This window comes from Dipodomys spectabilis, unplaced genomic scaffold (genome assembly GCF_019054845.1).
Source record: "Dipodomys spectabilis isolate Male_0828 unplaced genomic scaffold, ASM1905484v1 ptg000096l, whole genome shotgun sequence".
Lineage (NCBI taxonomy): Eukaryota > Metazoa > Chordata > Mammalia > Rodentia > Heteromyidae > Dipodomys > Dipodomys spectabilis.
The window spans coordinates 17,718,454-17,988,588 of record NW_024870773.1 but is presented as its reverse complement, the minus strand read 5'-3'; the positions used below and the strand labels follow the sequence as shown (position 1 = coordinate 17,988,588).

At 42.6% G+C, this 270,135-nt stretch overlaps 5 protein-coding genes, 1 non-coding gene and 1 pseudogene across 13 annotated transcripts in view; 4 read left to right on the top strand and 3 right to left on the bottom strand.

Moving 5' to 3' along the window:
• Window positions 1-12,182: 12,182 nt before the first annotated feature.
• On the bottom strand, window positions 12,183-13,522 carry LOC122113239 (annotated as a pseudogene).
• A 19,085-nt stretch (window positions 13,523-32,607) lies between these two features.
• Window positions 32,608-67,456, top strand: Dhtkd1 (dehydrogenase E1 and transketolase domain containing 1). The gene is made up of 17 exons (XM_042686187.1): window positions 32,608-32,840; window positions 37,324-37,479; window positions 39,204-39,415; window positions 40,367-40,561; window positions 43,714-43,983; window positions 45,127-45,298; window positions 46,886-47,084; window positions 49,135-49,447; window positions 50,276-50,360; window positions 51,183-51,322; window positions 55,486-55,636; window positions 56,930-57,036; window positions 60,575-60,739; window positions 62,404-62,486; window positions 62,974-63,143; window positions 65,653-65,738; window positions 66,717-67,456. Exons 1-17 carry the CDS (start codon window positions 32,684-32,686, stop codon window positions 66,816-66,818), a joined length of 2,763 nt encoding a protein of 920 aa, XP_042542121.1. The 5' UTR covers window positions 32,608-32,683; the 3' UTR covers window positions 66,819-67,456.
• Window positions 67,457-74,677: 7,221 nt separating this feature from the next.
• Window positions 74,678-107,031, top strand: Sec61a2 (SEC61 translocon subunit alpha 2). 2 transcript variants are annotated; one of them, XM_042686294.1, is made up of 12 exons: window positions 74,678-74,810; window positions 77,184-77,251; window positions 78,298-78,363; window positions 86,470-86,548; window positions 90,881-91,012; window positions 91,145-91,254; window positions 96,519-96,672; window positions 97,559-97,719; window positions 98,053-98,250; window positions 101,173-101,364; window positions 102,187-102,263; window positions 104,805-107,031. In XM_042686294.1, exons 1-12 carry the CDS (start codon window positions 74,804-74,806, stop codon window positions 104,989-104,991), a joined length of 1,431 nt encoding a protein of 476 aa, XP_042542228.1. In that variant the 5' UTR covers window positions 74,678-74,803; the 3' UTR covers window positions 104,992-107,031. The 2 variants fall into 2 exon arrangements, with proteins under 2 accessions (XP_042542228.1, XP_042542229.1); XM_042686295.1 differs by lacking the exon at window positions 78,298-78,363 and having other exon boundaries at window positions 74,713-74,810.
• A 236-nt stretch (window positions 107,032-107,267) lies between these two features.
• On the bottom strand, window positions 107,268-123,040 carry Nudt5 (nudix hydrolase 5). 3 transcript variants are annotated; one of them, XM_042686043.1, is made up of 10 exons: window positions 122,917-123,040; window positions 117,675-117,779; window positions 116,590-116,657; window positions 113,498-113,547; window positions 111,562-111,669; window positions 110,433-110,528; window positions 109,777-109,878; window positions 108,117-108,125; window positions 107,919-107,972; window positions 107,268-107,509 (listed from the first exon to the last, which is right to left on the bottom strand). In XM_042686043.1, exons 2-10 carry the CDS (start codon window positions 117,735-117,737, stop codon window positions 107,400-107,402), a joined length of 660 nt encoding a protein of 219 aa, XP_042541977.1. In that variant the 5' UTR covers window positions 117,738-117,779; window positions 122,917-123,040; the 3' UTR covers window positions 107,268-107,399. The 3 variants fall into 3 exon arrangements, with proteins under 3 accessions (XP_042541977.1, XP_042541978.1, XP_042541979.1); XM_042686044.1 differs by lacking the exon at window positions 122,917-123,040 and adding an exon at window positions 122,705-122,842; XM_042686045.1 differs by lacking the exon at window positions 122,917-123,040 and adding an exon at window positions 117,193-117,304 and having other exon boundaries at window positions 117,675-117,766.
• Window positions 123,041-123,147: 107 nt separating this feature from the next.
• Cdc123 (cell division cycle 123) lies at window positions 123,148-166,426 on the top strand. Its single transcript, XM_042686042.1, has 13 exons — window positions 123,148-123,296; window positions 128,869-128,940; window positions 130,130-130,187; window positions 130,360-130,392; window positions 133,400-133,495; window positions 134,183-134,289; window positions 142,669-142,717; window positions 152,662-152,737; window positions 154,791-154,913; window positions 156,031-156,059; window positions 161,406-161,534; window positions 165,602-165,739; window positions 166,173-166,426. Exons 1-13 carry the CDS (start codon window positions 123,223-123,225, stop codon window positions 166,197-166,199), a joined length of 1,011 nt encoding a protein of 336 aa, XP_042541976.1. The 5' UTR covers window positions 123,148-123,222; the 3' UTR covers window positions 166,200-166,426.
• Window positions 166,427-231,881: 65,455 nt separating this feature from the next.
• Window positions 231,882-270,135, top strand: part of Camk1d (calcium/calmodulin dependent protein kinase ID) — a 326,503-nt gene continuing 288,249 nt past the window's right edge. For 4 of the 5 annotated variants that reach the window (XM_042685947.1, XM_042685949.1, XM_042685948.1 and 1 more), the window contains exon 1: window positions 232,160-232,251. In XM_042685947.1, the coding sequence (XP_042541881.1) occupies window positions 232,160-232,251 (92 nt within the window). Of the gene's footprint in view, window positions 232,252-270,135 lie in introns of all 5 variants that reach the window. The other variant, XM_042685946.1, reaches the window with a different exon arrangement.
• Window positions 240,356-240,427, bottom strand: Trnat-agu. The gene has a single exon. It is a non-coding gene; the product is annotated as a tRNA-Thr (tRNA).

The following is a 270,135-nucleotide window of genomic DNA, read 5'->3' as shown; positions in this document are numbered from 1 at the left end:
TACGACTTTTGTCCCAACAGTGCTAGTTTCGTGATCTGACTGGATGTTTGTATGGGTTGACTTTGGCAAAGTAGCAAAACTGGTGACCTGGTTCCCCACCTTATGACAAAGACGACAAAGTGAGCTGCTTCTGGACTGTCATGCTTGAAACGGGCCTAGATTCCCTTTTTTTACTTGTGTGTGTGTGTGTTTCTTTCTGAGCCACACCTCCACTCTGGCTTTATGGCTTTGGCTAGTTAATGGGAGAAAATAGTCTCAGATTTGTTAACCTTTGCTGGCTTCAAACCAGAATCCTCAGCTCTCAGCTTGCTGAGTAGCTAGGATTACCACTTGCCTTTTATTTCCCTTTTACTCTTGGAACACAAATACCCACCCAAACTGAGGGTTGGTCCTATCATAATAATAGGGAACAAATGCAGCAGTGGTACTCACTAGACTGTTGAAAATGAAATATACAATTTGTGGGTGGAACAGGAGAGAAAAACAGAGCAAGGAAAGGGGCGACTTTGTCCAAAAAGAAATATACTCTTTCCTTTTTTTTTTTTTTTTTTTTTTTGGCTGGTTGTGGAGTATGAACACTGGGCCTGGGCACTGTCCTTCAGCTCTTCAGCTTAAGGCTAGCACTCTACCACTTGAACCACAGTGCCACTTCCGGTTTTCTGCTGGTTTATTGGAGGTAAGTGTCTCATGGACTTTCCTGCCTGGGCTGGCTTTGAACCACGACCCACAGATCTTAGCCTCCTGAGTAGCTAGGATTATAGGCAGAGTGAGCCACAGGCTTCAGGCAAGAAATGTACTCTTAAGCTGGGCACTAGTTGCTCACCTCTGTAATAGTACCTACTCAGGAGGCTGAGATCTGAGGAGTACAACTCAAAGCCAGCCCAGGAAGGAAAGTCTGTAAGACTTTTATTTCCAATTAAATCACAGAAAAAGCCTTATGTGACACTGTTGTTCAAGTGGCAGAGTGCTAGCCTTGAGCAAAAGGAGCTTAGGGTCAGCGAACTGGACCACAGTTCAAGCCTCAGTACCAGCAAAAAATAAAATAAAATAAAGTGTACTCTTTCCATGACTTATATAACTGTAACCCCTCTGCACATCATTTTTATAATAATTTTTTATCATAGTAACAGGTTGAGTGTGCTCACACCTGTAATTCTAGCTACTCAGGAGGCTGGGATCTGAAGACAGAAGTATAAAGACAGCTTGGGCAGAAAAGCCTATGAGACTCATCTCCATTTAACCAGCAAAAACCAGAAGTAGAGCTGTATCTAAAATGACAGAGCACTAACCTTGAACACAAAAACTCAGGAACAGTGGTCAGGCCCTGAGTTCAAGCCCCAGAACTTCTCCTCCCCCCCCAAAAAAAAAAGAAGAAGAAAAAAAGAAATAGATATTCTAGTTTATGTTTCTTCTGGAAACTACTACATTGTAGACTCCATAACATGTACATTTACTTCCAAAAGTTTCCTTCCTGGAAGTTGTAGAAAGATCCATTTCATTGGTTCCAGTTAAAGACTCCTCTAAACAGAAATGCCACTTTGTACTCATCTTTTCATATTCAACAATTTGAATTTAATAAGAAGCTAATAGCAATATCTGTCATCTTTTGAGTTCTTAATATGTGGCATTTTCTATACATTTGTTCTGTTTATTTTTAACAGCCTAAAAATAATAGCTAACATTGATTTATTTACTATATGTTAGTAATATATATATATATACCTTTCATTATTTATTATTTACTTTATTCTTAGTATACCACTAGGTTTTCTGCTCTTTTGGGATTTTTTTTTTGCAGGGCTGGGGGCTTCATGCATGCATTCTACCTTTCAGCTCTTGTTCCACACTATATTACTCCTCACATTAAGTCTCTGTAGTAAGTTGTATTTAAGCCCATCCCACTGTGAGAAAAATAAGAGGTGAGCAAAGTAGAAAACTTCCCACACTCCCAGATGTTTTGGCAAAGCCAAACTAAGTCTCAGATAATTTAGATTAAGGTTATCTAGACAAAACCCTATACTGTCTCTAAGAAAGGCATCATTTCTGCTTTATACCTAAAAACAGAATAACATAGTTAATAACTGGTGGAACTAAAATTCAGACCTACATATTTCTCTCTAGAAAGCCTGTTTCTTTTAAAAATTTCTATAGTTACTTTCTTACTCTCCTTTGCCAGAAACTCTTCATCATCCCAAACTTTAAACCTTTGTATTCCTCAGCATGACAAGTCTAGGATCTTAGTACCCAGAATAACACAAAGATAAGTGGAATCTCTTCCACACCAAGAACTCCGTAACATTGGAAACCATCAAATTTATTTATTTTCCAGTCCAGACAAGTGTATTCATTCCTCATTGACAGACCTGCTTAATATTGCACATATAGCTCAAATATCCAAAAATGAAAAACTTCATTCTTCTTTCCAAGCTTATTCCCATTTCAGTCACTGGCATCAGCATGCAGACATCTGCTCCAAAAGCAAAGGAAAGAACTATAAGGGATGGGCTGCTGATCCAGAATATATCTCCAGAGTAACCACACCCACAATGTTTCAAGACAATAGATTGACATGATAGTTGTTATGACTATGATAAAATGATATAAGATGAAAGCAAGACCATAAACAAGTAGAGGTGAGGAAGAAACTCCATCATCTTCTATACTAATTGACTTTCCTAAATAAATCATAAGTAGAGAAGATGGTTTACATAAAGTTCTTTAAAAAATAAGCTCCCTCTTTTCACGTTCTTTAAAAAATAAGCTCCCTCTTTTCACTAGGAAAGAGGACCAGGAGCTTGTTAAAACTTGAAGCTTTCTCTAAGCTATTCATCCTTGACACCTCTTTTTGCTTATCTAACTCCTACTTCATTTCAAGGTTTCAGTTTACATAAGCTCCCAGTCAAGGTAAGATTCCATTTATCTAGCTTCATTCTGTACTTGTCCTTTTCATCACGAATTATTATGACTTATTACTATCTACCCTGAGACTGAAAGTTCCTATAGGCAAGGACCTTGTGTGGCTTCCATAGGGCTGCATCCCAAAGCACTCAAGATGCTGCTGGCAGATAGTAGGTACTCAATAATTACTAAGTGAATAAATCTTGCCTGTTCCTGTGTGAGCAGCACTACCAGATCCAATCAGGTCATGAGTCAATGGGTTGTAGAATGCTAGAACCAGAAGGACTTTTGTGAGGTACACACAGTTAAAACATGCTCAAGGATTTTATCTTCTGGGAAGTGGAGGGGAGAAAGATAAACCAAATGGCACTGCCACTTAGTTTTGTGTGAGTTATAGTGATTTCACAGAACACAAGTGAGAGAGCTAGACTGGAGGAGGCTTATGACAGTTACACTTTCTTTTTTTTTTTTTCTAGTTGTGGGGCCTGAACTCTGGGCCTGGGCACTATCACTCAGCTCTTCAGCTCAAAGCTAGCCCTCTATCACTTAAGTCACAGCGCCACTTCCAGCTTTTTCTGCTTATGTGGTGCTGAGGAATAGAACCCAGGGCCTCGTACATGCAAGGCAAGCGCTCTACCACTGAGCCACCTTCCCAGCCCCAACAGTTACACTTTCTGAGAGAGTAAGCACAGACATGGAATGAATTCTGTGACTTACTACAGACATGGAATACTGTGACTTAGAAGAGTCAGACTAGAAACAGAAGGGATGAAAGAAGATGAACGAGGATTATGACGACAGCCAGTAGAAGAGTTAGATGAGCAAGTGTATGAAAGGTAGTTCACAACAATGAGCATCATGCACCCTTCATTCATTACTAAAAAATGGCATAGCTTCTTGAGATGACCCTTAGCCATGCAGTTCCAACCTCCTGGTCAAACCCTTATTCACTCCTCTCATCTTGAACGAAGCCTGGACATCATGATGCCATTGAAGTGACAGGCTGTTAGTACCAATACTCAGGTTGTGGCTTCCACTTGGAGGAAAGCAAGCTGTTTTATTATGAGTTATGAGTGCCCTCTGGGCAGGAAACTGAGGGTAGCTTCTAGCCAATAGCCAAAAATGAACTCACTCCTGTCATCAAGCATATGAATAAACATGGAAGCTGACTGTCTTTCAATTAAACCATCAGATAAATTGACATCTCACTCAACAGTTTGATTGCAGCCTCATGAGCCAGAGACCCTTATCTAAACTGCCTGTTAAATCATATGAACAATGGTGATCATTATTATTTCAATAATTCAGTATATACATATATCTAAATTTGAGGCGGGGGGGGGGGGTTGTATTGTTTTTTTTTTCCCTAAGACCAGGACTCAAACATAGTGTCTGGTGCTTTCACTCATTAGCTGGCACTCTACCACCTGAGCCAAGCCTCCAACCCCTCTCTAAGTATGATAAATTTCTATAGTGAGTGAATGCAATTTTATTTAGACTCAACACGCTAAGTATAGTTTTCTCATAGTAGAAGAAGTACTCAATTGCCTCAATACAATTCCATTATCATAGTCCAACACAATGGTGCCAGCTGGTAGCCAGACATAAAAATTCTCCCACCTAGAAGGCAGAGGTCTCTACTTTCTTGCCACTTCCTTTAATAGAATCATTTAGTCACTGCATACCTCTTAGTATATGCTTTGTTTGCTATAAACCTGGGGCTGGGAAGGTGGCTCAGTGGTAGAGTGTTTTCCTTGCATGCCTGAGGCCCTGGGTTCGATTCCTCAGCACCACATAAGCAAAAAGGAAAAAGCCGGAAGTGACGCTGTGGCTCAAGTGGTAGAGCGCTAGCCTTGAGCTGAAGAGCTGAAGGACACTGCCCTGGCCCAGAGTTCAAGGCCCCACAACCAGACCCCCCCCCCAAAAAAAAAAAAAAAACCAAACCTAACAATTCAAGCTTCCATTGAAAAAACAGGTTGGATAATGTCTTGGGCCCCAAGATGACTTTGGCCCATGGGCCCTTCCTTCCATCTTCCTGCCCAAACCCTTGACTTTCGTGTTGTGTACTTTCCCCCCAGTCCTGGAAGCAAATACTAAAAAAACTCTTAACCTGCCCTGTTGTGTTTGTGTGATTGAAGCTGCACCCTAGCAATCTAACCATTGACTGACTTCACGACCGTTCCTGGAGACTCCTGTGGGTGGGTCCTAGGCAGGTGTGCCATCGTGTCTGGGCCTCTGGGGACTTGCCAGTGACTTAGCTACCGGTTAACAGAGAATGTTTGAAGTTCATACAAAATAATTTCACAATGAAGAGGAGGAATGCACAATAACAAAGAGAAGACCATTTGTATTTGCCAGAGGAAGAAAACAAGTGGACTTTTTTTTGTCAGTTGAGGGGCTTGAATTCTGGGCCTGGGCACTGTCCCTGCGCTCTTCAGCTCATGGTGAATGTTCTACCACTTGAGTCATAGCACCACTTTTGGTTTTCTGGTAGTTAATTGGAAATAAGAATCTCACGGACTTTCCTGTCTGGGCTGGCTTTGAACCGAGATCCTCAGATCTCAGCCTGCTGAGTAACTAGGATTACAGGCATGAGTCACCAATGCCTGGCAAGTAGTCATTTTTTAAAGGAATTTCTATCAGGGGAAAAGTGAAATCCAGTAGCAATAGGAAATACATGTTATTTTCCAGCCCAAGAGATTAATTGATGAATATTTTAACCTCTTCTTAGGATCTGCATGCTGTCCCTGAGCTCTCTTTTTGTTCAGGACTAGTATTCTACCACTTAGAGCCATAGTTCCACTTCCAGTTTTCTGATAGTTAATTGGAGATGAGTCTCATGGACTTTTCTGCCCTGACTGGCTTCAAACCATGATCCTCAAATCTCAGCCTCCTAAATACCTAGGATTATAGGCCTGAGCCACCAGAGATTGGCTTGTGTTTTGTTTGTTGTTGTTTTTGTTCCTTTGGTTTTGGTTCCAGTAAGTGGAACTAGAATTCATGGCCTTAGTGCTATACCTTAGCTTTTTTTTTTTTTTTTTTTGTCAGTTGTGGGGGCTTGAACTCTGGGCCTGGACACTGTCCCTCAGCTCTTCAGCTCAAGGAGAGCACTCTACCACTTGAGCTACAGCGCCACTTCCGATTTTCTGGTGGTTTATTGGAGATAAGAGTTTCATGGACTTTCCTGCCGGGGCTGGCTTTGACCACCATCCTCAGATCTCGCCTCCTGAATAGCAAGCATTACAGGCGTGAGCCACTGGTGCCCAGCTAGCTTTTTCACTCAAGGCTGGCACTCTACTATTTGAGCCACAGCTCCATTTCTGCCCTTTTTGGTGATTAATTAGAAATAAAAGTCTCCTGGGTTGAACCTTGATCCTCAAATCTTAGCCTCCAGAATAGCTAGGATTAGAGGCATGAGTCATTGGTGCCCAGCTTCTCTATGCTTCTTAATGATTCTAAGCAGGTAAGGCAATGGGGGGAAAGTAAAATTGGTCAACTTTGGTCATAAATTTCCATTAATGCATGCATGCATCCTATTCTAAGAATTTTAAAGTTTCAACAAGTTACTGGTATGGCTGAGTACTCTTGGCTCACAGTTGTGATGCCAGCTACTCACGAGGCTTGAGACCTGAGGAATCACAGTTTAAAACCGACCTTGGGCAGGAAAGTCCACCAGGATCCATCTCCAAAATAATCAACAAAAATCAGGGCAGGTTGCGGGGCGCTGGTGGCTCACGCCTGTAATCCTAGCTACTCAGGAGGCTGAGATCTGAGGATCGCGGTTCAAAGCCAGCCAGGGCAGGAGAGACCGTGAGACTCCTATCTCTAATAAACCACCAGAAAACCGGAAGTGGCGTTGTAGCTCAATTGGTAGAGCACTCGCCATGAGCTGAAGAGCTGAGGGACAGCGCCCAGGCCCAGAGTTCAAGCCCCACGGCCGACCAAAAAAAAAAAAAAAATCAGGGCAGGATGTGTGGCTCAAGTGACAGATCTGAGCAAGCAAGCCAGCATGAAACCATAATCCCAGGACCACACACATGTGTGCACACGTGCACATACATTACTGGTGGAAGTAATCTTTAAAAGTATAAATTCTAGTATACTTAGCACTTTAACAAAAAGTAAGGTAACAAAGCAAAGTCTTCAAAGACTAATATAGGCTTTTCAGCCTTGTGAACTAACATATCATATATTTGAACACTATTAAATAGCCAAAATAAGCTATTATCCAGAATTATTCTGTTCTGTTCATGTGTTGCTAGTTGCCAGCCTTGTCTATGAACTTAGTAAAATTCTTGATTTGCTTATCATACCTTGTGGGTTTTCAGAGTACATAAGTAACCATGTTTCCCCATTCATAATTTAGTAAATACTAACATTTTAAAGTTTGGTTCAAAATATTCTAAAGAACTAGAGCACTGCAGTGATCAAAAGTGTTTGCTCATTCCCATCCTATTCCTATTTTCTTCTTTTGCCCTTAATGTTTGGGCGGGGGAGGGATAGGGAGAGAAGGGAAGTGTGTTTAACATATTTGATTTTCTTCCCCTCAGTGTTCTTTGAGGGTCTCTGTTTTTTCCTTTGCATAAGGAAAGCTAAAATGTTGTGTTCTGGAGCTTTCGGGGATGATGGGTATGGCATATTGTATGAAGACGGCATATTTTACAAAAATTTCCCAGTTTTGTAAAGTCTGGACCACTGTGCATCACGCTTTTACCCCAGTTCAGATCCAGGTTGGTTTTGGGCCCAGAGTCCCGCCCTTATCCGGGGCCTGGCTTCACCTCCTAGACAGCAGCTCCTGATTGGCTACAAGAAGTTGACCCTCTCCTCTCGACCAATAAGGCTCTGGGGGCGTTGTCTTGTGGGCGGGACTCCAGCTCTAATGGGCGGGGCCCCAGGCCTGCTGTGCCTCGGCGCGCTTTGCACTCGCTCAGTTCCCTCCCGGGGAACCCGAGGTCTTCCAGCCGCCAATGCTTTTCTTTCTTCAGCCGTGGTACCCGGGCATGACCTTGGCTACCGCGGCCGCTGCACGGAGGACCCTCCTCCGGTCCCGTCCCCTGATCCCCTGGCGTGGCTTCTAGACAGAGAGGAAAGTCCATGGCTGCTTGCCTAAGGAAGGCCGAGAGCCGAGAGCCCCGGGGCGGCCCGGCGCGGCCCCCAGGTCGGGGTGGGCCTGGGACCGGGGAAGCTGGGGTGGGGGTGCTGTCGGAGCGGTTGTTGGGGGACAGGTCTGCGAAATAGACCTGGAGTCGTGGGGCTGGGGGGCTCAGCATTGGTCCCATCCTTGCACAGGATTTCCACGAGTTGAACGAGTCAGCCGCCGGTAGGTTACCGGGACACCCCATCGAGGGAGGCTGAATTTATTGACAGGCCTTCTGCAGTTGCCCCACAGATGAGGTTGTTTTCTGCGTTTCTCCCCAGCGCTGCTTAGCGCACTCAATAAAACTGTGGTGGTCATTGCCCTTAGAAAGCCCAGTAAACATCTGAGCAGTTGTCAGGGAGGTAAGTGTCATGAATGCGCCAAACTTAATGCTGACAGGTATAACTTGTATTCGGTTGATTTGATGTGGGTTATTTTTGCTTTGCTTTGTTTTGCTTTGTGCCAGTACTGGGCCTTGAACTCGGGGCCTCACACACTGGCTTGGCTTTTTTGTTTTTACTCAGGTCTAGAGCCACAGCTCCACTTGTGGGCTTTTTGTTGGGCTAATTGCAGTGTCTCAACTGACTTTTCTGCTTGGGGTGACTTCAAGCCTCAACTTCACATCTCCTCAGAAGCTAGGATCAAAGTTCTAGGCAAATACTTTTTTTTTTTTTTTTTTTTTGCTGTTGTTTTATTTTAGCCTCTATGATGCTATCCTGTGAGGTAGCAACATTTCCTGGAATATTTATACACATGTATAGCTGACCACATAATGTTTAGATTTATGGTAAATAAATCAGTATTTAACGTCTTTCTCTGAGGAGGACAGTAAGAAAAGAACAGTTTCCCTCTCCTACGTTTTGGAACTGGGAGCTCACTTTATATTCTTCCAGTATTTTAATACCTTGCCAATCTTTTTATTATTAAAGAACTATTGTGGTCAGGTGCCAGTGGCTCACGCCTGTAATCCTAGCTACTCAGAAGGTTGAGATCTGAGGATCACAGTTCAAAGCCAGCAGGGCAGGAAAGTCTGTGAAACGCTTTCTCCAATAAACCAGCAGAAAACCAGAGTGGTGCTGTGGCTCAAGTGGTAGAGCACTTGCCTTGAGCTGAAGAGTTGAGGGACTCCCAGGCCCAGAGTTCAAGCCCCATGACCGACAAAAAATAGAAAAAAAAAAAACTGTATTGTTGGGCTGGGAATGTGGCAGATTGCTTGCCTAGCAAGCATGAAGCCCTGGGTTCAATTCCTCAGTACCACAAACAGAAAAAGCCAGAAGTGGCCCTGAGTTCAAGCCCAAGACTAGGGAAAATAAAAAGAACTACATTGTTTACTCACCCTGCATCATTTATTCCCTGTCCTTCCAACCTTTCTTTCCTCTCTCCTCCTCCCCCTCCTTCCCCTCCTCCCTTCCCTCCCTCCTCCTCCTCTTCTTCTTCTTCTTTCTCCTCCTTCTTTCTTCTTCTCTGTGGCACTGGGGTTTGATATTTGGCTTTACACTTGCTAGACAGTACTATACAACTTGAGTCACTCCTAGCTCAGTTTTTCCTTTTAAAGATATTTTTTAGCACAAATTAATTGGACAAGGAGGTCCCATTGTGATATTTTATAATATGTACTTTGACCAAAATACATTAATTTGTCTTAACTCCCCCCCCCCTAATTTTTAGTGGGTTTCAATATGTTGTTTTCACACACACACACACACACACACACACACACACACACATACACATTCAATTAGATTCATATCTGTCACTCCCCCTTCTCTCTGATTACCCTTCTTCCAAACAATCCCAATTTTACAGTTACATTATTTTTATTTTTTAGGTCTAGATTCCATATATGAAAAGATTGCAGTATTTTTCCTGAGCATGGTTTATCTTATTCAATATGGTGATCTCCAGTTCTATTCATTTTGCAGCAATCGACACAGCAGCCTTTTCTCATTCTTCATTCCCTCTTTTCTCACTTTCTAAGAATTTCTTGACATGGAATTAATAATTCAACTCCTTTCATGACAGTTTACCTGTTGCTGAAACAGGTGATGATACAACTTACTACCATTTCACTTCTCTTTTTCCTTACTGTACATTTCACAAGAAATTCCCCTGGATTATTCAAATATCTCAGTGTTAATGTTTTAAGTAAACATTTTGTCAAATTATTTTTTCTATGAAATACAATTCTTACCTTCTAGGCCATTTATTATATTATACTTTTTTTCTCCTGGGACTGTAGATAAAAGACACATATCTAATAGATTTCTAGAGATGCTATGTTATTGTTAATAACGAATTGCATAATAATTTTAAGTACATTATAAGATCTAAATTTTCTATTCTAAAAGTTAAAAATAGCAGTTTAAAAAAAGCAGCATGTATTAAAAAAACCAAAACATTTTAGTAGAGAATTTCATGTATAATCTCTAAACCAAGCCTATCTTGACCTTTATATGGCCCCTGATTTTGGCCAGTAAGTATGAGTGGTTAGAGGGAGCATGTTCATAGTCAAAGTGCTAAGTGATATGCAAGGCTTTTTGTTTTGTTTTGTACCTGTCCTGGGGCTTGAACTCAGAGCCTGGGTGCTGTCCCTGAGCTTTTGGTTCAATTTTAGTGCTTTACCACTTGAGCCACACCATTTCCTCTGTTTCTTTGTCTTATTTGGGGGAGGGTAGTTAATTGGAGATAAACATCTAATGGATTTTCCTGCCTGGGGTTGCTTTGAACTGCCATCCTCAGATCTCAGCCTCCTGAGTAGCTAGGATTACAGGCATGAGCCATCAGTACCCTGCCATGATGTGCAGTTTTCAACTTTGAGGAACCCCATCTCTGCCTACTGAAGTACTTTTAAGTCCCAGGAATTATCTTTTCATGTTCCAGGCTGGCCTCAAACTCATCATCATCCTACCTCAGCCTCCCAAGTTCTGGGATTACAGGCATGTTGACTACACTCAACTATCACTTTCAGTTCTTCATTAAAAATCCTACTTAAGTCATTCTAAGAAAAATCTGTTTTATAATATAGAGTTCCTGTTGTCATTTAACTGCATTTAAAAACATTTTACACATTTTAAAACTCAGTCTCCCAAACGATGAAATTATAGGCAAATATAACTACACCTGATGCAATTATTTGCTTTTTTTTGGTCACTTATTTTAAATTTTTTGAAACAGGGTCTTGGCTTAGTATCCCAGGTGGGCCTTGAACGCATGATGTTCCTCCAGAGTCCTAGGATTACTGGTGTGTCCTGCCATGCTCAGTTTCTCATGATTCACTCATTTATTCATCTGTTTATTTATGCATCAGTATATGTTAAGTTGTACATATTAATGAGTTTCTTCAGGACCTGACTATGCCTATACAACCAGTTGGGCAATAGAAACTTCCTTGTGTAGCTTTCCAGCTCTACTTAAGATTCCACACCAAGGTACCCTTAACCACCCAGGTCAACTCATGTGAACTGATCATGAAGGACTCCAGAGGTTAACGCTGAGATCATGCTATGTCTGACTATTGTTTAAATCTAGCCATGGCTAGGGCTACTATATACACACTGATTTAATATGTGAGCCCAAAACACACCTCTTTAAATTCCCCTTCAAGGGCTGGGAAGGTGGCTCAGTGGTAGAGTGCCTGCCTTGCATGCATGAGGCCCTGGGTTTGATTCCTCAGCACCACATAAGCAAAAAGAAAAAAGCAGGAAGTGGCGCTGTGGCTCAAGTGGTAGAGTGCTAGCCTTGAGCTGAAAAGCTGAGGGACAGCGGCCAGGCCCAGAGTTCAGGCCCCACAACCGGACCTCCCCCCTGCCAAAAAAAAATGCAATAAATTCCCCTTCAACTCCACAGTTCACATTTTACCTCCAAGACTGTGCCCTGGACCTTCTTGTCTCCTTTTCACATCCACACTGACACCATGCTGTTTCCCCATTAGGATGCACTTGCCATCCTAAGTTTCATTTCTAAATGCCTAGAACAAAGCACAGGATAGACCCACCCAACTAGACAGGAAGATGAGAAGAACAAGTAACACCTGCATAGCGATACTCCTCTGTGACTACCCAGTTGCCATTGGGCCCTAGGCTATAGAACTGATACTCTTTTTGGCAATGACAGGAGTAGGTACAGATCTGGATCTTATGGGATGGTCTTATGTCCTCAGTACCTGTACCAGCTTAGCAAGGACATGGGAAAATCTCTCATCATCAACTTTACCCCAGTAACAACATTCAGGGTGGTAGCTCTCAAGAGGGGCAGGATACAGTCCTTGGCTTAATTGGCTCAGCCTGGCTGTGTGGTTCAACAAGTTCTCCAGGGTAGCCATGGAGATGTGGTTCCCATAGAAACTGAACAAGGTGAGCTAGGAACAGTGACTCAAGGCTGGTAGGATGGCAGTGAGTTGTGCGTCCATGATCTCACAGTGCTCTAAGACCAGAGTCTCCAAGGTGCTGGCCACTTTCTCTAGCAGAACTCGGAGAGGCTCAGGACTGAGCTTTTCCATGGAGAAATTCTTCAGATACAGGTGCTTGAGATGACTGATGCTGGGACACTGGGACAGATGCCTCAAGTCCGATTCCTTAAGTGGACTTGAACTCAGAGAATCTGCAAGGGCGTCAGACTTCTGAGGATCTTGTGCAGCTTTCCATAAAGGAAAAAGACATCATGCATGTAAAGCTCCTGGAGATTGTGCAGCTTCTGCAGATGAACAACATATTTGTAGGAATACTATGCATTCTTAGAGTGGGAAAGATAAAATTCTGCACTCATCTTAGAGAAGGAAAGTATCCGAAGGTTACTCATCTTGCCCAGGTAAGGAACAAATTTTTCCATGGTCTCCCGATGCCAGAAATCATCCACCACCAGCTCCTGGATGCAGTCTAGTTGCACAACATGCAGAACTCTCTGTACTTTATAGATGGAGCCTGATAGAATCTGCAGCTTCTTACAGCACAGATGGACTAAGTCTTTTCTCTTCCTGGCCCACTGCAACAGGTAGGCTTGGGATTCATCCTTGGTATGGTTTTCAATGCTAAAATCTATTAATACCTTTAAAGGATGCTTCACTTCCATGCCTGGCCTGTGATTTGCTGCAGACTTCTCAGTCAGAGCCTCTGCAGAGAAAGCTCCATCCATGGCTATGTACCCCATGGTCAAGACATTCTGGTGCACATTCTGTAGATCCAGCACCTATAGTTTTCATCTCCTGGGCTGAAACTTTTGGACAAGCAGCATATCAAGCCCATCCAGGGCAACTTGTAGGACCTCTAGGTCTGGTGTCTCCATCAGGGCTCCCAAAGGGAGGCAGGGGAAAGGCCAACCCTGCACCATGGCCTTCACGACCTCAGTGCATCTCCCAGCAAAAGCCTCCATGAACAGTGAAGGGAAGAGCCCCACAGGTAGGTCCTCAAGAGCAGAGATAGCCAAGGCCTGATTCATCAGCAAGCTCTGCCTTGCCAGCTGCAGGAGTGGGGGTAGAGTCTTGGTGCTCATCCTGATGGACCTGCAGGGAAAGGATCCAGGTGTGGACCAGCTGGACAGGGCTCTCTGAATCCCAGCAGAGCAGGTTCCAGGATTTGGCTTCTAACTGTATTATTTTCATCGCAGTTTATAAACACTTATTTGATCTGGACACTAATTTGATATTAGTATTTTCTGCCCCCTTCATAGATTCTTCACATCGGTGGCCCTCCTCAGCATCAGATTCTGTAAGCTGACCTTTGGGATTGTTTTCTAGTTCTTTCCTTCCATAGTGTCCTACATAACAATTATTCCTCCCACTAACTTTTAAAGGTCTCAGCCTGAGCAGGGACTCCCTCAAGAAGAAAGCTCTAATCCATGTCTGTCATGTAGCTTGGCTCCAAAGTAAAATAGAGAATTTAAGTTCAAAAATAGGAGTTTAAATTGCAATGCTGGGCTGGGAATGTGGCTTAGTGGTAGAGTGCTTGCCTAGCATGCATGAAGCCATGGTTTGATTCCTTAGTACCACATAAAAAAAAAAGCCCAGAGTGGGGCTGTGGCTCAATTGGTAAAGTGCTAGCCTTGAGCAAAAGAAGCTCAGGGACAGTGCCTACGCCCTGAGTTCAAGTCCCAAGACTGGCAAAAAAAAAATTGCAATGCTGTTCTGCAACTAGATCTTCTCTGAAAAAGGACAGAGCAAATGGTTTGAAATAGCATATGTGTAGGCCTTTATGGCTCTGAGGGACAAAGCTGACTTATGCCATCAGTTCTCCTTAGGAAGATGCAACTTAATTTTAAAGTCCTCACTGGCTTTTGACCCTCAAATCCCACCTCTACTCCTGCTGTGAGTACAGAACCATTTTGTGATCATTGACCTAAGGCATCCCTTCCCAGGCTTTGGAACAATTACCTCTCTACAAGCACCTTTGTCCTTCAATGCCTGGACAGGTCTCACCCATTCAACCATCCTTCTTTCTATGTTCACTTCAAGAGGTGACTGCAGAAGACATCAGGAAATATACAAATACTGGCCCCCACTTCCACAGAAGGGATAATTATAGGGGGGACTCATTTTGTGTAAGGAGGAGACTGTCAGCCTCTGGCATTAAGAGAAGCTATGAAAGTTAGCTCTGGGCCTTAAGACACTCATACTCAACTGCTAGATGCATTCTCTTGATCTTTAACAACCTAGATCAGACAGGGGAAGCTGCCCGGACAGGGAATCTGATGAGAGAGACAAGAAGAAAGGCTAGATAGAAGACAAGCCAATTTTTGAACCACTCTCCAAGGAGCCATAATGCCTTCAAGTCACTCAGGAATCACTCCTCTGATGGCCTGAAATGAAGAAGTATGTTTCAACTGCAGACAGTCTGGGAATTGGGGCCACGAATACCCTCAAAGATGATAACTACCAAAGACACCCTGTCCTATATGCAAGCAAAAGTTTGAAAAAAGGCTTGTCCTCACCTCCAAAGGGAGCCAAGATCAAATCTGAAAGGACAACTTTTGACCATATTTGACTGAGAATATAAAGGAACCTCTGAGGCTGGGAAGGTGGCTCAGTGGTAGAGCGCTTGCCTTGCATGCCTGAGGTCCTGGGTTCGATTCCTCAGCACCACATAAGCAAAAAGAAAAGAGCTGGAAGTGGTGCTATGGCTCAAGTGGTAGAGTGCTAGCCTTGTGCTGAAGAGCTGAGGGACAGCGCCCAGGCCCAGAGTTCAGGCCCCATGACCGGAACCCCCCCCCCCCAAAAAAAATAAAGGAACCTCTGTAGCTCCCTGTGTGACTATATGTATTAGGAGGAAAGTCCTGAGAGACTTTCAATGCATCTGGTAAGCCTACCCAAATCTTCATTGACAAAAGGCCACTTTCTCATCCTTGGACAATGATTTTCCAAAACAATTATGGGCCATGAGAGAAGACCTCAGTAACAGAGGTTACTTCTCCTCTGTATCTGAGTAGACCAAAGAATTACCCATCAATTCATCTTTTGTATTCTCCCCACTTTTTTTTTCTGTCTGAGATCAGGACTTAAATTCAATACTTAATACTTTTGCTTATTGGTTAGTGCTGTACCAATTGTGTCATGCCTCCAGTTCCTAGCCTTTTGTACTCTAAACTGTAATTACAATGAAGATCTTTGGTACTTTCTCTTCCTATTTCCTTTAGCAAAACTTAGAACATAGTTCAAAGTTTTTGAAAAGTTATGCTGTCTTTGTCACTTCTAATTAACTGCAATGTAACATTAACTAGTAGGCTCATATGAGATGGGTGTGAATGTGTAAAAGGATCTTTTTAGCTAGGAGCTGGTGGCTCTTGCCTATAATCCTAGCCACTCAGGATGCTGAGATCTGAGGATCATGGTTCAAAGCCAGCTCGAACAGGAAAGTCCCTGAGACTCTGATCTCCAATTAATCCAGAAAAAGCCAGAAGTAGTGCTGTAGCTCAAGTGGGAGAATGCTATCCTTGAGCTTAAAAAGAGCTTAGGTACAGTGCCCAGGCCTCAGAGTTCAAGGCCAAGAACCAGCAGAAAAAAAAAAAAAGATATTTTTAAAACTCAAGCAATAGTAAAGAGGCCTAAGTTCTGCAGCTTCTTCCAACAGATGCCATCTTTAGCAATCAATGTTAACATCATCAGTAGTGATTAAGTAAAAATTATAGTCACATGAGTATAAATTACTTTTGATATACTCTTATCAAAGAAATGTTAGCTTTTGGTCTCATCATAATGAGATATAAGAAAATTCCTACTGAGAGGCATTACATGAAATCTATCATAAAAGATTCAAGGTTATGACACTCAAGGAAAAAAATGAGGAAGTGTTCCAGACTGCAGGAATCTCAGCAGTACAACTGAGTGCAGTCCATGCATTTGCATGAGATCCTTTTGCTATAAAGGACATTCACTGCAGCAAATCTTGAACAGAAGCTGAGGACCAAATGATAGAATATATTAGTTGTTGCCTTTTTGATTATAAAGATTTTACTATAGTTAGTATAAAGTCCTGACTTGGAGAAAATAGTAAGATAATAGGGATAATGATTAATTTAGCGATTTATACTCAAATGGTTCAGAAAGGACAGTGTCTATGTACAACTTAGAACTTTGCTCTAATTTTGAAGGCTGTTTCCAAAAAGTTAACCAAAGATGATAAACAACAAAAAAGAGGTGAAAAGCCTTGAGTACATATGGCTTCTCCATGAGGAAAGAACTATAAATTAGTGCTTAAAATTCGATAAAGTTGATGACACTCTTGATGACAATGTCTACAGTGCCAGTAGAGCTATAATTTGGTAGTCCAAATTTGTAGCATCACATATAGTGATGAAAAATTGGAAAATATGGGGGTTGGAAAGGTGGCTCAGTGGTGGCTCAGTGGTAGTCTGCTTGCCTTGCATGCATGAGGCCCTGGGTTCAATTCCTCAGCACCACATAAGCAGAAAAAGCCAGAAGTGGCAGTGTGGCTCAAGTGGTAGAGTGCTAGCCTTGAGCTGAAGAGCTGAGGGATAGCACTAGGCCCTGAGTTCAGGCCCCACAACCAACCAAAAAAAAAATTGGAAAATACAAGCAAGTCATCACTAAAGAGATACTACTAACTCCATCAATATATTAACAATTGTTTGTTTGGGTGCTATTTGAACAACTGTCATTAGGGCCCTAGAGTACATAAAACTCAAGCATACTGGTTTTCATTTGTAAATTTGGCTGAAAAGTTATCAAAGCCAAAAATGTTTAATATATTTTATATATTATCATACATATATGATACAGAAGTACTTTTCTTCAGTAAAGTTTTCACATTATACATTTAATGGGAAATAGTGTTGCATCAAGAACTCAATAAATGAAATGGTATCTTCAATATCATACCTGTTTCCTTCAAAATCTCTACATATTCTTGTGCACTTCCTAAAGTACTAGTAGATCTTAGGGGAGAAGCTGTAAAGTGTCCAGATTCAAGTTCAGCAGAAGCTGTCAAGAAAAATATATTTTTCATCACCAGAACTTATATTGTAAAGACATGCCTATTTATATTGTAAAAACACACATTTTATGGTAAAAATATACATATTACTGGGCACTGGTGGCTCACGCCTGTAATTCTAGCTACTCAGGAGGCTGAAGTCTGAGGATCACAGTTCAGAGCCAGTCCAGGTAGGAACATCCTTGAGACTCTTATCTCCAATTAACCACCAGAAAACCAGAAGTGGTACTGTGGCTCAAGTAGTAGAGGGCTCGCCTTGAGATGAAGAGCTCAGGGACAGTGCCCAGGCCCAGAGTTCAAGCCCCACGACTCGGTGGGAGAGAGGGAGAAGGGGGGAGAAGTTATGATAAAAAAAGAACAACGCTTGAGTTATCACTACCTGAATTCAAGGTATTGTCCACAAATCAGCCTGGTACTGGCACAAAACCAGACACAGACATAAAAGGAATAAAATATCTAGAGATAACCTCAAATAACTATAGCCCTTTGGTTTTTCAACAAAGAAGGCAAAGGCATATGTTGAAGACAAGACAGTCTCTTCAACAACAGTGCTCATATCTACATATAGGAGATCAATCTAAATGCCTCTCACCCTCAATAAAAATTCAAAATACATCAAAGTTCTTCAAAACTTCTAGAGGAAAACATAGGGCATGTAGGCATAAGTAATGACTTTCTGAAAAGGACTAATCACTCAGTAAATAAGAGCAAGAATTGACAAATGATACTCCCCATCAATTTTAAAAGATTCTACATTACAAAGGAAACTACCAGAATCTAGACATAATCTATAGAATAATAGAAAATCTTTGCCAGGCATCCATTGGGTAAAGAATTCATATATAGAATATATAAAGTTCCAAAAAATAAACTTCTAAACAACACATGCATTTAATAAAGGGGTAAATAAGTGAACCATTCTCAAAAGAAGTACAAATAAGTCAATAAATACACGAAGAAATATCCAACATCTTTAGCTATAAATGAAAATGAAAACATCAATCCATCAGAATGACAATCATCAGGATGACAACAATAAATATTAGTGAAGATGCAGGGAAGGCAGAAGGAACTCATACAAACTGTTAGTGGGAATGTAAATTAATATAACCACTATGACAATCAGTATGAAGGTTCTTTAAAAAACTAAAAAGGAGCTGAGCTCACCAGTAGCTCATTCCTGTAATCCTAACTATTCAGGAAGCTGAGATCTAAGGATTGCGGTTCAAAGCCATCCCGAGCAGGAAACATCTGTGAGACTTTTTTTTTTTGGGGGGGGGGTCCAGTCATGGAGCCTGAAATCTGGGCCTGGGCGCTGTCCCTCAGCTCTTCATCTCAAGGCTAGTGCCCTACCACTTGAGCCACAGCGCCACTTCCGGCTTTTTTCTTATGTGGTGCTGAGGAATCGAACCCAGGGCCTCATGCATGCAAGGCAAGCGCTCTACCACTGAGCCACCATCCCAGCCCCTCTGTGAGACTCTTATCTCCAATAAACCACCAGAAAACTCGAAGTAGTGCTGTGGCTCAAGTAGTAGAGTGCTAGCCTTGAGCTGAAGAGCTGAGGGACAGCACCCAGGCCCAGAGTTGAAGCCCCATGACTGACAAAAGATACAACAACAATACTAAAAAAGAACGACTGAGTGACCCTGCTCTACCACTGGTGGTCAAATATCCAGAGGAATGTAAATCATCATAAAATAGAAGCACTTGCACATTCATGTTTTTGCAGCACTATCTACAATCGTCAAACTATGGAATCAGCTTAGGCATCCTTTGGCCAATGAATAAAGAAAATGTGGTTTATATAAACAATAGAGCGATATTCAGCTGTTAATAAATATCAAATGGAATCATTTGTAGGAAAATTGATGGACATCATGTTAAGTGAAAGAAGCCAGACTGAGAAGACTCAACATCACATGTTCTCTCTCATATGTGGACTCTAGATGTTAAACAAACAAACAAACAAAATGACAGGACTGTAAAATGGGGATTGTCTGAGAGTGAGAGCCAGTGAGAGAAAAGACATTGTGTGTGTGTGTGTGTGTGTGTGTTATTCTAAGGAATTTGGAACAAGGTAACTTGGAACAAGGAATTTGGAATATGGTAAACCAATGACAACATAAATAATGGCCTGTCTTGGGTGACAGGATAATTTCTGTAAGGGTTTGAGTAAGTTACTAAATGAGTCTGGATGGAGGGTTGGCCTGAGAAGTTGATAGTGCTTTTGTTTTCCTGAGCAGTTTTAGTGTGCTGGGGGCAGTTTTATAGGGATGTAGAAGTTAAGAAAATAGTGAAGCAAAAAAATAGATACTTAAGCCTTTTTGAAGTGGTTGTTGTTTCTTAAAGCTGTTGAACATTAATATTCTTATATTATGAACATTTGTGTTTCTGTATCTTTCATTTGATTTGAGAAAGAAAAATTTTGATTGTAGAATCTATCGACCGAAGGAAAGCAGTGTTATTTGTGATATTGTTTGCAGTTTATTTTAGAAATTAATTTGTCTAAATATAATTTATAAGTGTCGATAACATACCTTCTTGTACTTCTCTAGTTATACTTTTTTCCAACCCCTGCTGCATCTGAAATAAGCCAAATTATTCGTTTTATTTAACCGAGACATTATCATATATCATGCATTATTTTCTGGGTGATTATGACCTTTAAGTAAAATATTTAGAGAGTAGGCATAAAGATTGTGTATAAAAATAATGACACACCGGGGCTGGGAAGGTGGCTCATGGTAGGGCGCTTGCCTTGCATGCCTGAGGCCCTGGGTTTGATTCCTCAGCACCACATAAGAAAGAAGAAAAAAAAAGCCGGAAGTGGCACTGTGGCTCAAGTGGTAGAGCGCTAGCCTTGAGCTGAAGAGCTGAGGGACAGCACCCAGGCCCAGAGTTCAGGCCCCACTACCGGACCCCCCCCCCCCCAAAAAAAAAATAATCACACACCAAAAAAATTTAAAAAATAAAAATAATGCCACAATTCCTACTTATTTTAACTTTAGGAAATACAGACAAAATAAATGTAATGCTCTTTAGATTAATCTGATTAAAAAGTACAATTTTAACAATGGTCTATTAAATATATATTACTTCAGAAAGTGAAGTTTTATTTCATTAATAAAAGATTAAACCATTTGGCTTTTTGATTCTTAGCAAAACCTCTCATTTTGCAAAAGTTTATTTTCTTTCACTTTAATAGAATTTTTCTTAAAATGAGCTCTCTTGAGTTCTCTACTTTTATAAAGCTGCAGATTTAACTTTTGTTGTATGTCATGAATTTCTTCAGTACCGTGTATGTAAATGGAGAAAGTAATATTGACTTACGAAAATACTACTGGCCAAAGATTTATAATATTCTGCTGTCTAAATTATGAGCAGTCAGGCTGGGAATGCGACTTAGTGGTAGGGGCTGGCCTTGCATTCATGAAGTCCTGGGTTCAATTCCCCAGTACCACATAAACAGAAAAAAACGGAAGTGGTGTGCTGTGACTCAAGGTTCAAGCCCCAGAACTGGTAAAAAAAAAAAAAATTATGAGCAGTCATTTATTTTATGAGCAGTCATTTATTAACATGGGCACATATATTTCAGAAATTTTTTTGTAAAACAGAAATATATAGGTGGGTGCCCATGGCTTATGCCTGTAATCCCAGCTACTCAGGAGGCTGAGATCTGAAGATCGTGATTCAAATGCAGCTCTAACATGAAACACTATGAGACTCTTATCTCCAATTAACCAACAAGAAGCCAGAAAAAAGAGCTGTGGCTCAAGTGATAGAATGACAGCCTGAGCAAAAAAGCTAAGGGACAGTACCCAGGGCTTGAGTTCAAGCCTCAGTACTGGTGCACACACACACATATACAATCAGTGGCAATTTTCAAACTTGAGTTTCTTTAGTTTATGACTTTCTAGACTTGTAAACAAGGAAAGAAATAGCAATATAAGATTCTTTAATTCCAACTTTCTTTTCAGAAATTAGGACTCTCTGGGAAACATTTAGCTAATTATGGTCGAATTAATGATGATATGTATAGGAATACTACAAACAACATTGCCAGCATCAACATCAAGTGTTCTTGATTTAAATAGATTGATTTAAAGAATCTACGTAGGGGCTGGGAAGGTGGCTCAGTGGCTTGCCTTGCATGCATCAGGCCCTGGGTTCAATTCCTCAGCACCACATAAGCAAAAAGAAAAAAGCCGGAAGTGGTGCAGTGGCTCAAGTGGTAGAGCACTAGCCTTGAGCTGAAGAGCTGAGGGACAGTGCCCAGGCCCAGAGTTCAGGCCCAGAGTTCAGGCCCCACGACCGGACCCAAAATAAGTAAAGAAAGAAAGAATCTACGCAGGAGCTGGAAAGGTGGCTCAGTGGTAGAGCGCTTGCCTTGCATGCATGAGGCCTGGGTTCGAATCCTCAGCACCACATAAGCAGAAAAAGCCGGAAGTGGCCCTGTGGCTCAAGTGGTAGAGCACTAATCTTGAGCTGAAGAGCTGAGGGACAGTGCCCAGGCCCAGAGTTCAGGCCCCACGATGGACAAAAAAAAAAAAATCTATGTAATTTGTCCTTTGAAAGAAAGAGTAGTAGAAGGGGGAAATATGATCAAAGTACATTTATGTATGGAAATGTCACATGAAACCCCATACATTGTAAAATCAATATACACTAAAGAAGTAATTATAAATGTTTATTTATTTAATTTATTTTTCTTTGTCGATTGTGGGGCCTGAACTCTGGGCCTGGGCACTGTCCCTCAGCTCTTCAGCTCAAGACTAGCACCCTACCACTTGAGCCACAGCGCCACTTCCAGATTTTTCTCCTTATGTGGTGTTAGAGAATCGAACCTAGAGCCTCATGCATGCAAGGCAAGCACTCTAACACTGAGCCAACTTCCCAGCCCTATAAATGTTTTATATAAACATGTTCCCCTTTGATTAATGCCAGACAGAATCTAGCATAGCAACTGAGCATACTTAAATACTTTGTGGTGTTAATAGCAATGTGCTATCCAGTGCCTTCACAAATTTTAGATATGAAGACAAATGTCTTTTCAATATTTGGAAAGATTGTTTTCTGTAGCATTTCTGTTACAACATTCCAGATAAGTCTGCAATTCAATACCAGATGGAAAAACCTTTTAAAAATAATCTAATAGGGGCTGGGAATATGACTCAGTGGTAGAGTGCTTACCATAGCATGCATAAAGCCCTGTGTTTGATTCCTTAGTACCACATAAACAGAAAGCTGGAAGTGGCCCTGTAGCTCAAGTGATAGAGTACTAGCCTTGAGCAAAAGACGCTCAGGGACAGTGCTCAGGCCCAGAGTTTAAGCTCCAGGACTGGAAGGGGGGGGTGGGGAATCTTATATGACCACTAAAAAAGTACTATATAAGGTTGAGCCACTTCGTTCAAGCCTGCTATTACTCTTAATGGTGTACTTTCTATTAATCTTCTTGCTTTGCTAGTTTTAAAAATAGTATGTAAAATGTAAATCATATTTTTTTTTGCCTTTTTTTTTTTTTGTGCCTGTCCTGAGGCTTGGGTGCTGTCTGTGAGCTGTTTTGCTCAAGACTAATGCTCTAACACTTGAGCCACAGCTCCACAGCTCCACTTTCATGAGTTTTTGCTGGTTAATTAGAGAGTTTGACACACTTTCCTGCCAGGCTGGCTTTGAACCATGATCCTTAGATCTTGGCCTCCTGAGTAGCTAGGATTACAGATGTGAGCCACAGGAGCCTAGAAATAAATCACATTCTTTTTTTTATTTTTTGTGTCCGGTCATGGGGCCTGAACTCTGGGTCTGGGTGCTGTCCCTCAGCTCTTCAGCTCAAGGCTAGCGCTCTACCACTTGAGCTACAGCGCCACTTCCGGCTTTTTTCTTTTTATGTGGTGCTGAGGAATCGAACCCAGGGCCTCGAGCATGCAAGGCAAGTGCTTTACCACTGAGCCACCTTCCCAGCCCCCTCTTTTTTCCTTTTTTTTTGGTCAGTTGTGGGTCTTGAAGTTGGCCTGGGCTTTATGCCTCAGCTCTTCAGCTCAACGCTAGCACTGTACCACTTAAGCCACAGCACTACTTCCAGTTTTCTGGTTTTTATTGGAGATAAGAGTCTCACGGACTTTCCTGCCCAGGCTTGCTTTGAATCGTGAGATCCTCAGATGCCAGCAACCTGAGTAGCTAGGATCACGGGCGTGAGTTACCAGTGCCCGGCTCATATTCTTTTTAAGACTTAAAGAACAAGCTGGGAAGGTGGCTCAGTGGTAGAGCGCTTGCCTTGCATGCATAAGGCCCTGGGTTCAATTCCTCAGCATCACATAAGCAGAAAAAAAAAAGCCAGATGTGGTGCTGTGGCTCAAGTGGTAGAGTGCTAGCCTTGAGCTGAAGATCTGAGGAACAGCACCCAGGCCCAGAGTGCTAGCCTTGAGCTGAAGAGTTGAGGGACAGCACCCAGGCCCAGAGTTCAGGCCCTACGACCGGACTCCACCCCCCCCCCCCCCCGCAAAAAAATAGGACTTAAAGAACTACCAATGTAATATTATCATCTATTCTCCCAAAGCTCTTCCACTAAATACCTATACAGTTGAGAAAAGTCTTCATCCATAAGGAAAAATATTATTATATCATTTGCAGGGAAATGGATGGACCTGTATAAAATGACGTTAAGTGAAATTGTTCAGGCTCAGACACAAATGATACATATTTTCTCTCATATGTGGAAGTTAGATCTAAACTATATATATACGTGTGTGTGTGTGTAAATATATACAAGTTCTTTTGCATATGAACACAAATATCAAAGTATGGTGTATGCAGGGGAAGATTTCAATAGTGTAACTCCTTTGAACAACTAACTTAGTGTTTTAACAAAATGAATGCTAAGAAGTTGGAATTATGGCCGGGTGCTGGTGGCTAATGCCTGTAATCCTAGCTACTCAGGAGGCTGAGATCTGAGGATCACGGTTCAAAGCCAGCCCGGGCATGGAAAGTCCGTGAGACTCTTATCTCCAGTAAACCACTAGAAAACCGAAAGTGGCACTGTGGCTCAAGTGCTAGAGTGCTCTCCTTGAGCTGAAGAGCTGAGGGATAGCACCGAAGCCCAGAGTTCAAGCCCCACGACCCACCAAAAAAAAAAAAAAGAAGTTGGAACTATGATGTCAAGGCGTGGTCAAGAGGAGAGGGGTAGACAAATGGAGAAAGGGCAAATTTAGTCATAATACTTAATATACAAAATTCAATGGAACTAGGTAAATAAAGGATATGGGTGGTGGTCGGAGAGGTGGGGGAAACTATGAAAGGGATAACACTGATCAAGATACATTGTACTCATTAATAAGCTCACTTGTTTCAAATATTGCCATTAAATGCTGTATTGCTCTTTTTCCATCTCCAATTTACAGTGCTCTATTTGACCATGTTGTACCATATTTTTTCTTTTTTGTCTTTATTTTTCCATCACAAGGGATTAAACCAAGGGCCTTAATCATGCTAGGAAAACACTTTCCCACCAAGTTAAATGTCATCACCTACCATATTCTCTTTCTATGACTTTTGAGGTCTCCTATTTCTTCTTCCTTCTTTTGATTCTTCTCTAGTTTTTCACATTTCCTTTGTAAAGTTTTCATAAATGATGATGATAACTCAGGCCAAGGAGATTAAAGTTTTTTTCCATATAAAGGTGGGCTATTTGAAGATTATCTTCCACTTTACCTTTAACATCATCAATCTGCATAAATTATATAGTATGGGAATGAAGGCAATACAGTGACAATAATCTAACACAAATCCAGTACATTCTAACATAAAACATTAAATATAATCTGTATGTGATTAAATATAATCTTATGTACTGCTGAATTACCCAGAAAATTAACAAATAGCACCAGGAGCCACAAGCATATTTTATCACATTCTTCATCTTTGTCATAAAATATTTGTACTTGATCTTATATTATTTTTTAATGATTGCTTCAGGTCTTTCCTTTGTAAAATTATTCTAAGTCACTTCTTGGTAGAAAGTCTCTTAATCCTGGCCTCCCTCTTCATATCTCATAATGTCTAAAAGACATTTTGGGACATCATATTGAATTATTTTGGCCTGTACCAATAAATGCCTTCTGGAATAAGATTTTGAAAATAAGACTGATTAATGTAACTGATTTGATCATGATAACCCTATAATCTTCTCCTATACTGCTTTTTTCCCTTTTGGTAACAGGGTATAAACTCAGGACTTTATACTTGTTCAACTTGCTTGCTTAGATGGTGCTCTACAACTTGAGCCATGCTTCCAGCCAAGCTTTTGCTGGTTATTTTGGAGAAGAGAGTCTTGATGACTTTTCTACCTGGGCTGGCTTTAAAACTCAATCTTCTGGATCTCAGCCTGATGGGAAGCTAGAATTAGAGATGTGAGCTACTGGTACCAGGCTGAACTACAAATAATTTTATACTAATTTGAATTGCGTTCTAAGAAGTAATGATTATCTGTAAGCAAAAGCAACATCTCCCAGTATAAAAGTTACCTCTATCTTAGTATGTAAACTTATACAATTCAAATCTTCTGGCTTTTTAATCTCCATGGAAACTAAGCTCTGAATTTTCATATTCAACTCTGTCAGCTTTAAGAGTCTCTGAAACCTGTAAGAAAATAAAGAATAAATGAAGTGTGTAAGGAGTATTTATTGAGTTTATATAGGTAGATATTATTTCCTATTGTATAAAAGAAATTTCTCAATTATAGTATTCTTTAATTTGTTTTAACCTAATTTAAAATCATGCTCATGAATTATAATCCTAGGTAAATAATGCTAAGAAAAATTGTATAATATGTCAAAAATTAGGTAAGATATATGATTATAACCATATTAAAATTTCTTATCATTATTAATGATCATCTGAACATGTTAATATAAAGCATTAACATAAAATATTAGTTATAGTCAGTCGTCAAGGTGAGAAAGAAAAATATACGTGAGAAGCCAGGTGCCAGTGGCTCATGCCTGTAATTCTAGCTACTCAGGAGGCTAAGATATGAGGATTGTGGTTCAAAGCCAGCCCAGGCAGAAAAATCCATGAGGTTTTTATTTCCAATTAACCACCTGAAAACCAGTGGCACTGTGGCTCAAAGTTGCAGAGCACTAACCTTGAGCAAAAGAGCTCAGGAACAGCACCTAAGCCACGAGTTTGAGCCCCCATGACTGACAAAATGTTTTAAAAAAAGGAACAAATGTGCTTTGGGACCTGTTAACCTTGGACTATAAGAAGAAAATGCACACAGAAAATATGAAGGGGACAGAAGTGGATCCACACAACTTTAATCTCAATTACTTGGAGACATTGGTTTGAATATTGGAGATATTAGTTTGAAGCTAGCCTGGGCAGAGACCTCGTTTGAGGAACTAAAAAAAGCAAGAATTGTGGATGTTGGTCAATTGGTAGAGAGCTTGATTAGCATGTTAGAAGAAAAAAAGGAAGGAAAGAAGGAAGAAAAGACAAGCAGATGAACAAAGAAGGAAGGAAGGAAAACATCATGGAGAAGTGGACTGGGGTGTAATAGTGTGGTATGTGCTTAGCAGGTCGACTCAACCCCCACAAAACAAAAGATTAAGGAAATCAATGTAGAAAAAGTATATTGAAGAGTCATTGAAGGGGAAAAGAAAATACACAAAGCTTTAGAAGGAAGGAAGTCAGCAAATAATGAGTAAAGAGCTCAAGGCTTTTAACAAAAAGGTGTTTGGTTGCAGTGTCCACAAAATATAAGAGGTACAAAACCATATATTGATCCCATGCAGATAATAAAAGGATTATTGCATATATGTAAAAATTATATGTAATTACACATATGTGGCTATTACATACATATATATGAATAAATTAAAGTGGCATATACTCTTTTTTTTTTTTTTTTTTGGTTGGTAATGGGACTTGAACTAGGCCTGGGCGCTGTCCCTCAGCTCTTCAGCTCAAGGCTAACGCTCTACCACTTGAGAAGTGGCATATATTCTTCATACACACGTAGAAGATAAGCATCAAAAATATGTAATTTCATAATACAGTTTATGACTAATCAAAGAAAGTAACAAAAAAGTATAAGATAAATCAAGATAATTTTGGGGGGTTGGGGTGTAGCTCAATTGTTAGAGTACTTGCCTAGCATATTTAAGTCCTGGGTTCCACCCGCAGCTCTGAGAAAGAAAAAGAAAAGAGGTAATTGATTGTGTTGTTCACAAATGACAAAGATAGACTTTTAGAAATTTGAAATGTTGGAACTCTGGAAGGAAGCATATACTCAAAGAACGAACAAACGCATCATCAGAAATCATTCACGGAGGGCACATGGGCCCAAAACACCGTGGCTCTCGTCTTCACAATTTTCCCCCTCCCTTTCCACCCCATGTTGGTCGTGGGTCTTGAACTCTGGGCCTGGGCGTTATCCCTCAGCTCTACAGCCCAAGGCTGGCACTCTACCATTTGAGCCACAGCACCACTTCAGGGTTTCTGGTGGTTTATTGGAAATAAGAGTCTCATGGTCTTTCCTTGCCCCGGGCTGGCTTTGAACCTCCATCCTCAGATCTCAGCCTCCTGAGTAGCTAGGATTACAGGAGTGAGTCACTGGCGACCGGCTCTGTCTTTACCATTATTAAAAAGTAAAAGGAAATTTGGGGACCTGATGGGGGTGTGAAGCCCAGCGTGACCGTCGGCCAACCTGGCTTTCCCGCACAGGGCTGCAGGGCAGCTGGGATCAGGGACAAAGTTGCCTCCGCTCGCCAGACCCTCGCCTCTGTTCATACCAGGATCTGATGGCAGCTTGGGCCTTGCGGAGCCACCAAGCTGTGCAGATCTGAGCGCTGGGATGCCTGGCCCAGGCGAAGGAGACCTTACCTTATACGGTCAAGGACTGGGAAAGGACCTAATGGTTCTGGAAGGTGGACAGAGCCCGAAGGACGACAGGTAAAACCGTTACTTGGCCAACCGCCAATCACTAAAACCACAGTAACTTGCCTTACTAGAGTTCCTACCGTCCTTTGGAAGATTTACTGACTCTGGGTAGAAGGCATAAAATCGAAAAAGCTGTTCTCAATGCTCCCCTTCAACCTTTCCAACTTCACAAGTTGCCAAATTGCAACAGATTTTCACACACCTCTTCCCCTGTCTGTCCCACTGTGGGAAAGTTCATCTCCCCCTGCTGAGGATGGAAACATATTCTATCTTCACTGGAAAATGGGGGTGTGGCTTAAGTGATATGAGCCAAGGTAGAGCAAAAAAAAAAAAAAAAGCTCACATCTCAAAGCCATGAGTTCAAGCTTAGTACTGGCACAAGTTAAAAAAAACACATAAAAATATTAAATTATGTCCAATCAGATACTTATAGACAAAATTGATTGAATGGAGGAAAATTCCCTTAGGGTAGCATTTATATTTTTGTATTCCAAGCTCCACTTCATCTACTGTGATTGGATAAATTCAGGTATATACAGGACAGGAGTTCTGCCAGTGAAGATAAAAATTAGCATTATACTAGGGCTTGAACTAAGAGCTTTGTGCTGTTGCTTGGCTTCTCCCTCAAGGCTGGTGCTCTGCTTCTTGAGCCATACCTCTACTTTTGACTTTTTGCTTGCTAACTGGAAATATGTCTCACAGACTTTTCTGCCCAAGTTGGCTTCAAATCACAATGCTCAGGGCTGGGAAGGTAGCTCGTGGTAGAGCGCATGCCTTGCATGCATGAGGCCCTGGGTTCGATTCCTCAGCACCACATAAGCAGAAAAAAAAGGTGGAAGTGGTACTGTGGCTCAAGTGGTAGAGTGCTAGCCTTGAGCTGAAGAGCTGAGGGACAGTGCCCAGGCCCAGAGTTCAGGCCCTACAACTGGATCCAAATCGCAATGCTCAGATCTCAGACTCCTGAGTAGCTAGAATTATAGGCATGAGCCATCAGCACCCCAACAGCATTAGGTTGCATCTAGATCTTTTGTGGAATAGTTTGACAGGTGTCTACCAAGACACCAGAATGTCTGATCTGAATTTCCTTCAGAGACTAGCTTTGTGATCCTGAACAATTTAACTCTTTGTAACTTGGTTTCTTCACTTATAAAATGGAGCTAATGGTTGTACATACCTTGCTAGATTACAGGGAAGATTTAAATTAGGAAAGAGACAAAAAGCACTTAGAAGGGGCTGGGAAGGTGGCTCAGTGGTAGAGCGCTTGCCTTGCATGCCTGAGGCCCTGGGTTTGATTTCTCAGCACTACGTAAGCAAAAAGAAAAAAGCAGGAAGTGGTGCTGTGGCTCAAGTGGTAGAGCACTAGCCTTGAGCTGAAGAGTTGAGGGACAGCGCCCAGGCCCAGAGTTCAGCCCCCACGACCGGACCCCCCAAAAAAAATCACTTAGAAGAGAGTATTATATATAACAATCTGTATTAACTATTTGCTAAAATTTGATCTTTAGCAGGTGGCAAATGTGCTCTTCTCTATCAGATTCATCAAATCATAAATGGAAGCAAATAGAAAGTAGGACACCCCACATAAGCACCCATGACTTCATATAGCTTTCCCTGCACTGGCAACAGTATTTACTTCCACCTTTAATACAGCATAGCTTATTTTCAGTATTTGCAGTGGATATGATCATGTAGCACAATGCAAATGGCAGCCCTTAGATAAAGTAGTCTGTAGCCACTATTGTTGCTATCCATTGGGTGCGTCTTAACTCACTGCCACCCAGAGCAAGGCAGTAACAGAGATGGGACTGTGGAATTTAGGTTTGGGGTAACTGGTGAGCTATAGTCTTTTTTTGGGGGGGGGGTCTGGTCGTGGGTCCTAAACTCTGGGCCTGGGCACTGTCCCTCAGCTCTTCAGCTCAAGGCTAGTGCTCTACCACTTGAGCCACAGCGCCACTTCTGGCTTTTTTCTTTTTGCTTATGTAGTGCTGAGGAATCGAACCCAGGGCCTCATGCATGCAAGGCAAGTGCTCTACCACTAAGCTACCTTCCCAGCCTGTGAACTATAGTCTTAAGCCAGCTTCAGAGCCTAAGATTCCATTCACCAAGGTGTTTATTGGTTTCATATAGGGGAGGATGTGCAGAAAGTAAAGTATAAACATTGAGGTGAGACAATGTTTTTGTATACTTGTGGTAGCTGGCTTCCTTATCTAGGGAATGGAGCTAAACAGTAAACAGCTTACAATTTGCATAAACCTTAGTCTACCCTCAAGGTCCCAGAAAGTTTAGGGTGGAAAGTTTAGGGTGGAATTAGCTCTCACCCAGGACAGAAATATGAATTCTGTTAAGCCAGGACTACTTACCCTTCCAGGAAACTCTGCGTTCTGAGAGTATGTTGAAAGAAGGCTTTTCAAACCCCCAATCCTTTTGGGTCTCACAGCTTGGCTTTTTTGGGATCTCACACAACATGATCAGTACAGACATTTAAAGGCCTGTCCCTGAAAATATTGGACTGTATTGTGACCAGAAAGGCCTACTGTCGTTTATGAATCTCTTCAGCAGGCTGCTTTGTAGGACAAAAGCCCAGGAGATCTTTATGTTTCTAGTAAAAATTTTTTTAGGAGAATGGGGTACAACGGCCAAGCTATCCAGAATGATGGCTGGGTAGCTGGGGAAGGATGCACCCGTCCCCTCCACCCCCTCCCCCACCTCGATTCTAGCAGTAAAATAAAATCTTATGGGAAACTCAGAGGTAAACCAAACAAGATTCTTAAGTATTCTAGTATTCTTACACTGCTGTAAGAGCCCACGTCCGATTTCTTTTGACTTGTATTATATAACCTTTTCTTTTTATTTATATTTTTTATTGTGAAAATACTGTACAGAGGGGTTACAATTACATGGGCAAGATAATGAGTACATTTCTTATCAAGCATTGTAGCCTCCTCCTTTGTTTGCCCTTCCCATCCCTTCCTATCCTCCCCCGACTCCCCCCCACCCCCCCCACCCAATCCTCCCCGCTCCCCCCCCCACCGAAGTTGTAAAGTTCATTTTCGACCTAAAGACTTGTACATCTCTTTGTTGCAATGGGTCCACCTGTATCCCTATTTAAACTATTTGTTTTTTCCCTTCCCCTCCACAAATTATACGGACATCAAATTCAGTGAAAGCAGGGGTTATACTGTGGGGGAGGGACATAGAAAGCAACAAAGAAATAATTTTATAAATGTGTTAGAAACAATTGCATGAAAGAAAAAAAATATTTGAATACATATCTTAGGGTTCATTTCCCTAACATCACCTTATCTGACCTTTTCTACTTGACTCAGACATATACTAGATATTGCAAATAAGGGAAACCATGGGACCTATGTTTCTTTGGGCCTGGCTTGCTTCACTTAATATAATTTTTTCCAAGCCTTTCCATTTCCTAACAAAAATTTCTACTGCCTTCCTCTCCCTATTCTTTCTCAATGTTTCTAGTAGGGGGAGGATCTACACATCCAATATCTATCTATCTATCTATCTATCTATCTATCTATCTATCTATCTATCTATCTATCTATCTATCTATCTATCTATCTATCTATCTATCTATCTATCTATCTATCTATCTATCTATCTATCTACCTACCTACCTACCTACCTATCTGTCAATTTATCGTGCTGGTCTTGGGGTTTGAACTCTGGGTCTAGGTGCTATCCGAGAACTCCTTTTGAGCCTCCGTGCCACTTCTACCTTTTTCGGTGATTAACTAGGAGATAAGAGTTTCTCTCACTTCTCTGCTCCAGCAGGCTTTAAAAATCTCGGCATCTGAGTAACTAGGATGATAGTCGTGGGCAGGCCCAACTTGGGGATAGATTATTTTATTTTATTCTTCCTCCCAATATCCTTTAAGTGTCCCTTGTGTTCTGTCATTAAAGTACACTGCTTTCTGGGGTGATGGGCGAGACCCTGTACGCTGCACGGAAATGCCCAGTTATGTATAAGTCTGCTTCAGGCTTTCCTCCCAAGTAGGAGTCCAGCCAGACTTTGCCCGGACCCCTCCGATCCTGGGCGTGGCTTCGTCGCAGCTTCTGATTGGCTCCTAGAAGCAGAGCCCAGGGCCAATGAAACGCGGGGGCGTCGTCTCGTGGGTGGGGCTCTGGGCCAGGCGTGGCGTGGCGCGCTCTGCAGCTTGCTCTGCAGCTCCCTCCGCTCCCGCCCGTGGACCCCCCCAGTCTTCCCGCGGCCACCGCTTTTCTTCCAGCCGCGGCTCCAGGGCACAGGACCAGGGCGGACATGGCCTTGGCCACCGCGGCCGCTGCACGAAGGACTCTCCTCTGGTCCCGTCCCCTGCTCCCCAGGCGCGGCTACCAGACGGAGAGGGGTGTCTACGGCTGCCCGCCCAGGAAGGCCGCGAGCCGCGAGCTCCGGGACGGCCCGGCGCGGCCCCCAGGTCGGAGTGGGGACCGGGGTCGCTGGGGTGGGGGTGCTGTGGGGGCGGTTGTTGGGAGTCAGGTTGGGGAAACAGACCTGGGGCCCTGGGGCAGGAGGGTGCGGGTGTGACTCAGCATTGGTTCCACTCTTAGGTAGTCTCGAACTTTCCAAGTTGGGTCCTGGTTTGGGGAGGATTTCTGTTTTCTGTCCGTCCATCGTCCATAAACTCGGAAGTGGGAGGCAGGATCCCAAGTTCTAAATGTAACCCCAGCCTCCATGTCCCGAGTCTTCCTCGGGGCCCACGTGTGCGTGGGCATGTTGGGGTGCCAGCCCGGGACAGCCCCTGGGGAGAGGCAGGATTGTTGGTTGTGGTCTTGGACTAGGATGGCATTTATCTGTGTCGGTGACTACCCAGCCCTCAGCTTGAATTCTGCTGAACCTAGAACAAGTTGCTGCTGATTTTAGTGGAATAGCAGGCATAAACATTCACTTTTGACATCCTTGTTTGCATGCTCACGTGTAAGACCGTGGGTTCTGCCAATTCTCTGCACTTTGGCAACCAGCTATGGCCCCTCCCTGGATTTTGAACAGTGAGGAGGGAAGGTTTTCTGAAGTCATTCATTCTGTCAACATAAATCCCCAAACTTTCTTCTTCCTCTAACTGCTGTTACCCACCCTGTCAGGATAAGTCTTCACGGCTTAAGAATAAATTCATGCCTTTGACATCCAAAATTAAGTATGTAGGCTCTTTGTCTCCCCCGAATAGAGGACAAATACAAACAATGTGAGAAAATATTTTGCATCTTTGAAGGGACAAAGAGTAGATCAATGTGAAAGATTCTTTTCGGCTTGTGAGCTCCTGACCTTTGAATGTTGTATCACACTCCGGTGGTAACTTCAGGATTTTGCCCTTTCTTCACCTTAGGGAACATCTAAAAAAAAAAAAAAGAAAGAAAGAAAAAAAACTGTTTTCTCCTTAGGGAATGCATTTTGGCCAACATAGGTTGTAAATCCTGATTTAGGTTAAGACTAGGTATATTTGACTTTTCAAATTGTTGTACTTTTCAAATTTTTCTTATATTAGGAATCGAACTTAGGGCCATGTACCTCTGAGCAACTTCTTCAGCTTCCTCGGACTTGTTCTCTAGCCCTAACCCTAACTCTAAACTTCAATCTTAAGTATGCATTAATAGTTTCAGTGTTTCAAATACTGGTTCCCAGCTCTGGTCCTTCCCTTTTCCCCAGATTGAGGTGAGTTTCTAGAATACTATTTTTTTTCTCTCTCTCTTATATAAAGGAGGGTTCTGGGAGGGAAGAGCAAAATTAATTCTAGAGACAATTTTTTCCCCTAGAAGCAGTTGTTTGTGTCGCAGTTGCAGGATCTGATTTAAGGAATTTTGTTGGGAAGGGTAATAACTTTAATTTTATGTTTTTAAAATATTTTGAGTAAAATGTAGAGGCTAATGGAGTAACATTTCCAAATTACCACTATGTGTAGATATGGCAGCTTTTTTTTCTTTCTGTGTCAGAAAATTCCTGTTTTAGAATTGTTTTTGTAAATTATTCTACTAGGCTGTGTGGAAGGAAGGAGAAAAGAGAGTTATATATTTGACCTCCAGTAGCATTGTTTTGGTCCAAACATGGTCAATATCCACACAAGCCTGCGATATAGATGGAAAAGCTGTCTTTGTGTGTAGGGGGAGTGAATACTGAGGGTTGGAACTTCAGGCGGCACATTTTCAGCTTTTTTTGTTGATAGAGTCACACTTCCCAACCTAGAATCATCTCTCCCAAGTGCTTCTTATTTTTCAACCTTGCCAGGCTCTGCATTCTAGGCTCTGATACCACAGAGAATCCATTCTTGTTTTGTTTTTTTCTTTTTTTGGGTGGGGGGGGGAATCATGGGGCTTGAACTCTGGGCCTGAACACTCTCCCTCAGCCCTTCAGCTCAAGTTTAGCACTCTACAACTAGAGGCACTGCACCATTTGTGGTTTCCTGAGTGGTTTATTGGAGATAAGAATCTCACAGACTGGCTTTGAACCATGGTCCTCAGATCTCAGCCCTCTGAGTAGCTAGGATTACAGGCGTTAGCCACCGGTGCCTGGCACAAGAATCCATTCCTGTTAGCAAGGCTAAATTTCCATCTTTGTTGAAATGGATAGCTCCAACTTCTTATTTCTTACATAGAAATAGAAATAGGCTTGGTTCTCTGCAGTTCACCTACTAAATGGTATGTTTGAATTTTGCCTGTACAATCAGGAGAGTAAGCCCTTTATGTATGGGGCAATATACTATCATTATGCTTTGTGAAGATAAAGATTTTCTTAATTTTTCCTTAAATTCTGTGTAAGCATATGTTTATGGTTAATCTTGCAACTGAAATAGGAAGCAGTCTGACAAGGCCAAGGATGGCTTTAATTTTTTTTTTCATGATGTGTGCAATTTGTCATGAAAGGTACTATCTTGGTATTGATGAGTTAGTGTTAAGAATGCTGTATGTTACTTTTTTCTATTGGCTGGCAAAGTAAATGAAAGGACAATGAAAATGGACACATCAAAAGTCACACAGTGCTGAAATCCCAGTACGTGGGATTCAAATGTAAGAGGATTGCAAGTTCAAGGTTAGCCTGAGTTACATAGCAAGAATGTATCTCAATAAACTACTAAATAAAGAACAACAACAAAAACTAACTTGGTGGCTGGGCTCGAGGTAGAGCCGAGACCTTGGGAGGCTGAGGCAGGAGGATATCAAGGACAAGGCCAGCCTGGACTGCATAGTGAAGTGGGAAGAGATATAGGTAGGTTATGGAGCCTCCCTGCTCTTCTTCACCCATCATTGATGTCTTTTCTACATATGTTTATCTTGGTTAGAATTGGTGCTTGCAAAGGATGACCACATCATTCACTAACACTTCACTTGTACTCAGACTTAGAGGAAATATTGAATTTGATTGTAATGGCCTTTTACATAGCAATGATTTCACTAGATAAACTTTGACCCATGAGGATTGATTGCTTTTTGTAGCTAACTTGATGATGGGTGTAAATCTCGGTTGTCAAGTAAATTTTATTTATTTATTCATTTATTCAATATTGAGGTCTGAATTTAGGTTTTCATGCTTCCTTGCTAGGTACTTGAGACAACTCACTAGTCATTTTCCTTTAGTTATTTTTTAGAGAGAGTCTGGTACCTGGGGCTAGCCTTGAACTACAACTCTCCTACCTCTGTCTCTGTGTATATAGGGTTTACAGCTATGAGCTTCCACACGTGCTTTTATTTATTTATTTATTTATTTATTTTGGTTTTGGGGATTGAGAGTCTGGTGCATTGATTTGGAATTTATTAAAAAAATAGTAATTTACAATGGAGATGGGTTTAGGAGTTGTGATTCTTGGGTATAAAGAATTACAAAGAAAACATAAAACTATATGTCAGTATTTAGAGCCCATCACGAGATTAAAGAGGATTTGATCTGTTGGAAGCCAAAGTACTCTTAGTGATTTATAGCTCTGCACTCAGCTTTGGTAGTGATTGAGGTTGTGGGACTCTTTATGTTGGAAATAATAGGAATCGTTACTGCAGTTATAAAGAAAAAGCTTCAAAAAAATTGAAGAGCTGTATAGATTTGCAAAGATAAAGAAAATCAAATTCTGGAACACGAATGCAGAACTAAAAAGTATAATAGTTAAGCATTTTTTTTGGGGGGGGGGAGGGGGGAGGGCCGGTCATGGGGCCTGAACTCTGGGCCTGGGCTCTGTCCCTCAGCTCTTCAGTTCAAGGCTAGTGCTCTACCACTTGAGTCACAGAGCCACTTCTGGTTCTCTAGTTGTTTATTGGAAATAAGAGTCTCACAGATTTTCCTGCCGGGCTGGCTTTGAATTGTGATCCTCAGATTTCAGCCTCCTGAGTAGCTAGGATTAGGAGTGAGCCACTGGCAGGGTTAAGCTCTTATACTTTAAAAAACAAATGTCTTGCTGAGCTCACATCCTAGCCACTCAGGAGGCTGAGATCTTAGGATCATGGTTTGAAGCCAGCTGGGTCAGGAAAGTCTGTGAGACTTAACCCCACTAACTACCAAGAAGCTGATGTGGAGCTGTGGCTGCAGTGGTGGAGTGTTAGCCTTGAGCAAAAAAAAGAAAAAAGAAAAAAAAGCTCAGGGACAGCGCCCAGGCCCTAGGTGCAAACCCTAGGACTGGCACACACATACACACACACAAAAGGTCACTTTCCATTTTTCATTATACACATATGAATTTATGTGTATCGTTATTTTTACAAGTCTGTACTCATTTTCTTATTTATATGACTTTGGCTGTCATATAGAGAAATAAGGTTTATCTGAATTCTGATAGAATTTAGTCTTGAAAATCACTGGCAGATGTGGTGAGTAGAAATAAGGTATTAACAAGGTGGAAGGCTGCAGTGTGAGCTTTAGAAAGCTAATTTTTGTGATTTGTGGGCATCTCCTTAACTGCACTGTTTTGTTTTCCTCTTATCTAGTTGATCATGGCCTTTCCAGATTGGTGGCAGCATACTGTGAGCATGGTCACAAAGCTGCCCAGATCAACCCTCTCATCACTGGACAAGACCTGCTAGACAAGGTGCCTGAAATCCAAGCCCTCGTGGAGACACTGCAGGGACCCTTGACCACCACAGGTAAGAAAGTAGCTGGGAAGGAGAGAAGAGGAGAACTGCCCACCCACATGAGGCAGGGTTCTTTTGGATGTTTGTGGAGAACTTACACATTTGAAGAGCTGAGGCCTCCACTGAGCTTCTCCAATGAGGAGAAAGGAGGGACACAGTTGTCTTCAGGCAAGACTGGCCTGGAGGTGTTCTTAAGAGAGGGCCTGTTTCACGGGCTGGGAAGGTGGCTCAGTGGTAGAGTGCTTGCCTTGCATGCATGAGGCCCTGGGTTCCATTCCTCAGCACCACATAAGCAAAAAGAAAAAAGCCAGAAGTGGCGCTGTGGCTCAAGTGGTAGAGCTCTAGCCTTGAGCTGAAGAGCTGAGGGACAGTGCCCAGGCCCAGAGTTCTGGCACCATGACTGACAAAAAAAAAAAAAAGAAAGGGGGAACTTCATACAAGTGCCTGTAGCTCACACCTGTAATCTTAGCTTCTCAGCAGGCTGAGATCTGAGGTTCACAGTCAAAACCAGCCCAGGCAGGAAAGTCTAAGAGACTCTGACCTCCAATAAAATACCAAAAAGTTGCAAATGTAGTTGTGGCTTATGTGGTAGAGTGCTAGTCTTGTGCAAAAGAAGCTCAGGGACAGCACCCTGGCCCTGAATGCAAGCCCCAGGACTGGCATGCCCACGCGAGCACGCACACACACACACACACACACACACACACACAGAGAAAGGTTGTTTTTTATTTTCCTAGTTTTACTATTTCATAGTCTTTGACCATTTTTTTTTTTTTTTGGCCAGTCATGGGTCTTGAACTTGGTGTCCCTCAGCTCTTCAGCCCAAGGCTAGCCCTCTACTACTTGAGCCACAGAGCCACTTCTGTATTTTTTCTGGTGGTTAATTGGAGATAAGAGTATCACAGACATTGCTGCCTGGGCTGGCTTTGAACTGCGATCCTCAGATCTCAGCCTCCTGAGTAGCTAGGATTACAGATGTGAGCCACCAGCACGTGGCTTTTGACCATATTTTAAATTTTGTCTTCAGAATAATCTAAATAAGGTTGCGTTATAGCTCAGTGATAACCTACTTGATTATATGTGAGGCCTTGAGTTCATTTTCCCACCAAAAGAAAAAAGTATAACTGAATATCAATTATGACTTAATTTATTATTATTATTATTATTATTATTATTATTATTATTGTCAGTCATAGGAACTCTGGGCCTGGGCACTGTCCCTCAGCTCTTCAGCTCAATGCTAGCGCTCTACCACTTGAGCTACAGTGCCACTTCTGGTTTTCTAGTGGTTTATTGGAGATAAGAGTTTCACAGACTTTCCTGCCCGGGCTGGCTTTGAACCGCGATCCTCAGATCTCAGCCTCCTGAGTAGCTAGGATTACAGGCGTGAGCCACCGGCGCCCGGCAATTTATTAATATTGAAGTGCTATGGATTGAAGTAGTTCTTTCAGTATATTCCAGAAAACTTTTTTTTTTTTGGGTCCGGTCGTGGAGTCTGAACTCTGGGCCTGGGCACTGTCCCTCAGCTCTTCAGCTCAAGGCTAGCGCTCTACCACTTGAGTCACAGCGCCACTTCCGGCTTTTTTCTTTTTTCTTATGTGGTGCTGAGGAATCGAACCCAGGGCCTCAGGCATGCAAGGCAAGTGCTCTACCACTAAGCCACCTTCCCAGCCCTCCAGAAAACTTTCTGCATGGTTAATGATTTTTTGCTATGATCCCTTTGATTCATTCCCTAGGATTATTGAACATGGGCAAGGAAGAAGCCTCTCTGGAGGAAGTATTAGCCTATTTGAACCAGATCTTCTGTGGGCCAATTTCTATTGAAACTGCCCAACTTCAGACCCAGGAAGAGAAAGACTGGTTTATGAGGCGGTTTGAGGAGCTGAAAAAGGAGCCATTTACCACGGAAGAGCGAAAACATCTGTCAAAATTAATGTTAGAATCTCAGGTATGAAAGTAGCACCTTGTCTCAATAGGAGAGGTCAAGTCTCTCCCTACAATGATAACTACTGAAGGGAAAAATTTACAGCACTGACTCTGAATTTGCTTTAACTTGCCTTCATTGCTTTAATATAGCAGACAATACAACACACAGCACTTTATTCTAAGTAGCAGCGTAATAGGACCATCAGACATTTAAGCTTTTGTTTCTCCTAAGTCACAGTATTTTATGCTGGATGCTGGTGGCTTACACCTGTAATGCTAGCTACTAAGGAGGCTGAGATCTGAGGATCATGGTTCAAAGCCAGGCCTGGCAGGAAATTCCATGAGACTCTAAATTGGAAACTGGAAGTGGCACTGTGGCTCAAGTGGTAGAGTGCTTGCCTTGAGCTGAAATGCTGAGGGACAGCACTCAGGCCCAGAGTTAAAGCCACTACCCCTGCCCCCCCCAAAAAAAAATAAGTATTTTTTGTATTTGTCTAGTTACTTTATAAAAGACAACAAAGTCCTTAAGTGCTTTTTTCTCTTTGTCTTCTCCATGGAAGAGGCTCTGGATATAAATTAGTGGAATAGAATCTCTAAAAGAAGGGTGATCAAGATTCACGCATGTTTAGATGACACCAAGCTTCTTCCCAATAATTTTGACGGTTGGATAGTGGTCTTGATTAACTAGTACTGTAGAAGCCTCTACTAAAACACTAATTAAAAGAGGCACAGAGATCTCATCTCATAACTAGTCCCTAGTCTAGAGCACATATGTAACAAGGTTCTCTGAATAAGTTGATTTGCAACCCCCACTGTATCCTTGGCAGAGCTGTCCATGAGTTACTTATGTCTCCCTGGGATAGGGAATGGGCACAGCTCTGGCCACTGGCGTATTGTGGGATCGTGTCACAACACACATAACTCATTTGTCTTTCACCTGAGCAGCTAACATGTCTGACTTGATGTTCCACAGGAGTTTGACCACTTTCTGGCCACCAAATTTGCCACAGTGAAGCGCTATGGAGGTGAAGGGGCTGAAAGCATGATGGGCTTTTTTCATGAGTTGCTGAAGATGTCAGCCTACAGCGGGATAACTGATGTCATCATTGGGATGCCCCATCGAGGGAGGCTGAATTTATTGACAGGCCTTCTGCAGTTACCTCCAGAGGTGAGGTTGTTTTCTGTGTTTCTTCCCAATACTGTGCAGTGCACTGAAACGCAATAAAACTGTGGGAGTCGTTGCCCTTAGCAAGTCAAGTAAACATCTGAGCAGTGGTCCAGGTTGTGAATGGGCGAAATTTAATGCTGACAGCTAGAACTGATATTCACTACTTGGGTTGTTTTAATGTGTGTTTTTGTATGGACGCTTTCTCCTCTCAGGGAAGTTAAAGGATGATGGAAATAGAACTGAATTTTATCCTTTGACAATACCTTTTTCATTTAATACCCTTTGTTCAAACAAAGTATGCAATTTTATACAATTCTGCAAGAAGTCATGCAAAGTTTATAGTTATTGGATTATAGTAGAATTAATACTACATTTATCTCAATGACCACCAAAGTGAGTACTTTATTTTTTATTTATTTATTTATTTTGGGTCCGGTCATGGGGCCTGAACTCTGGGCCTGGGCGCTGTCCCTCAGCTCTTCAGCTCAAGGCTAGCGCTCTACCACTTGAGCCACAGCGCCACTTCCGGCTTTTTTCTTTTTGCTTATGTGGTGCTGAGGAATTGAACCCAGGGTCTCATGCATACAAGGCAAGCGCTCTACCGCTGAGCCACCTTCCCAGCTCAAAGTGAGTACTTTATAAGTGATTGGCTCTTGGTATCTCTGTACAGTCCAACTTAGCTGCTTTTTACATTGCCCAAAAGATTTGAAGTCAAGAATGAAGTGGGCCTGAACTCTGGGCCTGGGCACTGTCCTTCAGCTCTTCAGCTCAAGGCTAGAGCTCTACCACTGGAGCCGCAGCGACACTTCTGGCTTTTTTTTTTTTCCTGCTTATGTGGTGCTGAGGAATCGAACCCAGGGCCTCATACAAGGCAAGTGCTCTACTACTGAGCCACCTTCCCAGCCCAAGAATGAAGATTTTTATGTCAAGGACCCATCAGAGAGATCTAAAATTGAAGAATTTTATCCTTATACATGGATACATTTCAGGATAAATTTATAGGCCAAAAGATTAAAAATAATTATAACTGTTAAATGATTTGTTAAGAGGCTGGGAATGTGGCCTAGTGATAGAGTGCTTGTCTAGCATGCATGAAGCCCTGGGTTCGATTCCTCAGTACCACATAAACAGAAAAAGCTGGAAGTGGCATTATGGCTCAACTGGTAGAGTGCTAGCCTTGAACAAATGAAACTCAGGGACAGTGCTCAGGCCCTGAGTTTTGTCAGGCTCTGAGGATTTGTCAAAGTTAGAGTGAACCAGAGCTCAGAGAATGATGTATTAATCTTCAGACCTTTAGAAAATTCATGTGGTGTTAGTTGATTATAGTGGTGTACTCTTGGTAGTCTCAGCTAGTGGTGAGGTTTTGGCTGGAGATCACTTGAACTCAGGAATTCAAGGCCAGACTGGATAATATAACAATATGTTGTCTTTTAAACACATTTCTCACATCTCATTTGTTTTGATTTTTTAAAGGCTAGTTGCTTATCCTAATTACTCAGGAGATTGAGCCCTGTAGAATCACAGTTCAAGGGTAGCCTAGGCAGAAAAGTCCATGGGACTTCACCTCCAGTTAACCAGAAAATCCTAAAAGGGAGGCTTGTCTCAAGTGTTAGAGCACCAGCTGTAAGTAAAAGCCAAACAAGCATAAAGGCTTGTGTTTAAGCCCAGTACCAGTGGGCATCACACAAATACTCATACACAAGGACTAGTAATTGAGTCAAGGTAGAATATGCCAGACTAAACTGATTGGCAGATACAGACATATGCTTAAGTAGGTACAGAAATTCTTAAACCAAAAAATGACATTCCTAAGATCACTCAGATAAAACAGTCTTACAAGATGAAGAAATTATAAGAACATACCTATTCTTTATTGTATATAGGACAATTAGAAGTTGTTCAAAGCTAGAGAAAGTTCTAGGTATTCAAATAGTTTGGCTAATTTAGAATTTAGGTGTTTAAATCTTAGTTTTGGATCCAGTTTTGTCACTTATCAGTGAAGGACTTTTGAGAATGTATTGTTGATTTTCAAAATGGTTTATATATCTGTGTCATAGAAGACAAAAATGAAGTAGGAGCTCATATATCAAGAAATCTTTCCAGAATTCCGTGGTATAATCTTCAGATATGGCTTGAGTTAAGCAATATACATAATCTTTTATCTAAGTGGAATTGCATTCTATTTTACTGGTTTCCTCTTTTTTTTTTTGTAGTATTATGATTTGAACTTAAGGCCTTGTATTAGCTAGGCAGGTGCTCCACTGCTTCTAATCTTTTCTTGTTCACTGGCTAATCATTCCTAGGCATGAGTCTGGACTATGATCCTCTTAATTTTTCTTCCCTCTGTAGATGGGATGACAGGTACAACCAGTTTCCACACCCAGTTTCTTCCACTGAGATGAAGTCTCACAGACTTTTCTGTTCACTCTGGCCTGGAACCAAGAGCCTTAGCCTCTTACATATCTAGGATAACAAGTGCATGCTATTGTACCCAGTTGAGAATGGATCTTGTGAACTTTTGTATCTGACCTGGCCTTGAACTCACAAACTTTCTGATCTCAGCCTCCCAAGTAGCTTGGATTATAAGCATGAGCCACTGGCATGCAGACTAGTTTCTTTCTTTTTTTTTTTTTTTGGGTCCGGTCGTGGGGCCTGAACTCTGGGCCTGGGCGCTGTCCCTCAGTTCTTCAGCTCAAGGCTAGCGCTCTACCACATGAGCCACAGCGCCACTTCCGGCTTTTTTCTTTTTGCTTATGTGGTGCTGAGGAATCGAACCCAGGGCCTCGAGCATGCAAGGCAAGCGCTCTACCACTGAGCCACCTTCCCAGCCCAACTAGTTTCTTTTTTACTTTTAACAAAATTGATACAGAATCCTATTGGCAAATATATTATAACAGGTATATTTTTAAAAAGTTTTTCTAATTGAAATCTGCTTGCTATTTTCCTCTTAAAATGTTCTTCTTAAAATGTTAGCACTTTACTTGATTCTGAAGATCACCAAATAACTCTGAGCCACACCTGGATAATGACTATTTATAATAATTACAAATACATTTACATCATCGTTATTTTCATTGTATTTAAACTAGCCACTTTCTCCCTAATCTCCATTGTGATAAAAAAAAAGTATCATTTTCCTATTTGTCTAATAGCTGATGTTCCGTAAAATGCAAGGCTTAAGTGAATTTCCAGACAATGTCTCAGCCATTGGAGATGTCCTGTCTCACCTGACATCGTCTGTGGACCTGGACTTTGGTTCCCACCGTCCGCTCCACGTGACAATGCTGCCGAACCCCTCACACCTGGAAGCCGTTAATCCCGTGGCTGTGGGGAAAACTCGTGGCAGACAACAGTCTCGGCAGGATGGGGACTACTCTCCCAATGATTCAGCTCAGCCTGGGGACAAAGTCATTTGCTTACAGGTACTTGTAGTTTCAGGAAGAGAGGCCAGAGGTTGGGAAAACCAGGGAGCAAGAATGTCTGGGTTAAATAGATCTGAAAATTAGAGGAAAGTGAAATCACATTTTAGGAAAAGATGATTTCTGCAGTTGTCTTAAACTTTTTCTTCTGAGATCTTCAACCCCATCATTATTTTAGATGTGAAAAAATCGCCCTTCTTTACCACATTATCTACCAGAGTTTGTAATGATATTCTGATCTAGCAGGCTTGGAATGTTCTGGAAACTTAGCACATGGGAGAGATTCTTTCACAGTATTTCATTTTTCTTTAAACCCACCTTCCATTTGCATGTGACATTCTCTTCTCCTGTACCTTCTTGTGTTTGTCATGTTCATGATATTACAGTGAAGATTAGGTGATGGGAGCAAGTGTAGTCTCATTTCCTGGGCAAGGTGGCTAGGGAGAGGGAGAGCCCAAGTGGTGTGCTATTCCTCTGTTTTCTTTCTTTTTTTTTTTTTGGGTCTGGTCATGGGGCCTGAACTCTGGGCCTGGGCGCTGTCCCTCAGCTCTTCAGCTCAAGGCTAGCGCTCTACCACTTGAGCCACAGCGCCACTTCTGGCTTTTTTCTTTTTGCTTATGTGGTGCTGAGGAATCGAACCCAGGACCTCGTGCATGCAAGACAAGCACACTACCACTGAGCCACCTTCCCAGCCCCATTCCTCTGGTTTTACAGACTATTTTCTCGCCAGGTTTCCTAGAGCTGAGATTCTCTTTGTGCCTCTGTAAGTCCCTCCCCTTACAGGATGCTGTGGAAACTACAGTGTTTGCTGCATGGACCAATGGCACAGGGTGTGATGGGGAGGGGTGGGTTAACTGATGGTGATGGGAAGTGAAAAGAACAGAAGGAGCATCTTTGAAAGCTGCCTTTGACATCAGGCTGACCAACCAGTCCAAGAATTCCTATAATCTGCATACTTTGAGGAGAACAGGAGAATAGTGATAAAGCAGTTGCTTTTATATTCTTATTAGTATTTTATTTTAACAAAGAAAAAACTTCTTGTTTTCATTTCTTAGAACTCATTTTGTTCTATTAGTATTTAAAAGCATTTTAATCTAAAAACCTAAACTTCTTAATTCTTCATGTCCCTATCCCCCTGTGTTTTAGGTTCATGGTGATGCATCTTTCTGCGGTCAAGGAATTGTTCTTGAAACATTTACACTGTCTAACCTCCCACATTTCAGAATTGGTGGCAGTATCCATTTGATTGTCAATAACCAGCTGGGTTACACCACTCCTGCAGAAAGAGGAAGGTCTTCTTTATACAGTAGTGATATTGGTATGTAACACGGCAGGATTGATGTTGATTGTTCTGAAGGATATGGAATTCTTAGAGAAACTTGTAGGTCATTGAAAACAGTGAGTTTTATTGCATTTCCCATGTTAAAATTTGGATCAGATGTGGTTAGCAATTATTCAGTTTTCAAGTTAGTATTACTCTTACAGTCTGAGTGTGGTATTTACTACTACTACTACTACTGCCATGATTATTCTTATTTTGTGATTTTTTTGGGATCAAACACTGGACTTCATGCAAGCCATGCAAGTGCTTGACCACTAGCTTTGCTTTCATCCCTGAGTTTGCTCTTGAAATCCAAGGAAATAATAAAAGGATAGAGTTTATAGAGTGTCCTGTCTCAAATTCCTTCAGTAGCCCTTTCTGGTAGAAGTCAGAGAATAACACAGTAACACAGTACAATACTAGAGAATTACCTTTAGAATATTCAAGCTTGGAATGCCAAGAACTTAGTAAAAAATAATATGTTCAATCCTAAGATTGGTGAGGTAGCCTACTGAGAATTAAAATGTAAAGATCAACTGTGTGTGTGTGTGTGTGTATACTGGTCCTTGAACTCAGGGCCTGGCTGCTGTCCCTGAAGTTTTTGCTCAAGGCTAGCTTTCTGCCACTTGAGCCACAGTTCCATTTCTGTCTTTTTGGTAGTTAATATGAGAAAAGCCTTATGGACTTTCCTGCTCCAGCTGGCTTTGAACCAAAATCCTCAGTTCTCAACCTCTGCTTGGCACCTCTGCTTGGCAAAAGCAACTTGTTTTAATCTATAAATATAAGCAGTCTTGCTGGGCGCAGGTGGCTCATGCCTGTAATCTTAGCTACTCAGGAGGCTGAGATCTGAGAAGCGTACATCAAAGCCAGTCTGGGCAGGAAAGTCCGTGAGACTCTTATCTCCAATTAACCACCAGAAAACTGTAAGTGGCGCTGTGGCTCAAGTGGTAGAGCACTTGCCTTGAGCTGAAGAGCTGGGGGACAGTGCCCAGGCCATGACTGACAAAAAAAAAGGGCAATCAGATCTTGTATTACCCATTCCTGTTTTCACAGAACCTGTTACAAGAATTGCTGGCTAATAGAAACTCTTCGTTTTTGTACCCAAAGCTTAGATAGAAGCCTTTTAGAATTATCTATGGGAACTGTCTTTGTAAATAGTCTGGTAGAGAGAGTGCAGAACTAGTCTAGAATTTCTCTTTGAAGTAAATGTCTTTTCCTAGGATGTATTCTTTAATGACTCTTCTATCTCAGGAAGAAAGGTAATAGCAATTGTAATAGCAAAAATAATGTTAACTATTTTGTATCAGGCATTATGATGAAGTTTTAATACTGTGTTTATTAGCTCATATAATCTTGACATTTCACTAAGAGGCAGAACTGCACTCAGATTTATAACTTACCAAGTTTATACAAGATTATACAAGAAGTGATGGATCTGGGACTTGTCACTGGACTTGATTCTCACCAACCAAACCAAACTTCTTGAGTACAAATGCTGTCTTCCTATTCAGGCAGTAGGTCTTGGGGGAAAGGCTAATGTCATTCTAAGTGAATTGACCTTCATCTGTGTACTTCCTTCTTCAGGGAAGCTTGTAGGCTGTGCTATCATTCACGTCAATGGAGACAGGCCAGAGGAAGTAGTCCGGGCCACACGACTAGCTTTTGAATATCAGCGCCAATTCCGGAAAGATGTGATTATTGATTTGTTATGCTACAGGCAGTGGGGCCACAATGAACTGGACGAGCCTTTCTTCACCAATCCAATCATGTATAAAATCATCAGGTACAACCATAAACCTTCATTTGATATGCCTTCTGACTGCATAATGCTTGCATTCTTGCATCTATCTATCTATCTATCTATCTATCTATCTATCTATCTATCTATCTATTTGCAGTGCTAGGATTGAAGTCAGGGGCTTTACACCTACCACTGATCAACACTCCCAAACCCTGTTAATTTTTAATAGATACTCTCAAGTATATGGGCAATTCTCTTAGTTTCCTTAGGACATGAGACTTTCCAGAGACAGCCCTGAACAAACTGGGATGGTCACCATAGGTCACATAGTCTTCAAACTCCATTTGCTTGTTGAATGAGGAAGGGCAGCTTAGCAACTCACTTAGCAGTTGGGAAGACTAAGGTAGGAGTACTTGGGCAAAGCCTTGCTTGATGCTCCTTAGTATGATGCTGGTTGGATCAGGAATAGGACCTATGATTCCCTTCTACAATCCATAAATATGGACCTACTTTGAACCTTGGTGAGAAATAGATGACCATTTCATAGTGGCTATTTAAGCCAGTAATTGGCCATTTGAGCATTTAAAGTGTGGTCAGTCCTGATGGACATGCGCTGGAAGTGTAATACACACACCATATTTCAAAGACTTAGCATGTAAAACGGAAATGCTAAGTAGCTCAATAAGACTTTCTATACTGATCTGATATTGAAATGACAATTTGGGAGTATATTGGCTAATACTTTAAAATATCATAATAAAGCTGGGTGCCAGTGGTTAGTGCCTGTAATCCTAGCTACTCAGGAGGCTGAGATCTGAGGAGCACCGTTCAAAGCCAGCCCGGGCAGGAAAAGTCTATGAGACTCTTATCTCAAATTAACCAGAAAACCGGAGGTGGCTCTGTGGCTCAAGTGGTATAGGGCTTGCCTTGAGCGGGATCACTGTGTACCCTGTAAGGGTACGCAGAGTAGATAAAGTGGTCAGCTTTGAAAATCACTGTCCAGAAGTTGCCAATTTGTAGGAAAACTCCACTAGTTTCTACCTGAATGTAGACAAAAACTTATAATGGCAAATTTGTTTCTCTTGTTTATCTGGAAGAGCTTGTTACTCATGAGCATTTTTAATTGATTAGTTAAAATTTGATTAATGTCTTGTTAACTTACTGAGGTGAAAATTGATATAAGGTAAAATTTACTACAGTATTTCAAAATTGCAGTACATAGACAACATTCTTTCTTTACTTTACTTTATTTACTTATTATTAATTTACTTATTAATTTAGGTTATTGTTATTATAGAGATGATGTACAGAGGGATTACAATTACATGAGTAAGGTAATAAGTATAAGGAATAGGTATTTCTACAATACTTGGAAACTTCAAGGTAACATTTTCAATAATGAGTTGAATAATCCAGGTGTGTGTGTGTGTGTGTGTAGTGTGGGTATGTACACATGCTTGTGTGCGTGTGTGGGCATATCTGTAAAATCAAGACAGGATGCTGAGACAGGAAGATCACTTGAGGCCAAGATTTTAAGATTAGCCTGGACAATGTAGCAAGATGGTCTTTAAAAAAGAATTGAGGGCTGGGAAGGTGGCTCAGTGGTAGAGTGCTTGCCTTGCATGCATAAGGCCCTGGGTTTCATTCCTCAGCATCACATAAGCAGAAAAAGTCAGAAGTGGCACTGTGGCTTAAGTGGTAGAGGGCTAGCCTTAAGCTGAAGAGCTGAGGGACAGTGCCCAGGCCCAGAGTTCAGGCCCCAGGACCGACAAAAAAAATGAAAAATATTATAAACTAATGTGATCTAACAGACTCAGATAAACCATTTTTCTGAATAACAGAAAAATATACATTCTTCTCAAGTATATATAAAACACTGTCCAGGAGAGACTGTGTTAGGCCATAAAATAATTCTCAATACACCTAAAATAGAAAATATAGGAAATATTCTTCAAACAGTGCTTCTATCTAGTTCCAAGACATTTCCTAAGTGCATTTTAACAGTGATAATGTCTTTCATAATAATTGTCTCGTCTCTGCCTCTCTTGGAATTGTGCATACCAGATTTTTTTCCCCCTTCTCTTTCTCACAGGGCCCGAAAAAGCATCCCAGACACATATGTAGAGCACCTCATTGCCAATGGGCTCATGACCCAGGAGGAGGTGTCTGAAATAAAAGCTTCCTACTATGCCAAGTTAAATGACCACTTAACCAACATGGCCAATTACCGACCTCCTACCCCCCACCTGCAGGCCCACTGGCAGGGCCTGGTTCAGCCGGAAGCATGCATCACTACCTGGGACACAGGTGTGCCCCTTGACCTCCTGAGGTTTATTGGCATGAAGTCTGTGGAGGTCCCGAAGGAACTGCAGGTGCACACTCACCTTCTAAAGATGTATGTTCAGGTAGGAGCCTTGAAATCATCTGTTACTGCCTTTTCTGCTTGCTCAGCAAAGGAACTACTTGTCCAGTCTTTTCAGCTGCTAATTTCTTTGACAAGTACTTATTGTATATAATATTAGTTCTAGGAACTAAAACCCAGTGTTCTTTTGGTGTTGAGAGTCAATTCATATTTTCCTGACTTTAGCCATTTATTATTTATGCATTTTTAATATATGTACCCAGAAGATCTATTTATTGTAAGAAAAATACAGATTTTTTTCCAATTAAAATGGAAAACAATAGAAAAAACCTGTTTATAGGCAGGTGCTGGTGGCTCATGTCTGTAATTACAGCTACTCAGGAGGCTGAGTTCTAAGGATTGCAGTTCAAAGCCAACCTGGTCAGGAAAGTCTGTGAGACTCTTATCTCGTTAACCACTTAAAAACTGGAAATGGAGCTGTGGCTCAAAGTGGTAGAGAGTTAACCTTGAACAAAAACAGAAACAAAAAGCTTGGGAACAGTGCCCAGGCCCTGAGCTCAAGCCCCATGACTGATCAAAACAACAACAACAACAACCTATTTATAATTTTTTTGTGTGCCAGTCCTGGGGCTTGAACTTAGACCCTGAGTGCTGCCCATGAGCGTTTTTGCTCAAGGCACTCTACCACTTACGCCACAGCTCCACTTCCCAGTTTATAATTTTTCTCATACTTTGATATATCTGTCTGTACTGTTTTTATTTGGCATTATGTTTTTGTTACTTATCTTGCTTTCATTAAAATATAAAAACCTATATTAAAAAAGGATATGAACGATTGGAAATTTCTTTTTCTTCCCCCTCATGTTTACAGTCTAGAATGGAGAAAATAAAGAATGGAACAAATTTAGACTGGGCCACAGCAGAAACCCTTGCACTGGGCTCCCTACTTGCTCAAGGTAAGATATTTCTGTTTAGCTTCACAGCTGGAGAGAGCACTCTGAATGTTATTTGTTACATAGAGCCTATATGATTTCCTAAATCACAACTCATGTTATTTCCATTGTCTAAAACATGTTCGAAAATATGCTTCCTGAAAGTATTGCCTAATCACAGCACAAGTTATGTGGACAGCCTTTATTATTAGAGAATAGATAATAGAATAGTTATACCTAGAAACATGGGACTCATGGTTGGATTATTGAGAAGATATTTTTCTCTAAAAATTTTAGAGCAACTTATACAATTTCACTTTAAGTATAAATTTGGTTGGGGAGGGGTTTAATGGGGCTTGAACTCATGGCCTGGGCACTGTCCTTGAGCTTTTCTGCTCAAGGATAGTGCTCTACCACTTTGAGCCACAGTTCCTACCTTTTGGTTAACTGGAGACAAGAGTCTACTGGACTTTCCTGCCTGGGCTGGCTTTGAACTGCCTTCCTTAGATCTCAGCTGCCTGAATAGCTAGGATTATAGGTGTGAGCCACCAGCGCCTGTCTTAGACTTTTGAATATAGAACAGATAGATTTTTAATAAGGAAAAGCTATCATTCTAAGAAAAATCTCAAAATAAGCCAATTTACAACACCTATAGAATCCCAGCTACTCAGGAGGCTGAAACAAGAGAATTGTATGAATTCTGGAAGCCAATTTAAGGCCAACTTAAGCAACACAGTGAGCTTCTGTCTCAAAAAGAATTAGAGTTACCATGTCTTATTACCAAGGCTATCATGGATACCTTGGTTTATTGTTTGCTTATTTTTATTTTGTACTTGCCCACCTAAGGTTTTAATGTCCGCCTAAGTGGCCAAGATGTTGGCCGTGGAACTTTTAGTCAGAGGCACGCAATGGTGGTTTGCCAGGAGACCGACAACACCTACATCCCCCTGAACCACATGGATCCTAACCAGAAGGGATTTCTGGAGGTAGGAGATTTCAATATGTTATTATTGTAAAGTCCAACTGCTAGTTATTACACTTACAGAATTCTTTTTTTTTGGGGGGGGTCTGGTTGTGGGGCCTGAACTCTGGGCCGGGGCGCTGTCCCTCAGCTCTTCAGCTCAAGGCTAGCGCTCTACCACTTGAGCCACAGCGCCACTTCCAGCTTTTTTCCTTTTGCTTATGTGGTGCTGAGGAATCAAACCCAGGGCCTCAGGCATGTAAGGCAAGTGCTCTACCACTGAGCCACCTTCCCAGCCCACTTACAGAATTCAAAACCAGATATTGGTAACTTTTTGCCTGATATTTTTTAAAAATAAAGGTTTTGAATGAGAAGACAGTGTAGACATATAAATTTAGAACAGAATTAAAATCAAGAGAGTAGCCTAGAGCTTGATGTCAGGAAGAGGTTTATTAGTGACATAGAGGCTCTCCAGCTACTCATCTGTAATCATGTAAATGTTAAATGGGTATACATTTTGTCAATTTAAAATTAACATGATCAAAGATGTGAATAGTAAACCATCATTTTCAGCCTGCTTAAAAAACAAACAGCCAGGGCGGGGAAGGTGGCTCAGTGATATAGCTCTTGCCTTGCATGCCTGAGGCCCTGGGTTCGATTCCTCAGCACCACATAAGCCAAAAGTGGCTCTGTGGCTCAAGTGGTAGAGCGCTAGCCTTGAGCTGAAGTGCTGAGGGACAGCGTCCAGGCCCAGAGTTCAGGCCCCACGACCGGACCCCCCAAAACAAACAAACAAACAAAAAACCCCAAAAAACGGCCAAGTGCCCAGTGGTTCACGCCTATAATCCTAGCTACTCAGGAGGCTAAGATCTGAGGATCTTGCTTCAAAGTCAACCATTCAGGAAAGTCCAGGAGACTCTTGTTTCCAATTAACTATCAAAAGCCAGAAATGGACTGTTGCTCAGAGTAGTAGAGCACTAGATGGAAGTACAAAAGCTCAGGAACAGTGCCCAGGCCCTGAATTCAAACCCCAGGACCAACACATAAGAAAATAAATCAGTAAACGAACTTGAGTGTCAGTGATTCATACCTAAATCAAGCTGCTCTGGAGGCTAAGATCTGGAGGATCATGGTTTGTTTTCATCTCGGGCAGAAAAGTTATGAGACTCCATCTCCTAAATGACCAGTCAAAACTAGGTTTGGAGGTGTGGCTGAAGTGGTAGAACAGATCATTCATGAGGCTCCGAGTTCAAACACCATTACTGACCAAAGCAAAACCTCCTATTTCCTCCAAGTAAACTTGTTCCTCAGATTTGATGGGTGTTTCTGGGAGCCAGTCTGTGAGCTCTCTAGCTCGTTCCTCCCTACCTCTTTTCCTTCCTTCCCTCCCCTGCCCTCCTTCCCTTCCTTCTATCCTTCCTTTTTCCTTTCCTTCCTCCCTCCCTCCCTCCCTCCCTCCCTCCCTTCCTTCTTCCCTTCCTACCTTCCATCCTTCTTTCCTTCCTGTCTTCCTGCCTGCCCGCCCGCCCACCTGCCCTTCCTCTCTCTCACTCTCTGTCTCTCGGTCTCTCTTTCTTTGTTTCTGTGCTGGTACTGGGACTTGAACTCAGGGCCTGGGTGCTTTAAGTAGGAAGAGATAATGAAGGAGGTGAAAAAAGGCAGAGGTGTATGTCAAGTGGATGGTACAAACTCCATTTATACCACTTACACCAAGCTGAGAAATGTGCCCGTCTTTTTTTCTTTTTTTTTGGTCCAGTTGTGGGGCCTGAACTCTTGGCGTGGACGCTGTCCCTCAGCTCTTCAGCTCAAGGCTAGCGCTCTACCACTTGAGCCACAGCACCACTTCCGGCTTTTTTCTTTTTGCTTATGTGGTGCTGAGGAATCGAACCCAGGGCCTCATGCATGCAAGGCAAGCACTCTACCCCTGAGCCACCTTCCCAGCCCTCTTTTTTTCTTTTTAATTAGCATATAAGTTATAACAAATTAGAATTGAAAGATAAATTATGCATAACCTCCCATGCTAGTAGATAACCTATTGCCATCTTTACTTATTGTGTTTGAGTTACCGTCTATTGAGATCACACTTTTTTCCCCCTTGTCCCAATACTAGGACATAGAAGAGGGTGATGGCTATATACTTTTTAGATAGGGGGCCTGGCTCAAGCAGTAGGGCACCTTCCTAGTAAACATGAAGCCTTGAGTTCAAACTCTAGTGCTGCCAGATGTGGTAGCCCATGCCTATAATCTTAACTACTCAGGAAGTTGAGATCTGAGATCTGTGCCAGCTCAGGAAGAAAATTCTGTGAGACCCCCCCCTCCCCCATCCTTCAAATAATCAGCAAAAGTCCAGGCTGAAGATCTTGCTCGAGTAAATATATTTTTTAAAAGTTAGGTGTGTAATAGAAACCTTACTCATTCTGAACCATCTGAGAACAGGTTGCTAACATGATACACTATGATGCATATTTCCTGTATCTCCTGTATCTTCCTGTATTAAGACCAGAAAATAAACACACATTAATACTATGTTTCTCAAACCAACTTCACAATCTTGTTGTATTTTACTGTGGTGTCTCTAGCTTTCTTAGAGATTCATTTTCCATCCTGCTTTTTTAATCCTAACATGATGACTCTTTTGATTTGCCATGCTAACAGGATGCCAGAAAAATGGATTCTAATATATGGTAGGCCTTTTATTATAACTCTTTTATCTTTGTCTTAGGACTTTTAAAACTTTTTCATTTCCAGGAAGTGGAAACAAGAGGTTTGTTTTTGTTTTTATGTTCTGTTGTTGGTGAAGATGGCATCTGTTTTGGTTTTTGATGTTTTTTGTTTCTTTTTTTTTTTTTTTGTCTTGTTTATCTTTGGTAGGGGATAGGGAGGGACACAGAAATGGAGAGACAAAGAGGTAACAAATGCAGGAATGATACTCGCTAGAACTATGTTAAAAATGAACTATACTAATGTGGGAGAACTAAACTAACTAGGAGAGAGCAAAGGAAGGGGTGAAATTGCCCAAAAAGAATTTATGACCTAACTAATGAAACAGTAACCCCTCCTTTATAATAACAATTTTTAAAAAACCCAAAACTTTATTTTGTTTTTACTATGGCCAAGTGAATATAATATAACAATTCATCATTTAAAGTATTTCCAAGTGTTGAGTTCAATGGGATTAAGTACATCACATCACTGTGCAGCCACCCTCCCCCACACACATCCAGGAACTTTTCATCTTTCCACACTGAAACTACCCACTCACAGACACTTTCCCACTGCTCCCTCCCCAACCCTTGGCAGTCACTCTAGCTCTTCCTGGCCTGTGTTCTAGGTACCTTAACAAGTGGAATCATGTATTTGTCCTTCCATCCCTGGTTTATTTCACTTAACATAATGTTTTCAAGTATCATCCATGTTGTAACATGCCAGGATTTCCATTCATTTTAGTGTATTATCATTGTACATTCATTATGGGCACATACTGTGCTGTCATAAAAGTTACACTCCCCCCCCCCCCCCTCTCTCTGCCAGTCCTGGGGCTTGAACTCAGGGCCTGAGCACTGTCCTTGAGCTTCTTTTGCTCAAGGCTAGCACTCTACCACTTAAGCAACAGTGCTACTTCTGACTTTTTCTGTGTATGTGGTACTGAGGAATTGAACCCAGGGCTTCATGCACGCTAGGCAAGCATTCTATCACTAAACCACATTCCCAATGCTCTCTTATCCCCCACTTTGTACAATTTTAATGAGTTCCTCTGTTCTATTTTTATTCATGCATATAAATTAGTTTGGTCATAGTGGCCATCTCATCCCTTTTACCCTCTTCATTTCCATTGGTTCTCACTCTCAAGTCCCTTTTACACTTACGTTTATGACATTTGTTTTCTCAAAAAGCTTATGGGACACAGTTTTATTCTCAGCTATATAGGTTGTCTGAGAGGTGTGTTATTTATCTCTGAAGATCATCTTCAATACACATATGCAACCTCTCTGTCCCAACTTTTCTCAAGTGGATCATTGGTACTGAGCAGTGGGTAGGCACTAAGAATGTGGTAATCAGTGATAGCAAAGCTCTCCTCAGTGCCCTCCTCCCTTTGAGAGATGCATATGCATGTGATGCTGTACCTCTGCAGGCTCCTGCCACATGACTCACCTCATGCCACTGTTTGGTTCTCTGCCCTGTGATTAGGTCAGCAACAGCCCCCTATCAGAAGAGGCTGTCCTGGGGTTCGAGTATGGGATGAGCATTGAAAGTCCAAAGTTACTGCCCCTATGGGAGGCTCAGTTTGGCGATTTTTTCAATGGAGCCCAGATCATCTTTGACACATTCATCTCTGGAGGTTGGTGTCAGCGTGTGGCTGGTGTAACAGATCCATGGCCCCAGCCTCATGGGGACAAGTGCATGATAAGGGGCCGTTGCTACTTCTCAAATTGCTTCTCTAGAGTTTAGGCAGTTGTCCCAGTTGACAGGCACATGGAAGCCATCAGACAGTGGAAGGGGCTGCTGGGAAGAGCATCACAGCTCTTGGTAAGCAGGGGACTGTGTGTCACTGGGTGATTAAACAGACCCCCCCTTCCCCCCCCCCCCCCCGCCAGTCTCCTTGAGGAACATGGCTGGGTGAGGTGAGCAGTTGTGTGCCTGCATGATTTTCGTGTCTACTGGGGTGTATTGAGTAGGAACTGTGGCACTTATAAACAGTAGACAGTGGTTCCAGAGTGACACTCTGTAGTGAGTCACTGGAACCCTGAAAATCTGCTCTCCTCAGTCCAGGTCCTGAAGGCTGAGTTTCAAAGCAACACCTGCTGACTGTAAAAATGCATATGTACAAAGGAAAAACAGAAGTCTCTCTCTAGACCTCCCCATCCTGTTTTCTGGAGATACCCACTATTTAGTTTTGAATATTTGCCTCAGGTTTTTCATCTAGTTGTGTTTTTCTTGTAAGTTGTAAGAAAGAAAAATATGGCCACCAACTGTTCGTGCATGTGCTTGCACCCAGATTTGGGGCTTGAATTCAGGGCTTCATGGGCCTCATGCTCTTACTTGGCTGTGTTGCTAATGGATGGTGCTTTACCACTTGAGTGACTCTTCCACTTCTAGCTTTTTTGCTGGTTAATTGGAGGTAAGAGTCTTACAGATTTGTCTGCCCAGGCTGCTTTTGAACTGTGGTTTTCAGCTCTCAGCCTCCTGAGTAGCTAGCATTATAGGTCTGAACCATTAGTGTCCAGCAAATTTTTCTTTTTGGATGTGCCAGCATTGGGGGCTTAAACTCAGGGCCTTATGATCTGCTCAGCTTTCTTGTTCCTGCCTGGTGCTTTACCACTTGAGCCAAGCCTCTAGTCTTCCTACTGATTTCTGAAGTTGTGGTCAGTCAGTGGTGCCTGCTATCTTAAGTTGGGACATTGACCTTTGACCTCTGAGTTTGTCATGTATTTGCTAAAGCCCAAGGTAGGCATCATCATAGGTTTTCAAATGAATATTCCCTTCAGGTATCGTGTGGTATGTTAGAAAAATGCATGCCATGAACCCATGCTAGCTGGGGGCTCAGCCAGCAAACATTTGCTTTAATAGCTAGTCTGTCAGACTGTTTTGTTCTACTTCCTAGAGATTTGACTCCCATCTCATGCTTTCACAGGAGAGGCAAAGTGGCTCCTGCAGAGTGGCATTGTCATCCTCCTTCCACACGGCTATGATGGGGCAGGGCCTGACCACTCATCCTGTCGAATAGAGCGCTTCTTGCAGGTATGTTGAATGCCTAATGCCCGACTCCAGACAGTTCTCCTGCTTCCTAGGTGCTTTGACAGTTCAAACTACCTCCAGTAGATAGGGTCACATGCACTTTAAACTGCAAGATATTTTAGTATTGAAATAGAGCAAATGCAAGTTCAATATTTCTTAGAAATGGGGCTGGGAAGGTTGGCTCAGTGGTAGAGCTCTTACCTTGCATGCCTGAGGCCCTGGGTTCGATTCCTCAGTACCACATAAGAAAAAAGAAAAAAGCCAGAAGTGGCACTGTGGCTCAAGTGGTAGAGCGTTAGCCTTGAGCTGAAGAACTGAGGGACAGCGCCCAGGCCGAGTTCAGGCCCACGACTGGACCCCCCCCCCAAAAAAAAAAAATATTTCTTAGAAACATAATGCCTCAGATATAATATCAGTTTTTGTTTTGTCGGTCCTGAGGCTTGAACTCTGGGCTTGGGTGCTGTCCCTGAGCACTTTAGCTCAAGCCTAGCCTTCTACCACTTGAGCAACAGCACCACTTCCAGTTTTCTGGTGGTTAATTGGAGATAAGAGTCTCACGGACTTTCCTGCCAAGGCTGGCTTTGAACTGTGATCCTCAGATCTCAGCCTCCTGAGTAGTTAGGATTATAGGCATGAGCCACTAGCACCCAACAACGTAATATCAGTTTTATGGCAATTTAAAATGTTTTCAGGATCAGGATGTAGCTCAATGGCAGCACACTTAGCCAGCATGTATGAGGCTCTGGAATGAGTGTTCCCAGGTGGCCAAAAACAGTGGTTTCTATATCAGAATGACCCTGGGAATCCCTTAGGAAGCTTTTTGTAAACTGATTCAGATACTAGGACAACTCCAGACAAGATGCTCAGGAGGTAAGGCCTAGGAATCTGTATTTTTGCCTTAAATGAATACTAAATTATTAGTATTATGATTGTAAATGCATATTAATATGGGTTATTATCACCATTGAATCTGCTTTCCCTGTGGTTATCTCAACTCTTTGTTTATAGCACTAGTTTTATTTTTAGTCCTGCAAAAAAGATTAATAAGTGTAAATCTTAGAGGAGTGTGCTGTTATATAAGTGCTCGCTTATTTCATCTGCTTTCATTGTGTGAAGCTCTCTGTTGGTGCCATTTACAGTATTTTTAGTCCTGTCCTATTCTTGATGTTTTTTGTTTTATTAGGCATATACTGGTAGATTTGGTCTCTAACTTTGTTTTCTTAGCATCATGCTCCTTTTTTTTTTGTTTAGTTCTGTGTATTTTCTTCAGAACTCTGTCCTTGGCATGCTATGTTCCTTTCCTTTCTCCTCCTTTTTTTTTTTTTTTGTCAGTTGTGGGGCTTGAACTCTGGGCCTAGGTGCTGTCCCTTAGCTCTTCAACTCAAGGCTAGTGCTCTACCCCTTGAGCCACAATGCCACTTCTGGTTTTCTGGTGGTTTATTGGAGATAAGAGTCTCAGGGACTTTCCTGCCTGGGCTGGCGTTTGAACCTGGACCCTCAGCTCTCAGCCTCCTGAGTAGCTAGTATTATAGCCAGGAGCCATCAGCACCCGGCTCTCCTCCTATTATATAAAATTATTGAATTGCATATGTATATTTTTGCTACATTATTTTATTGCCTCTTACCTGCTTTTAAAACTGTTCTTTTAACTGATTTTCTGGTGGTTAATTGGAGATAAGAGTCTCATGGACTTTCCTGCCTGGACTGGTTTTGTACCACAGTCCTCAGAGCTCAGCCTCCAGAGTAGCTAGGATTACAGGCCTGAGCCACTGGCACTTGGCAATAGATTCTTTTTTTTTTTTTGGGGTCCGGTCGTGGGGCCTGAACTCTGGGCCTGGGCGCTGTCCCTCAGCTCTTCAGCTCAAGGCTAGCGCTCTACCACTTGAGCCACAGCGCCACTTCCGGCTTTTTTCTGTTTGCTTATGTGGTGCTGAGGAATCGAACCCAGGGCCTCGAGCATGCAAGGCAAGCGCTCTACCACTGAGCCACCTTCCCAGCCCCAATGGTTGCTTTTTTCTTTCTTTTTTTTTTTGGGGGGGGAGGGGTGTCCGGTAGTGGGGCCTGAACTCTGGGCCTGGGTGCTGTCCCTCAGCTCTTCAGCTCAAGGCTAGCACTCTATCACTTGAGCCACAGCGCCACTTCCGGCTTTTTTCTTTTTGCTTATGTGGTGCTGAGGAATCGAACCCAGGGCCTCGAGCATGCAAGGCAAGCGCTCTACCACTGAGCCACCTTCCCAGCCCCTTGGCAATAGATTCTTATCTCCAATGAACTACTGAAAAAGCCATAAGTAGAGGGGTGGCTTAAAGTGGTAGAGTGCTAGCCTTGGGCAAAAGAAACTCAGGGACAGTGCTCAGACTCTAAGTTCAAGCCCAAGGACCAGCACACACCAAAAATTTGCTCACTGAGCAAATGCAGTCATTATAGTCCATGTACATTATGTATATGTTTAACTGCACAACTTGAGGGTGTGGATAAGATGGGGACAAATAGGAGGGAGAACAATGGAAAGAGTGACATTGATCATAATGCATTGTAATCATAATCTGACTTGTGGAATTGAGACCTGTTTGTACAACTTGTTAAAAAATAAAAAATAGGGACTTGGAAAGCGGCTCAGTGGTAGAGTGCTTGCCTTGCATGCATGAGGCCTGGGTTCGAATCCTCAGCACCACATAAGCAGAAAAAGCTGGAAGTGGCACTGTGGCTCAAGTGGTAGAGCACTAGCCTTGAGCTGAAGAGCTGAGGGACAGCGCCCAGGCCCAGAGTTCAGGCCCCATGGCCCCCCAAAAAAAAAAAAAATCCCAACTGGGAGAGAGTGAGCGAAGGGGTGACATTGTCCAAAGTAAATGTACTCTTAACCTGATTCATATAACTGTAACATCTCTACACATCACCTTTATAATAACAATTTAAAAATTTTAAAAAGAAACCACCTAGAATCCTAGCTACTCAGGAGGCTGAAATCTGAAGATCATGGTTCAAAGTCAGCCAGGGTAGAAAAGTCCATGAGACTCTTATCTCCAATTTACCACCAGAAAACTAGAAGTGGCACTGTGGCTCAAAGTGGTAGAGCACTAACCTTGAGTGAAAAAGCTTAAGGATAGCACCAGACCCTGAGTTCAAGCCCTAGGATCGCTCTCTCTCTCTCTCTTTCTCCCCCCCCCCCCCATCTATCTATATATATACACACACACACACGTGTATGTATATATATAGTGTATATATACATATGTCATGTATATATATTGTGTATATATGTGTAGTATATATATAGAGAGTGAGTGTGTGTGTTGACTTTTTCCATCAGCTGTGTTTGGGAACAGCTGTGTTAGATAACACAGAATTGGGCCAAATGGAGAAGATCATTAGTACTCTCCTTTGGTTAATATTTTACAGGTCACAGACTTACTTCTCCTATTTCTCTGAAATGGAGAGCCATACCTTTGAGTGCTTATACCTGAGAACACCTGGCTTTCCCTTTGGCTAGCATATTGCGTTCTTGATTGCAATGGATGATCTGAACATTCTATTTTCCTCCCAGATGTGTGACAGTACAGAAGAGGGGGTGGACGGAGACATGGTGAACATGTTTGTGGTACACCCGACCACTCCCGTGCAGTATTTCCACCTGCTCAGGAGACAGATGGTCCGGAACTTCAGGAAACCACTCATTGTTGCTTCTCCCAAGTTGTTGCTCAGGTTCCCTGTAAGTGGCAAAAGCTGGCTTGTCATTTTCTTATTCCATTTTTATATTTTCTAACTCTAATAATATTTCTAAATTAAATAGAAAAATCTTTATAGCTTGAGTTGATTTGTCCTCTCATTATTTTAAAACATTTCCACTGTAATGAAGGACATGAATAGTAAATATTACACTGATATCCTAATCTGGGCAAATAAAACTTTAGAAAAAATTAAAATCCAAATGGTATAAGAACTCCTTCTGGGGCTGGGAAGGTGGCTCAGTGGTAGAGCGCTTGCCTTGCATGCTCGAGGCCCTGGGTTCGATTCCTCAGCACTACATAAGCAGAAAAAATCCGGAGGTGGCACTGTGGCTCAAGTGGTAGAGTGCTAGCCTTGAGCTAAAGAGCTGAGGGACAGTGCCTAGGCCCAGAGTTCAGGCCCCATGATTGGATCCAAAAAACAAAAAAAGAACTTCTTCCTTCCTACCTTCCTTGCTCTTTCTCTTTTTCTCTCTGTCCCTCCCTCCTTCCATCCCTTTCTTCCCTCCTTAGTCCTTTTTTTTTCTTTTTTTCTTTTGCTGGCAATGGGGCTTGAACTCACGGCCTCACACTCTCTATTGGCTTTTTCCGCTCATGATTGGTGCTCTACCACTTCAGCTACACCTCCAGCTCCCAAAATATAAATTCTACAAGATAGTTTCAATCCCCAAAACTTAACGTGTATTTTTTTTTTTGTTGGTGGTGGAGGCTGAACTCTGGGCCTGGGTGTTTTCCCTCAGCTCTTTAGCTCAAGGCTAGCACCCTACCACTTGAGCCATATCACCACTTCCGGATTTTTTCTGTTTATGTCGTGTTGAGGAATTGAACCCAGGGCCTCAGGCATGCGAGGCAAGCACTCTACCACTGAGCCACCTTCCCAGCCCTTAACGTATATTTTTATTGATAATAAAGTTGTGTCATCATCTGGGGCTGGGAAGGTAGCTCAGTGGTAGAGCGCTTGCCTTGCATGCATGAGGCCCTGGGTTTGATTCCTCAGCACCACATAAGCAAAAAGGAAAAACCCGGAAGTGGTGCTGTGACTCAAGTGGTAGAGCTCTAGCCTTGAGCTGAAGAGCTGAGGGACAGCGCCCAGGCCCAGAGTTCAGGCCCCATGACTGAACCCCCCCCCAAAAAAAAAAATTTGTGTCATCAGACTGAAAGTTTATTCTTAAAATTTTGTTGTGGCACCTCTCTCATGTGGCATAGAGAAAAGGCACCCATATTGTTTCTAAGTAGAACTAGCATTTCTGGGGAAAAATTCAGTGTTTACTGGTATGTGTGCATAATTAAAGTAATAAACTAGAAAAAACATTTGTTTTGGTCATTCATGGTGCTTGAACTCTGAGCCTAAGTGCTGTCCCTAAGCTCTTTAGGTGAAGGAGAGTGCTCTACCACTCGAGCCACAGTGCCACTCCATTTTTCTGGTGCTTTATTAGAGGTAAGAGTCTCATAGACTTTCCTGCCTGGGCTAGCTCTTGAACCCCCAATCCTCAGATCTCAGCCTCCTGAGTACCTAGGATTACAGGGAGTAATTACAGGCTCCCAGCTAAGCTAGAATTTTTGTCCTGTTTTTATAAAATTCCTTGTAAATTAAAGATGCTGCTCTTTTCCTTTGCTTGATACACATGTAGCTTTTGCTCTTTCTCAGGCAGCTGTGTCCACTCTTCAAGAAATGGCACCAGGAACAACATTCAAACCAGTCATCGGTGATTCATCTGTGGATCCAAATAAGTAATCTGATGTGTTTCTCTGTTTTCATACTCTGAGGTAGAAGTTTAAATTACTGGGAAATTTCATGTTAAGTGCCCCAAACACCTATAATCCTGATATGAATTTGTGTGTGTGTGTGTGTGTGTGTGTGTGTGTGTGTGTGTGTGTGTGTGTGTGTGTTTTGATGGTGGTGGTGGTGTTACTGAAGATTGAGTCCAGGGCTTCACTATTGCTAGTCAAATGCTCTATTACTGATCCGCATTCCCAGCTCCCATCCTGATATATAGCATTGTCAGTGCAGGGGCAGTTAGAGTTTGCAGGGAAGAGTGAACTTTGGAGGCAAACATTCATTGCTAAGCGTGGATTGTCAGATGACTGAATCCAGTAATAGAATCCCCTTTCCCCACCCTCCCACCCCCAGCTTCAGTAAGGCATTGAACAGACTTTGTTCTCTATGATTCTTAAGGATACTTCTCCCTCACTCTGTTACCCTTTCTCTCCCCAACAGGGTTAAGACCCTTGTGTTCTGTTGTGGCAAACATTTCTATGCTCTGCTGAAGCATCGAGAATCTTTAGGGGCTAAGAAGCATGACTTTGCCATCATCCGAATAGAGGAACTCTGCCCTTTCCCTCTGGACTCATTATGGCAAGAGATGAATAAATACAAACATGTGAAAGGTAAAAAGGTTTTCTTGTCTGTGCCAGTGGCTCATACCCATAATCCCTGCTACTCAGGCGGCTTGAGCTCTGAGGATCATGGTCAAAAGCTAGCCTGGTCAGGAAGTTTGTGAGACTTTTTTTCCCCCAGTTCTGGGGCAAACTCAGGGCCTGGTCACTGTCCCTGATCTTCTTTTTCTTAAGGCTAGCACTCTACTACTTGTGCCACAGTGCCACTTCTGGCCTTTTCTATTTATGTGGTACTGGGGAATCAAACCCAGGGCTTCATACATGCTAGGCAAGTACTCTACCACTAAGCCTTATTCCCAGCTCAGAGACTCTTATCTCTGGTTAAGCACTCAAAAAGCAGGATGTGGAGCTCTGGCTCAAATGGTAGTGCACTAGCCTTGAACAGAAGTAGCTTAGGAACAGTGCCCAAGCCCCGAGTTTAAGCCCTCCCCAAAAAAGGTTTTTGTGTTAGGGGACTTTTCAAATACCTGAAACCAATTCAAACTATTTTAGATGGAAGGAGCGGTGTGGGGATCAGTGAAAGTGATTAGAAAACCAAATTCATGGAATCTGAGCATATGGAAGCAAAGTACCACAAACGTCAGTGTCTCCCTGTTTCTCCTGGTATCCTTTTCAGACTTCCTTTCTGCATAGAAAACAACTAATATCTTGAGAGTTTGGGGGTTATCATTGATATACTGTTATGTGAGAAATACAGTAGAATTGTAAAAGACAAAACTTTCCAACAATTGTGCCTGGCATGTTGGATGTCTGTTTATACCGTATATAGAAACTAACTCAATTGATTATATTCCTAAACATAAAATGATAAAACTGTTGGAAGAAAGTAGGAATAAAAATCATTGTGTTTTTGGTTAGATGAAAAGTTCTTAATTATGACTCTCAAGATATACTGTATAAAAGGAAAATTGCACGGGGCTGGGAAGGTGGCTCAGTGGTAGAGTGCTTGCCTTGCATGCATGGGGCCCTGGGTTCGATTCCTCAGCACCACATAAACAGAAAAGGCCGGAAGTTTTGCTATGGCTCATGAGGTAGAGCATTAGCCTGATCAGAAGAGCTGAGGGACAGTGCCCAGGCCCAGAGTTCAGGCCCCACGACCAACTAAAAAATAAGAAAATAAAAAATAAAAGGAAAATTGCAACTACTCAAAGAATTTTGCATTGTGTAAAATAAATAAAAGTTAGAAGGCAGGCTACAAGCTGGGGAGAAAATACTTGCAAATATGTATCTGATAGGACTATCGAATGTTAAAACCTCTTGAAACTCTATAGTAAGAGAGAAGTAGTCCAGCTTTTTTTTTTTTTTTTTTGTCGGTCGTGGGGCTTGAACTCTGGGCCTGGGTGCTGTCCCTCAGCTCTTCAGCTCAAGGCGAGCGCTCTACCACTTGAGCTACAGCGCCACTTCCGGTTTTCTGGTGGTTTATTGGAGATAGGAGTCTCACGGTCTCTCCTGCCCGGGCTGGCTTTGAACTGCGATCCTCAGATCTCAGCCTCCTGAGTAGCTAGGATTACAGGCGTGAGCCACCAGCGCCCGGCTTAGTCCAGCTTTTTAAAATATGAAAAACGTTTGCAGCAACAGCACTTTTCCAATGAACTGGAGCATAGATAAGTAGAGAAATGCTCCATGTTGCTAGTGATAGGGAAATAAAAAATTAAGCTCATGAGATAGGGCCACACACCTATCAGAATGTCTAAAATGAAAACAGAAGGAAGTGCCAAACTGATGATATCAAGCACAAAACATCCAGAGCCTCACTCACTGTGGGAATGCAAGCTGCTTGCTATAGCTCCTCCAGAAGGCAGCTTCCCGCCACATTAAACATCTACTTACCATGTGACCCCACTACTAGGTATTTACCCAAAAGACATGAATTCACGTTCACAGAAAAATCTGTGCAAATGTTTATAGCAGCTTTATTTGTAATTGCCCAAGCTGAAAACAACCAAAATGTTGTTTAAGGGGTGAATGAATAAACACAGTTCACCAGTAGCAAGAAACATTTGTACAATAGCATTCTATAAAACAATTTTTATAAAAAAGAGTGAACCACTTGGGGATAGATCCCAAAACCTTGCACATGTTAGGGAAACACTGTGTACTGAGTTACACACCTTCAGCCCCAGGAGTAAACTATGGTGTGCCCCTCAAAACACAGAGGGGTCACACAAATATCATTTGCTTATTCAAGGAAGCCAGATCCAAAACACTATGTTGTTTATGATTGCATTTATATGGTATTCTGGAAAAGGCAAAACTGTGAGCATAGAGAACAGCTCTATAGTTGGCAATGTTCAAGAGTGGGAGGAACTTCAAGGGCTCAAAGAACACTTGGTATCATGATGTGGTGGTGGATGCAGGGCTACGTATTTGTCAACAAAACAAGCAAACACTGTTACATTGGATAACCATATATTTAATTGAGGTGAATATCTATGTCTGTCTCCCACTCCTTTGATTTGCACATTTCCTTGTGGTACTGAAGTAAATTTCCTTTTTATAGATTTTATTTGGAGTCAAGAGGAACCTCAGAACATGGGCCCATGGAGTTTTGTTTCCCCAAGGTTTGAAAAGCAACTGGCCTGCAAGGTGATAGCTTTTTGTCTCATGTTGTGTTCATTTGTGTGTGTACGTGTATGTGCACATGTGTGTGGTCTTTCTCATAGAATTAGAGCAAATGGGATTCTGCTCTAATTTTTTTTAAAAAGATAAATGAAAATAGAACAACCTAGTTTTAAGCAGAGTGTTGTGGTACATGCCTAGAGTCTCAGGTACTTAGGAGGCTGAAGCAGAAATATCACTTGAGTCTCCCAAGTTTGAGACTAGCCTGGGAAAATGGATTGTATGCAAAGGAAGAAATGAAGGGAGGAAGAAAGGAAGGAAAGAAAGAAATAGAGAAGACTGGGGTCTTGATTCAAGTAGTAAGAATACCTGTCTAGTAAACCCTGAGTTCAACCTGTTATCATTAAAAAAAAAAAAAAAAGGCCAACCGGGTCTGTGCACCTGCATCCCTTGCCTTTGAGAGGCTGAGGCAGAATGAGTGAGAATTCAAGCTCAGCCTGGGCTACAAAGTGAAGAAAGCTAAATAAATAAATAGACAAGAAAAGATAAAAATCTAGCTTTAGATTATTCCTTCCAAAGAAAATGCTGAGTATTTATGCCGCTTTGTATACTCAAGTTGAGTATCCCATACCCAAAAGTATAAAACAATTCAGATATCTGACTTTTTCAAATTTGGGAATAAATTTATCTAGACTTTATTGACTAAGCAACACTTAGGAACACAGTTTACTCATTTGATAGTAGTTTGCTAAGTTTGAATTGTTTTCATGGGTAAGTAGTCCTAATTAAGGAAACTACAGCTAAGACCAATAATATAAGACAAATTAAAATACTGGCTTTACCTTCTAATGCTTGGAATTTAGTTAATTGTTAGCAGTGACAAATATTCCCCTCTCATCTATTTTTTGTAACTCATTAGATGTGATGTATAAAAGCTAAGAGAAATTTAATGCACCCCTGATACAGTCACAATGTTAATTCATTTCTTCTTTGCTCCAATGACAGCTCCGCCTTGTGAGCCGGCCCCCACTGCCAGCACCCGCGGTGGGGATTGGCACTGTGCACCTGCAGCAGCATGAAGATGTCCTCACCAAGACCTTTGCTTGATATTGTCCTTTGAAGAAACATGACTTCCTTTTAAGCAGACTGCCATAGAAAGAGAAACCTGCTTTCTCTACTTTTTCCACTTTCCCCTTGTAATGTGAAAAGCTTGTGTTCCTCCAAAGTGTCGGGACCCATTCACACAGTTAAATCTGGCACAGGTGTGATAAACAGGGAAATTGATTATAAATACATGAGTCAAATTAGGACATTTTATCCTTAGCAGTATGGGAGGGTTGTGATTTCTCCAACTCAACTGAATGAGTTGGAGAATTAGGTCATTAGCTTTATGTGTTCAGACTCTATTGTAATTAGTTATATATGACCAAGGATATCTATATGTATATATATTATATAATATATTGTAGATATATTATATATAATATATACATATAGATAGCTTCAAAACTGCCTCTTGATTTGCTTGATGCGTGCCACTTTAATTTTTATCTTCCTTTCCCAAAGTCCTGTATCAGTATTTTTGTTTTTTGTTACCTCACAGCCATATACAAAATATTCTGCCAAAATGCCAGCAAAATTAGATCATTCCAACTGCTCACTGTTGGCTTCTGGCTATAATCCTAGCTACTGAGGGCACTGAGACCTGGAAGAATGTGATTTGAGGTCAGCCTGGATAGAAAAGCCCATGAGATTCCATCTTCAATTAACCAGCAAAGTTCTAGGCTGGAGGCATGACTCAAGTGGTAGATCAACCACAAGCAAGTATAAGGCCCTGAGTTCAAGTCTCAGTACCAGCACACAGCACACACACACAAAACTAGAGCATTCCTGATTTATGTTCTTCAAGGTTTACCCATTCTTCTTCTTTTTTTTTTTTTTTTTTGTTGGTCGTGGGCCTTGAACTCTGGGCTTGGGTGCTGTCCCTCAGCTCTTCAGCTCAAGGTGAGCACTCTACCACCTGAGCCACAATGCCACTTCCGGCTTTTTTTCTTTTTGCTTATGTGGTGCTGAGGAATCGAACCCAGGGCCTCAGGCATGCAAAGCAAGCGCTCTACCACTGAGCCCACCTTCCCAGCCTAACACTCAATTTTTAATTGAAGAGCTTTAGTTATTCTAAAATTGATCTGTGGTATATTTTCCCATAATCTTCCTGCAACCACCATAATTGTTGTGCAGTGATGTTTTAAAAGTTAATAACAGATTTGGTATATGATATATTTAAGCTCGTAATCAGTTTGCCTTTTAGAGTCTCAATTGCAATATTATATTTATTTATGGTATTTAAAGAGTATTTTAACTTTGACCAAGGTGCCTTTCTAATGTCAAGTGTTTGGGGATTTCTTAGAGATCACCAACTGACTTGCTTCATCTGAAGTCAAACCTAAGGCCTGGTATGGCTGGTATAGTGTTTGCCTAGCATGCTTATGACCCTGGATTCAATCCCCAGTACTGCAAAAAAGAAGAAATTAGATCTAGTTCTGGAAGCATAACTAAAAATAAATTGAGCTGGGTGCCAGAGGCTTATGCCTATAACTCTAGCTACTCAGGAGGCTGAGATTTGAGGGCCACAGTTCAGAGCCAGCTGGGGCAGGAAAGGCTGTAAGACTCCTCTAGTAAACTACTCAGAAAAAAAGCTGGCAGTGGTGCTGTGGCTCAAGTGGTAGAGTTCTATTCTTGAGCACAAAGAGGCTCAGGGACAGTGCTCAGACCCTGAGGTCAAGTTCCAGGACCAAGCCCTCCCACCCCCCAAAAAAGAATAAACAGTGTAGATTCACTGCACTCGGTACTGTGGAACCCCATCTACCATCAGGACACTTATTCTTAGGGGTCATAGAGACTTCTGGGAACTTGTATACACCTAGTCCCTCTCCACTGTAATCAACAGTTGGCTGTGTTGTGCAGGTTGCTTTGCCCACATGAGTGGACTCATAATTCACATCTTAAATGTGCATTTCAATGAATGGAATAAACATTTCTGCACTGTCTACCTCCTTTTCTTTCTGTAGATCTCAATGCTTCCTTCTTGCAGAAAACCTTTTAAATCAAGTGACTTACCACTACTTGAATAGGTCAGTAAAATTACAAATGCCTTCTTAATTAGAATGATTATCAATGTTATAAATTTAATGTAAGAGAAAATAAAAGCATAATGTCATTTATTTTTCTCTCCATTCTCTTGCTTTCTCAAATTAAAAGATTTTAAAAGGTGAGTTGGAAGTTTTTTAAGTAGTTTAAATATCTCTAAATTTCTCCCTGTTGTTATTTGCACCTTACAAGTGTGGTTATGATTTTTTTCTTTGGTCAATTGTGGTGCTTGAACTCAGGGGCTGGGTGCTGTCTCTGAGCTCTTCCACTCAAAGCTAGTGCTCTACTACTTTGAGCCACAGCACCACTTACGGTTTTCTTGTGGTTAATTGGAGATAAGAGTCTCATGGAGGGCTGGGAAGGTGGCTTAGTGGTAGAGTGCTTGCCTTGCATGCCTGAGGCCCTGGGTTCGATTCCTCAGCACCACATAAGCAAAAAGAAAAAAGCTGGAAGTGGCACTGTGGCTCAAGTGGTAGAGCACTAGCCTTGAGCTGAAGAGCTGAGGGACAGTGCCCAGGCCCAGAGTTCAGGCCCCATGACCTGACACCCCCCCCCCCAAAAAAAAAAAAAAAAAAAGAGTCTCATGGACTGCCTCCTGAGTAGTTAGGATGACAGGCGTGAGCCACCAGTGCCCAGCGTCCTCCCTCCCTCCCTCCCTCCCTCCTTTCCTCCCTCCCTTCCTTCTTCCTTCCTTCCTTCCTTCCTTTTTCTTTCTCTTTCTAGGTTTTAGAGCTTGAACTGTGGGCCTGGGCATTGTCCCTCAACTCTTCAGCTCAAGGCCAGCGCTCTACCATTTGAGCCACAGTGCCACTTCTGGTTTTCTGAGTGGTTTATTGGAGATAAGAGTCTCACGTAGCCCAGGCTGACTTTGAACCTGGATCCTCAGATCTCAGCCTCCTAAGTAGCTAGGATTACAGGTGTGAGCCACCGACACCCAGCATTTGTTATGATTTGATACATCATATCCAGTGTGAGCCATGAGGAATATGTTAATCCTCTTATTACCACTTATATTTTTAATTACTTTGCAGAAAGGGGCTATTGAAGAATTCCAAATTAAATACACATTGCTTTTGTTCATCCTAGAGATGTCATAATGTGGCATTTGTATTCTGTTTATGTCAGGCATTTCTACGCTGGCTTAATGTTCAGTGAAGAATAAAGCTTAAGCAGGGCATCGTGGTGTGCTGGGCTCTCAGGAGACTGAGGCAGAAGGACCACAAGTTCAAGGCTAGTCTGGGCTACAGAGTCTGTCTGAAAAATGTAGAGCTTAAATTTTGTAGTGAGTACTTAGCAACTATTGGACTGTTTTAATACTACTTAAAATGACACATTGTTCTGAGTAAAACTAATTTTTCTGCCTTGTAAGAACTAGTTTGGGCCATGTGCCAGTGGCTCATACCTGTAATCCTAGCTATTTAGGAGGCTGAAATCTGAGGATCGTGGTTCAAAGCCATCCTGGGCAGGAGAGTCTGTGAGACTATTATCTCCTGTTAACTACCAGAAAATTGGGAGTGTTCTGTGGCTCAAAGTGGTAGAACACTAGCCTTGAGCTAAAGAGCTGAGGGACAATGCCAAGGCCCTGAGTTCAAGCCCCATGACTGACAATCTATCTATCTATCTATCTATCTATCTATCTATCTATCTATCTATCTATCTATCTATCTATCTATCTATCTATCTGTCTATCTATCTATATGGTATTTGTCTTTCTGAGTCCCTTATTTCACTTAACATAATGATCTCTTAATTCCGTCTATTTTCCTGCAGATGACATAATTTCATTTTTATGGCTTTTATAATCCATTGTGTATACTACATTTTCTCTATCCATTTATCTACTGATGGGCACCTAAACTGATTCTATAACATACTTATTATGAATAGTGTTGCTTTAAACACAGATTTGCAGGTATCTACATTGTATGCTGACTTAGATTTCTTTGGATGTTTACACAAGAGTGGTGTATATGAATTTCCATGTGGCTGTACTAATTTACATTCCCACCAACAATGTATAAGGGTCCCTCTCCACCATCTTTACCACCATTTGTTGTTGTGTATTTTCTATTAGTGCACCTTAGTTATATAAAGAAGTTTTAGTGAGATATTTCACCCATGCACATATTGTACATTAGATGAAACTGTGTTCTTTTTTCCCCATCCCTATTGTTTTCTTGATGAGTATCATTATGACTGGTGTGGGATGAGTCATTTGTTTCATTTCAATCTGACAATTACAATCTAAAGCAGACTTATTTTCCCACTACTAATTGCAAAATCAGTTAATTTAGGAAACATTTATTAAACTTGTATTATGTTAGTATTGCTCTCTGTCTTACTCATACTGAGAACAAGCTATGATTAAACAAAAATAAGAAATGAGATGAATATTTCACAAGAATATTATATTGAGTACCTTTTCAATATATACCATTGCTTTTGATTTTAGAAGCACATAGAAAGGAGCAGGACTCTCAGGAGGCAGAGATTGCAGTTCAAGGCCAGTCTAAGCAAAATGTTTGAGTGATTGCTTCTCAACCAATAACAGTTTGGTGTGCTGGCCCACATCTGCTATCTCAGCCATTCAGGAAGGATAAATACGAAGATTATGATCCAGAATACTTAGCCCTGTTTGAAAAATAAAGCAACAACAAAAAGACAAATAAAATAGTTGGCCCTCTGCCCTCCATGAACTAACAATCTATTTGAAAAAAAAAAATTTTATGCTTAGAGACAGATTTTTTTTTTTTTTGGTCAGTCATGGGGGCTTGAACTCTAAGAGCTCAAGGTGAGTGCTCTACCGCTTGAGCCACAGAGCCACTTCCGGTTTTCTAGTGGCTTATTGGAGATAAGAGTCTCATGGACTTTCCTGCCTGGGGTTGGCTTTGAGCCATGATCCTCAGATCTCAGCCTCCTGAGTAGCTCGGATTACAAGTGTGAGCCACTGGCGCCTGGCTCAGATACTTTCTTGTTCCTATGCTAAAACAATTTGAAAGGTCAAGGAAGAGTAAGAATTCTGGTAGATGTAGCTCAGGTGGCATTTTGCAATTACTTAAGGAAAAGTTCTGGGTAGCATGTAGTCATAGTAAGACTCAGGAATGATAGAAAAGTTTTTCACAAAAGCTATCCAGAATATCAGCTTATTCCAGGCTCTTTCTAGGAATAAGGAACCATCCAAGAGACAGGCAATTAAAATATAGGTTACTGTTCTGCTTCTATAGATCATATTTTAGTTTAGTGTATCTTTATTGTCAGTCATGGGGCTTGAATTTAGGGTCTGGGTACTGTCTCTGAGCTCTTCAGTTCAAGGCTAGTGCTATACCACTTTGAGCCACAGTGCCACAGTTTTCTGGTGGTTAATTGGAGGTAAGAGTCTCATGCCTTTCCTGCCCGGGCTGGCTTTGAACTGTGATCCTCAGATCTCAGCTAGGATTACAGGCAGGAGCTACTGGTGCCTGGCTTAATTTGGTGTATCTTTATTGAAAGGATATTGTGTTCATGTAATTGTCTGGTAATTTTGTTTCATAATTGAGTTTAGGCCAATCATTTTAAGATGTTGTAAATTGAACAAAAGTTTGATTTCTCTGAGGCTGGGAATGTGGCTTAGTGGGACAGTGCTTGCCTAGCATGTATCTAGCATGTATGAGGCCCTGGGTTCAATTCCTCAGCACCACATACACAGAAAAAGCCGGAAGTGGCGCTGTGGCTCAAGTGGTGGAGCATTAGCCTTGAGCACAAAGAGGTTCAGGGACAGTGCCCAGGCCCAGAGTTCAAGCCCCAGGACTGGCAAAAAAAAAAAAAAGTAAAAGTTTGATTCCTCTGCCAAAAGTTTACTGTGCCCAGGAAAGTTAGAATGAACTGTGCCTTTAAATGAGCATCATTATTCCACAATACTGTGAAATTTGGGAAATTATGTAATCACTTAATCACAATTAAAAAAAAAAAGAACCTGGGGAAGGTAGGGAGGGAAGGGATGGTAGGGGGAAAACAATGGAGGGGGTAACAATGCTCAGTGGGAAGTGTACTCATTATCTTGCTCATGTGGCTGTAAAAAAAAAAGTTTACTCTCTAGCAGAGAAATTAGTTAAATATGAAAATGACTAATACAAAATAGAGGTAAGAATGAGTTCACATGATAGGAGACTGTATTTTGCAAAAATAATCACAGCATGGGCTGGGAAGGTGACTCAGTGGTAGAGCGCTTGCCTTGCATGCCTGAGGCCCTGGGTTGGATTCCTCAGCACCACATAAGCAAAAAGAAAAAAGCTGGAAGTGGCGCTGTGGCTCAAGTGGTAGAGTGCTAGCCTTGAGCTGAAGAGCTGAGGGACAGCACCCAGGCCCAGAGTTCAAGCCCCACGACTGGACCCCCCCCCAAAAAAAGCAAACAAACAAACAAACAAAAATAATCACAGCAATATTTTGAGTCCCACAGGTTGTCCCAGAACCTTTGCACATCCTTCCCTAGAGAGGGTGTCATTATCATCTTTCCTTGAAGTTGAACAGACCCTCCTGTCTGTCTCTATAATATGATATGGTAAAAGATTATTCATTTATCTGGGTCACTTCTAAGGACGTCCCTTGGTACCCAGCTACCACCTTGTGAAGCAGCTCAGGTCACATGAAGTCACGTGAAGGTGTTTATGCTCATAGCCAGCATCTAATGTCAGATTTGTGAGACAGAGCCTTTGGATAATGCAGTTCCCCAGAGAGCTGCCCAAGCTGCCAGAGGTAGGCAAAGACCCAAAATCGCACCTTTCCCCCAGATAATCTCCTGGATATTGTATATTGATCTGAACAAGAGAAAACATCCTTGGATCTAGTGATTATAGCTTTACTTGCTTTTGAGATAGCTTGTTTAATCAGAGTTAAGATTTTATTTTTTAGGGGGAGAGTGATACTTAAGGTCAAAGTCAGGGCCTCCCAATTGCTAGGAAAGCATAGAACAGAAGTTTGCAGGAGTGGTTTACAGTGTGTGTTAAGGAAAACTGCTGCTGCTGCTGCTGCTGCTGCTGCTGCTGCTGTGTGTGTGTGTGTGTGTGTGTGTGTGTGTGTGTGTGTGAGTGTATCTGATTTTTTTTTCATTTTTTCAATTTTAATTTTATTGTCAAGGTGATGTACAGAGAGGTTACAGTTACATAAGTAAGGTAGTGAGTACATTTCTTGTCTAACTTGTTACCCTTCCTTCATTTTTCTGCTTCTTTACTTTCCACTTCCACACCCTTATGAACGAGTCTTATTTTGCCTGGATAGCTCAGATAGATGATTGCCCAACGTAAGATTCAGGGCTGGCCGAGGTCCACGACTGCGCTTTCTCTTACACCATAATGTCCTAGAATGCACGAACAGACTCATTGTAGATGGCGACCCGAACCACACACAGTCTGAAAGCTGTCGCTCCAGGAACCCTACCATCCATCCGAGTTAGAGAAGATGGACAGCAGTGCACCGGGGAGGAGTTTCATAAACTACCAACCAGACACGACGTGACACGACTTTTTGCAGATCTCCAAGCAGATACAATATGAAAAGTTGGTTCGGCTGCGAGGCTCAGCCCCAGGCTTTAGGGACCAGTTGGTGTCTGTCCAGCCTGGCACCCCGCTCTTAAATAAAAACCCTGCGCCGCCAGGTCCCCGGCCGGCCTGAGCCCCGCCTCCCCTCCAGGACACGCCCACACAGGCGGGCTCAAGCCCCGCCTCCGGGCGCCTGGCCCGCGTTGCTGCAGCGCCGGCGGTAACCATGGCAACGCAGCGGACGTCGGCCAACGGCCAGAGCCTGGGGGCGGGGCTGTGCGCAGCGAGTTGGCGTCACGTGACCCGGGGCGGAGCCTCCGCGGGGCCGGCCAGACCACAGGTCCGTAGCCGGCGCCGAAGCCAGAGCCGCGTGAACCGAGCGAAGGCTGCGCCGAGGCCGCGGTGCCCTGCCGGGCTTCCCCAGCCGCCGCCATGGGCAGTGAGTAGCGGCGGCTGGAGCGGGGCTCTGCGGGAGACGTGGGCGTCGGGCCCGGCGCCCTCTCGGGGTCGACCCGCCTGCGGGCCGGGATGCTGCGGAGGGCGGCCTCGGCCCTCGGCTCCTCCAGCCGTGCGAGGCCGCGTCCAGGCCGCGGGAGCCGGACCCAGGCCCGGGGTTTGCGCCCCGTGGGTGGCGAGGGAGACCCCTCGCTGTGCCGGGGCGGGGGGTGGGGGTGGGCAGACAGAGAGGGCGCCGGCCTAAGCCTAGACCATTTGTCACGTTTCTGGAGCTTCCGAAGCTCCTACGAGTTAAATTCCCGAATCACCCTTCCTTGGCGTGTGGTGAGCCGAAGACGCCCCGGGCGCTCGTTTAATTTTGTCAGGGATGCGTGGCATGTTCCACGCAGAAGGAGACGAGGGAGTGAGGTGTCTCAGCCTTCTCCTGGAAAAACGTTCATCCTGCAGTCCTATAGCGTTTACTGAAATCCGTGCAGGGTTGTGTAAGCCTTAGGGACGAGGCCTGTATTGTGGGGACCCTAGAAAGGCCCTTTGCAAAAATTCATCCCCCAGGTATATTACATAGATCTTGACGAGCTGTAGGATGAATGGATAACTGCATGCACAAGCCTTGCACCAGTTGGCCAACTAGTGGACATTGGGGTAGCTTAGAAGGAGGTAGAAGAGATCCTTGGCTTTGGATTTACCCATAACGGTCGATTTCTGCAACACAAGGATAGACAAATAACAGATAAAAGCGTTGCTTGAACGCGAATACCCCAATACAAATTATAAAATGTCCAAGAAGTCTCCAAGAGTGGCCTAGACTCAGGTGTGACGATAAAAAAAAAAAACGGTGAAGAGATTCTAGGAAGTTTCCTGATGTCGATTGGATCATTGTTATGCACTAGAGATGAAGAATGCACTTTCATAATTCAGATTTACTTTGCAAATAGTCCAAACGGCAGACATCTCCGCCAGCCATCCTTGTGAGTTTTTTTTTTTTTTTTAAGTGGTATAGGGCTGGGGGTGGCGGTGGTGTAATAGCTCAGTGCTTGCCCAGCATCCACCAGACTCAGAGGTCTGTCTGTCCATCCTCAGTACTAGGAGGGAGGGGGAGAAAAGAAGGGTAGTGTGGCCAGCTTTTGGCTAACCGCAGGTGTAGTTACTCATATCGGAGTTAAAGCAGTTTCAGGGTATTAGTGTCTGTGGTGAAGAAGATGCTAATTAATAGCAGCTATGGCTTGTGTTGCTGTACATTACACTCTGGCAGAAGGACTGGAGCTTAAAAGATGATCATCTTTGTCCTCTAGTACTTTAGCAGGACTTAAGCCAGGAGATAGTATCTACCCTGAAACAACCTTGCTTTATTTTACTTTTATATGCTGTAACAGTAGCCTAGGCAGTACTGTCTCATTAAACGTAATTGTCACTCTCTTGGCTGATCTTGTATATAAATAAGTATTTTGATATTATGTAGGAGGATGGCCAAGTTGTAAGTGAAATGAAGTAGAGATTTGTAGTCGTTACAAAGTTAACTATAGCAGGTGACTCCAGTCATTTCTTGGGCTAAATCAGTTTTTTGTCTTCCTCTCCTGCTCTAGTCCATCTCTCAGTTTTCTTCCATAATGCCCTGCCCTCCTAGGACCTCGTGAACTGTATTTTCTCTTTTTGGACATTGTGGTGCTCTTAAACATTGCTTTAATGTATATATGAGGATTGAATATAAGCATGAGGAAGCAAAATTAGGGTAAAGGTACTTTTTTTTTTTGGCCGGTTGTGGGGCCTAAACTCGGCCTGGGTACTGTCCTTCAGCTCTTCAGCTCAAGTGCTCTACCACTTGAGCCACAGAACCACTTTCAGCTTTTTCTTCTTATGTGGTGCTGAGGAATCGAATCCAACGCCTCATGCATGCAAGCAAGCACTCTACCACTGAGCTATCTTCCCAGCCCTCGTACTTTTTTTTTTGTTGGTCATGGGGCCTGAACTCTGGGCCTGGGTGCTGTCCCTCAGCTCTTCAGCTCAAGGCTAGCCCTCTACTACTTGGGCCATAGTGCCACTTCTGGCCTTTTCTGCTTATATGGTGCTGAGGAATGGAACCCAGGGTCTCATGCATGCAAAGCAAGCACTCTACCACTGAGCTACCTTCCGAGCCTGGGTAAAAGTACTCTTGATTCTACTGGTTAGCCCTCAAACCATTTGAGTTCTTCTGTCTGTTGATTTCTGATTCTTTATGTATTCCTTTGAAATAAAAGGCATCATGATATTTAATCTAAGAGAATGGGAAAAATTGCTGTTCAAAGTTAAAATTTGTATTTGATTCTGTAAAAAGATATACATTTATAATAGGGACACTTGTTTACTTTCTTTTTTACAGTCAAATTTTTAGAAGTTATAAAACCTTTCTGTGCGGTTCTACCAGAAATTCAGAAACCTGAAAGGAAAGTAAGTATACTATTTTAGTAATATTGAGAATATCTAGATGATTTCCTTGTCAAACCAGCAAGATAGATTTAATTTCCCAAAACCTTTTCTGGATAAAAATAATCACCTACTTGCTTCTTGTAAGAGAATGAAGTGATTGTAACTAGTATAGCCCTGCTTAAGTCTTGATAGGTTTGTCATGCCTTCAAAAATGAAGGCATACTAAGTGTATCTGTAGCCTGTGTGTTAGTTAAGAAGTAGTAGGCTCCCATCTGTGGTAGTTCCAATGATGCCTGCTGATAAGGTGGATCTGCTGGGATGGGAGTGGCCCCATCTGCTGGGTAGGTTTTGAAGAGTTCTGACTCTTTTACACAAATGAATTGCTGTGGTTCAAGTAGATACTTCCCATTTATTGACTCATACATTGGACAGATAAATGATAGGATAAAGGTATTGAACTGAATGAAATCATTCTTCCCTCATTATGTACTTTTGGGACTAGAATATTTTAACTTAAGAAAAATTACTGATCTCAAACTGGTCAAGTTCCTAAACATTCCTGTACTATCCATTTGTCATGAAATTAACAGATGTAGGAACATACAGACAGATAGGTAAAACTTACTATTTTCATTTTTAATGATTTGAGATGGCAAGGATAGTTTTTCTAGTTACAGTTAATCCCAAGACCCTAGTATCTTAGTTTATGAACTGTCTTAGGATTGCCTGTGTAATGTTGTACACTGTCTAATAGACCAACAGCCCTAGATTTTTGTGGTAGAATTGTTAACTGAAACATGTATATTGGGCTTGTATATACTTTGTCTTCTCTTCATTTTACTCATTTTCATTTACTCTTGACATTGGAACTGCCTGCACTTAAACTATCTTTTTCAAAAGTGGAGACTTTTGTTTAAGAAGTATAGCTATTTATTTTAGCTGTCACAGCAAGGATGAAGTAGACATTTTAAGAATAAATATTAGGAACATCCTTGATCAGTTGAATTTTTACTTTACATTTAGTTTTTCTTGCTATGAATTGATCATTGTTTCTTTTTGTTGTACAGATCCAGTTTAGAGAGAAGGTACTATGGACTGCTATAACCCTCTTTATTTTCTTAGTATGTTGTCAGGTATGTAACCATAATATTATATCAGTGTCTGTATGATTGTTCTGAGATCTAGATTATTTAGAATTTGAGAAATTCATGTTAGTTAAAATAATATAGTGAAATATATTGAGGATTGTTGTTGTTATTACTGCTATTATTTGTGATACTGGGGATGAAACCCAGAGACTTGCACATAGCAGACAAGTTCTCTACCACTGACCTATACCACCAGTTGAGCATAATTTTGTTTTTTGTTTTTTGGCCATTATTGGGTCAAAAAGAGCCTGTGTTCTTCTTGCTCAGTTTTTTCCACTCATGACTAGCTCTCTACCACTTGAGTCATGGCTTCTTTTCCAACTTTTTTTTTGTTAGTACTGGGACTTGAACTCAGGGTCTGGGGTGCTGTCCTTGAGTTTTCTTGTGCTCAAGGCTAGCACTCTACTATTTGAACCCTAGCTCTCCTTCTATCTTTTTGTAGTTAATCGGAGATAAGAGTATCACAGATTTTTCCTGCCCAGCCTGGCTTAGAACTGCAGGTCTCAGATCTCAGCCTCTTGTGTAGCTAGAATTATAGGTGTGAGCCAATGGTGCCTGGCTCAACTTTTTGTTTGTTATTTAAATAGAAAAGTTTTGCTGGTTTGTGTGCCTGGACTGGTTCTGAACCAAGATCCTCAGACCTTACCCTCCTGACTAGCTAGGACTATAGGAACAAGTCACTAGCTTTCTGTTATTTTTAAGCTGAATTGTTTGGATATTACAAATACTATCTTGTTCTATGTATTTTTACTTACTAGTGAGTTTGAACATTTTTCCCATTTTAATGACATTTTTAATGTTTTTGTTGAGTTTTTAAAATTCAATTTGGATTGCTTTCTCTATGTAAAAGTATCTTTGATATATAGATTACAAATAATTTTTACAGTTTGACTATTATTATGTTGTAAATAGCATGTATTGACTTAAATATCCTACAAGTTTTGAGAACCTCAGGATCATCCACTACTGTATACAACCATTAGTAGTAGATCCAGTAGTATTCTTTTCGTTGCTGCTGTTGTGGTGCCAGTTAGTACTGTGGCTTGCACTCAGGATATGGGTACTGTCCCTGAGCTCTTTTGCTCAAGGCTGGCACTCTACCACTTGAGCTACACCTCCACTGCCAGCATTTTGGTGCTTATTGGAGATGAGGCTCATGGAGGCTGGGAATGTGATTTAGTGGTAGAGTCCTTGCCTAGTATGCATATGGTCCTGAGTTTGATTCCTCAGTACTACATACACAGAAAAAACTGGAAGTGATGCTGTGGCTTAAGTGGTAGAGTGCTAACCTTTTGCAAAAGAACTTAGGGACAGAGTCCAGGCCCTGAGTCCAAGCCCCAGGACTGGCAAAAAGTCTCATGGACTCTCCTGCCTATGCTAGCTTTGAACTGAGATCCTCAGATCTCAGCCTCCTGAGTAGCGAGGATTTTAGGCATGAGCCACTGGCACCTAGTCCTTTTAAAATGTAACTGATACATGTTATCAGAAATTGTACATATCAGTGGGGATACTTTTGTATCAAGTTTTGTGGAGAAATAAGACTAAAATGTGATGTGTGTCTCAGGGTTGTGAGGATTCAGTATCATAATTTAGGTGAAAGTTTTTTGAGAACTTAACAAAGCTATTAAAATACACATAAAATACTTTTAAATTTTGCCTTAGGAAGCAGTATAACAGCTTAAAATCGGGAACAAACCCACATTTGATGAAATGAAAATATCACTATGGTAGTTTTACCAGTGTACTTGGTTTAAAAATGGTTTAAATTCTAGAAGAGTACAAAGAAAAGAAGTCATCTGTATTGCTGTCATTTACACTTAACTACTTGCAAGTTCCCCTCCCCTCATTAAAATCAACTTTATCGCAATAAAGTACAATGTAAAATTTATGTCAATTTTTTAATTACATTTTGAAGAATTTGAACAAATATGTACACCCAAGAAATGGTGTATGCCCCTGGAGTGGATATGGAATGTTTCTGCTACCTGCAAAAGTTCCCAGTCATGCTTCTCAGTCAGTGCCTCCTAATCCTCAGTCCTGTGTGGGCATGGATCTTCTATGTTCCCTGTCCCTACAATTTAGCTTATCTTTTCTGGAATTTTTTTTTCTCTTTTTGTGTTTGAACTCTTGCCTGGCTTTATCATTCATGGTTGGTGCTCTGCCACTTGAGCCAGCCCTCCCTTTGACAGTTTTGCTGGTTAATTGGCAATGAAATCTCTCAGACTTCTCTGCCTAAGATTCCCTCTAGGTCTTATCCTTTCAGGGTAGGATTATAGGTGTGAGCAACCAAATACTGGTAGTTGGCTCCTTCCTAGAATTTCATATAAGTGTTTTTAGATTTTAGTGTCTGACTTCGTTATATTTGAGATTCATCCGTACCATTAGTAAATCAGTAATTTTTACTCTGAAGTAGTGTTCTTTTCTGGTAATATATCATGATTTAATCCATCCTTTCATTTGTTGGACATTTGGCCTGTTTCCAAATTTGGCTCTACTGAAGTTGCTGTGGACATATGCACCGATCTTTCTGTGTACGTTTGTTCTCATTTGGGGGTCGGTCTGTAGGAAGAATTGCTGAGTTGTAGTAAATACATGTTTTCAGGTTTGTAGGAAATTGTCAGTTCTTTTCTGTACTTTGTGTTAGAATTTCCTGTCTGTGTCCTTACCTAGATCCTCCCTGAGGATCCATACCACAGCTGAGGTCTTGTGGTCATTGCTCTAGAGGAAATCCTACTAGATGGGGTTTCAATTTGTATTTTCCTTATCAGTCACCTGGAGTATTTGTATATTGGGTATTTTGTAAAATTGTCTTTCCAAATGTTTTACCCATTTGAAGAAACCATTTATTGCCTTGAATTGTGTTTTCGGAATGTATGGGTTTTTTTTTTGTTTTTTTTTTTTTTTTGGTCGGTTGTGAAGCTTGAACTCTGGGCCTGGGCGCTGTCCCTCAGCTCTTCAGCTCAAGGCTAGCGCTCTGCCACTTGAGCCACAGTGCCACATCCGTTTTTTTCTTCTTTGCTTATGTGGTGCTGAGGAATCGAACCCAGGGCCTCATGCATGCAAGGCAAGCACTCTACCACTGAGCCACCTTCCCAGCCCCGGGATGTATATTTTTTTTGCCTAATAAATGTACTGTGAAAGTGCCTTTATTATATTTCTGCAGTCAAGCTGGGCGCTGGTGGCTCACACCTGTAATCCTAGCTACTCAGGAGGCTGAGATCTGAGGATCGAGATTTAAAGCCAGCCCAGGCAGGAAAGACGTGAGACTCCTATCTCCAGTAAACACCAGAAAACCGGAAGTGGCGCTGTGGTTCAAGTGGTAGAGCACTCGCCTTGAGCTGAAGAGCTGAGGGACAGCACCCAGGCCCAGAGTTCAAGCCCCAGGACCCACCAAAAAAAAAAAAAAAAGCAGTCTGGCTTGCTTTTCATTTTCTTTCTTTTTTGGGGGGTAGTGGCAGTAGTGGGTTGTGAACTTAGGGCCTTGAGTTTACTAAGCAGGCACTGTACCACTTAAGCCACAACCTCAGCCCTTTTACTTTTGTATGTTTTTCAGATAAGGTCTTATGCTTTTTTTGGGATGGCCTCTCATCATGATCCTTTTTTTTTTTTGGGTCGGTTGTGGGGCTTGAACTATGGGCCTGGGTGCTGTCCCTGAGTTCTTCAGTTCAAGGTGAGTGATTTACCACTTGAGCCACAGTGCCATTTCTAGTTTTTTAGTGGTTAATTGGAGGTAAGAGTTTCACAGACTTTCCTGCCTGAGCTGGCTTTTGAACCATGATCCCTAGATCTTAGCTTCTTGAGTAGCTAGGGTTAAAGGGGTGAGCTACCAGTGCTGGGCTTGTCATTATGATCTTTTTACTTCTACCTCTCAAGATACAGGGATTACAGGTGTGAAACATTATCTAAACCTCGCCTTTTTTTTTTAAATCCTCCTACCTTCACCTCTCAAATAGCTGGGCTTTTTATTTTCTTCACAGTATCTTGAAGAACAGACATTTATACTTTGATAGAGCTGTTTATCTTTTTCTTTGATGACTTGTGGTTTTGAAAGAAATCAAATGTTCTTCTAAGCATTTTAGCTTGTATGTGTCTGTGTCCCAAGTTAATGTGGATGTATAGCATATGGTAAGGGTTGAGGTTTATTTCTTCTTATATGGCTATACAGTTGTTCTAGCACCATTTGTTGAAGGAATTCCCCAATGAATTAGCAATGATTCTACTTCTCTATTCTGACTTGTTAATCTGTATGTTCATTATAATCAACTACACTTTTAATTCCTGTAACTTTATAAGGCCTAACCAGTTTGAGAAAGCCTTCTTGTTTCTTTTTCAAAATCATTTTGGCTATTCTGGTCCTTTATATATCCACACATCCTTGAAACCAACTTCCATAACTTTCTGTGGGAGTATGATTTGTATTGCTTTCAGTTTATAGGTCAATTTAAGAGAATTATCATTTTCCTAATCTTCTAATTCAGAGACTAGGAAACTTTTAAAGGATGAGATAATAAACATTTTATGATTTGTATATATAATCCAGGAACCTATGTAGACAACTGAATAAATGACATTTCTCAGGACTGCTTCATGCATTTTATATTACTTTACTTTTCCCTATGCTTATATAGTTGTTCAGCTGTTTCTTTTTTTCTCTGTCATGCTTAAGCCGATGAGTCCTGGGAATATGATTTCTTAATTATCTTTCCACTGGCTCTGAAACAGGTCCTAGGCTGTGTTCTCTAAATTGAGAGGGTGAGAGGGGGAGATAAGTGAGAAAACGATTAAGTGCTTGGTGGGCCCTTTGTTCTTGGAGTTTTGTTAACCATTTAAAGATTTTCACCACCTGACCAGAGGCTTGTATTTTATTCCAGCTCCAGGTCACTTCCCAGTTCCCAGTTTAGGGTAGTAATTCCTAGTTAATTTCCAGTCCCTCTTAGAGGACATGGCACATTTCTCTGTCATTTCATTTTCCACAGCTGCTACGTCTACTCTTTCTTCACCAAACGAGGGGAAATTAGGACATGTGCATTAGGACATTTGCTTTCCTCCAGATACGGAACGTTAGTGGGGATTCTAAGGGTGATGTCGACTCCTTGATGATTAGAGTACCTTTGTTCTGATTCTTATCCCCCACCCCAGCCATGGTGCCTCTGGTTTAGAACACTTCTTGTTTGGCTGTTTGCCAAACAGTCTTTTAAAACATTCTTGTTAGCTTTTAAGGTTTCTACATGGTTTTATTATGTAGTGGGGGAGAGAAATTCCATAATTGTAGCTTGTGATCTTTTTTATTTGAAGGTCTGGAGATAGAGCCTGGGGCCTTGGAAATGCTACCCAAGTGCTGTGCCTCTGAGTTTCGCCTCCATTCCTGGGACTTGCTATCTCCTCCCAGACCTACCTTAACTGGTTTTTAATTCCCATTGTCTTTGCAAATAACAACTGCAAGTCTTTATTAGATCTGTTCAGGTTTCCATTAGTCCATGGAATACTTGATTTCTCAGACAAAGTACAAGTTGGATTTTGTCAGGGTAACTAAAAGAAAGATTAAGGTGAAGGATTTGAGACTTTGATGGCACCAGAAGAGGTCAGGAGAGCTTTGTTGGGGATTGTTGTTTATTGTGCACTGATTTTTACACCAACACTTCATTATTTCTCACCCTCACTTTAGCTGAAGGGTTTTGGAGGCTGCAGAGAACAGCCCCGGGCTCAGTCTCACCACTTGTGGTATCTGGCATCCAGAGGTGTTTATGTTGTTTAAAATGGCTTGCAGCATCTTTGTGCCTTAAAGAAAAATCAATTTCAGTAGAGGTTTTAAAATTGTATTTCAAAAATTGTATTTTTCTTTTTCTATTTTTTTTTGTTAGTCGTGGGGTCTGGACTCTGGGCCTGAGCGCTGTCCCTCAACTCTTCAGCTCAAGGCTAGCACTCTACCACTTGAGCCACAGAACCACTTCCAGCTTTTTCTGCTTATATGGTACTGAGGAATCGAACCCAGGGCCTCATGCATGCAAGGCAAGCATTCTACCACTGAGCCACCTTCTCAGCCTAAAAATTGTATTTTTCTTCGTGACTGATTGTCACATAGTTGAGGACAGGCTATATGTCCTAGTGCTGTGTCTAACATGGGTCATGTGATAGGAAGCTCTCTGCAGTTGTGGATTTTTTTTTTCCATGAGGAGAAATTGTTACATGCTGATTATATTAATATTCAATAATTCCTGAAGAGAATAAAGAAGAAAAGGACAATTATGATCTCACTAACTCTAGGAATAATTGTGACAAGATTTTTAAGCCATGATTTTAAGATTTAAGATATTTATTTTGAGCTTAATTTAATATTCATATTTTTGCATTGCTACACTTCATGTAGTTTTATATCTTTGTTTTTATATAGTGTTTCTTAATAGTGGTATTACTGAGTTTCAGGCAGGATACTTTCTTCTTATGGGGACTACCTTGTGCATTATAGGATTTTTAGTAGCATCCTTGGCCTCTAGGTGCTCAGTATCAGTAATAACCATCTACTACCAAGTTGTGACAATCAAAGGTGAGTCTAGACTAAATGTCCTTTTGAAGGCAAAATCATCCCAGGTTGAGAACACTATTATATACTTAACATGAGGAAGATATTATTATTACAAATTAATTAGCATATTTTTAGGGCTGTATAGTATTCCAGCATGTCTGTATGTGTATGTATACATATATATATACTCAGATACACATATTTGTATGTATATGTATATATGCGTGTGTTTATACATGTATTTTCTCCTGTCTTACATCTAGGAGTGTGATTTTCATTGACCCGTACCTGGCTTCCAAAATTATTATAAATTTTTAAAATTATCTTTAAATAGTTGTACAAAGGGGTTTCAATTAAAAAACTTATTAGTATAATACATTTTGAGCCTGGCGCTGGTGGCTCACGCCTGTAATCCTAGCTACTCAGGAGGCTGAAATCTGAGGATCATGGTTCAAAGCCAGCCCGGGCAGGAAAGACCATGAGACTCTTGTCTCTAATAAACCACTAGAAAACCGGAAGTGGCGCTGTAGCTCAAGTGGTAGAGCGCTTGCCTTCAGCTGAAGAGCTGAGGGACAACGTCTAAGCCCAGAGTTCAAGCCCTACCACTGACAAAAAAAAAATTTTTTTTTGACCAATGTCACCCCTTCCCTCATTCTCCTCCTATTTCCCAACCACAAAATTGTTATGTGACAAATCAGATAAGTCCTATAATGGGAGTATTTTAAAATTATACTCAAAAAACAATAAAATTTACCTTCCTAGTGACTTGTAGGCATGTAGTTTAGTAGTTTTTGGTGTGGATCTGCTGGGGTGGTGGGAGTGTTTTGCTGAGTGCTGGTGGCTTACACCTGTAATCCTGGCTTCTCAGGAAACTGAGATCTGAGGTCAGGGTTCAAAGCCATTGTTGGCAAGAAAGTGGTGAGATTTTTATCTCCAGTTGAACACCGAAAAAAAAAAAGCCAGAAGTGGAGTTGTGGCTCAAGTGGTAGAGCCTTGAGCAAAAAAGCTCAGGCATAATGCCCAGGCCCTGAGTTCAAGCCCCAGGACTGGCACAAAAATGTAAACAAAGATATGTTTCTTTGGGGACTTGGTAGGGTAGTAGATGACTTATAATCCTAATTACTTGGGAGGCAGAGATAGAAGGATCATATTTCAAGTCCAGCCAGGACAAAAGTTAATGAGACCTTATCTAAAAAACATGCCAGGCATGGTAGAATATAACTGTAATTCCAGCTATTCTGGGGGTGAAGGTAGGAGAACTGAGGCCCAAGACTGGTTAGGGTAAGAGCAGGAAACCCTATTTAAGAACAGACTATAAAACAAAAGGACTGGGGTCATATCTCAAGTAGTAGAGTGCTTGCCTAACAAGCAGTGGGCCATAAATTCATTTCCTAGTTCCATTCATTTCCCAAAATGATATACTTGGTGGTGTTATAGATTGCAAGAAATTGTGTATGTGTGTGATTTTTTAAAAAAAGTATTGCAAACCTAAGAGAATACATTATATATTAGGAGCAAAGCTAGAATGCATTTGTATTTTTTATAAAATGTTTTGTGTCACATTTTAGATACCACTGTTTGGAATCATGTCATCAGATTCTGCAGACCCTTTCTACTGGATGAGAGTTATTCTTGCTTCCAATAGAGGTATGTACTAATATTTGCCTACATACTGACATCAAGTAAATGTAAACATGTCAGTTACTGCTAGACATGGTGACTCAATATTAGTAATCTTAGCTTACTTGAGAGGCAGAGATCAGGAGGATCTTAGTTTGAGGATATTCGTGACAAAACATTCTAGAGACCCTTTCCCAACCAGTAGGTGGGCAAAGTGTGTACCATCTTTCTGGATACATTAGAAAGCATTTAGTAGAAACGAGGCTCAGGTTTGGACCCAGGCCAAAAGCAAGACCCTATCTCAAATTAACCAGCCCACAAAGGGACTGAAGGTGTAGCTCAGTTGTAGAACAGCTGCCTGGCAAGCACAAGGCGCTGAGTTCAAACCCTAGTTTGAATCCTGTGGATTTAGAACTACTTTTGAAGACAAACATGGTGGTTCATGCCTGTGATCCCAGCTACCTGGGAGGTAGAGATAAAAGGGTAGTAGGACTATATTTCTAAAGTAGAATAAAAACAAGAGTGATGGGTGTGGCTCAAGAGACTGAGGGCTGGGAAGGTGGCTCAGTGGTAGAGTGCTTGCCTTGCATGCATGAGGCCCTGGGTTCGATTCCTCAGCACCACATAAGCAAAAAGAAAAAAGCTGGAATGGCGCTGTGGCTCAAGTGGTAGAGCGCTAGCCTTGAGCTGAATTGCTGAGGGACAGCGCCCAGGCCCAGAGTTCCCTACAACTGGACCCAAAAAAACAAAAAAAGAAACTGAGACTGAGTGCTTGTTTAGCATGTATAAGGCTCTGGGTTCAATCCCCAGTACTACAATTTAAAAAAAAAAATATTTGGCCATATTGGGGTTTGAACTTTTCTGTCTGGCTATATTTCAGCCAAGTTATTGCTGTGAGCCCCATTGACTTGTGCCAGAAACCATGGAAACATTACAATATCGTGTGATTATTGTAAAGATAGGCAGAAATCCACCCTTGGGGTTCTCACAGACTAAACATTCTGTGTGCCACATGTGGTGTCAGAGAGGAATTGGGGCAACCTTTGGATCAGTGGGAGATGAAAGCCTGAGCTAAAGCCTCCAGGATAAGACTGAGCACTAGAGTCTGGGAGACGGGCTGAGGTGGGTGGCCAGGGAGAGTTTTACGTTTCAGGAATAGTGAGGGCCTGCTTTAGGAAAACGCTTTATAAAGCAGGAAAGTATTTTTTTTTGTAGCATTTTTAGGTTACAAGAATAATATTGGTTTTATTTATACATACATGCCTACATACTGATATACTGTGGGTGGAACTCAGGGCCTCGTGCTTGCTAGGCAGGTGCTCTATCATTTAAGCCTTGCCTCCACCCTTTTTGTGTTGGTTGTTTTTGAAATAGGGTCTTGGTTCGTCAGAGCCAGCCTAGGCTGTGATCCTTCTGGCAGGAGTATGTCACTGCAACCAACTCTTGTATTTCACTGTAACTGGATGACAGGCTTGGGCCATTGCATCTAGCCACTGGTTGAGAGGGAGTCTCACAGATATCTTTGTGCCTTGGCCTGCCTTGAACTGCAGTCCTCTTATTTCTCCCTCCCAACTAGCTTGAAGCCACCATGATTGACTTGATTTTTATCTTGAAAATACATGAGTATTTATATATAGATGTATATGAAGCCACAAATGAACGTTTGATCTCTAAGAAGCAGTTCTTGGAAAGCGGTAGATTGGCAACTATTCATTGAGATTTTTTTCTTTTCATATGTATTCACATATTTAAATGTATATATACTTTAAAAAGTAGGATATATCCTCTATGCCATTCTGGTACCTGGTCTCTCTAATAACTTAGATGAGCCATTTCATCTATTTGGCCATATGTTATAAAAGGATATGCTCCAGCTTATTTATATCCACAGTCGACAAATAGTCGTGAGTTTCTCCTCTGTGCTAAGCTTTGTGCTAAGTGCAAGAGACTAGAGCAGTGAGCAGCTCAGTGTAGTTTCCATGGAATTTATCATTTCAATTTGTGGGTATAGATTCTACATTGGATAGAAGGTGATATGTGGATGGAGATCTGTCAGAAATGAGAGAACTGACCTGTTTGGTTATAAGTAGATAGTTAGAAATGTTCAGTAGAAATGCTAAATTATCTTTCAAAGGGTTGTGTTACTTTATTCTTTCAGCAACAATAGTTGAGAATAACTTGTCAACTAGGCAGATGAAAATTGGCCTGTATTAATATGTATTTCTTTACATGTTGGTTTGTTTGAACACTTAACATTTTTATTCATAATTTGTATTTTTCCATTAGTGAGATTTTCATAGTGTGTTAAATTTCTGATGTTGTAAATAATAGAAAATTCCCAAATAGTTTCAATGGCAAAATGAAAGGATACCAGAAGGATGTTGGTAATTTTTTGGAATCCATAAATGCGGTTTAGGACTAAGGGCCATTGCCCGGGCCTAGTAACAGGGATGTGGACCTTTTGTGACAGTGCTGGCAGCTCCCATATCCTTTGTTTCTTATACCAATTTGATGAGTTTTGTTTGCAGTGCTGTGAATAATTTCTGAAAAACATTGAAGCTTTTTCAGAAGGAAGGAGCCATATAACTGCAGCTCCTTTTTTAAAAATGTTTATTTTTCCCCATGTTTTAGTTGAATGAGCTGTTCGCATATTGGAGACATGAACTCTATCATTTGTATTAAAATATATATAGAATATACAGAGGAGCTGAACTGTCTCTGGTACTGTATCTTGCTACATCCACTTTTATAGTTTTATTTAATCATCTTATCTTCTTACTGACTTTTGTCATGTTTAGAAAGCCTTTTTCTTTCATATACCCTGCCTTTTGTTTTTGTATTGGTACTGGAATTTGAACCAAGGGCCTTGTTCACACTTTGTTTTCTAGCTCACAACTGGGACTTTACCGCTTGAGCTATACCTTCAGCCTGACTTTTCTTTCTTTTGGCTGGTTAATTTGAGATGGAGTCTTAAGGCTGGCTTTGAAGTCAGATCTGGCTGATATCTGAAGTAGCAAGGCTTACAAGTATGAGCCACTGGTACATGCACTGTTTTTTTTTTTTTTTTTTAATGGGTCGTGGGGCTTGAACTCTGGGCTTGGGTGCTGTCCCTCTGCTCTTCAGCTCAAGGCTAGTGCTCTGTCTCTTGAGCCACAGCACCACTTCCGGTTTTCTGGTGGTTAATTGGAGAGTCTCATGGACTTTCCCCTGCCTGCACTGGCTTTGAACAGTGATCCTCAGATCTCAGCCTCCTGAGTGGCTAGATGTGAGATTATAGGTGTGAGCCACTGGCGCCCAGCTGGCATGAAGTAGGAATCTTAATTTTCTATAAGTGGTCAGTCATTTGCCAAGGTCCTTTTATGTCCCATCCTTACTCATTCTTTGTCTCCCAACCATCCTTGTTTATCCCTTTCCAGATAGGGTCTCTGGCTATATTTCCCAGGCTAACCTCAGATTTTTATATTCCGGTCTCCTTGTTGCAAGTAGATGGGATTACAGGTGTATACTACTATATTTGGCAGTCAGCTCCTTTTTTTTTTTTTTTTTATTACTTTCTTGTGTGTGTGGGGGGGGGGAGGGAGTTCTGGTGCTTGATTTTAGAACCTCACATTCTCACTTAGTGTTTTGCTTATAGCTGGTGCTCTACCACTTAAGCCACACTTCAGTTTCAACACTTTCCTTGTTAATTGGAGATAAGAGTACCACATATTTGTCTGCCTGGGCTGGCTTTGAACTTTTATCCTTAGCCTTCTAAATTGCTAGGATTATAGATGTGAGCCACCAGTGTCTGGCTTCTTTTTACTATTTAAAATTTTTCAAAGTACTTTCTGTTTTGGTGCTGGTGATTGAACCCAGGGTTTCACATTCTGTACCATGGAGCTATAACCACACCCCTGAAGGTTTCTTTTAAAAATAATCTTTTTAGCTGGGTGCCGATGGCTCACGCCTAGCTACTCAGGAGACTGAGATCTGAGGATCCCGGTTCAAAGCCAGCCCTGGCAGGAAAGACCATGAGATTCTTATCTCCAATAAACCACTAGAAAACTGGAAGTGGCGCTGAGCTCAAGTGGTAGAGTGCTAGCTTTGAGCTGAAGATCTGAGGGACTGCGCTCAGGCCCAGAGTTCAAGCCCCACAACTGGCAAAAAAAAAAAATTTACAGACATTTACATTTTAATAATACTTATACAACTTTTGATTGAATGTACTGTTTCAGGGTTGTGTAATAGGTGAACTTTTTAAATTAGTGTTTAAGGAATGAAAATTTGCTTGTTAATATTTAACCATATTTCAGTGAACTACAACACTCTGGTCTGTAGTATGTTCAATAAATGTGGTTTACTTCTTTCCTTTCTTTCCAGGAACTTTGATGGAATTGGGTATCTCCCCAATTGTAACATCTGGTTTAATTATGCAGTTGTTAGCTGGAGCCAAAATAATTGAAGTTGGAGACACACCCAAAGACAGAGCTCTATTCAATGGGGCCCAGAAACGTGAGCATAAATGCCATTAAGGAGAATTCTGAAATTTGAGATTTTTTGTGGGAAAGATGTTCCTATACTTTTTTGGGCTTTCTTCATCTTTGGTTGTAAGCATGTGTTCCTTTTCCCCCCAATTTTTGTCAGTATTTGGTATGATCATTACCATTGGGCAAGCCATTGTGTATGTCATGACGGGGATGTACGGGGACCCTGCAGAAATGGGCGCTGGGATCTGTCTGCTTATCATTATACAGGTAAGAGTCTTCCATTTTCATATGCTCATAGAACGGTCTGCTCTTGGTTTTCTAACAGTTCTGTAAGTGATTTGAAACATTATTTTCTTGTGAATATTTCAGTTACATTTAGATTAATGATGGTGTATGTATACATTGTGATGATTAAGAAATTTTATAGCTTCACAGATGTCCAAGAATTATGTACCACCTCTTTTCATTGGTTTATGATGTACATTGTTTACATTTTGCTGTATGAAATCAGAATTGCGATCATCATGGGCAGCCACGAAAGTTCTCATTGTGTATGCATTTGTCTGCGTGGCTGCAGCTACTCAAGTTGTCCCTGTGTTAGCTGGTTCTGTGCAGTGTTTATAACAGATAGTTGGGCTTAATTGCTCTTTGTAATGTCTTGAAAAACTCTTGTTAAGCAACAGTGCTGATGGCATATGCTTGTAGTCCCAGCTACTTGGGAGGCTGAGGTGGGAAGATCATTTGAGCCTCCTAATTTTTGACCAGCCTAAGCAATATGGTGAGACTCTGTCTCCACCAACCTTTGTGAAAGAAAAACCTTTCTTGAAATAAAAGTGATTGTGCATACAGAAAGAAACAGAAAGCAAGCTAGATGATAACTGTGTGTCTATGTCTGAAATACCTATTTAAATAAGCAGAACATAAAAATTCCTTGTAGTAAGAAGTGATACCGTAACTTGGCAAGCTTTAGTTTTTTTCTCCGTGTTTGGCATCACATCCAGCCACTCTACCCTTGAGCTACTTTCCCAGTCTTTGCTTTTTTGATATGTAGCTCAGTTTATTCTTTTTTTTTTTTTTTTGGAAGTAGTGGGGCTTGAATTCTGGGCCTGATTGCTGTCCCTGAGCTCTTCAGCTCAAGGCTAGCACTCTACCACTTGAGCCACAGTACCACTTCCGGTTTTCTGAGTGGTTTATTGGAGATAAGAATTTCATGGACTTTCCTGCCCGGGCTGGCTTTGAACCGAGATCCTCAGATCTCAGCCTTCTGAGTAGCTAGGATTACAGGCATGAGACACCGGCGCCCGGCCTCAATTTAATCTTGAACTTTCAGTCTTCCACCTCCACCTGTTGCATACTGGGATGATAGTCACGTGTCTCCATGCTCAGCAGTGTTCTTTTCTTCTAGTGGTATACAAAAGAATGATATAAATAATAATGTAGATTTACACACACACACACACACACACACACACACACGTGCGCACGCACACGCACACCATGGACATTTTAAATGAATATTTGGGAATGGAATTTTTAAAAACCAGCATAATGTTTTTTTGGTAGTTGTGAAGTTTGAACTCAGGGCCTCGCACTGTTCCTGAGCTATTTTTGCTCAAGGCTAGTGCTCTACCACTTTGAGCCACAGCTCTGCTTCTGCCTTATTTTGTGGTTAACTAGAGATAAGAATCTCATGGACTATCCTGCCCAGGCTGGCTTGGAACTGTGATCTTCAGATCTCAGCCTCCCAAATAGCTAGGATTACAGATGTGAGCCACTGGCACCCAGTGGAGGCCAGCATAATTATAAATGTACAAAATATCTTGAAGTGTGTTAAGATTTTTTTTTTGTCTGATGCTTTAAAAAGTCACTGAGAGAAATTACTCCAGAATGGATTGTATTTAAGTTATATAATACTTACTGTGGGTTTAAAAAAATATTGATGGTGATGATTACTTTTTTTTTGTTTGGTGTACTACTAGAGATAGAACCCAGGGCCTTCAGCTTGCTAGGCAAGCACTCTATTACCTGAGGCACACCTTGACTCTTTAATGTCTTGAAAAGATATTTTATTAAGTTAAAAAAAACCTTGGGTCCAATGTCCTGGCTACTTTGGAAATGTGTTTTTCTTGACTACTCTATGAAATCAGAATTAATTTAGGAAATATTTTTCTAACAGCTCAAAAGATAAAGCTCAGAAAAGTTTTTAAAAATAACTCCAAGATATATTTATGTGTATATATATGTGTATATATGTATGTATGTATGTGTGTGTGCACATATATATGTATATGTATGGTAACTATTTTTTTAATTTGAAACTTTACATAGAAATAATAAGATTGTTTTTTTCTAATTAATTTTATTTATTTTTTGTTTATGTTGTACCAAGGAATCGAACCTAGGGCCTCATGCATGCTAGGCAAGCACTTTACTACTAAGCCACATTCCTAGCCCTGAAATAAGTAAGATTGTTTAGTGAGCATGAGCCAGAACAAGTATTTGTTGGTATCATTCACCGAAGAACTGGCTTTTCTAAAAAAGATAAATATTTTGTCCCTTGACTAGGGCAAGAATTTCTTTTTTTTTCTTTTTGATGCTGATAGTGGGGTTTGAAAAGATCATTTCATTCAGCTTTTCTGCTTGCAGCTGGTACTTTACTGCTTGAGCTATACCTCCACTTCTGGCCTTTTGTAGTTATTTGGAGATGAGTCTTATGGATATGTCTGCTTAGGCTGACTTTGTAACTGTGATCCTCTGATTGCCACAGGCGCCAGCTTAGAGATTTTTAATGATCTTTGGTAGATTTCTTAGCCCAGTATATTCCTATTTCATGTGATGCAGTTTCTTAAAGAATAATGTTGCCTAGGGCTGTGGTCCTGACTCAAGTGGTAGAACAGTTGCCTAGCATGCAGACCCTTAGTTCAAACCCCAGTGACACCCACTCCTCTCCATCTACTAATGTGAGATTAGTATTGCCTCTCTATCTCCATTTGCAAATCACATGTTTACTAATATGTTAGCCATTTGAAGGAAGAAGAGCTGAGTGGATGGGAGAAGACCTCTGAGACTGATTTTATTACTTTCTCATCACACACTGTTGGGATTGTGAGCATGCCAGCAGGGCATTTATTGCCTCATTGTAGTTTCTTCACAGCATTTGCTTTACGCATCTATAGTTGACAATTACTAATGTGTCTTATTTTGGTCTTGGGCATTGAACCCATGGCCTTGAGAATGCTAAGCATACATTTGATACCACTTAGCTATACCATAAGCCCAGAATAGCCCAGATTTTTAGAAGACATTCAGAATGGGTATCTAGCTCTGAGAGCATTATGCACCAGTCTTTTCCTAAAGATACATTTAGACTGCTTGGGAACCTAAACTGAGCAATCTTGGGTTGGTTTGAAGAGGATTGGCTTCTATAGAATTCATACAGATATAAAATGCAGCTAAGTGATTCTGATGGTTATTTTCAGTATTCAGATCTCTGAGTCGTTATGTCCAATAAAATACAAGTGAATACATATTAATTTGTTTATATAAATTCAGGGATATAAGTATTTGTGTTGTGATTAATTCTTCTAGTGTTAATGTACAAATATGTCATGTTTGATCCTCGGTAGGAAGTGACCCATTTGTGTCTTTTCAAGGCATTGCTAACACTGAAAATATGTGGATATACGGAAGAGCTAAGATTGGATCAGTTTGTTTTCACCTAGAAACATAGGTTTTTGAAAACGGTTTGCATGCTGTATGGAAGGTATTTCTTACTTTATTTGTTCTTGTCTCATACACAGTCTTTTCTACTGATGGGCCTGAATCTTGATTAAAGTAAAAACAAACAAACCAGAAACGTCAGTGTGCCTGGCACATAGTAATCATAAGCATATTTTGTCAAAGGAAGTGTTGTGTGCTTGCACATCAGGGTTCAAGTACCAAGTGTGGTTGTTTCCTATACGCCTGAGGCTACCCTCTGTTCTTCACACTGTGTTGCTTACACGCCTGCTGCTACTTCCTGGTCTCTCACAAGCATCTATGCTTTCTTACTACCACCCTTCCTTCCTTAATGGTAGAAATCATTCCTCATTGAGCTTTCTTTCCTTCTAGTTCCTTTTTTCCCTGCTTGGGAAAACAGGAGTCTCTTTTCTAAGCCAAGGAAGCACTCTGAAGTCAGACGCTATTCTGAACCAGAAGTTTAGAGTAGCCATCATGTCAGAGCCACTTGTGTGACTTTGCACAGGTCACCCATCAGAGCCCAGGGTAGTGCATTTGGTTGGCTGATAATTGCTGGACAGCCATTATTCCTTGTGTGGGATTGAGTGGCTGTGTTTGTTGGGAATTCTCAGCCATTACCTCATTTTGGTCAAAGTAAAATCTAGTAGTAAGTCCTCACTTTTTGGCAGAATGTCAAACTTGGTTTCCAAAAAGCTAGGGTTAGTATGTTCTCTTCTAAGGTTGAAAATTGTACTTTTTCCAGTGTATTGAAGGTCAAGCTAAATGATTGTAAGTTGGCAATGTAGGATTTATATAATCACTGAAATGGTAGTTAATGAAAACACCCCAACAATGTTGTGTAAAGGTAAGCTTGCATAAATGATAAAACGAGGTTTGCTGTGTCCTCTTGCCAGGTAGTACTGAGCAAGTCTTCAGTGTTGGGAGGACTTGTAGTGCCTCCTATGGGGTCAGTAGGATGGTGTCTTTCAAGTGGCACGTGGGTGAGGCTGGAACATAGTGTCTTTCCTTCCCCTCTGGATGAGGCCACTCAAGTCAGGAAGGAGGCTTGGGACTGAGGTCTCTGGGAAGGCTATGGGTTGTTTGTACCTGAAGCATGTTGTCACAGAAATATCTTCTCCAACAAGAAGGTTAAGGATGCTTAATATCACACAAATTGAAGTCAGTAGCTTCCATATTTTAAAATGTTAGAGTTTAGGAACTTGGGGAACTCTTAACTGTCTTCAGATTTACATGCAGTTTTTGTCATGTCAGTACAGAACTTAGTTTCACAGTGTTATAATCTATGCATGTTAATTGTGCTCTACTTTTTGACTTTATATATAGTATATGTAAAACATATGTAAACATACAAGCTATAGATAGAATTTTGTAAGTCTTCATTCTTATTAATTAATGGCAGTATAAAATTGCATTTGTTATTCTGTAATTTATTTTGCCTTTTATTGACTGAGAGTATTTGGAATGTTTTCAGTTTCTTGCTGTGAAATTCTACAGCTGTGATCATTCTTGTTTTTCAAGCAGGCCCTATTTAAAACATAATAAGGGAACTATTCAAATGGTATATACTTTAAAAGACAAAATGTATACTATAGAATGTAACAATATTTCTAATCTTGATTTTCAAAATTGGCTTCTGACTGAAGTAAAGCAGGTCAAAAGCTGACTGGTAATAGTAGTTAGTGTGATGATTACATGTGATATTGAAAGTGCCCATACTTTGAAATAGCCTGCTGTGTCTTCCCCTTTCTTGAGTTTATTCTTGCTTCCGCTTACGTGCATTTCTTTTCCTACAGTTGTTTGTTGCTGGTTTGATTGTGCTGCTGTTAGATGAGCTGCTACAGAAGGGTTACGGCTTGGGGTCTGGTATTTCCCTCTTTATTGCCACCAACATCTGTGAAACCATTGTCTGGAAGGCCTTTAGTCCCACTACCATTAACACTGGCAGAGGTACATTGCACAGTGACTGCAACTGCACGAGTTTTGCTGATGTGTGCTGGACATGTGTCCGCCAGGCAGTGGACATACCTGTAGCTGTTCTGGCTTGTTGGCCCAGGGGACAGCGAATGCTAATTGTTCAAAACTTAATAAGCAGAGATGTGTTGAGTATGTAATTCTATTTTAAAAAGAATATCTAAATTTCAACCTCTGTCATTTCAAGTTTCCATGATTGCAAGCAGGTTTTAAAACTTTTTTTTTCTGTTTTCTTTAAATAAATTTTGTTGACTTTGCTTAAGCCATAGCTGCCAAAGTCGTTTACCTGATTGGCTGCAGCATTCCTGAAGCAATGAAAGGTAGTGGATTAAGATTTCCCAAATGAAAAGACATCATTGTATTCTCAGCATTCATACTTTTGCTTCTTCTCTAATTGACTTTGTATTGGCCTTTAAGTTTGAAAGATTTCACTCTGTCTTTTCCCTTACTCCTTCTACTTCTCTCAGCTCTTATCCTGATCTAACTTAACCTCTAACTCTGATCCCAGATCTAAGAATATAGTACAAAATGTAAGCAAGCTTGATAAATATATGTCCTTTGACTCTGACATTTTTATTCTGCTTTGCTGTTGCTTTTTTACATTTCCTTAAAATACTCCCTTTCCACAAAGGAAAGGCAGACCTTATGAATGAAAAAAATATTTGCAGATTTTACTTTGGATGCTTTTTTTTTTTTTTAATCAAGAATTGTCTCTTGAGAAAACTTCAGATTTATGCTGAAATTTGCCTCTGTGGTCTAAATATTTTTAGAGTCTGCACACATATGGGGTTTCAGATGATTTGTTTTGACCTGATGATTTTTAAAAAGGTGTGTACAGTTCATTTCTGTCTTCATTTCTCAGGTACTGAGTTTGAGGGTGCAGTCATAGCTCTGTTTCATTTGTTGGCCACCAGGACAGACAAAGTCAGAGCTTTAAGGGAGGCATTTTACCGGCAGAACCTACCCAATCTCATGAATCTCATTGCTACTGTTTTTGTGTTTGCTGTTGTTATATATTTTCAGGTAAGTATCATGTTTCACTGAAGTGAGATGTGTATTTTTATATTGTTCTTAAAGAGAATGTCATTTGAAAGTAAATGTCTAACCGGTTGGGGCTTGGAGATCTATTTAGTCAAGCAAATACTGGCGGCATTTAGGTTTGTGTGAAGGTGCAGAATACTGAATTGGAAACAAGAGTCTATTGTTAGCATTATCACACATTATCACCCCATACACTGTTCCTTGAACTTGCAATCCTCTGGTCTCTGTCTCCTCATTGCTGGAATTACAGGGTATGCCACCACACCTGGCTTGTACTCTTTTGTTGATAAGTGCTACTCTGGATTTTGTTTTCAGGGATTTCGTGTTGACTTGCCCATCAAATCGGCCCGGTATCGAGGACAGTACAGTAGCTATCCCATCAAGCTTTTCTACACATCCAACATTCCCATCATTCTCCAGTCTGCCCTGGTTTCAAACCTCTATGTTATATCCCAGATGCTCTCTGTGCGGTTCAGCGGCAACTTCTTAGTTAACTTACTGGGACAGTGGGCTGTGAGTATATGCTTTATATTTGTCAAGTATTTAAAATTATCATTTGCATTTCATGTTTGTATTTTTGCCTAGGATAGGCATTGAAGCTGTAATAGTCTCAGATTCATTTATCTGTAGCATTTAATTATTTAGCTGGAAGACTTAGTGTTATAAGACCAAGATTGGTTAAGGATATTTAATGATTTTACTGTCTGAGAGACTTTTTAGGGGATTGGAGTAGTATTGGCATTTGAACTTAGACCTCCTCCTTGCTTAATAATAGTGAGTGTCAACAGTACTTCAAGGAAGTAATTACATTTAGATCAATTTAAGCCATGCCACAACCCACTGGTGTATGTTAGCTTTTCTAATGCTGGGCTTGGGACCTGTTCACATAACTTCTGCTTAGGTCCTTTAGTTGTTAAGAGCAGAGAGAGGCCCATAGGAAGCATTTTCTCATATCATTTGAATGATCTTTTAGGTAAAAATCACAGGTGCTTTCATGGAAGTGACTTCCTATTTTGTAGTCTTATTCCTTTATTGTCTATAGTAATGTTTGTCTTTTGGTTTTTTGTTTTAAAAACTGCACAGCTATTTCTTAAAACAACAAAGAAGGTATCTGCAGATAATATGGGGTATTGGCATCATCCTTCCCCATTTTCCTTGGCCTGATGACAATAAACTAGCTTGTTATTCACTGGGTTGGATGTAGCTATGGATTAACAAGACAAGAGCTAAAGAAAGGGTTATTAAATTTTGATTGATTTAAAATTCTGTTGAGTGTTTTACCTCTTTAAATTATAGAATTAAAAATATTTCCTTTATTTTGCAGAGAATGTAATTTTAGAATTTGTATTCTAGCCTAATAGTTCATTTTTGCAATATTCTTGAAATATGTTGCCTGCTTTGTGTATTTATCATATCTATATATCTATATATCTATTTTTTTTGTTGGTTATAGGGCTTGAACTCAGGGCCTGGGCACTTGCTGTCCTTGAGCTTTTCAATCAAGGCTAGCACTCTGCCACTTTGAGCCATAGTGCCACTTCTGTTTTCTTTAGTAGTTAATTGGACATAAGAGTTCATGGATTTTCCTGCCTGGGCTGGCTTAGAATCCTGATCCTCAGTTCTCAGGCTCCTGAGGATTATAGGTATGAGCTACTGGTGCCCAGCCTTCATTTTTTAAAAATTGTTATTATAAAGGTGATGTACATAGGGGTTATAGTTAGAATAGTCAGGTAAAGATGGGGCTGGGAAAGTGGCTTAGTGGTAGAGTGCTTGCCTGGCATGGCCCTGGGTACAATTTCTTAGTAACACATACACAGAAAAAGCCAGAAGTGGTGCTGTGGTTCAAGTTGTAGAATGCTAGCTAGCCTTGAGCAAAAGAAACATAGGGACAGTGTCCAGGCCCTGAGTTCAAGTCCCAGGACTGGCAAAAAATAAAAAAGTACATTTCTTTTTGGACAATGTTACCCTTTTCCTTACTCTCAAAATGTTTATATATTTAATATGTCTAGACTGCTTATAATAATGTCAAATCAACAAATCATATAAAGTTTGGGCATTGAGTTGTTTTTTTGCCAATTGTTTTGGTTCTTGTTATTTTTTATTTTTGTGGGTCATGGGGCTTAAACTCAGCTTGGGCACTGTCCCTCAGCTCTTCAGCTCAAGGCGAGCTGAGCCACGGCGCCACTTCCAGTTTTCTAGTGGTTTATTGGAGATAGGAGTCTTGTGGGCTTTCCTGCTGGGGCTAGCTTGGAACTGTGATCCTCAGATCTCAGCCTCCTGAGTAGCTAGGATTACAGGCGTGAGCCACTGGTGCCCGGCTTATTGTTTAAAGGCAAGGTCTCACTTGGTAGTTCTAGTTGGCTTCTAGCTGTAGTCCAGGCTAGTTCAGATTCAAGATCCTCCTGCCTCAGCCTCTCGAATGCCAGGATTACTGATGTGTACACCAGATCCAGATGATTGCATTATTGATACTTTGAAATGTGATAATCAATGTGACTATCACTCAGGATATTTTGATGTTTCTGATACAGTCCAAGAAGTTTCATGTTCTAAATAGAATCAGACTGGTTGTAAATGTGCTCACATTCCTGTTTTGAGGAAGGCAAAGATTTTATAGATGTAATGCTTAAAAAAAATATTCACAGTGCTGGGATGTAGCTCAGTGGCAAAGTGCTTGCCTAGCAAGTGCAATGTCCTGGGTTTGATCCCCAGTATGCCCCTCCCCCCAAAAAAATTCATTCTAAGCTGGGTGCTGGTGGCTCACACCTGTAATCCTAGCTATTCTATTCAGGAGGCTAAGTTCTTAGGATGGCGATTTAAAGCTAGCCCGGGCAGGAAAGTCCAAGAGACACTTATCTCCAATTAACCACAAAAAAACTGGAAGTGGTGCTATGGCTCAGAGTGGTAGAGTGCTAGCCTTGAGCAAAAGAGCTCAGGAACAAACACCTATGCCATGAGTTCAAGCCATAGAACCTGTTCCTCCCCCTCCCCCCAATTCACCCTAATGTTTGTTAGTGATATACTAAAAATGACTTTTACAAAATAGTACAGAGTTTTAAAGGAATGAAGCAGTAGATCAAAAGTCACAAGTCATATAGAATCATGGGCTTTTAGGAATTTTAGGCTTAAAATATTGTCATAAGTTTTGAAAAATTGGAATTCATAAAAGTAAATTGTAGCCTGGTATATTGTGTAGTCTCGTGTACTTAAGAGGCTAAGGCAGGAAGAGCTCTTGAGCCCAGAAGTTTGGGATCAGCCTGAGCAATATAGCAAGACTTCATCTCAAAATAAGAAATAAGTGGGGAGTGGAGGGTAACTCAGTGGTATGTATAGTCCATGCTTAACCTCTGTGAAACCCTGGGTTCCATCCCCAGTGATGAGTATGTTTGATAAGTATTTGGTCAGGCTGACCATTTGTAATTCCTTGTTGCATAGGATGTCAGTGGGGGTGGACCTGCTCGTTCTTACCCGGTTGGAGGCCTCTGTTACTATCTTTCTCCTCCTGAGTCCATGGGCGCCATATTTGAGGATCCTGTCCATGTGGTTGTTTACATCATCTTCATGCTGGGGTCATGTGCATTCTTTTCTAAGACATGGATAGAGGTCTCTGGGTCCTCAGCTAAAGATGTAAGTATTTGTTTTATTTGAAGACAGTTCTCTTGATTCATAAGCAAATTAAATAATTCATTAGTTGTCAAACAGTAATCAATATTCTTGTCATTCAAGCTTTACTTCATATATTCTTTTTTGTTGTTGTTGTTGTTTGTGAGGCTTGAATTCTGGGCTTGGGCGCTGTCCCTCAGCGCTGTCCCTCTCACGGACTTTCCTGCCCAAGCTGGCTTTGAACCGCGATCCTCAGATCTCAGCCTCCTGAGTAGCTAGGATACAGGTGTAAGCCACCGGCGCCTGGCTACTTCATATATTCTTAATGAGGCTAAAAATCCAAATGTCAAAGATGCTTAGGTTTTACAATGGTTTGTGATCCTTTAAAACTCACCCCTACATACCAAACCCCTTTGCCTTTGTATTTCACTTCCCCTTGTGGAGGTGATAATGGAAAAAAAGGTTGAGAAACCCCAGTTTAACGTTTAGTTGATATGTACTTGACAGCATTGAAGCCTCTTTCCTCTGTTTTAATAGGAATGATACGATGTCACCCTTGAGGCACTTACATTTCACTTTTAATGTGTGGAAAACACTTCATGCCTGATAGGGAGTGGGTGGTAAAATGTTAAGAGCTTGATTAAAAAAATGTGTGTGTATAATCTAAGTTGTACAAAAGATTTCAATTGAACTTGTCAGTTTATGAGTACAATGTCACCCCTCCCTTGTGACAGTGATCAGTGTCACTCCTTCCGTCGTTTGCTCCTGTCTCTCCTAACCACCGTATCCCTTCAACTTACCTGGTTCCATTTTCGTAAGAACTTGATTTTATTTTCCTCCTGGCAGGTAGCTAAACAGCTTAAAGAACAACAGATGGTAATGAGAGGTCACAGAGATACATCTATGGTCCATGAGCTCAATAGGTACGTGCCTCACACTCAGTCCTTTATAGAACATATAGAACTTCCCCATGTTGCTAGGAGTGACAGGCACACACCATGATGTCCAGCCATTGGCTGAGATAGTCTCACAAACTTCTTTTTGTCCTCAGCGCCTGGCCAGTCTTCCTTCTTGCCAAGTAACACTAGCGCCCTTTCAACATAGTGCTGGGACAACTGGACACCAACATGCAAAACAGAATGTGGCCTCCATCCTCTGTCAGAAAAGTTTACTACAAGAACTAGGAAGTTTTGTGAAAATACATAAATGTCCAGAATAAGCGTATAAAGTAAGTAGTTGCCTGAGGTCTGGAGTGAGAGGATGAGTGGGAATGAGGAATAATTCATGGATATGGGGTCTGTCTGAAAAATGAAAATGTCCTTAAAAATTACATTGAACATACCTGACTCTGAATACACAGTTAAGACCACTGAGTGCATGAAGTGGTATGGAAATTACATCACAGTAAAGTTGTTGCCAGAGACCAACCCCCAAAGCCTGGAAATGAATGCCAATTACTGCAGGACAGGTGTTAGTACTTTGTGAATGCTCTCTGCTGATTTTACATGCAGCCAGTCAACACTGACAACCACTGGTCTACATAATCTTAACACGGGCAGGCAGTTAAAGGAACTAGGTATCAATTTTGATATGGACATTAGGTTTTTTGTTAAATGTCACTTCTCATATGGAGCAAGAATTTGAAGGGATAAAGTTAGAACAATTAGTGACAAAGACTTTTCCAGGCTTTGGGGTTTGGTCTCTGGCAACAACTTTACTGTGATGTAATTTCCATACCACTTCATGCACTCAGTGGTCTTAACTGTGTATTCAGAGTCAGGTATTTTCAATGTAATTTTTAAGAACATTTTCATTTTTCAGACAGATCCCATATCCATGAATTATTCCTCATTCCCACTCATCCTCTCACTCCTGACCTCAGGCAACTACTTACTTTCTCTATACGCTTATTCTGGACATTTATGTACTTCACAAAACTTCCTAGTTCTTGTAGTAAACTTCTGACAGAGGATGGAGGCCACATTCTGTTTTGCATGTTGGTGTCCAGTTGTCCCACCACTATGTTGAAAGGGCGCTAGTGTTACTTGGCAAGAAGGAAGACTGGCCAGGCGCTGAGGACAAAAAGAAGTTTGTGAGACTATCTCAGCCAATGGCTGGGCATCATGTGTGCCTGTCACTCCTAGCAACATGGGGAAGACCAAGAAGGACAGTTGCCACCTCGTCTATCGTGGGCATAAAGCCAGACTCTACCTCGAAATGACCACTGCAAAAGGGACAAGTAGAGTAGTTCAAGTGATAGAGTGCCACCTTTTTTTTTTTTTTTTTTTTTGCTGGCCGTGGAGCCTGAACTCTGGGCCTGGGCGCTGTCCCTCAGCTCTTCAGCTCAAGGCTAGCGCTCTACCACTTGATCCACAGCACCACTTTTGGCTTTTTCTGCTTTATGTGGTGCTGAGGAATCGAACCCAGGGCCTCATGCATGCAAGGCAAGCACTCTACCACTGAGTCACCTCAGCCCCTAGAGTGCCTTCTTGAGTAAGCCCTGTGTTAAGTCCCATGAAACACTTCAGAGAATACTGTAAGGAACATCTGGCATCTGGAATTACCATCTGTCTGCCATTGTTTTATTGTCTACCTACCCTCGTCTTTTCCTTGAGTAGTTTTTTTTTTTTTTTGGTCAGTCATGGGGCCTGAACTCTGGGCCTGGGCACTGTCCCTCAGCTCTTCAGCTCAAGGCTAGTACTCTACTGCTTGAGCCAAAGCACCACTTCTGGCTTTTTCTGCTTATGTGGTGCTGAGGAATCGAACCCAGGGCCTTATGCATGCAAGGCAAGCACTCTACCACTGAGCCCCTTACTCAGCCCCCTTGAGTAGTTTTAATAAAAACCATTTTTAAGAGTTTTCCTGTTGACTCTAGTGTGCACCTGAAGCCAAGTTACTGTTTTAATAGATCAACAAAATTTTGTCACATAATTTTGTTGACAACTAGGAAACTTTTTCTTTTTGCCAGTCCTGAGGTTTGTACTCAGGGCCTGGACACTGCCCCTGAGCTGCTTTTGCTCAAGGCTGGCATTCTACCACTTGAACCACAGTGCCACTTCTAGCTTTTTCTGTTTATGTGGTACTGAGGAATCAAACTCAGGGCTCTGAGCATGCTAGGCAAGCACTCTACCACCAAGCCATATTCTCAACCTAACATTTTGAAATTTACTTTTCACTTCATGAGAGGATAATAGAGGCTATTTTAAAGTATTAAACCTTGTAATACTTGAATTTCAGCTTAGGGTTCTGATCTTCAGTTCTAAGAATTATATATTGCTTTTCTTGGCTTTTAATTATTTTTTTTTGAAATCTGGGAGTCATATTTTTTTGCCTTAATCAGTTCCTCATTATCATTCATCTGATAGGTTTCAATGGATAGCTTTTGCAGACTGCTCTGATTGGCTAGTTTCTATTTTCTTAGACAAACACTGCTATCCACTGCCTGACAAGGGTTTGTCTTGCAGGTACATCCCTACTGCGGCTGCATTTGGAGGTCTGTGCATTGGTGCCCTGTCGGTGTTGGCTGACTTTCTGGGAGCCATTGGGTCTGGCACTGGAATTTTGCTTGCAGTTACTATTATTTATCAGTATTTTGAAATATTTGTTAAGGAACAAGCTGAAGTTGGTGGGATGGGTGCTTTGTTTTTCTAAATGTTCAAGTTACTTCTTTTTGTGTGTGTGAAAGGGAAAATATTTTGACATATTGTTTTTGTCAAAAAATGCTGGTTTCCCCCTTCCTTCCCTCAGTTTGTTTTCAAGTGCTACTGTCCCATTTCTATGGGCACCAAGCTAAGCCTGTGAGCAGCATTAGTACCAGCTGCCTTAAAACTCAAGTTTACATTATTCGTTAAACATGTCCAGTGTTGCCCATAATGCTGGAAACTGAAGCATCTACCTTGCTGTGTTAAGTCAGGACAGTGAGTCGGTGACCTGGATTTGTTTTGCACACAACATTCAGAATGATTATCCCCCTTGTTTAAAAATAAATGTAGTTCAAATTGCCACTTCCAGTATTTTTGAGCTTATCTAATGAGTTCTGGAACATTTATATCTGATCTATATTTTAGATAATTACTTTTTATACTTTTTTATCTCATAGTATCCATGTTCCCTGCCCTCCCTGTCCCCCTCCCTCCTTTATTTGTCCCTTCCCAAAGCAGCCACTTAGCCCAATGGGCAAAAATCAAGCACTGAAGTTATTTCTTGTCGCTGGCAACACCTGCGTCTCATCTTCCTGGTTCTCATCACTTTCCAGAGACAGCACGGTGGGTGCTGTTTGGACTGTATTGGCTATGCCTCCGATTCCACCCAGTCACTTGAGAATGCTTTCAACACACCACGTCCCAATTCTTTTCTTTTCTAAGTCCCTAAAGCAAAGATCTAATTCTCAAGCAATGTCTGTAGTTCAATGGGGGTGAACAATGAGTAATTCATGCTAGGAATTTGTCTGTTGTTGTACTTATAGCAGCAACATGAGTGTAAACAGTAGACAATAAACTTTTATTTAATAAAACCGTTTCAGTCGTGTTAGAATCAAGAAATATCATATTGAGTGTTTTCTAAAATTATTTGTATGGGTTCACTGTATGTATATGGAACCGGTGGTTCTCTGGTCACTGCTAACCACATTAACATGGTGCCAATGTTACTTTTTCAAAAGGTAGAAATGCAGCTTTTAAAAATGCAGGCAAATTGATTTTAAACAGTGCTGAATAGTGAAAACATCCAGGCTGTCAGTTCTCACACTTTGTCTTCAAGACAGAGCTTTTTTTTATGCCCAACCTTGGAGGTCTAACTCATGGCCTGGTTGTTGTTCCTGGGCTTTTTTTCAAGGCTAGTCCTCTACCACTTGAGCCACAGCTCTACTTCCAGCTTTTTGGTGGTTACTTGGAGTTAAGACTTCAAACTACTTCAATTTTCAGCTCTCAGCCTCCTGATCACAGGCTAGGATCACAGCGTGAGCCATCAATGTCTGGGTCTCAAGGCCAAGCTTTTGAAGTTCACATCAGGGATGTCCAAGGGGTTAGCAGTCACTTCCGTGACTGACAGAGGCCAGGTAGAGGTGACAGACTTCATTTCTCCATTCACCTTTAAGGTCACTGCTACTGGAGTGACCTTGGAATTAGTGGTCTGTGGGAATGGTTGGTCTGTGCCAGTTTTTCTTGTCTGTGATTTCAGAGGATGGGAGTAATGGGAAATTTCAGAATGCACTCCTGAGAAATCATAGTAACAGAATATAGCCTTTGGAGAATTGTGATGCCCATGGTTCCCAATCTGGATGTAGATAGATCTTGCTCTGTTCCTCAGGCTGGCCTTGCATTCACATCCTCTAGGAGCCTCAGATTACAGGTATGTAATACTGTGTCTGGCTAGGTACTTAACAAAAACGTTATTCTTACTGATTTTACATTCTCTACTGTATATCCAAATTCCACATAGCAAATAATTATTAGGTCCCTATGTAGAGGTCTTTCTCTTAAAAGAAAAAACATTCTAGCTTAAAACACGAATGCAATGGCATTGTGTTTTAGGGAATGAAGGCTGGAAAAATTGGCCTAGCTTGGAATTCAGGTCTGATTTCTTATAGAAATTTTCTAATTTCCTGGACTAGGTGTTAAAAGTAGCAGTTGAGGTTAAAAAAGCAATGAAAGTGAGGGGCTAGGAATATGGCTTAGTGGTAGAGTGCTTGTCTAGCACTCATGAAGTCTTGGGTGCAATTCCTCAGTACTACATAAACAGAAAATGCCAGAAATGGCCCTGTGGCTCAGGCCCTGAGTTCAAGCCCCAGGACTGGCAAAAATAAAATGTGTTGGGGGCGAGGAGTGAATATACCTGTATTGATGTTAGCTTCTGTTAATATTAGCTAGAGTTTAACCAACTGAAGTAAGGTTACAGCCTACCTGTAATGACAGTGCCATACCACCAAATGCATTGTTACTTTTATTTATGAAAAAGCTACTTTCAAACCTACATAAAACTAAGTTGAATACAAAGTCTTTGTGAAGAAGGCCAGGTGGTCTCAGTTACAAAATCACATATGGCCATTGTCCTTGTTGGCCTCAGAATTTCAGGAAGGGCACTTCGAATGGCTTCGTGTTTGCATGCTTCAGGGCCAGGGCGTAGGAGTAGACTCTGGCATCCACCGTCAGATGTTCTTCAGCTACCAGAGCTAAGGAAGCAAAGGCAACATCTTAGGTAATGCACTCAGCAGTAGATAATGCCAATCCATGTTCACTGAGCCACTATCACATGCCAGCTAAATCCTCCAATATGCACCCTCCACCAAGGGTGCACTACCCACATCCATGCACTGCTACAGATGGAAGCTATGAAGTAATAAACAACAGAAAGTCTTGACTATTCTGTAGGAAAAAAATGTACGAGTAACTCTCACTTTTGTTCATATTTATAACTATCTCCAGGAAAGGAGAGTGGCCAACTGCTAAAACTAGTAAAACAGCTTCTAGGTATCTGGCATTAACAAGATAGAGGAGACAGGAATAGGAATTATTTACTGCCCCATGGCTGGGGGTGGAGAAGGGAAAACAAAGTTTGGCGATAATTTTAGGAATGCTTACCATCAAGTCTATTCAGCAGGTCATTCTTTGGTAAAGAAATTACTTCCACAAATTCTAAACAAACAAAGCACAAGTGAAAACAAAGCTAGAGAACACAAGCCTACCCAACCCCCAGACCATGCAGCTGTAACCACTGCACTGTGTCAAGTCACATCACGTGCGTGGCCTTCCTCCGGGAGCGGGAGCCGAGTAACATACCTCCATCCCCTGAAAAGAAACACAAGAAGACTTTAGCAAGGCCCAGAGTGCCAACACTGGAAGACTTTCATACACCACATGTCATAAAGATATGTAAGAATTTAATAAAATGCCAAGACTCAGCTATTGCTACCTTGGCAAAACCAACCCAGTAGCAAATATTAGCCAAATTTAAAGCATATTCTCTAATACATATACCTGTACACTTGTAAAATACAACAAATTTAACATTTTAGCCATTTTGTGTGTGCTGGTAATGAGGATTGACCTCAGGGCCTTACACTCTTGTTTGACTTGCTTGCTTGGCAGGTACAGTTCAACTTGAGCCACACCTCTAGGCCATCATTTTGCTGGCTAATTGGAGATGGGAGTCTCTCACAGATTTTCTTGCCTAGGCTAGCTTCCAGCTGTGATCCTCTAGGTCTTAAGCCTCCTGACTAGTTAAAGCATGAGCCACTGGTGCCTGGCTCATCTTAACTATATATATATATATATATATATATATATATATATATATATATATATGAAATCTTAACTATTTTTAAAGTTACAATTTAGTGGCCATTATCGCCACTGTTAAAAGTTTTACATTTTCCTCATTCCAGATGGAAGTGTGAAACCCTGCATCAGCTCCCCATCCCTGATAACCCCCATGCACATTCTGCCTCTGATGACCTAGGCTATTATTTTGTGTAAGCATAGAGACACAACATGTGCTCCTTCGTGTCTGGCTAGCTTATTTCACTTAGTATTTTTAAGGTTCATTCATGTTGTAACATGAATCAGGACATTTCATTTTTTATGTTATACTCCATTGTGTTTCTGGCCCATTCTACCTCTCTGTTCATTGCTGATGATAGTCATACTGTTTCCACCTGGGCTGCTGTGAGTGACAAGGCTGTCAACATGGGATATGATGCTTGAGTGATCTCACTCCCAGGAGTGACCACAGACTAATTCTATAGTTAACATCTTGAGGAACTCCCAAACTGTTATCCATGCCAGATGTACATCTGCAGTTCAAAAATTAAAACTGGCTGCGCAAGAGGGACAGTGAAGCAGGAGCAGTTACAAAGGGAAGAAATGCAAGAATTCAGCTCCTGCCTGGGCTTGCATAAACCACACTCCTTTTAAGGGCTGCGAGGAAAATGACATGGACTTGACAAATGCCAGTGTTTGAATCCAAACTTACTAAGAAATATTCTAGAACCAAGAATACTCTAACAGATTCTCTAAATACAGAACTCCAAAAGAGTAACTGGTAAACTGCTGCCCCCTGACATTGCCTCTGCCCTTTTTAAACATACAAATGAGGGCGGAAACCAAGATGTTCTGGAATCTTCTTGTATGTTTAGGCCTACAGTTCATATTGCTAAGTGGGAACAGGCATTCATACAAAAATATGCAAATGTGTAATTTATATAAAAAAGCAATGACAGGCTAGTGAGGCAAGATAACACATGTGTGTAATCTCAGCATTTGGGAGGCTGAGACAGGAGGACCAGGAGTTTGAGGCCAGCCTGGGCTATAGTAGAGACTCTGTGAAAAAAATCCAAGATCAGAAAAGCAGACAAGAGGACCTACTGAAGACTAGGATTCTTTAAACAAACAAGAAACAAAATATAATGTAACAACCACCTTAAATGGAGTCCACACTTACCTGGCTTTGGCTTAGGCCTTACATTTTCTGCATCGTCTCCATTGATGGTTACTGTTACAATGTGTGTGGTACAATTTGACAAACCCGGATCCATACATACAGCTATGGAGAGAGCGAAAACTTGTGGTAAGGAATCAGTCAGATGCTTCAGGCTCTTTGGTCATTTGCTTCATTGCTGAAGTCTCAGGAAGAAGAGACTTGGAATTCAGTTTACAGAAGACACTGATTCCACCAGTACATGCACATATATGCTACCTTCTTATACTTTCCCAGAGTTCCCAAGCCAAGCTCGGTAAACCTGAGGGGCATATGGTGCTGACCAGTTCACGGGTGGGGGAGGGAATGGGGCTGGGTGGGGGGGCAAACTTGTAGGGAGGAGTGGGGCACATAGGTGACGGTGGCTTAGAAAGCTGGGTGTGGGGAATTCTGCAAGGCAGCTTGTTCCACAGCTGTCCAACTTGAGCAGAACCTGCTCCCGTGGGGAAGGAGATGCATTACTGATGGAGACCAATGGAAACCTACATTTCTCTGCACCAGATCAGCTGAAATACAAGCCATCTGAATCCCAACATAACCCTCAAATAAACAATCCCAACACCCAGAGGAGGTACTGCTTAATTAATTTCCCAAGGGCATTCTGAGGGACGAGCACCAACCTGGAGAGCATTCTGCCACGTCTCCTTTGTAGCCTGTCTCCTCCTCCAGCTCCCGTAGAGCAGCTGCTTCAGGGCTTTCATTGTCATCGATGAGACCTGCGGGAGGGATAGGGAGGGAGTCCTGCTGACCAGATTCTCAGCAGTCTTATAGATCAAAGTGACAAAGGTTCACAACTTCAATGACAGATGAAAAAGCACAAGAATAACATGGAGAACGGCTGAAGCAGTTGTGGTGGGAATTGTGGTTCCTCTCACTTAGGTCTGACTCTGGGAGTATGGCAGCTGTGCTTCTGTGCAGCCGGCTTGTGTGAGGAGAGGTGACTTGGAGGTTATAGTCAGCTACGTGAACTTAGCACAGGAAACTTGTGGACAATGTGCCAGCTGCCTATCTTACTCTCCTCCCTCATAAATAAAATACAGAGGCCTTGTAGTGAGTACCAAGGGCTGTGGGTATGAAGTGCCAGCGGAAGGCAGCACCAACAGACTGCTTGCTCTCAATGGAAAGAGCCGGGGAGAAGCAGGGCATATGGGCTACTCAGCAACTTTCAATGTTATTAATGATTTTAGTAAAATGGCATGTGAGAGAGGAAAAAAAATCAATAATTTTTAACTTTACAGTACCATAGCAGTCCTCCCCTCCCCTCTTCATCCCAGTGCTGGGGATGGAACCCAGGGCAAATAAACTACCACCAAACATCCCACCACCCCCATATCCAAATGTGTTGGGCTTTCAAAATCATGTGATTTAACTTCAGATGGGTTCAAGCCAAGAAAGTCCTACAATAGCACAGTGCATTAAATTCTGCACAGCCTCTTTCATTACTACTGTATAACTGAGAGAACATCCTTGCTGAAATGCAGTTTCATTAGCCCGTGTATGCATGGTGGCAGGTCAGGGTCTTTTCCAGTCATAGCTTTGGGAGTTAGAGACTGCCCTCTGCACTGTGGCAGACTGCTCTCATAGAAAGTGAGATGAGTGGACACATGGAGGAGCAGCAGGTGCTGAAAGGGAGAGGAATGGGTGGAGAGGCGGCCATTCCTGCCATGCTCTGGCCATGGGCCCTTGAGGGCAGCATTCACCTACTGGTGGGCCCATGGACCCCAAGGGCAGCATGTTACTGTTACTGACCTGCAGGGAACTCGAGGCAGTAACCTCCCACTGGTGGCCGGAACTGTTTGACCAGGACAATGCACTCGTAATGAAGAGTTCTCTGCAGCACTGGGATGACGGCTACGCCTGTGATAGGGAATGGAATCAAGGACATCCCTTGGAGGCTGGGAAGGTGGCTCAGTGGTAGAGCGCTTGTCTTGCATGCCTGAGGCCCTGGGTTGGATTCCTCAGCAAAAGAAAAAAAGCCGAAGTGGCGCTGTAGCTCAAGTGGTAGAGTGCTAGCCTTGAGCTGAAGGAAGAGCTCAAGGCCCAGAACAGCACTCGGGCCCAGAGTTCAAGCCCCATGACCCACCAAAAAAACAAAAACAAAAACAAAAAAAAGAATAAAGCCGAAGTGGCACTGTGGCTCAAGTGGTAGAGCGCTAGCCTTGAGCGCCCAGGCCCAGAGTTCAGGCACCACGACTGGACACCCCCCCCCCTCCCCCAAAAAAAAGACATCCCTTGGTCAGCCAGACCAGCCATTTGTTTATACACTCCAACAAAATCCTCAGATGTTAAGAAATCCCAAGTCCGAAACCTAATAAGTTAATCCATAGTATGGAAGCAGTACATTTTTTTTATTTTGAAAGTAAAAACAGTCATATTTCTGCTTGAGACTTAATAAAAAGCTCATTTTAGTTGTCACAATTTGCTTCTCCTACCTTGTCCCCCCGCCCCCCCCCCCCCCCCCCGTTTTTCTTAAGCTATGAGGTACCTCCCAAGTAGCTGGGACTCTAGGCATGCATCACTGTGCCAAGCCATAATTTCTTTTAAAAATAAAATTAAAACTAAAACATCTTTCACAGGGGCCAAAGAGAGTTTCAGGCTACACTGCCCTCTCCATAGAAACACTGTTCACAAGCAGTGCTAGGCTACCAGTAGACTTTCAGAGTCACGTGCTCCTGGACTTCCTTGAAGGTATAAACCAGTTTTAAGGGCCACAGTTTCTAGCATATGCTAACTAGACTTGTCTTTTTTTTTTTTTTTTTTACCATTTTGGGGTAAAAGATCCTTTCCCCAAATTGCTTGGTCTTACTGAAAACACAATCAAAGAGCCAGCGGGGACATTTGGTTCCCGCTAAGCACTTCTGCAGCAGGTAAGCTCAATAGTCCTATCAAACCACTGCTTGCTTGTCTTAAAAACAGAAGCCAACACAAAGTAAAATCCAGGAAGACTTATTGTTCAACTTCTCCTACACTACATGTGACTTCTAGAATTGCTTTTGGGGTCTCTGCAGACAAACCATCCATGTGTAGAAGGAAAAGTGAATTGAAAGAAGTCTTTCTCCAACTCCTTTTCCTCCTCAACTTACAAGGTACATCAAGTCATTTTGCCAAGCTGACAGATCCCACCTGAGTCCCTCAAATTGTATTCAAAAGGTTCTGGAAGCCATAACATATACACACACAGACATAGTATGGGGCTTTATGTTTGGCTGTAAAGATTACTATAGCCAGGTGCTAGTGACTCACCTCTGTAATCCTAGCTACTCAGCAGGCTGATGGTTCAAAGCCAGCCCAGGCAGGAAAGTATAAGACTCTTATCTCCATAGGAAAGCCCTGAGACTACTATCTCCAATTAACCACAGAAAACTGGAAGTGGAGCTGTGGCTCAAAATGGTAGAGTGCTAGCCCTAAGCAAAGGAAACTCAGGGACAGCAACCAGGCTCTGAGTTCAAGCCCCATGACCGACAAAATAAATAAAAATGCTATATCTTTCTTTAAAAAAATGTTCTGAGCTTAGAAAGAGCTGAAAGTTCCTTGTAAAGACAGCTTGATGTAGTCATGCAGCACTGCAAAAACTAATGCACAAGAAAGTGTAAGTAAAGAAAAGCTTTCTGCTCTCAGGTCTTTGGTTACACTCAATACCCGCCTACAATCACTTCCTTCATAAAGACAGCTGTAGCAGGCATACCATCAGCTGTCTGTCCCTTCCTGGTCGTCCGTTTCACTGTTTCCCAAGTTCTGTTCAGGCAAAGGAAGAAAAAAAATCATTAGTGCTTAAGATGAGACTGTTCTCTGAGGTTTTCAGCATACAACCAGAACACCAAAAAATGCAATGCATGCAAAGTACTAACAATACTGGTCAAAGATCCCAATAGTAAAGATCTGCAGTTAACAAGCCAATGGAGCTTCCTCATAGCTTCTGGAATTATCACACAAAATGACTGACACTCTATAGCTAACTCTGTGGATGCCGTCCAAGCAGGAAGCCTGTGGGATCGCTGCTTTCCAATACTTGAGTCATCTGTTGAAGGGTGAGCAGCATGCTGGTGACCACAGCTGTGAAGGCCAACAAGCAGTGAGGCAAAGGGAGCCTGAGAAATCCCAGCCTACCTCGGACAGCAAAAGGTACATGCACAAAGGACAGCCATTTTTTATAGATGTGACCGACACCAAATAAGGGACAAAGTAGAAACTTCCTACTAATTGACTGAGGAACTACTAAGTTTATAAGTAGAGGTCCTATCTTAGGAGAAGTCCCTAGAGGAAAAAGTGAGGTGGATAATAAAAAAAATTCTGGCGACCTCTATTGGCTTTACTTGTTACCAATTTGTGACTGCATATCCAATTTCAGGTTTGGAATGTCTCTGCCACTCTACATCCTCTTACAACTCTATAGACAAGCCAGCAGAAAGACCATACTGTTTTAAGGGGAAGGTGTGGTGGGAATTTCCCCATTTTCCCTTGCATCCTCACATGGGGGAAAAAGTGTTAAAAGCTGGGAGTGAAGAAGCAAACAGTGTTAGAACATCTTCTAAAGGAAGGTATCTACCTGAGTGGATCTGGAGGTTTGGGCCAACATCTGTATGCTAACCTCTGTATCCCAGTGGTAAAAGGGGTAAGATACACCACTTTTATCTGGTTCTCCCTAAGGACTGACTTCACCACATTTCTATTTAAAGCTTTCAGCTCTTTAACTTGATTTAAAAAAATAACAGCAGCAGGGGCTAGGAAGGTGGCTTAATGGTAGAGTGCTTGCCTACCATGTACAAGGTCCTGGGTAAGATTCCTCAGTACCACAAAAATAAAATAAATAAAAATAATAGCAACAAAACTCCTTTTCTGTAAACCTTACATCTTTTGGCACTGTACTGATTCTAAAGAGCAAATGTCAAAATAGACCTATGAAAACGGGACTACTGGGATAACTCACAATGGCCCAACATTCCTGTTAGTATCAAGAAGCCAACCAGCAAGCAGTTTCTGGTAAGTAAATAATACAGACTGCAAGAGACACCTTTTGACATAGCTCTTTCTGCTTCCTCTTAAGGTCAGTCCTAAAGACTGAAGAAGACAGTGCCAGGAAAAGCACTGATGGTCCCAAATATGCTAGGAATAAGGAAACAAAAGAGGAGCATGTTACAGTGGTTAAGGAGAATATGTGCAGAATGCGCTGGATGCTTACGGCAGTGAGGTAGCAACATACTGAGGAAGTACTAGAATGGGAGCTCCAACAGTCTTAAAGGCACTTCGAGAGATGCCTATTTGATGTGGAGTCACATGTCTTAGTCTCTATTTGCCTACCAGCTAAACCCAAGGTGACAATCTCCTGGAGACAGTTGGCAAAACTTGGGAATGAGTATAAAGTTTTGAAATTTTCTTCTAGTTTTGTAAAGTATGATCAAGTAGCAAGTACAGAGGCTCATTTTCAGAGCTTAATTAATTCATTATGATACAATGTATTGATTGTATATAAAACCTTGTCAGATGCCAAGAGGAAGACATGGAGGAAGGGAGGTGAACGAGTTACAAATAGGCAGTATACATGTGGTAGTTTGGTAGACTTTCGAAGCCACTACCTAGTTGCTAAGACTTTGTGAAATGAGACCTAGATATGAGTATTCTGAAAAAGAATGTAGGTGACTCAGATGCATATCCCCAATTAATAAATGTTGGAAGACTAGACTATTTAGACTAATTACTGTATTTTATTTAAACAATTATATTGGAAAATAAGAGGCAAACTCATTATTATGTTAGGTTCAATATCTGTATATATTTTCATAAATATAAACATATTGGGTCTTATCACAAATCTGTATTGGGTTTGGACCATATTCATCTATGTAATTCATATTTAGTTCTACGTATCAAACTCACTTGACATTACAGACTTGACATTTTACATAATAATTACACTCTTCTCTTCTCGATGGCACATACTATGCTTAGGCCCCTTACTTTTGGGTAGTAAGTTAATAGTGCTATCGGTATCATAGTATGTTTCAACACTAGGTGGGTCTTATTAAGGTTTTTCCTTATTAAGCTAATAGAGCTTTACATTTTTTTATGTTTTTGTTTTCTCTTAGAAATTTTTCTCACTTAGAAATTAAAGAAGCAAAGCTAGGTGCCAGTGGCTCATGCCTGTAATCCTAGCTACTCAGAAGGCTGAGATCTGAGGATCGTGGTTCAAAGCCAGCCCAGGCAGGAAAGTCTATGAGACTCTAATCTCCAATAAGCCACCAGAAAACCAGAAGTGGTGCTGTGGCCCAAATGATAGAGCACTCGTCTTGAGCTGAAGAGCCGAGGAACAGTGCCCAGGCCCAGAGTTCAAGCCCCACAACTGACCAAAAAAAAAGAAATTAAAGAAGTAGCCATGTATTATTGAATATTTACTACCTTGTCAGCTTAAATTATGCTTTACTTAAATGTTTTAGGCCCACAGTTAGTCTACTCAAGAGAACTTATAAAATAGATTTCTGTAAACCTAGCTACTTGGGAGGTTGAGATCTGAGTGTCACTCCTGGTTTTGATCCTTAGCACTGAGAAATGAATAAATGAATGGATAGATTCTTGATTAGTTATTACAAGAAATTTACAATCCTATTTTATGCAGATGATCAATGATCCAAATATTCTAACCATCATAAAACAGCTATCTCAGATTCTTTATCTAAGAACCAGTTCACAATGAGGGAAACATCAAAGTCATAATGTCAACCAGTCAACAGAGACCCAGAGAATGCAAATACTGACTATTTTGCAAAAGAACATAAAGCTCACCTAGTTTTACCAGTAGGATCCATGTAAGTTGTTTTTTCAAGCTTGACCCATTTTCCTTCTGAAATTAACTAAAAGAAGATCAGATAAGTTGGGAAACTTTCAAGTTTCTTTCTTTCTTTCTGAATGAACCCCTCATCCCCAATAATTTATGGGCAAGTTCTTATTTTGAAGTATTCAAATTGTCTTCTATAGGGTACCCCTATTTCCTTTTGGAGTTTCTAAGGGATTACTGAGAGGTGAAAGGAAGCGACAGTCTAATGACTTGGGGAGTGATGTGGGTGGAACTCAGGGTGGACTGTGCTGAGCATGCATAAGGCCCTGATCCAGCTCTGATAAATAACAAGGCCTAGGTTGGAGCAGAAAGGGGCATCTGGAAGGGAGCAGCAGAGACGAACTCCTGTGTGTGACGTGCATTGTTGGCCACCTCAGCGTGCTGGGTATGTAGGTGCTCAGGGGCTCTTTCCTGTTGGTGATTACTCAGGAAGACCAACTGTGAACTAGCTCAGACTGGGTTTCCTATCCTCACTCATCCAGTCCAAGACAGGAACCCCAGGACAGTTCTGCCTAGGTGGAAAGGAGTTGCAGTCCTAAGGACTAACTTACTTACAGCACTACACTGACCTGAGAAGAAAGTTTCTCTGGGAACTTAAAGCCTTTTCCTTACTATCCTATCTCTCATTTCTTGCTGGCAGCAACCTACTATTTATCAGCAGATCTGTTCACAAATAACACAGAAAGAATTTAAATAAAAAAGGTTTCTAGGTAAGTGTCAAGGCCAAGTTCCCAGATAAAAGATTTACAATTTACTCATTGCAAAGGGACCTGCTAGAGACTCTAAAAGCTAAATTTAATAAGATGGGAGACAGACATTAGTTCTAGGATTCAGCATAAAACTTGCTGTCATTAATAACTTCTTTAGCATGTATGTTGGGAAAACTTCTCACAAGGACAAAATGTGCTTGAGATGGGATTATAAAAAATATTTAAGTACCGTTTTTGAGAATGAAAAAAAGTCATCTGAAATGATGTATTTTCAAAAATTCTCTTCTAGGCAGGGAAGGAAAGGACAGTGCAAAGTTCTGTACCTCCTCTGAAAGAATGCGCTGTTCCGTGTTCTGAGAAGACTCTGATGATTCTTGGTTGTCCATTGTTAAATGATCAGTCTTTGGCCCTGGGGTGATAAGTTCACTCTGCAAGATGATGGCAGTTGTTTAAGTAAAAACTTTTCATATACTTTTTTGGGGGAGTGAGGTGGGGGTTTGGGGGTAGGTGGCGGGGCTTGAACTCAGGGCCTGGGTGCTGACTCTGAGCTTTTGTGCCCAAAGCTTGTGCTCTCCTATTTTGAGCCACAGCTCCATTTCTGGTTTTCGGGTGGTTCACTGGAGATAAGAGACTCATGGACTTTCCTGCCCTGGCTGGGTTTAAACCAGGAGCCTCAGTTCTCAGCCTCCTGAGTTGCTAGGATTACAGGTGTGAGCTATTAACACCAGGCTTATACATTTTTAAAATTAACATCAATGAGCTGTGCAAGGGTTTTGTTCTGACATGTCCATATTCACATACAATGTCTCTCCATCACTCACTTCCTCTTTCTTCCTCATTCTCCTTCCTTTCCTTCCCAAACCAATCGCCACAAGCTTCAACCATTCTATTGCATGTGCACAGGAAGCATTTTGATTCTGTCTTCCTTCACTCTCTCTATTCCCACTAGTTGTTTTATTCTGGACAGAACTTATTTTACCTTCCTTACAAAACAGCAAGTATAAGCCTAGTACCAGTGGTTCAGGCCTGTAATCCTAGCTCCTTAGGAGGCTGAGATCTGAGAACTGCAGTTTAAGGCCAACCTGGGCAAAAAAGTCTTTGAGGCTTATCTTCAATTAGCTACCTAAAATCTAGAAGTAGAGCTGTGGCACTAAGTGGTGGAGAGCTAGCCTTGAGCATAAAAGCTCAGGAACAGTACCTAGACCCTGAGTCAAGCCCCACAGCCAAAAAAATTTAAAAATTAATAGGATAAAGAACAGCAAGCATGCCGGAGGGGCAAAAGCCTGACACAGAGATCACATAGTACTAAGGTATGTGTGTATGTGCGCGAGCACATGTGCACTCAGGTCCCAGGGCCTGACACTGTTCCTGAACGATTTTGCTCAGGGCTAGCCCTCTTCCACTTGAGCCACAGCTCTACTTTTGGCTTTTTTTGGGCAGTTAATTGGACATAAGAGTCTCACAAACTTTGCTACCTAGACTGGATTTGAACCACAATCCTTTAGATCTCAGCCTTCTGAGTAGCTAGAATTACAGGCATGAGCTACCAGTACCTGGCTACACCAGGATGTGTTAGAGCAGGACAAATCACTTCCATTTGGGGACAGGGAAGAAAATGATAAAAGGTAGTTTAATATTGAGGTATGATAGAAACAAAGCAAACAGGGAAACAGCCTCATTATGAGTCACACAATTAAAGGAGGACACACTACCTGAAACAAGGTTGAGAAATAAGGAATGTGTGCAAAGTTCTTTGGTTCTCAACTTTTCACCATACACATAACAGTGTTGCTCAAGATTAGCAAACACATTTCTAAGGGCATTCGCTTCTCTTCCAATATACAGGCAAACAAAATAAAGAATCTTTTTTTTTTGTCATGAGGCTTGAACTCAGGGCCTAGGCACTGTCCCTAATCTTTTTTGCTCAAGGTTACTACTCTACCACTTTGATCTCTAGCTCCACTTCCCAAAATACACAATCATTCTGGCAAACCACCAATTACTGTTGATATACAGGCCAGTTTTGGCTTTGGAAGTAAGAACAACTTTCCATTTAAGGGGAGGATTTCTCACAGACTTGGGGATTGCAATATTAGCAAGAGCTTGATGAGTGGTATGTGGGAGTTAATTAGGAAGCTCAAAAGGCAGGCTGACCTCAGACTCACTATTCAATTTTTATACTTGATGATGATTGCCTGTAATTCCAGCTACTTGGGAGGCTGAGACAGGACAACTGCTTGAGAACATAAGTTTGAGGCCAGCCTGCAAAAGATTGTGAGACCATCTTAAAAAAGAAAAAAAAAAATGGGTGCTGGTGGCTCACATCTGTAATCCTAGCTATTCAGGAGGCTGGGATCTGAGGATCATGGTTCAAAGCCAGGCTGGGCAGAAAAGTCCAGGAGACTTTCATCTTCAATTAACCACCAAAAAAAAAGCTGGAAGTGTAGCTGTGGGCCAAGTGGTAGAGCACCAGGTTTGAGCAAGAAAGCTCAGGCCCTGAGTTCAAGCCCCAGTAATGGAACCCTCCCATCATGCCCCTCCCCACAAAAAAAGAAAGAAAAGAAAAAGGGCCATACAATTAGGATAGTTTAGCAATAAGGAAAACAAGGCACTTCAAAAGAAATTAAGTTGTGAGAGACATTTTTGCATAAATAATTTATGATTATTATGTTAAAGTCAAGTAAGCAGATAAGAATTTATTGTTAGGCTGGGCACCGGTGGCTTGCGCCTGTAATCCTAGCTACTCAGGAGGCTGAGAGCTGAGAATCATGGTTCAAAGCCAGTCGGGGCAGGAAAGTCTGTGAGCCTCTTATCTCCAATAAAAAAAAAAAAAAGCAAGGGCTGGGAAGGCGGCTCAGTGGTAGAGTGCTTGCCTTGCATGCATGAGGCCCTGGGTTCGATTCCTCAGCACCACATAAGCAAAAAGAAAAAAGCCGGAAGTGGCGCTGTGGCTCAAGTGGTAGAGCACTAGCCTTGAGCTGAAGAGCTGAGGGACAGCACCCAGGCCCAGAGTTCAGGCCCCACAACCGGACCAAAAAAAAAACAAAAAAAGCACTAGAAAACTGGAAGTGGCACTGTGGCTCAAGCAGTAGAGCGCTCGCCTTGAGCTAAAGAGTGCAAGGGCAGCGCCCAAGCCTCGAGTTCAAGCCCCATGACCCCCCCCCCCCAAAAAAAAAAAGATTTCAGGGAAGTGGTAAATGCAAGTTATTCTCAAGAAGGAGATGATGTTACAGGAGACTAGGACATCAGGAGAAAGGGGTGGCTCAGTGCTCACAACTGGACCAGGGAGCTGGTGGTAGTAATAAGATAGCCATGTGGACAAAACTAGCTGACTCTTGGAAATATTAACCTAGACATATTAGTCATGCATGGATTCAAAGAAGAAAATGTGCTTTTCTTATTGATCACTTTAGAATTGCATAATAACTTCTCTCTGTTATTTGACTACTGACCCTTTTCTTAACATGCATGAGAAAATGTGATTATCCTACTACAGTAATGGTTTTATTGAAGATACTTGAATATAAAATCACCTTTGTAGTTCAGTGAAGACAAACACAATAGTTACAAACTAGCTGATTTTGTCTGGTGCTAATCACTCAAGACTGTAATCCTAGGCACTCAGGAGACAGATCCAGAGGACTGTGGTTCAAAACCAGCCCACACAGAATGGTCCACTAGAGTCCATCTCCAAAATAACCAGCAAAAAGCTAGGCTGGCGGTGTGGCCCAAGTGGTAGAGCATGAGCTGAGCAAGCAAGTCAGTGATGAGAGGCCCTGATTCAAGCCACAGTACTGCCATTTAAAAAAAGAAAAAAGTTGATTTAGTTATATTGCATAAAATAGCATCTTCTGTTTGTAGTGTCAATTTTCTGAATACTGGTTGTATGTGTAACAACAATTGTTAAGACTAAACACTATAAAGATTAAATATTATAAGCTAATAACATGAATAAAAGACATCAATATTAAATTCCTTCCTTGTAGTTTACACATTTAGCTGCCTTTCTACAAATAGGCAGAATGCTGTCTTAAAGATTTGCTAGTGCCTCAACCTCTGTGTTCAAGTGTTTCCTAAGCTGTATTATTCCTCCCAGGACAAGGGTGTTCCTGGGATTCGTTTTCTCCCATATACTTGGTATGGATGCCAGAGCACTGGCGTCCATACTATCCTCAACAGAAAATACCTCAACTGTAAAGCTCCTTCATTAGTGTTAACATTTCCTTTAGCAGCTACTTTTAGTTCTAGATTAGATAACAACATGAACTCTCTAGTAAAGGAAACAGAACTAAGTGCAGATGGCTCTTGCCTGTAATTCTAGCTAGGCAGCTGAGATCTGAGAATTTCAGTTCAAAAACAATTAAGGAAGGAAAGTCTGTGAGGCCAGGGACAGTGCAGTTCGAGTCCCAGGACTTGCAAAAAGAAAAAAAAAAAGGAAATAGAATACACGGAAATATTACTTCTCTCTCCTCTCTAGAACATAAAGACAGATTAATTCTGGATTCCTGTAGTACTTACAAATGAACCACGGAGGAACCCACCCCAATTCGCATACAAGCGCAACATTGTAATTTATGTTTACCCCTGATTTGAAAATGTATCTTTTAAATCAATGCTCTTCACTAACCACTTAAATTGTAACTTAGGAGTTTCTAACTCAAAGTACTCAGTGGATTCTGTTGATAATTCCTGACAAAATTCCTATTTATAGAAGCCTGAAGTGGACAGGATTCTAATTGTACAGTGGTTAGGTGGGCCAGTAATAAACTGAAACGTGCGCTTTATAGGTCTAACTGCCCAAGACTTGATCGTAAGAAGCAGTACCAAGTTTCAAGGGCATTTCTCAGCAGGTAGTGGTTTCTCTTTCTTTTAAAAGAAACAAAAGTGAATGCTGGCGGGTGGAAAGGGAAGCAGGAAGGAAACGGGATTACATATTCACCTAGAATTCTTCCAGTCCTAAAAGACTCTATCATTAAAAAGGGTCACTGGGAAACCCGGCTGCGGGTTTCCAAGCTAACTGTTGGAGAGCTGGACGAAACAAAGTTGACCCTCAAGGTAGATCGACGCCTTTCTCAAGTCCACCTCAGCCCTCTTTAACCTCCAAAAATCAAGTCTCCCCCAGGTCCTCTCCCACACCCACAAATACCATACAGGCGGGATTTCCTCCGTTTCTAATCATCCACTCCAGTAAACGAAGGGGGGGCCGTCTCCTTCAATGCAGATGCACCCACCAACTCGCCCCGGCCTCGAGCCGCGGTGTCCCCGGCGCCCCCTGCAATCCCAGGCCCACTGCGCCCACCCCGTCCCGGACCGGGACTGCACCGTCCCTTCGCTGGCCACTGAGCTCACTTACCTGCTCCAAGGTGTGCGGTGGAGAGGGGAAGAGGGACGAAAGGAACAAAGATGAGCCGGCAGCAGCCGTCCGAGCGGACGCCGACGTCCCGGCTGGAAAGACGCCCGCGCCGCCCGCGGGGCCCGGAGGGTGTGCGCGCTCCCCCCCCCCCATCCATCCGCCTCCCGGCACCCGTAGGAACCCCTCCGCTGCCCGTGCGTTTACATAATTACCTTCCGGGTCGAGATGCGTCTCTAGGGCCAAAGCGAAGCCGCGAACTTTGTAAAATTCTCCTTGAGCTACCGCAATATCTCTCTTTCGGGACCCAATCACGGATGCGCGTGTGCGCGTGCGCACACGGAAAGTACTCTCCCACGACTCACTACCACCTCTTTTTCTCCTACAGCCTCGGAGGTTTAGGAACCGGAAGAGTCCTTGACCTAATATAGCCCGGCGGGCGCTTCCGGAAGTGCAAGTGCAAGGTTCCGGTATTGTGCTGGCCGCAGCTCTGCAGCGAAGACCGTGGCGGCGGCGGGAGGATGAAGAAGGAGCAGGTGCTGCACTGTCAGTTCTCCGCGTGGTACCCGCTCTTCCGCAGCCTTACCATCAAGAGGTACAAGGGGAGGAGTGATTCGGGGAGGCTGGCAAAAGGGAACGGCGGGGCTTGGGCAGATGAGGCTCCCCGCACCCCCGATGCAGGCCTTGAAGGTCTGTCTGGGAGCGTGAATGCGAGGGGTCGCCTCCCACCGCGGTGGTCGAGCTGGGACGGCAATGGAGGCTGTTGCTAGGGGAGGGAGAGGGAAGGCCATCCTTCGGGGAGCGAATTAACCTCATTTAAGGCCTCATTTAGTTTTGGAATTGCCCGAGGCACAGGGTGACTTAAGAACTGTGTCTTCTGGGCTTTGCCACCCACCACCCTCCCCTGTGACAATTACATTCCACTCTTCAGAGAAGAGCCGTGATACACTAGGCTGGTCCTGGGCTGTAAGAGAAAGCGATCTATGGGGGGGGGGGGGGCGGGGGGGGGGAAAGAGTAGAACTGTGTTTGCTTCCTAGTTCTCAGGCCTAGGGCAAGGCGTCTCTCCTGGGTTTGCAGGATAGGTAGACAATTAACTTTCATCCTTTATCCTATTGTAAAAGGCAATGAAGGCTAGGCAGCCAGAAGACTCTCCCCAGTCTGTGAGAGGAATCATCATCTGTAGCATGATGGAAGGGTAGGCTTTCATTCATTAAGAGGTGTAGGTCAAAGGCCTGGTAGGATTTTCTGGGTTGTCATTTATATGAACATCAATCATCCCATTCTTTCTGTTCTGTTCTATTTTAAGATGTTGATTATTTAAAAGACAAGGGTTGGAGGTATGGCTCAGTTAGTAGAGCATTAGTCAGTAAATGAGCGAAAATGTCAGGCACCAAGTTCAAGTCCCCATCTTGAAAGAAAGAAAGAAAAAGAAAGAAAGGAAGAAAGAAAGAAAGAAAAAGATTTTTCAGAAGAGAATTTCTTTCCATCTTGTTCTGATATAGAGTCTTCTTCTGGTTATTTGCAGTGTTTAATGGAGTTTAAAGTAAAACAATGATGAATGAGCCCATACAAACAAACAAATAAACAAGAGCCCAGCAGCAGCTGCAATTATTTTCTATCACAAGTTATTTTCCTAGCTGAGGTTCCAAATTTGCATAATTGAAAGTAGACTCTGGGTCTGAAATTATGATGGGGCGAGTTCTTTTGTGTTGGTGTGATAGAAAGTATGTTTCTGAACTTGTAACACATTTTTGTACTGAAGATTATTATTATTATTGCTATTATTATTTTGAGATGAGATCTCTCTGTGTAACCTAGACTGTCCTAGAACTTACAACATAACCCAGATTGGCTTCAAACTCAAGATCCTACTGCCTTAGACTCCTGACTGCTGGGATTATAGTTCTGTACGACCAAGCCCATTCTATATGGAAAAAAAATCTTAAAACTCTCATTTGGTTTCTGTGCAGCTACCTTTGGTAGCCTGGGTGCAGTATAAGCATACAGTGATTAAGAGACTGATGTCAAAGCCATCTGTCTGGCTTTGAATTCCCAGTTCCATCAGCATTTTCAGTAAATTACTTAATCGCTCTAACCTCATTTAGAAAATTAAGGAAATAGGATTTGCTACAGACATTACTTGAGACTCTCTCTCTGTATATATACATATATATACACATATACATATATATGTATATATACAGAGAGAGAGAGAGAGGGTGTGAGAGTGTCTTTCTGGGCCATAGTAAACACAGAAATTTTGCTAGCTATGTTTTGTATTTAATAAAAATCTCATTGAAACAAAATAACTTTAGTTCTCTTAAAAGAAGCTGAAATTGTAAAAGAAACTAACATGAGATTTCCTGGCATCACTGCAGTCCACAGCTAAGCGGCGCTGCCTAGAACTATACTGTTTTTCTGCTTTTAACCCACTTCTTCAGTCCGTGTAGTTCTGTGATGATGTCACTGAACCTCAAATAGGGCAGGACCCCCTCCACAACCTAGGACAGTCAGGTGGAGTTCTGTGGTGACCACCAGCAGCTTTAATGCTGAGAGACCACATTCTCATTATTGACTCAGCATTTTTACTTGATATTTATTAATATGATTCAGAGATGACTATATAAACTTATTTTCGACAAATTTTAGTACTTTGACTCAGTCTTAAGAATAGTTAGCTAGGGGAAGTTTTGTCTAGCCATTTTTTCTTTTGAAATCAGTTTTTCCCCCTAAAATGTGAAGATTGTATTGAATAATCTTTTAAAAGCCTCTTCACTTCTGAAATTCCATTTGAAGCAACTTATCTCTATGCTTACAGCTATGTTTATTTGATATGATAACTGTTTTGTCACTTAATTCTCTTACCTGCCACATGGGCTTCATTGTGTTCTCCCCTGCCTTGTGGCTTTCTCCAACAGCCAACTGAGTTCTATGTAAAGTGTGTTTGGTGCTGGCTTGTTTATGCCCCCCCGCCCTTAAAGGCATATTTCATTTCTCTTTATTAGCACTTGCTATATCTATATATCATGCAATACCTGTCATATTGTACTGCTTTTATTCCCCTTTTATACCTCTGCCCCCTCATACGTTTTAGTGTCTTCCTTGGTTTTAATGTAGGTACAAGATAATGTCATTAGGATGGCCTTAGAAACATGATTGTGGGACTAGATGAGTCATGAGAGGTGTGCAGAAGCTACCATTGTGTCACTTAACATCTAAGAATTCTCCAGTTACCAAATAGGAAGAATATGCAAAAATAAATCACAAGGGAATCAAACAGTATCCAAATGAGTCCAGGTAAGGGACAGTGAAACCTGAAGGAAGAATCTAGATTGAAGTCCGGGTTGAAAGTGTGACTTAAAATCAATGATTGAATCAATGATCAGGGGACATAAGATGCTATTAGCATAATGAGAGGGTCCTACCAGCTCTCACTGTGGTGATGCAAATTGCCTGGAAACCTTAGGACTCACATCTTGCTAACATTTCTCAGTCTCAGGGCCCTGAGAAAGTGAAGTTCACATCTCTTAAGGCCATTTCTTGGGATGATATTGTTTGTTTAGTGGATGTCTTGAACCAGAATTAAATATGGAAGCAATGAAATAATTTACACAGAATAATTTTATTATGTTAAATTTAGATACTAAATTTAACTGATTAGCCTTGTGATTCTAATTAAATTGCATAATTTGTTTAGAATCATGATCACTTGTGTATTGTATTTGTAAATTGTCAAGTTTTTAAATAGTATTGGAATTGTTTCAATAAATTTTCATTTTTAAGAACCTTAGTTTCACTACACTTAGCTTGTAAGAGTTAAATATTTGGAAAGGCTCATTTGCAATCAGACAATGGATTTTGAAATCCATTTTTTGAATAGATTTTTTTTAATCGGTGGAATTTATTTTTGAGGATTGAAGTCAAGGCCTCAAAGTTTATTATTTGAGTTAATTAAATTATTGTTATTTATATTTTTGGTCAGCGTCTGGGCTTTAACTTAGGGGCCTTAATCTCACTTAGCTTGTTTGCTTGATTGGTTCTCTACCACTTGAGTCATGCCTCCAGCCCAGAATTTTCCCTAGTTAATTAGAGATGTAATCTTTTGGCAGGTTTTGAAAACATATTCTTTAGATCTGGAAAGCCTCCATATTTCAGATTCCTAAGTAGTTTACAGGGGTAAGCCACCAATGCCAAGTTCAAAGTTTAAAATTTTAAAGAAACTTTTAAGTTACAAGGGCTCACTTGAAATTGTTTAAAATTTAGTAGATTTAGGTAGGCTCTGTTGTCTTATGCCTGTAATCCTAACTACTCAGGAGACTGAGATCTGAGGGTCATGGTTCAAAGCCAGCCTAGGCAGAAAAGTCTGTGAGACTCTTTTTTTTTTTTTTTTCCTGTCGGTCGTGGGGATTAAACTCTGGGCCTGAGCGCTGTCCCTCAGCTCTTCAGCTCAAGGCTAGTACTCTACCACTTGAGCTATAGTGCCACTTCCGGTTTTCTGGTGGTTTATTGGAGATTAGAGTTTCACGGACTTTCTTGCCCGAGCTGGCTTTGAACCGAGATCCTCAGATCTCAGCCTCCTGAGTAGCTAGGATTGATTACAGGCGTGAGCCACTGGTGCTTGGCTGTGAGACTCTTATCTCCAATAAACTACTCAAAAAAGTTAGAAGTGGAGTTGTGTGGTTCAAGTGGTAGAGCACTAGGCTTGAGCAAAAGAAGCTCAGTTACAGTGCCCAGGCCCTAAGTTCAAGCTCCAGAACCAGCAAACAAGCAAACATCCCACTCCCAATTTAGTAGATTTACAACGTTAGTTGAAGAGATAGACTTTTTTTTTCTTTCTTTTTTTTTTTTTTGTCAGTCATGGGGCTTGAACTCTGGGCCTGGGCGCTGTCCCTCAGCTCTTCAGCTCAAGGCTAGCGCTCTACCACTTGAGCTACAGCGCCACTTATGGTTTTCTGAATGTTTATTGGAGATAAGAGTTTCACAGGGGCTGGGAAGGTGGCTCAGTGGTAGAGCACTTGCCTTGCATGCCTGAGGCTCTGGGTTTGATTCCTCAGCACCACATAAGCAAAAAGAAAAAAGCCGGAAGTGGCACTGTGGCTCAAGAGGTAGAGTTCAGGCCCCACGACCGGACCCCCCCCCCCCAAAAAAAAAAAAGTTTCACAGACTTTCCTGCCGGGGCTGGCTTTGAACCATGATCCTCAGATCTCAGCCTCTTGAGTAGCTAGGATTACAGGCATGAGCCACCGGCGCCCAGCGAGATAGACTTTTGAATGTGAAATTGTAACTTTCGTAATATTAGTCTTATAAAACTAAAGAAGCCCATGAATAAGCTCTTTCTTTTTACTGTGCACAAAACCATTTGCTATGTGACAAAAAACATGTTTAGTAAATATGTGAGGCACATAATTCGATGTTGTACTATTCTCCAAAAGCAGACTATAATTTTTTCACTTCTTAGAAAATAGTCACCTTAACATCAAAATATAATCCGAGCATTCATTTTGGGTATCTTGGACTCTTTACACTGAGCTACATTCCTAACCCTTTAACTTTTTTTTGTTGTTGTTGTTGGTCATGGGGCTTGAACTCTGGGCCTGAGCGCTGTCCCTCAGCTCTTCAGCTCAAGGCGAGTGCTCTACCACTTGAGCCACAGTGCCATCTCTACCACTTGAGCCACATTGCCACTTCAGGTTTTCTGGTGGTTTATTGGAGATAAGAGTCTCACAGACTTTCCTGACTGGGCTGGCTTTGAACTGTAATTCTCAGATCTTGGCCTCCTGTATAGCTAGGATTATAGGCGTGAGCCACCGGCACCCAGTACCCTTTAACTTCTTAAAGAACAGAATCACTATACTTACTCAGAATTGTCTAGAGCTTCCTGATTTCATATGTGATTCCCATCCAGTTCTTGGGATATGTATGGAGTCTTTGTTTCTTTCTTTCTTTGCCATGAAGATTAATGTACTAATTATGTGAACTACAATCTTTATTTATATTCTACTTTTCCCTAATTACCTGTGTTACCAGATGCATGCTATTAATATTTTCTACTTCATATTAAAATAAAGGAAACAGCTAGTTCAAAAGTTAGTCAGATGCAGACCTTTTTTCTCTCTGCTGGGGTTGGTCTTTTGAATGATGCCTGGTTTTGATATGTGTTTTTCAGTGTTATTCTTCCACTTCCTCAGAATGTGAAGGATTATTTACTGGATGATGGAACTCTGGTGGTTTCAGGAAGGTAATATATATCAGAGTAAAATTCTTTAAATTTTGTCATAAAGAAAGGTAATGATTAAATCTCAGCATTTAGTATACAAAACAAATGAGTTAGTTCACCATTCTCTTGCTTTGTCCTAGGTGCTTTGTCAACACTCAATTTATAGTTTCAAAATTGAATATTTTCCCCTCTAATAACAACTAGTTGTCAAGTTGAGCAATTTTCTCTGATCTCTGTGTTAGAGTAGGGCCTTTTCCTTCCTCCCTCCCTCCCTCCCTCCCTCCCTCCCTCCCTCCCTCCCTTCCTTCCTTCCTTCCCTCCCTCCCTCCCCCCCCTCCCTCCCTCCCTCTTCCTTCCTTCCTTCCTTCCTTCTTTTCTTCTCTTCCTTTTTCCCTTATTTTTATAATGCTTAGGATAGAACCCAAGGGTCTTGCCCATAATAGACAGTAGTCTACCATTGAGCTCCCCTTCTCCTTTTTTCTTTAAGATAGAGCTTCTCTGTTTAGCCCAGGATAGCCTTAAACTTATTCTCCTCTCCCTGCCTCCCTGGGGATGAGATTATAGGAATAAACCACCATGCCTGGCTGATTATACAATTTTCTTCTGAGGGTAACAGAAAGATGGGTAGGGCATTTTATATCCTTTTGAGTTTATATCTTCTGTTTTTAGAATAGAACGTCATTGTCTACTGCAAACAAAGTTATACAAGAGATCTCATTTTTATACCTCAGCATATTGTCCTCCATAGTTGATCTGTCATGGCCCCTTCCACATCTTCCATAGCTGTTTAGGTGGTTCCTGTTTTTGTAGGGAAGACAGAAGGGTCTTAGTCCACTATTTTCTGGTAGCATACTGTCATTAATTCCATATATGTATATAATAAAGTATATAATTATATACTGTTATAATTATACATAACAGTATATAATTATATAAGATATAATTATGTAAGATATTTTACATGGAATTAGTATATAATATATTTTTGAATTCTCTCAAAAAATGAATTCCTTATATAGCTCTCCAGTTCTTTTTTTTTTTTTGGGTCCAGTCATGGGGCCTGAACTCTGTGCATGGGCGCTGTCCCTCAGCTCTTCAGCTAGCTCTCCAGTTCTAAGGATGCTTTTCTGAATAAACTCAGTATGGTTGAAATTATGACTACATAGCACCAGGTCTTTTTCTCCTGTAATTTTTGCTTTATATTTTTTAGGGAAGATACACCAACACCTTCTCACCCGGACAGTGATGATGAGGCTGAAGAAATACAGGTTGGTAGAAAACAGTCTGTTCTGTAGACTATTGTAATTTAAAGTCTTAATTTTTGCATGGTATAGATTACGTTCAGGGAAAGATACCTCATTTTTAGGTGGAACATTGCCTTTGGAATCCAAGTTCAATATTGAAACTGAATGTTTTGTTTCTGTCCTTTTCTCTATGCAGTGGTCTGATGATGAAAACACAGCCACACTTACGGTAAGAACAAAGCAGTACCAGCACCACGCCAGCCTCACAGCTTGCGTGAGTGTTAGTCCCAAGGGTTAATGCCTGCTGAAACATCTACTAGTCTTTGGGCTATTATTTATTATTCTGAAAAGTAACCGTAGTCATTGTTTAGCAGGAAAAAAATGCTTTTTCTTCTTGATTGAAACACATAGCTAATGCTTTGCCTTAATTTTTCTGCTATGCTTTGGGTTTGGGCATATTGGCCTTTTTTTTTTTTTTTTAATCTGTGAAAATAGAAAAATGAAGCTTGTTGGAACTGTTGTAAGAAGTAGTGAGAGGCTGGGCGCCGGTGGCTCACGCCTGTAATCCTAGCTACTCAGGAGGCTGAGATCTGAGGATCATGGTTCAAAGCCAGCCTGGGCAGGAAAGTCTGTGAGACTCTTATCTCCAATAAACCACTAGAAAACCAGAAGTGGCACTGTGGCTCAAGTGTTAGAGTGCTTGCCTTGAGCTGAAGAGTGCAAGGACAGCGCCCAGGCCCAGAGTTCAAGCCCATGACTGACAAAAAAAAAAAAAGAAGTAGTGAGAGGGCTAAGGACCAGTGGCTCACACCTGTAATCCTGGTGACTCAGGAGGCTAAGATCTGAGGATCACAATTCAAAGCCAGCCCAGGCAGAAAACACCCATTAAATTCTGGTCTCTAACTAAGCACAGAGAAAAAGAATAGAAAAAGAAGCCAGAAGTAGAGCTGTGGCTCAGGTAGTAGGGTAGTAGCCTTGAGTGAAAAAGCGAAGGGAAAATACTTTGAGTTCAAGCTCCAGCATCAGCACAAAAGTTATGGGGGGAAGCAGAGAGAGTGTGAAAGAGAGTAATAGAGGAGGTAAGGCTAATTGGGATGCATTGTATACATGTATGGAAATGACACAATGAAACCTCACATGTAGAACTAAGGTATGTTAGTAATAAAAATATTTTTATAGCATAGATGAAATGATTAACCAAAACAAAACAATTTTTTTTTAGTGCCGAAGATTAACCTGAGGGCTGCAAACATACTAATTGAGTAAGAGATATAGCATCCCCCACTCCCTACATCTGTCTCTTATCACAGATAAAGCTTCTTAAACCTTGAAAAAGGCTTTTTTAAAAATAAAAAGTACCAATAAACCACCAGAAAACTGGAAGTGGTGCTGTGGCTCAAGCAGTAGAGTGCTTGCCTTGAGCTGGAGAGTGCAGGGACAGTGCCCAAGCCCAGAGTTCAAGCCCCACAACCAACAAAAAGAGAAGACGGACCAGAAAAAAAAAAAAGCGTATTCATTTCATTTGAGTCCAGCCTTCATGACTTAATTGCTTCCCAGAGGACCTATCTCTTAATTTTGCCACCTGGGGCTTAGAATTCACCATGAATTTTGGAGGGGCACAGATATTCCAATCAGAGCAGAGTACATGTGCACACATGTGTATGTTTTCCACGTTCTGTGCACCAAGGTGTGGAAAGAGTGACATAGATCTTGCACAGTGAGCATGGGTTGAGCCCTGGTTTTGACATAGGAATACCATTTTCTGCCAAACTAAAGCTTCTTGGAGGGATTCAAGACTGAGGTTGGGGCAGTAAAAGTTCAACCCCTGTATACCCGCCTCAAAATTGAAGAAATCAAAGGAACATAGATGCAATGACATTCTTTTAAGTAATTAGTAGATACTGCTTTTAACCACTCTGAATGACAGACTTTTTCCTTGTAGCATAATTGGCCTCAAGCTCTCTCATCTTTGCTCATTAGCCTCCTGCTTAACCTGTTTCCAGGGCTGGGGTCAGCTTAGTGGTAAAGCACTTGCTTATTGAGCATGTATGAGGCCTGGGAACCGATCCCAGCACCACTAAACAAATAAAAACCTGACAACAAAAAACTATCTCTAGTTTGGAGATAGATTATCATCTTTTAAATTTATGTCTGCAATTCATTGCGACTTTTGTCAGAATTTTTTTCCCTCGAAACTGGCCTAAGTGGAGTTATTTTTGGAGTGTGGTTAATTCCAAGCCTACTCTAGCTCCAGCAACACCCCCACCTTCCCCCATACCTTTTGAAGTTATGATAGCACTTCCTCCCTCCACCCTGAACTTAAAGGGATATTGCAGCACAGTGTCTGTGGAGCACTATGGTGATTTCTTTGTGCTCTGTCTCTCCTGAGCATTGGCTTCCCCTCTTCCTTTTTCTTCTCTGCTGTTCCCCTCAACTGCAGGCAGTGCATTCTGGTAATCATGCTTAAGTTTCTTTTTATCTACAGTATTTCTAGTACTTCATGGTTGAAATAAATACTTAGAAGGTTTCAGTCACTTGTATACATTTTGTATTTTTTTTTTTACATCTACCAGAAAGAAAAGATATTTTATCTTGACCAATGCCCTATTTTAGAGTTTTGTTTATTGTCAAATTTGTCTGGAAGTGTTTAAACACAAATTTATTACAGTTTATTTTCATTCTAATGAAACATTTTGAGGACCTGTCACAACTCTCTTCCTACAAATGTGAAAGCTGAGGTGTCATAAGTCGAGCTGCTCAGGAGGCAGAGGGAGGAAGATTGTAGTCACTAGCTGTCCATGCCAAAGCGCAAAAGTCTATCTGAAAAAGTAAAAGCTGAAGGACCGGGATGTGGCTCAAGGCTCTGAGATGAGTCCCCTGTGTAGGGAAGGTGGAAGAAAGCATGGTGTTGTTCCTGAGACCTGCAATACACGCACAATTGTTACTCTGTCTCCTTTCACTCCATGAACACCGGATTTATGTCATTGCACAGAAAGAACCATTCATTCTATCCTCACATCCCAGCTGTGTGGTGACATTTGCCTGACTACATTTGTGGGGCTTCAATTGTTTTGTAGAATGTCATTTTATGTTCCCTTTCTGCTACACATTATTTTATTACTGACTCTTGAGTGCAGACATTTAAATAGTACTTAATGTTCTGAGATGTGCATTCTATTTTTCATGTTTACTGTGAATGGTGTTGACTCGTTCCATGATTTCTTCTTTCCCTGCAGGCCCCCGAATTTCCTGAGTTCACCACGAAAGTCCAGGAAGCCATCAACTTGTTGGGAGGCAGTGTCTTTCCTAAGCTCAACTGGAGTGCCCCGAGGGTAGGCCCACCTGCGTATTTCCTGTTGCCTTTCCTTTAGACTTTGTGGGTGTGTGAAATAGTATTTGTTCTGCCATAAGACAGTCTCCACCTCTTGTGTTGCTGACTGTGACAGGATTCTGAAGTTCATTCCATGTATTATTTATTAATTTCTTGAAGCATTATGGCTGCTATTCTTTCTTGTTTTGCTCCTACGTCCAAAAACTTCACTGTTTGAAGTTGTGATGATTAAAGTATCTCACCATTTCCCTCCCAGATTTGCTAGACATGGGTCTTAACCCCCCCCTGACCACCCAAATTAAGGAGTTTGGCTGCCCTTCTCCCAAAACAGGACAGAGACAGTGACTGCTTTTGTTCTTGGAGAGTCATGGGGAGGTTGCTCTACTGCCATCATCTTTTAGCTTCAGGGAATTTGATATCTCATTCTCCCCGTCTTCCTTCATCAGTCAGAGAAACATTGGAAGGCGACTGGGTCCTGGTTGAGGCAGGAGGACCACAATGCGCCTCAGTGTGTGACTGAGTGTCAGCATGTGGTGGTCATCAGCCAGGCAGTGGGCATGCTTCTCCTGTGGACGAGGGTCATTTGACAGTAGTATTTCTCTTCTAGTCCTTGAAGTGGTAACATTTTGAGTCATTCATAACAGGGGACATGCGCCACTCAGTAGCTATCTTACACTTTCTTGTTTAGGATGCCTACTGGATAGCAATGAACAGCTCCCTGAAGTGCAGAACCCTCAGTGACATCTTTCTACTTTTCAAGAGCTCTGATTTCATCACTCGAGACTTTACGCAACCGTACGTATGTCTTTTTCCTCTATGCCAGAAATTCCAGTGCTGTTGTACATTTTTTCTCATGGTAAAACTCTATTAGTTCTGGTGGTATTATAAACAAGAGTCCCATACTATAAAATGATTTCTTGTTTCCCAAACAACCTAGTAAAGCTTACAATAAAATCTGTACAATGGTTATCTCCCAAATATCAAGGACTTTTTATATATTTGCACATTAAATATTTTAGCATGTTTTTCTTATAAAACCAACATGTTTATCATAGAGAAACCACATGGGGAACAACTGCTAAACAAGAATGGCAAGCCAGCCAGATGTTTGGTGCTCATGCCTAAAATCCTGGCTACTCAGGAGGGTGAGATCTGAGGATCATGGTTCCAAGCCAGTCTGGTCAAGAAAGTCCATGAGACTCTTATCTCCTGTTAACCACTAAAAAAGCTGAAAGTGGGAGCTATGGCTCAACTGGTAGAACACTAACCTTAAGCACATGTACAGAGCCCAAACCCAGTGTCAAGCCCCAGGATCCACAAATAAATTCTTAAAAAAAAAGGTATGGTAGCTCACACCTGTAATCCTAGCTACTCAGGAGATTGAGATCTGAAGATTACAGTTCAAAGCCAGCCCAGGCAGTTAAAGCCTGTGATGCTCTTACTATAATTAACTACCCAAAAGGCCAGAAGTGGAGTTGTGGCTCAAGTGGTATAGCTCTTAGCTTTGAACACAAAGGCTTCAGAGAAAGCACCTAAGCCTGGAGTTCAAGCCCCAGGACAGGCACCAAAAAAGAAGAAGAAGAAGAGGAAGAGGAAGAGGAGGAGGAGGAGGAGGAGCAAGAGGAGGAAGAAGCAGAGGAGGAAGAGGAAGAGGAAGAAGAAGAATGGATAGGCACCCATGAGCTCAAATAGCTATATATCCTAGCTCAAATAGCTATACAGTGCTGAGGTATAATACAAACATACTTGCCTTCAGTTGCATGCAGGCCTTCTGTAGAATGAGAACCAATTAGTATATAGAGACATCTTTGCGCATCCTTGATTTCCTGAACAGCAAGAAGAGTTAGAATACCAAAACTTTGGTGCTTAAGCTTTCCCTGGTTCAGAACATTTCTTTTTTTTCCACATATGAATTTTTTTCCTCTACAATTAGGATTTTGTTCGTGTGAGGCACAATGTTATAACCTTCCAAAATTGTTTTGTTTATTTGTTTTGTGGAAGAGATAAGTCTCAGTATGTCACCCAGGCTTGACCCAAACTCCTGGGTCCAGGCAGGACCTGGACCTTCTGAGTGGCCGTGACTATAGGCACATGCCACCGGGCCCAGTCATCTTATACCTTTTCTCTTGTTTCCTTTTTCTTTCTCATATTTTTTTTTTTTTCTCTCTCTCTCTGTCTATGTCTGTCCCTTAACTTTCCAACTTTTTTTTTTTTTTAAGCTTGAACTCAGGGCCTAGGCACTTCCTTGAGCTTTTTTGCTCAAGGCTTTTGTTCTACCACAGCTCCACTTCTGGCTTTTTAGTGGCTAATTGGAGATCAGAATTTCATGAGCTTTCATATCTGGGAAACCATAATCATCAGATCTCAGTTTCCTAAGTAGCCAGGATTACAGGTATGAGCCACCAGCACCTGGCTAACTTTCCACCTTTTCTTAAAAGGTTCACTAGTTCACAAGTCAACTAGTGTAGATTTTCTCCTAGTAAATACATAATAATATCTAGGGCAGTTGGTCATTTTAGAACTTGAATAACTTTATTTCTGTTACTTGTAAAGCTTTAGCGATGTAGTTTTCCCATTTCTTTTGAAATGATGGAAATGTAATCTCAATCAGTGGATGTGGATAGTCCCTGAGTTGTCAGAGTGAATTCACGGATTAGCCTCTGGGTGTACTAATGCGGTGATTCTCTTCCCTGCCCCTACCTTATTGGCCCGAATTACAGACAGGCTTACTGTACAAGTGAAAAATACTGCAAGTCACATACCCAGTGCTAGCATCCACCCCCTTGTTCCAGCAGACAAGACTCAGCAGATAGGACTCAGCCTCAGCCTGTATGCTTTCTGCTAAGCTAGCCTCTGGTTTCTACCTCCATCCAGCCTTGTCTTGCAATTTATACCTCTTAATCATAGCATCTGCAAGGATTCTTTCTCATCCATTTTTTCCTATTTCCTTATTTCAGAGGACACATCCTCCTTGTCTACACCCCTGGTTCTCTGATTGTCCGAGCTCCCCATCCCCATAGTCCCAAACACGTATCCTCACCACGGACTGTGCCCAGGCTGTGAGGATTTGGACCAGTGGGGTGGAAACCATGTGTTGGCCAATTAGGAAGTGCACAGAGAGGAAGCCTGTTCTTTGTTGTGTGTTTTTTAAAATTTCTTTATTGTTATTATAGAGCTGATATACAAAGGGCTACAGTTATTATTATTTTTTTTGGGGGGGGGGGTCTGGTCATGGGGCCTGAACTCTGGGCCCGGGTGCTGTCCCTCAGCTCTTCAGCTCAAGGCTAGCACTCTACCACTTGAGCCACAGTGCCACTTCCAGCTTTTTTCTTTTTTTGCTTATGTGGTGCTGAGGAATCGAACCCAGGGCTTCATGCATGTAAGGCAAGCGCTCTACCACTGAGCCACCTTCCCAGCCCACCTACAGTTATTTAAGTCAGGTAAAGAGTGCATTTCTTTTTGGACAATGGCACCCCTTCCCTTGCTCTCTCCCAGTTTTTCCCTCCTGGTCCTACCCACAAGTTGTATAGTTTGTTTTCAGCGTAATGTCCAGTGAGCACTCTTGCTGCATTTGTTTACTCTTTAAGACATTTGCCCATCTATAGTAAGAGCATTTGGCTGGCGGGAAATCCAACCTGGTAAAAGTTGAGGGAATGACTTAGGAAGGAGCTTGGATAGAAATAAAAGAAAAAAGTAACCTTTCTATATGTCATTAGTTCTGTTTTTACATGTATTTCTTTCCGTTTTCAGCTAGAATCTTTTTTATTTTTTATTTTTTTCTTACTTAGTGCTAGGGATTTGAACTGAAGGCCTTGCAAGGCTGGCACATTACCACTGAGCCATGCCTCCAGCCTCATTTTGCAGTGATTATTTTTTTAAGATAAGGTGTCGCAGTCTGCACACTTTAGGCTTGCCATCCTTGCTGAGATCACACGCATGCACCACCACATCCAGCTTTTCTCCATGGGATGGGGTATTGCATACTCCTTTGTCCAGGCTGGCATGGCACTGTGATCCTCCCAATCTCAGTCTCCTTCACAGCTTGGGATATAACGGTACACACCACTGCACCAGCTTGGATTGAAAAGGAGTCTCAAGAGGCTTTCTGCTCTTGGCCTTGAACCACAATCCTCCCACTCTCAGCCTCCCAAGTGGCTAGGAATACAGGTGTGAGCCACAGCAGCTCTTTTCATTTTTAAAAATGTGGACCTAGAATGTCGTTCTCCATAATTTCATAGCATGTTAAAAATAGGTAGGCATAATTTCATAAATATATTTTGTTTTCTTCAAAATTAAATTGTCACTGTTTTATCTGAGAATTCTTCACATTGTAGATTATGTAACATTTAACATTTAGCAACGTATTATTTCAAGGGATTTATGGCTTATAGAGGAACTATAATTTTGTTTAGAATTCAGTATAGAGGCTTCTTTTTGACCTAGAATATAAATTTGTGACTTTGGTTTAAAAGTACTTTGTTGATACCATCTTGAAAATTTCACTTGACAAAAATCTTCTAAACTAATGTGGACCCAGGATAAAATTTTAGAAGTGAGATTTTTTTTAAACTTACTTTCTCAGAGTGTAGGTGAAATGAATGTAAAAGAAATCTAAATTATTGTTTGCTGTAACTCAGCTAAGCCACTCAAATGTTGACGTTTGTGTTTGGACTTTGCAAGATGGCTCAGCACTGTTCTCTCCCTTCAGGAGGGGTATTGACCATCTGGGTAATCATCTTAATCAGGAAAAGCCTTGCACAGTAATCTCCTAGACCACATATGTTCTTCTAAAACCTGTGAGCATTAAAGATTATCTGACAGAATGGCAAACTGCAAGTGTACTAGAATATTTTCTCATTTTTAAGTGGCAAGGTGAGGATTACCCAAGGACTGAGATCAATATTTATAAAAATGAATTAAAAAAATAGATAATGAAGACCTGTGTCTTAGAATTGCTTCTTTAGGTCTTACTGTGGTGTTTTTTGTTTTGCTTTGTTTTGTTTCTTAAAGCAAGTGAATATAGAACTTTAACTTGTCTCACTTTTTTTTTTTAGAATAATACATTCATAAAATTATCTTTATTATCAAGTTTATAATATAGCACCCACTTAAAATCACATTTCAAAAATTAAAATGGTAGTAGTTCTATTACTAAATTGACCATCAAGATAAGGTCAGATTATTTTGTTTGTTCTAATTCCTTTGTCATTCTTCCTGTTTCTCTTCTGTACTTTTGACATATTTAAATTGAGAAAATATAGGCAGGGGCTGGGAAGGTGGCTCAGTGGCCAAGCGCTTGCCTTGCATGCATGAGGCCCTGGGTTCGATTCCTCAGCACCACATAAGCAAAAAGAAAAAAAGCTGGAAGTGGTCCTGTGGCTCAAGTGGTAGAGCTCTAGCTTTGAGCTGAAGAGCTGAGGGATAGCTCCTAGGTGGAGTTCAGGCCCCACGACCGGACCAAAAAAAAAAATTAAAGAATTAAAAAAATATATATAGGCAGTTCAGTTTTATCATAGTAATAAATTACCGGGTGATTAGAAGCTAAAATCTTAAGTTTTAAAGTAAATTTGAGCTGGGCACTGGTGGCTCCTCCTGTAATCCTAGCTACTCAAGAGGCTGAGATTTGACTATTGCATTTCAAAGCAGAAAAGTCCAGAGGACTCTAATCTCCAATTACTTACCAGAAAAGCAGAAGTGATGCTGTGGCTTAAAGTGGTAGAGTGCTAGCCTTGAGCAAAAGAGCTCAGGGACAATGCACAGGCCCCAAGTTCAAGCCCTATGAATGACCCTCCCCCCCAAAAAAATTAAATTTGAATTGGCCATAGTCCTGGGAACATAGCTCAAGAGTAGAGTTCTTGCTTTGTTTGCATAAGGCCCTGGGTTTGATCCTACCTCCTACCCTACAAAAAGTGTGTCATAAACAGTTTTTTTCTGTTAAGAATAATTCTGTTACCCCACAATATTTTGTCCCTCATAATATTGTATGGACTTTTTTTTCCAGTTGGTCATGGGGCTAGAATGCTATTCCTGAGCTTTTGTGCTCAAGGCTAGCACTCTACCACTTTACAGCTCTGCTTCCAGTTTTCTGGTGGCTGATTGGAGATAAGAGTTTCCTGGACTTCCCTGTCTAGGTTGGCCTTGAACCATGATCCTCAGATCTCAGCTTCCTGAGTAGCTAGGATTATAAGCAGGAGTCACTAGTGATTAGCATGGATTTTATTTTTGCCAGTTCTGGGGCTTGAACTGAGGGCATGGCACTGTCCCTGAACTTTTTGCTCAAGGCTAGCACTCTACCACTTGAGCCACAGCACCACTTCTGGCTTTTTCTGTGTATGTGGTGTTGTGGAATTGAACCCAGGGCTTCATGCATGCTAGGCAAGCACTCTACTGCTAAGCCACATGCCCAGCCCAGATACTTTTTTTTTTATTGTAGTACAGTTTTCCTTTAAAAATTTTAAAAGGACTCAGGAAATATGTTTCAAGGATTAGTCTTTGTAAAAAAAAACTCAAAGTCATTAGCATTTTTTACTAATTAAAAAATGTAGGCTGTTAAACTAGGGGATCAATTGGGGTTTAAGTCTAGGGAATCTGTTGAAATAAAACATACACTGAACTGTGAAAAGAAGGGAGAGTAAGAAGACCCCTGCAGAGGCCCAGAGCTGCCCACACACCTCCTGCCACTTTCCCAGCTTTAGAACTAGGGCTTCCAAAATAGTCTCCCCTTCCAAAATAAATATGTCTGGGCACTCTGAACTGGACTCTGTCTGCTCTGTTGTGAAATATCGATCCAGGTCACTCTGGCCCTGCTCTTGTTTTGAAACGTGTGTTCTAGAGGCCGTGGCATACTCTGAGAGTCGGTGTGAATGCAAAGGCAGAGGAGAAGGAAAAGCCTGACTAGCTGTCTGTGAGTTTGGTTGCAGTAGTAATTTAAGAATCACTCAGTCTTACCTAGCATTTACTGTGGAAGCAGCCAAGATCCTCCAGAAAAGTTACAGTATATGTACTTAAACAGAAGGTACTTTTGTTTAAGAGTTTTATTCTACCTGTACTTTGACTATGACCTGTCACATTTGTGTTGTGTTGGTTTTCAAAACTTTCCAGATTTGGGAGCATATTAGACTTTTAGATTCTCAGATGAGGGATTCTCAACTTCTGATTCGTTTTAACCTCTCATCCATAGTTCACATTCCTCAAGCATTTTCCTTCTCTCCTTTATGTACATCATCTAATGCAGAGTGCCGTATTATCTCTATAGAGGCCTATCTCCAAACAGAATTGGTCATGAAGAGCTCTAGAGAAATCATTAATGCTTTCTTCTGATCCTGGCATGATCAGAGGAGGAAGAATGGATTTTCTAAAGATAAATATGATCATTTTTGTTAACTTGACAGTTTATGACCTCAATCTTATGAGATTAATTTTTATTTTAAAAATCTTAAATAAGAGCTAGTTTTCTAGTTTTAAATCATACCTTCTCTGAGTAGCACCCCTTTAAATTAGTTTGATTTGAAGCAAGAGATTGGCCTTTTTATCCTCCTTTCATTTTAGTCATCTTATATTGATTTCTAATTTTTTTTTTTTGGTTTGTTCCAGGCTAGCCTGGAAGTCACTGTGCAGCTTAGTCTGCCTTGAACTTTCCATCCTCTGGCCTCAGTTTTCTGAGTGATCCCCTCATTGTTCATTGAGACTGTCTCAGCAAGCCTTGTCAGTAGCATCTCAGTGTCATGTTGGCAATTTTCCCCCAGATTATTAAGTCATAGGGACATTATGCATGAATGTAAAGATCTCCCTAGTGTAACCAGAGATGTTTTATAATTCCCCTTTGTCCCTAGGGGCAAAGAAGACCCTTCCTGATCTGGACACTCCTTGTTCTAAGTTTCCACCCCATATTTGTAGATCCCCCTTGCGCTGGACACCCTGTGAGTACTGAGCTCATGCAGTACTTTGAGTGCTGTGGGACATTTCTCACTCCCTTCCCTGACTTAACCCATTTCCCTTTTTCACTACTGCCTCCCCTCTCCCATGACACTCAGCCAATCAGTTCTTCCTTAGAGTGTTTCATTTTATTTTGCCAGTGTTTTGAGTACATGTGTACTTGTTAGCTCTCTGCATCAGAGTAACCTTTCAAAGGACAAAGACGTCAAAGTCATGTTAGCATTCTAGATACTTCACCCAGTTAAGGAAACTCAGTGGAGGACTGGACGGTTCTGTCATACTACTTTGTTGTTGTTGCTGGTTGTATGGCTTGAACTCTGGGCCTGGGCGCGGTCCCTGAGCTCTTTAGCTCAAGGCTAGCGCTCTACCACTTGAGCCAAAGCGCCACTTCTAGTTTTCTAGTGGTTTATTGGAGATAAGAGTCTCATGGACTTTCTTGCCTGGGCTGGCTCTGAATTGTGATCCTTAGATCTCAGCCTCCTAAGTAGCTAGGATTACAGGTGTGAGCCACTGGCGTCCAGGTGCCCAGCTGTCATACATTTTTTTTATTTTTGTTGGTCATGGGTATTGAACTCTGGGCTTAGGCGCTGTCCCTCAGCTCTTTAGCTCAAGGCAAGTACTCTACCACTTGAGTCTCAGCGCTACTTCTGGTTTTCTGGTGGTTTATTGGAGTTAAGAGTCTCACAGACTTTCCTGCCCAGGCTGGCTTTGAACTGTGATCTTTAGATCTCAGCCTCCTGAGTAGCTAGGATTACAGACGTGAGCCACCAGCGCCTGGCTGTCATACGTTTTTATATGGCAAGTGGAGAAGAACGAAATGGACTGTGTCCTTAGATGGCAGAGTCACTGCTGGCTGGCTCAGCTGTAAGAATGCCATGAGACTCACACTCAGTGCAACCAGCCTTTATGGGGGATTTGGAGGTTAGAAGCTGCTCTTTTCCTCTTGGCTTGGTGCTAAATTTGGACTGGTTTTGGCTCTTAGTTTCTTTGTCTTTTGACAGAAAAATGGAGACCATGCTGGTAACTGATTATATAAGCATTCATTATGTTGTATTTGAGGCTTAAATAAGATAACATCTTAGGGTATGTAGGCATCAAATAATGCTTAGCAAGTATTCATTGAACTTGAATTAGTCTCCTGTTTCTAAATACTTGACTCTTGGGTTAAATGTAAGTAATATAAATGCCTAAGCAGATTACTGAAAGAACAACCCACGTTTCCCTTTTTTCTTTCCAAAGATTTATTCACTGTACTGATGATTCTCCAGATCCTTGTATGGAATATGAGGTAAGCAACATTTTCCTCTTACCTGACATTGATCATCCTAGTTGAAGAAAACATTTGCTACTTTTTTTTTTTCCTCCAGTGCTTGAGCTTGAAATCAGGACTCTGCATGCAAGGCAGGTGCTCTGCCAATGTGCTACCTTTCTAGCCCCTGGTGTTTTGAGATAAGGACTTCCTGTGTGGTGTAGTCTGACCTCAAACTCGTGATCCTCCTGCTTCAGTGCTGGAATTATAGGTGTTCACCACCATACCCAGCTAAAAATTGCTATATACTCCTAAGAAAAAGAAGTGGTGGTTTTTGTATTCATTTCTCTGGGAACCTTTGAATTTTTAATTTAAGAAATTTATTATAGGCAGGGAGAAGAGTAAATGAGAAAAAATACTGGAGAGGGTAGGGTAAATTATGTGTGGAAGTTTCACGATGCAACCCCCTGGGCTCACACCTATAATCCCAGCTACTCAGAAGGTTGAGATCTAAAGGATTGCAGTTCGAAGCCAGCCAGGGCTAGAAAAGTCCGTGAGATTCTTATAGCTCTAATAAACTATTCAGAAAAAGCTGGAAGTGGCACTGTGGCTCAAGTGGTAGAGTGCTAGCCTTGAGCTGAAGAGCTGAGGGACAGCGCTCAGGCCCAGAGTTCAGGCCCCACGACCAGACCCCCCCCCCCCCCCAAAAAAAAAAGAAAAAGGTCAGGATGCAATCCCTTATTATATGCAATTTATATTTATATGCAATTTATATTTATATGCAATTTATATACGCTATGCAATACATACTAAGTGATCCCCAGCACAACCAAAGCAACAACAAAAAAGTTAGTTTAGCTCCAAGGCTGAGGAAGGAGGATCTTAAGTTGTAGGTCAGTCTGAACTACGTAGTGAGTTGTGGGTTACCTGGAAAGATCTTGTCTCAGAACACAACACAATAAAACAAAGGGGAAAAGAGAGTGTGGTAGAGGAGGGTGAGATTGATTGGAATATATTATAAACATATGGAAATGTAACAGCTCCCTCTGTAAAACTAAAGTAAGCTAGTGAAAAGTTAAGACCGACCAAAAGCTAGTACTTGGGTGTGGGTGCATGTGTGTAAACAGCTATAGTTATTTTGATTTACCAACAAATAAGCAAGCAGTTGCAACACATGGACAGTAGCACAGCACTCTAGGGTCTGCTCACTCCCTCTGTCCCTCTTCAGGCAAGCAGCACTCCTGTCTAACTTCCTGTCTGCCTTTTCATAAGTGAACTTAGAAGTTCACATCCAAAGGATAGATTTTTAAAAATATACACAGATACCCGTAGGATTCTGCTTGCAACTTTTTCCATTTATTTACCTGAAGAATATCACTTTCCAGCTCTTTAAGTCAGATTTTAAATCCTGTGGACTACCATGATGATGATATGGAAGAGCAAAGAGCAAATAAAGAGCAAGTCACTTGTGATCAGATCTGTTGGTTGTTTTTTTTGTTTGTTTGTTTGTTTTCTTTTTGCTCCAGTACTGAGGCTTAAACTCAGCGTCTAGACTCTGTCCCTAGGTTTTTTTGCTCAAGGCCAACACTCTACCACTTAAGCCACAGCTCTAGAAAATAAACCCTAAGCTATGTATTCAAATGGTTTTTTTCTTTCATGTGATTGTTTCTAACACATTTATAAGATTATTTTTTTGTTGCTTTGTATGTCCCTCTCCCACGGTATAACCCCTGCTTTCACTGTATTTGATGTTGTTATAATTTGTGGAGGGGAAGGGAAAAAACAAATCGTTTAAATAGGGATACAGGTGGACCCATTGCAACAATGAGATGTAGAAATTGTTAAGTTGAAAACGAACTTTACAACTTTGGTAGGGTGGGGGAGGAGGGTTGGGGTGGGAGGAGGTGGGGGAAGGGTGGGATGGGAAGGGGAAACAAAGGAGGAGGCTACAATGCTTGATAAGAAATGTACTCATTATCTTGCCCATGTAATTGTAACCCCTCTGTACAGTATTTTCTTTTTTTTTTTTTTTTTATTGTAAAGCTACTATACAGAGGGTTACAGTTACATGAGTGAGGTTATGAGTACACTTCCTCTTGAACATTGTTACCCCCTCCATTGTTTTCCCCCTACCATCCCCTCCCTCCCTCCCTTCCCTGAGGTTCTTTTTTTTTTTTTTTTTTGATTGTGATTAAATGATTACATAATTTCAAAGTCACAAGTTCATTCTAACTTCCCTGGAGCAAATTGTCTACCACAGTCTGTAATATATAACAGTGTTCACATGTTATATACCATATTTGTGATCAGCAGCATGGGGATATTTAGTAGTGGTTCAACCAGATGAGCGGGAGTTCTTTGTTTCTCTGTTAGTTTTGTCGTATCACCTAACCTTTTGGATTTAGCATCCACTTATGAGGGAGACCATGTACCGTTTGTCTCTTCGTTCTTGGCTTACCTCGCTCAACATGATTCCTTCTAGCTCCATCCATTTCCCTGCAAATGCCATTATTTTGTCATTTCTAATGGCTGCATAATATTCCATTGTGTATAGGTAGCACAATTTTTGGATCCATTCATCTGTGGTGGGGCACCTAGGTTGTTTCCATATCCTAGCTATTGCGAACAGTGCTGCAATAAACATGGAGGTGCACGTGTCCTTGTATATTGGTTCCTGTTGTTCAGGGTAGATGCCTAGAAGTGGTATGACTGGGTGGTAAGGGAGGTCAATCTTTAGCTTTCTAAGGACCCTCCAGACTGCTTTCCAAAGTGGTTGTATAAGTGTACATTCCCACCAGCAGTGTAATAGGGTTCCTCTTTCTCCACATCCCCTCCAGCATTTGTCGTTGGCTGATTTGTGCATGTGGGACATTCTGACTGGGGTAAGGTGGTATCTCAGGGTTGTCTTTATTTGCATTTCCTTCACCACCAGGGATGATGAACATTTCCTCATGTGTTTCTTTGCCATTTTTATTTCTTCATTTGAGAAGTCCCTCTTTAGTTCCCTTGCCCATTTAGTAATTGGTTTGTTAGGTTTGGGAGGGATTAGTTTCTTGAGTTCCCTGTATATACAGGATGTTAACCCCTTGTCTGATATATTGCTGGTAAATATTTTTTCCCAATTAGTTGGTTGTCTTTCTAGCTTAGTTGCGATAGATTTAGCTGTGCAGAAGCTTTTTATTTTAAGGTAGTCCCATTTGTCGAGTCTCTCTCCAACTTGTTGTGACCCTGGGACTCTGTTCAGGAAGTTCCTTCCTGTGCCTATTAGTTCAAGTGTCTCTCCTACTCTGTCCTGCAGTAGTTTCAGAGATTCAGGTTTAATGTTAAGGTCTTTAATCCATTTTGAGTTGATGTTGGTGCATGGTGATAGGCTGGGGTCCACTTTTAGTTTTCTGCATGTGGCTGCCCAGTTTTCCCAGCACCAGCGGTTGAAGAGGCTGTGTTTCTTCCATTGTATGTCTTTGGCTCCTTTGTCGAATATCAGCTGGCTGTAGGCCTGTGGATTTATATCTGGATCTTCTATTCTGTTCCATTGGTCTTCGGGTCTGTTTTTGTGCCAGTACCATGCTGTCTTTGTGATTATAGCTCTGTAGTAGAGTTTGAAGTTCGGCATGGATAGCCCTCCCATATTGTCTTTATCCCCTAGAATTGTTTTGGCTATTCTAGGTCTTTTGTTGTTCCATATAAATTTTTGGACTGTTTTCTGTATTTCAGTGATGTACGTCATTGGGATTTTAATAGGAATTGCATTGAATTTGTATATTAGTTTTGGAAGTATCACCATCTTTACTATATTAAGTCGGCCTATCCAGGAGCATGGGAGGTCTTTCCATTTCCTAGTGTCTTCTGCAATTTCTTTCTTTAACTTTTTATAGTTCTCATTAAATAGTTCTTTTACATCTTTGGTTAGGTTAATTCCTAAATATTTTATTTTTTGGGAGGTTATTGTGAATGGGGTTGCTCCCTTTATTTCCCTCTCTTCCTGTGCGTTATCAGTGTATAGGAAGGCAACTGATTTTTGTGGGTTTATTTTGTATCCTGCTATTTTGCCGAAGTGACTTATGATTTCTAAAAGTTTGGGGATGGAGTTTTTGGGATCGTGGAGGTATAGTATCATGTCGTCTGCAAAAAGGGATAGTTTCACTTCTTCTTTCCCTATGCAGATCCCTTTAATGTCTTTTTCTTGCCTTATTGCCCTGGCTAAGGGTTCTAGGACTATGTTGAAGAGGAGTGGAGACAGTGGACATCCTTGCCTTGTTCCTGATTTTAGGAGGATTGGTTGTAGCTTTTCCCCATTAAGTATAATATTGGCTATTGGTCTGTCATAAATGGCTTTTATTGTTTTTAGAAATGTTCCTTCTATTCCTATTTTCTCCAGAGCTTTTAGCATGAATGAATGTTGAATTTTATCAAAGGCCTTTTCTGCATCTGTGGCGATAATCATGTGATTCTTGACCTTGGCTCTGTTGATATGCTGGATTACATTTATTGACTTACGTATGTTAAACCATCCCTGTGTCTCTGGGATGAAGCCTACCTGATCATAGTGTATTATTTTTTTTATGTGTTTCTGGATTCTGTTAGCTAGAATCTTGTTAAGGATCTTTGCATCTGTGTTCATCAAGGAGATTGGCCTGTAATTCTCCTTTTTGGTTGGGTCTTTGCCTGGTTTGGGGATGAGTGTGATATTGGCTTCGTAGAATGAGTTTGGGATAGCTCCCTCCTTCTCTGTTTCTCTGAAGAGCTTGAGGAGTATGGGTATTAGTTCTTCTTTAAAGGTCTTATAGAATTCTGCTGTGAATCCATCTGGTCCTGGGCTTTTTTTTGTTGGAAGACTTTTGATAGCTTCCTGTATCTCATTATAGGATATTGGCTTATTTAATTGGTTAACTTCTTCTTTGCTCAGTTTGGGTAACTTGTATTTCTCTAAAAATGCATCCATTTCCGCCAGATTTTCTTCCTTTAGAGAGTATAGCTTTTGAAAGTAGTCTGTTAGAATTGTTTGGATATCTTGGGTACGTGTTGTGATGTTTCCCGTGGCATCCCTAATCCTATTAATATGGGTTTCCTCTCTTCTTTTTTTAATTAATCTTGCCAACGGGCCATCAATTTTGTTTATTTTTTCAAAGAACCAGCTTTTTGTTTGGTTTATTTTGGTTATGGTTTTCTGATTTTCTAATTGGTTAATCTCTGCTCTCAATTTGGTTATCTGGCTTCGTCTAGTAGCTTTAGGTCCCATTTTTTCTTGTTTTTCTAGCTGTTTTAGTTGCAACATGAGATTATTTACTTGGTCTGTCTCCATTCTCTTGATGTGGGCACTGAGGGCAATAAATTTGCCCCTCAGGACTGCTTTTGCTGTGTCCCACAAGTTTCTTTGTGAGGTGTTTTCATTTTCATTGAGTTGTAGGAAATGCTTTATTTCTTCTCTGATCTCTTCTGTTACCCAGGCCTTGTTAAGGAGTGTGCTGTTCAATTTCCATGTATTAGAGAAATTTCTGCGGTATGCTTTGTTATTGAGAGCTAGCTTGATTCCACTGTGGTCAGATAGGATACAGGGGATTATGTCGATCCCTTTGTATTTGCTTAAGTTCCTTGAATGAACTATGATATGGTCTATTTTGGAGAAAGTTCCATGAGCTGCTGAGAAGAATGTGTACTGTGTTGTTTTAGGGTGAAATACTCGGTAGATGTCAGTTAATTCCGCTTGAAGTATGGCCTCACTTAATTCGGTAGCTTCTTTGCCAATCCTCTGGTTGGTAGACCTGTCCTTTGGTGAGAGTGGCGTGTTAAAGTCTCCTAGGATTATCGTATTGGGATCTATTTTATTCTGTAAGTTTGAGAGCATTTGTTTAACATATCTGGGTGCACCGATATTTGGGGCATATAAGTTGATGATGGTTATATCCTCCTCTTGGATTGTTCCCTTTATTAATATGTAGTGTCCGTCCTTGTCTTTCTGTACTGATTTTAATGAAAAGTTTATTTTGTCAGATATCAGGATAGCTACACCTGCTTTCTTATTGGGGGAATTTGATTGGTAGATCCTTTTCCACCCCTTCACTCTGAGTTTGTTTGTATGTTTGGCTGAGAGGTGGGTCTCCTGAAGGCAACAGATGGATGGGTCTTGTTTTCTGATCCAGTCCTCAGTTCGTTTTCTTTTAATTGGCGAATTCAGCCCATTTATATTAAGAGAAAGTATAGAGAGATGCATTGTTGTCCCTGCCATTCCGTTTTCCTAAGTTTTTCTTCTTTCCTTTCCTCCTGTGCTTGCTCAGTTAGACTTTGAGTAATGCCTGTTTGGGGCAGGTCCCAGTTCCTGGTTGCTTTCTTCAGGTTGTGTCCCCCCTCTTAGAATTCTTTGTAATGCTGGCTTAATGTTTATGTATTCATTTAGTTTTTCTTTGCTATTAAAAGTTTTCAGTTCTCTATCGAATGTGAATGCTAGCTTTGCCGGGTATATCAGTCTGGGTTGGCAGTTATTGGCTCTCAGGGCTCGTATGGTGCTTTCCCAGGCTTTTCTTGCATTCATTGTTTGTGTGGAGAGATCTGCAGTGATTCTAATTTTTTTCCCGTTGTAGTATAGCTCCTTCTTCATTTTTGCTGCATGCAGGATTGTTTCCTTATTATTCAGATCCATCATTGTTACTATTATGTGCCTAGAAGTGTTTCTCCTGGGATCTTGCTTGTTGGGTGTTCGATAAGCTTTTGTGATGTAGTTAAGATGGTTGTTTTTGAGGTGGGGAAAATTTTCATTGACTATCTTGTTAAATAGGTGTTGCATTCCCTTGCTCTGGAATTCCTCACCTTCGTCCACTCCGATTATGCGAAGGTTAAATTTTTTAGCATTATCTGCTTGCTCTTGAATTTCCCTTTGGTTTAATTTGAGTGATTTTTCCATATCTGTCACTTTTTGGTCCAGTTGGTGTATTCTGTCTTCTGTATCTGACACTCTACCTTCCATTTCATTCACTCTATTGACTGTGGCTTCTATTGTGGTTTGCATGGTGGAAATGGATCCCTTTATGGATTCAATGTTGGTTCTCAGAGTACTGATCTCACCTCTCAATGAGGTGAGATCAGTATGCATTACCTCTAATTTGGCGTTTATCTCACTTCTTACTGAGGTTTATGCAGCTTCTATTTTTGCATCCAACTTTTGTTTGATATCCTGTATATCTTTTGATAGTTCATCCTTGTGCTCTTTCAATTTCTGATCCATTTCTCGCTTTATTTCTTGAGTCATTGCCTCCAGCAACCCTTGGATGTAGTTTTTGTCTTCCATTCCTGCTTTGCTCCCACTGGGGCTCTCCCCTGCGTGGCTGCTGGCTTTTGAGGTGAGCTTGCTGTCCTGGGTAGTGGTAAACCTTGTGATTTTTCTCTGTGATTTTCGCATGGGGGTTCAGGAGACTGCTCTTCAATCTTGTTTTGGTGTGTCTGTCTTTGTTTGGTTGCTGATTCTGTATTGGTAGAGAGAGTCTGTGCCTGATCTGGATTTTGTTGGGAGCCTATTTCCAGCTGCTATTCTGACTTACTTAGGATTCTCAGCTCTCTGCTGTAGCAATTCCCGCCTTTGGAAGGGTTGAGCAGCCTAGACTGCTTGTGTTTGCTCCTGCGGGTGCTCTTGGGAAGATCAGATGTTCTGGATGCACTCTCCCAAATACTGGAGTCTGCTATGGGCTCCTGATGTGTTTTTGCTTGTTTGTTTTGGGCTGGTTGTGGGCTTGAACTCTAGGTTTGGGTGCTGTCCCTCTGCTCTTCAGCTCAAGGCTGGCACCCTACCATTTGAGCCACAGCCCCACTTCTGACCCTTTTTGCTTTGTTCAGGCGCCGGTCCCCGGGCCTGGTTCCGGCCCCAGCCTGGAGCGCGCTCGTTAGGCCTGTGCTAATGTGTATACCACCTAGGTTATGCAGCCTGGAGGACACAGTTCAAATTTCTTCTACTGTTGGTAGTCTTGACCCAGGGGCGCTGTTCCTGGCTTGGGCATTTAAGCTCCCTTCCAGGGGCGCTCTTGCTCTGGCCTGGCCAGCAGAGTGTGCTCCACCAGCTGGTGGAGCTCTCGAACAGTTCCCAGTTTTAGTGGGTCCTGTGGTCCGGGTGTTGGGGTAGGGAGTCTAGGTCAGGGTCTGGGGATTCCCTCCAGCTCTGGTCTCCCTTGATGGATTCCCTGTCCCCTGTTGGGTACTCACCCTGTAGGTCGTCAGTTGTTGTTGCAATCCGAGTTCAGTTGGGGTGGTTCGGGCTGGGTTGGGCGGCCCCCCGCCGGGTAGTTGCGATCGCGATTGGGCGGGTGTTCTGCCGACAGGTCCCTTTGTCGCGGCTTTGGCGGGATGGAGCCTCTCTGCTCCGGTGGAGAGTGAGGGGTGGGGGTGGGATCCTCGTGGAGACTCCCGGCTGGTAGGTTTCTCTGTTCCTGGCGATCCGCTGTTCTGCAATCCGGTACCTGGTGATCTGCAAGCAGCCCTCTGTGTCTCTGGGGCTCCGGCAGCCCCCGCCGGGCCGGCTGGCCGGCGGCTTGGCGCACTGCCGCGCGGCCAGTAAAGGTTGGGGGAGGGGTCTTCGCTCTTCTCTGTTCTGAAATTCTTCTTTTCCTCTCTTTCTTTTTTTGTTATTTTCCACCTCTGGTTTTTCTCTGAGTGTTCGTCTTTTTGTTGTTGTCAGTCTCTTGGGGAGATTAAAGGTTGGAACTCGAACTCTCTTTTTGGTTGGAGAGAGCTGTGGCGTTTCCCTACTGCCCAGTCGCCATCTTGGTCCCCCCTTGTACAGTATTTTCACAATAAAAAAAAAAAAAGAGTCTGATGGACTTTCCTGTCTAGGCTGGCTTTGAATCTTTAGATCTTAGCCTCCAGAGTAGCTAGGATTACGGGCTTGAGTATCTCAAGAAGGTAGTGCTTTGGGGAGAGGCAAAATTAGAAACTTCCTTTTGTGTCATCAGCACAAAGTAGGAAGGCAGAGCAGGTGCTTCCTGGATAGATCAGTAAAACAGATTTGTCAGTGAACCAACAGATACAATGCATTATGTACTTATAAACAATGTTATATAAAAGACTGTGTAGCTGTAGCTCACGCCTGTAATCCTAGCTACTCGGGAGGCTGAGAACTGAGGATTGCAGTTCAAAGCCAGGGTAGGACAGCCTGTGAGACTCTTATCTCCATTTAATCACAGAAAAAGCTGGAAGTGGAGCTGTGGCTCAAGTGGTAGAATGCTAGCCTTGAGCTAAAAGGAGCTCAGGGACAAAGTACATTTCTTTTTGGATAATGGCTCCTCTTCCCTTGCTCTCTCCCAGTTTTTCCCTCCTTCTGTACCAGTTTTCCCTCCCATCCCCACCTACAAGTTGTATGGTTCATTTTCGACAGTGTCTAGTGAGTACCATTGCTGCGTTTGTTTACCCTTTGTCCCTCTATTTCTGTGGATCACTTTGATTTTTAACTTTCCTTTCTTGAAGTGTGTGTGTATATACAGTGCACACTCTCTTTATAAATACCTTCATAAAGTCCATAAACTTTTTGTTTCCCAGAGAGTTGTTGAGATGGGGTCTGGTATGGAGAATCCCTCTGGTTTCTGCTTCTCAAATGCTGAGATTACAGGCATAGGCTACCACACCTAGCTCTTCATAAATATTTTGCATGTCATTTTTTTTCATTGTTGTTTTTTTGTGTGTGATGTACTGGGACTTCAATTGTGGGCTTTGGGCTCTTGCTTGGCCTTTTCTGCTCAAGACTGCATTCTATGTAAGCCACACCTCCATTTCTGGCTTTTTGCTGGTTAGTGGGAAATAGAAGTCTTGGATTTATCTGTTCAGGCTGGTTTCAAACTTTGAGCTTTAGATTGTAGCCTCCTTAATAGCTAGGATTACAGGTGTTTGCCACCAACACCCAGTGGTTGAAACCAATTTGAATGGCAGTCATTAAGATACAGTCTTAGAATGAAATTGTTTATTAGACTTTCTTGATGTTTATATTACAGTTTTTTCTCTGTTTACAGCTTGTTCTCCGGAAATGGTGTGAATTAATACCTGGGGCTGAGTTCCGATGTTTTGTCAAAGAAAACAAGCTTATTGGTGAGTACCCTTGAAAGTTGTCTTTTGCTTTTCTTTGGCAGGGAGAGAGGGAGGAGTGCTAGGGATTGAACCCAGAGCTTTATGTGCAGTAGGCAAGCTCTCTACCACTGAGCCATAGCCTCAGCTGGAAAGAAAAAAAATACAGCCATGTTGTTGTGGATGTCTTTTTGTTGTTGTTTATTTCTTTGGTTTGTATATATGTTTTTATGTGTGCATATGCCGGTCTTGGGACTTGAACTCAGGCCTTGCCCTCTTGCTTAAGGCTAGTACTCTACCACTTGAGCCGTACCTCTAGTCTAGCATTTTGCTGGTTAATTGGAATCTATCAGATTTTCTTTTGCTTGGACTAGCTTTGTTCTTTGGATCTCAGCCTCCTGAGTAGCTAGGTGTGAGCCACTGTGCCAGTTAGGATTTCATTCTTTATTGCTGAATTGTATATTCCATTGTGTGTATATCCCAATTGTACATTTGTACATATGTATTAAAACATCACATTATTGGCTGAGAATGTGACTCAGTGGTAGAATGCTTACCTAGCATGCATGAAGCCCTGGGTTCGATTCCTTAGTACCATGTACACAGAAAAAGCCAGAAAAGTGGCCCTGTGGCTCAAGTGGTAGAGTGCTAGCCTGGAACAAAAAATGCTCAGGGACAGTGCCCAGGCCCTGAGTTCAAGCCCCAGGACTGGCAAAATAAAAAAATAATAATAAAATAAAATAAAACATCACATTATGCTGTGTGTGTGATACAATGAATCCTGTCTGTCTGGGTTCTAAAGAGGAAGAGGAGAGTGGGGCTGTTCCCGGTAGAGCATAGTTGTGATTTACCATTTTCATCATTATTGTAAACACCATTAAAGGCCAAGTTTTTTTTTTTTAACTTTTTTCCACCTATTATTGTATTATTTATTATCTAGCAGAAGAAAGTATGTGGAAAAATAAGAAGATTAACAGGCGCCTGTTAATCTATCAGATTAATATTCTTTTTGCTATGAACTATGCAAATTAAGCATTGGAGATAATTTGCTCTTTCCAAGTTTCTGTCCCTATTGTCGTCCTCTTGGCCTGTGGTTAAGGAGGGAGTCCAGGCAGCGTTCCTCCAGTGGGCTGGAATGCCAGCATCCCTTTGCAAAGGAAAGTTTGCTTTCTCATGACTTGACAGAGCAGGCCTGTGGAGGCAGAGTAGCGTGTACAGACAAGGAAAAGCCTGCCTCTTTGAAACCCTCCATGAATATGGCCACATGCCTGTTGAAAATAAGTTGGAATTTTTTTAGAAGTGGAAGTGAGTATCATTTTGCAAAGATTTTCTTGGAAAAATCGAAGTACCATAGTTGATATATATACAGGTTTAAAATTTTGACTTTATTTTTTTAAATTTGGCTGTTCCTGGGGCTTGAACTTGGGGCTGGGCGCTGTCCCTGAGCTTTTGTGCTCAAGGCTAGCGCTCTACCTCTTGAGCCACAGCTCTACTTCCACCTTTTTTGATAGTTTTTGGAGATGCGTCTTATGGACTTTTCCTGCCTGGGCTGGTTTTGAACCACAACACTCAGATTGACTCTAATTTTCTTATATAGCAGGCTTTGTTGACTGAATCCTTCCCTTTATATTAAGTAAAAACATTTCCAAAAGTGAGAATGCAGACAGCATAGAACGTTGGATTCAGCATTCTCCTCTCTGTGTAAGATCTGCGGTCAGTGTGTGTCATGTCATACTCATTTGATTGGTCTTCTGATCTTTCAGTTTTCTTGAAAGATACGTTTAGCTAGATGCTACTGACTCATGCCTGTCATCTGGAGGATTGTAGTTTGAAACCAGCCCAGGCAGAAAAGTCCTAAGGAACTTTCTCCAATTAACCAGAAAAAGCTAAACTGGAGGCATGGCTCAAATGATAGAGTGAGTGCCAGCTGTAAATAAGAAAGCCAAGTGAGCGAGGGGCCTTGGCCTGGGGTTCAAATCTTGGTATAATGGGGAGGGAGGGAGTTTAAATCACACATTTTCTTTTTTGTTTTTTAGAGACTAGTATAATAACAAAATTCAAACTGTTTTCTCGTCAGGAATTTCTCAGAGGGATTATACACAATACTATGATCATATTTCTAAACAAAAGGAAGAAATTTGCAGATGCATACAAGACTTTTTCAAGAAACATATACAGTATAAGTTCTTAGATGAAGACTGTGAGTATTTTTTTTTTTTTTTACTGATTTAAATGTTGCTAACTCTTATTTGAAGGTGCATTTGAAGGGTGAGGTAGCTCAGTGACAGAGTGTTCATCTAACATGCCTAAGGCCCTGGGATCTGCCCACAAAAAGAAAAAACTGCATGTGAAGTTACGTTTAAGCCTCGTACTGTATTAATAGCTGGTATTTCTGAGCTTTGTGTGTTTGTTTCACCCTGTTTAATTAGAATTCCTCTTTAAGGGGGCTGGGAAGTTGGCTCAGTGGTAGAGCGCTTGCCTTGCATGCCTGAGGCCCTGGGTTCGATTCCTCAGCACCATGTAAGCAAAAAAGAAAAAAGCCGGAAGTGGAGCTGTGGCTCAAGTGGTAGAGCGCTAGCCTTGAGCTGAAATGCTGAGGGACAGCGTCCAGGCCCAGAGTTCAGGCCCCGCAACCGGACCCCAAAAAAAAAAAAAAAAAAAGAATACAATTCCTCTTTAATCCTGACAGTTCTTGCCTGGCCTTTAGATGTGCATTTTACAGGCTCCATCTAGGAGAACAGAGCACTGTTCCTTTTCTAGCTTCCATATTTGAAAGCTTAAAAGCAGCACAGTACACATTTGTGGGTTGATTTTAGGAGTTAAAAGTACACTGTATTTAAAAGCATTTTTATATATCTTAAAATTGCATCTGTGATATATGTTTTTCTCTGCTTGTGGCAGATTTGAGGAGTTCTGCCATCAGCCTAGTGTAGGTTTTATGCTTTCTTATGATGTATTTTGTTCCTTTCACTCACAGAATAAGCTATATACGTTCATTTTCAAAATCACAGCTCCCTTTTTCCCATGTGACCAGTTCATGGACAAGCTGGTCAGTGGTGGTGTTAGTGTTGGGTTTGAATTTTTAAGTTCAGAGGATTTTTGTGATTGCAGGTAGAGAATGGGAAACAAAGGTAAGTCCATAAACCAGTGTGTTGGGGAGGGGAGTTTTTTTTTTTAATGTTTGAAATGTTGAGATTTAGAAGCAGCAGTAACTCAAGGCCAATTATATTCTGTTTAGTACTAAACCACACTTGAATTTCACAAGAAAGGATCATGATATATTAGCTTCTTACTGACTTGTCTTTTCTTCTTTACAGTTGTATTTGACATATACAGAGACAGTAGGGTAAGTAAAAGCTCTGGTGGTATGCTTTGAACCAGAAAGCTCTATGTGCAGCCATGCTTTGTGGCAGGTCCCTTGTCCAAGCTACCTTCCAAACCAGCCCCCAACTAGTGGGAGCCCCCGTTGGAAGTCATAGTAGTCCATAGGCAACCCTGAAAATATACCTGACCAGAGGAGACTTACTATCTTAAATAATGGTGTGCAGAGGTTTTGGGATTACTCATGAAGCAGGTGGTCCAGGATCACCCTATCTCCTACTTTACATCCTTGTCAAGGTCTGGCCCTCCTTAAAATAGTTCCATTAACACAGTTAATTTGTCATTGGACATTTTAGGAATTGTTTTTAGGCAACTAAACAACTTTTAGCATGATTTGATCCACTTTTGTTTTTAAATATGAATGTTATATAATGTTTTGTAATGTTATAAAATGTTTTATAATTCTTTTCCCTTAATAGGTTTAACATTCTTAATTTAACTTTATCTCCTTAATTGATGCATAAATATTATACATTTCTATAGGGGTACTATATGATATTTTAATTTAGAGCCTCAGTTGATACTATTTAATTCAGGGTAAGCATGTCTTCTCTAACATTTATAATTTCTTTATGATGAAAATATTCAAAATCCTTTCTTGCAGTTATTTAAAACGTGTCATCCATTAGCATGGCAGACTTTGTATGCCTGTCTATTAACTTAGTACCTGCCTCTCCCTACCTTCCTATTTCTTTTTTTGTTGTTTTTTGTTTTTTGTCAGTCGTGGGTCTTGAACTCTGGGCCTGGGCGCTGTCCCTCAACTCTTCAGCTCAAGGCAAGCACTCTACCACTTGAGCTACTGAGCTACTTCCAGTTTTCTGGTTGTTTATTGGAGATAAGAGTCTCATTGACCTTCCTTCTCGGGCTGGCTTTGAACCATGATCCTCAGATCTCAGCCTCCTGAGTAGCTAGGATTACAGGCGTGAGCCACCCATGCCCGGCTAGTGCCCCTATTTCTTTTTCCATCTCCTGGTCCTCACCACTCCCCTCCTCATATTATGAGATCAACTTGTTTGGATTTCAGATAGGAGGGTGACCATGCCATACTTGTCGTCTATCCTTGGCTTATTTAATTTAACATAAAGACCTCTTGTTCTAGCCATCTTGTCACAATGGCAGGATCAGACCCTTTTTTAAATTTATTTATTTATTTTTATTTTGTTTTGGTCCAGTTGTGGGGCCTGAACTCTGGGCCTGGGCGCTGTCCCTCAGCTTTTCAGCTCAAGGCTATCACTCTACCACTTGAGCCACAGCGCCACTTCCGGCTTTTTTTCTTTTTGCTTATGTGGTGCTGGGGAATCGAACCCAGGGCCTCATGAATGTAAGGCAAGCGCTTTACCACTGAGCCACCTTCCCAGCCCCCAGACCCTTTTTTATAACCGGATAGAATTCCATTGGGTAAATGCATCACATTTTCTTCATTGATCAATGAAGGATTTGAAGGTTGTTTTGTTTTCTGGTTATTATGAATGGCACAGCAGTGAACCATGGGAGAGCAGGTGTCTCCCAACATCCTGTGGATGTATACACAGGAATGGGTTACTGGATTGTATGGTGGTTCTATTTTTGGTTTATTGAGGAATCTGGTGTTTTCCATCTGCCTGTACTACTTTCCATTTCCACCAGTAGTACAGAAGGGTGTTTTGTTTGCTTTTCTTTTTGTCCTCACCAACACTTCTTTTTGTTGATAGTCAGTCTGACATGAATGAAGTAATATCTTTTAATGTGTTTTTAATTTTCAGTAAAATACAATTTGTATGATGTCTTCTAGGTTTTTGTTTGGGGGAAGGATAGGTTGTTTGGTTTGATTTGAGACAGGGCCTTGCTGTGTAACCCATCCAGGCAGGCCTTGACTTTAAGATCCTGATGCTTATCTTCCAAGTGCTGGAGTGAAAGGCATGCAGCTCTATATCCAGCTTGTATGTCTTCTTCTGAGAAATAGCTAATGATCTCTGAATCTTTAAGGTGATGAAAACATCATGATTAAAAAAGAAAATCTTGATTTAGTAAAAAAAAAAATTAAAATTTCACTGTCCAAAACAGATAATCTTGTCAAAGAACTTTCAGTTTTGCCTGTTGGCCTGTGATCATTGCTTAGCTGTTCAGAAGAGAGCAGAGTTGTTCAGACCTGTGCTCTTTTGCGTTCCCCATTGCAACAGCAGGGTGTTTCTTACTCCCCTCAGCTTCATGATGCTGATGCCCAGTACCTTTGAATCACTCTAGACAAGAGGCTGTGGCCCATAGGGTCATGTCCCCACACAGCTGTTACCTGCTTGCCTCAGCTAAATCAACAGGCAACCCTGTACTTTCACCTGTCTGTCTCCCAGCCTCCAGCATGATGGTAGCTACTGGGAGTTAGAAAGAAGGGCTACAAAGAAACTTTAGGCAAGAGGAGGAATGTTTCTTGGCAGTTTCAACTCTGCTAATGAATTTTAGAAAAGGGTGGAAAGCAGCTCTGAGAGGATGGATAGAAATCAGATCTAACAGGCAAATGTCCAGGCTTCTTGCTCTGGTCTGCTTGATATGAGGCAACTCAGATCAAGTTTGTGATGTACTGGATGCCATGTTCTAACCAGAAGCCAGGAACAGGATAATCTTTGCTCTAGGGGCATTGATCTTCACATAGGGACTGCGGACATGCAGGGTTCAACCTGTTAGTGAGTGTTCAATCAGCCCACTCCTCTGAAGGACTATTTTCTTATTTAATTCACTAACTCATTTAATCTGTATAATCCTGTGACATATATATGATCTGTCTACATTGTACAGGAACTAGGGTACTTTTATCATTTATTGGCAGTTAACAAACGTTGAAGTAGCAAAGGTATCTCAGTATGTCCCTGGCAAAATTCCCAGGCTGTCAGGTAGACATAGGTTTCTGACTTGGTAAAAGACTTACTGGGTGTCAAAGTTGGACATGTATGTAAGTTATTACTGCTGTGACTTGCCAAACTGAAACTAGTACTACATTTTTAAAAGCAACAAACATGACAGTATCAACATCCTGACAGCTTCTGTTAAGGGATTGAAACCATATTGGCCAACTCATTTCATTTACTAACAACACTTGTGTCAGAGTTTGGTAGACATGTTCTTGAATATATTATTTTGTGGCTGTTGCAGAAAGCAGACTCTTGTGTAACTCTGTTGCATGTGTATCTGAAGTGTTTCGGTTTGGCCACCCCTGACACGACTTGTCCATGTGGCTGCACAGTTTGCCTCAGTATGGAGGGAGTCTCGCCATCCCATACCAGTATGCACCAGCATGGTCCATCCATTCACAGAGCCAGGGTTCACACTGTGATACATGCTTTCACCAGCTCCTGAAGTGATAATACACACAATTTACAATGGTTGTCTTGGATTTCTCTCTCTCTGTCTCTCTCTGTATATGTGTTTGTGTGTTCATATACCAGTCTAGGCACCTTTCCTGAGTTTTTGTGCTCAGGGCTAGAGCTCTACTTTTCTGAGCCACAGCTCCATTTCTGGCTTTTGTTTTTGGAAATCTCAACAGACTTTCCCGTTGGATTCGAACTGTAATCCTCAGATCTCAGTCTCCTGAGTAGCTGGGATTACAGGCATGAGCCACTAGCATCTAGCTTTGTCTTGGATTCTTAAAAGCTTATTCTGGTTCCCCTTATGATTCTCAGCTATGAGTGCTGTTGCTAACTTTTCGTTTTATTTCTTTATGGGTTGAATATATCTATCTCATTCTGAGTCTTCGATTGTCAAAATTGACTTTGGAACCTGGTCAGTCTTTTGTAAATGTTCCATGTGTGCTTAAAAAACAAAGCAATTTTTAGTATGTACAGTATTCTACAAATGTCTTTAGATCAAGCTTGTTAATATTGTTCAGATCTTTTATTTGTGGAATAAACAATTTTGAGGATTCCTTCAGAATTATATATTTTAGAGGAATGGATGGGAAGATAGATGAACAATATTGACAATGAATTGATAACCAGTGAAACTGACAAGGAAGAAGTGGAGCTTTTTTATACTATTTTCCTACTTTTGTATACAATTTTTTTTTTTTTTACATTTTTCTCTTTTTTCCAGTACTGGGGCTCAAACCCCAGTAGGCATCTGCTCTACCATGGAGTAGCACTCCCAGTTCAAAAATCTTCACATTTAAATGCTTGTCTTGAAAACTGGTACATTAAATAAAAAAGAATAACTCCTTACCCCTTCCCTTTATTATTTTTTTATCTACTTGATTTATTAGTTAGGGGCAATATATGAGGTGTTTTTGTTTTTTATTTTCACCAGTCCTGGGCTTGAACTGAGAGCCTGGGCGCCGTCCCTGAACTTCTTTTGCTCAAGGCTAACACTCTACCACTTGAGCCACTTCTAGCTTTTTCTCTGTATATGGTGCTGAGGAATCAAACCCAGGGCTTCATGCATGCTCTACCACTAAGCCACCTTTCTAGCCTGCAATATATGTTAAATCTTTTGCTTTCTAAACTTGTTGGCCCTTACGTAGTACACTTGGAGGTTACGTTGGTAGCCTTTCATTGTTGTGGCAAAATATAACACATAAACCTCTTAAGAAGAAGAAACATTTGTTTGGCTCGTGATTTCAGAGTTTTCAGTCCAGCCTTACTTGGCTGTATTACTGTGGTAAGGTAGAGCATTGGCAAGAAGGGGAGAGTGGAACAGGCTGCTCACCTGGCATCAGGGAGCAGAGAGAGAACAAGGCTGTTCTTGTTCTCAAGGCTCCGGCTTCCTGCTTGTTCCATCCAACCTCTCTTCTCCCTCCAATGGGAGATCTTCCCCTCTCTTGCTGTCCCAGCCCTGAAGTTTTTCCCTATACATCCTTCCCTGAGGTTGCAGTCACCTGAAGTCACTACTTGGGTCTCAGAACCTTCTTCACCTGTCTGCTCCTGTGCAGGTTCAAACCCCATGCCCTGGGTTCCTGGGAAGGGCTCCACTCCCAGGTCCCCACAGCTGTTTATACCTTTACATCTGTTTTGCAGATTTCCTTTCTGGCTCCTATTTACATTTATGCATTTAAAAGGATTAATTTAACCTGACTTGCATCTGGTTTCAAGTAGGTAGCTTTTGAAGTTTCTTTAACCCACATTTTGCTGGTGCCCTCATGTATTTTACATTCAAGCCAAAATAACTTTCCAGGTGCCACTGGGTGTCCTGGATGTGCACAGGTGGCCCCTTCTCTGAGGGGTCCCAAAGGAATGATCTTTTCACCTCACTTTAGAGATCTGGAGGGTTGCCATTCAGGGACAATAATACCAGAATATATACTGCTTGTTTTTTATTTTATCCTTTTTTTTTTTTTTCCTGTCTACTCCAGGGGAAGGTGTGGTTAATTGACTTTAATCCATTTGGCGAAGTCACCGATTCCTTGCTGTTTACTTGGGAAGAACTGGTATCTGGGAGGAACTTAAAAGGAGAAGTTAGTGAAGCTGATGCTCAGGAGCAGGTGAGACATTTCTTTAAAAAGATATAAAGCCGGGCGCTGGTGGCTCACGCCTGTAATCCTAGCTACTCAGGAGGCTGAGATCTGAGGATCGCGGTTCAAAGCCAGCCCGGGCAAGAAAGACCGTGAGACTCCTATCTCCAATAAACCACCAGAAAAACGGAAGTGGCGCTGTAGCTCAAGTGGTAGAGCGCTCGCCTTGAGCTGAAGAGCTGAGGGACAGCGCCCAGGCCCAGAGTTCAAGCCCCACGACCGACAAAAAAAGAAAAAAGAAAAGATATAAAGAAACCCTCTTCATCCATGAAGTGATTGCTTGCTTGTTCTTTAACCATGTGGAGAAGAAGTGACTGGGGTGGATGGGAGGTGAAGAGTAAACCCAGCCTTGCTCTGGTACTTACTGTCTTTGAGGTGACAGTATGACTTGATCATTTTATTCTAGGAAATACTGCTAACCCAGTGCATTTTTTCTTATTCTTCAGTTGTACCCAACATGGGCTCAGTTCATTGTCTCTGTCAGTGGCCCTGTGTCTGCAAAACCATGCCTTTCCCACTGTGACATTCTCTATCATGGAAGGTCCTGCTCAGCTTTCTCTTTAAAAAAAAATATTGTTATTATAAAGGTGATGTCCAGTGGGGTTAAAGTTACATAAGTCAGGTAATGAGTACATTTCTTTTGGATAATGTCCCCCCTTCTCTCGCTCTCTCCCAGTTTTTCCTTCCTATTCACACCTACAAGTTGTCTAATGAGTTCAGCTTCTGCTTCTTTGTCCACAGGGCTAGTCCCACCTCCTGACAGTGCTCTTGGATCCTCCATCCCATAGCTCCTTCCCTTCTGCCTCTCTCCTAGGAAAAGAGAATTCACTAAGCTGAACAGTGGGCAAAACTGCAAACATCCCTGCCCCTCCAAAGCTTGAGCTCTCTGCCTGCTCAGCTCAGTATGGGGAGAGATTTCTTTGGGGTTCCATCCTCCCAGTGCCTGTGCAGTGTTCTCAGTCTTTTTGTGCCCTCTCCACCAGGGTTCAGCCATGTTTAGATGGCTTCCACCTTATAAAAACACAGAAACACTGTACCCAGCCACTCTATTTCTCCTAGCTTCACAGCCAAACCTATTTTTGTTTTTTGGCTGGTCCTGGGGTTTGAACTCAGGGGCTGGGTACTGTCCCTGATCTTTTGTGCTCCAGCATAGCACTCTACCAAATGAACCACAGCTCCACTTCCAGCTTTTTTTTTTTTCCTTAATGGAGATAAGAATCTCCCAGACATTCCTGCCCTGGCTGGCTTCAAACAGCAATCCTGAGATCTCAGCCTCCTGAGTAGCTAGGATTACAGGTGTGAGCCACCACCCCAGCACCAAATTTTCTTTAAGAAGTTTATATTGCTTTTTTCCCCCCCTGGATATACTAGTAGTACACACTGACTTTTTTTTTTTTTTTTTTTTGGGTCCAGTCATGGGGCCTGAACTCTGGGCCTGGGCACTGTCCCTCAGCTCTTCAGCTCAAGGCTAGCGCTCTACCACTTGAGCCACAGTGCCACTTCCGGCTTTTTTCTTTTTGCTTATGTAGTGCGGAAGAATCGAACCCAGGGCCTCTGGCATGCAAGGCAAGCGCTCTACCACTGAGCCACCTTCCCAGCCCCACACACTGACTTTTGAAGAAAATTATAAATTATCTATTGTCTTGCCATCTGGAGGACTATTGTTTCTATTTTGGTATGTAAGGGCACATATACTTGCATATAAGCCTTTTAAAAAAAATAAATGCACTTATACTACAATTGTTTCCTGGGTTTTGAGTTAGTATTTACCTAGTGAGCATTCTATATTGTAAAAGAAAAGTTTTAGTCCTACATAATCATTTAAGAAAACAGAGGGCAGGGAAGAGGCTGGGAAATCCTTTCACCTGCCAATTGCCATCCTTACTGCAGGTGTTTTCTAGACCCTCCTTGCTCTGAGTGTACACTCCCACATCTACCTGGTTGTACAAGGCCGTCACCTCCTCACAGCTGGCCTCCCTCGATGGTTGTGTCTCCTGGCTGCCTGCTGTCCCTCTCCTTTCTTACACACCTCAGTCCTCTGCAGCTGGCCTCTGCCCCTCCATTGAGCAGATCCTGCACCCAGCCAGGGCCCCAGAGACCCTTATAGGTCCCTCTCTCACTCATCCCAGCTTCTGGGACATGTGCTGCTCTTTTACATCTCTTCCTGCTAAGCTGCTTGATTCTCTGCTTCTTTGCGAGCATCTTTCCTTTTGCTCACCTCTCCTGTGTTCATCATTTCTCTGTGCTGGGCCTTTTGCTCCTTCCTCTGAGTCCTTTTGGTACATTTACCTGTACCATACTGTATGGTACCTGCCATACTCTTGAAAATTGCCTATTGATTTGCCTATGTGCCACATTAGGCTAATTTTCTGAGAGCGAGGATAGTGTTCTTCCTATTGTTGATATACTGGTAATGTTTGTCAGTTCAATCAGTGAAGGAATTTGTTTTTTTTTGTTTTTTTGTTTTTTTTGGGGTCCGGTCGTGGAGCCTGAACTCTGGGCCTGGGTGCTGTCCCTCAGCTCTTCAGCTCAAGGCTAGCACTCTACCACTTGAGCCACAGCGCCACTGCCAGCTTTTTTCTTTTTGCTTATGTGGTGCTGAGGAATCGAACCCAGGGCCTCATGCATACAAGGCAAGTTCTCTACCATTGAGCCACCTTCCCAGCCCCGCAGTGAAGGAATTTGATTCTACTGCTGTCTCACAGTAGTAAGCCACTAAACCAAGAAGACAAGAAAAGACAATGTAAGCTTTTCAGGGGTTAAATATAAAGGAAACAATTATTGGGTAGAAACAGCTTGTACAAGATTAACTTTGTGGCCCAAATTCTTTCATTCGCTCCCTCATTCATTCTACATAGTAGAGGTTGAGGTGGCCAAAAGGGAAGTAGGACAGGGCTCCTGGCTCCTTCCCTAGCACCTCCTCCTGCTTTTCCCATCAGTGCTCAGGCCACAGAGGCCTGGCCTTCCCTCTGTTCTGCATAGCTAAAGCCTTGTGTTAAGCTTTGTGTTAAGGTCTTCACTCTAGTTTCCACTGCCTCTGAAGCCTGCCCTGCCCCCAGACCTCTTGAGTCTCACTTCCCCCTGTTTACGTCTCAGCCCAGTTGTCCCGCTCTATCAAGGTCCTCTTTGGCCACCCTAGGAGGAGTCCCATCAGCATCCTCTTAGTACCAGGCCTTGGGCCTGTGTCTCCCTAACACTTTTTACTCTCTGAAATGGTTTTGGTCACTTATTTGTTCCCTTCTGGCTGGTCTCCTGATCTTAGTTACCAGTTTATTTCTCATCCCTAGAACCACGTCCAGCTCAAGTGTTTTCTGTCAGGTGACAGGGTCATCCTCCATTCCTAGAAGACAAGTTCCTGGCTTGTCTTCCTCTGCTTAGACGCTGACCATCCTTGCCTATATTTCCACATCAGGAGTTCCAAGGCTTCTGCTTCTGAAATCCTTTATGGCACAAGACAGCATGTAAATAATTATAAGCAAGTTTCTAAGCAAGTACATGAAGGAATGAATTTGAAGACTTGTTAAATATACTACCTGGATTTAGTTTTACAAAGATATTGAGAGAGTTATAAGTAAAAGAATGTAGCGGGCTGGGAAGGTGGCTCAGTGGTAGAGCGCTTGCCTTGCATGCATGAGGCCCTGGGTTCGATTCCTCAGCACCACATAAGCAAAAAGACAAAAGCTGGAAGTGGCGCTGTGGCTCAAGTGGTAGAGCGCTAGCCTTGAGATGAAGAGTTGAGGGACAGCACCCAGGCCCAGAGTTCAGGCCCCACGACCGGACTCAAAAAAAAAATTAAAATAAAACAAGTCAACCTGACTCTTCATGAATATGATTGTTAGATGCCTTCTATTTTCTAGTGGGTCTGTAGAATTATTTTAAATTCCTGGTGTCTTCTTTTACTTGAATCTTCATATCTTCCTTATCTAACACAGAAGAGAATATGGGCATTGAAATTATGTCCAGATCTTTTTTTTTTTAGTTTGGAGAATAGACTTAAATAAATGACTCCCAGGCTTCCCTGGCTTCTCTTTGTCCAGGATTCTCCAGCTTTCCGCTGTACAGACAGTGAAGTCACAGTGCAGCCTAGCCCCTATCTGAGCTACGGCCTGCCCAAGGACTTCGTAGACCTCTCCACCGGGGAAGACGCACACAAGCTGATAGATTTCCTTAAGCTGGTAAAGTATATATATATTCCATAGGTGGTTCATTTTTTTCAAGTTGGTTGTCAAGTGCACTTTTTCACATTTCATTTTAGCCTTATACCAGCCAGACTTTTTATTTTATGATCATCCATTCAAGGGTCAGAATCACTGACTTCCATCATTGCACAATAAAATATGGAGTGTGAGCTGAAGGAATAATTTATTGATTGGAATGATAGGAAGGATCCTTACATCGTAAAATTTGTATAATGTATGTTGTAAGATTTTCATGATACTTCTGGCTTTAATGTATGTGTTGTTGTCTTGGGGCTGCAAGAAGTCAGATTTCTGCTGTGCTTACTCAGGGAAGAGTGTAACTCTTTGTACTTGTTTCCCTGTGATTCTGTGTGGAAACATGCAAATACTGGATCTAAAAGACTAACAGACCCTTGGTTTCCTTCCACAGCAAAGAAATCAGCAAGAGGAGGACTGAGTGCTAGTTGAAGACTAAGCTAAGGAGGAAGTGTGGCTTCTTCAGGATACTGGTTGTGGACACCAACTTCCTCCAGACTAATGGGTGGGGCGGGCAGTGTGGGAGTCAGAGCTTTTTATATTTGTGGGAGGGGAGGGACTTTGCTATCTGTAATGGAGATCTTAAGTGTATAAAACCATACTGTTCTAATAATAAAATAACTTTCTATGAAATACTTTCTTCTTCTGGCTCAGTCAGTTTAGATTTATCTGTGTTTTCTTTGCTGCTGTTTTCATATCTACCAGGCAGATGGTTGAATTTATTTTTAGTATATGAAATGGATTCTTTCCTAATCATTATTTCTCCATTTAAAAACAAAACTGTATATTACAATAGAAAATACTTGTACCTTGAAGGTTTTCATCTGATTTTACTTCCAAATGAAGCTATCTACAGAATGAATCTGCCTGCAAAATTGGAAACTTCTAATACTATCCAACAGTCAGGAAAAGCATATTGGAGTTTTAGAGGGTGGAGAGTCCCTTCCCCATCCTCTCCCCCCAACCCCTACTTTTTTCTTTTGTACCAATCCTGGGGCTTGAATTGAGGGCCTGGGCACTGTCCCTGAGCTTTTGTAAAAGCTCAAGGCTAGCACTCTACCACTTGAGCCATAGCTCCACCTCTGATTTTTTTTTTTGTGGTTAATTGGAAATAAGAATCTCATGGACTTTCCTTCCTGGTCTGGCTTTGAATTACAATCCAGAGAGCTCAGCCTCCTAAGTAGCTAGGATTACAGGTGTGAGCCACCAGTGCCCAGCTGACAGTCTCTTTTTAAAAGCCCACCATTTTAGTAATTATTCTGTCGTGCCTAAACAATGATCTAGGTGAGCTGTGATTCCCCGAGGACTCACTGTCTGCCCAGGAGTGAGGACAGGGTCTTGCAGCTTCCCAGGGAGCCTGGGCTAGCATGCTGCCAAGAATATCACACTGCACGGTGTCTCTTCATACACAGGAATGTGTGAGCCAGCCACAGGGAATGGAGGAGAAAGAAAGTGCGGAGCTTCCCCCTCATGCATGTTAAAGACAGGTTCTTCTTGGTTATCTCTATAGTTTCTTGAACTCAGTATTTGCTGTTTCAACTAATGCATTATCAGGTACCTTTCTGAAGCCAATTGTTTGAGATATGGGTGCTTTGAAAATATTTCTTTTGTAAAACTGTTTGTGGGTGTTTTTTAATCCATGATAGAGGGAATTTGTATCATGAGTCCATTTCAATTTAGCCCTCGAAATAGGCTTTGTCTTCTTTAACCAGGGAGAAGAAAATACCACTGTTAAAAATGTAGTGACCAAAAAGCTAACGGGTGGATGGAGTGCTGGGGCTATGCGTGTGGCTGCGGTGACTCATTCAGCAGGTACTTGTTGAGCCCAAGATGCTGAGGTGCTGGGGGAGCCTGAATGTACCTGCTCCACCAACCTAGCACTGACGAGCCAGTAACAGAAGTCCTGATGAACAGGGATGAAATGGACTAGATGGCAATGAGCATGGATACAGACGTCTGCTTTGCCAGGCAAAGGAATAGTACTGAGCTGAGTCAGAATGTGAGGGACCCAGCTCTATGAAGAAGGAAAGCACTTCACACAGGACAAGTATTTACATAGGACAAGTACTCCACGTAGGATAAGTATTCCACACAGGACAAGAACTCACAGGACAAGTACTCTGCACAGGATAAGCACTCCCACAAGACAGGCTCTCTACATAGGACAAGCACTCTACACAGAACAAGCACTGGCACAGGAAAAGCACTCCACACAGGACAAGCACTCCACACAGGACAAGCACTGGCACAGGACAAGCACTCTACAGACAGGACAAGTACGCCACACAGGACAAGCACTCACAGGACAAGTACTCTACATGGGTAAGCCCTTGCATTGGACAAACACTTGCGCTGGACAAATACAGGACAGTACTCCATAGGACAAGTTCTCCACACAGGACAAGCACTCGCACCAGAGGAGTACTCCACACAGGACAATTACCCACACTAGACAAGTATTCACATGGGACAAGTACTCATTCAGGCCCTAATAGGAGAAGGCTCTGGTTGAGATGCAGCAACTCAGAAGATGAGGATGAGCAAGGAGAGAGTGACAGGTTTTGGCCATGCAGGGCGTTTGCCCACTGAAGTGAAAGGTGACGCCACTGTAAGGGCATGCATAAAGGAGTGACGAATCTAATGTATGGGCTGGGAATGTGGCTTAGTGGTAGAGTGCTTGCCTAGCATCCACAGCCCTGGGTTGGATTCCTCAGTTCCACATAAACAGAAAAAGCTGGACGTGGTGCTGTGGCTCAAGTGATAGAGTGCTAACCTTGAGCAAAAGAAGCTTAGGGATAGTGCCCAGGCCCTGAGTTCAAGCCCCAGGACTGTCAAGGAAAAAAGGAAAAGAATCTAATGTATAGTTTTTGAAGTTTTCTGATTTCTGTGTGAAGCAGGGAAGGATAATCAGGAGGATACTGTAAGGACTAAAATATTTTCTGTCAAAATGAATCATTGCTTCCTTCCATCAGCCTGTGAGTTTTTCTGAAAAGATCCTGCTATGGCCATGTGTCTTGGCCTCCATCAATTGTATTTTTAGTTACTTCCTGTTCTGGTTACATTCTGTTGCAAGTTCACTGAGTTTTAGCTACACCCTGTTAATTAAGCTAATTTTTAAAAAATCCTCTTTATAATATCCAATTGGACAAGATTGTGAGCCTAAGTTTTGACCAATTGGAACAGGGGCAGTATATGTTAGGGAGAAAAGCTAGGCAGACTTCCTGCCCAGCCTGCTAGCACACTTAGATTCTTGGCAGTAGAATGCCCTTCTGCAGAGGAAATCTGGGCTTGCTAAGTTCCTTTTGAGTTGATATTATTATTCCTATATGGCACCCCTATATCCTGAGACACACAGACAACATCCACAGTGCTATATAGTGACTTTCCTATACAAGTGGCGGGTGAGGTAACTGAGGGAAAAGGATGGAGATACAATTGACAGAATGACAGAAGATAGTATACTATGGTTTTTCATTTCTTTCTTTTCTTTTCTTTTTTTTTGTACCATCTTGGGGCTTGAACTAGGACATCGAACTGCTTTTCAAAGCTGATGTCCTATCACTTCAGCCACACCTCCACTTCTAGCTTTTTGCTTTTTAATTGGAGATAAGAGCCTTAGATGTGTTTTCTCAGGCTACCTTTGAATCTAGATCCTCAGACCTCAGCCTCCTGAATCGCTAGGATTACAGATAAGAGCCACTGGCCTGTGGCCCTGCTTTAGTTTAGATATGGCTGTCCTCACCACAACTCACAATGAAAGTTGATGTCCTCAGTAGCAGTATGGAAGCAGGCCTTGTAAAGGGGATTAGTGTCCTGCAAAAAAGGGCATTCTCATAAGAATGCTTTGCTGTATTTATTTCCTATGATTTTTTTCTTTTCTTGATCCTTTTTTTCCCCCTAGTTTAAGCTTTTGCAAATCTAGGACCAGGTAGTTTCTGAATAGACATTTGACTTTGAGGTTTATAATCTAATGGTGAAACAGGGACACACACTTAAAGAGTGTCTAAGTAAGACATAAGGTGGGGCTGGTGGTATGACTCAAGGAACAGAACATCTGCCTAGCAGGTGAGAGGCCCCGATTTCAATTCCTCATACTGCCAAAAAAGAGAAAGCTCTGTATACACAAATAGGGGCCAAATAACTGTTGGTGGAGGTTGCCTTTCAATCATAACTAGTGGATTGCACAAGTTGTAGAAATAAAATTTAATTAAAAGATTTAAACCTGATGTGGCCATTCATCTCCTGCAAGCTTGGCTTTTAAATGAGGTCTCCTTATCAGGTTAATATAGTTTATTTCATAATTAATACAGTTTGGGGCCCTGGTTGCCTAAAATATTTTAAACAGATGCTGGGGTAAACAACACAGTTGAATTGCTTCCATTGCCAAAATATTTTATGGTAATTGTTAGGTTAAGCAAAAGGAGATTGCCACATGGTTCAGGCAGAAAAGAGTTTTCTGGGTGGAGAGCAAACTGTCGACCTGCCCAAGATGAAGGTGGGCAGGGGATGCAAAGGATGCAGAAAAAGGGAAAGGCAGAGAAAGGGGGAAAGGGACAAGAGGTAAGGGAAAGACTGCCAGGGGGCCAGCAGCAAAAGGGAGGGAACTAATGATGGAAAGGGTAGGGAGGAGGTATGGCCACATCGAAGGCCTCAGAGCCTGGGACCTCCAACTATCCCCAGGTGCTCCAGTTACCTGGGCAGGGGCGGGAGCTTCTAGGGAAAGGGCCATATGTGCACCAGTGGAGAACAACGAGGAAGGGGCCATTTTTTCCAGGGGAGACCTAATACTAATAACATATAATCTGAATGTCCATTGTAATTTTTCATATGTGATCATTTTAGTGGGGGTATGTTTTACCATGCTTCTGCTAGATTAAAAAAAAAATCTTCCTCAGCTCACAATACTAAAAACTGAATTATCAAAGGGAAAAGTAAAGTTGATTTAGCTGCACACTTTGGAGGCATGCCTGTAATCTCAGCACTTCAGAGGCTGAGGCAGGAGGAGCATTAAGTTTGAGGGCAGCCTTAGTTATAGAGTGAGAAACTCTGTTTCCAAAAGCCAAAACATGGAAAACAAAGGGTTTAATAAAATGTATTGAGCCTGAAGTAGGGATGCTGAATCTAACTGGCACCATCTTGGCCACATGGTGGATGGTAGGGTACTGGGTTTAACTGGTGCCATCTTGTTTTGATGGTGGATAGGGAAGTCCCATCTCTCAGGTGATTGATGTGCCTGAATTCCTAGAGGCAGGAGTGAGGACTTGGACAATAGGTTACTGGGCCAAGAACTCTCGAGGTCCCTGTGACCCTGCCCTTGACTCTATTTAGGCCTGGACCAGCTCAGGCAAGTGCATGCCATGCCTTCTGTCTCTGTGTGTCTTCTGGTGCTCCTCCTGGTCAACATTGCGGTCCACTTCAACTTCCAATTGGAGCTATTCTGGTTTGTGGGTATTGTTTTCTCTGCTCTTTCTTTCCTCTCTGGCTCTCCTGGCTCAGTTTTCTAACAGTGGTAAGTTCATTTGCTGGGCTGCAGATCTTTGTGACAGAAGTCCATCTGCAGACCACCAGCACTCCAATAAAGGCTCCAAATTTGACTTCTTAAAATGTGGCTTCTCTGTTTTCTTGTACAAGAAGCCTATGAGAAAAAAACTTTAAAAGCAAACATTTTTAAATCCTCCCTTAAACCCTAGTATGTAAATAGCCATCAAAAAATTAGTATTGAGTGTAGTTTTGAGGCAGGATAGACTAGGGAAAATGAGGCCTGCAACTTGGAAACAAGCAAGGTATTTAGAAACATAGAAACACTATCTTTGCTTCTAAAAGAGACAACAGGATGCATTCCTTACCTCAAGAACTGTAATCCTTGCTACTCAGGAGACTGAGACCTGAGGATTGCAGTTCAAAGCTAGTCCAGGCAAGAGAGTCTGAGAGACTCTTCAATTAACCAGCTGAAAACTGGAAGTGGTGCTGAGCTCAAGTTGTAGAGTGCTAGCCTTGAGCTGAAGAACAGAGGGACAGTGTCCAGGCCCAGAGTTCAAGCCCCACCACTGATGGCCAACACCAACAACAAAAGAATTAGCATGTGTTTGGTGGCAGGATTCATTTCTGCCTTTGTGTGCAGCTCCCAGGGTCCTGTCTGCTGGGAAGCTCAGCCAGCATTTCTCCCAGCAGGTACAGGCTTGCCCTCCTTTTGATGTTATGATTTTTAAAATCAGAGTAAGCCAGTCCTTAATCTCTTTGCCTTCTTTCCAACCACATCACTGCAAAACATGGGTCGAAGAGTCATGATTCATTATTGACCTCTCTCTCCAGCTGCTAACCCCCCCCTCCCCCCCTTCAGGAAGAAAGGTGAGGGGACCAGAGACAAGGAAACAATACAAGTTGCTTAATCAGTGGCTCATGCCTGTAATCTTAGCTCTCAGGACCTGAAATCCAGAAGATCAAGGTCTGGAGGCATGAGTCAAGTGATAGAGCACCAGCCTTGAGTGCAAAAGCTAATGGATAGCACCCAGGTCCTGAATTCAAACCCAAGAAATGGCAAAAAGAAATTAAAAGAAAACAATATAGATGTTATATATGCACACACATGCACACACACACTTAACAAATGTTATGTTAATGTTGATTTGATTTAGTATGCCAGGCAACCCCTGTGTTTGTAATAAGTAATGCATGCTGGGACTTCAAAGGAAAAATCATTTGAAATATGTCATACCACAGCTGGAGGCACAGCAGCAAATTCTTGATCTCTGTGAGACTTCTCAATGCAGTCATAAAGGAAGGTAAGTAGAGCCCAGCCAGCCAAGCGCTTTCTCCAGTGTCTCCCAGACTCCTAGAATTCCCTAGACAAATTGCAGGCTGCCTCTCTTTCTTCTTCTCTTTCCCCATATCTTTGATGGCTCCCATCTTTCCCCCACTTTCCCTGGGTACGAAGTCATCTTCTTCAGCTGCAGTTTATCAGCATGATCTATTGTTTAGGTCTGAGGCACAGGACAGGATTGTAAATAAATGCATCATGCATTTATTCTTATCTGGTGAAAGCTGACAGCCAATTTTTTAATGTCTACAAATGGCTTTGAAGATGAAAAGTGTTTCATGTCAAGTGACATTATCACTTTTAGGAGTGTTTGTTTTCTGCCTGGTCAAAGGCATAGATCTCTGTCCAGTGAAAGCCTGAACACCCTCAGCCAGCATTTCTTTGCTTTTCTACTGTTACACTGGAATTCGTTTGCAAGATACAGAAAAGACGCATTTTGGGAGGCTGAATCGGGAGTCTTTATTAGAAAGCCATAGCTGTAAGTAGGCACATATCCCCCCAAAACCTGCAACCTTGAATGCACTTAATACTGTTAGGAAACTGAGCCAAGAGGGTAGTAAAGAAAGAGCAGAAAAACCTTAACAACACAAATCAACTCTAATGGAGAGTTGAAGATGGACACCATGGTGACCTGAGGAGAGTCAGGAGACATGAAACATGGCACAATGGCTGCAGAGATGGAAGAGGACGGAATAGGATCATAGCTGCTGGCAGGGAGCTCGAGAGTTCAAAGAGTCTGGGGAGTTCATAGTACAGATTTGGTGAGTCTTGGAATCTCTTGTCCAAGTCCCCCCTTCATCTGCTTCTAGGCATTAGGCCTATCATCTGGGAGTGGGAGTGGGAAAGTAGATTTCACCTTTAGGAGATTTGGAAAAGTTTTCATCATTCACCAAGATGCCAAGATGGCACCAGCTAGACCTAGTATCCATATTTCAGTACAAGAGAAGAGACTCCTTACATGTACTGGTAATGTTCAGAGCACTAGGTTTTGTTGTTGTGTGTGTATGTGTTTGTATCTTTCTTGTTGCTGTTTGGTTTACATTGCCAGGAATGGAACTCAGGGCCTCAGGCATACTAAGTTCATGCTCTACTACTAAATGAGACCTCCAGCCGCTTTAGTTATTTTAAAATGTGGCCATTCAAAGCTAGAGAACTCTGGGTAGGAATACAGGAAAATATATGGAGAATACTCTCAGATAAGGGACACTAAGGGAATTTCAGAGGTGGAGAAATAAGCAAGGCATGGTGGCTCACACTTGTATTCCAGACCATGTAGGAAGCAGAGATTGGGGAATCATGACTCAAGGTCAGCATGGCCATAAAAGTTGAAAAGACTCTTATCTCTACTAATGGTGTGTATAGGGGCATATGTCTATTATCCCAGTAACAAAAGGGAACCAAAAATAAGAAAATTGCAGTCCTGGCCAGCTCAGGTATAAGATGAGACCCTATTTCAAAAATAGCACCCCCCCCCAACAAAAAAAAGACTCCAAACAAACAAAATAACCAATGAAAAGAGACTGGTAAACTGACTAAAGCCTGGAGCCCTAGCAAGTATGAGGCCCTATGTTCTATCCTCAGTATTGCCAAAGGCAAAACAAAGCACCATCAACAAAAAAAAGAGCTGGAGAAATAAATGGAGTAGGATGGGTTCAACGGACCATCTAGTTTAGGAAAGCAATGTTTCAGGGACTTCTTCAAGAGAACTTGTTGGTTGGTTTTTTTTTTTTCAATTTTAGTCTCAAATGTATTGTTTTATAAAACATTACTGTGAAACACATCATTGGGAAAGTAGTGAGAAAGTGTGGGTCTATCCAGACATAACATTATAACTAGATGAATAAATATATACCTATATATTATATACCTATATACATAATACCTGTATATGTATATATGTGTATATATATGTACATATGTTTGTATCTATGAACTGAATGTAATGATTTTCACCACAGCCCTTTGAAAAAAGGGTTATGAGGCTGGTTCCCTAGGCTCAGGCCTGTAATCCAAGTTATTGAGGAAGCTTGGTTCCAAGTTTCAGTGGCTTCTTGCCCCAAGATTCTAAGCACAGACCTGCGCCCTACAGAGAAGCAAAGAGGCACATGCGCAGTGGGAGGACGGCTGGTGCGCATGCTCAGACTGAAAATTCAAACCGGGACCGCCATTTCAGTGCAGAGGAGAGACAGGGCGGGAAGAGACGGAAGGTCGCTCTGAGGTCCTGTTGAAGGGGGAATGGATGAGGAAGGGTAGCCATGGAGAAGGGAGGCTTCTCTGGCAACCCTGTGTATTTCGCTGTATGAAGTGTTCCGAGCCTCATTTTGGGTTCAAGACTCGCTGTTCGGCACTGCGTGGCCTTGGCGACCTTTTGGCGCCTCTTTCCCACCGTGTTTCCGGTTGGCCCCGGCGTGTTTCCGGTCATGTACGCGCAGGTCATTCCACAGGGAGGCGCCGCAGTGGCCTTGGGGGTTTGAGCTGAGGTAAGTTCGTTAGGTGTGTAGCTGGGTCTAGAAGGGACAATGCGGTGGTTTGGACGGAATGGCTTTCTGAAGTACGGGGATTATTTTGAGGTGACCATGGATTTGTTGCCAGAAAGAATACACTGAATACTTTTTCTCTTGTTGGTATATATATGTGTGTGTGCAGCTCCTAGGAGTTAGGAGTTGAACTCAAGGCCTCTGTGCTGCCTCTGACCTTTTGTGCTCATGGTTGGTGCTCTACCACTTGGACCAGAGGCTCTACTTGCAGCCTTTTTTTTTTTAGATAAGGGTCTCCAGAATTTCTCTTTCTTTCTTTCTTTCTTTCTTTCTTTCTTTCTTTCTTTCTTTCTTTCTTTCTTTCTTTCTTTCTTCCTTCCTTCCTTTCTCTCTGTCTCTCTTCCTTCCTTCCTTTCTTCCTTCCTTCCTTCCTTCCTTCCTTCCTTCCTTCCTTCCTTCCTTCCTTCCTTCCTTTCTTCCTTTCTTTGTTGGTCATGGGGCTTGAACTCTGGGCCTGGGCACTGTCTCACAGCTATTCAGCTCAAGGAGAGCGCTCTACCACTTGAGCCACAGCACCACTTCTGGTTTTCTGGTGGTTTATTGGATATAAGAGTATCATGGACTTTCCTGCCCGGGCTGGCTTTGAACCTCAGTCCTCAAATCTGAGCCTCCTGAGTAGCTAGGATTACAGGTGTGAGCCACCAGTGCCCGGCTCCAGAACTTTCTTACCTTGGCTGGCTTCACACCATCATTCTCATGTCACCACCTCCTGAGTGGCTAGGAGTCACTGGTACCTGGCTAACTTTCTGTTTATTTGCAAATATGGTAGCAATGCCTGCTCTAACCTGTTTCTGAGCCATAACTAAAAACTAAATTCTAACTCCTACCCTGAGTACCCTAAAAACACCCAAACTTAACCCTACTCTTAATATCAACAACCCTATACTTTTACCTAATTCCTCAGCAACCCTATTCCTTAAGGCTATTCCTCCCCTAGCTTTGGGAAGTGGGTTAGAGTTGCTGAATGGGTTAGATACACAGTTAATGTATGGATTTGAGTTAGCCCAGAACTGAGGATAGAGGGCTGGGCTGGGGCCTAAAGTTGTCCAAGTTGTTCTGACAGATAATAATTTACCAAACAGGAAGGGCACCAAGCAGGAAGGGGGAGGCTGCCCTTCCACACAAATGTTTTCACTCCCTTCTAACCACATATGAAAAGCACAGATGTGAAAGCATAGTAAAGACTTGGAGATGATGATGGAAGCCTAAGTTGGGCATCAGTATGCAAAAGCAGATATTGGGCTGTATACCCAGATTCTATACTCACAACTCAGTGTCTGGACTCTCCATGTTTTCTCCTGACACTCCATACATTTTCTCCTCAAAGTGCCTACAAGCAGAGGAAGTCAACACACAAAAAAAGCCTGGCATCCAGGAGCCTTGTTGTAGATAAACAGGACCTAGTATGTCAAGCAGGAAGGCATAGGTTGCCTTTTCTCTCACATGCCTTGATTCCCTTCTCTAGGCTCTGGGATGAACAATAAGTCAGAGGAAATCAGCATGCAACCAATGCTAAGCATTCTGGAACTGCTCCTGTATAGCTAGCTGACAGGGGAAGGACAAGCATGCATGCCAGATTCCACCTTCTGAACCACACTGAAGCTCCTTACCTTACTAGAAAACTGACATAGTCTAAAGGAACTGATTACGTTATGAGACATAAAGGGATAGGCTCAGTGTTGAGGTGTTTGCCTAGGTTGTGGGAGGCCCAAGCAGGCCCAAGCTGCCCTACTCACACATGCCTTCAATCCCTTCTCTAGACCCCAGGATGTACATGAAAGTATAGATGAAAACTTGATGCAGACTTGGAGAGAGGCCAGAGGCCTAGATAAGGCACAAATTCACCAGAGCAAGTTCTGATGGAGTCTATCCAGACCATCCTACATTGGGCCATACACTTTGAACCTGTATTCACAATTCCAAACTTCCAGGCTCTCACACATTTTGTCCTGACACTGTGTGCATTTTCTCCTCAAAGTATGATTCCAAGCTTCTGGACTCTGCGTTTTCTCATCATAGCACCTGAAGTCAAAGGAAGTCTCTGTGGAACAAAGGCTCAGCTTCCTGGAGCCTCTCCTCTGCAGGATCCTCTGAGCAGTATCTCCAGAGGTCTTCTGAGTGACTTCAGAAAGATTTAGTGGCATGTCAGGTAGCCATGGTCTGGCTGTTGGAGTGGCAACAGAGCCCTGGAACATCTCAGTCACTGCTTCCTGTTAGGTTTTTAAAAAGAGGTAGCAGAGTAAGAACAGCACCAGCACGCACGTGGTATTCAGGTAAGGGGTAGGTTTATTCAGTAGACCTGCTGGGACCAGACAAGGTTGGCACTCCACGTGGCTGGGAAAGGCCTGGGAAGGAGAGAGAGCTGGGAAAGAGAGGAAAGAGCTAGAAAAGAGCAGAGAGAGGGGTAAGAACAGTAGCACTCACGTGGTATTCAGGTATTCAGAAGACCTGCTGGGACCAGGCAAGGTTGGCACTCCACGTGGCTGGGAAAGAGAGAGGAAAGAGCTACAGCAGAGAGAGAGCAGAGAGAGGTAGAAAAGAAGAGCAAGAGCAAGAGAGCTAGAAAACAAGAGCAAGAGAGAGCTAGAAAAGAAGAGCAAGAGCAAGAGAGCTAGAAAACAAGAGCAAGAGCAAGAGAGCTAGAAAACAAGAGCAAGAGCTAGAAACGAACAGAGAGAGAAAGAGCAAGAGAGCTAGAAGAGCAAGAGCTAGAAACGAACAGAGAGAGAAAGAGAGAGCGTCTGGGCCTGGGCTAGGCCTTATGTAGGGTATGGGCGGGGAAAGGTATGGCCACATCAAATTCAGATGTGACCTCAGCGGATGCAGATGTGACCTCTTCCAGGTGTCCCAGTTGCCTAGGTAACACAGGTACTGGGTGGAGACTTTGCTGCGAGGAGGATGGAGTCTGCTAGCCATCCAGGAGCGGACCTTACATTAGATCAGTAGAAGTAAGAAACCTGCCCATCTAGTGTCCATACCTGTGTACCTATTAACTGGACAGGAATTTTATATTCTTGCCTTTGTCACCTGACTTCTCCACCTAGTCGCCTGATGTCAGAAGTAGCTAGGGACGTTTCTAACAACATTTTCAGCTCAAGTCCTTCCTCTTGCCACTTATTTGCTCTCTAGTATTTTTTTTCCAGCCCCTCAATGCTCATGAGACTTCTCCAGATTTCATCTAAGGACTCACGCCACCAAGGGACAGCTGCTGCTCACTGCCTTCTCTGGGAGGGGACCAAATTCCAGCCTTTTACCCCTATTGTCGACGCCCCTTTTCAGCAGGAAGTAGCCAGAGAGAATCCGCGCCCTATTTCATGATTATTAAAAGGCTGGAATGTAAGGTCCGCTCCTGGATGGCTAGCAGACTCCACCCTCCTCGCAGCAAAGTCTCCACCCAGTACCTGTGTTACCTAGGCAACTGGGACACCTGGAAGAGGTCACATCTGCATCCGCTGAGGTCACATCTGAATTTGATGTGGCCACACCTTTCCCCGCCCATACCCTATATAAGGCCTAGCCCAGGCCCAGACTCTCTCTTTCTCTCTCTGTTCGTTTCTAGCTCTTGCTCTTCTAGCTCTCTTGCTCTTTCTCTCTCTGTTCGTTTCTAGCTCTTGCTCTTGTTTTCTAGCTCTCTTGCTCTTGCTCTTCTTTTCTAGCTCTCTTGCTCTTGCTCTTCTTTTCTAGCTCTCTCTCTTCTAGCTCTTTCCTCTTTTTCCCAGCTCTCTCTCATTGCCAGGCCTTTCTCAGCCACGTGGAGTGTCAACCTTGCCTGGTCCCAGCAGGTCTACCCCTTACCCGAATACCACGTGAGTGCTACTGTTCTTACCCCTCTCTCTGCTCTTTTCTAGCTCTTTCCTCTCTTTCCCAGCTCTCTCTCCTTCCCAGCAGGTCTACTGAATAAACCTACCCCTTACCTGAATACCACGTGCATGCTGGTGCTGTTCTTACTCGAATACCTCTTTTTAAAAACCTAACACTTCCCCTATGGAGTTTCCTGTCCTCCAGCAGCCTGATTGTTGAGGTCATCCACCAGTGGCTTCAAGGAACCTAAGTGCCCCTGTCGGCCCTGGGATCTCACTGGGGCCTCCAAAGGTTATATGAGAATTCGATCTGTGCAATACAGAGAAGCCACATTTTGAGAGGTCGAATTGGGAGACTTTATTACAAAGTCAGTGACTTCTGGCAGACTCATGTCCTAAAAAAACTTGCAGGCTCCAGTGAATTTAATACTGTTAGGAAACTGAGCCAGGAGGGTAGTAAAGAAAGCAGAAAAACAATCTCAACAAACCGGATCAACATGGTGACCTGAGGAGAGTCAGGAGACATGAGGCACAGTTCCCAAGAGAACATTCATGACCACTCTGATCTTCAAGATGTTTTGCTAGACTCTACACGAATAACATAGGACTGATTGGTCATTAAATAATCGTTAGGTACAAAACCATCAAAGACTGACACTATCAACTAGTGCTATGGAAAGTCAATTAGTGACTTCTCTTGAGAACTTACAATAATGGTTAACACACATAGTACCTGTGTTCTAACCGCTCCACCCTGTTCTAACCACTCTTTCTGTATTAACTATTCTTCTTGGGTGCATGTAAAATGAAGATATTACCATTCCATTTAATGGATAAGAACATTGAGGCACAATAGAGGTCAAGTGGTGAACTTAAGGTCTCTGTGTTAATAAGAAGAAAACATTCTAAGTTGAAAATACATTTAATACACTGGACAGACCAACATGGTAGCTCAGCTATGAGGAACAGCACACTGTAGGGTCTGATTGCCACTGTAGCTTCAGCTCACTGTATGTCCCAGCACTGTAAGAGTATCACACCACATTTCCCTAGCCAGGGCAAATACCAAAATCTAGAACTGCAAATATGATTTCTACATGCACGTGGCTGTTGCACCATTGTAAAATGAAACTGTTCCTAGGAAAAATTGTGGAAAGTTGGAGATCCTTTATATATTTTGTGTCCATCTTTTCTCTCCCTCTGAGACTCTATCAGCCCATGTGGTTCTACTCATTTTCCCCAAGTCCTTCCTACTGTTCTTCAGATTGGCTGTTTCATCCTTATGTTTCTTGAGTTTTTCCCTTGTCATCTTCTTTGAGCTCTCTGGTGTCCACAGAGGCATGAAAAGCATCCACAGACAGGTTTGACTGCCAGTGCATCCTCTATATCCTTGCCTGCAAAGGGAATGTATGGGTAAAGTTGGAGGCTGGACTGGAAAGGTTGATGTATACACAAGTAACTTCCCAGGGAATGGGTGTTCAGACTGGGGCCTTCATCTGGACAGTTGCAGAGAGCAAGTCCTTTGCCCACATAGCTTCTCACCTTCAGCAAGTCAGCTGTTTCCTTATGGAAAGTTCTGCTTTTGGAAACATTATTGTTCCCCTTTTTCTTTGGTGCTTCATATCCCAGAGACTTTAAACTTGGACTTCTGAAGTGCCACTTCCAGCTGTTCTGGAAGACCAGGGGTGACTCTACTGCTGCTTCTCCCATCTGTTTTCCCTTTTCCAATTGCTTCTCTCCACCTCAGTGTTTATTCTTCCTATCCTCTTCCTTCTAGAGTAGTGGCCCACAGACGCGGTCCTAGAGCATTTGGGGGAACAGAAAAAAAAGGAAATGGAAAAATCAAACCCCACATATTGTGACCACCATACCCCACTACCCTCAATCCCTTGTGGAAACTTCCTTTTCCTTGTAACATTTTATGTTGGCTGTTAATGACCAACAAAAACAACTATTTTGGAGCCAGGCATGGTGGATCACACTTAAAATTCCACCCACTCAGATGGTTCAAGAGCAGCCCAGACAAAAAGTTATTAAGACCTCATCTCAACAAATAGCATTGTAGTTCACACCTGTCATCCCAGTTATATGAGATGCAGAGGTAAGAGGATAACAAACCAAGTCAGTCCAGGGAAAAAATACAAGACTCTCTCAGAAAAATAACTAGGGGGGTAGAGAGGAATGGGGGTGTGGTTCAGGTGATAGAGTACCTGTTTATCAAGTACAAGGCCATGAGTTCAAACCCCAGTACAATCATGAGGTAAAGAAATGTTTCTGGCTGGTGAGGTAGCTTAGGGGTAGATCACTTTCCTAGAATATGTGAGACCCTGGGCTTGTCTCCATACTGAAAAAAGAAAGACTCCTTGTTTTAGACCTTTAATCTCAGCAACCAGGACAAGTCAGGAAGTTGTAAAATTCTGGGGCCAGGTGGGGGTGGGGAGGGAGGGGGGAAGGGCAGGAAGACAGCTTTTAAACCCTCAGACTTGCTCATCTGGTTAATCTGTTAACACAGTTTCCTTCTTTGTTCTACCTTAGATTACATTTCTCACTAGTAGGACCCGTGATACTGGGTTGGCCCTGGCTTTCCCTGGAAGGTCCTCCTTTCTCCAGAATTGGTGGCTCACTTCCAGCCAGATCTCATTTTCTCTAACCACATGTGGTTTCCATCTTCTACCTGCTAGATGACATTTTCAGTGGCTGTCCCTGTTCCGCCTTTGGTGCTGTGCCCAGCATCTGGCTTGCAGAATCTTGAGGTCCTAACCTCCAGAGGTGCCTTCAGGCACTTCCCTCACTTTTCCTTTGGAGTTCCTCTGGCAGGATAGTTCATTTCCTTCATAGGGCAGTCTCTTTCACTACTGTGATCAGACCTCTGCTTATCATTAGCTGCATGGAACCGACCTCAAGTAAGAATCCATATGCTTCCCAAGTACTGGTGGATGTTCAATATTCTCTGAAACTTAATCTAAGCAGAAGAACTCAGAGTTTGGACAAGAGAATTTAAATGTTTATTTAAAACACAGTCAGGTGTTATCTACTCAGTGCAGTTATGATTTTGGGCATAGTGTGTTCTAGTCTTCATCATCATGAGATGTGTCATCCCAGAAGCTAAGAACCTCCACTGAGCACCTTCTCTGAACTCGACTCCATCAGGGAAGAGAAGAATGTAGGAAGCTTTGAGGGTGTGGTATCTTACAAGCTTGAAGAGACCACTTCTGGTATCTTACAGGCTTGGTCCCCAGAAAGGTACTATTAGAAGGTGATGGGTACTTTAAAGAACAGGCCCAGAAGGAAGCCTTTATGTTAACGCTGTGGGGCCCAGAGGGAGGCCAGTAGGGTGGGGTCTAGGAGGCAGTCTTTGGGTTAGTGGATCTTGCCTGAGGTTGTGGCAAGCTCCTCTCTTCCTCTTTTCTATATCCTGGCCCTGAGGGCTCCACAACATTTTCCCATCATGCTTTGCTGCTAAAAAATGAGCAGGGCTAATTGCTCACAGACTGAAACTCAACAACAGTGACCCGCAGGAAACCTTTTCCTATTTATAAATTGATTGTCTCAGGTATTTGTTTTAGTGACAGAACTCTGACTTTAACAGAGTAAAATCTGGAAGTCTGTTTGCCAGAAGACGGCTGGGTAACATAAAGAGTCCCAAATGTAGCCTGGAGCTTCACTGTCATTGTGATTCCCAGCTGTAGATCCCAGTTTTGATTTTATAACCATGCAAAAGCACAATTTACTGCCACCCTAACCAGTGTGGTTTACTGTTTATAAAGTTAGTGCCAACCTACAGTTAACACTGAACATTAGAAACCAGTCCTGGTTCTGCAGGCATGCAGTCTTTCATTTCATGAGTAATGGGATACTTGCACCCTAGCACACAGGGTTCATGGAAACACAAATGTTTACTTCTTTCTCACAAGAAAGTAGTACTAAATAAACCCCAGGGTCTATGTGCTCACATCTCAGCTTCCCTTCAGGCTGTCTGAAATTAATCCAAAGCATGATCACATTTGAAAAGATGCTTTTTTGAAAGACAGGGTCTGAATATGTGGCCCAGGCTAGCTTTGAACTTCTGATCCTTCTGCCTGAGCTTCCAAGTGCTGGAATTACAGATTCGAACTACCATGTCCACCCATACTCTTATTAACCTTTTAAACCACCCAGGCATGAGATAATATAACAGGATCTCAGGCCTGAACCTCTGGATAGTTTTTCCTCAATTAAAGATAGCAATTGTTATTTTAGAAAGTATTTTTCTGTAAAACTGAATAGTTTCCTTGTCAAATCTTCCCATTTTATGGTTGTTGATTTTGGAGTAGGAAAATTGCAATTCATATTAGTTGGTCGTTTGATTCAGTGGGAAATGTGTCATAGACTTCTTTTTATTTTATTTTTTAGGAAGTGAAAGCTCAACGGGTTTTTCTTAAACTACTAAAAGAAAACAAACCAAAAACCCCACAAAATGTGTAAGGTGGAAAAAAAGTGGCCCATCCCTTCTTCCAAGTTGTTAAGGGATTTACCACAAGATGGCACTATGTGTATGCTAGTTAATAAAATGCTCTGCCCTCCCTCCCCCTACTTGTGCTTCACATTTATAGTACTAAGTTTAGGCCCTTGGGCCTAGGAGCTGGGATTCAAGAAACAACTGGTGGTGCTGCTGAGATTGAAGACAAATGTCTGAATTGCTGTATTAGTTTTTAGGTGACCCAAGTCTCCTTTCTGTGACCTGTAATTGTGCTTTGTCTTTCAACCAAACACCACCAGGCTTCCATATTCTGAGAAGCTATTTAGTTAAGTTGCATTTTAAGTTTTCCCCTCAATCCTCAATGCAGTGGACAAGAGAGGACTGTGTACTGGGCCCTCTTTGTATTGTGCTGTCATTGATTTGTTTGAACACCAAACACCTAGTTTCTTCAATTTAGCTGAGGGAGGATTGGCAGCAGAACTTGAAAAATCTGTGGAGCTTATTGAATCCTCATTTCTGAGGATGTAAAGATGAGTCTGAACTCCAAGGTCAAGCACTTTACCACAATCAGGAAAGCAAGCCTATGATTTTTTCCACTGCTGTTGAAATCCTGGATAACTGGATGATTTAACAATGAAAGGCGTCCAGCATTCACAAAGCTTGCAACACTTGGACAGGCAGCCACAGGTAAGGACGTGGCCTTTTGATGCATGTTGAGAGGAGGGAGGGATGTGTGTCCCTGAGGTTAAATAGAGCTCTCACTAGTGCTTGCCCTGTTGCTATGTGGTGAGGTAAATATTTGCAAAGCGCCTCTTGCTCATCTGGATTTGGAGTGAACTTCTATTGGGTATGAAACCATCTCTGTGGGGAAGTGAACCTCCCTAGCTCTAATCTCCCTGTTGTGGCAGAGTTCACCCCACTGTGACACAACCTCCGGAGGGAAGGGAGGCCCCCTTCATCTTATCTTCATCTCTCAGCTCTTACAGGAACATTTTGGTGGCCAAGATGGCAGTGTCATGCTCAGGAGCCACAGAGACAAGAAGTGTATGTAGATGTAAATTCCTAGAGCTAGAGTTCCCCTGAGGGCTTAGAAGGCATTGAGGGGCACATGGCATGGCTCTGTGTTTGCTTGGGTTCCAGTCTGTAAGAAACACTAAAGTAATTCTGGGACTACAAGATAGAAAGTTGGGCTTTGCCTGGCTATGGTGGCTCACGCCTATAATCCTAGCTACTCAGGAGGCTGAGATCTGAGGATCATGGTTCAGAGCCAGCCTAGGCAGGAAAGTCTGAGACTCTTTCCTGCAATTAACAACCAAAAAGTCAAGAAGTAAAGCTATGGCTCAAGTGTAAGAGTGTTAGCCTTGAGCACAGAAGCAAAGAGACAGTATCCAGGCCCAGAATTCAAGCCTCAGGACAAGCACCAAAAAAAAAAAAAAAGTGCCAGTCATTCTACCATTCTTCAGCTGCAGAACTTGGCTAAGTGGGGCAGACACTGTGAGGCTTGAGCTGAATTATTAGAGATAAAAGAGAACAGGCAGAGCAAGACACTTCACACTTCTTTCTATCTTCTACCCAGGCTCTCATCTCTGTGATCATCAAAGAAATCCAGAGTGTGGACTTCCAGAAACATGGGCTATGAGCCAGGGAGCTGAGGCACAGGCATCTTTACCCTACCCAGAGTACAGTGAGTCTCTGGGAGGACTCCTCAGGGAGCAGCTGACAAGAGGGGTTCATGGGAAAGGAAATTATGAGGGAGCACATTGAGTGGGGTTGGGGAGGCTTTGGTTTTCACATTGTGTCTTTCTTCTCCTGGAACCTCAGCACACAGTAGCTGTTCATCCTACACTGGTGAGAACTGCCCGATCTAAAATATCCTGCCTCTTTTATTCAGGAAAACACCTTCTTACACTCAGACTTCTAGTCTGAACATTCATCAGTGCATGCTCATGATATTTGCATGCAGTGGTTTTCTGTTTCTTCAAGTGGGAAGTTTCCTACAAGATGATCAGAGATAGCCATGTGGTGAACTGCCAGGCCAGGTTCTGAAGATGGCCTGGGTAGAATGATGCTGAGGCAGAAATGAAGACTTGACTGCAGGAAATGAGACCCAAGGCCAGGCTGAACGAGGTAAATGTTTTCAGTGTTGAGTTGTTAGAGAAGGGCCTTCCCTCAACCCATGAGACCATAGAAACAGCAAATTATTTTTCTAAGTCTAGAATTTTCCTATTCGATAGAAATCTCTGTGGATCACCTGGCTTCATGCCCATGCCTTATGGGTCATCCTTGACAGGTGCTCTTTCTTTGATCTTGTTTTATCCCTTACATTTCTCTTTTGCTTTGCCAAAGTAGCTTCTCAAGTTACATGAACAAACAGGGTCTTTTTTTCTTTTCTTGCTTTTTTTTTTTTTGGTATTGGGGCTTCAACTTTAGATGTTCCATGCAAGGCTGGCACTCTGCCACTTTGAACCACAGCTCCATTTTCAGTTTTCTGGTGGTTAATTGGAGATGAAAGTCTCATGAACTTTCCTGTTAGGGCTGGCTTTGAACCATAATCCTCAGATCTCAGCCTCCTGAGTAGCTAGGATTACAGGTTTTGAACCATGGGTACCTAGCTGAGCAGGTTCTTTAGGTGAGAAGAGAACCCTAAACTCAAAATCATTTCCCATAACACTTTTGGATCACATATTGTTTCATTGTTTTGAAGTGGTTATTTTTAGTTTTTGAACTTTAAGTATTTCTTCCAGCCATCTCTCCGCCTCTGCCTAGCCCTTGCTTAGCCAACCATTTCCTTCCTCATAATTAGGTGGAGTAGGCACTCAGTGCCTACTATAACACTATAACCTTGCTGGAAAGGATCAAGGTATGGGGCCTAGAGTGGGAAGCCATTCATCTTCAGTGCAAGGGGCTGGAAGCTGGGCCTCTTATGGGCCTTTGTGACTCATCACTAAGTCTGGAAATTCACTTGCTCCTATTGGGCTGCTCCACATCAGCTAGATGACTCTACACAAGCATTCAATGTTTTCTCAGCAAACCTGAGAACTATGTTCTTCTGACTGGGTGCCAGGAAACATAACACTTGTTGGCAAATTGTTAACTTTAAGGTCTTAAAACAAAACAAAAAACCCACTAACTTTTGTTGAGTCCCAAAGTAACTGGGACACTTGAATGTCAGTCAAGAGATGAACAATTCATTTTCTTATTAAGAGGTAATATAGTACTCTGAGCATGGTGGTGCTTGTGAATTATGAATTTACTCCAGGGAGAACTTGCTGACAGTGGGAGCCAACTACTACAGGATGAATGGCTGTAGGATTCTGACTTCCTCTTCATAAGCATTATTCTTAGTAGAAACGCAAATCAGAACCAAGAACCAGCTAGGCGCTGGTGGCTCATGCCTGTAATCCTTAGCAACTCAGGAAGCTGAGATCTGAGGATTGTGGTTCAAAGCCAGCCTGGGCAGGAAAGTCTGTGAGTCTCATCTCTAATTAATCACAGAAAAACAGGATGTGGCACTGTTGCTCAAGTGCTAGAGCTCTAGCTTTGAGCAAAAAGAACTCAGGGACAGTGCCAAGGCCCAGAGTTCAAGCCCCAAGACCAGGAAAAAAAACAAAAAACCAAGAACCTATTGAATGGTAGGAATATGTGATCTTTGAGTTTTTTGCAACCTCGGGAATCTGCTCACATAACATAGCATAACTCCTGGGACTCAGTGGTTGCTCAATATAAGCTAAATAAAATGTTTGTCACCTGCATTATGGCAAAGGTAAATGACATCAGGTTTTTTTCCTTGCTGTTGTTGAAGTTTATCCCAAGCAGGTTTTTATTACAACTACTTGTATTGAAACAGTAATGGAATTGTGTCTTCCACAGACAGTGGCTGAGTTCGAAGTGAGGTCTCTGATTGAGTGGCCGCCACTGTGCTCCTGAAAGCAATCACCTTTGTCATCGCCATTGTGGTTTCCCACAAACAGCCAACACATGGAGGCCATGGCACAGTTAAAATGCCACATCCTATTTAATCAGCCTGATTAAGCACAGACAGAAGGTCTTTTGAATAACAGTAAATAGGCAGTATGCCAGGCAACTCTTGATGTGGAAAATATGGTTTCTCTTGTCTGGGGGGATTGAGGAGGTCATCCCAGAGTGTGGTCCACCTTCTGTGGTTCCCGTTTTCCTGTGTGACCAGGTAGGAGCAGACTCTATGTTGACAGTGCTCTTTAAGGCAGTTAGAAGACTTGAAAAGATGGTGCCTTTTGGTTTGATTTCAGAGAGAACCCCATATGAGAGAATCAAAGTTAATACCAACAAGTGAGTGGCCCTTTGGGCTAGCTGATAGCTGGTGTCAGACCCATATCCCAGGACAACAAAGAAGGAAGGGATCTGGCTTGTTTGAATCTGTCTTTCCTGTCTTGCTATAATTATGTAATGTTTACTGATAGTGAAGATTGAACTCTGAGCCTCTTGCATGCCAGACAAACACTGTATCACTCAAGTTAAGCGCCCAGCCCCTCTCTTCATTTCAGAATAAAAAAAATAGATCCCATAGTCTGATAGAGGAAGGGTTTTGCTACATGACTCGTCTTTCTTTTCCCTCCCTCCTTCTCTTGCTTTCTCTTTCTTCCTTCCTTTCTTTTTTTTTTTTTTTTTTTTTTGTCGGTCGTGGGTCTTGAACTCTGGGCCTGGGCGCTGTCCCTCAGCTCTTCAGCTCAAGGCGAGCGCTCTACCACTTGAGCTACAGTGCCACTTCCCTTCCTTCCTTTCTTTCTTCCTTCCTTTCTTTCTATTTTTCTTTCTTTCTCTCTCTTCTTTTTTATCTCCTTCCCTTTCTCTTTCTCTCTTTCCTTCCTTTCTTTTCTTCTTCCCCTTCTCTTTTCCCTTTCCGTCCTTCATGCTGGTACTACTGGAGCTTGTCAGGGTGCAGGCACTGTCCCTTAGCTTTTTTACTCAAGGCTAGTATTCTACCCCTTGAGGCACAGCTCCATTTCTGGCTTTTTGGTGGTTAATTGGAGTCTTACAGACTTTCCTGCCCAGGCTGGCTTCAAACTGTAATCCTCAAACCTCAGCTTCAGGAGTATAGCTAGGATTATAGGCAAGAGCTACTGGTGCCTAGCTAAATTAATTATTATTATTATTTTTTTGTCGGTCGTGGGGCTTGAACTCTGGGCTTGGGCGCTGTCTCTGTGCTCTTCAGCTCAAGGCGAATGCTCTACTGCTTGAGCCACAGCACCACTTCCTAAATTAATTTTTATGTATGAAAGTATTACAAGTTTATAGGGAGCTACAAATGGAAAAAAATGGTAATCCTAACTATTCCTATAGAAACCTTTCACTTGCTCTGTAGTTTATTAGAGAGATCATATATTATAATTTCAGTGCAAATATAGTGTTTACACTTGTATTTTTTCCTACTTGATATATTGCAGGTATTTTACTAAATATTCTTCCCAACTTTTACTTCACATCTTTAGCTTCTCATGGCTAGATCATACTTTGTCAGGTAGTAGGATTACCACTGTCGAATGTATGCTGTGTTTATCATTGGCTAGGCTGAGTGTCTGTGCAGTGACAGTGTTGGGATGGGATGGTCATCATGTCGTCTGTTTGCAGATGGAAAATTTCAGAAGCCACCGTGTCCAGCTTGCTATTTACATTTGTGTGTGTGTGTGTGTGTGTGTGTGTGTGTGTGTGTGTGAGAGAGAGAGAGAGAGAGAGAGAGAGATCTTTTACACCAGATACTTGAGATCATGCAGGTTGTTATATGTATTAGTTGCTTTTTACTGCTAAACAGTATTCCTTTGTTTAAATACATCAGAATTTGTTTACTCCTCTGTTGAGGGACATTTGGGTTTTTTATTTTAGAGCTACTGTGAATACAACCGATATAAACAGTGCTGGCAGAACATTGTAGAAATATGCTTCTCTTTGCTGAAAGAGAATTGTTGCATCATAAATAGGTGGTATGAGGTTTGGTTAGGGAGGTATATGTTTAACCTTATAAAAAATACTGCTAAGCTGTTATCCTAAATGGTTGTAACATTTTTTACTGTCTTCCACACTAAAAAAATTCTTCCTTGTCAACAGTCTTTTCATTTTAGCCATTTATGGGTGGGAAATGGCTGGCAACTTTGAATTTGTCTGATGAATAATAATTCTAAGCACCTTTCCAGGTGCTGTTCAGTATCTTCTTTGTGAAATGTCCCTTTAAAGTCTTCCGCAGGCTTAAATATTGGTTTGTTAATCAGGCGTGGTAGGGTACACCTATAATCCTAGCATCCTGGAGGTAGAAGCAGGAAGATCCAGAATTTGAGGTCAGCCTGGGCTGCATAATAAAACTGTCTTGGGGAAAGTGCTGGAGGAGGATATTGAAGTGCAAGGCCTGAACTCAACCTCAGTACGAAAAGAAAAAAAGATGGACGTGTCTTTTCCATTTTCGATCTGTTGCATTACCTCATATATTCTGGACCTAAGATCTGTCATATATGTAGATTGCATTTTTCTCCCAGATGACAGCTTGCTTTTCCATTTTCTTTCTTTTTTTTTTTAATTGGTAACAGTATGTCTTTTTTTATTGTGAAAATACTGTACAGAGGGGTTACAATTACATGGGCAAGGTAATGAGTACATTTCTTATCAAGCATTGTAGCCTCCTCCTTTGTTTCCCCTTCCCATCCCTTCCCATCCTCCTCCCATCCCCCCACCCAATCCTCCCCCCCCCCCACAAAGTTGTAAAGTTCATTTTTCCACATAACTACTTGTACATCTCATTGTTGCAATGGATCCACTCCAATTTCTTAATGATATCCTTTGAGCAAAATTAAATTCCATGTATCTTTTCTTTCCTGGTTAAAACTTTCTGTATTATGTCTGAGACATTGTTGCCTGCCTCCCAGTTAGAGGGGCTTGGGTTTTAGATTTTACCTTAAGGTCTAGAATCCATCTCCAGTCAGTCCGTGTGTGGTGTAGAGTAGGGCGGAGGTATGTTGTCCCCACATGAGTAGTTAGTAATGCCCCATAATCTGTCCAAATGTATTTTTCCCAATTAAAAAAATTTATTGTAAAGGTAATCTAAATTCATTTCTCCAGCTGGGCATCTTTGTGGAAAATCAGCTGATTGCATTTTGTATTGCCCCCGCCCCCCTTCACAGAGCTACATAGAGACATATATACAGATTCACACACAGATACACACACACACACACACACACACACACACACACACACACACACACACACACACACACACACAGAATTTTCTCCAACAGCAGTTTTTGTTGTTGTTTGTGGTGCTTGAACTCAGAGCCTGGGCACTGTCCCTGAGCTCTTTTGCTTGAGGCTAGCCCTCTACCTCTTCGAGCCAGAGCACCACTTCCAGTTTGCTAGTACTTAATTGGAGATGAGTCTCATGGACTTTACTGCCCAGGCTGGCTTTGAACTGTGATCCTCAGATCTCAGCTTCCTGAGTAGCTAGGAATACAGGTAGGAGCCACCAGCTCCAGCTCTACTGCAATTTTTTCTTGGTCATTTCATTGCAAACCAAGCTTCTTCTTTGTTGGGAGTTTTCCTTGCAGCCTCATGGCCTCCTATGTGGATGAGAGTGCATGTTGGGGTTCAAGTATGGGGTTCAAGCCCCCTGCTTGGCTTCCAGAGGTGGCTTATGAATGACTACCAGCTGGGAGGGGCAACAGGGATGAGCAGTTCTAGAAGGGACCTGGAAGGTTTGGCTCACCTGGTTTGGAATATTCGAGGCTCATGCCACTATGGTCTCATTTCCAGGCTGAGGGCAAAGGAAGATACTTCTCTAGCTAGAGGGCTTCAGCGAGTCTTTCCTCACTGAAACCAGTCTGGGAAACAAATGCAAACACATATGCAGTCAGCCAGACAGGGAAATTGGCTAATGGTTGGTCTGGAAAAGAGCCTTTGTTGGAGGTGATTAGAAACCACAGAGCTTAGGGAAGAAAGGGAAGGCAGGCTTGTCCTGGAGACACACAACATGCTCTCCTGTGTTGTTGGTTTCCTGGGAATACCATCCTTAAATTCTTGTTGAGGAATTTTTTTTTTAGATTCTTTTATTGTGAAAATACTGTACAGAGGGGTTATAATTACATGGGCAGGATAATGAGTTTATTTCTTATCAAGCATTGTAGCCTCCTCCTTTGTTTCCCCTTCCCATCCCTTCCCATCCCCTCCAAAGTTGTAAAGTTCATTTTTCGATATAACAACTTGTACATCTCATTGTTGCAATAGGTCCACCTGTATCCCTATTTAAACAATTTGCTTTTTCCCTTCCCCTCCACAAATTATACCAACATCAAATACAGTGAAAACAGGGGTTATACTGTGGTGGAGGGACATACAAAGCAACAAAGAAATCATCTTATAAATATGTTAGAAACAATTGCAAGAAAGAAAAAACATTTGGATCTTATCTTGGGGTTCATTTCACCTAACATCAACTTATCTGACCGTTTCTGCTTGTCTCTGACATATACTAGTAATTGCAAATAAGGGAAACCATGGACCTATGTTTCTTTGGGCCTGGCTTACTTCACTTAATATAATTTTTTCCAAGTCTTTCCATTTCCTAACAAATGGGGCAATGTCATTCTTTCTGATGGAGGCATAGAATTCCATCGTGTATATATACCACATTTTCTTGATCCATTCATCTACTGAGGGGCATCTGGGCTGGTTCCAAATCAAAACAACATTGAGATACCACCTCACCCAGTTAGAATGGCTATAATCAAGAACTTTAATAACAACAGATGCTGGAGGGGATGTGGACAGAAGGGAACCTTACTGCATTGTTGGTGGGAGTGTAAACGTGTTCAACCACTTTGGAAAATAGTATGGAAGTTTCTCAAAAGACTCTACATAGAGCTCCCCTATGACCCAGCAATCCCACTTTTGGGCATTTACCCAAATGATCACAAACAAGACCATACTAAAGCTGCCAGCACAACTATGTTTATTGCAGCATTATTTACCATAGCTAAGATATTGTTGAGGAATTTTGTTACCTGGTAAATGCTGCGTGCTCAAGCCCTGGCTTCTCTCCCAAGCGTGAAGATGGCCTCAGGCCTGGGGTTCTCCCCAGCTTGTACTCTTAACCACCTTCCCTGACTTTGGATAATTCCCTCCTCTCCCCTCCTTTCCCTCCTTTCCCTCCTTTCCCTCCCTCCCTCCCTCCCTCCTTCCCTCCCTCCCTCCCTTCCTTCCTTCCATCCTCCCTTCCATCCTCCTTCTCTCCTTCCTTCCTTCCCTCCCTTCCTTCCTTCCTTTTTCATTTCCTTTCTGTTTCCTTCCTTTCCTTCTTTCTCTGTCTCTCTTTCTCCCTTTCCCCCCACTCCTTTTCTCTCTCCTCCCCATCTTTTCTTCTTTCTCTCACCTCCCCCTCCCTCTTTCCCTTTATGCTCAAGGCTAGCTCTACCACTTGAGCCAAACCCCTGTTTCTAGCTTTTTGCTAGCTATCTGGAGATAATAATCTCTAGGATTTGTCTTTCTGGGCTGACTTTGCATTGTGATCCTCAGATCTCACCTCCTTGGTAGCTGGGATTACAAGCAGCACTTTCCCAACTTTATCTCTGTTTGTACAGCCTTGATGGGATGGAACCCAGGGCGTGGCTGGTGCTGGTCAAGTGCTCTTCCACTGAGCTCCACCCCCAGCCCTTACCTCCTAACTCCAATCAGGCCAACTTGTGCCTCTGACAACATGGTGTCTTTGCCTCTGCCAGTGACACAGCCCCCTCTTGCTCACCCCCATGCTTCTGCAAGCCTATTGGCCTTACCACACTGGTCTTTCCAAATGGAAACTACTTTCTTGCCTCCATCCAGCACCTCCGATGACATTGTCACAGTGCTCCACAGCAGCTGTACACCGACTACCAATGCGTGACTAAACACACACCAGCTCCACCGTGCTCCCAATTAGTGCTCCATCTGACCGCCTGGTTCCAGGAGAGAAAGGAGTGTGGGACCAGCCTCCTTGCCATTCTGCAGAGAGCTGGCCTAGACATGGCTGAGGGCATCACTGACACCCCACCCGCTACCCCAGAGTGCCCCCAGGAGGGGAAAAAGAAACCCTCACTACAGAAAGTATTGTTGTGTTTCTAAAAGTTGAACAGTGATTAGAACAACTCAACCAAGGTAACAGCCAGTAATAATACTTAAAATATGTGAGGGGAGTGTTCTACCAGGTGGAAGATGCTGAGGAACAAAGTTCCAAGGAAACAATAGAGATTTAAAAGTCTGTGAAAGAGAGGAAGTGGAAAAAGAGGAGTCTTTTTTTTTTGGGGGGGGGGGTCCGGTCCTGGGGCCTGATCTCTGGGCCTGGGTGCTGTCCTTCAACTCTTCAGCTCAAGGCTAGTGCTCTACCACTTGAGCCACAGCACCACTTCCTGCTTTTTTCTTTTTGTTTATATAGTGCTGAGGAATTGAATCCAGGGCCTCATGCATGCAAGGCAAGCGCTCTACCACTGAGCCACCTTCCCAGCCCAGAGGAGTCTTAATGGACACAGAGTTTTAGTTTTGTAAACATTATGGTTCTGAATATCATACAAGATGATTGTACTTAGCATCACTAAACTGCACACTTAAAGAAAGGTGAGGAGCTAGATGAAGTAGTTTATATCTGTAATCCCAGTTACTTGGGAGGCTGACATTGGGAGGATTGTGGTTTGAGGCCAGACTGGGTAAAAAGTCAGTGATATATCATCTTGGGCAAATATTTGAGATCTTATTCTCAAAATAAATAAAATTACAAAATGCCCAGAGGAGTCATTTAACTGGCAAAATACCTTCTTGATACACGTAAGGCCCTGAGATCAAATCTTAATACCACCATCACAACCACAACCAGGAAAAAAAAAAAGAAAAAAGAAAGAGTGGTTATGATGGCAGCTTCAATGTTCTTATCATGATTAAAAACTGCTGGATGCAGCGGTGTGTGCCTGAGGTCCCAGTCACTAGGGAAGGTGAGAGTGGGAGAATTGTGGTTTCCACGTGAGCCTGGGCAGAAAAGTCGGGAGGATTTCACTTTAGAAGAATGCAGGGGTGGTAGCACATGCTTGTCATCCTGGCTCCAGTGGAAAGCTTAAAAAGTAGGATCATGGTCTTGGCATATGTCAGGCAGAAAGTGAGATCCTAATTCAAAAACAACTAGTGTAAGCCAGGCACTGGTGGTTCATGCTACTCAGGAGGCTGAGATCTGAGGATCATGGCTCAAAGCCAGCCCCGGCAGGAAAGTCTGTGAGACGCTAATCTCCAGTAAACCACTCAGAAAACCGGAAGTGGCTCTGTGGCTCAAGAGGTAGAGTGCTAGCCTTTAGCTGAAGAGTTGAGGGACAGCGCCCCAGCCCAGAGTTCAGGCCCCACGACCAAAACCAAAAAAAACCCCAAAACAACCAGTGTAAACCAAAGGCTGGAGGTGGGGCCAGTGGTAGAGCACCTGCTTAGCAAGTGTAAGGTCCTGAGACTGCCACCACCAATAAATAAAAAAGCCTACAAAAACCCTGTGACCATCTGGTATAAGATTGGAGCCAGTAGCTAGAAGGCAAATGTGTGTGAAAGTTAGGGAGAGAAGATGGTGGGGGTGGGGTGGAGACCCCACCAGTCTGAAAAGTGAGGGCATAAAAGTAACTAGGGGTAGTAACAGAGGCATTTAGATCCAGCATGCAACATTGTAGCAAGAGCATACCTTTCTCCTGTGCATGCTCTCCCTTCCTGTTCCTTCTTGCTCACCTCACTTAAACCCATAGAGTTTTCTAGAAGACAGTAATATGGTGGAGAAATGGGAATGAGGGCGGCACGGGTTATGTTGTCCACTCCTTTTCATACCACCTGAGCCCGAGCATCTCAAATGGCCCCCGGTTCTCCATCCGCCAGTGCTAAGTCACTGCTTCAGGGACAAAGCTAATGGATTCATTGATTAATGTGTTGGGTCAGAGCCAGTTCCTTTGCTTATGCTGAATTGAAGTTCTGCCAAAAAACCCCACAGAAAACCAATAACCAAAACCCCAAGCCCTGTGACAATGCCATCCCATGGGCGAGGCTCATGAGGTTCCAGTATGCCCCTGGCAGCGGCAAGAAGTGTCCTGCCTGAAGAAACACAGTTGGCAATTTGTTAGAAGTTGCAGGAGCAGTGATGGAGGTAGAATGTGAACTCTGGACGTTCTACTACTCAGGACAGAAGGCGGTATGGTGGTTTCCAGTGCTGTGTAGCTCTGTGTTAGTAAGAGCAGGAAGGATTCTGCTTATGGAAGGGTTCTTCTTTATTTTTTGTTGGTCCTGGAGCTTGAACTCAGGGCTTGGCCAATGTCCCTGAGCCTTTCTTTTACTGAATGCTAATACTCTACCACTTTGAGCCACAGATTCACTTCCAGTTTTTTTGGTAGTTATTTTACAGATAAGGGTCTCATGGACTTTCCTGCCCGAATTGGCTTTCAACCTTGATCCTCAGGTCCCAGCCTCCTGAGTAACTAGGATTACAGACATGAGCTACCAGTGCACATCATGAGGGTTGTTTTGTGAGTCTGATGAGCTTTTAGTCATTTCTTCAGCTTCCAAGCCTGGAATGAGAAGAGGAATGAGTCAGAAACTTACTTTTAGAGGAGGGGTTCCTCATGCATTATGCCAGCAGAATTAATAACCGAGTGATGGGCAGCAAGAAGCAGAATGTGCTGACTCACTGGTAGCCTACCATCTCCTCCGTCGCCTCCTTTCACCCATTTCTCCCTCCTAAGGGAACAGCACTGGTTTCCTTTATGAGAGGATCTGTAGAGTCCAAAACATGATCGACATCGAACTTCATCGAAGTTGCATTTGATCTTCAGATAGGGATTTCATTGAATAGCAATGACAAGATGCTTAGAGCTTCAAGAGAGAGAAACAGGACTGTGTTCTTGGGATATTCACAGATCTGTCAAAGAAACCTGGGAAAATCTGATTTAAAAAATTGAAAAGTCTCACCTCAGCAATTTGGCCATCATTCTAAGAGGAAAAGAAGCAAATCTATCCCAACAAATCTGGTTTGTATTTGCCCAAAGCTTGGTCCCCAGAGTGTGGATCTCACCCCTGAGTGGTGATTGCATCATGAGGCCTCTGACTTAATCAATGAGTGATCCATCCATAGATTCATAATTTGTGTGTGTGTGTGTGTGTGTGTGTGTGTGTGTGTGTGTTGGAATCCTGGGGCTTGAACTCAGGGCCTGGGCATTGTCCCTGAGCTTTTGTGCTCAAGTCTAGTGATGTACTCAGTTTGAGTCACAGTGCCATTTCCAGCTTTTTAGTAGTTAATTAGAGATAAGAGTCTCATGGACTTGCCTGCCTTGGCTGGCTTTGAACAGTGATCTTCAGATCTCAGCTTCCTGAGTCGCTAGGACTATAGACATGAGCCATCAAAGCCTGGCTTATATTCACAATTTGATGACATTATTGATAATGTCACTATTTGATGACATTTTTGATGATGTCACTTTAATGACATGGTGGGGTATTGGAGGGAGGAAGTTACCCACCGGGGGTGTGCCTTTGAAGGGTGTATCTTGCACTTGGCCCCCTTCCCATCTCCCTCTGCTCCTGGTCCCATGAGATGAGCAATTTTGACCCTCCATTTCCTTCTGCCATGCTGCTCTCCCTCACCACAGCCAGGAACAATAGGGCCATGTGACCATGGCCAGAGACCTCTCAAAATGTGAACTCAAATGAGTCTTCCTACCTGGTAAATTGTTTCCCTCAGGTATTTTCACAGCAACAAGAACCTAACATAGCTTCCTTATGCATTCCAATAGGTATGTCCACTTAATGACAAAGAAAACTGGCAAAACATAGTGAAGTAACCGCAGGAACCGGGTGCTGGTAGCTCACTCCTGTCATCTTAGCTACTCAGGAGGCTGAGGTCTGAGGATTACAGTTTGATCCCATCCAGGGCAGAAAAGTCTGGGAGACACTTATTGTCAGTGAACCAGCAGAAACCTGGAAAGGAAGCTATGGTGCAAATGGAATAGCATTAGCTTGGACCAAAGAAAGAAAAAGAAAGAAAGGAAAGAAAGAAAGAGAAAGGAAGGAAGGAAGGAAAGAAAGAGAAAGAAAGAAAAGGAAGGAAAGAAAAAAGGAAAGAAAAAGAAAAAGGAAAGAAGGAAAAGAGAAAGAACCGAAGGAAGGAAGGAAGGAAGGAAAGAAGGGAGAGAGGGAGGGAGAAAAGAAAGAGCCAAGTGAGAGTGCTAGGCCCTGATTTCAAGCTCTAGTACCAGTTAAAAACAAAAGTACTAGGCTACAGGATTCCTTTTTTTCTTTTCCTTTTTTGCTACAGGATTTCTGTGCAAGCTCAGGAGAGATGCTGAGTAAATGTGGGTAGCTGTGTGGAAGAATGAGTGCTAACAACAAAAACAACGCCCAGGGCATTCATTTGGGGAAATTGCTGTAAGGATGAAGTCAATCCTAATTTAAATACAAATAAACCTGTTTGTTTCACTATTAAGAAGAGAGCAAGGGAGATTGATTAAGGCTTATGTTATTTTACTGTATTCATTAGATTAGCTTGGACCCCCAGCTCCAGAGTTGAGATCCTCTAGGTTAGGGCAAAGGTTACATTTTCTCTTTCTTACCCAAGCACCTGGTATGAGGGGATGAGCAAGAAAAACTACAGATGGTGAATATTTAAGTCAATGTTTTAGTATAGTATTTTCTTCATCAGTGGTATTACCACAAAATATGTAGAATGTTTTGCCAACAGAAACAATCCTAGGCTGGGGCAGGAGGATTGAGAGTTGGAGGCCAACCTGTGGCTAAACTGTGGGACTTTGTCTCCAAATTTAAAGAAAATTATTCTAAGTAAACTGGTGTATGTTTGATTAGGGTCATTTTTTTCCTTTTTTTAAAATGGAAAGACAAAAAATAAAGCCCTTTTGTTAGTTTTGTACAAAGAAATTTTGGGAAACTTCTGCTTGCAAAACCAGTTGTAGTTTTTGTAAAGTGTGCTTTAGGAGATTTATTTTCTATTTAAAAAAGAAAATCATGCAAGGTGTGGAGATTTCATTGCCTGGCAAGGCATATAATGGTGTGCAGAAATGCCGGGCAGTCTGAGAAGGGAGAGAGCTCAGGCCAGACACCAGTGGCTATTCTGACAAGCCTTCTTATAATATTAATGAGGAGAAACTTTCCTGACTTTCATTAGATTTTCAAGGATTTAAAGCTGTTTTCTCCATTACCATGGCAATGAACAAAACTGGAAAGTATGAAAGTGCAAATGGAACCAGAAAAAAAGATACAGTCATTAAGAGCAAAATCCTATCATTTGTCTAAACTTGAATCCTCTCAGTACCTGTAGGTTTGTGACTTCAGTTTTGGGCTTGGAGCACATGGAGACTGGAGATGCTGTATCTCTGAGCAGAACTCCAAACCACTTCCAATGAATCCTTCCATCCAGCGATGCAGATTCTGTCTCTGCAGGACAGTGGAGATGCTTCAATGAGTCAGTGTTTATAGCCAGAACATTCTTCCTAGCACCCCATGTGCTGGACCCTTGGTAGACAGCCAATAAATACTCACTTAGAGAAACCAAATGTTCTGTGTGAGAGCCCAAAGCTAAGATTTCTATTTTCTTGACTTTTTTCTCTAGTGGTAATGAATGTATTTGGTTCTCTGTGAATCTGAAGATCCTCTACATGTTTTTTTTTCTTTTCTTTGTGGTATCATGGCTTGAACTGAGGGTCTTGCACTTGGTTGGTGCTCTACCATTTGAACCACAACTCCAGCCTAGCTGTTTGGCAGTTATTTTGGCTAGCCTCAAACCACGATCCTCCAGATCTCAGCCTCCTGAGTAGCTAAGATTACAGGTGTGAACCATTAGCATCTGGTATGACACTTTGTGCTTGTTTTCTCTTTGACAGACTGGGATCAAGCTTTCTTACTAACACTAAACTATCTTTGGGTAGCTGGGGTCTGTCTTCTTACCCTTCCCCCATCATGGTTGATGCAGGGGTGGGGGCAGGATGGGTGCATTTCCCTCATTTCAGGCATTCTTGCCTATTTCTTTCCCCACCCTCTTTCAAATTCTCTCCACTGAATTTTCCAGACCCAATGGTCGGGCAGACACCTGCAGGCAGCAATTTCTATTCCCCCAAGTGATGGCGCATGCACCAAGTTCTTTCCTTGCCTCCTTGGGAGCACTGATTGATGACAAGTCATTGCTACTCATGGGCTTAAGAGCAGTGTTGTGCAGAGAACATTCCAGTAAAGGAGGGGACAGAGTAGGCCCCTTTTGCAAGATGCTAACTGCTCTAGGGATCTGGGGTTTCTTGGGGTGTAGGATGATCTTTGTGTGGGGTAGGGAGGGGGGTTGCAGATTTTCAGCCTTTTCCTGCTTACAAAGAAGCTCAGATACCAGGGCCCAGCTCCTGAAGAGGGGAGACTGAAATCACATGAAGGAAAAAAAAAAGGCACAGGGAGGAAGAGAAAGGGCCCTGGGCAGCTCCCTTACCCTCCTGGGTCCCACCCAACTTCCTAACCAACCAATGAGAGGTCACAGCCTCCTCACCAACCAATCAGAGGTGACAGTGATCTGGAGGATGGCTGCGGGGAAGAGCTTTATTGCAGAAAGGCCCTTAGCACCATGTTGGGAACATTGCATGTGCTCCATAAAGAGCAACCCCGGGGGCTGCCCCCTTCTCTTCCTCATGGTGGGGGGGGGGCAAGTGGAATTCCTCACTCTTCTTGGGTGATCCTTAGATGGCTGCAGCCACCTGGGGTTCCTACTCTGTGACTCACAGCCTTCAAAATAAGATAATGACAGCTAATTTATTGAGCATCTGTTACAAGCCAGGCACTATCCCAACACTTCATATGCAACAATTCATTAATTCTTGCAGCTATGTGAGATAGAAGCATTATGTCTAGTTTGCAGATAAGGAAATGCGATATAGGGAAGCTTCAGAGATTAGGCTTAGGGCTTCCATGTAAGCTATTCTCTCTCTCTCTCTCTTTCTCTTTCTTTCTCTCTCTCTCTCTCTCCTCCTCTCCCTCTCTCTTCCTCTCTCTCTGTCTTTTTCTCTCTCTTTGAACTCAGGGCCTCTTGAGCCATGTCCTTTTCCTTTTATTTTCCAGATACGGCGTCACACTTTACTCAAGTGGCCTCTTAACTGTAATTCTACTTTGCCTCCCAGTTAGCTGAGATTGCAGGCATGTACCACCATGCCTGACTCTCAGCAACACCTTGACTGTGAAACCTTCACAGACCTGACCTAAAACTTCTAAACAACTCTTTGTAACACATTTTGGAGAAAAATGTATTTTGAGTTCCTAAAGCCAAAGTGAACTTGTGGAACAGAGCTTCTTTGTTAAGTCAGTGCTGTAGGTATTTGGGGTGGGGGGAGAGATGAGGCTCTTGAATATCTGTTGAGGCTGAGCTGAGTTATGATGTGGTCCTTCTGACCCTAGCACAGGACTGCTACTCAGTTGCTCCTTCTCCATGCATCCAAGCGCTCTTTGTTCTGTGTCAGGGGCTCTGGCAGGCTTCCAGCAATTTCTTAATGCTTTGGACAGCCCCCCACCTGCACTGGCCTGGTTCCCAGGGGCTCCTGCCAGAACCCGCCAGAGACAGCTGTGCAGTGTCATGAGCGGATTCCCACGTGGGAGGTCTGGTTTACGGAGAGGATCTTCGGATCATCAAATGTTTTAACTATTCCTTGTCACTCGTGTGTTCCATGGTCCTTTCCCACATTAGTCATCCGCCCCGTTCCTTTTTAAGAGAAAAGAATGAGCATACGCCTCCTTGTAAGGAATTCTTCATGGCAACAGCTCTCACGTTGTGCATCTCCCCTGTGTCCGCGGAGAGCTTGCTCAGTGTTTTACACCCGTTCTTCCAATTTTGCAGATGAGGAAACTGAAGTTCAGAGGACTGATTTGCACCATAGTTAGAGGTGGATGGAAACCCAGGCCTGTCTAGCAGCCAAGCCTGGCTTCCCAACTGCCAGGCTCTCCAGCATAAGGCCACCATGGTTCTCCACAGGAGAAATGGAAATGTTCCTGGACAAAACCAACTACCACGCAACTTGAAAAAAAAACTCCTGTTTGCAGGTTGGACACAGTAGTTCACACCTGTAATCCCAGGTATGCTGGAGGCAAAGATTGGGAGGATTGTGCTTTGAAGCCAGCCTGGGCAAAAAAGTTAGTGAGCCCTCACATTTCAGTCACATTGTTCAGTATGTTAAGGCGTACCTACAATCCCAGCTGTGCAAAATTGGAGATGGGAGGATGGTGGTCTGAGGCTCACCTTGGGCATAAACACAAGATTCTATCTAAAAAGTCACAATAGGAAAAAAGGCGAGGGGATGGGCTCAAGCCATAGAACATCTGCCTAGCAAGTGAGAGGCCCTGAGTTCAAACCCTAGTAGTACCCCCCCCCCAAAAAAAATCTCCCTACAAGCAGGTAGCCAAAGGGGTTCGTTTTGTGTATGATGTCTCTGGTGAAGGGTAAAGTGATAAATTTAGATCCTCAATATGATTTTATTCAGTTCAGACACTGTCCACCTGGATTTCATGGCGACCCAGCTGGAGCAGACTTAATACCCTCCTCTATTTACTTAGCAACACAATGTCTTAGAGATCACACAAATGGATAAAGAATACAAGGATTGGAGCCAATTGAAGATGAACTGGCTTTGCTAAGTGCTGAGGGCTTTAGACACATTTCATTTCAGACAATCAAGGGGCTTGGGTGGGCGTCTCATTTCAAAATGCAGCCTTCGGAGCTGGGAAAGTGGCTCAGAGGTAGAGCTCTTGCCTTTGCATGCATGAGGCCCTGGGTTTGATTCCTCAGCACCACATAAGCAGAAAAAAAAAAAGCAGGAAGTGGCGCTGTGGCTCAAGTGGTAGAGCGCTAGCCTTGAGCTGAAGAGCTGAGGGACAGCGCCCAGGCCCAGAGTTCAGGCCCCACAACCGGACACCCCCCCCCCCAAAAAAAATGCAGCCTTCATTCAGGGTGTGGCCCTCCTTTCTGAAATGCTCAGTTGAGGGTGTTTCTGGGAGTGTGATCAGACTTCGTCCTGATTTGATGAGGCCTCCATTTCAGCATTTCATTCCTGAACTCAGCATCCCTCAGGAACGCCATTGTGGGCGTGTACAGAGTGGAACAGAGTTACTCTGCATACAGAGTAGTGATGATAACTTGCTCAACTAATCACCTCGTGTGTGTGTGTGTGTGTGTGTGTGTGTGTGTGTGTGTGTGTTGGCCTGTCTGTCTGCCTGTCTTTCTGTGGTTGGCACTGGGACTTGAACTCAGGGTCTCAATGCTTACTAGGTGAGTTCTCTACCACTTGAACCAAACTCACAGTTTTTTTGCTTTTAGGCTAGTGGGTTTTTTGGTTTATTTTTATTTTTTTTGGGTCCGGTCATAGGGCCTGAACTCTGGGCCTGGGCGCTGTCCCTCAGCTCTTCAGCTCAAGGCTAGCGCTCTACCACTTGAGCTAGAGCACCACTTCAAGCTTTTTTCTTCTTTGCTTATGTGGTTCTGAGGAATCGAACCCAGGGCCTCATGCATGCAAGGCAAGAGCTCTACCTCTGAGCCACCTTCCCAGCCCTGGTTTATTTTTTTAAAGATAGGGTCTTGTGCTTTTGCCCAAGCCAGCCTTGAACTACAGTCTTCCTCTCTCTATCTCCTGAGGAGCTGGGAACAGGTGTAAGCTACCACACTGGGCTTGTTTTTAATATAGAGTCCTACTAACTTTTGCTCAGGCTAGCCTCAAAATGTGATTCTTCTCTTTCTGCCTCCTAAACAGTTGGTATTCTTGCTATCAATTGAGTTCTTCAACTAATTATTCTGGAAGGGTTGATCCCTTACTTAGGACTCCCTTTTTCTTTCTGGCTATTTTTGGGAAAGAACCAACAGCTACCAGCTTCATGCAATTTTAGGGTAGAAAAGAGACAGTCCTCAGGAACATCAAAGCACCACAATCCCAAGAAAATGTGAGAAAGAGAATCCCATGCCTCTTCTCTGGACAAGCACTTGTTTCTAATGGCAGCTGGGGGTGGGGGTGGGGGAATCTGTATATTTATTTATATATAAATAAGCTTCATTCTTACTGGCTCCCCTCTCTAGCCCCAAAAGATTAGGATCTGAAACAGCTTGTTTAACACATATTAAATCTCTCTCTCTCTATATCTTATTGGTTGCTTAAGATAGACAAGTAGATAGACAAAAGGAGTGACATACATGCTCAAGCATTTCCAAACTGCTAAGATCACACATTTCACTGATATTGGCTAGTACTCAGCCTAGCACACAGGCTTAAATTGAATTCTACACCCATTCATTCATGAATTTTATCTCTCATTTATTCATGAATTATATTTCATGTTTATGAATGGATGTGAGAAATGAAGGAGAAGTGAGGGATCTTTATTGTTGTGGGGAATTATTTGTAAAAGCCCATGAAAGATCCCAGAACATTGGAAAAGTCTATTCAGTAGACTCTCTGATTCTTCAAGCCCCCAGGAGATGGTGTGTGAAGCTGGGTGTTACAAACCCTAAATATACCACATTTTCCCTATTCCCATGCCTGCGGCAAAGCTTCATTTATATATTAGGCACAGTACAGGATAAATAGCAATAACTAATAATAAAATGGAAAAATTATAGTAAGCAGCCTATAATAAAACTTAAAAGTTTATGAATGTTTAAGATTTCTGGAATGTTCCATGTAGTAATTTAGCTTGTATTGACCACAGGTAACTGAAACTGGAAAAAAAAAAGCACAACGGGGTATAATATTGTATATGTTTTGTAAGATAACAGCAATTGAAGTATTTATTGGCATAAATAGCAAAAGCCAGATAGATAGAACAGAAAAGAAAGTCATGTTAGTTTTCTTTGGCTGGGAGAAATACCTGAGCTTGTCAACTCATGGAGGGAAAAGGTTGATTTTGGCTCACAGTTTGGGAGATTCCACTCCATAATTCGTTGACCCTGTTGCTTTTGGGATTCTGGAGGAGCATCCAAGACCCAATACCCTGGCTTCAGCAATAGCCAGGAGGCAAATGTAGAATAAAAATTTGTAAAGAAGGAATGTCAGAGGGGCTGGGAAGGTGGTTCAGTGGTAGAGCGCTTGCCTTGCATGCATGAGGCCCTGGGTTCGATTCCTCAGCACCACATAAGCAGAAAAGAAAAGCCGGAAGTGGGGCTGTGGCTCAAGTGGTAGAGCGCTAGCCTTGAGCTGAAGAGCTGAGGGACAGAGCTCAGGCCCAGAGTTCAGGCCCCATGACCGGACCCAAAAAAAAAAAAAAAAAGAAGGAATGTCAGAAACCATTACAAAAAGGACAAGTCATTTAATGGATGGTAGGGTGAGTGATGTCACACCAAAATGAACTCAAGATAAAGGGTAAAAGTTAAAAATGAATACCCCAAAGAAAATGAATGGGATCTCCAAGTAGACAAAGACACTGAAATTGAAAAAAAATCAGTGGGAGCTAGGCACCGGTGGCTCATGCCTGTAATCCTAGCTACTCAGGAGGCTGAGATCTGAGGGTCGTGGTTCAAAGCCAGTCTGGGCAGGAAAGTCTGTGAGACTCTTATCTCCAATTAACCACAAGAAAACCAGAAGTGGTGCTGTGGCTCAAGTGGTAGAGTGCTAGCCTTGAGCTAAAGAGCTGAGGGACATTACCCAGAGTTTAAGCCCCATGACCCACCCAAAAAAAAAAAAAAATCAGTGGGATAAATTAAAGATAGAAAGACAAATAGAATGAATCATACAAAATATAAAACTAGTTTTGGTCAAAATACTATAAGTGAATCTGAAGCATGTTAAAACAAATGCCAAGCAAATCTAATTGAGAGCTTTTCGTTCTCTCTCCCTCTTCTGTTTCTATTACTCTTCTTTCTGAGTTCAGACCTTGCTATGCTGTGCAGGCTGGCCTCAAATTCCTGGCTCCAGAGATCCTCCTGCCTTAGCCTCCTGACTTCTGTAGGTAGAAATTTGTAAAAATACACATTAATGAAACATAGGTTGAAAAATTCATACTTATAGGTAAGAAAAAGGATTATCAAAAGGCAATTCTATGATTCCATTTTTTCACTTCTTAAATTAACAAAGCATACTTAACTCTAGGATTCTTAAGCAGGAAAACAAGTCCTTTCATGTACTACTGACAAGTGTCTAAGTTGGTAAAAAAATCTGTTTTGAAAAGTTTTTCAAGATATAGCAAGTTCTGAGAATATTTATATCCTTTATGCTAACCATTTCATATCATGAGTTAATTAGGTGATACAGATCTATATTTATATACTGGGGTATTTATTTCAGCATTATTTGTTATGATCAAAAGTGGGGGCAGACATTGTAACAATGAGATGTACAAGACACTATATTGAACGGGAACCAGTATACAAGGACACGTGCACCTCCATGTTTATTGCAGCACTGTTCACGATAGCCAGAATATGGAAATAACCCAGATGTCCCACCACAGATGAATAGATCCAAAAATTGTGGTATCTATACACAATGGAATATTATACAGCCATTAGAAAGGACAAAATAATGGCATTTGCAGGGAAATGGATGGAGCTAGAAGAAACCATGTTGAGCAAGCCAAGCGAAAGATACAAACTGCACATGGTCTCCCTGATAAGTGGATGTTAAATCCAAAATATAAGGTGGTATGACAAAATTAACAATGCTTAAGAAACAAAGGACTTCCACTCATCTGGTCAGATCACTACTAAATAACCTCATGCTGCTGATTGTATATATGGCATATATGTGCACACTGGAGGGAAACCAGGAGGAGGACACAGAACTAGAGGGAATCAGGGAAAAACATACAACAGCAGGACCCATCAGCTGCACTGGACATTGATCAAAATGAACTAAATAACTCAATGGCAGCGATGGGAGGGAGGGAATGAGTAGGAAAGAGGGAACAGCTGACACTATGCAAAACAAAAGAAATGTACACATCACCCAATGTGGAAGAAATAACTGTATTGTCAAAGCTTATAGAACTCATAAATGTTATAGACCACGATAGACAATTTGCCCCATGAAAGTTAGAATGTGTTTGTGACTTTAACTAAACATCACTATCCAATACTGTGAAATTTGGGAAATATGTAATCACTTAATCACAATAAAGAATTTGAAAAGGAAAAAAAAAAGACTGTTGAAAATGAACTTTACAACTTGGTGGGGGGAGGGAGGAGTTGGGGAGGTGGGGAAGGAAGGGATGGTAGGGGGAAAACAAAGGAGGAGATAACAGTGCTTGATAGGAGATGTACTCATTACCTTACTCATGTAACTGTAACCCCTCTATGCAGTATCTTTACAATGAAATATATATAAATAAAAAAATTGGGGGTGGAGGGTATGGCTCAGTAGATCACCTGCCTAACAAAGTTCAAAGCTGAAAATGAAAAACTTTGGAAGCTACAAGAAAACTGTCCTCACAACATGAGTGATCTGAGAAGAGCTCATGACATGGTGCTAAGTGAACATGGACACACTGGTCCTGTGCTTGAAAAATCAATTACATTTATAAGTAAAATAGGGCGCTGGTGGCTCACACACACCTGTAACCCTAGCTACTCAGGAGACTGAGATCTGAGGATTATGGTTTGAAGCCAGCCTGGACTGAAAAGTCAATGAGACTTTTATCTCTGATAAATCACAGAAAAAATCAGAAGTGCCGCTATGGCTCAGTGGCACAGCACTAGAAGAGCAAAAGGAGCTCAGGGACAGTGCCAAGGCCCTAAGTTCAAACCTCACAAACAACAAATATACATGCACATACACACATAGATATATACTGTATGTATATATGTATAGTAGTATATATATGTAGTCATCTCTGTTGGGAAGGATTACCGGTGAGTTAGATTTTGCTATCTCCTGGGTTTTCTATAATAATATCATATTGTAAAATGCTTGTCATATGTAAGAATCAAATGTAAAAATGTAAGAATCAAATAAGCAACAAAGTTTTTTTATGAAAATGATGAGCACTGCTGGCATGTAATTTTATTATATTTATTGTTCCCTATCACTGAACTGGACAACTCCAAAATCATTATTATTATTATTTTGAGATAGGATGTTGCTATGTTGCCCAAGCTGACCTGAACTTACTATGTAGCACTGAACTCCTGCTTCTCCTGCCTTATTATCTCAGAAGCTGAGATTATAGATGTGTGTTACTACACCCAGTTCCAAAGAGTCTTGAATCTGGAACTCAGATTTCTTGGAAGTTGCTTCCCTGGGTTCTCTAAGCTAGCCCTCTGGCCCTTCTGGTTGTCCCCCTTTAGTCCCCAAATACTTCCTTTGTGTCTCCTTCTGCCCCTGGGCATGGACTGTTCCTTCCACCTGGAATTCTCTTATGCTGTGCTCTAGGTATCTAGGTCTGAAGGCCTTTCACCCTGGGAACATCTGTTAGGTGGGCCTCTGAATGCCCATAAGCCTTTGCTACAGTTTTCTGCTCTCTAGTTTTCCCTGTGAGCATCTGTGTCTGCAGCTAGATTGCCAGAGTCTGCATGACAATGACCTTGAGATCTCTAAACATTTCTTTCTTTCTTTTCTTTTTTCTTTTTCTTTTTGCCAGTCGTGGGACTTGAACTCAGGGCCTGGGCGCTATTCCTGAGCTTCTTTTGCTTAAGGCTACCATTGTACCACTTGAGCCACAGCACAGCTTCCGGCTTTTTCTGTTTATGTGGTAATGAGACTTGAACCCAGGGCTTCCTGGATGATAGGCAAGCACTCTACCACTGAGCCACCTTCCCAGCCCTCTAGTACATTTCTCAATAGGAGGGAGCAATAGTACACAGTTGGTATTAAATAAATATTAAAGATAATCTTCTGAATTCATTTGTGGCAATATAGCCCACTGTGCATTTGGAAAACCCTTTTTTTTTTTTTCTTGTGCATGTCTCTTCTTTAGCCTTTGCTTGGAACCTGCTGGGATCTGGCTCAGTCTCTGGAGCTGCAGGGACAGCCCAGGTTGAATAGCAATTAGGCTGCAGATTTAGTTTAGCCTCCTTCTTTGCTTCTTGTTGCTTTCCAGACATCACTGTGCTAGGAAGGAATTCTTTGCTATGTTAACTCTAAGCAGATCCTGAAACTTTTTATTTTTTAATTTTTTTTGCCTTTAATTTTGTGCCCATAGTGAGGCTTGAACTCAAGGCCTCATGTCTTTCACTAGGCTTTTTCACTCAAGAGCTTGAGCTCTACCACTTGAACCACAACTCTAGTTTGGTTTTCTGCTTGTTAATTGGAAATGAAGTCTCTTGGACTTTTCTGTCCAGACTGGTTTTGAACAGTGATCCTCAGATTTCAGCCTCCTGAGCAGCCCTCCCTTCCTCCCTCTGCCCTACTCCTTTGCCCACCCCTTCCCCCTTCTCCCTTTCCATCTCTTGGCAGGGAGGGAACCCAAGGCCTCACCCTACCCTCAATCCCTTCTTTTTAACCTATCAAAGAAGAAAGGAGCTGGTGGCTCACACCTGTAATCCTAGCTATTCAGGAATCTGGGATCTGAGGATGGCAGTTCAAAGCCAGCCCAGGCAGGAAAGTCCATGAGACTCTTATCTCCAATAAACCACCAGAAAACTGAAGTGGTGATGTGGCTCAAAGCGGTAGAGTGCCAGCCTTGAGCAAAAAGAGCTCAGGGAGAGCGTCCCAGGCCCAGAGTTCAAGCCCTATGACTACCACCACCACTACCACCACCAACAGAGGATGAAGAAAGCATTGTAAAGTAGAAAGACTTCTCTTACTTAAGAGTAGGTATAGGAGTGGGGAAATAGGAGAGAATGAAGGAAGGGATGACACTGACCAAGAAACAACTACATCATCATCATCATCATCATCATCATCATCCTTCTCTTTATTACCTTTTAAATGAAATGAAAACAGATGGGGGGCATGCCACATGTGGTAGAGCCAGCTAGCTTAGCTAATTCCAGGAGCTAGAATAAGTAAGTGAACAAAACAGGGCAAACTTTATTTTTCATTACTGGGGTTTAAAGGAGGCCTTATCATGTCTTTATTGGCACAGGACACAGTAGTGTTTGATACAGGAAGTCAAGGCTGGGAATATGGCAGGTGCCAGTGGTCATGGGCTCTAGGCAGGAGGTCAAAGACGCAGTGGGAAGCAGCAGCTGTGCATGAAGACCATCCTGGCCCTCCACTGCTCAGACCCTTAGAGAGGTCCTAGTAGTTTTGTATTTCTAGTGTCAACTTGTTTTCCTTAGAGAAGTCATCCCCCATAGGACAGGCGCTTCAGGCCTCATGGAGCCCAGCCCTGCCTCTGGTGCCCTGTGTAGCCCAGCCTCACTATTGGACGATTCAGCAAAGTGATCACAGCTAACTAGAAGTGTTGCTCAACTTCTCCATGCTTCCAGATTTTTGTCTGGCATCGACATTTTAAAATGTTGTCGAAACAAAATCCCCTCTCTGGCCACACATATGGAGACTCTGTTGAGCCAGTGGACTTTGACTGTCTTCTGGAAGAATTCTAGGAATGACTGCCCTCCTGCTCCTGTGCCTGTTGGTAAATGGACACCAGAGAAGTTTCATCTTCTCCATGGCTGCGGCCCAAAGAGAGATGCTCTTTAAACACCTACTCCGGGTCACAGGGCACAGTTGCCTGTGTTGGGGATGGATGGGCTGTGACAGTCAGGTGATGGCTGGCAGGTCATGAGGTGGCTCCACTGTTCCCTGGCACGAACGAGTCTTGTGTGTGGAGAAAGATTTTGTTCTCTTTCTGTGGGGCTGTAGCTTGTTGGGAAGTCATTCATTCATTCATTCATTCACTAATTCATTTAGTTCTTTTATTGTTGTCAGTTGTGGGGCTTGAACTCTGTGTGGGTGCTGTCCCTGAGCCTTTGTTGTTATTGTTGTTCAAGGCTAGTGCTGTATCACTTTGAGCCATGGCCCCACTTCTGATTTTCTGGTGGTTCATTGGAGATAAGAATCTTATGGACTTTTCTGCATTAGCTGGCTTCGAACCATGATTCTCAGACCCCAGCCTCCTGAGTAGCTAGTATTACAGGAATGAGCCACGGGTGGCTGGCTTGGAAAGATTTTTATAATTGTTTAAATGAGGAGCAGTCACTTCTCTAAGACTCCCCCCCCCCAAAAAAAAAATTCTCCTGAGGCCCCATTCATTCCCTTCTAACAGGCTTTCCATGATATACACACCCTTAGGAACTGAGGAGAACCCCCAGATTATAGAAATTACTTTCTAGGTGCTGATTCATGTAGAGAATATGAGTGGTTTTTGTTTCCCTCTAAGCTCCTGGATGGTAGAGAACATCGTGATACGAAGGCATTGGCCTCACTGGATGGAATCAGGCTGGATGAATGTGGCTGGGGGGGCTGGAGGAGAGAGAGCAAGAGAAAGCCAGTGGGGAGAGGCCATTGGGAACTAGGGGTTGCCCAAGGCAGTTGAGGGGGGGGTCCTTTGTTGTCAGCTCAGATTAGCTGTAATGCTGCCTTGAATGACTGCTTTTGGGTGGTTAATAGCTTGTTGGAGAGCTGGCCTGCACGGAGTGGCTTAGGGTGGGAAGGGTGCTGCTTCAATTCAGTAAAAACCAGGATGGGTCTGTCATGGAGATGAGGTGTATGAAGCAGGGGAAGGGGGTGACTGGAGCCAAGGGATCTACTATGCACACCTCACTTCTCCAGCCTGTGATGGTGGTGAGGAGGGGAGGGCAAGGCTCAGTAGACAGATGTGTGGGAACTATTCCCTGGGTCAGCTTGGAGCTACATCTGTCACCTCTGCACCTCCATACCCCCATGGCATGGCTCTATTCCAACCCCCATGTTGACAGCTGGCACCTGGGCTCCTGTGTGTATGCTGATGGATGGCAGCGGGACTGAGCCCAGGGCCCCTACACCCTGACTTGCAGCCTAGACCCCCTCACTGCCTCCACACTGAAGGCAGGAGCAGAGAAGGCTGGTTTTGTGTACAAAGAGGAGGCTGGCTACTGTTTGAGGGCGGTAGCCATCTTTTCCATACCCCATAGTGCTGGTATGTAGTAATGAATGTATCGCTGTTGTTCTTCCTCCTCCTCATCCTCCTCCTCCTCCTCCTCTTCCTCTTTCCTTTCTCCCTCTCCTCTTTCTCCTTTTCCTCCCCCTTCTCTTCCTTCTTTTGTGTTCCTTGGGATTGAATTTGGGGTATGACACATGCCAGGCCAGCTCTCTACCTCACGAGCCATTCCCCCAGTTCTTTGGTTTGTATTTTGTTGTTGGATAGAGTCTCCCTTAACTTTTTCTGGGCTGGCCTGGAACCTCCTCTGCCTTTACCTCTAGAGTCGCTAATATTACAGGTATGTACTACCAGGATGGACTAGGACTGAACTTCATGTAAAGAACTAAAAATATCAGCAACTTAGTATAGAAGCTAGCAATTTCATATAAGTACTTACATCCTCAACTAATTCTTTTTTCATTCTTTTTCTCCTTTCCTCCCTTCCTCTCCCCCACTTCTTCCTCCTTTTTTCTTTTCCTTCTTTCTTTTTTCTTCCTCCTCCCTCTTTTTCTCTCTCCAGACTTCTCTCTCCAGCCTTCCCTCCCTCCCTCCCTCCCTTCTTTCCTTCCTTCCTTCCTTCCTTCCTTCCTTCCTTCCTTCCTTCCTTCCTTCCTTCCTTCCTTCCTTCCTCCCTCCCTCCCTCCCTCCTTCCCTCCTCTTTTCTTTTTTTCTTTTCCTTTCTTTCTTTCTTTCTTTGTTTTTTTCTCTCCCTCCCTCCCTCCTTCCCTCCCCCCTCCCTCTCCCCTCTCTCTTTCTCTTTCTTCTTGGATTGAACCAGGACATGTAGATAGCAAAACTACACTGAGCTGCATGTCAAACAAACAAAAAATCTACTTAATAGTTTTAAGAAGTGCAGCTGATAGTCCATAGTGGGAGAAGGTTGAAGAAATGATATGGAGAGTCTGTTTCACAAGGAGTTAGACTGTCAGTCTGTCTGAAACCTTCCTGGTAGCCAATATTCCTGATGTTTGGTTGGTAGAGTTGTCTTGCTTTGTCATCTGATGTATTTGCTAATCAATGAATGCGTAAATTCCTATTATAACCCAGGCCCTGGCTTAGAAGCCTGGCATGTGTGAGGACTTAAAGGTAATCTCTGAAGTTGGAGAATGCATAAAGAATAATGTAAAAGTAGATGTTCTTTCCTGGACATTAACTTCCCCAGCCTGGCATTCTATCTTAGCTTAGTTTGTAATCATAGCTATTCAGGAGGCTGAGATCTAAGGATCACAATTTGATGGCAGCCTAGGCAGGAAAGTCCATGAGACTCATACTTCCAGTTAACCACCAAAATGCCACCAGTGGTGCTGTGACTCCAATGGTAGGGCAAAAAAGTATTGAGCAAAAAAGCCAAGGGACAGCACCTAGGCCTTGAATTTAAATCTCAGTACTGGCTCCAAAAAATGCTGTCCTTTGTCCAGGTAGGCGGGGCAAGAGGTAGAACAGAGGGAGCCACTCTCAGCCCTCAGTGGACAGGGGCTTTGGGGAAGCAGAAAGAGTTGGCCTTAGACAATCTGAATTTGGGATTTCTCTTTGTAGGACTGGGTGTGGCTCAGGGTAGAGGGCTTGCCTAGTGTTTCTGAGGTGTTGGGTATAATCTCCAATACTGTAACACAAGCCCAAACAAAAAATCTTGTCTTCTCATTTTATCTAGGTGGATTTCAGAAAGTCAAATAGCTTGGGTTTTGTTGGACTTGCAAAACTATGAGCTCATGTCTGCCATCAAGTTGAGAGAACTCTTGGCTAGGCTATCTCTTTGAATGTTGCCTTTTGCCAAATATCTCTTTATAGATGTTAATGAAATGTGTGATAGACCTTTTAAACATATTCTCTTTTTTCATATTTTCCTTTTTCAGACTGAATTCTGAGTAGTTTTTTCCCCCAGTTTGCCTTCCAGTTCACTAATTCTCACTTTAGCTGTTAAATCAGCCTTTGAGCTTTGAATTTCAATGTCTCAGTTATTTCTCAGTTGAATATTTTGTATTTGGCCCTTTCAAAAATATTTCGTGACATTTTCTATCATTTCCAGTGTGTTGTCAGAAATTTTCCAGTGTGGCTTTTAGGTTTCTGAATACAGTAATCAATTGTTGCATAATGTGACACTGAGATTTCCCTTTGGTAAAGTGTTAGGAGCCTATGACCATTTGTTTTAACCTAGGGTTTTTTCCCCACCATATTGAAATGCCTGAGGCAGGCTACTTTATAAAGAAAAGAAGCTTATTTGGGCTCATAATTTTCCACAGCCAAAAGGCTGAATCGGATTATGCTCTCCTTCGAACAACACCTTATAGGCAGCACAGAACATCACATGGTGAGAGACAGGGAGTTCATGTGTGTGTCTCATGTATGTTGTCTTCTTATGGAGCCATCAGGATTCCATCATGGAGGTTCCACTCTGGTGATCTTATCTAGTTTTAATTACCTTCCCAAAGGCCCACTTTTGGGACAGTGTAGTCTAGTTGGATAAAGTTTCCAGCCTCTTAATGTCCCATAAGGGAGATTAAATTCCAATAGGCGAGCCCCTGATGGTTGTTGGCTGGTCCTGATCTTCTTGCTCTTCCTTAGTTCTTTTAGAGGGCATCAGGTAATGTGTGCATATGAAATACATATGTAGATGTAATTAATAGTGGCCCCTACCTCTGTCTGCCAGGCAGTGAGAGGTAGAGGAGGCACAGGTTGAAATGACCTTCATCTGGGCTCAAAGCAGGAGACTCCTTGGACTGTCTAACATCTGGACTTGTCTGTAGACCTGGGCCTATAAACACACTTCATCCCTACCTTGAGGACCTGGGTTTACCTGAATTCTCAAGTCTGGTTGGCCTGGGCTCTGAATTCTGTTCCTCGGCCTTCAGGAGGCTATTGAAAGAACAGATCATCTTCCAACTTCTAGAAGCTGACCAATGCTGTAGGCTGGGTGGACTGGCTCTTCTTGCTTGGTCTTCCCTTCTGGGTTGATGTTCACTTATTGCCCTTTGATGCTTTTGAAAAAAGTAAAGGAATATTTCATCCAGCTCTGGTAATGATCTGAATTACTTAACCTGCTTTTGTCAGTGTCAAGTATGGGATGACTTAGGTCCAAACCCCATCTATCACTTTTAGCCAGATAGGGTTGCCCAAGTTTGTTTCCTCATCAGATCCATGCACAAGTCTTATTGGCTGCGTGATGTACCTATGACATTTGAAAGTGACAGGGCTATTATTTTTTTAATGTTCATTTGACTATATTCTACTCTGGACCATAGGTTCCAAAACTGCAGAAAATTTATTTTTCCCATTGTTTCTTTCTATTAAAAAATGCCTGGCACAGAATAGACACTCAATAGATTCAATAGGCATAAACTATGAAGAAGAGTTACTTTGTAAAAATAACCAGGTACTTTATTGAACTACATTACTTAAAAATAAAGACTTATTGGAAAGCTGTATTCTTGGGAGTCAAGGTTAAATCTTACTTGTTTATCTATTCATTCAAAGACTCTCTTTCTCTTTGTTTTCTCAGCCTGGTGGTTTGAGCTGTGTGATGGTGGTTTTGTTTGGATTTTTCATGTGAGGTGATTTTGAGGCAAGAGTTCTGTTGCTTTGGCTTTGCTTTGGTCCTGACTTTGATGAGGAGGTGATTTCTGTGCACACAGAAAGAAGCAGCCAGCAGTGAATGGAGGGGCATGGTCAGTAGTCATAGTGACCACGTAGACACTGGATCCCTAATGAAGATCTGGGAGGGGTGTTCAAATGGGAGGAGGTCTCTGCCTGGCTCTGGGTACTGAGTTCTTGATATTGTCATATAAAATAATTGGAGGGCACATCAAAGGGAGACTAAGAAAGTTTATTAGTACATGCAAAGATGGATAGTACAGAATCCTGACTGGTGCAGGCACATCTATATGGATTCCTTCAGTGCTTTAACATGGTATTTATTGTGAAAAGGGAGTTGAAGTTTGGCTTAAATTTATCTTAGGAAAAGTATTTTCTTTTGATATGACACCTTGTAAATTTAATCATTCTCATTAGCACTTTTTTTTTTTTTTGGTGCTGATCCTGGAGTTTGAACTCAGGACCTGGGTGCTGCCCCTGAGCTATTTTGCTCAAGGCTAGCACTCTACCGCTTGAGCCACAACTCCATTTCTAGCTTTTTAGGTAATCAATTGGTGATAAGAGTCTCATGGACTTTCCTGCCAGGGTTGGCTTTCAACTGTGATCTTCAGATCTCAGCCGCCTGAGTAGCTAAGATTACAGGTGTGAGCCACAGGGTCTGGTTTGTTGTTACATTTTTATCCATTGGGCTCAGAGACTTTAAGACTAACTTGCTTTTTAAACTTTGGTCATTGATACCTTTAAAGAGAAGATGGATTTTGCCACATACTTCCTTTCAACAATTTAAACACATTGTGTGTCAAGAAGAGTTATTTTTTCCAACTGTTTTTTTCTTTAGGATGAGTGTCCTTAAGATATTCTTGCTCAGTTTTCATAACACATTTATTAGCTTGGGCAAGTAGCTAGGGTCAGAGGGAGAGTGCTGCTCTTTTAATGCAGCTGATGAGATGGCTTAAGGCTTAATAAAGATGGTAATGCTTCTGTGTTTCCTTTCTTTTTTTTGGAGGTGGGGTCTGGTCATGGGGCCTGAACTCTGGGCCTGGGTGCTGTCCCTGAGCTCTTCATCTCAAGGCTAGAGCTCTACCACTTGAGCCATTTTAGGCTTTTTTTCTTTTTTGCTTATGTGATGCTGAGGAATCGAACCCAGGGCCTCAGGCATACAAGGCAAGTATTTTACCACTGAGCCACCTTCCCAGCCCCTGCTTATGTGTTTCTAATAGAGCTATTCACCAATACAGTGGTTTGTCTTAGAATTCCTGGCTGCTGTTTTTCAGGCCTCAGTTTCCCTTATCTACTCTGCCTGAGGCCAAAGCCAGAGTCCTGGGCTAGCCCTTCTCTCATGAGACTCCAAAACTAGGATTGTCAAGCTCCATTTAATAGACATAAAAGCTGAACCCAAATCTCCTTTGTATAGAATATCAATTTCAGTTAGCAACCTAAGCCAGATTGGATGTAATTCATTTTTTCCTTAATGAACAGATTTGAGATTGAGATCCTCTGCCCCCTTTTCACACTCATTGGCCATTTGTCACTTGCAGGGAGGGTGGAGAGAAGGACGAGATGACAGCTGGAGGAGGTGACCACACCCTCAAACTCATTCCTTCCAGTTCCTACTGCATTAAATGGGAGCTCAGGCCCCTAGGACCCTGTGATCATGTGGGAAGAGCAAGTGTGCCGAGGGACTGATGGGGATCAAAGGAACACTTTAGGTTTTACGTCGACACAGCAACCACAAAGTTAGTGTCTTCTCCAAGGATAGATATCCAGCCAGAAATAGAAGTTGGAGCTGTGGCCTGCCAGTTTAGGACCACACTGCCTTGTTAGAGGGACAGCCTCTAATTGAACGACTGCATGAGTCACATTTTGTTCAGTGCAGGGAGACAGCTCTGGGGCTCAGCATCCTTTCCTAACCCCAGTAGCTGGGTTGAGGGAAAGAGAGGAGGTTTTGTCCATGATCTCATTCCAATCAGAATGTGTCCAGACGCCCAAATATTTGATTTGAGCCTGGTTGCTAAGAGACCTCCCACTGGGACCCAGCTGCCTGCGGGCAGGAGGGCGGTATTGGCATCACTTCAGATTTCTGCCAATTTATTTTGAAAACCAGAAAACCTGGAGCTGCAGCCTCCTCAAGGCAAGCCTGGGAGAGGAGAGACCTGAGTCAGCCAACCAGAGGAAAAACCCCTACTGACCCTCTGAGGGGAGCTGTGGGAGGTTGGGGACAGAATCAGAACTCTGGGACTGTTTGCTTCATGTGAAATACGCTGGTTGGATAATGAAGAGGACATTGGAGCTTTTTTGTTTTCTTGCAGTGCTAGGGATCAAACCTAGGGCCTTGTGTGTGAGAGATAGAAATTGGAGCATTGTGCTTGGAAATAGAGGTGGCACCTTGAAACATGCTCAGGGAATGCAGGGAATGCATGGTGCCAGATTTCTGTGTCCCATTGGGATTCGTACACTTATTCAAAGTCCAAACCCTAGCCAAGCACAGGTGGCTCACACTTAAATTCCTGCCTATTCAGGAGGCTGAGATCTGAGGATCATGGTTTAATGCCAGCCTGGGCAGGAAAGTTCTTGAGGCTCTATTTACAATTAATCAGTATAAAACCATCAGTAGAGATGTAGTTCAAGTGGTAGAGTGCTAGCCTTGAGTGAAAATCTAAGGGACAGAGCCCAGGGCTCTGAGTTCAAGCCCCAATGTAGGTGTGTGTATGTATATATGTGTGTGGGCACATACACACATTCAAACCACACCCAAAGTCTTGGGCTTTAATTGCTTGGTGACTTAAACCCCTTAGGGGAATGATATAGGGGAGATGAATGTGTGAGGGGTCATCATATACAGGATTGTTGAGAATCTTCTCCTCTCCTCTCTCTCCCCTCTCTCCACTCCTCTCTCCTCTCTCTCTCTGCTGGTATTGCTGCAGCTTAAATTTGGGGACTTATGCTCTTGCTTGGCTTTTTTTTCCCCTTGAGGCTGGTGCCTGTACCATTTGAGCCACACCTCCACTTCTAGCTTTTTGGTGGTTAATTAGAGGTAAGAATCTCACTGATGTTCCTACCCAGGCTGGCTTTGAACCATGATCCTCACATATCAGCCTCCTGAGTAACTAGGATTACAAGTCTGAGCCACTAGTGCCAGTTCTGGTTCTTCTCTTGTTTCTCAATAGCAGGCTGACACCTGAATACAACAGGCTTCATATATGCATTACTGTATCACTCACTTGCTAGATCGCAGAGCAGAACCACTGTGGAGGTCAGAGTTCCTACATTCAGTGACACTCCCAGCACTGGCTAGTGATACACACAGGCTTGGATCTTTTTCTAGGTCTTTGATACTGAATTTAGCTTTATTACTTATTTATATAATGCAGGTATTTGTGGGAGAAATCTAGGTTTTGCTGCAAGTTATTTTGGGTGAGATTTGTAATATACAAATTATAAAAGTTGAAGACGGCTGCTATTGGTTTCTACCTAAAGCCCTTGTATAAGTTAGGGTTCTTTAGGGAAACAAGACCATTAGGATATGTGCAGGTGTATGTGTGTGTAGATTTATTAGGAGGGATTGGTTTCATTTGGTTCCAGAAGTTGAAAAAACCTATCATCTACAGTGAACTAGAGAACATGAAGTAATTCCAGTGCAAAGCTGGAGACCTGGAAACCAAGAAAGTAAATTTATATAAATCTTAGTCTAAGGGTCAGAAGAAGGTCAGTGTCCCAGCTCAAGCAATCAGGCAGGAAGGGAAAAAATATAAATTCCTCTTTCCTCTGCCCTTTTGTTTTACCCAGATCCTCTGTACCCACCTGTACCAATTCCATTGCCCAAGGATAATGTTTAATCTGGGTACCCTGTAGTCCAGTCATATTAACATATGAATGGAGCCGTCATAGGCTAGCATTCATTCCATGACTTGCTGGGGTGCAGAGAGCTTCATGAGCTCTGTTTTCAAATCAGACTATGTATTTTTTTTTTTAAATTTTATTTTATTTTATATGAGAACATACTGTACAGAGGGGTTACAATTACATGGGCAGGATAATGCATACATTTCTTACTATATTTTTATGCTCTGTTCTTTGCTGGCCAGCTATTTGACCCTAGGAAGAGTCTGATGCTTCAGAATCCTTAGACCTGTCAAAAGCCAACCTGAAAGAACTATTTTCTGGGTTAGAGAAGAGTAGGTACTAGTTTGGTGCTTGAAAAAGAAACAGACAGATTAAGAGGGAGTGTGAAATTCAATATAGAAAGAGGAACTCAAAAGCCAAGCTCTGGGCTCTGCTTACTGTGAACATCCAGGAACCACCTCTTACAAGAAGTCTAGATTTGCACTGAGAGGCTCCAAGTAAGTTTGCTTGACTAGAAAAGAAGATGAGATGGAAGACACATGCATGGTGGAGCAGTTTGAATGGCATGCCAAAAGTATTGGAGAGTCCTAAATGCATTGACTTCCCGGGGCTCTTGGTTCTAGAAGGCATCAAATCACCAGGGAATATGGTTTCCATCTTATGAACTTGGGAAAAACAAAATGTCCTTAAATCCAGAGAGAATGTCCTTCAGTAAAGCAAGTTTTTGCTAGTCTCTGTGCTGAGGATATCAGCAAGAAAGACTAAAATTTGCTACAGAATTTTCTGTCTTTGCATTTGGTTAATTATATCACATGATTTGAAGTACTTATGATTTGTTTGCATAAAAGAAGCTATGATGTCATGAGGGTGGCATGATGAGGTCATCACAGGATCCCTTAGGTGCCTGTTTAAGAAAGACAGTCACTTCCATTGTGAATATGAATATCCTTGCTAATGAGGAACATTGGCAGAGAGAAAGAGGAGGCATTTATCTTCAAGCGAGATAAATGTGGCAAGAGGGAGGGCCAAATTCTGCATGGAGATCTTGAATATTCCACAGGCTATTCAGCCAAAACCTGTCTCTTAGTTTTTCAGTAATGATAGATGACAAAGGCCTGGGGTAAAAATAAACCCACTTCCACTGTTGTTTCTGGCTGGTTCAACGGGAAATAGCTTTGTTAACCTTCAGAGGACTGGGGAGAAGTTTGAGATTTGGAGCCTGGGGCTCCCCAAGGAGGAAGAGGAGTGCTGAGTACTGCAATCTAAGTTGCTCACTATTTCCTTTGATCAGTTCCTGGGTAAACTTAATGTGAAGGTCAGTTGTTGCTGAGGCTGTCCTGTTAGTTTAAGGCCCTAAATGCAGTATGTAGAGCACCTACATGGTCCAGGGTGGAGTTATCCGCCAATAATTTCACTGATGCTTTGTGTTTACTTGGGGTAGACATTTCATGGAGATCTTAATTTGTGAGCCCTGAAAACAAAAAAGCAGTTGGACCAGGAACACTGAGAAGCACTGAACTGAATTGTTGTGGTATAAAATTTGGATGGGTATTTTTCCCCCCTTCTTTTAGAAACATTTGGAGAAGCAGAAAAACCATAGTAGCTTAGTCTTGGAACTTACAAAATCAAAAAGCTCTAAGTCACTTGCCTTTATAAAAATACTGATGGGTCTGAGGGTGTAGCTTAGTAGTAGAGCACATGTTTAGTACCTAGAAGGTCCTGAGTTCAATTCTCAACATGCATCTCCTGACCCCCAAATATTGTCTTTATATATAGATTAATAGAAAAACTACTATATGTTTCTGGTGTAGATTTTATAACTTACTTCCTTCCTTCCTTCCTTCCTTCCTTCCTTCCTTCCTTCTTCCTTCCTTCCTTCCATCCTCCCTCCCTCCCTCCCTTCCTTCCGTTCTCCCTCCCTCCCTCCCTCGCTCTCTCCCTCCCTCGCTCCCTCCCTCCCTCCCTCCCTCCCTATCTCTCTTCATTCACTTTTTTTGGAGGGCTGGGTATCAAACCCAGGGCCTTGCACAAGTTAGACAAATGCTTTATCACTGAGCTATATCTGCAGAGCAATGACAGTATTAAAGGCTTTGGATTAAAACAGTTAATGTCTACAGTAGAGCCAAGTCACTATTAGGAAGTAATGTGCTAGCAGGATCTTGCTAATTAATAGATTTTCTTCAGCTAGAGAATTCTGTTTGGAAAAAGAATCTTGAGATATTCCAAGATTATTTACATCTCACATAAAATGCACCCATTTCATGGAACTCTTATGGGTGGATGCGATTTAGTGGACTTTTTCCCCCTTTTAAAGCCATTCATTTTATAATCCAAGCCAAAACCCAAGGACTCAGATGTGACAGCTATTAAAAAAAAAAAAAAAGATGCTGCTGGGCATCAGTGGCTCATGTCTGTAATCTTAGCTATTCAGGAGGCTGAGATCTGAGGATCACCATTCAAAGCCAGTTCAGGCAGGAAAGTCTGTGAGACTCTTATCTCCCCTTAACCACCAGAAAACCAGAAGTAGTGCTGTGGCTCAAGTGGTAGAGTGCTTGCCTTGAGCTGAAGAGCTGAGGGACAGCGTCCAGGCCCAGAGTTCAAGCCCCATGACCGACACACACACACACACTCACACACACACACACACACACACACACACACACACACACACACACACACACACACACACACGATGCCTACCATTAATACTTTATCTGCTGCCTTTCTTCTGAGAAGTCCAAAGTGGTTTGCAGCTGCCTCTCGGCCATCTTGGGGGTTCTCATCTCCAATGATGGGAAGGAACTGGGCAATGCTTGTTAGCTAGCACACGAGATGCTTGTTCTTTCACTCTGTGCAACACCTTGCTTCCACTGGGACCCTGTATTTACTGCACCAATATTGGGATACAGCAAGATGCCTTTCACCTCAGTCATGAGGCAACAAATGAACACACCCCTTTACAGCAGCACCCTCTTGGGTGTTTCACTGTTGCCCTAAGGCAAAAGTCTGAACAAACAAACAGCTTCCACCAGTCAGGCTGATGAAACCAATTATTTGTTGGCTGTTTTCCTGCATCAGCTGTAAAGTCACTTAAGTACTGTGTACCAGCTCATGCACTAGTACCATCCTAGGACCCAGCTCTGTGGAGTGGAGTGGAGTCCCTGCCAATGGATGTTTAGAACTTGCCCCAGATTCCTTAGTGACTATAAAGCAAAATCCTTTCCTAACCAGGAAATGTAGGAAGCAATGTTGCCATTTTCTCTGAAGCCACTGGTCTGGATCCCTCCAAAAGTATTCACGATGGCTGCATTCTCTGCCCTTCCCACCACCAAAGAAAGGCTAGAAAGTGTCATGCCTGTGGGTGTACTGAACACAGGCTGGGATGTTGCTGTTTTCAGATCTGAGTGTCACACTCATCAAAACATTTGACCAGCGCTTGGGTTTTTGCTCTAAATGCGGTGTGTTGCACTAACAGGTCCTTCATTCTGTCTCCAGCCTAGCTGCCGTGGTCCCTGCCAGCTTCCCTGCTTTCTGTTTCCTTTCCCTCCCCTCCTCTCCCCTCCCTCCCTCTCTCCCTCTCCCTCCTTCCCTCCCTTCCTTCCTTCCTTCCTTTCTTCCTCCTTCCTTCCTTCTTTCCTTCTTTTGTTTGCCAGTACTGGTGCTTGAACTCAGGGCCTGGACACCATGCCTTAGCCTTCTTACTCAAAGCTGCTGGCACTCTACCACTTGGTCCATACTTTTACTTCTGTTTTTTTGGTGGTTCATTGGAGCTAAGAGTCTCACAGACTTCCCTGCCCAGACTGGCTTGGAATTACAATCCTCAGATTTCAGCCTCCTGAGTAGCTAAGATTACAGGCATGAACCACTGGTGCCCAGCTGACTGCCTTCTTTCTAACCCAGTTCACATCATAGTAGACTTACGAGGTCATTGGTGTTGTTTGCAAAATATTCCCAGCCCTCTGAATCCATGTGTTCAGCACCTGCAGATTCCCAACTAAGGGTGGATGGAAAACATTTGGGGAAAAAAATTGCATCTGGCTCAAATATGCACAGACTTCTCTTCTCCTCATTGCTATTCCTTATGATCCTGGGCCATGGCTATTTACATAGCATTTCTATTGTGCTAGGTGTTCTAATCATCCGGAGATGATTACACCATAGTGAGGGTGTGTGCATAGGTTGTAAGCAAATACTCTGCTGTTTTTATATAAGGGACTCTCAGCAGTCTTGCTGCAAATTGGTATCCTGGGGGCAGAAAAAGGATCCTGGAAGCAGTCCCTAGAGAATGCCATCCCCCTTGTTCTTGCTTCTCCAACTCCTGGTACCTGACAGGAGGACTCACTGACAGCTTTGTGGTGGGGAGGGCTGGGCCACTAGTTCCAGCCTAAGACTTCTGGGCAGAAGTGATGAGCGTCACTCTTGAACCATGACAATTAATCATCAGTGCAAGAACTGGATTCAATTCCAGTTTGGATAGGGTCTCATGTTTTTCTTTTGCCCAAGGCCAGCCTTAGCCCGAGAGCCTCCTTTTTATGTATTTTATGTAGCTGGGTTTCAGGTATACATTACTACACTCAGCTTATGGATTGAAATGAGAGGCTTGCTAACATTATTTGTCTATAGTTCATATAGTAAAAAGAAAGAAAAAAAACCTTCTATCATGGTCTTCCCCCTGGATATTGCATTTTTTTCTTTTTTAGGAAAATACATTTTTTAAAGATAGAGACAGATGGGATTTTGGAGCAAACCTTCAAGGCATTATTATTTTTTAAATCCATGGTGGTTGTTTGGACTCTGCTTATATGGATTAAGTGCTCTTAGATTTTATAAATTCATCTATTCATGCTTTTGCTATGCCTTCCTCAGCTGCATGTTGTGAATACTATACTATAATATACTATTCTTTGGAACATACTAGAACATTCTGGTATAACCTGACAAGGATTCTGTGTTCATGTCTATGTGAATGAAGCACAATTCAGCTCAGGGTGGGAAATCAGGGGGGAACAATTTGTATTTAGGTCTGGTTCCCCGTAGAAGAGATAGTTCTGTGTGTGTGTATTGTGTGTGTGTGTGTGTGTGTGTGTGTGTGTGTGTGTGTGTGTGTGTGTGTATGCACATGCCTCTGCCTGTGCTTGTACTGTGCCCTGTCTGTGTTCTTGCTTTTTCCTCTCAAGGCTGGCACTCTACCAGTTGAGCCATACCTCCTCTTTTGTTTTTCTTTTTGCCAGTTAATTGAAGATAAGAGTTTCACAGAATTTTCTCCCTGGGCTAGCTTTTAAACTGGGATAATCAGATCTTAACCTCTTGAATAGCTAGGCTTACTGGTGGTTTACAGCCACCAGTGCTGGGTGGGAGGCAGGTTTTTTTTTTATATTGTTACAGTTGTTCTTACCTTCAAAATTGTATCTGCATATTGCCAAGTGCATCTCATTGAGCTGTTAAGAACTGGCTCTTAATTCTAATTTGAGCTGACAAGATTGTGTTTCACATCAGTCATAGAAACAGCAATTCTTGCATCTGGGGATTGTCAGGAAGGGTCAGCCTATGCAGGTGGATGCAGGCTAATGTCCTCTGTAAATACTCAAGGGGGTTCCTTTACAAGTCTCTGGAGGTTTGAGAAATATACACAACAGAGAAAATAGTTTGGATAATAAAAATGCATTCCTTTGGAGATTTGACAGTCATTTATTCTCTTATATTGAGGTTGAACAACTGTAACATAATTCCTTCTCTTCATTTTTTTTCTAGTACCAGGGTTTGAACTCAGAGCCTTGCATTCTCACACTTGAGACACACCTCCACTTTTGGCTTTTTGCTTGTTAACTAGCAATAAGAGCCTCATGTATTTGTCTGCCCAAACTGGCTTTGAACTGGGATCCTCAGAGGTCAGCTTCCTGAGTAGCTAAGATTACAGGCATGGGCCACCAGTGCCTGGCTTATCTTGTTTTTCATTTTCTTTTTTTTTTTTTGTCGGTCGTGGGGCCTGAACTCTGGGCCTGGGCGTTGTCCCTCAGCTCTTCAGCTCAAGGCGAGCGCTCTACCACTTGAGCTACAGCGCCACTTCCGTTTTTCATTTTCTTAAGTAGATTTTTTTTTTCTAGGAACACTATTTGCAAAAAAGGTTTGTAGGAAGGAGTGGGCCTTAGACATTTTTCCAGGCTAGCTGGACTTCTTAGATCACAGGTAAGCCATGTTTATGACAGAAGAATCAGTCTTCAGCAATTCCTGCACAGACCTCTTCTCCAGGGTGTCCTACAGATCTGCTTACCTGCTCCCTTAGCTGTGCTTTCCCTTGGTGTTAGTTTAATGCCCTCCTTCACCATCTTCTGTTAATACACAGTGCATAGGAGGCATACCCAGTAATGCCCCTACTCTGTAGCACTTATGGGAAGGATTGTCAAAGTCCCTTGAATGGGGAAGATGATAACCCATGTTTACTAAGGAAATGTGTTTTTTTTTTTCCCCTGCAGTACTCCTTGGTGATTTTAAAGCAATGTTGTCATGCAGGGTATAGATCACCTAATGATTCTTTGTGTGTGTGTGTGTGTGTGTGTGTGTGTGTGTATTAGAATTGAATCCAGGGCCTTGCACATAATAGACAAGAACTCTGTCACTGAGCTCTATCACCAGTTCAATAAAATATTTTCAGCAAATACATTTTGGGCTAGTGTTCTTAAATTATGAGATTTAGGATAAGCTTTTCATCATATGTAGAAAAAGAGACCCCACTGATTTAGGAGACCTAAAAATCATTTAGCTGAGGTGCCATTCTTCCATCCACTAGTTGTATTTTATATACTCAGGTGGATAAAATGCCTTTATACAAAGTTAGTAGAAGACCTGGTACTTGGGTCTCATTTCTAGATTGCTCTATTTTTTTTTCTTCTACTTCTGTTTTCTTCTTCCTTTGGTGTTTTGAACTCTGGCTCTTGAACTAGGAAGTAGTCTACCACTTAAGCCTGACTCCAATCCTTTTTGCTTTGGTTTGATTTTCAGATAGGGTCACGTGCCTCTAATCACAATCTTCCTACTTCTGCCTCACAAGTAGCTGGGATTACTGACATGCATCAATTAGGCTCAGTCATGGATTTCTAGTTCTTTCTACTGCCTCAACTTGCCTTTCTGGATTATCACCATAAGTATGAAGGGGGTAAAGGAAGGTAAATTAGATATCTTCAAATTTAATCTGGGCATTTGCTTTAGAGAATACAATATTTGTTTCCCAACTTCATTTCTTACTACTGAACCTGGGACACATGACATGGCCAATTAGCTGGTGTGTGTGTATGTGTGTGTGTGTGTGTGTGTGTGTGTGCCTGGAGAAAAATTTGATGGGCATAAAATGAGTAACTCTTTAATGATGGGTTATTAAAGTGCCTCTTCTTTGCGCTCTTTAAAACATTTTAAGGGCTTCAAGGAAACATGAAGCTGTCTTAGTCAGCTTTCTTTTGCTATAACAAATACCTGAGACGCTGAGGGTGTAGTCAGTGGTAACAAGTGTGTTTAACGTGCCTTATCACTGGGTTCAATCCCACAAGTAAAACTTCCCAAACCCAAATGCACAGATACCTAAGTTAATCGGCTTATAAAGAGAAAAGTTTTGTAGTAGCTAAATTTGACCATGATCTACTGGCCCTTTGCTCTGGCCTGTGATGGGATACCCATCATGGCAGAAATATGTGGTAGAGCAAAACTGCTCACCTGATGATAGCATAGCAAAAATAGAGGATGAGGAAGGCACTGGAGTCCCACAATCCTCTTCAAGCCCCCCCCCCCCATGACCTAAAGCCCTCCCATCAAGCCCCATCTTCCCCCTCCCTCTGTTGTGGCACTGGAACTTAGGGCCTAGGCACTGTCCCTGAGCTCTTTCCCTCAGGGCTAGCATTCTACCACTTTGAGCCACAGCTCCACTTCCAGTTTTTCGGTGGTTAATTGGAGATAAGAGTCCCACTGACTTTCTTGTCTGGGCTGGCTTTGAACCTTGATCCTCAGATCTCAACCTCCTGAGTAGCTAGGATTACAGGTGGGAGCCGCCTGTATCCATCTAAGCCTCATCTCTTTTTTTTCCCCAACTTTTTTATTGTGATTAAGTGGTTACATAATTTCCCAAATTTCATAGTATTGTGGAATAGTGATGCTCAGTTAAAGTCACAAACACATTCTAACTTTCCTGGAGCAAATTGTCTATCATGATCTATAACATTTATGAGTCTATGAGTTTTGTGATATAGTTATTTCTTCCACATTGGGTGGTATGTACATTTCTTTTGTTTTGCATAGCATCAGCTGTTCCCTCTTTCCCACTTGTTCCCTCCCTCCCATCGCTTCATTGAGTTGCTTAGTTCATTTTGGTCAATGTCCAGTGCAGCTGATGGGTCCCACTGTTGTATGTTTTCCCCTGATTCCCTCTAGTTCTGTGTCGTCTTCCTGGTTCCCCTCTGGTGTACACATATATACCATACATGTGATCAGCAGTATGGGGTTATTTAGTAGTGATTTGACCAGATGAGTGGAAGTCCTTTGTTTCTTAAGTCCTGTTAATTTTGTCATATCACCTAACATTTTGGATTTAACATCCACTTATCAGGGAGACCATGTGCAGTTTGTCTCTTTGCTCTTGGCTTACCTCGCTCAACATGATTTCTTCTAACTCCATCCAGTTCCCTGCAAATGCCATTATTTTGTCATTTCTAATGGCTGCATAATATTCCATTGTGTATAGATACCACAATTTTTGGATCTATTCATCTGTGGTGGGACATATGGGTTGTTTCCATATCCTGGCTATTGTGAACAGTGCTGCAATAAACATGGAGTTGCATGTGTCCTTGTATACTGGCTCCTGTTGTTCAGGATAGATGCCTAGAAGTGGTATGACTGGGTCGTAAGGGAGGTCAATATTCAGCTTTCTGAGGACCCTCCAGACTGCTTTCCAAAGTGGTTGTATAAGTGTACATTTCCACCAGCAGTGTAATAGGGTTCCTCTTTCTCCGCATCCCCTCCAGCATTTGTCGTTGGCTGACTTGAGGATGTGGGACCTTCTGACTGGGGTAAGGTATCTCAAGGTTGTCTTTATTTGCATTTCCTTCACAGCCAGGGATGGTGAACATTTCCTCATGTGTTTCTTTGCCATTTTTATCTCTTCATCTGAGAAGTCTCTCTTTAGTTCCTTTGCCCATTTAGTAATTGGTTTGTTAGGTTTGGGAGGGATTAGTTTCTTGAGTTCCCTGTATATACTGGATATTAACCCCTTGTCTGATATATTGCTGGCAAATATTTTTCCCAGTTAGTTGGTTGTCTTTCTAGCTTGGTTGCAGTAGCTTTAGCTGTGCAGAAGCTTTTTATTTTATGGTAGTCCCATTTGTCGAGTCTCTCTCCAATTTGTTGTGACCCTGGGACTCTGTTCAGGAAGTTCCTTCCTGTGCCTATAAGTTCAAGTGTCTCTCCTACTCTGTCCTTCAGAAGTTTCAGAGATTCAGGTTTAATGTTAAGGTCTTTAATCCATTTTGAGTTGATGTCGGTGCATGGTGATAGGCTGGGGTCCACTTTTAGTCTGGTTGAAGAGGCTGTGTTTCTTCCATTGTATGTCTTTGTAAGCCTCATCTCTTAAAGAGCCCATCACTTTCCAGTCTTGCCAGAGAAGGGACCAAGTCAAATAAACCTCTCGGGGACACTTAACCACCAAGCTTTTGCAGAACCTAGGCCTTAGAGGGCCCTAAGTAAATAGGATTGAAATGTAAGCAAAGTGGAAAAGTACTAGGGGCATGACTCATGTAGCAGTCAAGCTTGAAGCCCCAAGTTCAAATCCTAATACTGCCCCACCTGAAAGAATAAACTTTACAGGAATAGTAAAGGTGAAAGGAGTATTATGAGACCATGCAGCATGATCAGAGAGCAAGGAACTGTTGACCTCGGCACCTGGTCCAGTTGCTTCTACTTGGTAACTGATCCATCAGTGTCTATTGAGTTGATGAAGAAATGAAATAAAATTATGACCACTATTCTGTGTTTGCTGTACTGGAAGCAGTACTACGGAGCTTGAATTATTTTCCAAATTCTAATGACATTCTTTAAGCATCAGTTTGTTCTCAGCTGAACCTGGTTCCTGAGAAAGGACACAAACTTAAGTGTGTGTGTGTTTGTATGTGTGCTGGTATAACTGAGGCTTGACCTCAGGGCCTGGGAGCTGTCGCTCAATCTTGTTAAGCCATAGCTTCATTTCCAGATTTTTGCTGATTAATGGGAGATAAGTCTCAAGGACTTTCCTACCTAGGCTGGTTTTGAGCTGCAATCCTCAGATCTTAGCCTCCTAAACAGCTGGGATTATAAGAGTGAGCCATTAGGGATGCCTAGCTAAGGAAATAGACTTTCAATGGCTCAGAAGTCAGCTCTCAGAAGATTAGATGCCATGGCCCCAAAGAAGGAAATGCCAAAGGGGTGTTGTTTGCCTTGGACCTGCTGACATGTTCCATCTTTGAGAGAGGTTCTTCAGTAATTCTCTGTATTGGAAATTGAGTTTGGAGATTCAGTCTGCATTTCTACCAGCAAGTACAGTCATGCACATACAATGACGTTCTGAGGCTGGTCCCATAAGATTTTAATGGAGCTGAAAAATTTCCTATTTGCCTAGTGACCAAGTAGCTATCACAACATCCTAGCGTGACCCATTACTCACCAGTGTGTGGTTACCATGGTATAAACAAACCTGCTGCTTACAACCACTAACACTACATGATTGATAATGCACCACCATGTTACTGCCTTTTGTATTTACTAGGCTGAACTTAAAAAATTATTTTGTGTGTACTTTCAAGTATTAAAAATGTTTGTAGGTGGGGTACAGGTGGCTCATACCTGTAATCCTAGCTACACAGGAGGCTGAGATCTGAGAATCCTTTTTTTTTTTTTTGGGTGGCGTTGTGGGGCCTGAACTCTGGGCCTGGGCACTGTCCCTCAGCTCTTCAGCTCAAGGCTAGCACTCTACCACTTGAGCCACAGCGCCACTTCCAGCTTTTTTTCTTTTTGCTTATGTGGTGCTGAGGAATCGAACCCAGGGCCTCATGCATGCAAGGGAAGTGCTCTACCACTGAGCCACCTTCCCAGCCCGATCTGAGAATCTTGGTTCAAAGCTAGCCTGGGAGACAAATCTAAGAGGACTCTTATCTCCAATTAACCAGTAACAAGCTAAAAGTTTAGGTGCAGCTCAAGTGAGAGAGTGCCAGACTTCATCTAAAAAGCTAAGCAGGAGTGAGTGTGAGGCCCTGAGGTCAAGCCCTAGTACTAGAACAGAAAAGGTACTATGCAAGATGGTGTGCATTGGACACTTACTGCATCTCTGGATTGCATCATTTTCTCTCTGATTTAATCTTGCATTTTGTCCATTATAGTCCTAGGAACAATCTCACCTATCTGTACACAATTTTTTATACCATCTAGGTGTGCAGTGTGTGTGATCTGGGTAGGCATACTCCAGGATACTTCACACAGCTAACCGTGCATCTCCCAGAATGCATTCCGGTCCGAAATCCACAGTAGCTGTTAACCTTCACTCTCCAAAGCTTGGAGAAACAGGGGGCTAACAGACTTTGAGAGATGGAAGAGAGCCCCAGGGTGCCAGGCACGGGGAAGGCAGGTTGTCTTCCACCAAAGTGGCTGAAGGCAGGGCAGGCAGCCTGTACCCAGCCAGTCAGAACCAGGCAGAAGGTGCTGGATAAAGTTTCCGTTTCCTAAAACAGATTTTTTTTTTCTCCTTTTACAGTGAAATTGGAACAGTCTTGGGAAAATGGGACAGGTGTCCCCAATCAAGAGACAAGACTGTTTACCCAACTCAGCCCAGGGGCCCTAAGGAAGGGAAGACTTGATACAAAGAAAATACAAAATTTCCAATAAAGAGGTAGTGCTTGCCAAATGGGGACCTGGGTACCCGAGTCCAGGCACGTGGGCTGCCTGGTGGACAGGCCAAAGTTTACTGTGGACATGAGATTCTCTGCATTTTCCAGCCTGTAGGAAAGCATGTGTAGCTCACGTCTTCTTAAATCCCCTTACCTGGTCTTCTAAGCCCAGTGCGGGGTGCTGGTGGGTTAGTAAGGAGAGGCAGCCCTTCTTTAAGGGAAGCGAGGGGTTGACTCTCCACTGAGTCTGGGTTTCCGAGGCCCCAGAGTACCCCCCCTTCCCCCCTCCCCCAAGAGACAGGTCCAGTGCGAGCCAGGCCGCGCAGCAGCAGCAGGGCCGCGCAATCCCGGGTCAGCGCAGCCCTTGCAGTCCCGTGTCCACCCACCACACCGCCCCGAGAGTTCGGCTCCCAGAGGGAGCAAGGGCAGCGGCGGGGCCGGTCCCTGAGCAATCCGAGCCTCCCCAAGCTCTTTCTTCCGGCGGTCCCGAAATTGACGCGAGGCCGATTTTGGTGCAATGCGAATTAGCTCCAGCTGTCTTCTTGGGAGGGAGGGAGGGAGGAACTGCCTGGCTGGGGAAGGGCTGGGAGGGGGGAAGCAGCGATTGATCGGGGCTGGGGTCCACACCCAACATTGCCTCCCGTTGCCATAACAACCAGCCTCCCATGCTCTTCCTCCCCCCCCCCCCCCCGGCGCATGGTGGGCTTGGGGCTACTGACCCCGGCCAGGGTACCCCGCAAACGTATTCGCAACCTCCCCCGGTGCCTCCAAGCGCCCAGCCGAGGCGCCCCCTCCCGCTGGCAGAGGGAAAGCCCTGGTGCCCCCAGCCTTGACTTCATCAGAAAGCTCCCCAAGGACTGGGGCTCTCCCGGGTGCGCGCGCGCCCAGGCACCCGGCACCTGCCGCGGCCCCGCACCTGCCCTCCGCGGGCTCTCGGGTGCGCTGCGACTGAGGGACCGTGGCCCCGAAGCCGGGATTCGGCGGCGCCGGCGGGGAGGGGAGCGGGACATCCCCCGAAGGCGGTGGCGGCGCTGGGGGCGGGGAGGCGGCCCGGGTGCGCGGGGAGGGCGGGGAGCCCGTGGGTGGAGGCGGGGTGCGGGAGGGGTGTGTGTGGGGGGAGGAGGGAGCGGGGCGGGCGGCGGGGAGGGAACAGGAGGGAGGCAAGAAAGTAGCAGAAAGTGAGGCTGGCAGGCGGCGGCGGCGGCGGCAGGAAGTCTGTGCCCGAGCCGAGCAGAAATTAGAGCCAGGGAGGGCCGGCGGCGGCGAGGGAGAGCGAAAGAGGAAACTGCAGAAGAGGAAGCTCTGCGGCAGCCCGGAGCCGCCCGGCATCCCCGCGCCCGGCTTCCCCGCGCCGCGCTCCCCGCGCCACCGGCGCCCCCTCCCCAGCGCGCCCCCGGCCGCCCCGCCGCGCCGCGCCGCCGCCCGCTCGCCGGCCATGGCCCGGGAGAACGGCGAAAGCAGCTCCTCCTGGAAAAAGCAAGCGGAAGACATCAAGAAGATCTTCGAGTTCAAGGAGACCCTCGGAACGTGAGTGGGCATGGGGAGAAGAGGGTGGAGGCGGCCCTGGGGGCGGCTGCACGAGCGGCCCCGCGTCCCCGCCGCGGCCGCAACCCGCTCGCGGGTGCGTCCTTATCGTGCCGCGGGCCGCTCCGCAGAGACCCCCCCCGCCCCCGCCCCACCCTGGGCGACCACGCCGCCGCCGCGTGGGTCCGCGCGCCCCCGGGTGGCACCGCTGCGGGGTGGGCGGGGGAGGGGCGCGCGGGCGGGCGCGCGACTTCCCACTTCCCCCGTCACCCCGCCCTCCCGCCTTCTCCACGCGTGACGCGGGGCTGAGGAGCGTGGCGGCGGCGGCGGTCGCCCGTGCACTGGCTGGATGCTAACTCCTGGTGTGGACCGGAGACGTGGTCACTCGGAGATCCAGCCCGCGGTCATTCCCGCGTCTGCCCTTACCCGGCGTGTGCCCGGGGATCCGCCGTGTGCACGCCACCAGGTGTAGGCAGGGCTCAGGACGGGATGGCCGCGCGGTTCGGGGAAGGATAGGATTTAGCAGCGTTCAGGGGGTCACAGGCGGGCAGAGCAGCTTCTGAGTGTTTGCACAGTACACTCTCACACACGCACACACAAGGATGGGGCCATGCGCGCCCCCACGGGGGGGGGGGCTCCGTGAGTGTCGCTTTCCAGGGGTTGGGTCTAGTCCTGGTGCTGATGACTGCATCTCAGCGGGGAAAGGATCCGGAGTGGATGCTTTCGGTGCCGCTCGGGCCAGCGGAGGGGGGCGGGGGATCCACGGGAGTTGGTTTTTGTTTTGTTTTGGGGTGCCCGGGAGAGAGAGCAGGGCTGACATCTAGGCAGAATTAGGCGGTGCTGAGTGAGAGAAGTCTCAGTGATGGTCTTTCCCTTGTGAGGATCTGTTTTGTGGGTGAGCAACGGGTAATCTGTCAGTGTGCATACGTTCACACACGCGAAGTCGGACTGGAACACTTGGCCAGAGGTTCAGGAAAGTGTGGATTCCACTGGGAAGAAATAGAGGAGGTTTCACAATAAATCGGTGTGCTTTCCTCCCTTCCTCCCACCCTCCCTCTCACCTATCTCTTCTTTCTCCTGCCCACCTTCTTATTTCTGTGGTGGTTTTATTTTTATGATTTTCAATACCTCATTTTCGAGCCCACGTTGTTTTTCCCTCCCTAGGCTCAGGGTCCACTGCAGTGTTAATTTCTCCTCAGTGCACCCCCACTTCTGCAGTGAGTCCCCAGAGGCAAGTAGCAAAGGTGGCATTCCCAACCATGCCCTGGTTCCTGGATCACCCTGGGCCAAGGAGGACTACAATCAGGGTGCCCTGCAGTGGCTGCTGTGATTTTGGGGAAAGCACCTCTGGGTACCAGCTTGTTTCCTTTGTCCAAATGAAATCAGAAAGCGCTTAGCCTTTTAATTAAGGAGTTTCCAGTTAAGAGGTGACTTTGGGCCAAAACTTCAAAAAAAAATGTCTTTGAGGTTTATTCGGGTGGGGGCTTGTGACTCTGAGACCCTCAAGCTACCAAGAAAGAAGAGAAAGTGCCTTTTGTTTGTCATTCAGGACCCACTTTTGGCTGCAGAGGAGGGGACTGGAGGCCATCATGTGTGATGTGTCACTGTCTATGGGGATTCCTGGATGCCCCCCCCCTTTTTTTGCCTGCATCTGCTTGCAGGCAGGCTGGTGGGGTTTCCTTTCTTATGGCTCCCACACCCATGGGTCACCTCTGCGGTGGCCAGGCTGCTGGGCTCTGCCTAGTGACTCCTGCTGAAGCTGGTTGGGGATGGCTGAGGACTTCCACCTTGGGAAGGAAGGATGGGGCTTTGCTGGATGGAGCTGGGCTAGAGCAGCTTCCAGGATGCCCACTGTGAGCAGTGAGCTGGGAGTATGGGTCTCTACCAGCATCCCAAAGTGTTGCCTTCTGCCTTGGAAAGAATACTTTATAAAGGACAGTGCTGATGGGGAACCTAGAAGAGTGAAATGAAATGATCCAGATTTTTAAAATTTATGACAACAGGAATAATCATCATCATCATGGAGGCATCCATTTTGTTTAAGTTTTTGTGTTGATGTAGGGTCTTGAGCTCAGGGCCTCGTGTTCTATTTTCTTGCTCATGGTTTGCCCACTACCAGTTGAACCATGCCTCCAATCTGGCATTTTTGCTGGTTAGTTGGAGATGGCATCTTGTTGACTTTTTTTTTTTAGTTAAGGTTAATTTTATTTATATTTTTTCAGTAATGAAACTATATATTTTTAAACCTTTTAAGTAGTTGTAACAAAGGAGTGGTCGGTCAATGAAGCACTTTATGAATACATTACATCTTGATCAGTATCACCCCTTGCATTATTCTCTCCATCCCTCTCAACTCCACCTCTTCAATTCTTGTATACTTTTCTGCCTGGGCTGGCTTTGAACTCCAGATCTCAGCTTTCTGAATAGCTCCAATGAGAAGTGGAAGTCACTGGTGCCCAGCAGGTGGCATTCTTAAGTGTATACTAAGTACTAGGTATTTATTCTAAGTGTCTTACATGTGTTAAGTCCTCCAACTTGTACAATAACCTTTGATGTAGATTCCTAGTTTAAGATTAAAAAAAAAAAAAAAAACCAAAGGCCTATCAAACACAGGGTAACCATTCATTACTAGAGTTCATACTCAAAACTAGGCAGCATAATTCTTCATTATCTACATGGTGGTCAGCCACTTGATAGGTTTTGTTAGTCCAGATGTGTGATGACAATTTGCTGTGGGCTTGGGGAGTGCCTGTAACTCAGTGGAAAGGGAGAGTAGAGGGCTCACCCAGCAGGTGTGACACTCTGGGTTCTATCTTCAATATAGCACAACAATACAAAACCAATCCTCCCCACCCCCATCAAAACAGAACAAAACAAAAATGAGAAAAACTTACCTTTAGTATTTGGAAAGCTAATTTGAATGTAAATGAAATATAATTATGGAATAATCTGTTAAGATTATGTAAGACTGTCAAAGCTTTTGGAATATCAGTAGCATTTTGGCTTTGCTGGAAGTAATCTCAAGTTTAGGCTGTCTCTTTCATCCTGGGCCAAATCTGGTGACCTTGGACTGAAACTTAATATGGAGGTCACTTCCTGTTCTTCAGTGTGGAGGTTGAGAATGGGCTTTTCTTTCCTTGGTAAGGAAGTCTAGTGTGAGTTAAGGCATCATCAATTATCACTAGAGTCCATTCCCAAAGAACTGTGCAGCTCCAATCCTTTTTTTTTTTTTTCTTCACACCTTCACCGGATGTCTTCTAAGATCGAAGGCAGGAAAGCCCTGTGCCGAGCCAGGCTGTCAGCTTCTGGTGTTAAAACACTTTTGAAATAAAGCATGGTACAACCCCAGGCAGACTCTCGCTGCCAGACATTGTCATCTGGTCTTTAGCTGCCTTATTCCCGGCAGCCTTTCCTCATAGAGTAGAAGGTTTACTGTTGGATACACAGGGGTCAAGCCTTAGGCAGTGTGGCAGGATCTTGCTGGGGTGGAGGTTGAGCCAGGAGGAGGAAGGACAGATGGGGAAGCTAAGAGAGGCATGGAGTCAAGGAGCAGGGTTATTTTGTGGGCCCCAGAAATCTGATATATATCTGAATCAGACCTCAGAATAAAATCCTTCCAATCATAGGCTTCACTTTAGCTTCCTTTAAAATGGAACCCCAGGTCCTAACCCCATCTCTGAGTTAGGTAGGGACTTAATTACTGTTTATTAACTCAACAACCTGTTTTCAGATCCTGGCACACCGTGAGAGCAAATAAATGTTGTGTAACAGTAAATTAGGAATGGTAAACACTTCTGTTGCCATACTGGCGGGGCTGTTCAAGCCATCTCTGCCAGAGAGATCTTCCAGTAATTTCTGGACCATGGGGAGTTAGATCTGGATGGGAAGAAAGCTTTGTGTGGTGGTGGAGACAGATATCTCTAAGACTCCCAGAAGTCACTTCTGTACTTTCTAGGCTATGAAGTGCATGTGACTAGACAAGGCCTTAATACGTGGCTCAGCCAGAAAGACTTCCTGAACATACCTCATTTCAATGGCTTGTCCTAGAAAGTGTATTTTTATCTCTGCAGGGTATGAGTACATGACGGTCATCGACACTGTCCATTTGAAGTTGAAGTCTGTAGGAGGCTGACCCAGCATTGGGCAGGATCTGAGCCTGGGTTCTAGATCTGACTCAGCCACTCAGGGGTTGTGCAGCCTATGGGCTGCTTGGCCATTTTACATTACCTTCTCTGTCTCTCAGCTTCCTCATCTCTAAAACAAAGGAAAGGAGCAAGAAAATGAGATGGTTTTCAAGTGCCATGACAATCCTAAGGTTTTGTGGCTTATCTGTGTCAGGAAAACACTGGTTCTTCAGAGTTTTCACACTTTGTGTGTCTAGGAGGGGTTCATTTCTTCTTGGAGGGATTTTTTTTTTTTTTTTTTGTGCTCATTCTAGGGCTTGAATTTAGTGCTTGGTGTTGTCCCCGAGCTTTTTTCTGTTCAAGGCTGGTGCTCTACCACTTGAGCTATATCTCCACTTCTGCCTTTTGCTGATTAGTTGAAGATAAGTGTCCCACCAATTGGCTGGCTTCAAACCAGGATCCTCAGATCTCAGCCTCTTGATATCTGATTACAGGAGTAAGCCAGGATTACAGGAGTGAGCCACAGACACCTGGCTTAGAGGGACATTTTTATGAAGATGCAAGTATGAGGCAAAGCAGCGGCAATACTCTCTTTCATTAAGTGTCTGCTGGGTGCTGCTAGAGGAGGTAAATAAACAGATATTTCTGTGGAGTATTCATGGTCATTCCTACCCATCTCACACTTACACTTCTTATTCTGAAATTGCTCAAGGAATACACCTGTTGATGTAGGTGATTGATTTGCCTGAAAGCCCAGGGAGGAGATATTCTTAACTTTTCTTTTGGGAATATGTATGTGTATGTAAGGAAGAGGGAGGAAATGCATATTCTTGGCTGATTTAATATCATTTATTCTGCAATCACTCAGAATTGTAGCAGCCACAAGGAACATTTGAAAGACTTACTAAGAGGAAATATTACTAGGGATAGGAAGCCTTAGGTTTCTACCCCAGGGCATCCCAGCTGTAGCATTTGCTATCAGTCTGCATTTCCTCTTGTTTGGATGCATGATATAACTTCAATCTTTATTCATTTAAAAATATCTCTCTAGCACCTGCTATGTTCTAGGCACCAAGGATATTGCTGTGAGCAAATCAGCAAGAATGCCTATTTTCCTGGGGCTTACCTTCCATTGGAGGAGCTCACAAATCCAACAGATAAAGAAAGTTGTGGTGGCACATGCCTGTAATCCCAGTACATATGAAATGGAGATGAGAGGATCATGAGTTTGAGACCAGCCTGGGATACATAGTAAGATCTTGACATGTCATGCTAGGGAGAAAAGCAAAGCAGGGAAGATGGATTTGGGGGGATGTGGGTGACAGTAGCTTGTAGTGGAGTTTTCTGAGAAACTAATAATTGAATGGAGCTCTGGGACTAACCGGAGGCAAAAGGTTTCAGTCAGAGGAAGCAGCTGGAGGCTGGATCTTGCCTCAAGCCCTAGAGACCCAGGGATTTCAAGGCAGTATGACTGGAACTGAGTGTCATGGGGGAGGAAGGTCAGACTGACTTAGGACTGAGGGGAGAAGGAGATGGAGGAGGGGGAGGTGGATGAGGAGAACTGATGAAGGGCAGTGGAGGGGATTGAGCAGAAGATCAATCTGCGCTAGGTTTTTTTTTTTTTTTTTTGTCATGGTCTTTGGGTACTAGTACTGCGGTACCTGGATGAGGAGGGGTAACAGGGTGTTAGAACTAGGTAGGAAGTACTGAGGAGTGACTGGGTTCTGGGTGTATTTTTAAAGTGGACCCATTAGGCATTGCTGGTGGGTTGGGCCTGGGGTATGAGGTTTTCCTGGAGTTGGAAGAATCACACCTTGGGAGGTTTTGCTCAGAATGTTCAGTGTTTTCAGGGCACAGGCTCTGCCCGCATGTTGGGCTTGGAGAAGCTTCTGGAAACAGTTTACGGAGCAAAGCTTATCTCCTGTGGGCTACTGCATTTCTGGGTGAGGGACTCCTGCATTTGAGGTGGGCTCTGGAAAAGGACTTCTGTGGTACCTTCTCTTCTGTCACCATAGGAAATTTTCACAGCAGGAAAATCTGGTCCCTTTGTGTGAAGATGATGCTTGTGCTTTTAGAATGACATCAGTAGGAAGAGCTAGAGCCCTCTGGCTGGTGGGTCTGTAACCTGTAACTCTCCTACTTGACTTGGGAATGCAAAGTGTGAATGTTTGGAAAGAATAATCATCATGGGGACCCTCCCTAGCTCTTGCTCTGCTAGGACACTTTCTATTTGGAGAAAAAGAGCGGAACACTTTCCTTCATTGATAGGAGAGAGTAGACACTGGTATCCTTATCGCAGAACCCAATGAAATGTGGGAAATGGAGTTCACGCTGGTAGAGCTGGTTGTTCCCAAGGCTAATGAGGACTGGGCCACCAGTGTGAGTTTCTGGTTCCAGCTGGGCAGCTAAGTGGACAGTAATTAGGCTTGGCTGGTATGATGGACATTTGTATGCTCTCAGGGGAGGACTTCAGGGGTTAACTTGTTGAATTTTTCTCTGGCTGGGTCTCTATAAATCCCTTTAATCTTTCCTTTCCCCATATAAATCTCCTTAAATCCGCTTCAGTCTCTCCCCTCCTGCTTCGCCTCCTCTCTTCTCTCAGAGGGCTTAGTGGGGAATTGTCACATTACTAGTCAGCTTGCCCAAGGGCGAGGGCAGCAGACCCAGGACCTCTGCTCTCCATCCAGACAGGATCTCACATTTCACAAGGATTAGCAGGAGGCTCAGAGCCCAATGGGGATACACCTCTTTAATTAATGAACTGCCAGTAGGTGGCCAACAACCAGCCTGGTGCCCTAGTCAGCTGACCGCAGTCTCTTTTTCTGACTCAATAGGGCCAGTTCAGCGCTTGGACAGTGAAACCAAGAGGACACATGGACTCTGGGAGATATGCCAGCGTAACTTTTTTTATTTTTCAATCGCTGCAGCTGATACCCCTTTCGCCTTGGACTTTCTGTCGGGTGGGAGAGTACTTTGTATTGGGCTAGTGTTTGGCAAGATTCCACTTGATTTTTTTAAGGTTTATTCTATAATGCATGGATTATTCAGGCTCTGATCTTACCAAGGATAACCACCACATATACACTTAAGGTCAAGTTGATTGCGTGACAGACCAAGTTCATTCCACAGCTTTACTGTCAGCTGTGGGCTCTGTGCTATTTTTCCCTGTACTTTAGCAGAATATAGAAATACAGGGCTCTCTGCTTTCACTGTATTTGATGTTGGTATAATTTGTGGAGGGGAAGGGAAAAAACAAATCGATTAACTAGGGATACAGGTGGACCCATTGCAACAATGAGATGTACAAAAGTCATTATGTTGAAAAACGAATTTTACAACTTAGGTGGGAGGGGGGAAGGATCAGGTGGGGGGAACGGAGGAGTATGGGAAGGGATGGGAAGGGGAAACAAAGAGGAGGCAACAATGCTTGATAAGAAATGTACTCGTTATCTTGCCCATGTAATTGTAACTCCTCTGTACAGTATTCTCACAATAAAAAAAAAAAAAAAAAAGAAATACAAGGCTCTGTCTGTGTTGGTTAACACCCAATCTGAGGATCAGCCTTTAAGACAATGTATTTGCTAAGGGCAAGGAGGCGAGGTGATGGAATGGAATAGAAAGACTGATCCCATATAACCATTCCTGAGGTATGTCTAGATAGGTTCCTCAATCTTTCTAGTTAAGGTGAAGATAAAAGTTACTACTGAGCGCTGGTGGCTCATGCCTATAATCCTAGCTACTCAGGAGTCTGAGATCTGATGATTGAAGTTCGAAGCCAGCTTGGGCACAAAAGTTCATGATAATAAACTACTCAGAGAAAGATAGAAGTGGTGCCCTGATGAAGTAGAAGCACTAGCCTTGAGCAAAAGAAGCTCAGGGAAAGCACCCAAGCCCTGAGTTTAAGCCCTAGGACACACACAAGTTACTACCTCATAGGATTGTTAGAGAGATTCAGTGACATCTGGGAGGTGTTTTTGTTGGTGTTACAGTACTGGGGATTGAACTCAGGGCCTCATGCTTACTAGGCAAGTACTCTACCACTGAGCTATACCCCAGTTTTCTAATTTGTCAGCAAAGGGTCTCACACTTTTGCCCTTGCTGGCTTTGAACTTCATTTGTCTTATTTCTACCTTCCCAGTAGCTGGAATCACAGACATGTGGCAGCATACCTAGCCCCAAATTATCACCCTTCTGTGGATGTATGAGAGCAAGACAAGGGGACCTTGAAGTCAGCATCAGCTGCCAGGTAGCAGTGGAGGTTTGCAGGAGGGTGGAAGCTTGTAGCCCTTGCTGGTTCCCATGGTACAGTTACTCCCTTATGGACCCATGGTTTAAAAATGTATTTGCACAACTCCTGAATGAACAAATCTGAGTTGTGCACACCATGGAAGGAAGGATGAGACTGGATTTGAACTCTAGTTTGAATTCTGCCATCCAAGTAGCAGAGCTTGATCTTATCTTTGCTGGGCTTTGATTATCTTGTTTGTCAAATGAGGATAATTACACCTGCTCACATTTCAGGCTTTTTATATGTCCTCAATGAGATAAGGCATGTGTGGTGCTGGATAGATAGGGAGACCCATTATGAACAGAGGCTATCATTAATCTTATGAAGATGATAGCTTTAGAAAGAATTCTTTCTTATAAATGTTAACATTGTGCTCTTTGAAACCTAGCTCACATCTTTTGTATTGTTTTCCCTCAGAAGCTGACAGCGTCCACTGTGTCCCTAAAGTTCTACAGTGTGTCTTACCTGGCTCTGTTCAAGTGTTATGTTCTTTTTAGTCTTGGGGTTCAAGTCGTTGGAGTCCTAAGAGAAACTTTTAGCAGAAATCATAAAAGCCACACATCTTTTTGGTAAAGAATTTGAAAAGTTGTAAGACTATTGTCTCAGTCCATTTTCTGTTTTAACTGGATACCACAGGCTGGACAGTTTATGAAGAACAGAGATTCATTTAGCTCGTGGCTCTAGAATGCCAAGACTGTGCCTTCTGTATGTGCATGGCATCTGGTGAGGACCTTATTGCTGGTGGGAACCTTCTAGAAAGTCCCATGGCAATACAGAACATCACATGGCTAGATGGAAGAGTCCTTCTCCTAATTCTTTTTTTTCTTCCACATCTCCCTCCTCTTATCCCTCCCCTCCCTCTTTTTCATACTTCTCCTCTCCTCCCCCCTTCTTAACTTTGACAGAGTTTCCCCATATGACTTAGGATGGCCTTAAACTCTTGATCCTCAGCCTCCCAACTGCTGAGATTACAGATGTGTACATACTTGGCTTTTTTTTTTGGGGGGTCCGGTCATGGGGCCTGAACTCTGGGTCTGGACGCTGTCCCTCAGCTCTTCAGCTCAAGGCTAGCGCTCTACCATTAGAGCCACAGCGCCACTTCCGGCTTTTTTCTTTTTGCTTATGTAGTGCTGAGGAATCGAACCCAGGGCCTCATGCATGCAAGGCAAGCGCTCTACCACTGAGCCACCTTCCCAGCCCTGGCTTTCTTCTTCTCATGAGGCCACTATTACAGTCATGGGGTCTCACTTAATGTAATCTCAGTTTACTTCCCACAGGCCTCACCTCTAAGCACATAACCTTGTTGACGCAGCTTCTACATGTGAATTCTGGGGGCACACCTAAGCCATGGCAGGTATAAAGAAGATGATAAGAATGGACTGGTTGGCTGAATGGGTCAAGTTGGCCAGGCCCCTTGGAGTGGAAGGATCTCAGGACATGCCTGGAAGGTCAGCCACGGCGGCACCGTGTGAAACACTGCAGCAGTGGATATTTGTTCATCACCTCTAGTGTTGATGTTTCAGTACTTTGTCAAATGATGTGTTCAGAGCCTGTGCATAGGTTGAATACGGCTCTGAATGGAAGATCAGCCATCTTTGTCGAGTGCTGTGACTTTATGAGTAGTCTAGCTCTTGGTGTCACCTTAGGGGTTGTCCTGATGGTGACATTCCTTAGGTTATTGGCACAGTTAGCATCTCTACCCTCATCACCACCTTTAAACACGTCCCCAGGGTCAGCAGTGTGACAGAACCTGATGCCAAGATGAGACCCTGCCCCACAAACTTCCAGAGAAGCTAATTATACATGTGAGAAAAAGGAGATAAAATTATTCAGATCCAAATGTGGCTGACTGTCCCTGGTTATAATAAGACACAAGAATCTGGTTTCTCTCTCACCTCATAACACAAAGTAAATCCTGACCACACACACACACACACACACACACACACACACACATACACACACACACACACACACACACACACACACACACACACACACACACACACACACACACGCGCCTTTTCTCCCAACCTTCTGGCACTCTAACCTTCAAGCCAGCCTCTCACATTTGGATCTTAAATGCTTCCCTTGTCCCCTCCATGTGTTAAAGCCTTGTCCCCATCTTGCTTCTGTCTAAAGGTGGAAGAATCATTAACAGCTGGGATCCAGTGGGAGGTCTTTAGGCCACTGAGGTGTTCTTGAGGGGATAGTGGGAGTCCAGACTTTCTTCTTTTTTTCTCTTTAGTGTCCTGGCCACAGGGTGAGCAGCTTTGTTCTGCCGTGGGTTCCCATCATGCTGTGCTCCTTTGCAACAGGCCCCAAGGCAACAACCTAGCCTATCTTGGACTGAAATATCCACAAGTATGCACCAAACAAACCTTTTCTCTGGATAAATTGATTATCTCTTGGCGTTTGCCAACAGAAGGCTGACTAATATATTCTCCTTAGAACAGTGTCTTCAGAATCAACTCAATATTGCAATCAGATGTCAATTCCTTTTTTAACTCCAAGGGGGACCAGCTAGATGATCTCACTTTATGGGTTGTGAAACTCAGATACTTTGAGGGTATGTGACCTGTCTGAGGTCTCATGGTTAAGCTAGTCGGCTGGTCATTGCTTTCATTCTTGAAGATCAGGAGATCTAGGGTCTCCTAAGAGGCTAGATTAATAGGTGTTTCCCTTGTGTCTGGCTTACACACTAATATAGAACCTTGCTGGATTTTTTTTTGGGCAGGACTTGAACCGTGATCCTTTTGATATCAGCCTTCTCCATCATTAGGATTATGAGAGTGAACCATTGTGCTTGGTGAGACTTGAGTTTTAAGTAGATAGGGTTAGACACCAGTGTGTCTTCTTTGCAAGGATCTCTGTCTGGAGCCTTCCAAAATACCACTGAGATTTATCCCTCAGGCTTAAAGGATGTTCTCAAGTGTAAGAAATTAAGCATTAATTTCCATTTATAGATCAGGGTGAAGGAGTTTTATGTTTTTAAAGATACTCCTATCTCTGCCCTCTAAGTAGCCAGAATTTCAGTCATGAGTCACCCATGCCTGGCCCCAAATTGGGCCCTTCTTATAAGCCAGGTGGGATTGGAAGAAATTTGAAAACAGCTCTATGTCAGAAACTCAAATGGATTTGTGTGACTAAGGCCACCTGGAAATATACCTTTGTTTATCCCTTGTTGGTCAGATCAGAGAAGAGTCTAGAGAGTCAGGAGGCTGATTGAGTGTTTTGTTTTTAACTCCATCAGATTTTATAGATTGGTTCTACACTATGCCTGGCACTAAGCAAGTGTTGGTAAACAAAACATGGTCCTTTTCCTTAGGGAACTATTTGGATGGACAAACTCAGAATGACAGAGGAGTGTGACAGTGTTTCAATAGTGAGGAACATGATGTACAAGCTGAAAGGACAGTTGTTGCCAAGAAAGTTCCAGAAATCAGAAATGAGAAGGGATAGCACTCCTCTGGAGGCACTGATTTGCGATGAGCCATAGAAATGCAGACAAAGCAGTGCGTGGTTTTAGTAACACTGACAGTAATAATAATAAATGATAATGGTAATAATAATAATAAATGAGGTGGTGGTCCATCATGGCAAACATCTGTTCACATACATAAACACAGTGATCCAATAAAAGAAATGCTTCTGTTATCACCATTTGGGAGATGAGAGAACTGAGACCCAGAGGGTTTAAGTAATGTGACTCAGAACTCATCCCCTTACCTGGGAGAATTCAAATATGAGTAAGTTACTTATCAAGGTCATTAACCATTATCCTAAAGGGTGTACATATTGGTAAATTTTGCCCTAGGTCTTTTATTATTTATTTAATGGCACTGGAATTTGAATTCAGGGTTTTCTGCCTGCTAGACAGGAGCTCCACCACTTGAGCCATTCCCCTAGACCTTTTTGTTTTACTATTTTTTTTCTGATAGGGTTGCCTACTTTTTCCCCTGGGGCCAGCCTTGGACAGTGATCTTCTTCTCCATGTCTTCTGGGTAGTAGGGATGACAGTTGTGTACCATGCATGTCTACCCCCTGGATTGTGTTTTTGTATAGGTACTTGGGCTCAAACTCAGTGCCTTGTGCTCTTGCTTTGCGTTTTCTTTCAAGGCTGGTGCTGTATCACTTCTGCTTCCAGCCTTTTACTGATTAATTGGAGATAAGAGTCTCATAGGCTTTTCTGCCTGGACTGACTGTGAATTGTAATTTTCTGATCTCAGCCTCTTAAGTAGCTAAGATTATGGGTATGAGTTACTGACACTTGGCTTTCCCCTAGATTCTTAACAAAAAATTAGATACATACCCTACCACCCAAAGCAGTATATAGTAACGAATATACACTGTGTTTTAGGGTTCAGAGGGAAGTAATTTTTTTAAACATATTAAATAGCAGGAGCCAAATCTAAAGAGCTGGTAACTGAATTACTTTATAGATTTTTTCTCCTGCTGTGGTTTGGATAAGTGTCATCCCCCCCCCCCAAAAAAAAAATAGGCCCAGCATGTTAAAAGCTGAGTCACCAGCCTGTGACACTATTAGGGGATTGTGGAAGTTTTAAGAGGTGGAGACTAGTGGGAAGAACTTGAAGGGAACATTGGGAAATGAGGCCTTTCTTCTCTTTGCTTCCTGGTCACCATGAGATAACCAGGTGCACTCCCCGCCATGATATACTGTGCTACCACAGGACCCAAGCAAGAGGGCCAAGCAACTCTATACCGAACCCTTTGGCACTGTGAGCCTCCTCTTTTTGAGGAAATATTACAGTAATAAAAAGCTGACACAATTTGCAAGCAACCCAGTTCCTGGATGGCAGTCACATACCATTCATTTCAAAACTTCATTCAATTCATGAGTACAGCTGACATGTTGAGTTGAAACCCCTTGATAGAAGTAATGAACAAAACAAAAATATGCAATTTTTTTTTCAGTGCTGACCTGGGGCCTGTGGTGTTCTAGCTGGGGTTTTATGTGACAAATGAGACATGAGATTTTCCTGGTGATAACACTACAGTGTCTTGTAAGTAACTATTGTGAGGAAAACTAGCGTTTCTATCTAAGTGCTTAAAGGTTTCTGCTTTGGCTTGGTTGCTTGGTTCTTGTTAAGGAGATAAGGAACTCCTTTGGGATAAGGAAGGGCTTTTGAAATGTAAGTTTTGTCTTAAACTGGTTTCCTTTTCAAGATAGAATTAAGACACGCCTTAGGCTGTTCAAGAAATAGACAAGGGTAGGGGGGATATATTTTGAAATTATTTTTGGATTGTTAATCTTATTTATTTATTTTGTTGGTCATGGGGCTTGAACTCTGGGCCTGGGCACTGTCCCTGTGTTCTTCAGCTCAAGGCGAGTGCTCCACCACTTGAGCCACAGCACTACTTCCAGTTTTCTGGTGGTAAATTGGAGATAAGTCTTATGGACTTTCCTTCCCAGGCTGGCTTTGAACTGCAATCCTCAGATCTCAGCCTCCTGAGTAGCTAGGATTACAGGTGTGAGCCACCAGCGCCCTGCATGTTAATTTTATTTCAAAGTCACCTTATGTGACTTTACCCTCTTCAAATTAGCCAATCACAAGCAGATTGTGAACCTGAGCCCGACCAATCTGAGCAGAGGGGTGGGGCCTACTGGGTTAGGGATAAATAGGGGCTGCTCTATGTGCTTACTTGCCAGGTTTTTTGACTGATGGCACACCCTTCTGCAAAAGTAAATTTTGCCTTGTTGAGATAATTCTTTATTTTTGTGTCTGTGTTTGCGACTCCAGTAGTTCTTCAAGAGCATATTTATAACACTATACACTGACTGCAATCTCTAGCCATGCTCCTTTGTTATCTCCTGCCCACTCATTTATCAGGGCCAACTTGAGTCTGATCCCTTCCCTCAAGCTCCCTGAACGTGTGTACCCTGCTGGGGCCCCCCTGACCTGTATCCTTTCACCCCTAGAATCTCAGTCTCAAAAGTCACTGCCCTGTTGTGTGATCTTTCTCTGTATGATGAGCTCCCCAACACCCCACGCTCACAGGGACATTCCATACCCGATTGCCTCTGTGTCTGCCCAGATACCTGGCACGCTGCAGAATGTACAGAGTTTGCTTTGCTTTAAAAAAGAAATTTCTCAAGCAATGAAATTGCCTTTGCAGTCTCAGTGGGATCCTGCTGTTCTAAATGTTTTCCTTACTGATAAGCTCTCAAGCGTGTTCTCCCATATTTTCTTCTCCTCTGGAGTTTGTCTTTATGTCATCACTCATTTTCTATGTGGGGATTTCTCACCGTGTGGGCTCACTGTGGGAAGCTTTAACCCATGGTCTTTGCCCAGGCTCTAGGCTGCCACTGGACCATGTTCAGAGAAAGGAGATATATAGTAAGAGAAAGAGCTGTAGGGTGTGTATTTGGTGCTGCCGTTGCTTCATTAAAATAAAGCCCCTTCCTTGTTAATATTGGAGATAAATATTAATGATGCTTGGCTTAGTCCACCCTCCTGCTAGGTGGGTGGCCACTGTTGGTTAGATCTTGGGGTACTGACATAACATTGCTGTTCTATCATTTTCCTTCGTGGAGGTCCTCTTCTCCAACTGGTCTTGTTGCAGTCTTTGAGATTATCTCTGGAAGAAGTATGTATTTGCTTTTTTCCCCCTTCATATTTTGGCTTCACAAATTGGCCTCTTGTTCAGTTCTATGATTTTTTTTCCCCCATGCATGCCAGTTTGTCATCAGAGGATGACACCTTTTTGTGTATTCCTTTTCTCCAGAAGCTCTGATGCTCATAGAACTGAAGTAGGGTGAGAAACTTTTAGACATTGACAGTATTTCCTGATTTTCTCCCTCAGAATTTAGCAAGCTCTTGTCTCAGTGTTTCAGAGTCACTGATCTGCAAGTGCAAATTGTCCTTGACCTCTCTATCTGAGTCGAACCTTCTGAGTAGGGAAAAAAAGCCCACAAGTTTCCTTTGGCTAACATTTCATTTCAGTGTGTCCTAAGTTTTCTGAGGAGTTCACTAGGGCTGGTGTTTGTGAGAGTGTGGAGGTGGTTTGATGGAGAAGAATGTGGCTGAGTGTGGTGGTGCACATCTATAATCCCAGCACTTGGAGGTTGTGGTGAAAAGATTGTGAATTCAAGGCCAGTCTGAGCTATATAGGGAGACCTGTGTCAACCAAACCAACAAAAAACAGGCAGTGATGTGGCTTCTGTTTTTGAATATGTATTGGTTATTTCTAGATACTACCTGATGGTCATTTAATACATCAAGCATTGAGGGTTAATATTTTTTTTGTGTGTGCTGGTCCTGGGGCTTGAACTCAAGGTCTAGGTACTGTCCCCGAGCTTTTGTGTTCAAGGCTAGAGTCCTACCATGAGCCACAGCTCCACTTTTGGCTTTTTGTGGATAGTTAATTGAGGGTAAGAGTCTCATGGGCTTTCCTGACCAGACTGGCTTTGAACCACAATCCTCAGATCTCATCCTCCTGAGTGGCTAGAATTATAGATAAGAGCCATTGGTGGCCTGCAAGTGGGTTAATACTGGAGGATTTACTAAAAAGTCACAGGGCAAAGATTTGAACTTACAACTGTTTGAAAAAGCTGTGGACTGAAGCCGTAGCTAAGTGAGTTGTAGCATTCACTTCTACTAGGATGTATCCTGTAGACTCTACCGTTAGCGTGGTCCTGGGGGTGATTGCTGCCTGTATTTCTGTTAGAGTTGAGTGTTCAGAGCTGCTCCAGGGCTTGCTGGGGAGTCTGAGCTGAAGTTGACTTAGGTTCAGTGATCAGGTGAGTGTGCTGGGGTCTGTGTATATGAGCAGGCAGCCACTTGGCTGTCAAAACCTCTGTGCCGAGAGAGGAATAGGTTTAATAACTATTTTATAGGTCAAGAATCCATTTTGTTATTGTGTTGCTATTTCTACCCTGGCACAATGAAGAAAATATTTTTTAAAACATTTAGAGAACTCTGAGATTTCAAGTCAGACTATTAAAAAAAGAAAGAAAAAACCCAACCCCAAACAAAGCAAAACAAAACAAAACCCCAACCAACCAGGGTGCATGACCCAGGATTCTAGTAAACACAATGTAGTACAATCTGAAACTTGGGAAAGTGCACAGCATTTATAGTTTAGGTATTGGTCAGGTATTTAGCAGTTCAGGAAAGTGTGGTTTATTTTCTCCAATGGCTCAGATGGGAGTATGACTTCTGCCCCTCTCGAGTGAACATTTATGGCAAGTGAGTGACAGCTATAGATATTCTTTAACTTACGGCTGGTGAGCTCCCCTGACTTAAAACCTTTTGTTTTAATTACTATTCTGCTCACGCTAGAATAATTAATGATTTTCTTTTCTTGCTACAATATATTCTAAATGGAACTCAAAAATGTGTTAGATCTTGTTTACTTTTTCTAGGGCTTATTAATTGTGAAATCATATTATGCCCCTCACATGGAGTCTTTATGTTTTCCACAACTGGAAAATGCAGGTGAAACCCTTCTTTCCTTAAGGTCTGAATCCAGCAGAACAATCATTGTGATTCTGGTTTAACTTCCAATAAACGAATGAAGGTTTATAATACTGTTAAGCAACCAGCCATACATGTAGCCTAATTTATGTAATAATTATTCAATTTGACAATAGAAAGGATACTGGAAAAATCCTTTCAGGAAGCAGATAACATAATGTCATTTTTGCTTTTCATGTGATTGTTGCCTTTATGAACTGGAATAATTTTTGCCACCCCAATGGATAAATGTTTAAGAGCATTTCTTAGCTAATTTAAGGCTTATATATTCAGTAATGCTGTAATTGGCTAGTTGGTTACTTACCAGTCTCTTTTAGTTGCAGTGTATTGTTTGAGGTTCAGATGAAAACAATGGAAGTTTATGCCTGTGAGAAGCAACCAGGGAATTTTAGAAATCGCTTCCTTTTTGATTTTAAAGCCTCCTTTCCTCCTTTAGACTTAGAAATAAAAAAAGAGGTAGACATGAAAAGAACTGGCTGTGCAGTGACAATAATAGCAAAAGAAGGTCACTTTTGTGTATACACTGAGCCCCAACAATAGGCCTAGTGCGTTCTAAAGTCACAGAATTAATGCTGTCCTTTTCTGATGCAGTCAGACATAGCTGGACCTGGGCAGTTGAGAGAAACCTGGAATCTGGAGTAGCATTTCTTTAGAAATGAGAGGTCAGAAAAATGAGAGAGACATCATGCTACATACATGTCACGTATGATGTTCCTCTGGCAACGAGGCTTAATAGAACCTGGGCTCCTGTATTCTTCCCTCTGCTTAGAGCACACTCTTGGGGACTTAAAGATTCAGAATGTAGAATCTGAAGTGGGCTTTGTGAACGTCATTTTTTTTTGATTTTGGTCAGGATGAGAAAGTAGCAGTCTGGGTCAGCCATCTGGGTGGGGGTGGAGGTATTGCTTAGGGTTACCCAGCAAGGGGGTGACCAAACCTAGTCCAGTCCTCCCAGATTTGTGTGCAGGGCACTTTCTCCATCACTGGAATTTCAGACACTAGATCAGGAATGCACTTAGTTTCTTTTCTTTCTTTCTTTTTTTGGTCAGAGTGAAATGAGTGTAGTCTTGAGGCAGGTGAGTAGCTGCAGGGAGAGGGTAGGGTAGTGTAGGCTAGTTGGGAGCCCCGGTCTTAGGCTACTGAGAGAATTAAGTGGGCTCAAAGTAGTAAAGTCCTCATGACCATGCCTGCCCCAACTCAAGTACTCCACCAGCACTGGCAGCTATGGAGTGGGCGCTGTTTATGTGCTTGAAGTCTGTGCGGCCATCGTTCCTGCCCTTTGCTACTCAAAGGAGCTGACTTTCTTTCTGGAGACCAAGTGTAGGAGAAGGCTCTCTCTGCTGCATTATGATTGGATTTATTTTTATTGCTGCTTAATGATCTCTGGTGGTTGATTAGTGGTCTCTGATGGCTGACATTTCCACAGAGTCCTGTGTATATACATCCTATGTACAGACTATGAGCGTTTTATATGGACTTTGTCTGTTAAAAAGCTATTGGCTCAGCAAAGCCCAGCACTGAGACCTGACAGAAGGTGGTTGGGATATGATTACAGACTGAGTGTGTTTAGATCTCCTTGTTATAGCAGCAGTGAAATGGCACGGCCCATACCTTCCTTTTCTTTTATTCTGTGTTGCCAGTGTCATGTGAATCATTTTCAGATAATCTCTTCTGGGATGCACATGGGATTTTCATAGCTAAGAACATGTTTTACCTTTAGATTCAATCACAGGCTTCTAGAAGAAAACAATTCACTTTTCTCAGAATTGATGGCACAGTCCGAGTTTGGAAAAGGGTATTTGTGGCTGAGACTGTCCTCAAAGTCTGCCCAGGAATTTTTTGGTCTCTTTTTTAAAAAGCAAACAATTGCTTTTGAATGCAATCATGATGTGTATGAGTGTGGGTTTTCCTGTACCTACCTATCCCTTGATTCTTCAGATGCCAGCTGGGTCACTTCTGACACTAACTAGAGTAATTACTACAGACTCCACACAACAAGGGCTCAGTCCAGAGCTGACCCACTTCATAGGCCAGTTCCAAGCTCCAGGCTGTGTGTGACCCTGCTTCTTATCACGCAGTTGTAAACTAAGGGAGAGCCTCCTTGTACTCTCCTCAGCTTTGATCATTTTTAAAAGTATGCATTTTAATTGGTTGAACTTTATGGTTGCCATCATCTTATAGAGGAAAGTGCCAAAAGAAAAATTGCAACATAATCTGAACATCGGGAAAAATCTTCAGATTTATAAGTTGACTGGTTTTTGGATTGATTTAATTTTTTTTATTTTACCATAAGTAGTTGTATAAGAGATTGTCATTAAAACAGTTTATGAACACAATGCATCTTGATCAATGTCACTCCTTTCAATGTTCTCATACATCCTTCCCAATCGCCTCTTCCCTCACTTAAAAAAAAATGTTGTAGGATATTTGCTGAATTCTTGACTGCCTTCCCTCCCTTCTCTTCATTCATCTACCCCTCTCTGCTTGATGCCACCCCATTCCTTAGCTTTGATAACTTACTCTGATGGCTCATAGAACTCAATGTTTGTGCTTGAAGTTACAAATTGACTGTAAAGGATATTGCAGAGGCTACAGATAGCCAGATGAAGAGAAGCAGGGGCAAGGATCAAGAGAGAACTGAGCACAGAGCTTTTGTTTATGGGTGTGCCACCCTAGAGCACACAGGTGTGTGTGTGTGTGTGTGTGTGTGTGTGTGTGTGTGTTCACTCACCCAGAAGCTCTGGGAACTCCAGTCATTTAGGGGATTTATGAAGACCCCACTCTCGAGCAACATTGATCCAGTCATTTGATCATCCAGTCTCTAGTCCCACCCAGTCTCTGAAACATGTGCTTGGTGCCCTGGCACCCTCATCCTGCAGCTGTTCAGAGCCACCTGCCAACTCATGAGCATACAAAAAAGACCTTCGTAACACCTGAGATTCCAAAGCTCACAGAAGCTCTTCTGTCAGGAGCCAGGACTGAGACCAAATATTGTTACATCAAATGTTTTACTCACTCATCCCGGTGGCTTAGAGGGTCTACCGGGACCTGAGAGCAGACATTAAATATCTGCTTTTTATCACACTCAGTTTCAGTGAACTGGCTTTTCTCCTGTGTGACCTGTAAAGAAAAAGGGTGAGCAATAATTGCATTAGTTAACATTTGGAATTTATGAATGAAAACCATGCTTTAGAATGTGTTGGTGCTCAGAGCACCCCTCCCCCAACATTGCAGGTTAGTGTGATGATGAACAATTCACATGCAGGGAAAGGTTAAAGAACTTCTGCCCTAAGACCTCAAAGCCTAAGGGACCAAAGTTGTTTTACTCAGGCCTCCATCTGTCCACTTACACATCTCATTCAGATTCCACAGACACCCTCTTGGGACCATTCATTCCCATAGTAATCATTTACAAGCCTTCAAAATTGCTTCCGTTGTTCTCTTCCCTCTCCCCTGTAGAAAAGAGGCCTATAAGCTGGTGATTAACAATAGCAGGACAGTAATCACAGCCCAGTGATTTCTTCCTCTGTGTGGTGTTTTGCTCCTCTTGAATGCTAATAAATAAGTGTGTCTTTCTTCTTGCCTAATGTTTGTGTTTATGGCAGCAAACCTTCAGAAGGCAGAGGAGAAAATTTCCTTCTACTACAGTGGAAACCCTTATGGTGCAGACCACATGTATGTATGGATACTCTGCGTAAGTGATTTGTGAATAGATCTGCCACTGCTTTGGTAATTTGTATAAGACTGCACATGAAATGCTTAGAAATGAAATGTAAGGTGTAATCATTTATTTACCTTAATATTTAGATATGCAAAAACAAATACTGTTTAACAAGACAAGAAAAATATTATACATTTTTTTTTTCTGTGGTAGGGATGGGATCATGAGCCTTGTTCATGCAGGGCAAAGTGCTTTTAACCACTGAAGTGTGCCAATCAGAAACCGACACAGACTCGAGCCTTTCTCAAACAATATTTTTTCTTTACAAAAATACTAAAACTTCAAAATATAATTTTTGCTTTGATTCCTCCCCTCTTCCCTCCCTCCTTTCCTTCCTTCCTTCTTTTTGTTGTGTGCCAGTACTAGTCCTTGAAATTTCCATGGACTTTTTCCACTCATAGGTGGTACTCTACCACTTGATCTATGCCTCCTCTTCTGGCTTTCTGCTGGTTAATTGGAGATAAGAATCTTTTGGGTTGTCTCCTCTTTAGGCTTTGAACTATAAATCTTCAGATCTTAGCCTCCTTAGTAATTAGGATTACAGTGTGGGCTATTAGTGCTGGTCTTCCCCACCCCCTTTTTTTTAGTTGGTGCATAGAGGGCAATCTTCCCCATGATGCACAACTAGAAATGCAAAGGTCTGGGAACTAAAGACAAGACTTTTATAATCCAGATAGTTTCTTCTGTACCTTGCTATGTGTATCCCAGATAACAAAGATACTACTTTGGTATAATTTATTTGGAGAACCATACTGCATAGTCTAGGTTCCAGGGTACAGTTTTCCATCTGAAGTGTTTGATTTGACTAAGTAATAACATCAGGTAGCTGTCAAATTACTGTTTTAGGATTTACAGATTTAACTACAATTAGTTTTTTTTTTAAAAAAAGTTATTGTTAAGAGCCTTTTGTAGTAGTACTAATTTTGGTGCAACAGAATGGAACTCACAGAATAGCCAAGCAAGGAAAACTGATGGAGACTTTTAGGACACGATCAGAATAAAGTCTTTCCTTCAGCAGTGAATTGAGTGGCTAGTCATTTAGGGGAAATGTCAGATTGACTTTAGCATAATGTCCACTGTTTGGGTTTTAGATTAGCAGATGTTTATATCTCCAGACATAAGGAATATGAATATGTCCATTTCAAGTCTTCCTGAATGTCAGCAGTACGTCACTGTAGCCAGGTGCTGGTGGCTCATGCCTGTAATCTGAGCTATTCAGGAGGCTGAGATCTGAAAATTGTGGTTCAAAGCCATCTCAGGCAAACAAGTATGTAAGAGCCTTTTCTAACAAAAAAGCCAGAAAGGGGGGCGGGGGGCAACTCAAGTGGTAGAGAGCTAGCCTTGAGCAAAAAATGTCAAGGACAGCATCTAGACCCTGAGTTCCAGCTCTAGGACACACACATACACACACACACACACACACACACACACACACACACACGCACACGTACGTATAGTCTCATACACAGTTGTCTCATTCCTACCCGATGTAGGTACAAAGAAGGTTAAAATTCCATTAGAGAAATAAACGTGTTGTGAAATAAGCATAATTAGAATCTTGTCTCTATGTCTGTTATGGATATAGCACTAAATAGCCCTTTAAATACCTTAAAATAAGTAGTTGTAAAATTCTTCTTGCAGAATAAACATGATACTCAATGGTAAATAAATAAATGCCTTATCCTAAATAAAATTCTGTTCAACATTGTACTGGAGATTCTAGCCAGGTGGCTAGAAAATGAAGCCAAAGGCATCCAGACTGTGAAGGAAGAAGTAAAATGGTCTCAATTTGCAGATGACATAATGGGGTAGCAAGGAAATCCTAAGGAATCCACTAGATAGCTACTAGATTAAGGTTACAACATGTGAGATCAATATACAAAAATCATGTACTGTGGGCATAGCTGAAGTGGTAGAATACTTGCTTAGTCACCATGAGACCCTTGGTTTAATCTCCAGCACCATTAAAAAAGCCAATTATAAATGTCTGGTCTAGCAATGAATAAAATATAATAGCCTAGCAAGAATCAAATATTTAAGAGTAAATGTAACTAAGTCAGGTGCTGGTGGCTCACACCTGTAATCCTAACTACTCAGGCAGCTGAGATCTGAGGATTGTGGTCCAAAGCCAACTGGGCAGGCAAGTCTGTAAGATTCTTATCTCCAGTAAACTACCAAAAAAAAAAAAGCCAGAAGTAGAGCTGTGTCCCAAGTGGCAGAGCACTAGCTTTGGGCAAAGAAATCTCAGGGATAGTGCCCAGACCCTGAGTTTAAGCCCTAGGATTTGCATCCACACAAAAAGAGTAAATGTGACAAAAAACCTACAAGACTAGTTTGTACACTACAAACTACCAAACATCACTGAAGAAAATTAATGTAGATCAAAATAAATTAAAAAATATTCCATGTCTATGGATTGGAAAACTTAAGATTGTTAAGATAGCAAAACCTTCCAAATGATTTACAAATCCAACACAGGACCTTCCAAAATCCCAGTTGCTTTTATTTATTTATTTTTTGTTTATTTTGCAAAAAGTGATTCGGTTGTCCTAAAATTTGTGTGTGATCACAGAGGACCCAAAAAAGCCAAAACAATCTTGTAGAACAATACAATTGGAAGACCATTTTTCCAGTCTTAGACTTTGACCATTGTTTTAGCATGGGTCACTTACTACAAAACCACACTGATCAAGACCATGTGTGTCTCTGGATCCAATTCTATCTGCTCACTGCTTGCAAATCAGTATTTAGGAGCCCAGAGTGGGAAATGGGACAAAGGGCTGTATGGGCTAACAATTACATGCCAGGCAGAGTCTTGATCATCCAAGGCATGTATCTGTTTTATTTTTTCCTCTATCAAGAACATAGCAATTGACTAGTTCCTATAATAGCAATAGGCTAGTTCCTATAATTCTTCAGACACATATATTTGTTTCTGAACTACAGAGCCCAGAACACCCAGTGGCCCTTAGATGACCTAAGAACATGTAACACGCTCCTTATCATTTAATCCTGAGAGTAGACACATACAGCAAGACATGGCTATAAGGTTTAATTTGCAGAAAAGTAGAGGTAGAGTGCTTGCCTTAGCATGCATAAGGCTCTGGACTCCATCTCTAGCATCTAAAAGAAGTAGGCTTAAAGTTTTAAAGTAAAGGGGCTGGGAAGATGGCTTAATGGTAGAGCGCTTGTCTTGCATCCATGAGGCCCTGGGTTCAATTCCTCAGCACCACATAAGCAAAAAAAAAAAAGCCAGAAGTGGTGCTGTGGCTCAAGTGGTAGAGCACTGGCCTTAAGCTGAAGATCTAAGGGACAGTGCCCAGGCCCAGGGTTCAGGCTCCATGACTGATAGGAAAGAGAGGGAGGGAGAGAGAGAGAGAGAGAGAGAGAAGTTTAAAGTAAAAATTATAAACAATGTAGACTACCACTGACAAAGGATCTCTTAGCTCTATCACCTCATTTGGGATGGTACCACAATGGCAGGTGCTTGAGGGGAGGGACAGGAAGTCCCAGCAGACTCTGCCTCTTAAAGGGCCTGCCTCTTTTCTCATTGCCAGACACTGGACCAGATTCCCAGCAAATGTGTTCCTAGGGGACACACTCAGATTGTATTCAAACTATAACCAAGATTCTGGGTGTTTCCCCCCCTTCCACTTTGGGGGAAGAATTTTGAGCTCTTTGTTTGTGACAAATTTGCTGGTGTTAGCTTTGAAACTCACAAGTTTTGTTTAGCTTGCTCCACAGACTCCAGGTTCTATCTACATCCTGTGCCTGAAAATTATGATGTGGTGAAGGAAAACTGTTTAGAAGCCGGGGAGAGGATTACCTTGGATGATGCTGGTGTGCCATCTTTAACAATGAAACCTGTTTAGGCATTGTGAGTGTATGTCATCATTGTTGGGGGGCTGTTAAGAGCCACAATACTTCTCTGCTAATTACAGAACTTGAAAGCAACAACACTTCTAATCTAAAAGAATTTTAAAATGAACAAATTGCTAAAAATGCAGAGTTGGGAGGCTTTGGATGGCGCTTCTGATTGCCTAGGAAGGGGAGGAGCCAGACGTGTTCAAATAAACTGTGCAACGGGGGTTGTCTGCTAGAAAGAAACAAAAACAAACATTACACTGGTGAGGAAGTCATGAGATTTGTCATGCATGTGGCTGGCTGTGTTACCATGCTCTTCTGCAGTCACATTCGTACTGCTTTGAAATGCTGATCGCTGGAGGAAAAGGCTAGATGAAGGAAACACTTGTGATTTCAACTGTGAAGCACGTTGTCATTCTATCCTAGCCTGTAAATCATGTGACCCACTGTACTCCACAGGAAGTGCATCCTGCTCATGGGTATCCTTCTGCAAATCTGGGAGAGGGGGCAGCCTGGGATGCCTGTGTGTGCCCATTAGCATGTGCCAGAGAAGGGCCTGATTATGCAGGTTGTTACCATTCACTGCCAGCTGAGGTTGGAGTATTCAGAGTGTGTGGTGGGTTTCTGCTTCGTTTGCTTATTGTGTCAGCTGAAGGGTTTGGATTGCCCATTGCTGGCTGTGGCCTGTGAATCCTTTGCTGTACTAGCCCTGGCTCTGTCCTCAGACCCAGGCTAATATCCCCAAGAAACTGGCTCTTTGGGATATCCAGGACTCCGGAGAGCAGTGCGACAGGGTATCACTTGGGCTTCTATAGACAGCCAGCCCAGGCTTTATGGTGATCCACTCAGTGTGAGAAGGCACAAAGCCTTTCCATCAGGCCTGCCACTGAGTCTTAGAACAGCCAAGTGGCTTTGTCCAGATCCCAATGAGAACCTGACCTAGTTATTGCGCCTCTGAGCATGGCTGGCAGAGTGACCAGACTCTGCTTCATCCCCTCATCACAGCAAGAATTCTGCAGAGCCTCTCAGAGGCTGGACAGCCGGCTGCTTTTAGTAACTTGCCCTTTCCTCATTGGCGATCAGCCACTTATTTTGGGTGAGTGTTAATGTCCATGGGTTTGAAAGTTTTCTTTATAAAGAAACACTCTTCTGACACCGTGTCCTTGACAAGCAGCAACCGTCTGAAGTTGCTTCCTTTTTGGAGGGAAGAAGCATGGAGCAAACTGGGAACAAAATCTGTGGCTTTGATTGTCACCTGTGTCTGCAGAGACATTTCATTCTTTGTTAATGCCTTCTCTTCTATGTGGATTGAGGTCAAGGGAAAAACGGAATTGGATACACATGCTTGTAGTACATGTTCCCCTTAAACTTCCAAGAAAAGGCCACTTTTCTTGTGGGTCAATAATTGCTGTCTATGGAATGTATCACTCCAAAGGTCACTAGGATATTAACTTTGAGAGGTGGTCCTGGGTGTGCCTGGGTCAGGATGGTGACCAGTAGGCCACTGTCGAGGAGAGAAACAGTAGAGTGAATACTGTCCCTGACTTGACACGTCTATGTTCAAGGCTAATGCAGGATATCCACCTTCTGATGGATGATGATTTGTCTCAAGTGGCTGGAAGACTTTAAGGTGATTTGGTCTCCATTTTATTCAGAGTGGATGTGATTTCGTTTATAGAATTCTAGAATTGGAACAGACTTTGTATTTGTAGCTACATCTCCATCTGTCTATTTATATATCTTCTCCTCTCGTTTTGCAGAAAAAGAGAATCTGAGTTAACCATGTGACTTCAGATCACAGAACTAGTTAGGGACAGAATAGGGCTCGGTATGTCAGGGAAAGACCCAAATAAGAATGCAGGGTGATGATAGAGTTCTGAAGGTTGCATGTGTTTCTCAGTAGCCCTCAAGGTCATGTTCAATGAGCAGAAGTAGCTTGTGCTATGTGTAAATGACCGATGAGGAAAAGAGCAGCCCAGAGGGACTGAGGATGGGGCATTGAATGAGTGGTCCATCGTGGTCTGGAGTGCAGGTCTATCTCTTCTCATGGAGCAGTCATTGTTTTGAGGCTCCCAGTAGGTGAATACAGAATGTTGAGCTTATTTTTAAGAATCAAGTTCGTGGGATTTAACACAAGGCTGACTGGTTGTGCTCAGGGCTGGAGACGGAGGAGGGGAGACAAATGGTGGGTTCCAAACCCAGTGCTGGCTGATTCTAAACACCCATGGTGAGCTACCAACCATCTCTATCAGAGCAGGGGCAAATCTTTTCTTTGGGATAGCATCTGGACAGCTTGGTATTTGTCAGTGGGGACATAGGAGAAAAGAGTTACTTCTGTTTCAACAAGTCTTGCCTAGATTCTTGTCATTTTCAATATAAAATGAAACATTTGAACTTCAAGTCCACTGGGGCTAGGCTTCAAGTGTATTTTTCCCTTAATAAGCTGGCATGGCTATATGAAAGGACTTGGCTGGGGATGGCTCTGGGAATTCCGAGGTGTTCTGAAGTTGGGATCCCCGTGGGCAGGCTGCTCAGAGCCCCGGATCTTCCAAGCCTGTCTTTACCCAGCTCCCACCACGAAGCCTCCCTCTCCCCCTCTCCCAGCTGGCATCTCTGCTTGCCTTGCACATTCTTAATTCTTTTGCCAATTTTCCAGATGCCGTTGGAAATCCACACTGACCTTTTTTTTTAATTCCATTTTGAGTAGTGACTATTTTCCTGTCACTACTTACACTGGCATGAATAAAATACTCCTTTTCAGCATGAGGGTTTTCAAATGTTTCATAAAGAAAAGTGAAACAGCCCCCACTGGTTAAATTTAGGATGTCTGCTAAAAGTCTTTTGAGCACCTGCAGGTGAGTTTGAGAATAGGATTTCTCCCTTCTACACGGTGTCAGGTAGATTGTCCTGACAGTACTGTAAATAAATGTGGGTGATGAGAACTGAGTTATTCCAAACTCAAAAGACAGCTTTCCTCTGTGAACCATCTAGATTAAATTTCTTGGTAGCCACTATCATTCACAATATCACTGAAACTGATGAAATGATTTGAAAATAACATAAACAGTTGAGCATAAAATATCCAGTTTATTCATTAGTACTTTTTCATGCTGGTAAAATACACATGTCATAAAATTGACCCTGTTAACCCTTTTACGTGTTCATTGGCATTAAATACATTCCACTCTTGGGCAATCCTGACCACTGTTCAGTTCTACGACATTCTCATTTTCCCCAACAGAGCTCTGCAGCTGTTAAATGCTAGCTTCTGGCTCCCCCTTCTCCTTAGCCCCCATACCCCACCCCTTTCCCTCTGTCTGCCTCAATGCCCTAGAAGTGGAATCCTGCAGTCTTTGACCTTCATTGACTGGCTTCTTTCACTCAGCACATTTATTCATTGTTGTTATTGTTTTTTCATGCGTGACAGGTTGTTCTGAATTATGCATACATTATGTAATGACTAAATCAAGCCAGTGGACATATACATTGTTTCACATACTTATCCCTTTTTGCTGTATGTGGTAAGAACATCTAAAATCTACCCACTTAGTTGTTTTCAAGAATACAAACATTGCTATACTCTGTAGTCACCATGTTGACCAGCATCTTCCCAACTTGCCTCTTTGTTCTGACAACTACCACTGACATATCTACTTCTATGAGTTCAGTTTTTGAAGAGAATATTTTCCCTTTTTTTCTGTGCTGCTTTTTTAATTGTTATTATAAAGCTGATATACAGAGGGGTTACATTTAAGGCTGTTCCTTTTTTTTGGGGGGGGGGGGTCAGTCATGAGGTTTGAACTCAGGGCCTAAGTGCTATCCCTGAGCTTTTTTGCTCAAGGCTATTGCTCTGCCACTTTGAGTTACAGCTCCACTTCTGGTTTTCTGGTAGTTAATTGGAGATAAGAGTTTCATGGACTTTACTGCGGGTTGGCTTTGAACCGTGATCCTCAAATCTCAGTAGCTGGGATTATAGGTATGAGCCACCAGCACCAGCAATATTCTTCCTTTTGAAGAAGTACATTTTCTTTTAGCATAGCACATTGTGCTAGGCTTTGTGAGAAAGACAGACGTATCTCACCCAAGGCATTGATGGTGTTAGAAGGGGAAAAATTTCTAAACCTAAATAAGTATAACAAAAATGTGAAAAGAGATGAACTCCACAGGAGGGAGAAGGAGGAGAGAACCTAAAGCGTGGCAAGAACTTTATGTAGTTTTACCATTTATGGTGGCCTCAGTGAGGTGCGACCAAAGAGTTTAGTTTTCCTACCCCAAGGTATTTCGTCAGTAAGTTGTCAAGTTGGGGGCCGTAGCTGAGCTCCGAGAAGTCACCTCCCTGCCCTCTGTCAATGGAGATTAATGAGGTGCAATTTTGACATGGAGACCTTAATCCCACCTGGAGGAGACATGGTGAGGTGTACTTGAGCCGAACTCTGGGATCCAACATTGAAGCAGGGATGATGGATGGGGACAAAAGTGCCAGGCCAGCAGTCTGCATGGAGATGGTGGTGTGGATATCAAGGATAGAAGGAAGAAGACAAAGTTGTGTTTTTCACACTCAGCCCTTTTACCGTTGTGTTTGAGATTTCCCCTCGGATGAAGCCATCCCGAGGACAATTGCGTCCCACTCTCCACATCGGCCTGTGCCATGCAGTTTAATTATGACATGGTGTGAAACTACCACAGACCCCACAGGCAAAGGGATCAGTCCAGCAAAGTTTCCTCTACTTCAGATGCCAGTCACAAGTCCCAGACTATGACCTGTATTTTTGGCCAACTGGGGGAAAGGACCACTGAGCTGCCCATCTGGGAAGTTGAGAATGTGGAGGGCTTGGCATTTGGCATCGTCCCCTTGGCAGATAATTTAGCAACACTTACTTTGACTGGGGTACAATTAGTCAATGATCCTTCTTAAAAAGTTATTTTGAGGCAGGATCTTGTTATGTAGCTTAGGGTGGACTTGCATTTTTGATTCTCTAGCCTTTGCCTCCTGAGTGCTGAGCCCTACCATGCCTGACTGTAGATGTTTCTTGATGGCAGTAATGGAAATATATAGCTCTTTATGTCAGTTGTACTTCCTATAAATATTCAGGAGTGCTCAATTTGGGACTTTTCAAAGTGAAGTCCACTGTAGTTTTTGATAGGTGATCATATGTTAACTTTCTGTTGCAGTGACAGAATACCTGAGGAAAAGCAACATAAAGGAAGAAAGGTTTACTTTGGCTCATGGTTTCAGAGATCTCAGGCCGTGTTGGCAGGCTCCATAGCTCCATGGTATTTAGGTCTGAGGTGAGGTAGAACAACATGGATGGAGGAAAGCTGCTCACCTCATGGTGGCCAGAAAGCAAAGCAGCAGAGGGAGCCTTCAGACTCGCCCCCTTCAACTAGGTCCCTTTGCTTAAATTCCCATTACCAGGCACTCACCTACAAAATGATGAAGCCATCAGCAGATTGCCCCATTGATGAAGCACCCCCTCCCCCTGACCATGGTGCACTGGGTGAGACATGTCAGATCTAAGCTTAAAGGGAGACTGTGGGACAGGGAGGGGCCCTCCTAACTTTTTGGCACCCCTCCTGTTTGTCCTCTCTCTCCAGACTCTGTCCTCATTGCCATCCACCCTTCCTCTTGGTGAAATTAAGGACTCTGGGAGCTGTAGCCAATATGACTATTTTTGTGATGAGTGCTCTGAAAATTTTGTTGACTAACTCTCAGGCGTTGTCCAGTGACAGTGTGTTCAAAGCCTGATTCTCCTACCAGCATTTCCTCAAGGGCCTCCAGCTTCATCTTCTCCTTGTGAGCCAGGGAGAGGGGAGTGCAGCCTTCCACCAGAGCTAGCCTCCTCCCAGCCTTCTAAGCCCTTGTGGAGTAGGAGTTGTGGAGGTTGTATTTGAGTTGTTATTTCTGTTTCTCCTTCTTCTTCTTCCTCCTCCGCCTCCCCCCCCTCCCCTTCCTCCACTTCTTTCTCCTCCTCCTCCTCCTCCTCCTCCTCCTCCTCCTCACTCTCCTCCTCCTTCTCTTCCTCTTCCTCCTTCTCTCCCTTCCTCCTTCCTTTTCCTTCTTTTTTTGGATAGTAGTGGAGTTTGAACTCAGGGCCAAAAATCGGTCACTCAAGCCATGCCCCGCCCCTCTTTGCTCTCCTTTTTCAGATAGAGTCTCCCATTTTGGTCTAGGGCTGGCTTGGATCACAATCCTCCTACCTTATGCTTTATTAATGGCTGGGATTACAGGCATGAGCCTTTTCATCCAGTTTATTTGTTATTGTTGTTGTTGTGTGTTTGTGAGGTGAAGTGGTTTGTTAACTTTTTGTTTTTTGTTTTTTTGGGGGGGTCCGGTCATGGGGCCTGAACTCTGGGCCTGGGCGCTGTCCCTCAGCTCTTCAGCTCAAGGCTAGCGCTCTACCACTTGAGCCACAGCCCCACTTCCAGTTTTTTTCTTTTTGCTTATGTAGTGCTGAGGAATCAAACCCAGGGCCTCAGGCATGCAAGGCAAGCACTCTACCACTGAGCCACCTTCCCAGCCCGGTTTGTTAACTTTTTATTTTTAATTACAATTCTGTTTTGGCCTCCGTGTTCTCCTTAGCCCATCAGATCCTTGAAATGTTTTAAACAAACACTTGAAGTCTTGTTTGAGGTCAAGAGCAACAGTATGTTGCTTGTTCCTTTCTCAGCCCCCAGACTGATCTTTCTCTACTCAACTACATTTGTGGTGTGCTCCACTCAGTAGGTCAGGCCACAGGGTTCCCTGCTGACCTTGCCAGGGGCATACCCCTGGCCTAGTGTATTGAAGTCATACTTCGTGATAGTCTTGACAGGAATTGAGTTAGGGGCCTTTGGAGAGGCAGATTTCAGGCAACAGCTCTGTTTGGCCTGCAGCTGTGTTTGTGTGATTTGACAATTGTCTCATCTCATCCCTGCTCCCTCAGTGGACTCAGTTCATCTGCAGCCATTGGTAATCTCCGTGTTAATTAATCTTTCAAAGGAGCAGATTAAGATGATTGCTTCACAAGCTGAGTTTTGGTGTCTGTACCTATCAGCTGCCTTGCAGAAGTGATTAAAATAAGAATTTTTCTATGAGCTTTGGTGCCCAGTTGAGATTATTTTTGGATTTCATCTCAATGGTTTATTTCCATCGTGTGCCTGTTTTTAACATAAAAACGGAGTATGAGGACGGGGAAGAGTTTTATCTCACTGTAGGACCCTTTTTTTTCCCTTTCAGATATCCTAGGAGAGCATCTTGGCTCTTGTCTTCTTTTCTGGGCCTTCTCAAAGTAGCCCCAAGGCTTTGCAAATAAAGCCATTTATTTCTGACCAACCAAAGGTCCTGTGACCACTGATCCCAGGACCTATTGCTAACACAATTGAACCAACTGCCTTGCATACATGTTGGTCTGATTATTTCCTAAAGGACAGCGGGTAGTGTTTCTGCCACTCCTCTGTCTCTCCAGGATCTAGATCAGCACCTGGGCACAACAGGTGCCCACTAAGGACTTTCTGAGAGAGTAGATGTCCTTGAAGTGTATGGAAAATTAACATAGTGTATGGAGTGTTGCTTATAGCCAAAGCAGAAATAAATATTAGCCTATACATAGATTCTGTTTGATCTATACAGTATTTAAATATTATTAAAAATGAATATATTTTTTAAAAAGCAGTTAATTTCTACAGCAGAAATCCAGATGTTCAGTTTGTTTCTCTTCTTCTCCCTCTTATCCCTACTCCTAACAATATTGGGGTTGGAACTCAGGGCCTTGCACTTGCTACTCCACCATGGCAGGCCTCCTATTTTTGCCTGGGGTTGACTTCAGATCATAATCCATGTGATTTTCCTATCTTTGCCTCCTAAGTAGCTGAAACTACAAGTGTAAATCCCTGTACAGGGCTCTTCTGAGACTCTTGATGATCTGGAGCATGTTGGAACTGAGGTATGGCCTTTTCTTGGAGGGGCCTTTCTTCTGCCTTTTGCTAAGGCTAGATCTAAAATAATTTTGTGATGTCCTCCATCCCTCAACACACTTTGAGTGAGGGCTGAAGATTTTCATCATAAAGACAGTGACAAAGGATATTATTCCCAACTTGTAAATATTGGCATCTTTAAGTAAAGCAATGACATCATTACTTTAACTATAACCAATGGAATCTAAATGCTCCTGAGATTTGATACTTGTTATTATCCATTAAAAAAGTACAAGGCTAAGCTATTCTTTAAACATTGGAATCTCTACTTCTTTCTATTTTTTCCCCTTTGTGTTCATATTCTAGTCCCACAAGATTTTATATTCTTACAAAATCAATCAATCAATCTATCAATCTATCTATCTATCTATCTATCTATCTATCTATCTATCTATCTATCTATCTATCTATCTATCTATCTATCTATCTATCTATCTATCTATGTTTACTATATCTGTAAGGGTCTAAATGTTTAACAACACTTCTTATTTACTATTTTTGTGATAATGCTTATACATTTGAACAAAACATTATGCATTTTGGTCAGTATTTAGGAGGGAGGATGCAGAATTTACTTGGAACTATATCTCCTAATGAAATGCATGGAACTTGTGTTTTATTTCCTTAGTTGTTAAGTGTTGTCATGGAAGAGTCTTTCATTTCTGGGATAAGAAGGTTCCTCCTTGGAATGGGAGAAACCCTAGGTCTCCTTGGCGCAGGCCGAAATTTTCTTAATAGAGACCCGGAAACACAACAAATCAAAGAAAGGTTGGACAAATGGGATTGCATGAAGTTGCAGAGCTTCTGCATGGCAAAGGACATAGCTAGCAAGATCATAGAAAGCCCACGGATTGGGAGAAGATCTTCACTAGCCATACAACGGACAAGGGTCTCATATCTAAAATATACTTGGAACTCAAAAAATTAAATCCCCCAACAACAAATCCTCAAAGAAACAACTGCCCAATAAATAAGTGGGCTAAAGACTTAAAGAGAAACTTCTCTGAAGAAGAAAGAAGGATGGCCAATAGACACATGAAGAAATGCTCAAACTCCCTAGCCATAAAAGAAATGCAAATCAAAACAACATTAAGATACCACCTCACCCCAGTTAGAATAGCAGAAATCAAGAACTCTAATAACAACAGATGTTGGAGGGGATGTGGACAGAAAGGAACCTTACTTCATTGTTGGTGGGAGTGTAAACTTGTTCAACCACTTTGGAAAGAAGTATGGAGGTTCTTCAAAAGACTCCACATAGAGCTCCCCTATGACCCAGCAATCCCACTTTTGGGCATTTACCTAAATGTTTACAAACAAGACCACACTAAAGCTACCAGCACAACTATGTTTATTGCAGCATTATTTACTATAGCTAAGATATGGAACCAACCCAGATGCCCCTCAGTAGATGAATGGATCAAGAAAATGTGGTATATGTACACAATGGAATTCTATGCCTCCATCAGAAAGAATGACATTGCCCCATTTGTTAGGAAATGGAAAGACTTGGAAAAAATTCTATTAAGTGAAGTAAGCCAGGCCCAAAGAAACATAGGTCCCATGGTTTCCCTTATTTGCAATAGTTAGTATATGTATGAGTCAAGCAGAAAAGGTCAGATAAGGTGATGTTAGGAAAATGAACCCTAAGGTATGTATTTAAATGTTTTTTTTTCTTTCATGCATTTGTTTCTAACGCATTTATAAGATTATCTCTTTGTTGCTTTGTATGTCCCTCCCCCACAGTATAACCCCTGCTTTCACTGTATTTGATGTCAGTATAATTTGTGGAGGAGAAGGGGAAAAACAAGTCGTTTAAATAAGGATACAGGTGGACCCATTGCAACAATGAGAAGTACAAGTTGTTATGTCGAAAACTAACTTTACAACTTTGGTGAGGGAGTGGGGGGAGGATTGGGTGGGGGGAGGATTGGGTGGGGGCGGGGGGAGGCTTGGAAGGGATAGGAAGGGGAAACAAAGGAGGAGGCTACAATGCTTGATAAGAAATGTACTCATTATCTTGCCCATGTAATTGTAACCCCTCTGTACAGTTTTTTCACAATAAAAAAATAAATAAAATATTAAAAAAGAAGGTTCCTCCTTAGTTCTATTCCTATGTTTATATTCTTACAGATGGAAGAATAAATTCTATAATTAAATAACTAAGTAAGCAGATAATGCTGGGAGTGATATCATAACATGCCTTGTTTCCTTGAACTCTTTGTGAATCAGGTACCAAGGTATTTATTCTTCCCATATCTGTGTTGCTGCTATCAGCCTCCTCCTTTTCAGCTTATTTTGTGTGTATGTATGTGTGTGTGTATGGAGAATTTAGGACCTCTTACTTATGCCATTCGAACCATACTCTGAGTTCTTTTGTTTATATAGGATTTTATGCTTTTCTCTGGCTGCCTTGGACAAGATCCTCCTGCCTCTACTTCCTGAGTAGGGATTACAGATATACATCACCATGTCTAGCCTCTGCAGGGATTCTTGGGTAGAACTTGAAGTCTTAGAACCCATGTGGGGGGCTCATATGGCTCTTGGAGGTCACTGGTATGAGGTAGTGGGACACAGTCCAGGAACATGCAGGAGTGGAAACTGAAGATGCTCTGCTTTGTGTTGTGTTTCCAGCTTCTTATGTGTATGTGTGTGTATGTGTGTGTGTGTCTGATGGTGTGTGTCAGATTTAGTGTATTAGATGCATTTGTAACATAACAATGTTTTCAACTTACACTCAGGTTTTCAGGACACAAAGCCATCATTGGTTGCTGAGCATTGGCAGTGCTGGGGTGCTGTTCAGGGACTCTGAGCATGTAAGGAGATTCTGATATGCAACCATGAATCCATGTGTTGCATCACAAGTTTGTTCAGGCATAATTATGGTGTCAGCAGCATGCGTTCCATGTTAATGAGTGGACAGTATATATGTGACTCCTTTGAACAACTAACTTGGAGTCTAATGATATAAGTACGAGTAAGCTAGAACTTGAGGTATCAGAAAGAGTGAGGTCAAGGGGAGGGAAGTAGATGAATGAAGAGAGGAACGATGTGACAGTGTAGTCACATTTATGTTTATATGTGAAAATGGAAGGAGGAAAATTGAGGGAAGGGTGGGGTTGGGAAAGAAGGGGAGAAGGACGGCAGGGTTGACATTGATCAAGATGCATTATACTCACAAACTGTCTCGTTGAATTGAACTTAGATCTCCTTTGTACAACTACTTAAAGATTAAAAGCAAATGAAAAAAATTGATTTATGGAATGTTCTTTTAAATGGAAGTCTACTAACAATAATAAGTATTATAACAAACTATATTAGATAATGTTGGATGCTTACTTTTTGGGAGGGCAGGTTGGTTTGGGGTTTGAATGCAGAGTGTTGCACTTATCATGCACTTAAACCATAATTCCACCCTTTTAGCTTTTACTATTTTTTGAGTAGGGTGTTACATTTATGCTTGAGTCAGCCTGGACTGCACATCCTCCTATTTTTGCTTCCTGTGTAGCTGGGGTGACAGGCACACTTGACTGGGCTTAGCTTTTTGTTGGTTGAGATCAGGTCTCATGAACTTTTTCGTGGGCTAGCTTTGAACCCCAGGCCTCTCCATCTTAGCCTCTCCAGTGGCTGAGATTACCGGCACGAGCCACCTTCTGGTTTTTAAATTATTTCTTTTTTCCTTTCAGAAATTCAGTAGGCAGAAATTCAGTAGGTCCTGATGTTAATTACCAGTCAGGACCCAAGACTGAGCTGTGTCAGAGAGTGGGTCACTGCCTTCCTTGTTTGGGCTATCATGTGGCAGATGGTGATGTGGGGGGCAACTGAAAATGTCCTTTCTTCTTTTGAAAAAAGAAAGGAAAAAGGACCACAGAGGAAAACAACTAGGCATGTAGTTACCTGAGCCTTTGAAGAACAAGAGATTGGTGAAGAAACTGCTACACGAGCGAACCCAGATCTTGCTTTCTTTCCTGTGGGACTAGAACAAGTGTGGGAAATCGAGGTGAGGAAGGTGTTTGTTGTTAACTTAGTATCAGACAGGGCTACACTAAGGATGGATTACCTCTCATCAACCCCTACCCCATTTTGTTTCTTTTTATTGCATGGGCGATTGAACCTAGGGCCTTGTTCATGCTAGAGAAGTGTTCTCCTGCTGAGTCAGGCCCCCAGCCCTGAGTTACCTTGAGATGAACTTCCCTAAGAAGGCAGAATCATAGAATTTTAGAATAGAAGGGATTGTAGAGAGAAGCATTTTGTTGTGGTGGTAGTGGTGCTGCTGAGATTTGCACTCAGGGCTTCACACTTGCTAGAAAGGCATTCCACCAATGGGCCACCCTCCATTTTTTGCTCTGATTATTTTTGAGAAAAGGTCTCATTTTGAGTGTGTGCTCCTTCTGTTTTTCATTTCCTGCCCTCCCTGGGATGACAGGCATGTGCCACCACACCCAGCTTCTTTCCCTGAGATGGAGTCTGGAGGGCTTTTCTGCATGGGCTGCCCTGGAACTGTGGCCCTTCCAATCTCAGTCCCCCAAGTAGCTAGGATGATAGCTACATCTGAGGTTAACTTTTTAATTATTGTCATTAGGAAAGCCATTTCTTGAGCACTGATTTTCTGCCTTGATGTTTCTATCGACATTATGTCCATTATGACATTATGTCATCATATTAGATTCATCACATTATGTTTCTACATGTTAGTCAGGGCTTCTCACCACGGAAGATCACCATGGCCACTGCATGTCGAGTTGACACAGTTCTAGTCCAAATCAAACAGCATTTCTCCTGAGTCATTATTTTATGTGTAACTGTGTAGTTTCTGCTGGACCCTTTGAAATACTTAAAGTAGATGCCCTCCCTCAGTGTGCCCTTGGGGATATCCAGAGCAGCCTCCATTCCAGCTAGCTCATTTTGCAGACCTGAAGAGTTGAAGTCACCTGCCCATGTGCTAACTCAGTAGCAGACAGGGGTTACACTTAGGATAGATTACCCCTTACCAACCCCTACCCCATTTTGCTTCTTTTTGTTGCCCTGGGGATTGAACCTAGGGCCTTGCTCATGCTAGAAGAGAGAGAGAGAGACTTTGTAAGGTCTCTACTGTGGCTACAGTGCTGAGAAAACTGTTGGGTCAATCAGTGGGCCTTGGATATCATGTTCTTTGTAGAAAACACCATGATGTAGCTGTAATAGACACCATTTTTTTGTTTGGTCTAGACACAGACAATGGACTAGCTACAAAGCTAGTGTGTCTGTGTATTGACACATGGCTCAGACAGAGCCCTAAGCAGCTACCATCAAAAATTACTCACAGTCATCTGACTGAAGTACAGAACAGTTAATACCTGTGATGGTCTCACTACAGTATCTGGGCATCAAAACCATATTTGTAGAGACCTCCCTTAAATTTGAAATGACTAGTGACTGTCAGCAGGGGAGGTAGAGTTT

What these genes read in the sequence shown, in the direction of transcription:
- Dhtkd1 (XM_042686187.1), top strand. Translation starts at nt 32,684, where the DNA reads ATGGCCTTGGCCACCGCGGCCGCTGCACGAAGGACTCTCCTCTGGTCC. An exon ending in ATCATGTATAAAATCATCAG is followed by an intron (nt 47,085 to 49,134) that starts GTACAACCATAA and finishes TCTTTCTCACAG; the next exon opens with GGCCCGAAAAAGCATCCCAG. An exon ending in ACCAGAAGGGATTTCTGGAG is followed by an intron (nt 51,323 to 55,485) that starts GTAGGAGATTTC and finishes CCCTGTGATTAG; the next exon opens with GTCAGCAACAGCCCCCTATC.
- Sec61a2 (XM_042686294.1), top strand. An exon ending in TACCATTAACACTGGCAGAG is followed by an intron (nt 96,673 to 97,558) that starts GTACATTGCACA and finishes TTCATTTCTCAG; the next exon opens with GTACTGAGTTTGAGGGTGCA. An exon ending in CTGGGTCCTCAGCTAAAGAT is followed by an intron (nt 101,365 to 102,186) that starts GTAAGTATTTGT and finishes TCCTCCTGGCAG; the next exon opens with GTAGCTAAACAGCTTAAAGA.
- Nudt5 (XM_042686043.1), bottom strand. Translation starts at nt 117,737, where the DNA reads ATGGACAACCAAGAATCATCAGAGTCTTCTCAGAACACGGAACAGCGC. An exon ending in AGCGCATTCTTTCAGAGGAG is followed by an intron (nt 116,658 to 117,674) that starts GTACAGAACTTT and finishes ATCTTCTTTTAG; the next exon opens with TTAATTTCAGAAGGAAAATG. An exon ending in GATCCTACTGGTAAAACTAG is followed by an intron (nt 113,548 to 116,589) that starts GTGAGCTTTATG and finishes TTGCCTGAACAG; the next exon opens with AACTTGGGAAACAGTGAAAC.
- Cdc123 (XM_042686042.1), top strand. Translation starts at nt 123,223, where the DNA reads ATGAAGAAGGAGCAGGTGCTGCACTGTCAGTTCTCCGCGTGGTACCCG. An exon ending in TAAGTTCTTAGATGAAGACT is followed by an intron (nt 154,914 to 156,030) that starts GTGAGTATTTTT and finishes TCTTCTTTACAG; the next exon opens with TTGTATTTGACATATACAGA. An exon ending in AAGCTGATGCTCAGGAGCAG is followed by an intron (nt 161,535 to 165,601) that starts GTGAGACATTTC and finishes CTCTTTGTCCAG; the next exon opens with GATTCTCCAGCTTTCCGCTG.